Source organism: Coregonus clupeaformis, chromosome 18, assembly GCF_020615455.1.
Source record: "Coregonus clupeaformis isolate EN_2021a chromosome 18, ASM2061545v1, whole genome shotgun sequence".
Lineage (NCBI taxonomy): Eukaryota > Metazoa > Chordata > Actinopteri > Salmoniformes > Salmonidae > Coregonus > Coregonus clupeaformis.
This window is the reverse complement of record NC_059209.1, coordinates 6,014,496-6,258,161: the sequence shown is the minus strand read 5'-3', so window position 1 is coordinate 6,258,161 and position 243,666 is coordinate 6,014,496. Positions and strand designations below refer to the sequence as shown.

The following is a 243,666-nucleotide window of genomic DNA, read 5'->3' as shown; positions in this document are numbered from 1 at the left end:
CAGAGGGAAGCTTGGATATGGGCACAAAGTGGGCGAACTTGCTGAATCTGTCCACAATAGTCAGAATGACCGTGTTCCCATCCTAGCTGTCGCATTCTTCATTTTTCTTGTTTTCCTTTAGCAAACCAATGTTTTAACAGCCCATTCTGTAGTTTTTAATGTACATTTTTTGTGACGTGCCACTTCTATCATGGCTAGCTTCACTTCCATAATTTTCCTGTGTCTATCAGCTGTGCGTTTTCTTTTCAGATTGATAACAGGACTTTTATCTTTCCACTAGTCGGGGATACGATAGCTACCAGGCTTGCCAAAAAGGTCAAAAGTAAAATGGGGAAATACTATTCTTGTAGGCTTGTAGGCTAATCATAGTAATAAAGCAGCAACTTTGTATCACTGTCAGTGGTAAATAGAATGTTGGGTCTTGTTACTAGGTCACATTATATTTGCATTCATAAATAGTTTTCATTCATAAATGTGTAGTGATTTAGAACGGTAAAAAGGCATTTACTGCTGGAACTACTTTAGAGGTATCTTTTCCAACTGTCCTGTATATCTGGTTTTAATGCTCACTCTAGAGTGCCCTTGTAGCCAATCAGAAAGGAGTACTTAACAATCCCGCAGTATACTGCTGTTTTAGTAGCCGCGTCATCTAGATTATTATTTTTAAACAACTGCATATTTTTAACCACTTTCCCAACTACTTAGACAAAAACTAGAGCCTATGAAATCTTCCTCTATTTCTCTACTATTCAAATCTGAGGTACAGCTGTTTTAGTAACCACATCAAATACTTTTCTTCTCAACTTTCTGAAACAACTGCTGTTTTGACCACTTTCCCAAGAGCTTGGACAACAACCTAAAGCATGTGAAATCTTAGTCTACTTCACTGTTATTTAAATCTGAAATCAGAACGGAAATAACTTCTACCAATCTAGTGGTACAACTGTTTTAGTAACCACATCAACTACTTTGGTAACCCTTTATTTTACACGTAGTGTGAATTTAGTCTTAAACGTATTTAATAGGAACCAAGGAAGTTAGTACTACATTAATTAGTAAATACAAAGTCACAAAATGTAATTATATAGGTAAGTACAAGTAAGTAAGAAAGTCGGTACAACTAAGTACCAGCTAATAACTATACCTAGTCACACCACTACTTCAATGTAATATAAAAGAAACACCAAGGAACAAACAAAGTCACAAAATGTCATTATATAGTGAAACATTTTAGTCCCAAAGGTAAGTACAAGTAAGAACCAGCGTATTACTATATAAATATGTAGTCACACCAGTCTCTTTCAACGTTATACCTAAGAATCACCAATGAACATACCTGGTCATTTATCATTTATTACCATGTAAATACCCCCATAAATACCTTCAAGTCATCTCTCCTGTTGTTTGTATGTACTTTACCTTTAGTTACCATGCATGTTCATAGTAACAGCACTGTACAATTAAGTGGTTTCAGTTTCCACGTAGATACAAATGAGTTACTTATGAGGTACCATTGCATTGGACGACTCCATCACATGAAGACAACACGAAATCTGTCCGTGATCTTACTCTGTTGTTACAGGGTACCACCTTCTCACTTACAGGGTACAACTTCTCACTTACAGGGTACCACCTTCTCACTTACAGGGTACCACTTTCTCACTTACAGGGTACCACCTTCTCACTTACAGGGTACCACCTTCTCACTTACAGGGTATGTAGGAGGTAAGAGGGCTGTAAAAAAGAAGTGGTGTCTGTTTCCACATAGATACAGTGTAGTTACTTGTGAGGTACCACTGCATTGGACAAAGAGAACAAAGTGATCCAGTTTGTCAAAATGGGGACATTTTCCGCAATAAAGACAAGCACACGATTCAGAGAGAAGTTTATTTAACGAAAATCAACCAAATAAACCGAAGTAGAAACACATTTGTACTCACAATCATAAAGAGCTAGCATAACAACAAAGGTTTTTGATTCCTGGTTAGTCTCATGTAAAACAGTTTATGGGATTGAGTGAAGCAGCAGCAAATGTGTTGACCTATTATGAGCGATTGTGAGCAACTGAAGAGCATGGAGAACCTCACAAGTTTGACGAAATCACCTTACACTCTTAGAAAAAAGGTTCTCTGGGGTTCTACATAGAACCAATTGTTTCTTTGGACAAGATTCAAAAAAGGTTCTTAATTTTAAAAAACAGTGAAGGCAAAGTACCTTAAGGGTTCTATCCCAATCCCAGAGTGTATTCAGTCCTTCCAAGATTTTTCGATTCTGCGATCGCAACATTTGTTGCAAAATCAACACTATCTCACATATTTTGCGAGAGCACTATTAAGACAGTCAAATCATCACAAAATGACTGCATACAACAGTCCGAACACTGCACAACAAAAAGAGGGCTAGTAATTTTAACCAATCAGCGCGCTTTTACTGCATAAAATAATTCAATCAAGCAATCAAGAAATAGTGTAGATTCAAGTAGCTTGTAATCTCAAAATAGTTCCATACTTTTCAGGTATCCATAGGATTAGTCTCTTTTGAGGAACAACATCATTTTCTTGGATCTAGGTACCGAGGTTACCTTAGTTTACAACTCAGAGGAGAACGCCAGTCTCCATAGTGACAGTGGCCTACAGGTCAAGTCTCAGGTCTCAGGTGAGAACAACCTGACCAACAACTCCATCTCTTGGCTCCAAAGTCAAAGTTTCTCACCGTGCTGGAGCTCCTCGTCGGTGCAAGGCCAAAGTCCTCTGGGATTCCATTCTGTGTGTGGACCCCCAAAACCCCTCTGCAATCAAGATGATCCTGAGGAAGGTTGGTTGTCCAGGCTCATCTCAAAAGGCTGTTTTGAGTCCTGCGGTGACCCAGCAGGCCTTGCGGTGACCAGGCCTGACGCAGGGTGCTGTGCGGCATGTGGAGGCCAGTGCCAATGCCAGTCAGGTGTCCGAGTACCTTTCCTGCCCCCTGACAGAGGAGCGGTTGAAGGATAGCCTTCCTGTAAACCAGGAAGTGAGCCAACTCAAGAGGCCTAAAATGTCGTACCCAGAGCTAAACCAGCTGTTACAGAATGCTGTGCAGCATGTGGAGGGCAGTGCTAAATCCATTCAGGTGTCCATGTACATTTGCTGGAAGGGGCTGAGGGATAGTCTCAATCAGGAACTGAGACAGTCCAAGAGGCCTAAACTGGTTCTCAAGGACCCCAGCACACGCCTACAGAAGCAGCAGCGGCAGAGAAAGAGGCCCGTCACCACGTAACATAAGGCGTCTGGCAGCAGGGAGCGCAAGAGAGCAGCCAACCATAGTGAAGGAGGTGACAACTCGCCCAAAGGCCTGAAAGAGAAAGGAGCATAGTCACTGATATTCACTAATTTTCATATGCACACATCAGGCGTCAATTCTATTTCAATTCAGTCAATTCAGGAAGTAAACAGAATTTCCAATTCTAATTGCATTTTTTCTCCTCCACCAAGCTAGTGGTGCACGTCGCCAGCCCGGCCTGTTCCTGCCCCTCGCACCAAGCCAGTGGTGCGCGTCGCCAGCCCGGCCTGGCCTGTTCCTGCCCCTCGCACCAAGCCAGTGGTGCGCGTCGCCAGCTCGGCCCGGCCTGTTCCTGCCCCTCGCACCAAGCTAGTGGTGCGCGTCGCCAGCCCGGCCTGGCCTGTTCCTGCCCCTCGCACCAAGCCAGTGGTGCGCGTCGCCAGCCCGGCCCGGCCTGTTCCTGCCCCTCGCACCAAGCTAGTGGTGCGCGTCGCCAGCCCGGCCCGGCCTGTTCCTGCCCCTCGCACCAAACCAGTGGTGCGCGTCGCCAGCCCGGTCCGGCCTGTTCCTGCCCCTCGCACCAAGCTAGTGGTGCGTGTCGCCAGCCCAGTCCGGCCTGTTTCTGCCCCTCGCACCAAGCCAGTGGTGCGCGTCGCCAGCCCGGCCTGTTCCTGCCCCTCGCACCAAGCCAGTGGTGCGCGTCGCCAGCCCGGTCCGGCCTGTTCCTGCTCCTCGCACCAAGCCAGTGGTGCGTGTGTCCAGTCCGGCATGGCCCGTGCCTGTTCCACCGGTGCCTGGTTCGGCACCGGTCAGCTGCTCTACTCCGCAGCCAGAGCAGTCCGCTCCACCGGTGCCCAGTTCAGCTCCGGTCAGCTGTTCCACTCCGGAGCCAGAGCAATCCGCTTCACCGGTGCCCAGTTCAGCTCCGGTCAGCGGCTCCACTCCGGAGCCAGAGCAGTCCGCTCCACCGGGGTCCAGTCCAGATCCGGTCAGCGGCTCCACTCCGGAGCCAGAGCAGTCCACTCCACCGGTGCCCAGTCCAGCTCCGGTCAGCGGCTCCAGTCCGGAGCCTGAGTAGTCCGCTCCACCGGTGCCCGGTCCAGCTCCGGTCAGCGGCTCCAGTCCAGACCCAGACGTCAGCCCCTCTCCAGGTTTGGGGTCTCCCACACCAGGGTCCAGACAGGGCTTGGAGTATAGTGGGAGGAAGGAGAGGGGAAGCAACGCGCCGAGGTCTAGACCAGACCAGGGGCGCAACAGGGAGGCGAAGAGTGAGAGGTCGTCACGCCCTGAGCCGGATCCGCCTCCGAGGCGGAATGCCCACCCGGCACGCCCACACGCTTATATGTTGAGTGTGGCCTCCATCATTCTTGAATGGAAGAAGTTGGCCTCCATCATTCTTGAATGGAAGAAGTTTGGAACCACCAAGACTCTTCCTAGAGCTGGCCGCCTGGCCAAACTGAGCAATCGGGGGATAAGGGCCTTGGTCAGGAAGGTGACCAAGAACCCGATGGTCACTCTCACAGAGCTCCAGAGTTCCTCTGTGGAGATGGGAGAACCTTCCAGAAAGACAACCATCTCTGCAGCACTCCACCAATCAGGCCTTTATGGTAGATTGACCAGACGGAAGCCACTCCTCAGCCCGCTTTAAGTTTGCCAGAAGGCACCTAAAGGACTCTCAGACCATGAGAAACAAGATTCTCTGGTCTGATGAAACCAAGAGTGAACTCTTTGGCCTGATTGCCAAGCGTCAAGTCTGGAGGAAACCTGGCACCATCCCTACGGTGAAGCATGGTGGTGGCAGCATCATGCTGTGGGGATGTTTTTCAGCGGCAGGGACTGGGAGACTAGTCAGGATCGAGGGAAAGATGAAAGGAGCAAAGTACAGAGAGATCCTTGATGAAAACCTGCTCCAGAGCGTTCAGGACCTCAGACTGGGGCGAAGGTTCACCTTCCAACAGGACAACGACCCTAAGCACACAGTCAAGACAACGCAGGAGTGGCTTCGGGACAAGTCTCTGAATTTCCTTGAGTGGCCCAGCCAGAACCCGGACTTGAACCAGATCGAACATCTCTGGAGAGACCTGAAAATAGCTGTGCAGCGATGCTCCCCATCCAACCTGACAGAGCTTGAGAGGATCTGCAGAGAAGAATGGGAGAAACTCCCCAAATACAGGTGTGCCAAGCTTGTAGCGTCATACCCAAGAAGACTCGAGGCAGTAATCGCTGCCAAAGGTGCTTTAACAAATTATTGAGTAAAGGGTCTGAATACTTGTAAATGTGATATTTCCGTTTTTTTTTTTTTTGATAAATTTGCAAAGATTTATAAAAACCTGTTTTGCTTTGGCATTATGGAGTATTGTGTGTGGATTGATGAGGGAAAAAAAACAATTTAATCAATTTTAGAATAAGGCTGTAACATAATAAAATTTGGAAAAAGTCAAGGGGTCTGAATACTTTCTGAATGCACTATATGGGCCTAAATCCACACCAAAGCAAAGCTCTATAATGGAAGGTCACAATGTTGGAGATGATGACGAAGGAGTAACCCAAAGTTACGTAGAAGTAACCCAACTTCATTCTCTGCATCATACCAATTAGACAATCCCCATTGCCTAGATCTTTCCATATATTGTACATGGTATGACACTGATGGGATGATTTAGAATTGTGTGCAGTAGTACTTACTGATTGCCGGAAACAGTGAACACAATTGCACACATTTCTCTTCTGATGAAAGCAATGTGTTAAAATTCTGTTAACAAAACTTTTTATTCACTGATGACATTTGTATTTAATGTTTTGTAAAAGGTGGTTTAAGATGTGCAAGTCAGATACTAAGGCATGAAAATGATCAGAAGTTCTGTAAATGCATTTGAGCATTTGATCATTGCTGTTCTGCTATAGATACGTTTGAACACAGATCAAAAAAATTGCTTGTACGCGATTGAGAAAAACGGTATAAAACAACACATCACAATATTCAAGTTTTAATGTCACGTGCACAAGTAAAGTGAAATACCTTTCTTGCAAGCTGCAAACCCAACTATGCAGTAATCATAATATAAAAATCCCATTTAGCAGACACTTTTATCCAAAGCCATTTACAGTCATGTGCGCATACATTTTACATATGGGTGGTCCCAGGAATCTAACCCACTACCCTGGCATTACAAGCATCATGCACTACCAACTGAGCTACAAAGGACCAATATCAATATCAATGTAGCATTACAAATAACATAAGGTAGAACAAAAACACACAGAAATAAGAAGAACACAAGAAAGTAAGAAGCTATATACAGGGTCAGATCCAATACCATATTTACAATGTGTGGGGATACTGGAGTGATAGAGGTAGGTACAGTGGCTTGCGAAAGTATTCACCCCCCTTGTAATTTTTCCTATTTTGTTGCCTTACAACCTGGAATTAAAATAGATTTTTTGGGGGGTTGTATCATTTGATTTACATATGCCTACCACTTTGAAGATGCAAAATATTTTTTTGTGTGAAACAAACAAGAAATAAGACAAAAAAACAGAGAACTTGAGCATGCATAACTATTCACCCCCCCCCAAAGAAAAACTCCTCCAGCTCCTTCAAGTTGGATGGGTTCCGCTGGTGTACAGCAATCTTTAAGTCATACCACAGATTCTCAATTGGATTGAGGTCTGGGCTTTGACTAGGCCATTCTAAGACATTTAAATGTTTCCCCTTAAACCACTCGAGTGTTGCTTTAGCAGTATGCTTAGGGTCATTGTCCTGCTGGAAGGTGAACCTCCGTCCTAGTCTCAAATCTCTGGAAGACTGAAACAGGTTTCCCTCAAGAATTTCTGTGTATTTAGCACCATCCATCATTTCTTCAATTCTGACCTGTTTCCCAGTCTCTGCCGATGAAAAACATCCCCACAGCATGATGCTGCCACCACCATGCTTCACTGTGGGGATGGTGTTCTCGGGCTGATGAGAGGTGTTGGGTTTGTGCTAGACATAGCGTTTTCCTTGATGGCCAAAAAGCTTAATTCTAGTCTCATCTGACCAGAGTACCTTCTTCCATATGTTTGGGGAGTCTCCCAAACTGTCTTTTGGCAAACACCAACTGTGTTTGCTTATTTTTTTCTTTAAGCAATGGCTTTTTTCTGGCCACTCTTCCGTAAAGCCCAGCTCTGTGGAGTCTACGGCTTAAAGTGGTCCTATGGACAGATACTCCAATCTCTGCTGTGGAGCTTTGCAGCTCCTTCAGGGTTATCTTTGGTCTCTTTGTTGCCTCTCTGATTAATGCCCTCCTTGCCTGGTCCGTGAGTTTTGGTGGGCGGCCCTCTCTTGGCAGGTTTGTTGTGGTGCCATATTCTTTAAATGTTTAAATAATGGATTTAATGGTGCTCTGTGGAATGTTCAAAGTTTTGGATATTTTCTTATAACCCAACACTGATCTGTACTTCTCCACAACTTTGTCACTGACCTGTTTGGAGAGCTCCTTAGTCTTCATGGTGCTGCTTGCTTGGTGGTGCCCCTTGCTTAGTGGTGTTGCAGACTCTGGGGCCTTTCAGAACAGGTGTATATATGCTGAGATCATGTGACACTTAGATTGCACACAGGTGGACTTAATTTAACTAATTATGGGACTTTTGAATGTAATTGGTTGCACCAGATCTTATTTAGGGGCTTCATAGCAAAGGGGGTGAATACATATTTCCGTGATTTCTTTTTTAGAATTTTTTTTAACAAGTTATTTTTTACATTTCACTTCACCAATTTGGACTATTTTGTCCATTACATGAAATCCAAATAAAAATCCATTTAAATTACAGGTTGTAATGCAACAAAATAGGAAAAACGCCAAGGGGGATGAATACTTTTGCAAGGCACTGTATGTATAGCGGTAAGGTGACTAGTGCTGAAAGAACTTGTTGTATGTTGCTGCATTTAGCAAAGTCACCTTGAGAGGGCAAGGTTCACTGAGTGGGGCCCAACTGTATGCATCACTGTTGTGGCTGTCTTAGGCACGTGGTTGCGCTGATGAAATGGTTCAACTTTTGACAGCATCTGCATGTCTGACCCTTAGCTGGTCAATCTGGAGCCCTTGTAGCATGACGGGTAGATCCACAATTTCCACAGCGCCTCTACTGGTGCCCTTGATGGGGCCGTGCTAGCTGTGTTGAGCCCGTTGAATCTGTGTAACACATGTCATAGCTAGTATGTAGCTGCTGCAGTGACTGCTCCCTAATGCTAGAACTTGTTGTGGGGTAAGCTTGTGCTTCAGCTATTTTAGCAGCACATTCAGTGGCTGACTCAATTTGTAGAGCAAGTGTGAGTGAATTAGCAAGGGTTAAATTAGCATCTTCAAGTAACAATATTTATTGTACCCAGGAGTTGGAAGTTTTCCAGCTGATCTCTTATTAGTTTGTCTTGTATTGCTCCAAATTAACATGACTGAGCTTTCAAATCAGCTACAAACTGGCTAGCTGATTCACTAGCTCGCTGACGGCGTTGTTTGAACAGAAGCCGTCTCAGTAAAACGTTTTGAGAGTAAAACAAATTTCAGTTGACAGCTGCTGTTGTTTGTTCATATGAGGCCGCAGGTCCCAAAGTGCTGAAAATGCGGCACCCCTCCTCTCCGAGGCAGTGTAGGAAGATAGAACGTTTCCTGGCGCCGGCAACAGTATCCAGTCCTATGGCTTGAAGGTACTTTCAAACAAGCCTTTCCATTGCTCCCAGGGAATTACAGGATCGCCTGGGTGAGGCAGAAATGCGTCCGGAGGAGGCAGAGAGATGGTGGGGATGACGAGTGCAGGATCAGCCATCTTCGGCGCCAATGTTGTGTTGGAAGAATGAGACTTTGTTCTTTATAAATGGCTCGGGTTTCTAAGCTATCACTCTAACATGCTCACGTTCCTGAGCTAGTATAACAACAACGTTTAGCAAAAGTAGGGTGGTTCTTCAAGATCACAATATGGTGAGTCAAACGACACACACAATAAACTCACAGGAGCTGTATAACAAACGTAATAGATATATGATAAACAGAGCAGCAACAGTGTAAATGATGATTGTATGTGAGTGTGTGGAAATGACACTGTGGAAATTGTGGATCTACCCATCATGCTACAAGGGCTCCAGATTGCCCAGATAAGGGCCAGACATGCAGATGCTGTCAAAAGTGTGTAGATTCTGCATAAATACGTGTGCATATTGTGTGTGTATTGGAGTGTCAGTGTGAGTGAGTGTGTAGGGTATTGTGAGTGTGCATAGAGAAAAAATACAAGGGTCAAATAGCTCAGATAGTCTGTGTAGCCATTCTGTTAGCTATTTAGCAGTCTTATGGCTTGGAGATAGAAGCTGTTCAGGAGACTGTTGGTGTCAGACTTGATGCAACGGTACCACTTGCCGTGAGGAAGCAGAGAGAACTATGGCTTGGTCTTTAATGAATTTCCGGCCCTTCCTTTCACACCACCTGATATAGAGGTCCTGGATGGCAGGGAGCTCGGCCCCAGTGATGTACTAGGCAGAGGGAGGTGTTCAGTCCCAGGGTCCTAAGCTTGGAGGGGACAATGGTGTTGAACACTGAGCTGTAGTCAATGAACAGCATTCTCACATAGGTATTCCTCTTATCTAGGTGGGTGAGGGCAGTGTGGAGTGGGTCTAGGGCGTCTGGGATGATGTGAGTGCTACAGGGCGGTAGTCATTGTGGCATGAAGCCTTAGAGTTCTTGGGAACAGGAATGATGGTAGTCATCTTTAAGACATGTGGGGATTACAGACTGGGACAAGGAGAAGTTGAAAATTACAGTGAATATGCCTTCAAGCTGATATGCACATGCTCTAAGAAAGCGCCCTGGAATACCATCCAGCACCGCGGCCTTGTGAGTGTTGACCTGATTAAAGACCTTACTCACATCGGCCTCGGTGAGCGAGATCACTCAGTCCTCTGGGTCGGTGGTGGCCCTCACGCATGGTACGCCTGTTGTTATTGTCGAAGCTGGCATTAAATGCATTGAGTTCGTCTGGAAGAGAGGCATCGTTGGGCAGATCACGGCTGGGTCTTCCTTTGTAATCCGTAATGGACTGTAGCCCCTGCCACATGCGGCGGCCGTCGGAGCCTGTGTAGTATGATTCCACTTTATTCCTATATTGTCCTTTTGCTCGTTTGATGACTCTGCAGAGGTCATAGCGGGACTTCTTGTACTTGTTCCTGTTCCTGTCAGCCATAGCCTCAGGGTTGTCTGCGATAGCCCTGTGTGTGATAGCCTTGTTCTTTAGCTTAGCACCAACCTCAGTGTTAATTGATTGGGGAAGCAGTGAACCTTCACTGTGGGGACAACGTCACCGATGCATTTCCTTATGAAGCCGGTGACGGAGGTGGTTAGCTTGTCGATGTTATCGGCGGAGTCTTGGAACATATTCCAATCAACGCTAGTAAAGCAGTCCTGTAACATAATCTCTGATTCTGATCAACGGAGCGAGTCACGGGTACTTCTTGTAAACAGGAAGCAGGAGTACGGAGTCATGATCTGATTTTCCGAATGGCGGACGAGGGAGGGCCTTACTTGTGGGAAGAGTAACAGTGGTCTAGGACTTTATCGCCCCTAGTGGTGAAGGAGACATTTTGATGGAAGTTGGGCATCACGTGTATTAATGATGCGGAAGTAAAATCGCTGGAGACAAGAAAGGCAGTCTCTGGATGTACGTTTTCCTGCTTGTTTATAGCCTAGTACAGTTTGTTAAGTGTCAGCGTGTTATATTTATTGTCCTGAGGTGGAATGTATACAACAGTCACGATAACAGCTGAAAACTCCCTCAGGAGGTAGAAGGCATTTGACCATCAAGTATTCCAAGACGGGTGAACAATGGGTCGAGACTACCACTGCGCTCGAGTCAGCAAACCATTTGTTGTAGATAAGAAGGGAAACCCCTCTCTCTCTCGATTTCCCTGACTCTACTCTCCTGTCCACTTGGTGGATGGAGAATCCATCGAGTTGGATAGCCATGGAGGTATCTTGTCCGAAAGCCATGAAGACATTTTTTCCCTGTGAGACAAAGGAAGTCTTCCCGCCAAAACTCCAACATCCAAAAGTGGATAATGAAACAATATTCCTACTTAAAAGAATGTGGGAAATGGTTGGAAGGGACTTAAAGAACAATCATGTCAAATTTGTTACTATGTTGTGATGTCATTAAAGACGGTGGAACAACATAACTGTATCTCTGGGGGTGTACACTTCCCAGTTATGGGGTTTGCATCTAATGGTTGTATAAAACGAATGATTAAGTATAATACTACTTTTGTGAAGATAAGTTTTAGTTGTAGTTGTAGTTTTAGCATTCTAGATGAGATGATTGTTTTCCATATTGATTTGTTCTCAGTCAGTGGCCACGCCCAGATGAGCATAAACATGATGGAATGCCCCTTTTACCCCGAGTGCATAAAAAGCCTTGTGACAAAATTCATCTCAGACCAGCAGACGTGAAGCGTGAGCTAAACGTTGCAAATGGTTGAATTTCTAACAGACCAGAAAGACCAGAAAACGTGAGATGTTAATCCACACGTTTGAAATGGAGAAACTCTGAAACTCTCAACCTCTACACGAGGTGAAGAAGAAGACAATGCACTAGACCTTATCATTTCATTCTGCAGCTGGCATGTATAGTCGTCTAGAGAACTTTCAATCAAGACACGAGACAACTGCTGGTACATCTGAAGTATCCATTCTAACCACTACTACGACCAGAAACTCTACCAAGGACATTGTGATCTCTGGTGGGCAAACCAGAGTCCTACATCATCAACTCAACTCTCGAGGACAGCTACACGTAAATACATGTTGCATTTCTAATCCGAATGAGCGTTATTAGAGTATTATGATTACAGTGAGCATAGTCTCCAAAGTAACTACGATAGTTTGAATCTCGGTCTCTCCCTTCCATTCTGACCCCTCCACTACCCAAGCATTCATGCTAATGTTAGTCAAGTCCACTAGGGACCTGTTTTCATTGTATTATGACAATCTTATTATGAAGTGATTGGCCAATAGAATGGAGGGAAGAGGTGGCCGGTTTTCCCTTCGCCTTAATCTCGCCAGGACTCCCCATCTCCATCTCCTGCCTCTGTAACGCCGGCGTTTCCTCTTGCAGAAAGAGCCCAGGGCAGATGAGTCGAAGTCGAAGTTGAAGCCGGAATTTGGGTAAGTAACTGCCGATCTAATGTTCAAAAGTTCTTGTCGGTTATAAGAAATGATAGAGGATACATTTCATGAAAATAAAGTAAAAATAAACTCCAAAAGAATCACAAAATAGCAAAGTTGGGTCAGAGCTCGCAAAATGGTGGCCATCCAGAATTTATTACAATGGAGTAATACATTCGTATATTTTGTGTTATGATAAACACTTACAGATGTGCTAAACTCATGAGCCATTGATAATAAGTAATATGCTTTCACCAAGAATGGGCAACTCACCTTGCACAGTGCGCACACATACAGTGCCTTGAGAAAGTGTTCACACCACTTGAATTTTTCCACGTTGTGTTACAAAGTGGGATTAAAATGGATTTAGTTGTATAGTTCTTGTCAATGATCTACACAAAATACTCTCTAATGTCAAAGTGTAAGAACATTTATGAAAAAGAAACACTAATGTAGCTTGATTAGATAAGTCTTCAACCCACTGAGTCAATACATGTTAGAAGCTTACAGCAGATTACAGCTGTGAGTCTTTCTGGGAAATTCTCTAAGAGCTTGCCACACCTGTATTGTACAACATTTGCCCATTATTCTTTTTAGAAATTCTTCAAGCTCTGTCAAATTGATTGTTGATCATTGCTAGACAACCATTTTCAGGTCTTGCCATAGATTTTAAATCAGATTTAAGTCAAAACTGTAACTTGGCCACTCAGGAACATTCACTGTCTTCTTGGTAAGCAACTCTAGTGTATATCTGGCCTTGTGTTTTAGGTTATTGTCCTGCTGAAAGGTGAATTCATCTGAACCATGTTTTCCTCTAGGATTTTGCCTGTGCTTAGCTCCATTCCGTTTATTTTTCATCCTAAAAACTCTCCAGTCCTTAACGATTACAAGCATACCCATAACATGATGCAGTCGCCACTATGCTTGAAAATATGAGGGTGGTACTCAGTAATGTGTTGTATTGGATTTGCCCCAAACATAACAATTTGTATGGAAGACAAAAAGTGAATTGCTTTGCCACAATTATTTGCAGTATTACTTTAGTGCCTTGTTGCAAACAGGATACATGTTTTGGAATATTTTTATTCTGTACAGGCTTCCTTCTTTTCACTCTGCCAATTAGGTTAGGGTTGTGGAGTAACTACAATGTTGTTGATCCATCCTCATTTTTCTCCTATCCCAGCCATTAAACTCTGTAACTATTGGCCTCATGGTGAAATTCCTAAGCAGTTTCCTTCCTCTCCAGCAACTGAGTTAGGAAGGATGCCTGTATCTTTGTAGTAACTGGGTGTATTGATACACCATCCAAAGTGTAATTAATAACTTCACCATGCTCAAAGGGATATTCAATGTCTGCTTTTTTTATATTTACCCATCTACCAACAGGTGCCCTTTGTGAGGCATTGGAAACCTCCCTGGTCTTTGTGGTTGAAATTCACTGCTCGACTGAGGGACCTTACAGATAATTGTATGTGTGGGGTACAGTGACAAGGTAGTCATTAAAAAATCATGGTTAACACTATTATTACACACAGAGTAAGTCCATGCAACTTATGTGACTTGTCAAGCACATTTTTACTCCTGAACTTATGTAGGCAATAACAAAGGGGTTGAATACTTATTGACTGAAGACATTTCAGCTTTAATTTTTAATGAATTTGTAAAAATACCCCATAATGTATTGTGTGTAGGCCATTGACAAAATAAAATCTAAATTTAATCTAGTTTAAATACAGGCTTTAACACAAGTAGAAAAAGTGAATACTTTCTGAAGGCACTGTAGCTATCCAACCATTTCCAATCATAGTAGTCTCTGCACGTCAGGTAGGGTAGGCTATGCACCAAACAGCCAAAGCTTACTTGAAAAAGTGAAGAGTGAAGAAAGTGGCTGTACTGATGATGTCAGAGCAAACCAGTCTTTGGTCAATTATTGCTTGGTTACATGAAATGTTAGTTTGGCCGCACATAATACATCACAAGAAAGGCTTCTTTTTTTTGCTTTATTCATGCTTTATTAATAGAGAAATAATGATGTACATAGGCCTACAGAGTATTGGTTGTATCGAAGGTTGGTTGGTTGGATGTGACTGAACTTCGAGGGCTGGTTCCCTGGACACAGATTAAACATAGTCCTGGACTAAAAACCCATTTTAATTGAGATTCTCCATTAAACATGCATTTTAGTCCAGGATAAGGCCTGATCTGTATCTGGGAAACTGTCCATAAATGACAATATAAATAGTTGAGAGTAAAGTCTCTACATACAGCATGTATTTGAGTCAGATTTCCCAATAGAAGAAACAGACAAAAGAAACAACCTTTTATGCTGCGGCAAATTACCTCAGTAGATATTCCATTTTATATAATTTCAGTTTTCCCTTCATGATAGATGATCAAATGCTGTTCCTTTGAGTATAACTTCACATAGCGATCATCAAACAAGAATAAAATCTCATTTTTTATGAATGTGGATTGTGTTGTCAAGATATTTACAAAAAGCAGTATATGAAAGAGATCAAAATAGCGAGCTATTTTGGAATGTTACCCGTTTATAGTGTATTGTGTTTTACATAAACCTCTAGAAATATTTCATAATATATAGTATTTTTTATGATACATTAGGCATGATAATATAAGGCATTTCAGTACAAAAACAGAAAGCTAAATTAGAGTATTTATTCCCTTTCTGACCACGGCTATACAGAATCAAAGGTTGGATTTGGGAAGTTCAAAGTCGATGGGTTATTGGGATCGAAATCTTCGTCTTCTGCAAAGTCCTCTGGGTCTAGGTCCGCCTCAAACATCCTCTGTAACAAACCGTCCACAGTTTTGTATCCTGGGAGGAAGCAGGCAGAAAGCTGATGTCAGTACAGATTGTTAAAAAGGCCCTATTCAGGTAGGCTACTACCTGAACGTGTCTAACAAAAACGCAGATGTATATTTTCCTTTGCTAAATCTTTTGCTGTTTCCTATTGAAAACAACCCAGGTTTTTGATAACCCTTTTCCAGGTAGTAAATCATAATTCATCACATACGGTATAGCTATGATGATTCTATGTGATTCTATGATGCATTGTGCATTCAGAATTCATAACATTGTATAGCAGCCATAATATTTGAAAATGCATTAATTGCCATACACATTCATAGATTTCCAAGGTATAAAATGTATCATACCACCATACAGGTGATTCAGACAGTGCTACAATTAATTCTCCTCAAAGCTTACTTTTAGAGGCGATCTTGAACATGAGTGCAGGTTTTCCCTTGGTCGACTCAGAGGTGCCCATATCATTGTCGTTCGTTTCCATGGCATCCACCAAGTTTCCATCCAGTTTCTCTCTGATTAGCACAAAGAGAAAGCACAATAAAACAAGATAAACATGGCTGTTCAGGAGGACACATCATCACATAACGTTCAGATCGAAATGTTTTGCGTAGATTGAGCAGATATGATTGTCATGTTGAATAGGAAATCGTATCAACTCTATTCATCACATTTCTATCTGCAATGCTCTGAACGTTTCACCTCACTGAACACACCCCCAGTCTGCCACATCTACTGGCCAATAAGCAATTAGCAAACCCTTTGTTTTAACATGAACAATTAGCAAACCCTTTATTTGAAGGCAGTGCATCATGAATACTGTATGTGGTTTAGCTTGGAACATGACTCATGGCTACAGGAAGTTATGCATGCTACACTTTCACCCCTCTGACTCAATACGAAATCAAGCCCACCCAAGGCATAAAACATGATTATTCTCCAATTGCAAAACTATCAGGCACGTACTGTTTGACGCCCAATTCCAGTTCCTCAATTTTCTTTTCCAGAGAAGATTGTAGGTTACTTCTGTCCACGGTGTACTCCACGAAGAAGGCTTCCAGGACGAAAGCAATGAAAATACTGAGGAAAAAAAGGCATGTGATACTCAATTCTCAAAAAGAGCGAGAGAGTTATGAAATACAAAGTCATACTATGCTGGGTTCCAAATGTATTCCTATCACTGCCCCCTAGGCACTGGGCACTGCAGATCTGAAACTATTGGATAGGTATAAGCAATATGGCAGACATTCCACCAAGCAAATCAAAAGGCAAAGTGAAGTTATTACCATATTGCTTAAACTTGTCTAATCCTTTTAGATCTACAGAAGTGCCTGGGGTGTAGGGGTCGATTTTTTATTCAGCAATAGAGTATCATTGAGAAAAGTTTGTTTGGTTCTCAGTATTTCAAAAGGAGACTTGTTCTTACTTGATAATGATGATGACGACTACAATGTGGAAGAGGACGAAGAACATCCTGGCTGAGATGTGAGTGACTGTGGTGAAACCGCTGGACAGCAGTGGGACCAACATTAAAGAAAATAATAAAATAGTAACAATTCTCCACTGAATGGTCAAGTTAGCCTGGCAACTTTGAGAAACACAGAAATTACCCAGTTGTCTGGATCCTAAAATAAGCTATGAAGACTGTTTAGTAAAGAAAGAGGAGTTATATTGCAATTTAAACTCATGTTTAACTCTCTACACACCAACCTACTGTAAAGTAATGTATTTTTGACTGTTTTAGTCAGTGAACACAGCTTACCTTACAATTCTGATTCAAGATTTCTATCTTGGAGCAACATTTTCACAAGAGCACATAAAAAGTATTGTTTTAGCTTAATATCTCAATGTATTTTCCCATGCTTTGAAAAGGATATCATTCCACTGGTTGACCACGGTGAGTTCCAGTAGAAGGATAAAAGAAGAAACCACGTTGTTAAAGTTGTTCTTGCAGTAGTTGTGCTTGACGAATGCTGAGTTTTTGAGCAGGGGGTTTCCACAGAATGCCTTATCCGGATCAGTGGAGTTAGCCTCGAAAAAGCGGATTTTCCCTTTGAACAGCTCCATTCCCACCATGGCAAATATGTAATAGACCACCTGAGAAATACAGTGCATTCAGAAAGTATTCAAACCCCGTCTGTTTTTCCACATTTTGTTACGTTACACATTTCAAAAAAATCCTCACAATACCCCATAATGACAAAGCAAAAACAGGTTTAGAATTTTTGGTAAATGTATTAACAATAAAAAAACAGAAATACCTTATTTACATAAGTATTCAGACCCTTTGCTATGAGACTCAAAATTGAGCTCCGGTGCATCCTGTTTCCATTGATCATCCTTGAGATGTTTCTACAACTTGACTGGAGTCCACCTGTGGTAAATTCACTTGATTTGACATGATTTGGTAAGTAACACCTGTCTATATAAGATCCCACAGTTGACAGTGCATGTCAGAGCAAAAACCAAGCCATGAGGTCGAAGGAATTGTCCGTAGAGCTCCGAGACAGGATTGTGTCGAGGCACAGATCTGGGGACGGGTACCAAAACATTTCTGCAGCATTGAAGGTCCCCAAGAACACAGTGGCATCCATCATTCTTAAATTGAAGAAGTTTGGAACCATCAAGACTCTTCCTAGAGCTGGCCGCCCAGCCAAACTGAGCAATCGGGGGAGAAGGGCCTTGGTCAGGGAGGTGAACATGAACCCGATGGTCACTCTGACAGAGCTCCAGAGTTCCTCTCTGGAGATGGGAGAACCTTCCAGAAGGACAACCATCTCTGCAGCACTCCACCAATCAGCCCTTTATGGTAGCGTGACCAGACGGAAGCCACTCCTTAGTAAAAAGCAGCCCGCTTGGAGTTTGCCAAAAGGCTCCTAAAGGACTCAGACCATGACAAACAAGATTCTCTGGTCTGATGAAACCAAACCTCTTTGGCCTGAATGCCAAGCGTCACGTCTGGAGGAAACCTGGCACCATCCCTACGGTGAAGCACGGTGGTGGCAGCAACATGCTGTGGGATGTTTTTCAGCAGCAGGGACTGGGAGATTAGTCATGATTGAGGGAAATATTAACAGAGCAAAGTACAGAGATATCCTTGATGAAAACCTGCTCCAGAGCGCTAAGGACCTCAGACTGGGTCGAAGGTTCACCTTCCAACAGGACAACGACCCTAAGCGCATAGCCAAGACAACGCAGGAGTGGCTTCGAGACAAGTCTCTGAATGTCCTTGAGTGGCGCAGCCAGAGCCCGGACTTGAACCAGATCGAACATCTCTGGAGAGACCTGAAAATAGCTGTGCAGCGACACTCCCCATCCAACCTGACATAGTTTGAGGGGATCTGCAGAAAAGAATGGGGGAAACTACCCAAATACAGGTGTGCCACACTTGTAGCGTCATACCAAAGAAGATTTGAGGCTGTAATCGTTGCCAAATGTGCTTCTACATAGTACTGAGTAAATGGTCAGAATACTTATGTAAATGTGATATCAGTTTTTTATTTGTAATACATTTGCAACAATTTCTAAAAACCTTTTTTTGCTTTGTCATTACGGGGTATTGTGTGTAGATTGAGGGAAAAAACAATTTAATCAATTTTAGAATAAGGCTGTAACGTAACATAATGTGGAAAAGTCAAGGGGTCTGAATACTTTCCGAATGTACTGTATATGGGACAACTATGCAGTCAATCAATCATCAGTTGCAACACAGGATTAAATATTGAAGGGACATTTCACTCAAATATGAATTGTCTGATGTTTTCAGTGTAATTTAAATATGAGTCAATGACCAAGACCATCTGTTTTGTAGATTCAGATGTATGGCATAATCCAAAATGAACGAAAGAGATAAGCGCCACACAATTGTAGTTCTTATCTTTTCCATTCATTTGGGGTTGAGGCATTTTATAGCTGGACATACACAGCTGATAGATTGGGAATTTGATTCATCTTGACATTTGAAATCATCTGATTACCTTACAAGCGTCAAACTCATGAGCTTAGTTCAACTGTCGTACCCCATTAGAACCCAAAATATAAGCTTGTTTCACTCCAATGTTTGTAAACAAAGTAAATGTAAACAAACACTAAATAGCCTCAAAACATGATTAAAACTTTAATTACAATATCATTGATGGCCAGTCCTTGCATCCATTGCTTGGTCTATGAATTTGAGAGTGGTTACATTTCTGCAGTCCCATCCCTCAGCTTTTTAGTGAAACAGTGGCGAGTACACTTTGGTATTGTTTCAACTGCTGATTGGCACCTTAAGCTCAATATGCAGGAATAGGGTCACACTTTGGTCCATAAATATCCTTAATAAACACATTCCCTTCTTGGTGTAATTTAACTTTACTACACACAAACAACTTACGACGATGAGCTGTCCGAATGTGAGTATCGTCGGTCCAATCTTGATGAGGGTGTTGATGATGGCACGAAACCTTAGGGAGAAAGAACATCAGGAAGAATATGAGTTCCAAGTCTATGAATGAGAATATCAAAAATCAACCATATCTGACTTGTATAGGACTTTCTGCAAATTCATTTTGTCACAGTAGCTACTGCAGATACTAGCCCTGGCAGTTAAGGCAAACAGTTTGATAATGTTTCACATCTTTCTTTTGAAACTGTCTTACATGCACGCGTACATGAGCGCACACACAGACACACACACCAGACCCTGCTCATACAGGAAATGGAAGTCCTTGACCTCCTAACCTTTTGATGCTGTCCACCACTCGTATGAGCCTCAGGATGCGCAGGATGAACACAATGTCCAGGATCTGACGGCTGGTGTAGCCTCCAGCTGGGACAAAACACATGAACATCCCAACATGAACGCAAGGCAGACTCGGAGGGCAAAATCATTTGCTGTAGTAGAGTGCACCAGACAGCATAATGAAAAAAGGACAAGGAAAATAAACATCATCCCAAGTCTACATAGGAAGCAGATGTTTGATTTATAGCGCTTTTCAACAAGCTCCTAAAAGTAGGAAAAACCTCATCCATCGCCAAAGTATGCCACCCACTACCAATGTAAGTTATTATGTGTAGTCCCGTGTAGCTCAGTTGGTAGAGCATGGCATTTGCAATGCCAGGGTTGTGGGTTCGATTCCCACGGGGGGCCAGTATGAAAATGTATGCACTCACTAACTGTAAGTCGCTCTGGATAAGAGCGTCTGCTAAATGACTAAAATGTAAAATTATATACTATACTGATTTTTCAATAATTTAATTTGAGTATCTATCAAGAGTCATCTATCCAAAAAAACATTCATAAAGTACCATCTTATTTTTGTCTTTCATTGTACTTTTACTCATTTTCAAATGAAACATGATGACGACTCATCATTCAACAGACAATCATCAATAGGTTTAAAATAACACATGAAAAAGACAAAAATATATGGGCAACAGAAACAATAGGATGACTCCAACAAACCAATGAGAGGCTTACTATGGGTGACCTTCCACTCCTGCTCCCCAGAGCCAGCACAGCGTTGACATAATGTAAAACCCCAATGTTAGCGCAATGGTCAACAGCAGCCAACATTAACAATGAGCCGCCATCACCACCAGAGGGGGGCTCATGGGGAACAGCAAACCCCAGACAAAATGGACAATTAAGTTGTTTATTGTATTTGCCTTAATAACTTTTACTGTCATTTTTTTTATACTATCTCAATGGCATGGTGGTCTACAAATCGGAAATGTAGGCCTAAAACATTGATGGTTGCAATGCAGGCACACTGCTGCAGAGCCCGTAACAAAGAAAAATAACCTTTACTGTTTGTGAGTAAAGAGTGGAAGTGATATGATATGATCCATGATAACACAATGTGCTAGATTTAAAGACATATTGGGCCGGTTTCCCGGACACAGATTATGCCTAATCCTGGACTTAAAAACCATGCTCAATGGAGAATCTAATGTAATTCTAATCAAGGACTAGGTTTGGTCTGTGTCCAGGAACATGGCCCATATAGGCGCCAATGCCATGGATGTCACTTAAGGCAGCCCCCCACACCTCTCCGATTCAGAGGGTTTGGGTTAAATGCGGAAGACCTGACTTGGTATCCCTTTTCCCTTCCCTGACACAGATTTAGGTTTTACTTACATAATTTCAGTGCTGAATTGATGATCATAGCTATTAAGGCAGTGATGACGATGATGGTGTCAAACCTGTGTGGATAGTGGGGAGGAAGATCTTACTACACAAGTATTTAAACCAAGCAGAAGCGGTCTCCTTTCATTGCAATTCAAATCATAATATACCTAATCCGCTAGTACCACTTAAGTAAACAAGCCTTGGACACAGAATTAGGGATGGTGCATCTACATGGCATAAGGGGAACATAAAACATTGCTTCTAATATTGACCAGATCTGGGTTCAAATAGTATTGGTTTTCTTTCTTTCAACTTTAGCCGTGCTTGATTGAGCTTGCCTGACACAATGGAACCAATTGAATAGTCACCAAAGTGCAGACCCTGCCCATCCCCGGCCAGGCAGGTTCAATCAAACGCTCAAAGTATTTGAAGGGAAAACAACAAATTATACAGTGCCTTGCAAAAGTATTCATCCCCCTTCGCGTTTTTCCTATTTTGTTGCATTACAACCTGTAATTTAAATGGATTTTTATTTGGATTTCATGTAATGGACATACACAAAATAGTACAAATTGGTGAAGTGAAAGGAAAAAAATAACTTGTTTCAAGAAATTCTAAAAAATTAATAACGGAAAAGTGGTATGTGCATATGTATTCACCCCCTTTGCTATGAAGCCCCTAAATAAGATCTGGTGCAACCAATTACCTTCAGAAGTCACAATTAGTTAAATAAAGTCCACCTGTGTGCAATCTAAGTGTCACATGATCCCAGTATATATACACACCTGTTCTGAAAGGCCCCAAAGTCTGCAACACCACTAAGCAAGCGGCACCATGAAGACCAAGTAGCTCTCCAAACAGGTCAGGGACAAATTTGTTGAGAAGTACAGATCAGGGTTGGGTTATACAAAAAATATCCGACACTTTGAACATCCCACGGAGCACCATTAAACCATTATTCAAAAATGGAAAGAATATGGCACCACAACAAACCTGCCAAGAGAGGGCCGCCCACCAAAACTCACAGACCAGGCAAGAAGGGCATTAACCAGAGAGGCAACAAAGAGACCAAAGATAACCCTGAAGGAGCTGTAAAGCTCCACAGCGGAGATTGGAGTATCTGTCCATAGGACCACTTTAAGGCGTACACTCCACAGAGCTGGGCTTTATGGAAGAGTGGCCAGAAAAAAAGCCATTGCTTTAAAAAAAAAAATAAGCTAACCCGTTTGGTGTTCGCCAAAAGGCATGTGGGAGACTCCCCAAACATATGGAAGAAGGTACGCTGGTCAGATGAGACTAAAATTGAGCTTTTTGGCCATCAAGGAAAACGCTATGTCTGGCGCAAACCCAACACCTCGCACCATGCTGTGGGGATGTTTTTCCCCATCGGCAGGGACTGGGAAACTGGTCAGAATTGAAGGAATGATGGATGGCGCTAAATACAAGGAAATTCTTGAGGGAAACCTGTTTCAGTCTTCCAGAGATTTGAGACTGGGATGGAGGTTCAGCTTCCAGCAGGACAATGACCCTAAGCATACTGCTAAAGCAACACTCGAGTGGTTTAAGGGGAAACATTTAAATGTCTTGGAATGGCCTAGTCAAAGCCCAGACCTCAATCCAATTGAGAATCTGTGGTATGACTTAAAGATTGCTATACACCAGCGGAACCCATCCAACTTGAAGGAGCTGGAGCAGTTTTGCCTTGAAGAATGGGCAATAATCCCAGTGGCTAGATGTGCCAAGCTTATAGAGACATACCCCGAGAGACTTGCAGCTGTAATTGCTGAAAAAGGTGGCTCTACAAAGTATTGACTTTGGGGGGGTGAATAGTTATGCACACTCAAGTTCTGTTTTTCTTATTTCTTGTTTGTTTCACACAAAAACATATTTTGCATCTTCAAAGTGGTAGGCATGTTGTGTAAATCAAAAAACCAAAAATCCATTTTAATTCCAGGTTGTAAGGCAACAAAATAGAAAAAAATACCAAGGGGGGTGAATACTTTCGCAAGCCACTGTATACTACTACTGGCTACATAAGGGGTTGGTTTCCCAGATTCAGATTGAGCTTAGTCCTGGACTAAAAAGAAAGCTCAATGGAGATTCTTCAGTAAGCATGCTTTTTAGTCCAGGACTAGGCTTAAAATCGCTGCCCGCGTAACCGGACAAAAATGCTTGGGCTTCTCACCAGTTCCAGAACTGGTGTCTGGAGAAGAAGGCGCGGGGTTCAAAGCTGTACAGTTTGAGGATGATCTCTAGGAGATAGAGGACCAGGAAAGCCCACTCTACGTTGGCTATCAGCGGGTCGTCCTCGTCCAGACCGATGAACACCGCGTTAACCAGGATGATCAGGTCGTAGGTGTACACAAACGCCCTGGATATTACACACACGGAAAGAAAAACGCAAAGATATACATGAGACCTACACGTATATAAGCGCACATAGACACACTACAGCTGCCCCACACTCTAGTCTTAAGTTAACCATGTTCAAGTCAACAATGTTCATGTCAACCATGTTCTAGCTATCTGGACTATATTTTAGAGGTATAGCATTATATAATGAGTGACTTGTGAACGTTTATAAGTCACATCTTTCACAGACGTCATAAAATTAACACACATTCTACAACTCTTGTAAAGTTTCAAGGCTCACTTGGAAAATAAACGCTATTGTTCCCACAGGAAAAACCACAAATACTGGACATACCAATGACCAGTCAAATACCAAAGTCAAAATGTACCAAATGGATCTTAAAGTTATCTTATTTTGGCAAAGAAAGGAGTCTAGCAAACTGATGTATGCATCAACGAAAATGAAGTTTTGATTTTTTAAAGTAATTTTTAGGTGTTTAACACGCAAGTGGGAGAAACAGTGGGAAGGGTAGAGGGAGGGATTGAACCCTGGTCTCCAGTAGGGAGTTGTATATGTTACCACTATACCACAGCTCTGACGCTGAAAGGTATCTAGTAAATAGCGGGCAAAAGTGATTGAAGTTATATCACCACAAACAAGAACTAGTTAAAAAAAGATGTCATTATGAGGTTTACCAAGGAATTGGTTGAGAAACACTGAATTACTTTCATATATATATATATATATATATACACACACACACACACTTTCAGATACTTTCACACGCTCCCCCGAACCTCTTCCCTGTACGTCTGCTGAGTAACGTATTTGGCTGCACTCACTTGTGCTGGACCATGCGGCAGACGAGACGACTGGGTGAGGAGAGATAGAGAGAGGGTAGCCATGTCTGGAGGGGGTGAGGCCGTGACTTCATCATGATCACCTGGATGTTCAGGAGGTCCGCCAGCTGAACAAATGCCACTTTTCCTGCACAGGTGGATGGATGAAATGAATCAATTAAGGCTTCAGCTCAAAGAAGGTGCTGCTTGGGTAACACTATGGTCGCGTTCCAGGGCGACTACATTGCAGCCGTTACATTCCATGAACCAATGGTTGTGTACTATGTCAGTGACTGGGAATTCGGGCTTCAGATGGCTATATCATATGATGTGGATGTTAGCTGACATTAAACACCTATCCAGGCGTTGTGAGATCTGGCAGTCATCTGCAATCTGCAATTTAGTCAGCATGTAACCTCTTTGTGTGGGTCCCTGTGTGACGTAGACTCCACCCACTCACCTATGCAGCCTTTGTTGTTGTCGTCGGAGACACTCCACAGCAGTTCCCTGTGGGCGTTGCTGATGTCCGGCTGGACCAACCGCACAAGCTGGTTCCAACAGGCCTGGCTTACCACAGGCTCCTCCTCTCCCTTCCTCTCCTGCAGCACGCCGAAGGCACGCACCATCTTGTGCCTCTTGGCCCTGACGAGCAGCCGTACTTCTTCCTGATTGGGTACATAGGATAGGAGTAGGATGAAGTTGCCCCTAGACACTGATCTTGGGTCAGTGTAGCATTTTCCCCCACAAATGGTTGAGGTTAGAATTGGGGGAGGGGAATCTGATCCTAGACCTGTACCTAGAGGAAACTTCACCCCAAAGCACATGGGTGAAGTGACTTCACTTGACCTATAACCTCAGATCAGTGAAGATGAAGCAAAGTAGACTTTAGAGTACTAACACCCACCTAGGGAAAGTGATGAGAGGGTTATAGTTTCATAATGAGTCCTTTTTGACACCACACAACTATCAGCCACTCACTTTTCTCACCAACTCAGTGGGCTTGTGGTTAAAGTGTCCGCCCTGAGATTGGAAGGTTAGGAATTCGATGCCCGGCAGAGTCATACCAAAGACTGTAAAAATGGGACCTGATGGGTCTCTGCTTGGCACTTAGCATTAAGGAGATTTGAGGGTAAGGTCCAGCGATAGACCAGCGTCCTTTCTTGGGGGGTGTACTTGTACACCAAGCTGCCTTAAGCTACAGACACAGGAGATAGGCTCCTGCTTCTATGAGCCATTCCGTCTCGCACAAGCCAAGGCTACTTACATTTTAAAGTCACCAGTATTGAATTTCATAATAAACCCATAACAAAAGCACTCAAAATAGCTACCTTTAAGCAACAGCCTACAAAAGTTATGCGACGTTCTACTAGCTCATTCAGACGCGCTCTACACAGAATGGAACAAACCATATCAGAACCAACAAAAGGAGCAAATCTGCGAAGAAATCATGCTGAGCTTCTATCATTGTCTTGTCCGCCCACTCTACCTTCAGGTACTTTTTGTAGTTGTTGTACACGACCGCCAAGAACACCGACATGAAGATGTACGTGTTGATGAGGATATAGATGATGAAGAACACGGCAAAGAAAACGCTGAAGTTGTACGCTGGCATCCTACGTGGGGAAATAAAGACAAAAATACATCAAGATGTGTGTCTGTATATTAAAGATGAAACAATGAAATGACTCATATGATATTTTACAGTTTAGTCATTTAAAAGACACTCTTTTCCAGAGCGACTAACAACCAGTTTATTCAACTTCAGTAGGCAAAAACCACCACGTGTCACCATCAATGCAAGTATAATCTACTCCCAGCAAAATAGTTGTAGGTTTATTAGGTACCCCACCCGTTCAAGAAAATGGTTTGCTCCTACAGACAGGGAGTCACATGGCTGTGGCTTGCTGTATAAAGCAGGCAGACAGGCATTCAGTTACTGTTCGACTGAACTTTAGAATGGGCAAAACAAGTGACCTAAGCGACTTTGAACGTGGTATGATCGTCAGTCCCAGGCGCGACGCTTCCAGTACCTCAGAAACGTCCGTCCTCCTGGGCTTTTCACGCACGACAGTGTCTAGGGTTTACTGAGAATGATGGGCTATTGCAGCAGACGACCACACCGGGTTCCATTCCTATCAACTTTAAAAACAAAAAGAAGCGGCTCCAATGGGCACGCGATCGCCAACACTGGACAATTGAGGAGTGGAAAAACATTGCCTGGTCCGACGAATCCCAGTTCCTGTTGCGTCATGCTAATGGCAGAGTCAGGATTTGGAGCAGCATGGGTCCATGACTCAATCCTGTTTGGTTTCAACGGTACAGGCTGGTGGTGGTGGGGTAATGGTGTGGGGAATGTTTTCCTGGCACGCGTTTGGACCCTTGAGCAACGTTTCCATGCCCCGAGGAATTCAGGCTGTTCTGGAGGCAAAGAGGGATCCGACCCGCTACTAGATGGGTGTACCTAATAAACTGGCCACTGAGTGTATCTAGAAAGGGGATGTTGTACTTAAAGTTGTACTACAAATTAAAAGTCATACAGTTAAAGCTAGAATCCTTAAATGCTACATCCATTTTTGGACTTATAAATTAATGATATATACCCATTGATTCTTAAAGATATAACTTATAAATGCCTCATGAGCTTAGTCCAACTGTCATACTCCATCAGAACCCAAAATATAAGATTGTTTTTACTCCAATGTTTGTAAACAATGTAAACAACACTGTCTAGCCTCAAAACATGGTTAAAACTATAATTGTGATATAGTGGATGGTCAGCCCTTGCATCCATAGCTCTGTCTAGGAATTTGACAGTGGTTACATTTCTTCATGCCCATTCCTAGGCTTTTTACCAAAACAGAGGTGTGGTGACAGCTTTGTTATTTTTTCAATTAAGGATTCTAGCTTTAAAGAAGCATTCACATCTTACTAGATTTCATAACAAAAGCATAAATATAAAATTATCACAATAAATTCATAATAAAAATCATAAGGAATATGGTTGGATAGTGGATATATCCAGGGTACTCACATGACATCCGGGCTGTTGGCAGTAGTGACTAGGACATAGAGATCAAATACAATCTCCAGATAGTTGGTGAAATAGGGGCGTCCCTCTGTTGTTTTAAGGTCCCTATGGAGGAAGAAGCAGCACAAATCTGGTTTGCATTACGTCCAACAACAATGCCCCCCCCCCAAAAAAAAACATGAACCTTCACCATTAGCCGGTCAACTGCAGAAATGACCCTGGATGAGTGTCTAAGGGCAACTTGATCCTAGTCCCCTCCCTCTTTGCAAACAGGAAGTATGGATGGATGTGCTCTACTAACCACACAAGGCTGGTGTAGGATGACATAGCCCCTCAGAGCACTGCTTTTCTGTCTGATGGTTAAGATTAGGTTTGGGAATTGGGACAGAATAGCTGATCCTAGACCTGCTCTTATAGAGGCAACTACAGTAGTTTTCAGTGCAACTTTATGAAGTGCTACGCATTTGGTAATAATTATTTGCTTGCCAACTATATCAGACCGGCATGGGTGCAGGCTTTTGTTCCAACCCAGCACGAACACACCTGATTCAACTAATAAAAGTCTTGATATATAGGAGTTGATTAGTTGAATCAGATGTGTTACTGCTTGGCTGGAACAAAGGCCTGCACTCAGACCAGTCCTCTGCAGACAAGACGGTCACCCCTGTTCTAGAGCTTACAATGCTGGCAAACATATGCCCATATGACTACAGGACCTTCCTGATCCTGACTTACCTTTTCCCAAAGAGTTTGAGGGCCATGAGTGAGAACATGAGCACGCTGAACATGAAGAGCAGGAAGACATAGAGGATCTGAGGCAGTGCGTTTCGGATGCTTCGGAATGCTCTCCGGAGCTAGAGGAAGAAAGAGAGAATGTGAGTGAGTGATAAAAGGGAAGGGGGATACCTAGTCAGTTGCACAATTGAATGCATTCAACCGAAATGTGTCTTCCGCATTTAACCCAACCCCCCTGAATCAGGGGGAAGATGGTGTTTGTGTTTGTGTGTGTGACAGACAGACAATACATTAACTGAGACGGAGAAAAAAGGAGAGAGTTTTTACCTGTCGTCCCTCAGTGATGTTGACCAGTAGGAGGGGCCTCAGTACCCGTGACCAGCGGACAGCGTAGAAACCCGTGGCTTTCAACGCCCCATAAATGATCATGTCAACAAGTGAGAGCTGAGAAAGGGAAACACTTCAATTAGTACCCTGTTTGTTTCTTTGTAATGGGAGTAGTTACTCAAAGTTGTATGCTAATTTCCAAAATGGACCTCTAACGATTCCTGGAGATCAAAGTAGATTGCATAGATTTAGTGTGGTTATTGTATTGTAGTCATATTGTTTCCATCTATCCAATCCTGAAGTGGGTGAGAGTAATGGCTAGTGGTTGATTTGCAATTCAGCATTTTGGATTATTTCATAGCAATTCTCACACAGAAACTAACTCAAGTGGAGCCCAGTGTTGGAAGTTGGAATTGGTCTAGTAGCATGACGGCTTGAAGCTAGACCAATTCCAACATTGGGCTCCACTTTTCCACACACTGCTCAATCAAAAGTCAACACCACCCCAGTCATACAATTTACATTGAAATATGTTTCACCATCTATAGCTGCCATATACTATCTATATCTACATATCTATTGCTATCAATACATGTTTGCATATATGGTCAATACAGGAGTTAGCGGTGTACAACAGTGCACTCAAAATGAGTCATTTGTTTATTCAGAATCAAACCGAGTCATAGCGTTAACACTAGGAAGTAACTAGGAGTTGAGAATCCCTGACACAGGGAAACTTCGGGCTAAAGGTTTATTCACAACAATGTGCAAAGCACTTCTCAGCACATTCTCAACTTGTAATACAGTTCCTTCAAATGCTGCTACACTGAGTCACTGGGTGGGTTTCCCAATTCCTTCTTGACCAAAGTTTCCTCTAGGTACAGGTCTAGGATCAGATTCCCCTCCCCCAATCCTAACCTCAACCATTTGTGGGGGAAAATACTACACTGACCCAAGATCAGTGTCTTTCAACGACCCAGACTAATACATGTTAGTAATACCTTGGTTGTGGGTTTCATTCCAGCATTGTTCATATATACAGAATATGTATAAGCTGTCGCTGGATAAAATCATTCAAATAAATTAAAATGTATTATTTAGGTACCTGTACCTTGATAGAGATATGCATACTGAACCAAAAGCACTGGATCCCAATGACCCTAGTGTTCATGTCTTGTGAGGAGAGGTAGGAGCAGAGCAGACAAGGAATTTCCGATGTAGTAGTTGGAGAAATAAAGTTGTATTGTCCTATATTGTATTGCACTAAAGAACATGAGGGTAATATGCACGCCCTAAACTGTAGTATACCAGGGCTGTAAAATAATAAAGATAAGAAATTAGAGGTCCGCTGTTCCCCTGTGCATTATTCCTGCACCTAAAAATAATTGCATTGCAGTAGTTGAGTCGCTCCTACCAAAATGATGACACAGATGCAGATGTTCTTGGGGTCTTTCCAAAACCTTTCCCGGGGGATGACTTTGGCGTAGTGCACGAGCCGAGCAGTGAAGGCTGCCAGACAGACAAGCTCGATCACTGAGGTCGCCTGAGGGAGACAAAAACGTGTGGCTACTATCAATTCAGGAAAAGATTACATTTGCACAACCAATTGTTTGCAATTCAACCAAGTTTGACTGGGGTGGTGTTCATTTGGCGCAAACAGGAAAAAATGCTTTGAAACAGAGGGGCTACATGAACTTGTCCAATAAGAACATTTCTGTTTCAGAACATTTCTGCAACATGCCCTAGGCCTACTGAACACGACCCTGGTACTCTCATCAAAAAACAGAGGTCACACACAGTGCTACACATAATACAACTGTTGGACAACTGTGGATAGATTTAAAACATGAAAAGAGCAATAAAACAAGCCTAAAGAAAGTGGGTTATTAGTAAAGGTTTCAAGAGACAGAAATTCCTACATACTGCGCATGGAATGCTTCATTATCTCTGGGCTAAAACATTGGCGTTTAAAAAGACTGAGAATTGCACCAAGCTGAGAGGAATATCATTGTGGATATCTACCCATATTGGCAGAGGAACAACTGCTGGGTCTTCAAAGATGGCCAAAGCCAGGTCCACTATGATGAAGGCATACACCAGGATCTGCAACCCCCAGTGGTTATAGAGCAAGTACAATCTGTGGAAAAAACAACAACAACCAGAATCCATATTTCAGTGGAATTATCCAATATCTTCAACCATAGATATCCCTCTCTCTCTCTCTCTTTCTTTCTGATGACTGTCTTTTTTTTTTATACTGTTACACACACAAATACAAACACGGCCTATGATAGCAGGACTACCTCTACTACTATCCTTAAGCTACAAGTGACAAGATTCTATCTATTTTTATTTCTTCTAATACATGCTCTGTCGATTTGGATGTATTCAACAAGTTGAATGCTCTGGCAACAACTATAACCTAACATCATTAAACATAACCATCTGGCAACAGCTATAACCTAACATCATTAAACATAACCATCTGGCAACAGCTATAACCTAACATCATTAAACATAACCATCTGGCAACAGCTATAACCTAACATCATTAAACATAACCATCTGGCAACAGCTATAACCTAACATCATTAAACATAACCATCTGGCAACAGCTATAACCTAACATCATTAAACATAACCATCTGGCAACAGCTATAACCTAACATCATTAAACATAACCATCTGGCAACAGCTATAACCTAACATCATTAAACATAACCATCTGGCAACAGCTATAACCTAACATCATTAAACATAACCATCTGGCAACAGCTATAACCTAACATCATTAAACATAACCATCTGGCAACAGCTATAACCTAACATCATTAAACATAACCATCTCTACCTACCTTATAGCTTGAGGTTTTGTGTCGAAAAAGATGTTCCTGTTATACTGGGCGTCTGACAGGTACACTGCTGCAAGGTCAAAATCCTGGAGCACCCCCACAGACAAGAAAAGCAGCTGGTGAATATTCTACGCAAATAAAGCTTTAGTATAGATGCAATATCATAGCCATATCTAGATTATACATATAGACCCTACTGTTTAGTATTAAGTGTCTCAAGGTAGGAATGCTGATCTAGGATCAGCTCCCACCTGTCCATGTAAAAGCCAAAACTGTGATCCCAAATAAGCACTCCTACTCTAAAAATGCATGAAAAATACAGGCGCTGGATGAGAAATGAAGTGTGTGATCCAACAGGTAAAGTCATGTAATGGGTACAGCTTATGATCATATGAATCCATATAGGTCGGATCCGTGTTGATGTCAATAAAGCAATAGAGCAAATAGGGACATTGACTATGTATAATGTACATAGTCTGATAAGTGTCAAGTCAACACATTAAATCACTGAAGATAATTAAGTAGTGTGTAATGAACCAAAATTCTAATTTGGGCTCTGCCCAATACAGGCAAATACAAACATGTTGATTACATGTATAATATACACGTTAATGGAAAAACAAGCGTGATGTATTGGCTGTGACAAAACTGATTATTGCCATGCCAGTAAGCGAGCCTATAGTTTATGCACTATTGATGCATGATTATTTCATGCATTATTATCATGATTTCGAACAATACACATAGCCTACAGTAGCCTAGAAGAACTTTATAAAACTATGTACATACGGTACTCTGCACGAACGCAAACAACTTAAGTAGGAGGTCTTGTGATGAGACAGTGACAGAAAGAAAATACTATATAATGTATCGACTTGGAAATGTAACGGAGCACCAATAAGTGATATGTCAGCAATAGGCTACAAAGTATCACTTACATCCTTTGTCTTTCCATTAACAGTTTCAGATGTATTTCCAATGTTTGTTATCCGCGTTCCATTTTCAGGCGCCTCTTCTGGAGTTATTTCCTTTTTATCTGGTTCAGACATTGTTTTGAGCATTACATTTCCCTACAAATGTACTTTTCTCCTCTTTCGTAGGCCTAGATCAACTATTCGCTCCAGTTAGCAGGATATCCCGTGATTGAGTTGGGAGTCGTCCCCAAATAGTTATAACTCCTGTTTTCCTGCACGTTACTGCGTCTGCTACATATACATTCCTCAAATATCAAACATTCTTGACGAATTGGAGGCATGTTAACATTTTGACCTCCTGTCGTAATCGGAGGATGGAGTAGCCTACAGTCTTTTTTTCAACGATCACAGAAAGATTGTGAAGTGAATGCCTTATGCCATGATCTTTATCTGTCATGTGACAATTTTAGCGGAAATAGCGGAGAAGAGACGACCGCGCTGGAAGGAAACTTTATGGCCTGAGTGGAGTTTGCAGAATGTGAGAACTCAAGGTCCGTACAGCACTCGAATTAGAGAAAACATCATTTTAAAGTTAAACTGATGCTATACACTGAGTGGTCGAAACATTAGGAACACCTGCTCTTTCCATGACATAGACTGACCAGATGAATCCAGGTGAAAGCTATGATCCCTTATTGATGTCACCTGTTAAATCCACTTCAATCAGTGTAGATGTAGGGGAGGAGACAGGTTAAAGAAGGATTTTTAGCCTTGAGATAATTTAGACATAGCTTATGTATGTGTGCCATTCAGAGGGTGAATGGGCAAGACAAAATATTGAAGTGCCTTTGAACGGTGTATGTTAGTCATAGCCACGGGAAGTAGGGGTGATGTGTGTGCTGCAGAACCCCCTGAAAAATCAGAATAAAAAACACACAAAATAATATCTATCATGGGGGGGGATTTTCATAAAAGTAGTGCACTGGGCCTTTAATAGTCCTGTATTAGCGGACCCATATGCTCCAGTGTGGGGGAAAATAAAACATACAATCCCAAACTACTTCCCACAGCTATGATGGTAGTAGGTGCCAGGTGCATCAGTTTGAGTGTGTCAAGAACTGCAACGCTGCTGGGTTTTTCATGCTTAACAGTTTCCTGTGTGTATCAACAATGGTCCACCACCCAAAGGACATCCAGCCAACTTGACTCAAATGTGCAAAGCATTGGTGTCAACATGGGCCAGCATCCCTGTAACTTTGATCAATAACGCTTTCCTTTGCTTTTGATAACATTAGCCATGTTTTCATCGAACCATTTCATATTCCAGCCATTTTGTATTTTTATACAATTTTAGGGGCTTTATTTATACGTTTGTGAAATGATGATCGGTGCTTGACTTGCAAATAAAGACAAATACAAATGATCTTGCTCTCATTGTAACCAGGTAGGGTTTACTACCCACTAAACATGGACTGACAGTGACGTTTTTGTTTTTTGTGCAGTCCAGACCGGCCTTGATTTCAACGTCCACAGACGTAGATTTTTGGTCTGGACCAAATGTGACTCGTTTCAGGAAACTAGGCGTATGTCGCGTGTCACTACTTCACAGGAGAGCCATTTGAACGTAAACATTTTGCAGAAATGCCTTCTGGAACATGTGAACTTTCATGTGCCTTAATGACAAACTTGTATACCATCTGTAAATACAAATACAATTGTTAAATTACGAACCTAGTTGGTTTAGCCATGGAAAAAGACAGGAATCTTCCCGCTAGCCATGATTGGCTGAGATCATGAATGGCTGAGATAATGGTTGGGCTGGACATGCCGAGAGATGAGTTCGGATTGGTCTGCCATGTAGCACGCTTCTGTCTATAACATGAGCTGGTCAGACGTGTAGGTAATCCTTTCTAACCAGCTTTTTAAAAAAGATATCACGTAGTAGAACTGCAAAGGTGTTGCTCTCCACTTTCTGGAGGACCGAGTTTTGAAATCATGCCCAGTGGAATTAGAGTATGATAGCTAAGGAGATGGAGAAAATTCTGGCGTTTGATTGCAAATATACAGAGGGAGTCAAAAAGAGAACACACAGAAGGCTATTGTATAAAACACGTCTCCGGATTACATCTTCAAACTAAGGGCAACCATGGCATCCGTGACAGAGAGAGAGAAGCGTCCATCCATGTATACGGATAAAATAGTCTAGCTAGCTACATTTTCAGATATTGCACGTTTCTAATTTTGTCAGAAAGTTGTTTTCATTTCAAGTTGCCCTCCTGTAGCTCAGTTGGTAGAGCATGGCGCTTGCAATGCCAGGGTTGTGGGTTCGATTCCCACGGGGGGCCAGTATGAAAAATGTATGCACTCACTAACTGTAAGTCGCTCTGGATGTAAAAAAATGTAAAATGTAAGTTAAAGCGTACTGTTAGCTATCTAGCTAACGTTAGCTGGCTGGCTCACTAGCTAACGTTACATGTTTGATCTGTGTAGTAATATTATTCGTATCTTAGAGCCAGTTGCATTTCTAGTTATAGCCTAATGTTAGCTAGCTAGCTAACATTGAACCTGGTTGGTTAGCTACCTGCAGATTAATGCAGGGTAGTAACGTTATGAGTTGGGTTTATGGTTCATTGTTTAGCTAGCTACATGTCTAAACAAAAGACTCCACTATGCAAGTATCCATTTCAATAGAATGTTAATGATGTCACTGCGACAACTGTCTATAGACATAGCTGGTAAATTTGCTCTGGCTATCTACTCCGATTTCAGAGCACTCTCGTCTGTGTGCCAGAGCGCAGAATAATTGACGAATTTCCGAACATTCAACACCCATTGCATATTGCCAGTGTCAGTAGACGTTGGCAAAAAAGCACAATTAAATTGTTGCCAGCAGCACTGTTACAGTCACCAACGCTCTGGATAACATAAAAACAGCCAAACCAGCTCTGCTAGGGCGAGTAAAATGGTCAGAGTGAGCTGTTCTCTCATTTGTGTCTGGAAGTACACTACCGTTGAAATGTTTGGGGTCACTTAGAAATGTCCTTGTTTTCGAAAGAAAAGCAATTTTTTTGTCCATTAAAATAACATCAAATTGATCAGAAATACAGTGTAGACATTGTTAATGTTGTAAATGGCTATCGTAGCTGGAAACGGCTGATTGTTAATGGAATATCTACATAGGCGTACAGAGGCCCATTATCAGCAACCATCAGTCCTGTGCTCCAATGGCATGTTGTGTTTGCTAATCCAAGTTTATCATTTTAAAAGGCTAATTGATCATTAGAAAACCCTTTTGCAACTCTGCCTAGATGGTCAGCATTCCGGAGTCGCCTCTTCACTGTTGACGTTGAGACTGGTGTTTTGCGGGTAATATTTAATTAAGCTGCCTGTTGAGGACCTGTGAGGCATCTGTTTCTCAAACTAGACACTCTAATGTATTTGTCCTCTTGCTCAGTTGTGCACCGGGGCCTCCCACTCCTCTTTCTATTCTGGTTAGAGCCAGTTTGCGCTGTTCTGTGAAGGGAGTAGTACACAGCGTTGTACGAGATCTTCAGTTTCTTGCCAATTTCTCGCATGGAATAGCCTTCATGGTTCTCAGAACAAGAATAGACTGACGAGTTTCAGAAGAAAGTTATTTGTTTCTGGCCATTTTGAGCCTGTAATCGAACCCACAATTGCTGATGCTCCAGATACTCAACTAGTCTCAAGAAGGCCAGTTTTATTGCTTCTTTAATCAGTACAACAGTTTTCAGCTGTGCTAACATAATTGCAAAAGGGTTTTCTAATGATCAATAAGCCTTTTAAAATGATAAACTTGGATTAGCAAACACAACGTGCCATTGGAAGACAGGACTGATGGTTGCTGATAATGGGCCTCTGTACGCCTATGTAGATATTCCATCAAAAAGTATCCGTTTCCAGCTACAATAGCCATTTACAACATTAACAATGTCTACACTGTCTTCTGATCAATTTGATGTTATTTTAATGGACAAAAAAAATGATTTTCTTTTGAAAACAATGACATTTCTAAGTGACCCCAAACTTTTCAATGGTAGTGTAGCTGGCAAGCTAGCCAACATTAGCCAGTTAGCTTGGATGCTTGACTGCTGTTGTCAGAATGCTCAGATCAACCCTACTCCTCGGTCAGAGCGTCCAGTGTGCGCTCTGAATGCTCCGCTCTGAACGAACAATCTGGCACTCCAGATTGAATTTAGGAACACACCCGTAGTATAAACCAGCCTAGTCTTGAAATCTTTGGTTGTTTAGTACATGGCCTCACATGTGAATCCTTAAAGAGCTGGGTCTCGCTAAGGCTGAAGAGGGTGTGAACGATGCTGAATGGGTGTAGACAAAGAAGAGCTCTCCAGTAGGTTTACCAAAACATTCAAGGGCCATTTTCTCAAAAGTGAGTTTACAAGTTTATCAACTTTCAAAGCAGAATTACTTTCCCATTGTTCCTTAACTGTAGTGTATGATATACAATTTTCTAGCTCTGAGTCTCTCTAAACGGCTTGATCATTACACAGGTGCAACTTGTGCTGGGGACAATAAAAGGCCACTCTAAAACATGCAGTTTTGTCACACAACACAATGCCACAGATGTCTCAAGTTTTGAGGGCGCAGGCAATTGGCATGCTGACTGCAGGTATGTCCACCAGAGCTGTTGCCAGAGAAGTGAATGTTCATGTCTCTACTATAAGCCACCTCCAACATTGTTTTAGAGAATTTGGCAGTAGGTCCAACCAGCCTCACAACCGCAGACCAGGTGTATGGTGTTGTGTGGGCGAGCGGTTTGCTGATGTCAACGTTGTGAACAGAGTGCCCCATGGTGGCGGTGAGGTTATGGTATGGGCAGGCATAAGCTACGGACAACGAACACAATTGCATTTTATCGATGGCAATTTGAATGCACAGAAATACTGTGACGAGATCCTGAGGCCCATTGTGAGGCCCATTTTTTAAAAAGGTATCTGTGACCAACAGATGCATATCTATATTCCCAGTCACGTGAAATCCATAGATTAGGGCCTAATCAATTTATTTGATTTCCTCATATGAACTGTAACTCAGTAAAATCAATGAAATTGGTGCATGTTGCATTTATATTTTTGTTCAGTATAGAGTCACGTCTCCAACTAAACCAAAAATAAAAGTTCAAAAATAGGATTAAGCCAGTGGCTCAGATGAAACTATCCAAGCATTAGATACATCTCCTTTAAATGTTGATATTTGGTTGCTTGTCAACCAAACACAATTCAATATGACTTTTGTAATACAGTAAATAGCTTAAAGTTAAAGCTATTTTACAAACTAATTTAACAGTATTTATTCAACCTTAACATGAGTAACACATCCATGGTTACATTTTGAGGTTACTGTAACTATAAATGTCTTCTTATGTAATCATAGAAAGCTTGCATGCTCAAGATAGCATGCAAAGGTCGCAGGTCTGTGGAGATCTTCACAAATGCTATAATAATCTGCACAGAATCCCGAACAGCATTGCTCACTTGGACTATGTACTTTTAATATAATCTCAACTGCAATCCAGGTCATTTGGTTGTGCTATTATATAGATGAAGCACAGCGATAACATGTAAATTGTTGTATAAATACAACATTTCTGACATTGTATTCCCATTTGAACTTTGTTGTGCTTTTAAATGGTTGAAAAAGCAGTGATAACACATTTGGAATTCAACACACTTCTGACTTTCTTTTTGAGACGGTCAATAAAGGTTGAAATCTCATTAATCAACGTCTCAACCAAATATGACCCACATTTCCACGTTGAAATGACGCAGTGTGTCCAGTGGGCTAAGAGAATTAACTTCAATCACTATATAGTTGCCCAATTAGTTTACACTATCTTTCCTTAAACAGATCGTTTCCCTTTAATGTGGACATTTTATATAAGTGATTGATTGTGTTTTAAACCTTAACAAATTTCTGAACTAAATATCCGCAGAAGAAATTTCCAGACAAAGATACTCAATGCTTCAGCAAGGTCGGAGAGGAGTAGAAGATGCTCAGCCAACCACCTTGACGAGGTACAACCAACCACCTTGGATTAATCTTACTTTAATTTGCAATTATATTATGTTTGCCCTGTATTTTTTGTTTATTGTCTTTACTCTGTATTTGCCTCCAGGTGGAGCCAATAACCACAGTGCCCCTCATTGAGGGAAAATATTAAAATAAATTCTCCCCGCTTCTGACGTCACTGTTTATTAGCTGTGGGTAAAGAAGAAGTAACACAATGTGCCCTGCCTCCCCACATTTTCCCTGAATGAGAATGGGCGAGTTTGTTTTCCATGGCCGGAGTTTGTACATTTTATACCATTCCATTGGTCCTTAAGTGAAATCTCCACCCACCCAGGGCAACACAAAACGAACTCACCCAATGCTTCCGGTACTTGCTGTAAATGTATGTAGTTCCAACAGGATCTGCAAAGAGGAAATGTTAGTTATTAACTAATTACATAGAAACAGATTCCTGATGTGGCCAGGTATGTACTGAAATAATGTTTCCTCATTGGAAGTAGAATACATCTGATTTGTGGACTGAAACATTTTCAGCCTTAATAGCTCTTTGTTAACATGCTCATTATTGGTATTATGAGAAAGTTGTCTTACAGGTACAGGATGAGAGCAAAGTACTACGACTTTCTCCCATTGTTACAATCAGACAAGTTCCTAATGATACATTTTCTCTCTGTCTTTACAGGAGCCAAAATGCTGTCTATTATTTACCTTACTGGAGTTTTACATGTCATTCTGGTATCGATTATCAGTTTAGGAGGATTTGTGACGCTGTATTTAATGCATTATAGCTCGGCTCCATCTCTGTTCTGCCCTCCCCTGCCTGCTTTCCCACCTCAGTACTCAGAGCGACCCCAAGGCCAGCACAACAGCTCCTTGGCTAAGACCCTACCAGACAAGCCCATTATGCTGTTGTGGTTCTGGCCTGAACACTTCAGGTTTGACTTAAGCGATTGCGCCACTCTCTTCAACATTGATAGCTGTCTCCTGACTGATGACAGGTCAATGTACAACAAGGCAGACGGGGTGCTCATCTTTCACAAATCCATCAAGCGAGATTTATCCAACTTGCCTCGATCACCCCGGCCACCATTCCAGAAGTGGATCTGGTTCCATGTTGAATCCCCTACAAACACAAATAGGCTATCTGGTCTAGAGAACCTTTTTAATTTGACCTTGAGTTACCGGCAGGACGCAGACATCCCTATTCGTTGGCGCTTGACCGCAAGGAAAGGCCAGGGGGAGGATTTTGTGCTGCCCAAGAAGGATAAATTAGTTTGCTGGATTGTGGGTAACAATAACCCTGCCACTGGATCAGGCCAAAGGTATAACTATTACAGAGAACTTGTCAAACACATTAAGGTGGAAGTCTTTGGCAAGGCCTTTGGGCGTTTCATGAACTATGAGGACTACTACGATACCATCTCCAGCTGTAAGTTTTACCTTTCCTTTGAGAACTCAGTCCACAGAGACTACATCACTGAGAAGCTAAACGGACCACTTGCAGCAGGAACTGTACCAGTAGTACTGGGCCCACCCAGACAAAACTATGAGGACTTTGTCCCAGGAGATTCCTTCATCCATGTTAACGACTTTTCAGATGCGAAAGCCCTGGCAGAATTCCTCCTGAAGTTGGACAAGGATGAGGAGGCATATCTGCACTACTTTCAGTGGCGTGAACACTTCTCTGCTCAGCGCCATCTAATTCAACAGTATCACGAGTTCACCCAAGCTATTTGTTATGCCTGTGACCATGTGGGAACACATAAGGAGTACAGAGTTGTTCACGATCTTTACAAGTGGTATTTTGGTTAATCAGGCACTTACATGGGGTTTTGGCTCTGTACTCCAGGATTTGAAATGATACAATGATGAGTGAGAAAGTTACAGACGCACAAATATACCCCCAAGACATGCTAACCTCACCATTACAATAACAGGGGAGGTTCGCATTTTTTGGGGGGTATGATATTTATGCCTCTGTAACTTTCTCACTCTTCATTATACACGATTCATTAAGGATTATCCGTATTCATGGTAGCATCCACATTGTGTTTAAAAAAATTATATTCTTATTTACAATAAGAGTCTCTCCAAAATGACACAATACATTATTTACCATTCCTTTCTATTGGGCAAATTTTTTTTGAAACACAACCAAAACAAACAGAAAATGCATACAAGTTTGTAGAGTCACAAGTTTGATGTAATCATTGTGTGCTAGGAATATGGGACCAAATACTAAACTTTTGACTAATACACATAAGTGAATATGTCCCAATACTTTTGGTCCCCTAAAATGGGGGGGACTATGTACAAAAAGTGCTTTAATTTCTAAACGGTTTACCCGATATGGATGAAAATACACTCAAATTAAAACTGACAGTCTGCAATTTAATTATATCATTTCAAATCCAAAGTGCTGGAGTAGAGCCAAAACAACAAGATATTGTCACTGTCCCAATACTTTTGGAACTCACTGTATAATCATATAAAAACACACACATATATATATATTAGGGCTGTCAAATGATTAAAATTTTTAATCAAATTAATCAGAATTTTCAGTGGATTAATCATGATTAATCACTATTTGCAATTACACCTGAATCCTAACCATTTTTTTTCTGAAATGCATACCAAAAGATAAATAACAGGACACAGATACATAATTTTCATATTATGTCTGTTTATTAACACAGCCAAATAATGGTGTTTTAAATCAAGCTGAAACATACTACACACTATAATATTTGTCTTTGTAATGTTCCATCACTTCCTCTTTGGCATTCCTCTTAACCAGGATGTACAATTTACAGTATTCAATTGAACAGAAAGCAATAAATGTAGTCAAATCATAACAGTGACCTACCACATTTTTGCACAATTTGAGTCATCTGTGGAAAAAAACATTTTCAATAAAACTTTTAAATCAAACCAAAGAACAATCTTTTACCTTTTCCTCCATTCTTTAATCCAGTTGCTCAAAAAATCCAGTTGCTAACTACTATAACATGTTGCACTGAAACTGGTCTTTTGTTTGAACATCACCTTTCAAATCTACTGAGCTTCATCATCTTTCAGCCAGTTGCTGAGGCAAACTAACTTGTTCACATTTTCTGAAAGTAAAGCTGACCTTTTCTTGTTCACAATGTGACCTGCAACTGAGAAAAGTCGTTCACAGGGAACAGTGGTTGCAGGAGTGGCTAGATATTTGTGAGCTAGTGAGGCCAGCTTCTCATGGGCTCCTGAATGAGATGCCCACCACCTCAAGGGGCAGTCCTCCAATTTAATGGTGGGCTCTGCTCTGTACCTCTGTATGGCAGGTTGGACCTCTTCATCTTCTGATTCTGAATCTGAGCCCATTTGCAGAAGGCTGATTTTCTTCCTGGGTGGCCCATCATCATGTGTCTGTGAAGACCTTCTGGGTGATTCTTGTTGCAGCATCCCTTCAAGTGTGGTCCACACCTCTTCCCTGTCTGTCTTGGGCAGGCATTTCAAGTCTTTGAAACGAGGATCCAAAACTGTAGCAATCTGGAGCCATGCATTGTTGAGCTGTTCTTGACGGGATGCTAGGTCCTCCTTGAACTTGGTCTTGAATCTCACCACATATGCAGGGTCCTCATCACAGGCTTCTATCTTGAGACGCAAGTGGCAGAGAGAAGGTAGTACCACAGAACAGGAGACATAGGCCTCTCCACCCAGGAGCTCAGTTACATACCTACGCACACAAACACACACATGCACACAGAGACAGTGTATTATTAGAACAGTGGTTATCAACATATTATTATTATTATTATTATTATTATTATCATCATTATTTTTTACATAGATACATGTTATTGATATTTGACTTGGTTTAATTCATTCCAGAAAATAATCAAAGCGATGTTATTTGATAAGTTACAGACTGATTTACCTGCATGGCTCTAGAAGTGTCTCCAGCCTCTGCAGTTTATCCCACTCTGCTGCGGTCGGCAAAACGAGTTTGTGCTCCTGATTGTCCAGGGCTGCGATGACAGAATCTGACGGCCCAGCAAACGCATGTTTGGCGTTGACATGGTACTTCAAGCTTGAACAGCTCCGGTGAAATTGAAACTCCTTCTTACAAATCTTGCAAATAACCTTGTACTTGTTAACTGTACCATCATCATTCTTTTTATATTTGAATCCGTCAATAGGCCCACTTTGCTCACCTTGCTCCATCTCGCCTCTAGCTCCCAACCACTTTCCTGACCTGAATAATTTGTCACACTGCGCATGCGTGAAATGCGTTAAAAAAATTGACGTAATTAACAGCAAACAACTAATTAACGTCGTTAACGCGCTATTTTTGACAGCCCTAATATATATATATATATATTTATTGTGTGTGTGTAGGTAGCTATTACCACCATACCAGAGCAAACCAGGAATCCCTCAGAGACATCTATAACATGCGAGTGAGGAAGAAGGGGGAACAAATAGCCTTGGACACCACACACACACACCACTAGTACAACCCCCCACCCACCCCGAATCAAATAGAAATAAGGCAGCAGCATCTATTTTTTTGCCTAAATCTATCAAACCCCTCAACCCATGGACGGAAAAAAAAACATTTTAGTATAAGGCTGTAATGTAACAAAATTGTGAAAAAGTCAGGGGATCTGAATACTTTCTGAACGCTATATATACAGTACGCTCAATATACAGTATATATACTGTGTATAGAGTGCGTTCGGAAAGTATTCAGATCCCTTGAATTTTTCCACATTTTGTTACGTTACAGCCTTATTCTAAAATTGATTAAATTGTTTTTTCCCCTCATCAATCTACACACAATAACCCATAATGACAAAGCAAAAACAGTTTTTTAGAAATCTTAGCAAATGTATTAAAATAAATGAGCTGAAATAAAAAAGACCCAGAAATGTTCAAATGTTGTGCACAAATTTGTTTACATCACTGTTAGTGAGCATTTCTCCAAGATAATCCATCCACCTGACAGGTGTGGCATATCAAGAAGTTGATTAAACAGCCTGATCATTACACAGGTGTATCTTGTGCTGGGGACAATAAAAGGCCACCCTAAAATGTGCAGTTTTGTCACACAACACAACGCCACAGATGTCTCAAATTTTGAGGAAGTGTGCAATTGGCATGCTGACTGCAGGAATGTCCACCAGAACTGTTGCCAGAGAATTTAATGTTAATTTCTCTATCAAAATACGTTCAACCGGCCTCACAACCGCAGACCACGTGTAAATCATCACATTTTATTGGTCACATACACGTGTTTAGCAGATGTTATTGCGGGTGTAGTGAAATGCTTGTGCTTCTAGCTCCGACAGTGCAGTAATACCTAACAATGTGTATGGCGTCGTGTGGGCGAGCGGTTTGCTGATGGTGGTCACACCAGATACGGACTGGTTTTCTAATCCACGCCTCTACCTTTCTTTGTTGTCGTTATCTGTGACCAACAGATGCATATTTGTATTCCCAGTCATGTGAAATCCATAGATTAGGGCCTAATCAATTTATTTCAATTATCTGATTTCCTTATATGAACTGTAACTCAGTAAAATCTTTAAAATTGTTGCATGTTGCATTTATATTTTTGTTCAGTATAAGTAACTAACTACGTGTACATACACTGTCCCTGTTTATGTAGTCTCACAATAACATACCTATCAACGCTGTATTATCATTCTGAAGAAATGGGCATTAGTCTTCTGGAGTCGAGGCTAATGCTTATTTAACTACTATGTAAACTGGTATATACAGTACCAGTTAAACGTTTGGAGACACCTACTCATTCCAGGGATTTTCTTTATTTGTACTATTTTCTACATTGTAGAATAATAGTGAAGACATCAAAACGATGAAATAACACATATGGAATCATGTAGTAACCAAAAAAATAAAAATAATCAATATATATTTTATATTTGAGATTATTCAATGTAGACACCCTTTGCCTTGATGACAGCTTTGCACACTCTTGGCATTCTCTCAACCAGCTTCATGAGGTAGTCACCTGGAATGCATTTCAATTAACAGGTGTGCCTTGTTAAAAGTTAATTTGTGGAATTTCTTTCCTTCTTAACGCATTTCAGCCAATCAGTTGTGTTGTGACAAGGTAGGGGTGGTATACCGAAGATAGCCCTATTTGGTAAAAGACCAAGTCCATATTATGGCAAGAAGAGCTCAAATAAGCAAAAAGAAACGACAGTCCATCATTACTTTAAGACAAGAAGGTCAGTCAATACAGAAAATGTCAAGAACTTTGAAAGTTTATTCAAGTGCAGTTGCAAAAACCTTCAAGCACTATGATGAAACTGTCTCTCATGAGGACCACCACAGGAAAGGATGACCCAGAGTTACCTCTGCTGCAGAGGATATGTTTTAGAGTTAACTGCACCTCAGATTGCAGCCCAAATAAATGCTTAACAGAGTTCAAGTAACAGACACATCTCAACATCAACTGTTCAGAGGAGACTGCGTTAATCAGGCCTTCATGGTCGAATTGCTGCAAAGAAACCACTACTAAAGGACACCAATAATAAGAAGAGACTTGCTTGGGCCAAGAAACACGAGCAAGGGACATTAGACCGGTGGAAATCTGTCCTTTGGTCTGATGAGTCCAAATTTGAGGTTTTTGGTTCCAACCGCCATGTCTTAGTGAGATGCAGAGTAGGTGAACGGATGATCTCCGCATGTGTGGTTCCCACCGTGAAGCATGGAGGAGGTGGTGTGATGGTGCTTTGCTGGTGACACTGATTTATTTAGAGATGGTTTGGGATGAGTTGGACCACAGAGTGAAGGACTGTTGGAAAAGCATTCCTCATGAAGCTGGTTGTTGGTCATCAAGGCAAAGGGTGGCTACTTTGAAGAATCTCAAATATAAAATATATTTTGATTTGTTTAACACTTTTTTGGTTACTTCATGATTCCATATGTGTTATTTCATAGTTTTGATGTCTTCACTATTATTCTACAATGTAGAAAATAGTAAAATTAAAGAAAAACCTTTGAATGAGTAGGTGTGTCCAAACTTTTGACTGGTACTGTAGGTATAGGGAGGGGCACATCAAAAAGTGGGAGAACTTGTTTTACAAACAGGTCTATTAGTTAAACATTCCATCCAAACTCGATGTTACAATTAAGTATTGGCAACCATTTTTTACATAATATGTATTCTTTTAATAGGAGTGTGTTACATGTAGAGTGTAGTATTGAAAAAACTGAGTGATAAAACACACATGGATGCTAGTTATACAGTGACTGATGTCAACATGATATAGTTAATTAGAAAGTACAATGTAAACCAAATCTCACATTTATTCAACAATATGATTGGTTAATCCGTTTAATAGCTTTCATAGACACTGAGTGTACAAAACATTAAGAACACCTTCCTAATATTGAGTTGCACCCCTTTTTGCCCTTAGAACAGCCCGAATTCGTCGGGGCATGGACTCTACAAGGTGTCGAAAGCGTTCTACAGGGATACTGGCCCATGTTGACGCCAATGCTTTCCACAGTTGTGTCAAGTTGGCTGGATGTCCTTTGGGTGGTGGACCATTCCTGATACACACGGGAAACTGTGGAGCGTGAAAAACCTAGCAGCGTTCACCAGGATTAACCTAGTCAGTCTATGTCATGGAAAGAGCACCTGTTCCTAATGTTTTGTACACTCAGTGTACAGCATGTATTATGTAAGCACACAGTATCAAATCACTAAAAAAAATACTAAGGGATATACAGTATGTTATAGTATACAGTGGGGAAAAAAAGTATTTAGTCAGCCACCAATTGTGCAAGTTCTCCCACTTAAAAAGATGAGAGAGGCCTGTAATTTTCATCATAGGTACACGTCAACTATGACAGACAAATTGAGAAGAAAAAAATCCAGAAAATCACATTGTAGGATTTTTAATTAATTTATTTGCAAATTATGGTGGAAAATAAGTATTTGGTCACCTACAAACAAGCAAGATTTCTGGCTCTCACAGACCTGTAACTTCTTCTTTAAGAGGCTCCTCTGTCCTCCACTCGTTACCTGTATTAATGGCACCTGTTTGAACTTGTTATCAGTATAAAAGACACCTGTCCACAACCTCAAACAGTCACACACCAAACTCCACTATGGCCAAGACCAAAGAGCTGTCAAAGGACACCAGAAACAAAATTGTAGACCTGCACCAGGCTGGGAAGACTGAATCTGCAATAGGTAAGCAGCTTGGTTTGAAGAAATCAACTGTGGGAGCAATTATTAGGAAATGGAAGACATACAAGACCACTGATAATCTCCCTCGATCTGGGGCTCCACGCAAGATCTCACCCCGTGGGGTCAAAATGATCACAAGAACGGTGAGCAAAAATCCCAGAACCACACGGGGGGACCTAGTGAATAACCTGCAGAGAGCTGGGACCAAAGTAACAAAGCCTACCATCAGTAACACACTACGCCGCCAGGGACTCAAATCCTGCAGTGCCAGACGTGTCCCCCTGCTTAAGCCAGTACATGTCCAGGCCCGTCTGAAGTTTGCTAGAGTTCATTTGGATGATCCAGAAGAGGATTGAGAGAATGTCATATGGTCAGATGAAACCAAAATATAACTTTTTGGTAAAAACTCAACTCGTCGTGTTTGGAGGACAAAGAATGCTGAGTTGCATCCAAAGAACACCATACCTACTGTGAAGCATGGGGGTGGAAACATCATGCTTTGGGGCTGTTTTTCTGCAAAGGGACCAGGACGACTGATCCGTGTAAAGGAAAGAATGAATGGGGCCATGTATTGTGAGATTTTGAGTGAAAACCTCCTTCCATCAGCAAGGGCATTGAAGATTAAACGTGGCTGGGTCTTTCAGCATGACAATGATCCCAAACACACCGCCCGGGCAACGAAGGAGTGGCTTCGTAAGAAGCATTTCAAGGTCCTGGAGTGGCCTAGCCAGTCTCCAGATCTCAACCCCATAGAAAATCTTTGGAGGGAGTTGAAAGTCCGTGTTGCCCAGCGACAGCCCCAAAACATCACTGCTCTAGAGGAGATCTGCATGGAGGAATGGGCCAAAATACCAGCAACAGTGTGTAAAAACCTTGTGAAGACTTACAGAAAACGTTTGACCTGTGTCATTGCCAACAAAGGGTATATAACAAAGTATTGAGAAACTTTTGTTATTGACCAAATACTTATTTTCCACCATAATTTGCAAATAAATTCATAAAAAATCCTACAAATGAGATTTTCTGGATATTTTTTTCTCATTTTGTCTGTCATAGTGTACGTGTACCTATGATGAAAATTACAGGCCTCTGTCATCTTCTTAAGTGGGAGAACTTGCACAATTGGTGGCTGACTAAACACTTTTTTCCCCCACTGTATCTTGACATATTTAATAGTTTTTCTTTCAGACATTCAAAGTGTCAGACATTCAAAGTGTCACAGTCCAGCGATATTGCCATTGTCCAATGGTTAAATTAGATTTTAACAACCTATTGCAGTTGTTAACCCTTTGATTATCAGTTGCCTTAGTTCAACAACTATAGCAACCCGTTTTGGTATTTTACATGATACATCTCATCTGAACCTTCAGGGGATATGCAGTACATGGTTATGCCAACATAGAACATAATGTATTCCAAAGTGTACCCAATGTGTGTGGAGTGTACCCAAATATTGCATGAGAGAAATAGATCTTGCCTAGATGGGTGAAATAGATCAATTTGTAAAATGGGTAAAATCTTACAGTAGGCTGGAGAGAGACCTCCTTCAATATCCATCAAGGACGATCATTACAGGCACCATTGGTTGGATTTGGGTATATGTCAGGGATGCTAGCATAGTGCTATGCATCCCTATGGAGTGTTAGGTAGCCCTGTGTGGTGATATTCAGTCATTTTCTAAAAGGATTCGGGTCAATTCCATTTCAATTCAGTCAATTCCGTTGACTTCCTGAGGTGAAATGGAATTGTCTCCAAACCTGATGAAATGGCACCCTATTCCCTACATGCCCTACTTTTGACCAGAGCTCTATTGGCCCTAATAGTGCAATCTGGGATGCAGCCTCAGACCTCTTCAGTTGTTCTTCAAAGAAGTCTAGGCCTGGATGGGTTGGCCCTGACTGAGGAGAAAGCCCCGATGTGGGAGACCAGGTTGGGCTCTAGGCTGTGCGCTCTCTCTCCGGTTATAGTCCGAGCCATCTGATACAGAACCATGTCCTTAGCGTTGCCCTTGACGCAGAACGATCCGTCCAGGTACTCCGCCGCCCTGAGGGATGAGTTACCCGGAAACAGCATAGCAGGCGTGCAGCACTCGGTCGCCGGGGACACGGCATAGAGCTGCGGCGAGAAGCGCCGTGCCTCGAGTAGGTAGTGCCGGCCCGCCAGCTCTACGGCAACCATGATGTACAAGGTGAGGAAGAGGAGGTGGGTGGTGGAGAGGGAGAAAGAGAAAGGTGAACCGTGACTAAGGGTTAGGAGGAGTGCGGTAGCCCCGACTAGTCCGAGTCCCACCCATTCCAGGATACGGTAGGGTTCGGGGTTCCAGTAGCGCTGCAGCCTCTCCGGGTGGTAGAGCTTGACGTAGAGGGTATGGAGGGCGAAGCGCCGCGAGAGCAAATCTCGGATCACGGCAAAGAAGTCCGCCCCGGGTAGTGCGTCGTCCTCGAGGACTATCACATTTTTGGGCCTTGCCAGCTCCCATCCTTTCCGCAGACAGTAGACGTAGTCCCTCTTCTCCTTCTCAAAGGTGTTGACGTGAGCCCGGTTCTTCCACTGCTCCTCCAGGGACCGCCGCACCACCAGGAACTGGCTCTCCAGCAGCGCCACATCCTCATTGTCCAGGGGACCGCTTTCCACGTCGCACACCAGCACCTCGGCGCAACGCCGCCCCTCGCCGCATCCTCTCAGGAGGGACGCCAGCCGCTGCATCACTTGAAGCAGGTAGTGAAATTCCTTGCCCTCCGTTCGCCTGGCCGTTACCACAGTGATCAACAGCTCGGATCCCTTGGTGATGTTGGCAAAGCCAGACGACCCGGTGGTAGACCGTGATGCCTCCCAGAATTCCAAAGCCTCGTGCCCTCTCTCGTAGCTCTCCGCTAGAAACTCATCGCTCATGTCATTCAAGTACATCGATTTAATGTAGTAGTAGGAATAGAGTAGCCTGTGGCAGCACAACGGCAGTACGATGCCAAACGTTACGATACATAAAACTAGTCCTTGGGCAACAGGGCTGGACCACCGTAAATGCTGGCTCGCCAGAGCTTTCCATCGAGGCATTGGTAAAGATGAGTATTGTCGTGTTGAGTAAAAAAAGTAGTAGAAAAAAGATTCAGGTCTCAATAATGATTTCACAACCTTTATGTAAAAGGGGATGTTTGCTCTGAGCTGTTTGCAATGTTAGGGTTGGGCAACACCTTTGGACAACTGTTACTTTCCAGGTTGGCGGTGTGTAAGAGGTGTGGTGGCTAATGGCTAACTAGTCTAGTAAAAACTGACGTCAAACAACAAACACCTACACAGAGCAACCAGACTGGAACAGCAAAAAAAACTCTGTACGCAAAGAATTGATATGGTTGCTTTTCATAGCTTTCATCCTTCCAGCAAAATGTGTACAAAAGTAGATATCCACATTTGATATTGTCCAAGTATCTCTGGCCAAGGAAAAGCCAAGAAAAAGTATCCAACTTCTACAAAAACGACCATCTACAAACACTGCTGCTACCTGCAGCATTCCACGGTTCCATAAGAGCTCATATTCCAGGAGAATCTATAAAAAAAGAATTTCATTAATTTTGTTCAGGCTATTCAAAATGGAGGCACACCCAAATAGCATGAATAGCCAGGTGTAGACTACACAAAAGCTTCAACTACTGTATGGCAACATTAACTATTTAATTAAAAGTCACGTCCGACCTTACAGTGTATAGCTTATGCTTACATCATCCATTGTTTTTAGGCATTCTATCGCTGTGTGAACCAATAACATTACAGCGCGATACAAATTCGTTTGATAGTACATTTTAAAATTAGTTCGGTAACAAGCGAGTTTGTGCCACACTTTACCTGGCTATTGCTACAGCACAAGATTGTGCAGAATCGGGTCAACATTCAGAGAATAGAAAGATCAACATAAGCCTATTTCCTTTACTAATAGGCTACTGTGCTGTCCAGGAACAAATAGCAGCAAAACATTAAACATTATTTTCCTGAGTCTATAATGCGTTAGATATATTGTGGAAGCAACAAATAAACAGTTCCTCACCGTAACTTCCAATGTGGCAACATAGTTTCTACATGGCTGAGGTCACATAGTTTCTAAGTGGCTGCAGTAGCTAGAATCAAGGGTTATGTTCCAAAATGCGCACTTAATTAAGTTCTGCATTATTTTAAATGGCGATCTTCCAACAACACCTGATGCCTTTTACATCGTGAAGTATTTCTTTACGTCGTACGTCATTTTCACGGAGTCTTGCCCCGCTACTGAACTGACAAGCGTAGTCACAGATAGAACAATGAGACAGATATTTAACCGGATGTATAAGTGTGAAGCATCCGGTTGGCGTACCCACTCACTACATAATATGGTAATGAGAGGAAGCCCAGTGGCCCGCAGTGGGAGAAGATTGAGCTAGATTTATTTTGGCCGACATTATGCAAATGTTCTCATCGATGAAACGTTTGATCTCAAGGTTTCCAAAACTAAAATATGTTACGAACAGAGTGGACTACGTTTTGTAGATTTTAGGCTTTGCCAATATATTTTTTAAAATTGCATTGTTTAGAAGGATTGCAAGGGCGAATTGGGTTATTGCACGCACGCACTCTACGCACGCGTTCCCTGACAGAAATATGCAAATACATGTACGAACGCACCAACTGGATCTCGCTAACTCGTACTGGGCTCTGACCCCCTCCTTGCTTGTTCTGCCCACTAAGACTAATTTGTTCACATTGGAAACGACAGGCTGTGGTCTAGCTTATAACAATCTTTGGTGAAGTGTATCACTGTCGCAAAATTGAGGAGAGCCTGTCTCTCGTCATATTGCATTTATTTTGGGATATTACAAAATATGACCTTTTCGTTCAAGATAAAGGATAAATATATAGCTTGAGGTTATAATAAAACATGTTTTGTTTAGTTACTTTTCCCTTAACTTGTTTCTCTACCTTTATAGCAAGTCAAGATAGCTTGCACTGCAGAGCAGCTAGCTAAAGCTAGGCTAGGTTGAAGGTACCATTGTAGCTAGCGACCTCCACCTAATAATTATCAAAAACAAACGGCATTACTATCACAAAAGTTGAATGGGAGGCAATATAATATAACTGGCTTAAAATACAATGTGTATTATTTAACAATACTATTAAAATAGTACTCACTTTAAGGAATGGGTAATTGTTCACAACAAGTTGCTAGCTACCCCATAAAGCCATCACCTAAAACCACATATTCCATCTCCTTCTGTGATTTGGTAACTTCCTGTTCTTCGACAGCTGGACTAAAGACGAGGCAAAGTTAGAAAATGTCAAAGTATGCGCCATTCGTCTCGCAACGGAGCCTTCAACCGCAAGGGGATGTCCCCATTGAAATGCATGACATCCTGTGGGGGGTGATACGTGCCAGAATTAAGCCTAGGCAACTGTACCATCGTGTGGCTGTCGCCTAACATTGAACGTCTGACTGACATGACACCAGCGTGTTAATGAAAGTCATAAGGTGCATAGTTTATATTAATTACATCTCAACCATAAATGTTCGAAACGTACCGTTTTCCCCGTGCAAACCGACATTCCGAAGTAGCCACCTTGAGCTGTAGCCTACGGCTTGTGTATTTTCTGTTATCGCTAATGGCCTACAAAAGATGTCCAATCTATAGGTCATCTGTCTTTCCCTCAACACCGCATGGTATGTTATCTTATCTTGCTGTATACAGATCTAAATGTTGTTAGCCAAACACAGACTGTGTTTTTACCAGTTCCCAGTAGCCTACAGTAGTGGTCAAATGTTTTGAGAATTACACAAATACTAATTTTCACAAAGTCTGCTGCCTCAGTTTTGATGATGGCAATTTGCATATACTCCAGAATGTCATGAAGAGTGATCAGATGAATTGCAATTAATTGCAAAGTCCCTCTTTGCCATGAAAATGAACTTAATCCCCCAAAAACATTTCCACTGCATTTCAGCCCTGCCACAAAGGACCAGCTGCCATCATGTCAGTGATTCTCTCGTTAACACAGGTGAGAGTGTTGACGAGGACAAGGCTGGAGATCACTCTGCCATGCTGATTGAGTTAGAATAACAGACTGGAAGCTTTAAAAGGAGGGTGGTGCTTGAAATCATTGTTCATCCTCTGTTAAACACGTGCCGTCATCATTGCTTTGCACAAAAAGGGCTTCACAGGCAAGGATATTGCTGCTAGTAAAATTGCACCTAAATCAACCATTTATCGGAACATCAAGAACTTCAAGGAGAGAGGTTCAATTGATGTGAAGAAGGCATCAGGGCGCCCAAGAAAGTCCAGCAAGCGACAGGACTGTCTCCTAAAGTTGATTCAGCTGTGGGATCGGGGCACCACCAGTGCAGAGCTGGCTCAGGAATGGCAGCAGGCAGGTGTGAGTGCATCTGCACGCACAGTGAGGCGAAGACTTTTGGAGGATGGCCTGGTGTCAAGAAGGGCAGCAAAGAAGCCACTTCTCTCCAGGAAAAACATCAGGGACAGACTGATATTCTGCAAAAGGTACAGGAATTGGACTGCTGAGGAATGGGGTAAAGTCATTTTCTCTGATGAATCCCCTTTCCGATTGTTTGGGGCATCTGGAAAACACCTTGTCCGGAGAAGACAAGGTGAGCGCTACCATCAGTCCTGTGTCATGCCAACAGTAAAGCATCCTGAGACCATTCATGTGTGGGGTTGCTTCTCAGCCAAGGGAGTGGGCTCACTCACCATTTTGTCTAAGAACACAGCCATGAATAAAGAATGGTACCAACACATCCTCTGAGAGCAACTTCTCCCAACCATCCAAGAACAGTTTGGTGACGACCAATGCCTTTTCCAGCATGATGGAGCACCTTGCCATAAGGCAAAAGTGATAACTGTGGCTCGGGGAACTAAACATCGAAATGTTGGGTCCATGGCCAGGAAACTCCCCAGACCTTAATCCCATTGAGAACTTGTGGTCGATCCTCAAGAGGCGGGTGGACAAACAAAAACCCATAATTTCTGACAAACTCCAAGCATTGATTATGCAAGAATGGGCTGCCATCAGTCAGGATGTGGCCCAGAAGTTAATTGACAGCATGCCAGAGCGGATTGCAGAGGTCTTGAAAAAGAAGGGTCAACACTGCAAATATTGACTCTTTGCATAAACTTAATGTAATTGTCAATAAAAGCCTTTGACACTAATGGAATGCTTGTAATTATACTTCAGTATACCATAGTAACATCTGACAAAAATATCTCATAACACTGAAGCAGCGAACTTTGTGAAGACCAATACTTGTGTCATTCTCAAAACTTTTGACCACGACTGTACATCAGACAACCAATAATAGTTGTGTCCGTGGCTTTCAGTCGAATAGAGTTCATAGGCTTTCCCAGAGGGTCCGTGCTAAAAGGATCCTTGGGATGTCCCTAACTCAATCAAGTATAAATGTAAAATGATTACGTTTAGTGTTAAGGGTTATAGTTTAGGGTTTAGGATTCAGGGTAGGGACGTCCCAAGGAATCTGGGTAGCAGTGACCGTTCATAGAGTAAGAGACGGGCGGGCACGGTATTTGAGAGCTCGGCGGCAACACAGACATTCATTTTGTATTTATTTTTTACAAGCGGCAGATGCGATTTTCGAGAGTGTCTGCCCAGAAAGTTTCCTTCGAGACGATGAAAATAACTACCAAGATGTCCTTGATCCGATTGAGGAGTAAGTAGGCTATATTTAAGTTGTGATATCGTTAGGAAATATTTAGGCCTACTGTGTTGATAAGGCAAATTTGGTTAATTTGAAAATAATTACTTTTTGTTGATAACAAGTTGATAACGTATTGTCGAAAGCACATAGGCAATATTATTTACTGTGTCGAAAGGGGAGTAGGCTAGTGTACAATAATAACGTAATTTGATGTGCTAGTATTATTTATTTCATGGATGAATTCAATTGTAAATGAAAATATACACAGCTATACGATATATACATATTTGTCTCCACACTGAAGAGGACTGTACATACATACCTCTGTGACCATCTCATTGCAACATGATCCATCCAAGGCCAAAGCTGGACAGCCAAAATGTGAGAAAAGTAAACAAGATGCTACAGTAGTGTGTGTGTGTGTATGGATGGAGTTCCAAGAAAAGACATGAGAAGATGGCAAAGGAGATAGTGATGAGAGTGAGAGCATACAGTATGAAAATAATGACCCCTTGGGATTTAATATGAGTGTGGGGTGCCCTCTTGTGTCTCCTTTTTGTCCATTTGAGGATACTACAGTCACCCCTGGTGGAGGTTCTTGGAACGCTGCTATTTAAGTCTGAGCAGAGGTTGAAGAAATCCTTCAAAGGTGGTGGTGCTTTGTTGCTTGTTATCTTGAATACCAGGCAGATGTTTGAGTACAGAATGAAATGGTGTAAACTTAGCAGACTAAACTTGTTGAGTACACTCTTTGGAAAGGGGTTCCAACAGGGTTCTTTGGCTGTCACCAAAGGAGAACCCTTTTTGGTTCCAGGTAGAAGTCTTTTTGGTTCCAGGTAGAACCCTCTGTGGAATGGAGCCCAAAAGGGTTCTACCTAGACACAGAAGGGGTTCTACCTGGAACCAAAAAGGGTTCTCCTATGGGGACAGCAGAATAATCATTTTAGGTTGTAGATACCACCTTTTTATCTGAGTGTAGGCCTATATTGCAGTCGTGGTTCTGTGGTTTTCTGTACAAAAAAATAAGAGTTCATTGGTGGTGGGGAGTTAAGATAATCAGAAATACTATTAAACATCCCCACTTTTAGCACACATTTGCAAGCAGGCAAAGTAACCTATGTGGGCTGAGGCATGTGTGATCACTCAACTTTGACAGGACCAACAAAAAAAGACATGCTCACATGCAAACAAAAGATAACGTGTCTAACTTGCACCGTTATGCAATTATTAGGAGACTAGATACAAATAGCTAATCCTGGCTACCAATGTTCTGGCATTAATTTATTGAGGCAAGCAGATCAGAGATGTCAAGGTGGTACCCAAGCATATGCCATGTATGGTCATATTTTTGAAGTTTTATGTCGTTTGTTATTTTATGGAGCCATTCTAGGCCTCCCAGGGATTTACACTGAATATATGTATTTAATTACTGCCGCTAGGGGGAGCTGTGACGTCAATGGAGTGCGTTAGTGAGATCGTGAGGTCTTGGAGGTTTCTTCTTTAATCTTGGAGAATGCCTGCTACTGAAAAGTAAAGTTTTTCTGTCTCATCATTTTACCCTTTTAATTCAGGTATGCAAAAGTGCAATATGACTCTCAAAATATTGAGGTAACATGGTTAACTACATAGTCCATGAGTTTGGTGATGTTTCAAGGCAACTGAAGGGAGTTTTAACTGAGTGAAAAACTGGTTGGTATTTTCCCCATTGTAAGTAAAGGTGGTTGGCTAGGTTGCTAATGGTTTACATTTAAGAGAAGGGATTAAGATGGCGGCTGAACTTTCTGTACTTTTTTTCAACAACGTTTTAGATCCAATTTGTTTTATTTTCTATGAACAAAGGCTCCGTTTACTTTAAAAGGCTCCGTTTACTTTAGGTAATATATGTTAAACTGTGATGTTACGATAAAATGTGTTAGTGTTAATATTTGTACGAAAATGGCGTTTAACAGTTCGGTAACTTGATGCTAACCAAATGTAGCTTGGTAAGCGCTAGTTAGCTCTAGGCTAGTTGGTTTCAGTCAAAGTTATCTTCCATGTTAGTGGTTAAAAATGTAATGGTTGTAGCATTGTTTTGCATAGGCCTCCAGTAATTTATAGTTTTTTCGAAATTGGCACAGATAGTACAGTGAGTTATATATAATGTGAATATGTAGATGGTGTCTCCAGGTTAGAATGAACGGACCAACGGGACTGCCATGGACAAGTACCTTGACGGGTAACAGGAATGGTGGGAGGACAACCTGAAGGTAATTATCTTTGCACACAACAGCAGCATCCAGGCCTCCAGAGTACTCACCCTATCGCCTGCTGTACAGACGGGAGCCGCAGCAGTTACTGAGGTAAACAATGCAATTGTATATACAATTATTGCATATACTGTAGTACAAAAAAATTGTAATTGACTTAGTGTTTGACTATTGCTATTTTTGTATAACGTACTTTGAGATCACTGAAACTCCACCTGATGTGGTGGAAGTTGTCGAACCAGATCAGAACGCCTTCGAGGACCTGTTAAGGTGTATGACTCCAGTGGTCATGACACCACCCTGGAGTTTCTCACAACGCCTCCCTTATCTTTTCCAGGGACCATACCATCCCTTACCTCCCTCAACAACCCCACTGACATAAAAAATGACAGACAGGTAACCTTTCTTTTCTGTCTGCCATGAACATTATTACATGTCTAATCAAACATTTAAATTAAATCATTCAATAACTGTATTTTTACATACCTGATAAACCTGTAACCTTTGTGTTTGCTTGTTTACGTCTGTCTCCTACCCTGTTCCCTTTACTCTGCTCCTGTTCTCCGTGACCTAGAGGTTCTGCCTAACACCCAGACATGGATCCACCTGATGTCCTCCATTACCAACCACTCTCCAACTTTTCATTATATCAGCTACTGTTATTGTCATGTTGTCATTATCTGCTAAGAAAGAGCAAGAAAACGATCATACTGGGCACATAATGTGAGAAACAGATTAGCTAAAAACACCAGCACTGCAAACACTCAGAACAAAGAGAGCAGCAGCGCCTGGACTTTGCATTCTTGAGTCCCCTTTCCGAGACTGACTGCCTGTTGAGAACAAGTGACCGGCAGAACCTCCATCCACACAGCATCCTCAACCTCTATTCCACACACCAGAATTCAGCATTTCAGTCTATGATTGCCATGTGAGTGTACAAAAAAAAATATGTGAAAGTAAATTGACACACGTACCAAAAAAATATAAATGTTTATATATTTAAATCTTAAATATTGCCAGATTGGTTTTCACAGCTGTTTCACAAGGTGTTCATTATTGTAAATTGTAATGTAGCCTTTGGTGGTATTTGTTCAACATTATTCATTGTATTCTAGGACATACAATAGATATATATTCAACCACAAGGGTGTACTGATGAGCTTAGATTTTTAAAAATCATAATAGAGAACTACTGACATATTTCAGTGTAGATAAGGGAAGGACTGTTTAAAATAAAAGCATGCTGCCAGACAAGCCAGTGTATGAATCAAATGTATTTGCATATGAATGGAGTGGAAAATAGCTTACTTTGTGATCTGTAAGGTAAGTAACTGAGTTGGGGGGGCATGCCTGTTTATTCATGAGAAGCAGAAGATGGTAAATAACATTGATTAGCCTATGCTAATTAATAGGAAAACAAGCTTATTAATAGCATACATTTAGCCTAATTGGTCAATCTAATGTGGGGAAAAGTCAGGATCCTAGTCCGGCTATTGTTTGTCAAATCCAGATTAAATGGCTTGCAAAAGTATTCACCCCCCTTTTTTTCCCCTTATTTTGTTGCCTTACAACCTGGAATTAAAATGGATTTTTGTGGGGGTTTGTATAATTTGGTTTACACAACATGCCTACCACTTTGAAGATGCAAAATATTTTACTGTGAAACAAACAAGAAATAAGACAAAAAAGCTTGGCACATCTAGCCACTGGGATTTTTGCCCATTCTTCAAGGCAAAACTGCTCCAGCTCCTTCAAGTTGTATGGGTTCCGCTGGTGTTCAGCAATCTTTAAGTCATACCACATATTCTCAATTGGATTGAGGTCTGGGCTTTGACTAGGCCATTCCAAGACATTTAAATGTTTCCCCTTAAACCACTCGAGTGTTGCTTTAGCAGTATGCTTAGGGTCATTGTCCTGCTGGAAGGTGAACCTCCATCCCAGTCTCAAATCTCTGGAAGACTGAAACAGGTTTCCCTCAAGAATTTCCATGTATTTAGCGCCATCCATCATTCCTTCAATTCTGACCAGTTTCCCAGTCCATGCCGATGAAAAACATCCCCACAGCATGATGCTGCCACCACCATGCTTCGCTGTAGGGATGGTGTTCTCGGGGTGATGAGGTGTTGGGTTTGTGCCAGACATAGCGTTTTCCTTGATGGTCAAAAGTTCAATTTTAGTCTCATCTGACCAGAGTACCTTCTTCCATATGTTTGGGGAGTCTCCCACATGCCTTTTGGCGAACACCAAACGTGTTTGCTTATTTTTTTCATTAAGCAATGGCTTTTTTCTGGCCACTCTTCTGTAAAGCCCAGCTCTGTGGAGTGTACGGCTTAAAGTGATCCTATGGACAGATACTCAAATCTCCGCTGTGGAGTTTTGCAGCTCCTTCAGGATTATCTTTGTTGCCTCTCTGCCTGGTCTGTGAGTTTTGGTGGTCGGCCCTCTCTTGGCAAGTTTGTTGTGGTGCCATATTCTTTCAATTTTTTAAATAATGGATTTAATGGTGCTCCGTGGGATGTTCAAAGTTTCTGATATTTTTTTGTGACCCAACCCTGATCTGTACTTCTCCACAACTTTGTCCCTGACCTGTTTGGAGAGCTCCTTGGTCTTCATGGTGCCGCTTGCTTAGTGGTGTTGCAGACTCTGGGGCCTTTCAGGACAGGTGTATATATATATTCAGATCATGTGACACTTAGATTGCACACAGGTGGACTTTATTTAACTAATTATGTGACTTCTGAAGGTAATTGGTTGCACCAGATCTTATTTAGGGGCTTCATAGCAAAGGGGGTGAATACATATGCACGCACCACTTTTCCATTTAAATTACAGGTTGTAATGCAACAAAATAGGAAAAAACGCCAAGGGGGATGAATACTTTTGCAAGGCACTGTAGGTCTTCATGTGTATCAAATCTGTAGGCGATTGTGGGCTAAATCAATGACAAACCGCTGGAATGTTCAGGTTTCATCATGATCTGTGATCAAAACAGGCTGGGGTGTTTTTGGTACCGTATAGACTAAGGTTCTGCGTAAGAACGCAACTGCACTGAAATAAATAGCCTGATTCAATGCGATTCTCGAATAAAAAAGTGTTTATCTGTTAAACTGTTAGACCCATACCGATTCTATTTTTTTGGTTTTTTGCGGTAGGCATAGCCTACCACTAATATTCTCAATTGCGGAGCATTTAATAAACCAACCACATTTTCCTGTGATGTTGTGACGGAGCAAGACCTTCGATAGACTAGTGGACAATGCGGAAATAATCGTGGAGTTAATCATTCTTATAGCCTAGATCGTTTTACATATAATCTGGACGTTTTTTTCTAAGGTTAAGCAAACAAGGGGTAGCATAAGCTTTTTGCCCGTCTCTATAACAAGGGTTAAGCCTATATCCTCACATACCCCCTCAATTCGAGCCCTGCTTTTAACCATAAGACATCTCCACAGAAATGTATAGCCTAAGGATTGCATGATTACAGTGATTGTGTCTGTTAAACCGGTAAACTGGGAACTCTGGGGGAAAAACGAGGTAAAATCATGACATCAGTGATTTTCAGGTCAGTGAAAGATGCCAGAGTTTCTGAATTGGAATTCCGAGTTGGATAACTGTAGGAAAAAAATAAAATAAAAAAAATCCCAGTCTGAGCAAATTTTTTTCCGAGTTCCAAGTTGTTTTAAATGCGCCACTAGAGCCCTAGGCTACCTCTTATTTCTGATTAGGGCTACCTCCAACAAAGAAGCCTTGTATTGATGTGAGAAATAGGCATATCTACACAGTAATGGTGGCTGGCTGCGACATCAACTAGCCTAATAATTTTTGTATTGAGGTGATATGCCTATTTTAGCTAAATCGACAAATGAAATTGATTAGATTACTCTGGCAATTAAAAATATTTTTTACAAAATCATGTACATGTAGACGTTTGTAAGGCGTTCGTGGTGAGATCTTTAATAATAAACTAAACAGTAACTTAAACTAACACGTGACGCGTAACACATGTAGATGTTTTTAAGGCATTCATCCCCTCATGCGTTATTGCTTAATTATTGTTATCTCATTTTGAATATTCGATTAGGGTTGTTGACGTCAAATGCCTGTATTGACGTCAAACGCCTTTGATACTGTGAACCATCAGATCCTCCTCTCCACCCTCTCCGAGTTGGGCATCTCCGGCGCTGCTCACTCTTGGATTGCGTCCTACCTGACAGGTCGCTCCTACCAGGTGGCGTGGCGAGAATCTGTCTCCGCCCCACGTGCTCTCACCACTGGTGTCCCCCAGGGCTCAGTTCTAGGCCCTCTCCTATTCTCTCTATACACCAAGTCACTTGGCTCTGTCATATCCTCACATGGTCTCTCCTATCATTGCTACGCAGACGACACACAATTAATTTTCTCCTTTCCCCCTTCTGATAACCAGGTGGCGAATCGCATCTCTGCATGTCTGGCAGACATATCTGTGTGGATGTCGGATCACCACCTCAAGCTGAACCTCGGCAAGACGGATCTGCTCTTCCTCCCGGGGAAGGACTGCCCGCTCCATGATCTCGCCATCACGGTTGACAACTCCATTGTGTCCTCCTCCCAGAGTGCAAAGAACCTTGGCGTGACCCTGGACAACACCCTGTCGTTCTCCGCTAACATCAAAGCGGTGACCCGATCCTGCAGGTTCATGCTCTACAACTTTCACAGAGTACGACCCTACCTTACACAGAAAGCGGCACAGGTCCTAATCCAGGCACTTGTCATCTCCCGTCTGGATTACTGCAACTCGCTGTTGGCTGGGCTCCCTGCCTGTGCCATTGTGGTCCTCTGTAGCTCAGCTGGTAGAGCACGGCGCTTGTAACACCAAGGTAGTGGGTTCGATCCCCGGGACCACCCATACACAAAAAAATTTAATGTATGCACGCATGACTGTAAGTCACTTTGGATAAAAGCGTCTGCTAAATGGCATATTATTATTATTATTAAACCCCTACAACTTATCCAGAACGCTGCAGCCCGTCTGGTGTTCAACCTTCCCAAGTTCTCTCATGTCACCCCGCTCCTCCGCACACTCCACTGGCTTCCAGTTGAAGCTCGCATCTACTACAAAACCATGGTGCTTGCCAACGGAGCTGTGAGGGGAACGGCACCTCCTTACCTTCAGGCTCTGATCCTACACCCAAACGAGGACACTACGTTCATCCACCTCTGGCCTGCTAGCCCCCCTACCTCTACGGAAGCACAGTTCCCGCTCAGCCCAGTCAAAACTATTCGCTGCTCTGGCACCCCAATCGTGGAACAAGCTCCCCCACGACGCCAGGACAGCGGAGTCACTGCACACCTTCCGGAGACACTTGAAACCCTACCTCTTCAAGGAATACCTGGAATAGTATAAAAGTAATCCTTCTACTCCCCACCCCCCATTAACATTTTGTTTTATTTGTTATTTTTATACAAAAAATAGGGTGGTTGTCCCACTGGATATCATAAGTTGAATGCACCAATTTGTAAGTCGCTCTGGATAAGAGCGTCTGCTAAATGACGTAAATGTAAATGTAAATATTCAATGGAGAGAGATGCTATGCTACTAGCCTCATATCATGAATATGCATAATGAATATGCATAGCCGATATATATATATATTTTTTCAAGTTGCCAGGATGTCACGTGTCCTACTTATATCAGTACACTCATAACAATTTAAGCATTACAAAACGTATATTCAATCAAATAAACCTCACAGAGCAAATAAGCTATTCATTCTCATTGACCTCCATACAAAAACTCCTTGCTTGCTGGGCGAAACAACGAAAAAATGCTACCTGCTGGAGGGAGACAGATTTTCCTTCCGAGTTGGGACTCTATCTCTCTGAAGAAGCTCACCAATTTACCATAAGACTTGAACAAGATGGGACACCTCTTAAGTAAGCTAAAAAATAACCACTAGGTGGCAATGTATACCCAGGGCATGTTATGAAACAATTTTTATATGTTCTTCAAGGAAGCAAATGAGAGGAATGGCTAGCTATACATTTTGTGCTGACTTTAGAATAGGTTGCAATAGGTTGACAGTGACCATTGGTTGTCAAACTAGACTTTGATTGAAAACATCCTTAACCAAACCCATGTCACTCATCATTTCCTATACATGGGATGGTCACACAACATGAAAAAGTTCAACCCACCTTCTTTCATCACATTCACAAAACCATACAGGAGTAAGGGGGTGTTTGCACAGCAAATTACCTTACTTGTATTACCAGTTTAACATTTTCCATAATACTAATAATAACCATATTACAACATAGCACTGTCATCCAAAAGGTTCCAGTTAAGTTACAGTTGAAGTCGGAAGTTTACATACACTTAGGTTGGAGTCATTAAAACTAGTTTTTCAACCACTCCACAAATTTCTTGTTAACAAACTATCGTTTTGGCAAGTCGGTTAGGACATCTACTTTGTGCATGACACAAGTAATTTTTCCAACAATTGTTTACAGACAGATTATTTCACTTATAATTTACTGTATCACAATTCCAGTGGGTCAGAAGTTTATATACACTAAGTTGACTTCTGATAGGCTAATTGACATAATTTGAGTCAATTGGAGGTGTACCTGTGGATGTATTTCAAGGCCTACCTTCAAACTCAGTGCCTCTTTGCTTGACATCATGGGAAAATCAAAAGAAATCAGCCAAGACGTCAGAATTTTTTTTGTAGACCTCCACAAGTCTGGTTCATCCTTGGGAGCAATTTCCAAATGCCTGAAGGTACCACGTTCATCTGTACAAACAATAGTACGCAAGTATAAACACCATGGGACCACGCAGCTGTCATACCGCTCAGGAAGGAGACGCGTTCTGTCTCCTAGAGATTAACGTACTTTGGTGCGAAAAGTGCAAATCAATCCCAGAACAACAGCAAAGGACCTTGTGAAGATGCTGGAGGAAACAGGTACAAAAGTATCTATATCCACAGTAAACCGAGTCCTATATCGACAAAACCGGAAAGGCCGCTCAGCAAGGAAGAAGCCACTGCTCCAAAACCACCATAAAAAAGCCAGACTACGGTTTGCAACTGCACATGGGGACAAAGATCGTACTTTTTGGAGAAATGTCCTCTGGTCTGATTAAACAAAAATAGAACTGTTTGGCCATAATGACCATTGTTATGTTTGGAGGAAAAATGGGGTACTCTTGCAAGCCGAAGAACACCATCCCAACCATGAAGCACGGAGGTGGCAGCATCATGCTGTGGGGGTGCTTTGCTGCAGGAGGGTCTGGTGCACTTCACAAAATAGATGGCATCATGAGGAAGGAAAATTATGTGGATATATTGAAGCAACATCTCAAGACACCAGTCAGGAAGTTAAAGCTTGGTCGCAAATGGGTCTTCCAAATGGACAATGACCCCAAGCATACTTCCAAATTTGTGGCAAAATGGCTTAAGGACAACAAAGTCAAGGTATTGGAGTGGCCATCACAAAGCCCTGACCTCAATCCTATAGAAAATTTGTGGGCAGAACTGAAAAAGCGTGTGGGAGCAAGGAGGCCTACAAATCTGACTCAGTTACACCAGCTCTGTCAGGAGGAATGGCCTTAAATTCACCCAACTTATTGTGGGAAGCTTGTGGAATGCTACCCAAAATGTTTGACCCAAGTTAAACAATTTAAAGGCAATGCTACCAAATACTAATTGAGTGTATGTAAACTTCTGACCCACTGGGAATGTGATGAAAGAAATAAAAGCTGAAATAAATCATTCTCTCTACTATTATTCTGACATTTCACATTCTTAAAATAAAGTGGTGATCCTAACTGACCTAAGACAGGGAATTGTTACTAGGATTAAATGTCAGGAATTGTGAAAAACTGAGTTTAAATGTATTTGGCTAAGGTGTATGTAAACTTCTGACTTCAACTATCCTTTTCACACTACTGGGCTGAGCCAAGTTGAACTGTACTGGGTTGGCCTGGTTATGCCTCCACCATAGTCACTGTGGAACTGAGCTGGGTCAGCACGATAGTGTGAAAGGATAATAGTTCCCTCAAACTGTATATTTGTCAGTTGGAGAGTGACGTGTCGTGTCTAGTCTGGAGACATGCCCATACAAACATCACACACAAATGCACTCAGACTTCGTCCCAACTGGCACCCTATTCCCTATAGTGCACAACTTTTGTTCAAAGCCATATGGGCCCTGTTCAAAAGCAGTGCACTAAATAGGGCACAGGCTAACATTTGGGATGCACTCACTATTAAACCTCAGAACAAAAATAATCATGTTTTTCAGCATTCCCCAGTTAGATCAATGGGGAGGTTGGTGGCAACTCTACAAATTTTTCACCAGGCAACAATCAGCCTTCAGCCCTGAGAATGACAGACAAAGTGATTAAAATGCCTTGTCACGCCTTGATATTGTGTAAAAATGATTATCTAGCCAGCCAGCCAGTTTTAGATGAATGATTCTATAAATTATTCTGAATAACTGCCAATATGCCAACATTCCATTCAAACAATGCAGTCAATCCACAGCCATACACTGGCTGAAATCAGTTGATGATAGGACTTAACAAGTTGTAAATGCAACAAGTACTGATATTGTATCATATAACACTCACAGCTTTTCAATAAATGTATGGTCTGTTTATATATCCAAATATATATTTATACAGAAAGTGGTATAAAACCCATATAAACTGTATAATTATATGGAAATCTTTAAGGTTGACAATAATTTTATTACACAATTTCTGATATATCACATGCCTTACTTTTATTTTCCTACATAAGTAAAAGCAGAAAGTGCATCACCTATGCCTCTGCCATTCATTCCAATTAGACTGGTTTGGATTTCTCCCTGACCAAAATGGCTGCCTTTTTCAACCATTCTGGAACATTCATGGTTTATGACATCGCACCTCTAGTAATTTAATAGGATCTCTATGATCCAGGCTTTAGCTCCAGACCTGGGGTACATTCGGATTGTTTATGAGATGTGGACTTTTTCCCTTTCCTATAACTTTTCCTTGGCCTCGTTTGAAAACGTCACAGAGTTCAAGGTAAAGAAGGGAGGAAAAGTCATAAAGGAAATAAAAAAGCGAGAAGAGCATAGTGTTTGAATGAATCCGGCCATCCTCATTCACTCCTCTCTCACTATACTGAAATATAAAGAATGAATTAAGTTACATTTTAAGGATGTATTAATCCATATGAATTGAACAAACCCACTTTAATGATGATTTAGTGGCATTTAATCGTGTTAAGCAAACATTTTAGAGAATGTCCCTAAATTATTTTAAACTGTCAAACCATGTCATTATCTTAAGGTTATCGCCAAAAATGCTTCCGCAAATGTCACGATCGTTGAGAGACGGGTCAGACCAAGGTGCAGCATGGTATGCGAACATGTTTATTTAACTCACAAAACAAAACAAAACAAAACAAAACAAAACAAAACAAAACAAAACAAAACAAAACAAAACGTGAAGTCCTCACACTAAACACATACAAGCCTAACACAGAACAAGATCCCACAACTAAGGTAGGCAAACAGGCTACTTAAGTATGATCCCCAATCAGAGACAACGAGCGACAGCTGTCTCTGATTGGGAATCACACCCGGCCAAACATAGAAACAACACATCTAGATCCTAAACATAGAAATTCTAACATAGATCCTCACGCCCTGACCAAACCAACTAAAGACAACCAGCCTCTCAAGGCCAGGGCGTGACAGCAAAGGATACTCCTGTGCATCTTTGGCAAAAGGAGGTAGGCAAAGACTCATGTCATGTCAACAAACATGTTTTGTATGACAAAGATGGCAAAAAGTGGCATGATGGCACAAACAGACTAGTACCCAGGGTCATATGGTATACAAATGATCTCTGAATCATCCTGTTGTTTGATAGAATCTCATAATTCAAAGGTCACAAGGTCAATCATCAGCTAAACTAAATTAACCATGAAGCATTTCCCAGAGAATAAATGTGACCAAGCATCTACTTTACCTACTGCTCATCTCTACTTGGACCCCATTCATAAAAATACAAAAACACAAAAAAACATGAAATCCAAGAAGAAAAGCCCACGCGATAAAGCCGTTGTTGAATCATCACATCTGGAAGAAGAACAATAGGAAATTAAAATGAGTAATTTTCAGGGATCTGGTTACATCACTTTGCTGGAAACCAGATCCCCATAGAAACAGTTGATAGGCAGATTGGTCTGGTGACACAAAGAGAGGGGTGGAATGTGACCTCTTCTCTCCTCGGTTACAGAAAGGATACTACTTGTGCTCCCTGCAACAGGGAGAGAGAACTTGAAAGGATAAAGTTGTTTGAACTTATATTATTTGACATTTGACCTAAATATAGGGTAAATTGGGGCTCTTGTATGACATAACTAGTAGTATTACTACATTACAGTGGTACTGTAAGTAATACTTTATATTAAAACAAACTACATATAACTTTTTGAGCCAAGCTATAGGAATAAGATTGAGATATATTCTGGTGAGAAACAAGGAAATAGCTATAACTGTAACTTGTTTCCATGGCAGTCCTGTGAACACTGTCTGTGCTGGCATTATTGGCCAACCATAGACATACAGGAGTAACTATCTAATATGCCTGGTGTCTGTACAGTTGGTATGGCTGTGCAGCAAAACATTTGCCTTCTAAATCATTTTCTTTTTGTATTTCATCAAATGAAACATGATGGGCCGGTTTGCAGGCTACAGATTCAAAAAGTAGGCCATAGGCTAGCTTCCCCCCAAAAAAATCTGACAGTTGATGTTGAGTCCTTGCATCCATAGCTTCATCTATGAATCTTAAACCAAACCACCCATTTCTCCCAGCAATCATTGTTAAAGGTGCAATATGCAGAAATCACTCTGCCATTTACTGGTTGCTAAAATTCTAATAGTTCGCCTAATTTCAGTTTATGTGTTTATGTGACAGTTTATGTAGAGAATCATTGCACCATCTAAACTGCTGTGAAAATATATTTTCAACAACCCAAAATATTGTATTTTCAGCTGTTTGAAGCTGGTGTACAAAACCGAAAATAAAAGATGCAAAAACTCAATTTAAGAATGGGAAGCATACAATTAGCACACATAGAACAGATCTACTGCTTCTTAGACTTGCTTTCAACGAGAATGACAGCTCTATAACTCACATTTCTATGTGAATATGGTCAGGTCACCTAAAAAGTTACATATTGCAGCTTTAATATCAGTAATACTCTTCAAAAACCAAAGGGGTATATTCATTAGTTTAAATAATCTGAATGAGAGATGACAAATCTTACAGATTGTGAAGGTTTGTTGAAACCCAGACTTGTTGACTGATTTTATTGTGTTGCTACCCCTTATCAACTGATTTTATTGTGTTGAAACCACTTGTTTGGCCACCAAACAAACATGGGGTGGCAGGTAACCTAGTGATTAAGGGCGTTGGGCCAGTAACCGAAAGTTCGAAACCACGAGCCAGCAAGGCGTAAAAATCTACAGTTCTGCCCTTGAGCAAGGCAGTTAAACCCAACTGCTCCCTGGGCGCCGATGACATCCATTAAGGCAGCCCCCCGCACCTCTCTGATTGAGGGTTAGGTTAAATGCGTAAGACACATTTCGGTTGACTGCAATTGACTAGGTATCCGCTTTCCCAAACCAGTCCTAGAGAAAATAGACCAAATATCTGGGCATCTGTAGAGGACGCTTGTGAGACACGAAAGTGAGAGGTTGGACATGAGCAAACAGTTGCTTGAAGGATGCAGCTTTTCATGAGCAATTCCTGCAATAATGGGCTGGGGGGTGGAGGATGACATGGGTTGTTAAGACCACATATGATGCAGTTACTGCATGAAGGTAGAAATTGAAACACACCCTTTAGTCTGTTTTGACTAGATTATTTTCATTGTATGAAATGTCATAATCAGCAACAACACAATCTGAAGTTATTAGACATTGGATATTGTCTTATAGGATCCCAGCTACATTATTCTACACGTTGTTAGTGTTAAGTTTATAAATAGCCTACAAAACCTACAAAACCATGGATCATTTTAATGGATAATAACTGCCAAAATATAGGAAACACTTGACTAAATTAGGGATACAAAGTATATTGAAAGCGGGTCCTTCCACACTGAGTTAATTAAGCAATTAAGTACCCATGCTTAGGGTCATGTTAAAAAATGCCCAGTTGCCTATTATTTTGGCTACCATGGCTAGAAGAAGAGATCTCAGGGGGCTTAAAGGATGTGTGTGTGTGTGTGTGTGTGTGTGTGTGTGTCAGTCACCAGATCTCAACCCAATTGAACATTTATGGGAGATTCTGGAGCTGCGCATGAGACAGCGTTTTCTACCACCATCAAATACACAAAATGATGGAACGTATCGTGGAAGTATGGTGTCACATCCCTCCAATAGAGTTCCAGACCCTTGAATCTATGCCAAGGCGCATTTAAGCTGTTCTGGTGGCCCAACGCTCTATTAAGAAACGTTATGTTGGTATTTCCTTTATTTAGGCAGTTATAGCATGATAAATTGACAAACTGCAATTTAATTTATCTTAATTGTACTAGTAGACAAACCGGACCACATATCCCTCTGAGAAAAATAAAGCGATTGTATTCTATTCTATTGGAAAAAGTATGAATAGAACGGAATATAGTTTTTCAGGAACTACCCGTTTTATAGACAATAATTATGCCTTTCTGTGGATAACTGACAAAATTGATCAGGCATTTTAACAACCTTTTTTTTAGGACAATTGTCTCATTCTCACACATAATAACTAAAGCATCTATTTTAAAACTCCATTTTTTTCGATCTCTAGTTACAAAATTAGGGGTTGATCACTTGTTGTTGATTTGGCAACCGCACACTTCGAGTGTGAGTTTGTCCACCGTTGTTGTGACGAATGAGTCAACCTTGTAAAAAATGTATAGCGCGGGTTCCACAAATTCAGACAAACTTCTTGAATATATCATTGATATGACCAATTGAGTAGGTTAGCCTACAATTCACGTGAAGGCAAACTACAAAACTGGTCTTTATTTGGTCGGGTGTGTCAGTTAGGTATCAGGATGGGAAAGCAAGTTTTTCAAGTCTGCCCCTCTCTTAAAACGAGCACCTGCACCTGTTCTACCATTCCTACATTCGAGGTCCGCGAAACTGAACGAGAGCAACCATGGCATCAACTACAGCGACTGTGGGAAATTTACCCAGTGGATTAGGAATATGCACAACTATTCCAGACATCCTCTACCTACCGGAGCTTGTGAGTTACAATTACTTACTGTTTTAGCTTGGCATATATTGTACACAAACGTGATAGTATTTTAATGATGTCAATTGACGCACTTCCCATGGTCGTGCACCTGTAGAACCTTTTATGTGTGTTCCAATTTGCAACAAAATGTAGCCTCTACCCACTGGGCACAGATGTCTATTCCGCGTTGCCATCATTTCATTTAAATGAAATGGAAACAATGTTGATCAAACCAGTTTGCACAGTGGGTAGGAATGTTTGCCTGCGTCTACACAGGCAGCACAATTCGGATATTTATTCCCACTAATTGGTCTTTTGACCAATCACATCAGATCTTTTTCAGAGCTGATCTGATTGGTCAAAAGACCAACGAGGTGAAAAAAATATCAGAATTGGGCTGCCTGTGTAAATTTAGTACATGATTTGGGGAGGAGCATAGCCGTTTTGTAAGGACTGTATAGGGTGCATTTTCTACTAGTCATCATTCAGTTAAAACACTTATTTGATATAATGTAAAATGCAGGTTGTTTTCAGAAGAATCGTGCGCCTTGCAGTTGTTATTATGACTGAGTAGTACTTGTACCGAACCATCGCATCTAGTATAGAAAATGTGTGAAGATTTCAAGATGTCCTGGTATTAGTTTGTGTTTCTCCATGATAAACTACCTGACATTTCACAATCACCTCAAGTATCCACATTCATGCTGATATCTCAGACCACTGGTGGAATGTTGTATACCTACAGTATCTTTACCATTGCCTGGCCCTGATAAGATAGCCTGGTCACAGATCTGTCTGTACTATCATGTCAACTCCTTGTTATACCAAACATGTTTTGCATGACAAGGAGTGGCATGATGGCACAATCAGACTGGTACCTAGGCTACTGACAAGATAGTCTACATGAACAAGACAAATATACATTAGTAGTTACTTGGCCTGCACACAAGCTATGCATTCATTCCAAGATAAGCTGTTCCCTGGCAGGTGGATTCTGACACAAACACGCAGACACACCCTTCTTTTGCATTACCAGGCAACAGATTGATTGCTGGAGCTTGTCAGGGTGACGTAATAGTCAGTTAGTCATTTTAGCTTGAGGAATGTCAACTTTGTTTTCTCCCCAAACTCACTGACAACACCAAATGAGTTCAAGTAAATGTTCCTAGGGTGTCAAACATCTGCAAGATTTTCCTTTAATATTTCAGTCCCTAAAAAAACACCAGAAGCTGCAGAATCCAACATTTTCAAACCAATGAAACAAAATAATTGTAGGAATACACTGTATCCCTTACTACCAAGGCCACTGGCTAAAAGGGATGTTCCACTAACATGATTTATTCCACTTACTTTGGCTGTAGGGGATTCCCCACTATTTTTTTGGGATGTGCTGTATATTATTCTCAATATTTGAAATTCACATTTAGTTTTTTCAGTATTACCATAGGTGCAAATCTAATTGAGTGGAACAATTTACTTACATTTAAATTGAATGGACCATAAAACCATTTACTCTACTGCAATGCTGTGTTTCAGATCTTTGGAGGTCTAGTATGGATCCTGGTGGCATGTACACTGGTGGTGCCCGCCAACCCACAGGGCTGGGTGATGTTCGTGTCCGTCTTCTGCTTCACCATGACCTTCATCTGGATGTGCATCTTCGCCTTCGGAGTGCATCGCAACAGCGGGGGATGGGCAGCCGCTGTGAGTTTTTCCTGTTTTATGGGGGGGACGGAAGCAACATGGATTGATTTTTTTATAGACCAACCAGATGAAGGATAAGTTCAAGGAACACACACAAATAGTAATATTGCATGTATAATTCATTAAAAAAATCAAGTCATATTGAGGGGGCAATCCTGGAAACTTTTCACAATAATGAATTAGCCAGGATTCTGGCTTTGTCAAAATGGAGAATGAATCTGCACTTAATATGAATTACATGATAGTTGGCGTACTAGACCTAGACAGAGAAGGAAAAGCACCAGAATGGAGTATGAAATCTGATGGCTCTCTTTGGAGGAGCTCCACTATATTCAATACCCATCATCACCATTGAAAATAAAGACATGTATGTATTGATGATGAAAAGTGTACTACTTCAAAAAATACTAGCTCTCATAAATGAGTGTTTCCCAATCCATTCCTAGCGGACTCCCCAGGGTGTACCCATTTTAATTTCCACACCTAATTCAACTAATCAAGGGCGTGGTGATTAATTAATTAGTTGAATCAGGTGTGCTAGTGCTGGGCTAGAACTAAAATGTGCACACCCTGGAGGCCGGCCAGGAATGGATTGGGAAACACTGGTCTAAGGAAAAGAAATGAAGCGCCGGCTCAAGCAGACTTCACCCTCATGCCCGTGTTCTTGGCTGTAAGATAATCATCTGGCACCAAAAAGCAGTCCCACTGCATCATTGGTTAAATTTCACCCCAGATCTTTTTCCATGATCCAATGAATCGCAGTGAAAATAATTTCCTCATCCTTCCCTTTCTATCTCACTCAGGACTTTGCATACCACAGCCTGGCAGCTTTCTTCTACCTCAGCGCCTCTGTGGCTCTCGCCAAAGTGACCCTGGATATCAAAGCTGGAACCCTCTATAACTATCAGCTTGATATTTCTGCAGTGGTAAGTCTTCCATAACAGCAAATCTTAGGAAATACATAGGGATGTCAAAAACAATCTAAAATGTTCAGGTCTTTCCCACTGTAACATGTCCTGTACAGCTTAGTATCAAATATCATCCATTTCAATTTCAATACATTACTTTTCATGTTTAAAGGGAAATTAGACTCCCAAATCCAAGTGTGTCAGGTGTTTTCAGACCTCAAAAGTGGTCTTACTTTGAGATAAGTCCACATCCCACAGTGGTGTAGTGCTATTTTTTTGGGGGGGTGAGGGAGCATCCAAAAAATGTAAATGACGTCATAATTTCCTTTTGTACTGACAGATGTAACCTATTGAATAGCCTATCATTAACGAATATGCATAAAATACATCCTCCAATTGCAATCTCTGTCTATGCCCACACATATTGTCTCAAGAACATGTTATATTCTTAATACCCTCAACCACCAAGTTAGGTATAGGCCTATCTGTTTTCAAAATAGGCCATCATCACTGTCAATCTTGAATGATAATTCTTTACTTTTTACCGATGAAATGTCCAAACTGCATCTGCTAGCCAATCATTTGATTGATCTCAATCAGTTTAATGGGAATATGTATTCAGATCTTCTTACTGTTTCATGAGCGAGTTAGAGCAGATGGTGTTAACAAACTATTAGCCTTTTTTCTATTTTGTTTCAATCAAAGCATATATCCTGCCTAAAGGACAATGCCAGGATCGCACAATGATGTTAAAGAAGTTGAACTAACTTGTGGTGTTGAAGGATAGCTGAAGGATAGCTCTGCCATTCGGCCAGTTCAGGAACAAACAACAATCATTTACATTATAGCCTAAAAGCCCAAGGACTACGTGGTATAGCTATTTGTGGACTATAGCCTGATGGAAATACAAATACATATAGCTTAACGCCATTCCTTCCAGTTCTCTGCTGCCAATGACTGGAACGAATTGCAAAAATCTCTGAAGCTGGAGACTCTTATCTCCCCCAATAACTTTAAGCATCAGTTGTCAGAGCACCTTACCGATCACTGCACCTGTACACAGCCCATCTGAAATTAGCCCACCCAACTACCTCATCCCTATATTGTTATTTAATTTGCTCTTTTGCACCCCAGTATCTCTATTTGCACATAATCTCTTGCACATCTAGCATTCCAGTGTTAATACTATTGTAATTATTCTGCACTATAGCCCATTTATTGCCTTACCTCCATAACTTGCTACATTTGCACACACTGTATATATATTTTCTGTTGTATTTTCTGACTTTATGTTTTTTTCTTTACCCCATATGTAACTCTGTGTTGTTTTTATTGCACTACTTTGCTTTATCTTGGCCAGGTCGCAGTTGTAAATGAGAACCTGTTCTCAACTGGCTTACCTGGTTAAATAAAGGTGAAATAAAATAAATAAAAAAAAATGTCATTGCACTGCTTGCTAGGAGAGCTTTATTTGCAAGTAGGCATTTCATTGTATTGTGTAGCTTACGCTACGCTGTATCATAAATAAACTTTGATTTGATTATCTTGAACACATGGTTACAATATACTCTATAACATAATAAAAGAAAAGAGGTGAATTATCAATTCAAATAATTTATTTTCATAGATTAAACATGCTATCAAATCAATTGACCAAGTAGTGAACATAAATCATTACTACGTAGAATTGCAGGAAATTCGTTTTAAAACAGCCATTAAATCAAGCTTGTATTCATGCACCTCAATAAACTATAATATAAATGCATTATTACCTCCAACTTGGCCCAATTGCCCACCCTGACATACCAAGCTAGAACGGGCACAGTTCTTCATCATTCTCGCCACTGCCAGAGAGAAGACAGGGAAGAAACCACCATTTACTTACCTCTAGGCTGCTATACATATTTATTTGGTTTACATGAAAAACTATAGGATGACAGTTTTAGTGGTAATTAAATAGAATTTATCAGAATACATTTTCCAGAAATAGATTTACCTGCTCTGTGTATTCTCAAATCGAGCCGCTCCCACGTGCTCTGGCAACACTACACCCCTGGTCCCAGACTCCCAGGCCATCTGTTGTGTAGATCCAGCTACATGCCTCAATTCAAAATGAAGGGGAAAAAAGCACTATATAATTTCAAGGTTTTATTCTGTGCTTATTTTCCCACCATTCATATTAGTTTGAGGCATATAGCTGGATCAACACAACTGATGGTATGTGGGGTGGATTCTTTTGACGTCTGAAAACGTCTCTAAATTATTTTAGTGTTATGTCCCTAAATCAGAATTTGTCAGATGTTTTCACAACTCAAAAGTGGTCTGGGTTCGAGTTGAGTCCATAATCCACACCATTAGTTATGTACACTAAGTGGACAAAACATTAAGAACACCTTCCTAATATTGAGTTGCACCGCTTTTTGCCCTCAGAATAGCCTCAATTCGTCGGGGCGTGGACTCTACAAGGTGTCGAAAGCGTTCCACAGGGATGCTGGCCCATGTTGACTCCAATGCTTCCCACAGTTGTGTCAAGATGGCTGGATGTCCGTTGGGTGGTGGACCATTCTTGATACACACGGGAAACTGTTGAGCGTGAAATCCAGCAGCGTTGCAGTTCTTGACACAAACCGGCACGCCTAGCACCTACTACCCCGTTCAAAGGCACTTAAATATTTTGTCTTGCCCATTCACCCTCTGAATGGCACACATACACAAACCATGTCTCAATCGTTTCAAGGCTTAATAATCCTTCTTTAACCTGTCTCCTCCCCTTCATCTACAATGATTGAAGTGGATTTAACAAGTGACATCAATAAGGGATCATAGCTTTCACCTGGATTCACCTGGTCAGTCGATGTCATGGAAAGAGCAGTTTTGTTCTTAATGTTTTGTACACTCTGTGTATATCTTACTCAATTCATTAGGAGGCCTCAATCCCAAAGTAATAGGAATGATTGAAAACATTTCATCCTCTTCAATTAGTTACAGATTCGACCACAGAATAATTTCCTATTACATACAGTAATATTTAACTAGAATTGTTCACTCCTAAATTGAAGTCATCGTTTCTGCTTGAACTCATTTTGGTGCTCTTGCTTATTAAGTAGGGGTTGTGGGCGTTCAACTGTCTAACAGTAGGCTAGATTATGTACTGAGTACCCCAAACTTGTGCCTGTTCATTGTGTGTTTGTTACCCATCCAAAGGTGGAAGATATTGTTGCGATTTCAATCAATCACCTAGTGACCTTGTCAAGGAGTATGGATCTCTTGACCTAATGGCTAGGTGTTGGGTTGACAGTCACTGGACCAGAGTTGGAGTCCCAGTCGGATCCCCCTGAATTTGCTGCAATATCTTTATCTGTGCAATATCACCCCCGATTGTAGCTGATATATGTTCTTACTCTCCCAGGTGTTCTCTTACGTGGCCACACTCCTCTACTTCATCCACACCATCTTTTCGGCCATCAGGTGGAAGTCCTTCTAAACTAGAACAATGCTAAAGGCCTCAGTCGAAGAGGAGAAGGTCTTAAGTCTACCATTGGAAACCAAGGGGGGCTGTGGTGTAATCTACTGCATGGCCTATAACCTGACGTAAAGAAGACATCTACCTGCTCTGCATCCCGATCCTCTATCATTCTCTTCTCCCAAAGCGTGGACTCTTCCCTACATATTCAAAAGCAAATGATTGGTTTAAGCATGGTTTAGACTAGAGGGAATTGCCATCATAGGCCTACATGCCCTTTCTTTATAAATCCATGAAGGGAAGTGAACATATGCACACTTAGGGTAGGTGGGTAGAGAATTGGGATGCAGAACCAGATCTCTCTCCGAGGACTAACCCTACGAAAGCAAACCTAGACGCAAATCACTTATTACAGTTACAAAAATAATGTAACACTTAATTTTTTTCCTTCTATTTACTGTATGGTTTATAGGTTGATAATTTTACAGACTTCAGTAATTCGAGGAACATTTTTAATTTAACTATTTTTTACTTTTATAATTTTCTCAATTAAACTACCACATTTTATTAAACTAACCAGAAATGTAAAATGTAATAAAAGGTACATGGTTTTTTGCTTGTTTTTTATGCTTGGTCTTTGCTACTGATAGCATTTTTGTAAAATGTTGAACTTGCTGGATCCACCTACTGTTACGTTATAATAAAGGTGTTCTGAAACATTGTAAGCCTACAGCAGGACACATTAGTGATAATAGCTAATTATCTATACTATAGCTAGTTCCTTTCAATGACCCAAAGTGTTTGTAGCCTCATAGAACAAACAAACAAGAAAATGGGTAACCAGTCTATCTTTAGTTTCAGAGTTGACAGCTGTAGGTCATGTATCACCTCCAACAGGGTTCCATTTCAAACCACTGGGGTGATGTCTGGTATTGACAGTTATACATTTTTCATCAGCCACAGTGTTAGGTGAATCAAGACAGGAAGAACGCAGCTTCATTCTAATCTCCTATTCCCCTGAAAATCATTTGTGTCAAGTCAGAGGACCTAACAAAAGGGTCACGTATCTCTGGGACACGAAATGTCCTTTAACCTGTTTATTGCATTGATGTTTTCCATTGTATTGTGTGTCACACGCGTCAGGTGCATTCCTAACACACAAAAGGACAGTGTTACTCCATGTTAGTAATGAGCCATATTTCTCATAGAGATAAAACAATGTTATCTCTATGTTCCTCCCCATATCTTCCTTTAGTGAATGTGTTTTCCTCTTTCAGTGGGCATATGTCATACTTTGAATGCCAACATGTTACATTACCATAGTAAATGTCACCAAATTACATTGCCGATATAATACGTTTGCGAATAATGTTATTCTGTCTTAGGTAATGACACCACTCTCACTATGACAATATATACTAGTGCCTTGCAGTGGGAAACAGTATTAGGTGGTGTACCTGTTCTTAGTAATAAAATAGGAATCCAGTGTGAGAAAAATATGTGAACCTGGGGCTTGTTAATTTACATTGTGTACACGAACATCACAGGTTTTTGTCCAGGGTTGCTTGCCACGCTTGTAATACTATTGTGTCAAAAACAAGTGGATGTGGAACAAGAATAGGTGCTAAGTAGTGTTCTAGTCTAGATGCTATCAGGTGGGGATCAGTATGTCTGAAAGGTAGGAAAATCAATAAAACACAGGGGCTGGGACACCCTGGGACCCATTGGAACAAGCATGCTACACACACACACACACACACACACACACACACACAGTGTAACTGCGATCCATAATTCATGGGGGAAGGCAGCTTGCGATAATGCGTAACTATCTCCATGAAACAGCAGAGTAACTCTACCCTTGTAACACAACACAAGAAAAATACCTCTTTCTTACACACAAAAAAAAGTATGTTCATAAAACACATTCTGAAGGTGTCAGGTCATACAATGAAATCCATTAAAAAAACATGTTGCAACTGTTCAATACATGAATACTGTAGACGTGTTTGTTTTTCAATGGACCTCATTGTATACCGACTTACTTGACACATTCAAACCTTGCTGAGGGTGTCAAGTCAGTATACTTTTTACAAATTCAACCAACTACCAAATGAATGCAACAACAGTAGAAGGAAGGAGGAAAACGAGGAGGGGGAAAGAATGGTGATTCAACCGATTCATGGCCGACGGGTAGCCTACACATCCTATAACGCCTTACGCAATACTTATTTTGAGTGGGCAGAAACTACTCCCGTCAGAGATTAAGGAAATTAAAATCACCATATGTTTTGTTCATATTATACACCGTGACTCATTAGTGTTACCATGAATTAGGATTGCTATTTGGCTGATATTTTGACTTTACTGAACCTGATACACACCGGTTCACTTACATACAGTGAATCAGAGGACTAGAAATTGTGAAATACAATGAAAAACAGTATTTCAGTGAATCGTCACTTATTGTACTGTAAGTGAACCATACACTACAAGGCACTGTCATCATCATTAAATGTCATTATTGATATGTTGAGTCTTGTAAAATAACACTCAAGCATCACCATGTGTTAGCCCATCCACATTACATGAAAAAACAGGGGAGCAGAGGAGAACTCAGCTTTGGGATAAGGTGAGTAAGCATGTTAAACCACACACATTTTACAACTTCCTTTTACCCTCTATTGTGGGTACTTTGTGTTTTGCTTCATAATGATGAAACTTGTGGGGGGAAGCACTATTGTCAGTTCATTGTCTAATGTAGAGGAAGAGTTGGGTCACCGAAAGTCATTTGAGGAAGTTAATCTTGCATCTTGTCATCAAAACTTGCAGACTTCAAGTTGCCATTTCCCCCTAGGGAACATGCATAGCCCCCACTTCCAAATGACGTCCACAAGCTTTGCAAAGGGAGAGATTGAATGGACGCCAGTATAACATTTGACTTAATTGTTCATTTGCGAAGTGTTTTGGTTCAAAACAAATGTTTATAGGAAATAGCTAGGTTTAAACAAAATTATTTAACGTAAACAGAATCTACTCTTCCAATTATATTTGTTACTTTAGAGGTCATTCAGGTCAACACTGCACCCAAGCTTCGAAAAAACAAAAGACAAATGAAATAATTAAAAGTGATCAAAGGCTTCAATGAAAATGTAGGTACAGTCACATGTTGAAACATGCATTTGAAAGGAATGTGCTCTGTGCTCCCCCCACAAAATGAATGACTTAGCTACTCCTTCTGGCACTGGAAACAAACACCAGCTATGCCCAAAATAACTTTGGTGTCCAGAGAGTCAGTAGATAGGCTACAGTTGTTTGAGCCAGCGGGCGACTGAAGATGAACTACATGCGCACGGCCATTTGTGCAATGTCATCTGCTGTGCTGTAACACCACATGAATTCAAATGTACCCTCCCCTCCCAGTTTCAGATGTACTTTCTCATACTGTCACTCAGTGTGAGTCCTGAGGCGCAAAATCTGACAGCTGTATTTTATCCGTTGATGAGATATGTCACCCCTCAATGAGAATGTTGCCCCGGTGATGTCATTGTCATTCGTTAATGCACACAGTTTGGCAATATCAGAAAATGCATTTTCAGTTATTGTAGAGCTTGAAATTAAATATTAATCACTCATATTGAGAAATATATAGTGTTAAATGCATAAATATCCCAGCACCTTGTCATGAGACACAAAATGAATGATGAATTTGTCAAAAATAAGCAGTCAAAGTTCACGAGGGTTTACCTAAATAAAATAATTAAAGCACAGTGAGTAACCTGCCACCATATATACCTTGTCACTTGCAGCTCTGGCAAAGTAAAGGAGGCAACGATTTGATTATCACTCTATAGTGGCCTTCCAATATCTTGCTGACTACAAAGTTTTAATTCAGAGGTAATTTAGTGTTTTTATTAACTTTTAATAATGCTGAATGACCAACAAACCAAATAACACTTACTAAGAAATATGTTGTTTACATTTTAGTAGACGCTCTTATACCCTTTGTTGGCAATGACACAGGTCAAACGTTTTCTGTAAGTCTTCACAAGGTTTTCACACACTGTTGCTGGTATTTTGGCCCATTCCTCCATGCAGATCTCCTCTAGAGCAGTGATGTTTTGGGGCTGTCGCTGGGCAACACGGACTTTCAACTCCCTCCAAAGATTTTCTATGGGGTTGAGATCTGGAGACTGGCTAGGCCGCTCCAGGACCTTGAAATGCTGCTTACGAAGCCACTCCTTCGTTGCCCGGGCGGTGTGTTTGGGATCATTGTCATGCTGAAAGACCCAGCCACGTTTCATCTTCAATGCCCTTGCTGATGGAAGGAGGTTTTCACTCAAAATCTCACGATACATGGCCCCATTCATTCTTTCCTTTACACGGATCAGTCGTCCTGGTCCCGTTACAGAAAAACAACCCCAAAGCATGATGTTTCCACCCCCATGCTTCACAGTAGGTATGGTGTTCTTTGGATGCAACTCAGCATTCTTTGTCCTCCAAACACGACGAGTTGAATTTTTACCAAAAAGTTCTATTTTGGTTTCATCTGACCATATGACATTCTCCCAATCCTCTTCTGGATCATCCAAATGCACTCTAGCAAACTTCAGACGGGCCTGGACATGTACTGGCTTAAGCAGGGGGACACGTCTGGCACTGCAGGATTTGAGTCCCTGGCGGCGTAGTGTGTTACTGATGGTAGGCTTTGTTACTTTGGTCCCAGCTCTCTGCAGGTCATTCACTAGGTCCCCCCGTGTGGTTCTGGGATTTTTGCTCACCGTTCTTGTGATCATTTTGACCCCACGGGGTGAGATCTTGCGTGGAGCCCCAGATCGAGGGAGATTATCAGTGGTCTTGTATGTCTTCCATTTCCTAATAATTGCGCCCACAGTTGATTTCTTCAAACCAAGCTGCTTACCTATTGCAGATTCAGTCTTCCCAGCCTGGTGCAGGTCTACAATTTTGTTTCTGGTGTCCTTTGACAGCTCTTTGGTCTTGGCCATAGTGGAGTTTGGAGTGTGACTGTTTGAGGTTGTGGACAGGTGTCTTTTATACTGATAACAAGTTCAAACAGGTGCCATTAATACAGGTAACAGTGGAGGACAGAGGAGCCTCTTAAAGAAGAAGTTACAGGTCTGTGAGAGCCAGACATCTTGCTTGTTTGTAGGTGACCAAATACTTATTTTCCACCATAATTTGCAAATAAATTCATTAAAAATCCTACAATGTGATTTTCTGGAAAAGATTTTCTCAATTTGTCTGTCATAGTTGACGTGTACATATGATGAAAATTACAGGCCTGTCACGATCGTCGGTGAGAGAGGAGGACCAAGGCGCAGCGTTGAATGCGAACATATTTATTTATATAATGATCACACGATCAAAACAACAAAACGAAAACGTGACGTCCCTGGTTACATACACAAACCAACACGGAACAAGAAACCACAATGAATGAATGCCTAATGGCTACCTAAGTATGACTCCCAATCAGAGACAACGAGCTACAGCCGTCTCCGATTGGGAGCCACCCTGGCCAACATAGATATACAACAACTAGAACCAACACACATGAAAACTCACACCCTGGCTCAACATACTAGAGTCCCCAGAGCCAGGGCGTGACAGTACCCCCCTAATGGCGCGGACTCCGACCGCGCCAACCATCTCACAGGGGAGGGACCGGGTGGGCACTCCACCTTGGCGGCGGATCCGGCTCGGGCATGATCCCCACTCGCTCTCTAACCCCCCAAAGTACCCCTGGTCCGGTCTGGCCCTGCTGACCGGAGCTGGACTGCACACTGGTGGAGCGGATTGCTCTAGCTCCGGCGTGAAGCAGCTGACCCGTGCTGAACCAGGCACCAGTGGAACAGGCACGGGCCGAACCGGGCTGACGAAACGCACCACTGACTTGGTGCGGGGAGCAGGAACGGGCCGAGCCGGGCTGACGAAGCGCACCACTGACTTGGTGCGGGGAGCAGGAACGGGCCGAGCCGGGCTGACGAAGCGCACCACTGACTTGGTGCGGGAAGCAGGAACGGGCCGAGCCGGGCTGACGAGCGCACCACCGACTTGGTGCGGGGAGCAGGAACGGGCCGAGCCGGGCTGACGGGCGCACCACTGACTTGTGCGGGGAGCAGGAACGGGCCGAGCCGGGCTGACGGAAGCGCACCACTGACTTGGTGCGGGAGCAGGAACTGGCCGAGCCGGGGCTGACGACGCACACCATTGGCCTGGTACGGGGAGCAGGAACAGGCCGGACCGTACTGGGGACACACACCACTGGTCCTACGAGGGATCTGGAATGGGCCGGACCGGACTGGTAACACACCCCAGTACCTCTCGCCGTGCCTCTACACCTTCCATCCCCTCTTCGACCAGTGGCCCCCGTAACCTGGCGGCCTCCTCTGCCAACCCGCTGGGCCGCTCTTCCGCGGTCTCCTGCTGGCCCGTCGGTCCACGGCGTTAGCCCCCCTAAAAAAATTTCTGGGCGTCTCTCCTACCCGTGGACCAGGTCTCCATGTCCCTCGCCAGCCCTTCGCCCTTCTGCTTCCATGTCAAGCCCTTCTCTTCCTCACCCGGCTTGACCCAGTCGAGGAGGCGAAGGAGATCTGCTAGAGATCTCCCTGGCGATGGCTCCTGGACACGCTGCTTGGTCCAGTCTTGGTGGTTTCTTCTGTCACGCTCGTCGGGAACAGAGGAGGACCAAGGCGCAGCATTGAATGCGAACATATTTATTTATATAATGATCACACGATCAAAACAACAAAACGAAAACGTGACGTCCCTGGTTACATACACAAACCAACACGGAACAAGAAACCACAATGAATGAATGCCTAACGGCTACCTAAGTATGACTCCCAATCAGAGACAACGAGCTACAGCCGTCTCCGATTGGGAGCCACCCTGGCCAACATAGATATACAACAACTAGAACCAACACACATGAAAACTCACACCCTGGCTCAACATACTAGAGTCCCCAGAGCCAGGGCGTGACAAGGCCTCTCTCATCTTTTTAAGTGGGAGAACTTGCACAATTGGTGGCTGACTAAATACTTTTTTTCCCCACTGTACAGGGGACTACATTACTAAGGGGGATAACATTAGCTTAGTGCACTAGCCTATTATCACCCCTACTCTGCCCCCCTTGAAAGTAGCAGGTTACCTTGCAGTGTATTGATCGAGATAATCCTATTTTTTTAAGCAGAATGTCTTAATTCTGTACGCCATTAATATAGCATTAAGCCCCAGGGGTTACAGTTCCTCCAATTCACCCATATGGTCTTTGGGAGCTGCTGCTTTCTGCCTTGAGTGGGTACCATAAGTTACAATGGTGGTTTCTTGGCATGCTCATGTTACATCCCAAAAGGCACCCTATTCCCTGTATAGTGCACTACTTTTGACCAGAGCCCTATGGGCCCTGGTCAAAGTTAATGTACTAAATAGGGAATAGGGTGACATTTGGGACGCAACCTCACTATAAAAAGTAGGACAAAATTATCGCACACCGGCATTTTATAGTCAGCTGCTGCTACGAGACAACTTGGTCACCCATAGACATTCACAAAGCCAGCACTTCACGGATTCATGAATAATGAAAACTTTGACTGACTAATCCATATTATGAAGAGATCTGTGAGAGCTTTCCCACATGAAAAAAATACTATAGTAAACTATGGTATAAATGCTGTAGTATTACTATGTTTACATACTATAATAATAAGCATTCCGGGGGGATTTGGTTTGGGCACATATGGAACAGGAGTTGACGTAGTGAATGACGTCCTGCACCAAGGTGGGCCACCAGTACTTCTCAGAGATGGATTGGGTAGTGCGAGAAATACCTGGATGTCCAGCGACAACAGCTGTGTGTTCCCAGGTCAGCAACTGATCCCTTATCCCCGTGGGAATGTAGATGCGCTTTGGAGGACAGTTAGTAGGCGCGGGCTCCCTCTCCAGAGCCTGGCGAATATATCCACATCTACGTCCCAGACCACAGGAGCTACGACTCAGGAGGATGGGATTATAGGTGCACTTAGGACAGGACCCTCTCCCGAATCGTATACGGGTCATCGGCCTTGGTGTTCTTTGAACCTGGGCGATAGGTCAGCGAAGTCGAACCTTGTGAAGAAAAGGGCCAACCTTGCTTCAGTCTCCTCGCTGTCCGTATGTACTCCAGGTTCCGATGGTCGGTGAGGATGACGAATGGTTACTTGACGCCCTCCAGCCAGTGTCTCCACTCCTCTAATGCCAACTTCACCGCCAGGAGCTCTTGATCACTGATGTCATAATTCCTCTCTGCAGTGGACAGTTTCCTAGAGTAATATGCACACAGATACAATTTATTTGGATTACCCTGTCGTTGACCCACCTCTACCAAAGGATATTGTGGGATCTGGGTGTTTGAGCAATGGGGCGGAGGTGAAACGTCCCTTGAGTAGACGGAAGGCCTCATCGGCTAATGGGCTCCACATCAACCTACGGGGACCACCCCTAATGAAACGGCGGTAGAAAGCTGGCAAACCCCAAAAACCGTTGTAACCCCTTTATGGTTGTCGGGACTGGCCAAGACCTGACCGCATCTACCTTCTTGTTGTCGTCCATCCTCTCTCCCTGCGGGCTGATTTGGTAGCCTAAGAAGGAGACAGCCTTCTGATGAAATCGGCACCTCTCAGCCTTGACAAACAGGTGGTTTGCCAGGAGGTATTCCAGGACTGCTCAAACGTGAGTGATGTGATCCTCCAGGGTAGCCGAGTAGACCAGGATGTCATCGATACACACGACCACCTGGCGTACGTGCATGTCCCTGAACACCTCGTTAACGAATGCCTAGAACACTGACGGAGCATTGGCTAAACCAAAAGGCATCACCAAGTACTCGTAGTGACCAGACATCATGCTAAACGCAGGTCTTCCACTCATTCTCCTCCTGGATGCGGATGAGATTGTATGCACTCCGCTGGTCCAGTTTGGTAATGAACCGGGCCCCGCGGAGCTGTTCGATGGCTGCCGGCACCAACGGGAGAGGGTAACGGTACTTCGTGGTGATTTCATTGAGTCCTCTGTAATCAATACATGGACATAACCCTCCATCCTTCTTGGCCACGAAGAAGAAACCAGCCGATGCAGGAGAAGTGGACGTGCGGATGAAACCTTGTTGGTGCGCCTCTTGGATGTAATCCTCCATGGCCTGGGTCTCAGCCACCGACAGAGGGTAGATGCGTCTGCGCAGAGTCCCAGGGGCGATGAGGAGGAAGACAGTTGGCGCGGGTCTTGGAGAATACCTCCCGTAGGTCCTGGTATACCTCCGGGATATTGGGCTGAAGGGAAACCACAGGACTCTCAACCGACGTGGAACCACAGGGGATGGGGAAGCAGGTCTTCCGGCATTCGGGTGACCAGTCTGTGATTCTTATCCTCGACCATGAGATGGTGGGGTTATGGCGTTGAAGCCAAGGGAGGCCAAGGATGATCTTGTGACCTGGTGCACTGGTGATGAAGAAGGGGATGTTCTCCTGATGAAGGGACTCCACAATGAGGGCGAGTGGTTGGGTGATGTGGGTGATGGTTCCGGATCCTAGTGGCCGATTATCGAGGGCTTAAACCGGGAAAGGAGAGGAGAGTGGGTATGAGGTTAAGAGAGGAGGCAAGGGTCTGGTCAATAAAGTTCCCTGCGGCACCGGAATCCACTAACTATGTAGACACAGTACATGAGGGACAGTCAACTAGTGTGATGGACACCAAAAAGAGTTTAGCAGCAAGTGATGAAGATGGAATACTCACTCCTGCCCTAGGAGGTGGAACATCACGTAACCGTCCCTCTGCTCTTGTAGATCCCGGATTAAGAAGTGCCAGACACTGCTGAAGCTGGTGCCCTCCTTGACCACAATACAGATTGAGCCCCATCTGTCTCCGTCTGTGTCGTTCTGCCGCAGGGAGGTGTGTGACCCCTACCTCCATGGGTTCAAGCTTTGATCCAGAGTGTTCACTGAGGGAGGGAGAACAAATCAAATCACATTTTATTCGTCACATACACTTGTTTAGCAGATGTTATTGGGGGTGTAGCGAAATGCTTGTGCTTCTAGCTCAGACAGTGCAGTAATATCTAACAAGTAATATCTAACAATTTCACAACATATACCCAATACACACAAATCTAGTAAGGAATGGAATTTAAGAATATATACATATATGGACAAGCAATGACAGAGCAGCATGGACTAAGATACAGTAGAATATTATAGAACAGAATACAGTATTTACATATGAGATGAGTAATGCAAGATATGTAAACATTATTAAAGTGACTAGTTTTCCATTTCTTAAAGTGGCCAGTGATTTCAAATAGGCAGCAGCAGCCTCTAATGTGCTAGTGATGGCTATTTAACAGTCTATTTAACTGATGGTGTAACGATCCCGGCAGTCTGAGTCGGGTCCTGTCTGGTGACTAGTGTTTCTGTTCGTGATCTCCAGTTTCCCGAGGGTTCGGGAACGCTCCGGGGAGCGCTCTTGATTTCCGCACCTGCATCCCATCAGCAATCTGCACACCTGGTCCTGATCATCACCCTTCTTAGGCTCTGGCCTAACATCCAGTTCCTGCCGGATCGTTAGCCATGAACAGTATGTTTGTCAGCGTATCAGCCTCTGAGCTACTAGTGTTAGTTTTGTTGTTTTGCACCTTGTTGGCTTGCCGTGTACTTACCTCCGTTTGTTTCTAGCTACAGTCTCTCACCCGGAACCTTCTCCCAACCTCTGCCTGATGGTCGGCGGCTGCCGAGCCATTACCGGACCAACCACTGCACCCTCAACAACCCATCCACGCCACCCGCTCTGTTCCCTGGATTATTCAACCTCACTCGGGAATCTATTAAATAAACACTCATCTTTGTCTCAACGTACCTTGTCCTGGTCTGCTTCTGGGTTCTGGCTTAGTAAACCGTGACAGAACGATCCGGCCAGTAATGAACCCAGCGGACCTGGACTCTGTTCGCCATGCCATTACCCAGCAGGAGAAGATGTTGGGCCATCATAGCACGGTACTACAGGAGATCGCGTTGTCAGTTCGGAACCTTTCTACCGGTTTGACGGAGGTCCAGAACCAACGTAAGTGTCCGGTGGAGGATCCACTACCGGTTTCGCCCATCTCGCCTGCCGCTTCTGAAGTTGTGTCCCTCCGTGAGCCCAAGGTTCCGACGCCGGATAAATATGAGGGGAGCTGGGAAGATGCCGTTCCTTCCTTATGCAGTGTGGATTAGTGTTCGATCTACAGCCCTACTCTTATGCCACAGACAAGGCTAGGATAGCCTTTGTGATTGAGTTGCTGCGTGGACGAGCGCTGGAGTGGGCTTCAGCCGTTTGGGAACGACAGGATCCCTGCATGGCTTCATACCAGGGGTTCACGGCCGAGATGAGGAAGCTCTTCGACCATTCCGTCCGAGGGAGGGACGCAGCTAGGCGCCTGTTTTCTCTTCACCAAGGAACTGCAGCGTGGCCGACTTCGTGATCGAGTTCAAGACGTTGGCTGTGGAGAGTGGGTGGAACGAGGAGTCTCTGCAAGCGGTCTTTTACCAGGGTCTGTCGGAGCAGCTCAAGGATGAGTTGATCTCCTATCCGGAGCCTAGTGACCTGGACAGCTTGGTAGCCTTGTCTATTCGGGTGGATAATCGAGTCCGAGAGCGAAGGAGGGAGAAGCAATGGGGTCCGTCCAATCGATCAGCTTCTCAGTTCCCAGTCGGGTCGGGTGGTGGACCAGAACACGTCGATCATTCTCCACCACAAAGGATTAGTGGAGAGGACCTCTCTCCCGATTCTGAACCCATGCAAGTGGGGCGGCACGGGTTAACCAAGGAGGAGCGTCAACATAGACGTAAGACCAACTGCTGCCTCTACTGTGGTCGCTCGGGACATTACATCTCCACTTGTTCCCGGCGGTCGTCAAACTGCCCGGCTCGCTAAAGTTGGGAGGACTTTTAGCGAGCCAGTTTCAACCTCTCAGTACCTCTGTCAGACCCCGTTTCCCGGCTACCCTTGTGAACAGGAATCAAAGCTTAGCGATTAACGCTTTTATCGATTCAGGTGCCGATGGAAGCTTTCTTGATGCCGAGTTGGTGGAACAGCTGGGGCTTTCCAAGGAGCAATTGCCGGAAGCCATTGAAGCGACCACTCTGAACGGCAGTAGTCTGGCACGTATCACGATGAGGACTGAACCGGTTAAGATGCGGTTGTCGGGGAATCATTCTGAGATGATTTCATTCTTCATTCTGCCGTCTTCCCATGTTCCTCTGGTCCTTGGATACCCCTGGCTGAAGGAACACAATCCCACGTTCGATTGGGTGACGGGCAAGGTAACGAGTTGGAGCCTTGATTGTCATGCTAACTGTCTCAAGACTGCCTGCCCCCACTCGGTTCCCAGTCAGGTGATTGAGGCTAAACCCCCAGATTTGTCCCTGGTTCCCGAGACATATCACGATTTGGGGAAGTTTTCAGTAAGCAGAAGGCTCTGTCACTCCCTCCCCACCGACCATATGATTGTGCCATCAACCTGTTCCCGGGAGCTGTCTACCCCAAGGGAAGGTTATACAGTATCTCCCGACCTGAACGTGAGGCGTTGGAGACCTACATCAAGGAGTCCCTAGCGGCTGGTCTCGTTCGTCCCTCGTCATCACCCCCTGGGGGCAGGATTCTTCTTTGTGGGTAAGAAGGATGGCTCTCTTCGACCGTGTATTGATTATCGGGGGTTGAATGCCATCACGGTCAAGAACAAGTATCCCCTGCCCTTGATGAGTTCTGCCTTCGACTCCTTACAGGGTGCTACGGTATTCACCAAGCTAGACCTACGCAATGCGTATCACATGGTCCGGATCAGAGAGGGGGACGAGTGGTTGACGGGTTTCAATACACCGATGGGTCACCTGAGTATCAGGTGATGCCGTTTGGACTGACCAATGCTCCAGCGGTATTCCAGAGTATGGTGAACGACGTCCTGAGAGATATGATCGGTCTCTTTGTGTTTGTTTACCTGGATGACATTCTGATCTTCTCGAAGGAACCTTCCGACCACGTCCAGCATGTCCGGCAGGTTCTGCAGCGATTGTTGGAGAATCGCCTGTTCGTGAAGGCCGAGAAGTGCGAGTTTCACGCCCACACGACATCCTTTCTCGGGTACATCATCTCCAGGGGAGAGATTAGGATGGACCAGGAGAAGGTTAGAGCGGTTCTGGAATGGGCCCAGCCCGGTACGAGATTGCAGCTCCAGAGATTTTTGGGGTTTGCGAATTTCTACCGCAGATTCATCCGGGATTACAGCCGTGTGGCCGCTCCGTTAACTGCCTTGACTTCCAGTATCAGGACCTTCAAGTGGAATCCGGAGGCGGATCGAAGCGTTTCTGGATTTGAAGAGGCGATTCACCAACGCACCGATTCTCTCTCAACCGGACACGGCCCGTCAGTTCGTCGTTGAAGTGGACGCGTCTGATGTGGGAGTTGGCGCCATCCTGTCGCAGCGATGCTCCACGGACAGTAAACTCCATCCCTGCGCCTACTACTCCGTCGCCTTTCGCCTGCGGAGAGGAATTACGATGTGGGTAACCGGGAGCTTCTCGCGGTGAAACTTGCCTTGGAGGAGTGGCGCCACTGGTTGGAGGGCGGAGCAACCGTTTACTGTCTGGACTGACCACAAGAATCTTGCTTACGTGCAATCGGCTAAGCGTCTCAACTCCCGTCAGGCCAGGTGGGCGTTGTTTTCGGACGATTCAAGTTTTCCCTGACGTTCCGACCTGGATCTAAGAACGGCAAGGCGGACGCCTTGTCCCGGATGTTCTCCAAGACGGAGGAGAGTGGGTCCAAGACCGAGACTATTCTCCCCGGAACTGCGTCGTGGGAGCAGTTATGTGGAAGATTGAGGAGGAGGTGCTGGCGGCCCTTCGGACTCAGCCCGGTCCCGGTAACGGTCCACCCGGTCGGTTGTTTGTGCCTGAGTCGGGTTCGTCCTGCTGTCCTCAAATGGTCCCACGCCAGCAAGATGGCTTGTCACCCTGGCGTGGCTCGGACAATGGCGTTTCTTCGCAGACGCGTTTTGGTGGCCTGCCATGGCCGAGGATACTCGGGGTTTTGTTGCTGCCTGTCCAGTGTGTGCGCAGAATAAGAGTACCAATCGGCCCAGCTCTGGACTACTTCACCCCCTTCCTATTCCCCGGCGACCATGGTCGCATCTGGCTCTGGACTTCGTCACTGGGTTGCCCGCTTCTGAGGGGAACACGGTCGTTCTGACTATCGTGGACAGATTCAGCAAGTTCGCCCACTTTGTGCCAATTGCCAAGCTTCCCTCTGCCTCGGAGACGTCCGAGATCCTGGTTAGGGGAGGTTTTCAGGGTCCACGGTTTGCCCAGTGATATCGTTTCCGACCGTGGCCCTCAGTTTACCTCTGCTGTCTGGAAGTCCTTCTGTTTGGCCATTGGAGCTACAGTCAGTCTCACATCTGGTTTTCACCCCCAATCCAATGGTCAGGCGGAGAGAGCTAACCAGAAGATGGAATCCACGCTACGCTGTCTGGTCTCTTCCAACCCCACCTCCTGGGTCTCTCAGTTGCCTTGGGTTGAGTATGCCCACAATACTCTCCCTACATCTGCCACTGGGATGTCTCCCTTCCAGTGCCTGTATGGCTACCAACCTCCCCTGTTCCCTTCTCAGGAGAAGGAGCTCTCAGTGCCTTCTGTTCAGGCCCATATTCGTCGTTGCCACCGGACCTGGCATCGGGCCAGAAAGGTACTCCTTAGAGGTTCGGACCGGTATCAGCTCCAGGCGAATCGTCGCCGGATCCCGCTCCCACCTATACCATCGGAGATAGGGTTTGGTTGGCCAACGGGATCTTCCGTTACGGACTGAGTCTAGGAAGTTGTTACCGAAGTTCATTGGTCCGTTTGTGGTGGAGAAGGTGATCAATCCAGTGGCAGTTCGACTCAAACTACCGAGGACGCTCAGAGTCCATCCCACCTTTCATGTCTCCTGCCTCAAGCCTGTCTTCCTCAGTCCTCTGTTGCCTCCTCCGCCTCCTCCTCCTCCTCCTCGGATGATCGGAGGTGGTCCTGCCTACACGGTGCGTCGCATCATGGATTCCAGACGGCGGGGCCGGGGTTTCCAGTATCTCGTGGACTGGGAGGGTATGGCCCTGAAGAGAGGAGTTGGATTCCGCGGCGACAGGTCCTAGATGCGGACCTCATCAGTGACTTCTACCGCCTCCATCCTGGCGCTCCGGGGAGTCCGCCCGGTGGCGTTCGTCGGAGGGGGGTACTGTAACGATCCCGGCAGTCTGAGTCGGGTCCTGTCTGGTGACTAGTGTTTCTGTTCGTGATCTCCAGTTTCCCGAGGGTTCGGGAATGCTCCGGGGAGCGCTCTTGATTTCCGCACCTGCATCCCATCAGCAATCTGCACACCTGGTCCTGATCATCACCCTTCTTAGGCTCTGGCCTAACATCCAGTTCCTGCCGGATCGTTAGCCATGAACAGTATGTTTGTCAGCGTATCAGCCTCTGAGCTACTAGTGTTAGTTTTGTTGTTTTGCACCTTGTTGGCTTGCCGTGTACTTACCTCCGTTTGTTTCTATCTACAGTCTCTCACCCGGAACCTTCTCCCAACCTCTGCCTGATGGTCGGCGGCTGCCGAGCCATTACCGGACCAACCACTGCACCCTCAACAACCCATCCACGCCACCCGCTCTGTTCCCTGGATTATTCAACCTCACTCGGGAATCTATTAAATAAACACTCATCTTTGTCTCAACGTACCTTGTCCTGGTCTGCTTCTGGGTTCTGGCTTAGTAAACCGTGACAGATGGCCTTGAGATAGAAGCTGTTTATAATGATCTCGGTCCCAGTTTTGATGCACCTGTACTGACCTCGCTTCTGGATGATAGAGGGGTGAACAGGCAGTGGCTCGGGTGGTTGATGTCCTTGATGATCTTTTTGGCCTTCCTGTGACATCGGGTGCTGTAGAGGTGTCTTGGAGGGCGGGTAGTTTGCCCTCGGTAATCCGTTCGGCAGACCGCACCACCCTCTGGAGAGCCCTGCGGTTGTGGGCGGTGCAGTTGCCGTACCATGCGGTGATTCAGCCCGACAGGATGCTCTCAATTGTGCATCTGTAAAAGTTTGTGAGGGTTTTAGGTGCCAAGCCAAATTTCTTCAGCCTCCTGAGGTTGAAGAGGCTCTGTTGCGCCTTCTTCACCACACTGTCTGCGTGGGTGGACCATTTCAGTTTGTCAGTGATGTGTATGCCAAGGAACTTGAAGCTTTCCACCTTCTCCACTGTGGTCCCGTCGATGTGGCTAGGGGGGTGCACCCTCTGCTCTTTCCTGAAGTCCACAATCATCTCCTTTGGTTGACATTGAGTGAGATGTTGTTTCCCTCACCTCCTCCCTGTAGGCGGTCTCGTCATTGTTGGCAATCAAGCCTACTACTGTTGTGTCGTCTGCAAACTTGATGATTGAGTTGGAGGCGTGCTTGGCCACGCAGTCATGGGTGAACAGGGAGTACAGGGGGGGCTGAGCACGCACCCTTGTGGGGCCCCAGTGTTGAGGATCAGTGAAGTGGAGATGTTGTTTCCTACCTTCACCGCCTGGGTGCGGCCCGTCAGGAAGTCCAGGACCCAGTTGCACAGGGCGGGGTTCAGACCCAGGGCCTCGAGCTTAACGATGAGCTTGGAGGGTACTATGGTGTTGAATGCTGAGCTATAGTCAATGAACAGCATTCTTACATAGGTATTCCTCTTGTCCAGATGGGATAGGGCAGTGTGCAGTGTGATGGCGATTGCATCGACTGTGGATCTATTGGGGCAGTAAGCAAATTGAAGTGGGTCTAGGGTGACAGGTAAGGTGATATGATCCTTGACTAGTCTCTCAAAGCATTTCATGATGACAGAGGTGAGTGCTACAGGGCGATAGTCATTTAGTTCAGTTACCTTTGCTTTCTTGGATACAGGAACAATAGTGGCCATCTTGAAGCATGTGGGAACAGCAGACTAGGAAAGGGAGAGATTGAATATGTCCGTAAACACACCAGCCAGCTGGTCTGCGCATGCTCGGAGGACGCGGCTAGGGATGCCGTCTGGGCCGGCAGCCTTGCGGGGGTTAACATGCTTAAATGTCTTACTCACGTCGGCCACGTAGAAGGAGAGGCCACAGTCCTTGGTAGTGGGCCTCGTCAGTGGCACAGTGTTATCCTCAAAGTGGGCAAAGAAGGTGTTTAGCTTGTCTGGTTTTCCTTTTGTAGTCCGTGATTGTCTGTAGACCCTGCCACATACGTCTCGTGTCTGAGCCGTTGAATTGCGACTCCACTTTGTCTCTTGAACAGCGATGAGAGTACCAACACTCCCGAAGTAGGTTATCCAGACGGATGGCCCTCACAATGAGTACGTCCAAGGAGAGGTTGTCGTCTCGACAGGCTAATTCCGTCTGGACCTCCTCGCGCAGACCTCTTCTGAATAGCGTACTCGGCAGCCGTCTGGTCCCCCTGCCGTAATTGGAGAAAGCGCTCATCCCCCTCTCTGCCCTCCAGGGGATGATCGAAGATGCATTTGAACAGAGCCATGAACCCCTCATATGAATCTAGCTCCTCCTCTCCTCTCTCCCAGACGGCCGTGGCCCATTCCAATGCTCACCCAGTCAGTCAGGGCCTCCACACGGTCAGGGCTCGGACAACAGCCAACAGCTCCCGATCACCAACGACGTAGTTCTGCTCCGCCGGGCTGAGCTTCTTGGAGAAGAAGGCACAGGGGCGGAGCTTGGGTGGCGTGCCCGAGTGTTGAGATAGGACAGCGCCTATCCCTACCTTGGATGCATCCACCTCCACTATGAACGGTAGTGATAGATGATAGATCGGCCAGTACTGGGGCTGAGGTGAACAGAACCCTCAGGTTACTGAAGGCCCTGTCAGCCTCAGCAGACCAGCGGAGCTGGGATGGCCCACCCTTCAACAGTGATGTGATGGGAGCTGCGACCTTGCCAAAGCCCCAGGTAAACCAGCGATAGTAGTTGGGAAAGCCAATAATGTGCTGCACCTCCTTTACTGTGTTTGGAGTCGGCCAATTACGCATGGCTGAAATGCGATCTCCCTCCATCTCCACGCCTGAGGTGGTAATGCGGTATCCGAGGAAGGAGACAGACTGTTAGAAAAACAGACACTTTTCTGCCTTGGCATAAAGGTCATGTTCCAACAGTCGGGCCAGCACTTTGTGAACCAGGGACACATGCTCGGCGAGCGTAGCGGAATACACCAGAATGTAATCGATGTAGACCACTACACCGCGACCAAGCATGTCCCGAAACACCTCGTTCACAAATGACTGGAAGATGGATGGAGCATTCAAACTGTAAGGCATCACCAGGTATTCGTAATGCCCGGTGGTGGTGCTGAATGCTGTCTTCCACTCGTCCCCCTCTCGGACATGCACCAGGTTGTACGCACTCCGGAGATCTCATTACATCACAGATGGAATGAGGGTCAGAGGATAACTATAACGTATTGTTCCCTTGTTCAGTGCTCGGTAATCAATGCGAGGGCGCAGAACTCCATCTTTCTTCAGCACAAAAAGAAACTCGAGGAGGCGGGTGAAGTGGAAAGACGTATGAACCCCTGGAGCAGGTACTCGGAGACGTATGTCTCCATAGCCTCCATTTCAGCCTGTGACAGGGGATACACATGACTCCTGGCAGGCACAGCGTCTACCCGGAGGTTTATCGCGCAATCCCCTGCCCGATGAGGGGGTAATTTGGTCGCCTGCATTTTGGAAAACGTGTGCGCCAAATCGAGGTATTCAGGGGGAATGCGCACAGTGAAGGTACTGTCTGGACTTTCCACCGTGGTTGCACCAATGGAAACACCTAGACACCTACTCTGACACTCTCGCGACCACCCCGTGAGAACCCTCTGCGGCCAGGAAAAGGTGAGGTTGTGTAGTGCTAACAGGGAAATCAGGAGACTCAATAATACAAAAAGTGACTTGCTCTCGATGAGTCTCATGCGTAACCATAGTGACTGGTGCTGTAACTTCCTTAACGAACCCAGACCCTAATGGTCGACTGTCAAGTGCTCTAATGGGGAGTGGAATGGATAGGGGAACCAATGTAATGCCTAGACTATGTGAAAATGACCTATCCATAAAGTTCCCAGCTGCGCCTGAATCGACCAGCGCCTTACACTGGGGAACTACAATGTAATCAGGAAAGTGGATGGGTAGGGTACAGTGCGCAGCAGAGGGCTCTGAATGAGTGTGGATGTTCGATACCTGGGGTGATGTGAGAGTGCCCTGCCTGCCGCCTCCAGACCCAAAAGAACGCTGACGACATTGTGAAGGAGAATGTCCTCTCGCGCCACGAGAGTGACACTGGCGCTGTCGTCCTCTGCTCTCCCGGATCGCCGCTCCACCCAGCTCCATCATCTCGTGATCCGGGTTGGGGGGGGGGGGATGGAACGGGCAGGCCCCTTCCAGGACGTCCTCTAGAAGCCAGCAAGTTGTCCAACCGGATGGCCATGTCCACCAGTTGGTTGAAGGACAACATGGTGTCCCAGCAGGCTAGCTCCCTTCGGACGTCCTCTCGCAGATGGCACCGGAAGTGGTCGATGAGGGCCCACTCGTTCCACCCAGACCCAGCCGCTAGAGTCCGAAACTCCAGGGCGAAGTCCGAAACTCCAGGGTGAAGTCCTGCGAGGTCCTCGTCCCCTATCTCAGGTGGACCAGCCCCTCGCCTGCCTCTCTACCCTCGGGCGGGTGTAGAAGACTGCCCGGAAGAGGCTAGCGAACTCCCCATAGTTGTCCAACGCAGCTCCTCCTTCACTCCAAACCGTGTTGGCCCACTCCAGGGCTTTCCCCGAGAGACAGGAGACGAGGGCGGACACCTTCTCTAACTCCGATGGAGCCGGGCTGATGTTTGAATAATATAGCTCCAGTTGTAGGAGGAATCCCTGGCAGAGAGCAGCTGCCCCGTCGAAATCCCGTGGTCAGGAGATATGGATCCCTCTGGGTGCTGGGGTGTGGGTGGCTGGATCCGGTCGCCCAGTTGGTCCCGACAGATCGGGTCCTCTCCTCTCCAGGCGTTGGACGACCTGGAGAACCCGATCCATCGCTTCTCCCAAGCTGGCTAGCATCGTCGAATGCTCCTGGACCCGTGCCACGACTCCAGGCATGTGCTCCTCTCCTGCTGACTCCATGGCAGGTGTGTGATTCTGTGATGTGGTGATTTGAAGGAGTCAGACGCAGGAGGGTAAATCACAGAGTTACTCAATAAAGCGTCAAAACAGTCCAGTGCGCAAAACAGGTGCACTGAAACCAAGAAGGCCACTGGGAAAATAACCCGGTGATACAAAATACAAGGAGCTCCACCAAACTTCACTAATCTCACAATATACAATCACACACAAAGACAAGGGGGCAGAGGGAACACTTATACAGGTACTGATGAGGGGATATGAACCAGGTGTGTGTAATAAACAAGAGAAAACAAATGGAATGATGAGATGAGGACCGGTGACGACGAACGCCGAAGCCTGCCCGAACAAGGAAAGGAGGCAGCCTCGGAGGAAGTCGTGACAGGTGCTAAAGTGTTCTGTCAACTGTACAAATTTTGCGCAACATAATCAGTTACTACTGGTGTATCTGATCATCAATTAATTAGAGAAAAAGCCATTCAGCAGGTAGGCCTATAATCATTTGTAACTTTTTTTAATTTGGGAAACTATCATTTTCAAATGTATTATATTTTATTCCATGATACATAGTATTGTGTTGACTGTGATTAGGTCATGGGAATATAAGAGCATCTGTTAGGCCAAATTAGAATGCATAGCTCACTGCATGATCCTCAAACCAAAGACCCAGCATTTTACAGCTTGTTTCAAGCATTAAGCATTGCGGACTAAAGTTTAGTTATAAATCGCTTCATATAACCAGGTCCGTTTTTTTTCTTCTTCTAAATCTTAAGCTAATAAATCTATGCATTTAGCCATTTTCTTTAACAAAAGCCACAATACCCTCACATACAGTGAGGGAAAAACGTATTTGCTCCACTGCTGATTTTGTACGTTTGCCCACTGACAAAGACATGATCAGTATATCATTTTAATGGTAGGTTTATTTGAACAGTGAGAGACAGAATAACAACAAAGAAATCCTGAAAAATGCATGTCAAAAATGTTATAAATGTTTTGCATTTTAATGAGGGAAATAAGTATTTGACCACTCTGCAAAACATGACTTAGTACTTGGTGGCAAAACCCTTGTTGGCAATCACAGAGGTCAGACGTTTCTTGTAGTTGGCCACCAGGTTTGCACACATCTCAGGAGGGATTTTGTCCGACTCCTCTTTGCAGATCTTCTCCAAGTCATTAAGGTTTCGAGGCTGACGTTTGGCAACTCGAACCTTCAGCTCCCTCCACAGATTTTTTATGGGATTAAGGTCTGGAGACTGGCTAGGCCACTCCAGGACCTTTAATGTGCTTCTTCTTGAGCCACTCCTTTGTTGCCTTGGCCATGTGTTTTGGGTCATTGTCATGCTTGAATACCCATCCACGACCCATTTTCAATGCCCTGGCTGAGGGAAGGAGGTTCTCACCCAAGATTTGATGGTACATGGCCCCGTCCATCGTCCCTTTGATGCGGTGAAGTTGTCCTGTTCCCTTAGCAGAAAAACACCCCCAAAGCATAATGTTTCCACCTCCATGTTTGACGGTGGGGATGGTGTTCATGGGGTCATAGGCAGCATTCCTCCTCCTCCAAACACGGCAAGTTGAGTTGATGCCAAAGAGCTCGATTTTGGTCTCATCTGACCACAACACTTTCACCCAGTTCTCCTCTGAATCATTCAGATGTTCATTGGCAAACTTCAGACGGGCCTGTATATGTGCTTTCTTAAGCAGGGGGACCTTGCGGGCGCTGCAGGATTTCAGTCCTTCACAGCGTAGTGTGTTACCAATTGTTTTCTTGGTGACTATGGTCCCAGCTGCCTTGAGATCATTGACAAGATCCTCTCGTGTAGTTCTGGGCTGATTCCTCACCGTTCTCATGATCATTGCAACTCCACGAGGTGAGATCTTGCATGGAGCCCCAGGCCGAGGGAGATTGACAGTTATTTTGTGTTTCTTCCATTTGTGAATAATCTCACTAACTGTTGTCACCTTCTCACCAAGCTGCTTGGCGATGGTCTTGTAGCCCATTCCAGCCTTGTGTAGGTCTACAATCTTGTCCCTGACATCCTTGGAGAGCTCTTTGGTCTTGGCCATGGTGGAGAGTTTGGAATCTGATTGATTGATTGCTTCTGTGGACAGGTGTCTTTTATACAGGTAACAAGCTGAGATTAGGAGCACTCCCTTTAAGAGTGTGCTCCTAATCACAGCTTGTTACCTGTATAAAGACACCTGGGAGCCAGAAATCTTTCTGATTGAGAGGGGGTCAAATACTTATTTCCCTCATTAAAATGCAAATCAATTTATAACATTTTTGACATGCGTTTTTCTGGATTTTTATGTTGTTATTCTGTCTCTCTCTGTTCAAATAAACCTACCATAAAAATTATAGACGATCATTTCTTTGTCAGTGGGCAAATGTACAAAATCAGCAGGGGATCAAATACTTTTTTCCCTCACTGTACCCCCTCAATTCGAGTCCTGGTTTTAACTTAACACACCAAGCCCTTCACTGACACCAATATATTTAAGGAGTGCATGGTGACTGAAGGAATTGGCTGACAAAATCTATGGATAGTAGACTATGATTTAGTCTGTCAAACAGGTAGGCCTACCTCTTATTTCTTTAATAGGAATAAATAGGCTCCAACCCAAAGCCCCCTTGTTAGTTGCCTAAAGTCAAACTAAAATGAAGATTGTTTAAATGAATTAGGCCTTCTCGAATTAGCCTACTTTCAGCACACATGCACTGTCCATCTCCGCGGCTGCCGCTTCATAGTAAGTTCTGTAAATTACTTGAATATGGCTTATTGTGAGGTCAATAACTCTGATAAATAGCTTCATTATGGGCAACGAAACATATTGTTTCTATTACATTGAATTATAGCAGTAGCAAGCTTACCTCTGGTCCTCTTTTTCATTTTCACGCTCTCCCTCTCAAACTGGACATCAGTAGGCCTAATTTTTGGGATAAATAAAAAACGTGTTTTCGGAAGAAGCCTTTGACTTGCCTCCTGAAGTGCCACCATACACAGTACAGCCATTGGTTAGGCAGCACAAAAGGGTTTACATCAGCAAGAGCAGGGCAGGCCAGGGCTCATGATTGGGTGTAATGCAGTGTGTAATGCAGTGTAGCCTAGTTTTATATACTGTACACCATCTCAGCAGCGCAAAAAACTCGGGAAGGAAGTACATTTTCTTAGATATATAACTTTGCCCTGTGCACGCTCTTCGTGAGACCACACTAGGTGCACTTGATATTGGCGTCCAGCAAAGAATCAGGGATGAGGGGCAGCATCAGGCACACATCGAGATATAATACGGAACTAATTCTCCAACACTGAGCAATATGACATTTAATTACAAATTATATGACCCTTGCCCTGGACTAAATAAAAAAATACTAAACCCTCCCCCTGACAGAAATGTAAAAAGCATGACCCTTAACAAGTGTGTACATTTAAACTGCTACCTTCAACTACAATCATTGAGTGAGCAAATGTCATTGGTATGTTGCCACATGGAGGCTTGTAGTAGATTGAAATTAGGTTTAGCCGCTCTCAGCCATGCTGTTGAATAGAACCTGAAACAGCCTTCTTCTTTTATGGTGTGGTAATATACTGTATTATCCTGTTGTCACGTGTTGCCTGCAGTCTGTCAGTCATATTTGATGCCAGGCAGTATTTTCCCATTAGGGATAACTAAAGTTTATTGAATTTACTTGCATTGAATTCAGTTGAATTAAAATTGGTAATGGTGGTGAGCCCTGTGTCACAGAGCCATCTTCTGTAGGCACGCACACACGTTACCTCCTGCTTGCAGGGGCGAGGTGCAACCGGAGGGCCACACAATCCCATCAACACCCTTCTGCTTCACTCCTCCTCCCGCATTCCAGTGTCCTGCGCTTGACATTTTACACACCGCAGATAAAAATAAACAGATCTACTGGAATGCCAGAAAATGAATTGTCTGCGTTTTGTCCTCCTGCGGCAATAAGATAAATGTTACCACTCGAATGCTGTCACGCCAGAACTGCTTAATGTTTTGTTACAGTGAGGTTTAATGAATTAACATCCAACTGTATGAGAGAAGTGATGCCCTGTGTGACTAAGAAGGGATAGATTTCTTTTGACAGAGGACTCATCTTATATATGTAATGCCTTGGATTGTCATTACCATACATTATGATAATGAAATGTATGTGATATTGTGTTGTGGTAATGTATGTGATAATGTGTGTGGTGTGATAATGTACAGAAACAGGATAATTAATTTTTACATCACATAAAGAAATATCCAAATGATTGAATCCTTTTGAATAAAACGTAATGTACAATCCGTTTCCCCTCATTACTATCAGTAGCCTACTGCAGATCCCCAAAGCACTTGGTGCTGCATAAGAATCTGCAGTCAGTGTTGTGTGTGGAAGCATCATGCCAGAACCAGGTATTCATATATATCTCAGTTGTTTGATGTTTGATGAATATGATTGATGAATCCATAACTGCACCCTGTGTGTGTGTGTGTGTGTGTTTGTGTTTGTGTTTGTGTTTGTGTTTGTGTTTGTGAGAGAGAGAGAGAGAGAGAGAGAGAGAGAGAGAGAGAGAGAGAGAGAGAGAGAGAGAGAGAGAGAGAGAGGCAGAATTAGGCAGATACCCTCTAATTATCAAAATCCAGAAAAGAGCCGTTAAATTCTACAACCACCTAAAAGGAAGCGATTCCCAAACCTTCCATAACAAAGCCATCAATTACAGAGAGATGAACCTGGAGAAGAGTCCCCTAAGCAAGTTGGTCCTGGGGCTCTGTTCACAAACACAAACAGACCCCACAGAGCCCCAGGACAGTGTCGTGACGTGACTTACTTTAATGTATGACTGTTATTTATCGAATCACCTATCTATGTTTAATTGTCACTCAATTAAATTATTAATGTAACAATTAATTCATTACGAATTTGGGGCACCACTGAATACGTTTTTTAACGAGTTACCATTTCCCGAATTAAACTCTTAGAAGATATATATGTTATATATCGATAACAGTCACTTAATAAATAATTACCTCTTATCAGTCTCATTCTGAACGTCGCATAATCCTTGAACCTGCAAGAACCCTAAACTTATTGATGAATCAGCAATACACAAATTGGCTTAATTATTTACTAACTAACTAAATAATAACACAATACAAACACACATAGGTTATTGATTACTAACGTAATACAATGAAAACAGGTCCCTAGTGGACTGGACTAACATTAGCATGAATGATTGGGTAGTGGAGGGGTCAGAATGGAAGGGAGAGACAGAGATTCAAACTATCGTAGTTACTTTGGAAACTACGCTCACAGTAATCATAATACTTATACACCCTAATAAATCGCTCATTCGGATTAGAAATGCAACATGTATTTACGTGTTGCTGTCCTTGATAGTTGAGTTGATGATGTCCTTGGTAGAGTTTCTGGTCATAGTGCTGGGTACAATGGATACTTCAGATGTACCAGCGGTTATCTGAGAGGGATTGTCCTCTCCTCTCTCGTGTCTTGATTGAAAGTTCTCTAGACGACTATACATGCCAGCTGCAGAATGAAATGACAAGGTCTAGTGCATTGTCTTCTTCTTCACCTCGTGTATAGGTTGAGAGTTTCAGAGTTTCTCCATTTCAAACGTGTGGATTAACATCTCACGTTTTCTGGTCTTTCTGGTCTGGTAGAAATTCAACCATTTGCAACGTTTAGCTCACGCTTCACGTCTGCTGGTCTGAGATGAATTTCGTCACAAGGCTTTTTATGCACTCGGGGTAAACGGGGCGTTCCATCATGTTTATGCTCATCTGGGCGTGGCCACTGACTGAGAACAAATCAATATGGAAAACAATCATCTCATCTAGAATGATAAAATCACATTGTTATCTTCATAAAAGTATTATTATACTTATTCATTTGTTTTATACAACAATTAGATGCAAACCTCATAACTGGGGAGTATAGCCCCCCCCCAGAGATACAGTTATGTTGTTCCACCGTCTTTAATGACATCACAACATAGTAACGAATTTGACATGATTGTTCTTTAAGTCCCCACCAACCATTTCCCACATTCTTTTAAGTAGGAATATTGTTTCATTATCCACTTTTGGATGTTGGAGTCTTGGCGGGAAGACTTCCTTTGTTAACAAAGGGGTCCTTTCTCCCAATACTTCATGGCAAGGAAGAGAAAGTCTGCATGGTATTTACGACCGGTCATAGAACTGGCCCCCAGGAAAGGGGGTGTTCAAACCTTTGCCTAGTCGGCATGTTTGATCCTCAACCCATAAGGGCAGGTCATGACAACAGCAACACAATTAGACCCAACCAAATCATGAAGAATTAACAAAAAACAGAGCAAACTAGAATGCTATTTGGCCCTAAACAGAGAGTACACGGTGGCAGAATACCTGACCACTGTGACTGACCCAAACTTAAGGAAAGCTTTGACTATGTACATATTCAGTGAGCATAGCCTTGCTATTGAGAAAGGCTGCTGTAGGCAGACCTGGCTCTCAAGAGAAGACAGGCTATGTGCACACTGCCCACAAAATGAGGTGGAAACTGAACTGCACTTCCTAACCTCCTGCCAAATGTATGACCATATTAGAGACACATATTTCCCTCAGATTACCCAATTTTGATAAACTCCCATATCTATTGGGTGAAATACCACAGTGTGCCATCACAGCAGAAAGATTTGTGACCTGTTACCACAAGAAAAGGGCCACCAGTGAAGAACAAACACCATTGTAAATCCAACCCATATTTATGTTTATTTATTTTCCCTTTTGAACTATTTGCACATAATATGACATTTGAAATGTCTTCATTTTTTCTTTTGGAAATGTTGTGTGTAATGTTTACTGTTCTTAAAAAAAAAAATATATATAGTTTATTTCACTTTTGTTTATTATCTATTTCACTTGCTTTGGCAATGTAAACTTATGTTTCCCATGCCAATAAAGCCCCTTAAATTGAATTGAAATTGAATTGAAATTGAATTGCGAGAGAGTGCGAGTGAGTGAGTGAGCAAGCGTGCGTTGGAAGTAGTGACTGTTCCGGATATCATCCTGTGAGGCCTTAATAATCATACTGACAAAAATGTACATTTTGTGGTAAATCACAAGAGATAGCCTAATTAGACTACAGTGCTTCTGACGCATGCAACGAAAGCGTTAAACCACAATTCCAATCTTTATCATTCGATGCATCATAACAGTCCAATTTAACAACTTCTTGCCTGGAGATTTTCGTGGGCCTTTATTCATTTACCTTTGTAGTGTTTCCTTCTCTGACAGATTGAGCTATTCTTTGATGGGTCCTTTGTTTTGGGATCATTTGAAATGTGGTTCATGTAAGACTCTTTCTCCTGAGCATCAGTAGCGTCGAGCAGCTTCAGCAAATCCCCTCAGTCACATGAAAATCTTGCATCACGTCACGGGCGGCAAGAATGAGATGGCACAATGGGTTCATTACGATGATATCCTGTCTTCCATAATTACTGGAGTTAACTTATTTTTGTCTCTGTATATTCAAATGATCTATCCTCACAATAAGAAACTGCATTCATATGGGCATTAATGTCTTAATTTAGTTTTCAAAACAAATTGCATTGAAATGGGTTTGAATCCCCAAAGCAGGTGTAATTTAAATATAAATTAGAAGAAATCCACATTAGCCTTTGTAGTTCTTTCTGTCGGTCTTCATCAAGTTAACTCTTGGATATGAGGGGAATGAGGCATAAGACTGTCTATTAATTCAATTACCTTTTTATTTTGACTGTCAGTTGACTCAAGTCATTCAGCTTGTGATTCAAATTCTTTAACACTCAATTTGCAGTTGCAGCAAAGTACAAGGCCACAACCTAAAATTATATTATGTACATGTATGTAAGAAAAGCAATGCAATTCCAATGTCTCAAACAAGACTGGCTGGAATTCAATCATTGCAGATGATAGTTTTCCACACTGCCCTTTACAGCAGCAAGTCCGGGCTGGAGGAAGTTGAGACTTGATTTAGGAATTGGCAGTGCTGTTGTGTGCCCTAGATGACTTCTCAGCCAGGTTTTGCATCAATACTGAACTGGTCATACCACGAGACTACCCATTTCTATATCATATGTCAACTTCCTCCTTCTGAGGTAAATGCTATGCAAATCTGAAAAAGCAGTGTGAAAAAAGGTAATATCTGCAATGATTGAATGCCAGCTTATGTCTCAAGATTTTTGACTAGCTAATATTTTGTAGCATTGTCCTCCAAAATGGTGGATGCTCCATGATGTAAGTTACCCTCAAAACCAAAATAAAGTGTTTTGAGATCATGGGGTATTCTGTAGAAACATATCCATTATTATTTTCCTCTGAACACAACACAACTTAAAAGTGGCAAAACCAAGGTCCCACTCACTGGGCAAAAGCTAAAGAAAATTTCCGTATGTAAATGCTACCAAGATACCATCTGAGCTCATCCAATAGCACCACTTATTTATGCTTCGAAAGTGATTGCTCCCACTTGAGGTTAATGTATGCATCCTAACTCTGTGGAACAGACGTTTGGCATTACTTGAATTTTCCAACTTGGATCATGATGTCGATGGAGCACAAAGAGTCCAGTAAATAGAGCAGCGTGCTGCTTGGGGCCAAATGAAATGGAGCTCAGACACAGATTCTGTTCCACAGAGGAGAGATAAGGCATCTCTTTCAAGGGAAGCGTGGAGGAGGGAGCATTGTCACTGCAAATAAATCACGACTACTACTCGATTGGAGAGGAAAACCAAATGGTGTGAAACTACCAACGACAGCTTACTCTACAAAGCTCAGCTATATGCTTCGTATTGTTTTATAACACTTAGCATAGCAGAATTTAGAGTATGTAACATCCTCATTTACATTCATGCCTGACTATGAAGTGCATGAGGGCTAAAATGGCAGATTATGCTAATTAGCTGATTATGGTTTCAGATATGCAGATATGTCAATCATTTTGTCTGAGAGAATGAGTTCCTTTTTTTTACAGTAGCTTTAATGAGCCTCAACCCTTTTAAGCCTGCCACCCTTCCTCTCAATAGCTCTACTCTTCCACCAGACACTAGTAGAAGATGGTTGATATCTGTGTGCTATCAGTTGGGTGTGCTATCTTCTTGAAATAATCACTGCCTTGCTCTCACCTCAGTTTTGCTAGGGAGTTTGTTGGCTTCACACTGGAAAAGGGAGGAACATAAGCCATATTGAAATAGCTCATTGAATGCTTCTGGTTTATTATCAATCAAAATGTATTTGGCAGCAAGTGGTCATAACTTCCAAACTGATGTTCACGTACTGTACTGTGTCACGAGAGAGTGTGATGCATGTAGTCCGTCACACACTGTGAACCATGTGTAAAAGGGCTGAACACACACACACACACACACACACATTCAATAAAGCTTGCAAGTGATGGGAAATCAGACAACGGACCCCTATAGTTTAAATTTTTGAGTTACAACGCTTCCAAATGTATCGACAGATTGAAACCTTGTCACTTTGACAAACACATTTGGGAGATCTGAAACACTACGAAGATCCCCGTTTTTTCCACCTCTCCTCTACAGATCCACCTCTCCCCTGGATCCCTAATTGGGACTTCAAGACAATTAATGGAGATAACCAATCTCCACATACCACCTCCATGGTCAAAGGGCCTGGAAACAGTGGAAAATCACCCTGGAGGGAACCACTTATCCACCACATTCCTCCATTGGTGGGGGGTGTTCAACGTTGTCTAAAAGGTACCCACCATCCAAACACTCCAAACTCTTTATCTCCCATGTGTCGGTGGCGACAAGGAGCTGCCAGATAGTCGGCCTACTCCAGAAGCCCAGAGTGACAGGCCCCATCAGCAGAGTCCTTGTATGGCCATGGATCGAGCTGAGAAGGACGATAAGCAGCAGCCAGCCCAGCTATGCTGCCCATGTTTAGAGAGACTCCTTGGGACCGGGCATCCGCGGAACAATGTCTGTTTCTGTTCAATTTAGAGTGGTTATCGCACGCCGTTATTCCCGCTAGGCAGTGCATCTTTTTCACAGCTCCACTGGGACTAACAGAGGTGAGTAGAGAGGTTCTTGTTTGGTTGGTCATCCCGTTCATCTTTGATGAATTTTAAATGTATTTGTCACCAATGGAGTTTTCCACAAACATGGTGAGATGTTTGGCTTTGGTTTTTTGACTGTGTGTGAGGTGCATGGATGGTTGAACACCCATGAAAGTCTGTCACCTTGGAAAGAATGATGGTGCAGTAGAATAGCAGATGGGGAATCATCATGTGTCATCATAACTCTACCTTTTTGCATGATTTTCTTAATGATATGAATAGTCTTGTTTATGGCAGTGAGTCATTCCATTATAATATGGATCATGGGAGATTCAAATATTACATTAGCAAACCATACCATAATAGAGGTTCTTATTGATTTTCAGCCCTTGTATCCAATTGATAGCATAAGCACCTGAACAAAAGTCCTTTACATTCAGCGAGAAATTGGACTTTCAGGCAAAGGAGATCAGATACATTTTGATTCAGAGTTAATTAACTGATAAAGCTCATGCACTGGATAGGAGCGGGAAAGTTAGACCGCAAATAATTACAAGAACATAAATAAAAAAGAAATGCAAGACATGCATTTGTATGACATTTAAAGGGATAGTTCTTCCAAATTACAAATGTACTGTACATATTTGCTCCCTTACCCAGAAAGCAGTTTATGGACAAGGAGAGACTGCAATTCACACTTTGGTTTGGTTGAACTTTTCACTGCCACCAACAGTTAATATTAGCATTTTCGAACCAAAACATAAGTTAATGTCCCCCAGTTAACATAATTAAAATGGTATGCAGTTAACAGACATACCATGATGCTACACTGTTGTCCTCCCAGTTTTTTATGATCTATCGTAATGTAATGCATGACCATGGCTGAATATATCACTGTGCTGCCTACAGTGTCTTCAGAAAGTATTCAGACCCCTTGACTTTTTCCACATTTTGTTACGTTACAGCCTTATTCTAAAATTGATTAAATATATTTATTTCCTCATCAATCTACACACAATACCCCATAATGACAAAGCAAAAATAGGTTTTTAGAAATGTTTGCAAATTTACAAAAAATACTAAACTGAAATATTACATTTACATAAGTATTCAGACCCTTTACTCAGTACTTTGTTGAAGCACCTTTGGCAGGGATTACAGCCTCGAGTCTTCTTGGGTATGACGCTACAAGCTTGGCACACCTATATTTGGGGAGTTTCTCCCATTCTTCTCTGCAGATCCTCCCAAGCTCTGTCAGGTTGGATGGGGAGCGTCAATGCAAAGTTATTTTCAGGTCTCTCCAGATATGTTTGATCGGGTTCAAGTCCGGGCTCTGGCTGGACCACTCAAGGACATTCAGAGACTTGTCCCGAAGCTACTCCTGCATTGTCTTGGCTGTGTGCTTAGGGTCGTTGTCCTGTTGGAAGGTGAACCATCACCCCAGTCTGAGCGCTCTGGGTCAGGTTTTCATCAAGGATCTCTCTGTACTTTGCTCCATTCATCTTTCCCTCGATCCTGACTAGTCTCCAGTCCCTGCCGCAGAAAAACATCCCCACAGCATGATGCTGCCACCCCCATTCTTCACCATAGGGATGGTGCCAGGTTTCCTCCAGACGTGACGCTTGGCATTCAGGCCAAAGAGTTCAATCTTGGTTTCATCAGACCAAAGAATCTGAGAGTCTTTAGCTGCCTTTTGGCAAACTCCAAGCGGGCTGTCACGTGCCTTTTACTGAGGAGTGGCTTCCCTCTGGCCACTCTACCATAAAGGCCTGATTGGTGGAGCGCTGCAGAGATGGTTGTCCTTCTGGCAGGTTATCCCATCTCCACAGAGGAACTTTGGAGCGGTGTCAGAGTGACCATCGGGTTCTTGGTCACCTCCCTGACCAAGGCCCTTCTCCCCCGATTGCTCAGTTTGGCCGGGCGGTAAGCTCTAGGAAGAGTCTTGGTTGTTCCAAACTTCTTCAATTTAAGAATGATGGAGGCCACTGTGTTCTTGGGGACCTTCAATGCTGCAGAAATGTTTTGGTACCCTTCCCCAGATCTGTGCCTCGACACAATCCTGTCTCGGAGCTCTAAGGACAATTCCTTCGACCTCATGGCTTGGTTTTTGTTCGGACATGCACTGTCAACTGTGGGACCTTATATAGACAGGTGTGTGCCTTTCCAAATAATGTCCAATCAATTGAATTTACCACAGGTGGACTCCAATGAAGTTGTTGAAACATCTCAAGGATGATCAATGGAAACAGGATGCACCTGAGCTCAATTTCGAGTCTCGTAGCAAAGGGTCTGAATACTTATGTAAATAAGGTATTTCTGTTTTTTGTGTTTAATACATTTGCTAAAATGTCTAAAAACCTGTTTTCGCTTTGTCATTATGGGGTATTGTGTGTAGATTGATGAGGATTTTTATTTATTTAATCCATTTTAGAATAAGGCTGTAACGTAACAAAATGTGGAAGAGGTCAAGGGGTCTGAATACTTTCCGAATGCACTGTATGCTCTGGATATGACAAAAACTAGGAGAACATTAGTTGCTGAAAGTCTACACACCCCTTGCACAGTCTTCACATTTTGCTGCCTTAAATTTAAATCTAGAAAGGGATTAAATCAGATTTGTCCCCTATCTACACAAACTACTTAAAATGTTCTAAGTGAAAGAAAATTTTTAGAAAATGTTCTACATTTATTTTTATTATGATGCATTGATTGCGTATGTCTTCACACACCAGTTGGTGGAAGCACCTTTGGCAGCCATTACAGCTGTGAATCATTTTGAATAAGGTTCTACCAACCTTGCACAACTAAGGCAGCATGTCCCAAACTCTGTCCTCGGCACCCCAAGGGGTGCACGTTTTGGTTTTTGCCCTAACACTAAACAGCTGATGATCAAAGCTTGATGATTAGTTTATTATTTGAATCAGATGTGTGTGCTAGGGCAAAAAACAAAACGTGCACCCCTTGGGGTCCCGAGGACTGAGTTTGGGAAACCCTGCCTTAGGGCAACATATATCTATTGTTTTTGTTAACATTGTTCAAGCTCAGTAAATTGGGTCAGAATCTTTGATAGACAGCAATATTCAAACCTTGTGTCTGATTTTCAAGCAGATTTAAATCAGGACTGAGACTGGACCATTCAGGAACACCTCTTGGAAAGCCATTCTGGTGTGTCTTTGGCATTCAAATTTGTGTAATTGTCCCTCTGAAAATAGAACTTTCAGATGACTACGGCTGGTTTTCCCTAAACTCCCCAGTCCCTGCCGGTGCCAAGTTTACCCATAACATGATGCTGCCACCACAATACTTGAAAATATAGAGGATCAACAACATTGCATTGTATTTTTGTTTAAAAAGGGAGAAAGGAAAGTGTTGCAGTCCATGGGCCTGTTATTATGATTTTTACTCAGATTGATCATCATTTGGCCACTTGTCTGCAGTAACACTAGCCCCAAAGTAGTGGAATGGCCCATCAAATCAACAAGTGCACACACAAAAATGGGGTGGTGTGTAGAAATGCTATGGGACAGATTTCGGGTCCCAATCCGTCCCTGGCTTTACAAATGTGTACACTGTACCCTCTGAACGTAACTTTCATTGAGTTATGCAGCAAGCTAGCCATGAAAGCTTGCATTCCTATGATATCAATATCTACTTTAGATATTGTGACTGCTTATCACATCTTTCACTTACTGTGTGTCATACAACGATGCAAAGGACTGTTTAAGGACTGAGGGAGTACAAGCAAAGTCTGGCCAAGTGCATGTATAGACACCCCTGTAAGCCAAAATAACTGATAGTAAAAACATGACTGACTAACTGACTGACTGACTGACGTTCAAGTAAAGTGTGTCCAGTCTGCATGAGCCGAGAGCAAAAACATGACTGACTCAGGGCAAAAACATGACTGACTCAGGGCAAAAACATGACTGACTCAGGGCAAAAACATGACTGACTCAACTGTGAGTTCACCCCCATCTGAGGGGACCAAACTCTCCCTCTCTCGCTATGATGAAGTTATTTGAGGTGAAAGCGGCCCAGTATCGTCATTAAAACTCAGCTGACTCAGAATGGAGTCAGGTTCATCTGCATGCCGTGTCACCTCCAAGGGACACGCATCTACAATGTTTCAAAAGGAAACAAACCACGTACCGCGCATTCGGGGAAACTTTGATGGAACCGCTCTCGCCTCTCCCTTAAGGCGAAATGATTTCAAAGTCAAAGCTTCAAATAATGAAAGGTGTAACATGTGTAACCTAACCTAGTAGGCGTAGAAAGACACCTGAGCGGTGTTCCCACTTCCGTTTTTCAGGGGAAACGGAAGTTAGGTTGAAAATACTATATCCCTGAAAACCGGATGTTAGCGTTTTCTGGCGACTCCGCATAGGCTAGTCACTGTGTGGTGTGTGTAGTGCATTTGCAGCATCATCTGACATATTATTCATATCTGTCGGCTGCTAAGCTAGACTTCTACCGGAGGCCTGGAGACAGAGTGGGCTAACAAGGGGAGACAAAAGATGTCAGAGAGCTCAGCGTTGGGTAACTTGACCTGACATGGCATTGCAGTGACTCAAGATTACATGCAGGAGCAGCAAACTCTTTTCTTTAGTGAGTTATAATTGACCTCAGCTCATCTGACAGGCTGGTCTCATAGACTCGACGTAACATAGTAAACAAAAATCGGGGACACTCAAATTAGTATGATATGTAACAGTGAGGGAAAAAAGTATTTGATCCCCTGTTGATTTGAAAATCTGTGGAGGGAGCTGAAGGTTCGAGTTGCCAAACATCAGGCTCGAAACCTTAATGACTTGGAGAAGATCTGCAAAGAGGAGTGGGACAAAATCCCTCCTGAGATGTGTGCAAACCTGGTGGCCAACTACAAGAAACGTCTGACCTCTGTGATTGCCAACAAGGGTTTTTCCACCAAGTACTAAGTCATGTTTTGCAGAGGGGTCAAATACTTATTTCCCTCATTAAAATGCAAATCAATTTATTTTTTGACATGCGTTTTTCTGGATTTTTTTGTTGTTATTCTGTCTCTCACTGTTCAAATAAACATACCATTAAAATTATAGACTGATAATTTCTTTGTCAGTGGGCAAACGTACAAAATCAGCAGGGGATCAAATACTTTTTTCCCTCACTGTATGTTTGGTAGGATTGCGTAAGACAGAAGGTTACTTAGGGCAAAACTGAAAGGAGGGTGGTTGGTCGGGTGGATAGATAGGTGTATAACGTGAACATCTAACAACCCAAAGGTTGCGTGTTTGAATCTAATCATGGATAACTTTAGCTAATTAGCAACTTTGCAACTACTTACTACTTTTTACCTACTTTGTAACTACTTAGCATGTTAGCTAACCCTTCCCCTAACCCTTAACCTACACTACCGTTCAAAAGTTTGGGGTCACTTAGAAAATGTCATTGTTTTCGGAAAAAAAAGCAGTGTAGACATTGTTAATGTTGTAAATGGCTATTGTAGCTGGAAACTACATAGGCGTACAGAGGCCCATTATCAGCGACCATCAGTCCTGTGTTCCAATGGCACGTTGTGTTTGCTAATCCAGGTTTATCATTTTAAAAGGCTAATTGATCATTAGAAAACAAAGAAAAAGTCCAGCGTCTGTGTTCTTTTGCCCATCTTAATCTTCTGAGTCTGAGATATTGCTTTTTCTTTGCAACTCTGCCTAGAAGGTCAGCATCCCTGAGTTGCCTCTTCACTGTTGACGTTGAGACTGGTGTTTTGCGGGTACTATTTAATGAAGCTGCCAGTTGAGGACCTGTGAGGCGTCTGTTTCTCAAACTAGACACTCTAATGTATTTGTCCTCTTGCACAGTTGTACACCGGGTCCTTCCCCTCCTCTTTCTATTCTGGTTAGAGCCAGTTTGCACTATTCTGTGAAGGGAATGGTACACAGCGTTGTACGAGATCTTCAGTTTCTTGCCAATTTCTCGCATGGAATAGCCTTCATTTCTCCGAACAAGAATAGACTGACAAGTTTCAGAAGAAAGTTATTTGTTCTGGCCATTTTGAGCCTGTAATCAAACCCACAATTGCTGATGTTAGGCTAGGTGGGGACTCAGGCGCAGAGACGGACACACGGACAAAGAGGGTGAATTAAGATGTTGTTTATTCAGCGTGTTTAGGCAGAGAGAAGCAGTTCAGGGTGGAGCAGCTTCAGACCGGGGTAGGAGCTGAGTGGGGTGGAGAGCCAGTAGCACTGAGAGCTGGATGACGAGGATATCAGACAACAGATGAGCAGGTTGCGGCGTGGGAGTGGCAGGCAGGCAGGCAGCAGGAACAGACGGGATCACAGGTGGTGTAGGAACGAACTGGCGCTGGAGAGGTGGCCAGCCCGGGTAGATAACTGCTGGTTGATTGGTGACAATGAGCTGCAGCTGGATGTAACTGAGCAGGAGAGAGAATGGCCACGCCCCTGACCTAGATCCTCTGACTGGGCTGCACAGCGGGAGGAGACAGACACAGACAACACACACAGGGAAAAAGGGAAAAGGAAAACAAGCGGGGACAGGAACAACAGTGCCGGACCGTAACAGTACCCCCCCCTCAACGGGCGCCACCCGGCGACCCACCCGGCTTGTCAGGGTGGTCCCTATGGAAGTCAGCCACCAGCTGCGGGTCCAGTATAAACCGCCGGGGAATCCAGGACCTCTCCTCGGGACCGTATCCCTCCCAGTCCACCAGGTACTGAAGCCCTCTACCACGCCTCCGGACGTCCAGCAGTCTCCGCACCGTGTAGGCTGGATGGTCGCACAATACGCGGTGGCGGAGGGGGATCCACAGGCGGACACAAAGGGCTGGAGGAGACCAGCTTCAGCTGGGACACGTGAAATGTAGGATGGACTCTCATGGCCTGGGGAAGCTTCAACCGAACAGCCGAAGGGTTGATGATGGAGTCGATCTCGAAAGGACCCAAATACCGGGGCGACAGCTTACGGGAGTCAGTGCGCAGAGGGATGTTGCTGGAGGAGAGCCAGACTCGCTGACCAGGCTGGAACTGGGGAGCGACTACCCTGTGCCTGTCCGCCACTCTCTTGTTACGCTCTGCTGTCCGTAGAAGGGCCTCACGGGTGTCCACCCACACCTTGCGGCAGCGAGGAAGATTATCCTGAACTGACGGGACGGCTAACTCCTTTTCCTGAGACGGGAGCAATGGCGGTTGGTACCCCAAAGCCGCCTCAAATGGTGAGAGGCCGGTGGCAGATGAGGTGAGGGAATTGTGGGCATATTCGACCCACGGGAGGTGTTTGGCCCAGGTGGACGGGTTCTGGGATGTCACACAGCGTAGAGCAGCCTCCAGGTCCTGATTGGTCCTCTCAGTCTGGCCATTGGACTGGGGATGGAAACCTGATGAGAGACTGACAGAGGCACCCAGAGCAGAACAAAACTCCTTCCATACCCGAGAAATGAACTGTGGGCCTCTATCGGACACTATGTCCACAGGTATTCCATGGGGACGGAATACATGTAGGACAAAGAGGTCGGCTGTCTCACTGGCAGACGGTAATTTTGGTAATGCAACAAAATGGGCAGATTTAGAGAATCTGTCCACGATGGTGAGTATGGTGTCATTACCTTCAGACATAGGAAGTCCAGTGACGAAGTCCAAGGCCACGTGAGACCAAGGACGACTCGGGACTGGGAGAGGCCGCAGCAGGCCCGAAGGAGCCCGGTGGGAAGCCTTATTTTGGGCACAGATGGAACAGGCCGCCACGTATTCCCGGACGTCAGCCTCGACGGATGGCCACCAAAAGTGCCTCTTCAGTAGCGACAGTGTACGGTTCATACCAGGGTGGCAGGAGAAGCGCGAGGTGTGGATCCAGTTGAGCACTTGCGGCCGCACGGCTGCGGGAACATAGAGAAGGTCGGGGGGGCCATCGGCCGGTCCAGGTTCCGACTCTTGTGCCGATCGGACGAGGGACTCGATTTCCCAGTGAACAGCCGCCACCAAACAGGAAGCGGGCAGAACAGGTTCAGGATTGCTGAAGTCTTCATTGTCTGTAAACTGGCGAGAGAGAGCATCAGGCTTGACATTACGTGTGCCAGGACGATATGTTAAAATAAACTTGAACCTGCTGAAGAACAGAGCCCATCTGGCCTGACGGGAGTTTAGCCTCTTGGATGACTGGATGTAAGCCAGGTTCTTGTGGTCTGTCCAGACTATGAAGGGTTGCTCTGCTCCGTCTAGCCAGTGCCTCCACTCCTCCAACGCCAACTTGACAGCAAGCAACTCCCGGTTACCCACGTCGTAGTTCTTCTCAGCAGGGGTCAATCTCCTGGAGAAAAAGGCCACAGGATGGAGCTTCTGGTCCGTGGGGAACGTTGTGACAGGACAGCCCCCCACCCCCGAATCAGAGGTGTCCACTTCCACAATAAACTGCAAACTAGTGTCTAGATGAATAAGAACAGGTGAGGTGGAGAACAGTTCCTTCAATGTACTCACGGCTGACTCGGCCTCAGGCGTCCACAGAAATGGCACCTTTGGGGAGGTGAGCTTGGTCAGGGGGGCAACCACTCGGCTGAAACCCCTGATGAAGCGGCGGTAGAAGTTGGCGAAGCCCAGGAAGCGTTGTAGCTGCTTCCAAGACGTGGGTGTGGGCCACTCCGCAACCGCTCTGATTTTGTCAGGGTCTGGTGACACTTGTCCCCGCTCGATAATAAAACCCAAAAAGGGGACGGACTGCCGGTGGAACTCACATTTTTCTGCTTTCACATACAGTTTATTTTCCATGAGGCGTTGGAGAACCAGACGGACGTGGGAGACGTGTTCATCCTGTGACTTAGAGAATATTAGAATGTCATCCAAATAGACAAACACAAACGGTGTAGAAAATCCCTCAACACATCGTTAACCATGGCCTGAAACACTGCTGGGGCGTTAGTGAGACCGAATGGCATGACTAGGTATTCAAAGTGTCCGAGAGGGGTATTGAACCCAGTTTTCCATTCGTCTCCCTGCCTGATCCTAACGAGGTGGTAAGCGTTACGCAGGTCGAGTTTGGTAAACACGGTGGCCCCATGAAGGGGTTCAAATGCTGAGTTGATGAGAGGCAGGGGGTACGTATTTCTGACTGTGATGTTATTTAGTCCTCTGTAGTCAATGCAGGGGCGCAATGTTTTGTCCTTCTTCTCTACAAAAAAGAACCCAGCACCAACAGCGGAAGATGAGGGACGAATGATGCCAGAGGCTAGGGAGTCGCCTATGTAGGTTTCCATAGCTTCTCTCTCAGTACGGGACAGATTGAAAAGCCGACTGGACGGCAAAGGGGCTCCAGGCAGTAACTCAATAGCGCAATCGTATGGCCTATGAGGTGGTAGTGAAAGTGCTTTGGACTTACTGAATACCTCGGCCAGGTCCAGGTACTCTTCAGGGACTGAAGAGAGGTCTGGGGGTTTGACAGGGGAAGCAGGGGAACCTACCGAGGGCGGAATAGCCGACCCAAGGCAAGCAGAATGGCAGTGAGTGCTCCAACTGTGTATTTTGTGGTTTTGCCAGTCAATATGGGGGTTGTGAAGGCTAAGCCAAGGGAAACCGAGGATAAGAGGGGAGGCCGAGGAGGAGACTACTTTAAACTGGATGGTTTCTTTGTGATTGCCGGACAGCATGAGAGAAACGGGGACAGTTTGGTGGGTGATGTTGGCAAACTGATGGCCGTCTATAGCGGTTACTGCTATAGGCTTAGGCAGGGGCTTAACAGGGATCTCAGCCTGAGTGACCAGGTTAACGTCAAGGAAACTATCCTCAGCACCAGAGTCAATGAGAGCAGCTAATGGGAGAGACAGATTCCTGAACTGGACTGTAGCTGGGATAACTAGACGGGGTGCTGTGGGCATTGAGTCAGGTGTAGCACTCGCAAGTACGCCCACTTTTACCTGCGAGCTTTGTCTTTTGGGCGAACCGGACAGTTAACCAGGAAATGAGTGCGGTCCCCACAGTACACGCACTCACCAGCCCGCATGCGCCCGTCCTTTTCGGCAGGGGACAGACGAGCACGGCCCAGCTGCATGGGCTCGTCTAGTTCCGTGGAGGGATCCGCTGAGGTGTGTGGGCGGTGTCCGAGTGGTGGTGTTGCTCGGGTTGCAGAAAGCGAGGGGGCCCCCGCCTGCGGTGCGGACCCGACCGCCCTCTCCTGTCTCCTCTCCCGTAGCCTGTTGTCTATTCGTGTAGCAAGGGAAACGAGAACATGAAGGTTAGCAGGCTCATCACGAACAGCTAGTTCATCCTTAATCGTGTCACTCAAACCGTTAACAAACGCTCCCTGAAGAGCTTCGTCATTCCACTTGGAATCGGCTGCCAAGGTCCAAAAATCAATGGCGTATTCAGCCACGCTACCCGTGCCCTGTCGTAGCTTCAACAGTCTCTTTGTGGCGGTCCCGGCATGGTCCGGGTGATCAAACACAATTTCCAATTGAGAGGAAAAATCGTCAAACGACAGGCTGGCAATCTGCTGAGTAGAACAAGCCGCTTCTGCCCAAATCAAAGCTTTGCCCTCAGTAACCCCAGAGCGTAATGTACCTTTGAGGATTCCGTGGAGAAAGACAGGGGCTTCTGTTGGAACACCAAGCGGCACTGAAGCAGGAAACCACGGCATTTGTTCAGGTCCCCGGTGAAAGGTTCGGGGAGGTTGTAGGGGGGTTCCCGAAGGGCAGGAGCGGAAGCCGAGCCTGGAGCAACTGTAGGAGGAACAGGCGGAGGAGAAGCAGAGGGAGGAAGAGTAGTGAGTGTTACCAGGTTAGCTACCTGAGAGGTGAGATGAGATACTTGATCCAACAACCGCTGGTTGTTATCCAATAGAGACCGGATGAGTTGGTCGTGTTGTCCCAATAACATTCCCTGTGAATGGAGGGCGCGTTGTACGCCATCACCCGTTGTTTCATGTGGCATCTCTGCTGAGTCCATGTTTGGCCAGTTCGTTCTGTTAGGCTAGGTGGGGACTCAGGCGCAGAGACGGACACACGGACAAAGAGGGTGAATTAAGATGTTGTTTATTCAGCGTGTTTAGGCAGAGAGAAGCAGTTCAGGGTGGAGCAGCTTCAGACCGGGTAGGAGCTGAGTGGGGTGGAGAGCCAGTAGCACTGAGAGCTGGATGACGAGGATATCAGACAACAGATGAGCAGGTTGCGGCGTGGGAGTGGCAGGCAGGCAGGCAGCAGGAACAGACGGGATCACAGGTGGTGTAGGAACGAACTGGCGCTGGAGAGGTGGCCAGCCCGGGTAGATAACTGCTGGTTGATTGGTGACAATGAGCTGCAGCTGGATGTAACTGAGCAGGAGAGAGAATGGCCACGCCCCCTGACCTAGATCCTCTGACTGGGCTGCACAGCGGGAGGAGACAGACACAGACAACACACACAGGGAAAAAGGGAAAAGGAAAACAAGCGGGGACAGGAACAACTGTCACGGTTCCCTCAGACAGAACCCAGAAGCAGACCAGGACAAGGAGAGTTGAACGAAGGTGAGGGTTTATTACAGATTCAAAAAAAGGTGCAGAATAATCCAGGGACAGAGCGGGCGGCGTGGATGAGTTGTTGAGGGTGCAGTTGTTGGTCCAGTGATGGCTCGGCAGCCGCCGACCATCAGGCAGAGGTAGGGTGAAGGTTCCGGACGAGTGACTGCAGATGGGACAAAAACGGAGGTAAGTAAACCAAAAACCAACAAGGTACAAAACAACAAAACTAACGCTAGACGCTCTAGGACTGATACTCTGACAAAACCTACTGTTCATGGCTAACGATCCGGCAGGAACTGGATGTTCGGCCAGAGCCTAAGAAGGGTGATGATCAGGACCAGGTGTGCAGATTGCTGATGGGATGCAGGTGCGGAAAACAAGAGCGCTCCCCGGAGCGTTCCCGAACCCTCGGGAAACTGGAGATTACGAACAGGAAAAACTAGTCACCAGACAGGACCCGACTCAGACAGCCGGGATCGTTACAGTACCCCCTCCGACGAACGCCACCGGGCGGACTCCCGAGCGCCAGGATGGAGGCGGTAGAAGTCACTGATGAGGTCCGCATCTAGGACCTGTCGCCGCGGAATCCAACTCCTCTCCTCAGGGCCATACCCCTCCCAGTCCACGAGATACTGAAACCCCGGCCCCGCCGTCTGGAATCCATGATGCGACGCACCGTGTAGGCAGGACCCCTCCGATCATCCGAGGAGGAGGAGGAGGAGGCGGAGGAGGCAACAGAGGACTGAGGAAGACAGGCTTGAGGCAGGAGACATGAAAGGTGGGATGGACTCTGAGCGTCCTCGGTAGTTTGAGTCGAACTGCCACTGGATTGATCACCTTCTCCACCACAAACGGACCAATGAACTTCGGTAACAACTTCCTAGACTCAGTCCGTAACGGAAGATCCCGTGTGGCCAACCAAACCCTATCTCCGATGGTATAGGTGGGAGCGGGGATCCGGCGACGATTCGCCTGGAGCTGATACCGGTCCGAACTCTAAGGAGTGCCTTTCTGGCCCGATGCCAGGTCCGGTGGCAACGACGAATATGGGCCTGAACAGAAGGCACTGAGAGCTCCTTCTCCTGAGAAGGAAACAGGGGAGGTTGGTAGCCATACAGGCACTGGAAGGGAGACATCCCAGTGGCAGATGTAGGAAGAGTATTGTGGGCATACTCAACCCAAGGCAACTGAGAGACCCAGGAGGTGGGGTTGGAAGAGACCAGACAGCGTAGCGTGGATTCCATCTTCTGGTTGGCTCTCTCCGCCTGACCATTGGATTGGGGGTGAAAACCAGATGTGAGACTGACTGTAGCTCCAATGGCCAAACAGAAGGACTTCCAGACAGCAGAGGTAAACTGAGGGCCACGGTCGGAAACGATATCACTGGGCAAACCGTGGACCCTGAAAACCTCCCTAACCAGGATCTCGGACGTCTCCGAGGCAGAGGGAAGCTTGGCAATTGGCACAAAGTGGGCGAACTTGCTGAATCTGTCCACGATAGTCAGAACGACCGTGTTCCCCTCAGAAGCGGGCAACCCAGTGACGAAGTCCAGGGCCAGATCGACCATGGTCGCCGGGGAATAGGAAGGGGGTGAAGTAGTCCAGAGCTGGGCCGATTGGTACTCTTATTCTGCGCACACACTGGACAGGCAGCAACAAACCCCCGAGTATCCTCGGCCATGGCAGGCCACCAAAAACGTCTGCGAAGAAACGCCATTGTCCGAGCCACGCCAGGGTGACAAGCCATCTTGCTGGCGTGGGACCATTTGAGGACAGCCGGACGAACCGACTCAGGCACAAACAACCGACCGGGTGGACCGTTACCGGGACCGGGCTGAGTCCGAAGGGGCCGCCAGCACCTCCTCCTCAATCTTCCACATAACTGCTCCCACGACGCAGTTCCGGGGAGAATTGTCTCGGTCTTGGACCCACTCTCCTCCGTCTTGGAGAACATCCGGGACAAGGCGTCCCGCCTTGCCGTTCTTAGATCCAGGTCGGAACGTCAGGGAAAAACCTGAATCGTCCGAAAAACAACGCCCACCTGGCCTGACGGGAGTTGAGACGTTTAGCCGATTGCACGTAAGCAAGATTCTTGTGGTCAGTCCAGACAATAAACGGTTGTCTCCGCCCCCTCCAACCAGTGGCGCCACTCCTCCAAGGCAAGTTTCACCGCGAGAAGCTCCCGGTTACCCACATCGTAATTCCTCTCCGCAGGCGAAAGGCGACGAGAGTAGTAGGCGCAGGGATGGAGTTTACTGTCCGTGGAGCATCGCTGCGACAGGATGGCGCCAACTCCCACATCAGACGCGTCCACTTCAACGACGAACTGACGGGCCGTGTCCGGTTGAGAGAGAATCGGGTGCGTTGGTGAATCGCCTCTTCAAATCCAGAAACGCACGATCCGCCTCCGGATTCCACTTGAAGGTCCTGATACTGGAAGTCAAGGCAGTTAATGGAGCGGCCACACGGCTGTAATCCCGGATGAATCTGCGGTAGAAATTCGCAAACCCCAAAAATCTCTGGAGCTGCAATCTCGCACCGGGCTGGGCCCATTCCAGAACCGCTCTAACCTTCTCCTGGTCCATCCTAATCTCTCCCCTGGAGATGATGTACCCGAGAAAGGATGTCGTGTGGGCGTGAAACTCGCACTTCTCGGCCTTCACGAACAGGCGATTCTCCAACAATCGCTGCAGAACCTGCCGGACATGCTGGACGTGGTCGGGAAGGTTCCTTCGAGAAGATCAGAATGTCATCCAGGTAAACAAACACAAAGAGACCGATCATATCTCTCTCAGGACGCCGTTCACCATACTCTGGAATACCGCTGGAGCATTGGTCAGTCCAAACGGCATCACCTGATACTCGAGTGACCCATCGGTGTATTGAAACCCGTCAACCACTCGTCCCCCTCTCTGATCCGGACCAGGTGATACGCATTGCGTAGGTCTAGCTTGGTGAACACCGTAGCACCCTGTAAGGAGTCGAAGGCAGAACTCATCAAGGGCAGGGGATACTTGTTCTTGACCGTGATGTCATTCAACCCCCGATAATCAATACACGGTCGAAGAGAGCCATCCTTCTTACCCACAAAGAAGAATCCTGCCCCCAGGGGTGATGACGAGGGACGAACGAGACCAGCAGCTAGGGACTCCTTGATGTAGGTCTCCAACGCCTCACGTTCAGGTCGGGAGATACTGTATAACCTTCCCTTGGGGTAGACAGCTCCAGGGACCAGGTTGATGGCACAATCATATGGTCGGTGGGGAGGAAGTGACAGAGCCTTCTGCTTACTGAAAACTTCCCCCAAATCGTGATATGTCTCGGGAACCAGGGACAAATCTGGGGGTTTAGTCTCAATCACCTGACTGGGAACCGAATGGGGGCAGGCAGTCTTGAGACAGTTAGCATGACAATCAAGGCTCCAACTCGTTACCTTGCCCGTCACCCAATCGAACGTGGGATTGTGTTCCTTCAGCCAGGGGTATCCAAGGACCAGAGGAACATGGGAAGACGGCAGAATGAAGAATGAAATCATCTCAGAATGATTCCCCGACAACCGCATCTTAACCGGTTCAGTCCTCATCGTGATACGTGCCAGACTACTGCCGTTCAGAGTGGTCGCCTCAATGGCTTCCGGCAATTGCTCCTTGGAAAGCCCCAGCTGTTCCACCAACTCGGCATCAAGAAAGCTTCCATCGGCACCTGAATCGATAAAAGCGTTAAGCGCTAAGCTCTGATTCCTGTTCACAAGGGTAGCCGGGAAACGGGGTCTGACAGAGGTACTGAGAGGTTGAAACTGGCTCGCTAACAGTCCTCCCAACTTTAGCGAGCCGGGCAGTTTGACGACCGCCGGGAACAAGTGGAGATGTAATGTCCCGAGCGACCACAGTAGAGGCAGCAGTTGGTCTTACGTCTATGTTGACGCTCCTCCTTGGTTAACCCGTGCCGCCCCACTTGCATGGGTTCAGAATCGAGAGAGGTCCTCTCCACTAATCCTTTGTGGTGGAGAATGATCGACGTGTTCTGGTCCACCACCCGACCCGACTGGGAACTGAGAAGCTGATCGATTGGACGGACCCCATTGCTTCTCCCTCCTTCGCTCTCGGACTCGATTATCCACCCGAATAGACAAGGCTACCAAGCTGTCCAGGTCACTAGGCTCCGGATAAGAGATCAACTCATCCTTGAGCTGCTCCGACAGACCCTGGTAAAAGGCCGCTTGCAAAGACTCCTCGTTCCACCCACTCTCCACAGCCAACGTCTTGAACTCGATCACGAAGTCGGCCACGCGCGAGTTCCTTGGTGAAGAGAAAACAGGCGCCTAGCTGCGTCCCTCCCTCGGACGGAATGGTCGAAGAGCTTCCTCATCTCGGCCGTGAACCCCTGGTATGAAGCCATGCAGGGATCCTGTCGTTCCCAAACGGCTGAAGCCCACTCCAGCGCTCGACCACGCAGCAACTCAATCACAAAGGCTATCCTAGCCTTGTCTGTGGCATAAGAGTAGGGCTGTAGATCGAACACTAATCCACACTGCATAAGGAAGGAACGGCATCTTCCCAGCTCCCCCCTCATATTTATCCGGCGTCGGAACCTTGGGCTCACGGAGGGACACAACTTCTCAGAAGCGGCAGGCGAGATGGGTGAAACCGCAGTGGGTCCTCCACCGGACACTGGCGTTGGTTCTGGACCTCCGTCAGACCGGAAGAAAGGTTCCGAACTGACAACGCGATCTCCTGTAGTACCGTGCTATGATGGCCCAACATCTTCTCCTGCTGGGTAATGGCATGGCGAACAGAGTCCAGGTCCGCTGGGTTCATTACTGGCCGGATCGTTCTGTCACGGTTCCCTCAGACAGAACCCAGAAGCAGACCAGGACAAGGAGAGTTGAACGAAGGTGAGGGTTTATTACAGATTCAAAAAAGGTGCAGAATAATCCAGGGACAGAGCGGGCGGCGTGGATGAGTTGTTGAGGGTGCAGTTGTTGGTCCAGTGATGGCTCGGCAGCCGCCGACCATCAGGCAGAGGTAGGGTGAAGGTTCCGGACGAGTGACTGCAGATGGGACAAAAACGGAGGTAAGTAAACCAAAACCAACAAGGTACAAAACAACAAAACTAACGCTAGACGCTCTAGGACTGATACTCTGACAAAACCTACTGTTCATGGCTAACGATCCGGCAGGAACTGGATGTTCGGCCAGAGCCTAAGAAGGGTGATGATCAGGACCAGGTGTGCAGATTGCTGATGGGATGCAGGTGCGGAAAACAAGAGCGCTCCCCGGAGCGTTCCCGAACCCTCGGGAAACTGGAGATTACGAACAGGAAAAACTAGTCACCAGACAGGACCCGACTCAGACAGCCGGGATCGTTACAACAACAGTGCCGGACCGTAACAGCTGATGCTCCAGATACTCAACTAGTCTCAAGAAGGACAGTTTTATTGCTTCTTTAAATCAGCAGAACAGTTTTCAGCTATACTAAGGGTTTTCTAATGATCAATTAGCCTTTTAAAATGATCAACTTGGATTAGCAAACACAACGTGCCATTGGAACACAGGACTGATGGTTGCTGATAATGGGCCTCTGTACGCCTATGTAGATATTCCATTAAAAATCAGCTGTTTCCAGCTACAATAGCCATTTACAACATTAACAATGTCTACACTGTATTTCTGATTAATTTGATGTTATTTTAATGGACAAAAAAATTGCTTTTCTTTCGAAATCAAGAACATTTCTAAGTGACCCCAAACTTTTGAACGGTAGTGTAACTCCTAGAGATGTGCATATTTCCCTTTCAAGACAATTCAATACGTATCTAGATATATGAGCTTCGAAATGATACAAGATTGATACATTTTAGTTTGAAATGATTCGGTGCGATTCGGTTTGATTAGAGGAATAATGCAAATGTCTTGCCACCCAAAGGTTGCGTGTTCAAATTCCATCATGGACAACTTTAGCATTTTAGCTAATTTGCTACTTTGCAACTACTTAGCATGCTAGCTAACTATTCCCCTAACCCTAACCTTAACCTAATTCCTAGGCTCTGATACGATACAGGAACAAAACGTTTTAGTTTGAAACGATTCAGTGCGATTTGGTTTGATGAGAGGAACGAATTGATGCGATTCGGTTTGATGCGATACGATTCGATGCACTAACATTTGTTGCATAAACACATTCATTTTCCATTCTAAATTAAAATCTGCGGTTCATGAGCTGGGCCTCTCTGAGCTGGATCTGTCTAAACTGACTTCTGTGTATGTGTGTGTGTGTGTGTGTGTGTGTGTGTGTGTGTGTGTGTGTGTGTGTGTGTGTGTGTGTGTGTGTGTGTGTGTGTGTGTGTGTGTGTGTGTGTGTGTGTGTGTGTGTCTATGGTGTATGTAGGCACCTAAGCTGAGCCATAAAGGAAACTAGGCATCTACCACCCCACTATCAGTAAGGGGGGGCAATGTTAGCTTTTGATCTGAAATCTTCATCACCCACTAATTAATTTGTCATTTTTGCAGATTGAAAGTGTTAAGAGCTAGTAATGTATCAATATTTATCTTTAAAAATGAGCTATGCCATAGTCAATGAATATATAGCACAACTTTGGATTTCACCCAATCTCATAATCGAATGGCGTAGACCGTTTGGAAGTTTTGAAGGAATAGGAGTGAGCTTCTCTTCTTCTCCTGCTTCTACCATGAAGTGCGGGTAGCAAAAGTGATTGCTGTCCTTGTTATGCAATTATCAAATTTCCCCTGTATATCTAAAAATGACCATATATACTGATTGTTTCAAGCAAAATGACCATGGTGAACAATGAGCAATGGAAATAAAATCTAATGTAAGCCTCGATCAGCATGTAGCCTACCTATAGCCAGATTAGAGAGTTGTGTCTCAGGTGGTAGCTTAGGCTGGTAAAACACAATTTTCAACAGTGCATTTGATAAAAATAACCTATTAAATTACATTGGTTGTCCCTCAACTAATAAAGCCTAATAATGCGCAAGCCATTTTACAAACATTTGAATGCTGAAGTTGACACACAGATGTGCCAGATCAGAAATAGGCCTACCTGGGATTGTTCAGCATGCAAAATGACTTGTAGATCAATGACTGTCAACATCATTACATGCTTAGTTTGACACTGAAGGAAAGGATGCAGTTGTCACAAAAACAATATTTTCAGAAGGTAGAAAGAAAGTAATTTGAGCAACCAAAAAAAGTGAACTGGTGATTTATAATGTTTGAATTGATTTTCTGACTGATGCATGCTACATTTGGATCGGTTTGGGGTCCCGCAGACCAATGCACTCATATCTTAAAACATTTGTACCGGGGACCGAAGCTTATTGGTGAATCGTTACAGCCGTAACCTTAACGTTAACCCTAACCCTAACCTTAACCTTAACCCCTAACCCCTAGCCTAGCTATCTTTAGTGTTAGCCACCTAGGTAACGTTAGCCACAACAAATTTGTAACATATCATACGAATTGTAATTCGTAAAGTATCATATGAAATGGATGATGGGACATCCATAAATGAATACATACCTTACCAAATGTAACATATCATACTAATTTGGTGTCTCGTATTTTAGTTTACTATGTTACGTCTACCTCTGAGTCCAGGTTGCATATGAGCTTCTCTGTGAACATTCAGGTGAAATAAATAGCTTGGGATCAGAAACATTAGGCCTGTATCCTGTCAAACATAACAATATCGCAGTTGGATTTAAATATTTTTTGTATAAAGGATAAACAAATTTAAACATAGCATTATGGCTAAACAAAATGGAGCATATCTAGGTTTGCAGTAGGCCTAGGTTGCATTAACCTCCAATACCCCCTGTATATTAATATTGTCCCAATAATGTAGGTTCCACAAGTGAGTGCTTCTAAAATACACGAGATTAAGATACTGTACTGACTTGTTCAAACATGATTCGATCGAATGAAACTATTCCTAAAAAAAATTGTTAGAATAAATGCAAATCACATAATATATGGAAATGAATTCCAACATCGCTTTGCATCAGTGTCATAAAAACATTATCGCATCACTTGAGAGATGAGAGCATAGACTTTAAAACCAGGATGAGAGATGAGAGAGAGGGGGACAGAGCAAGCAAGTGAGTGAGAGAGAGCAGTCCAGAGGAAGCGCGCGCTGAGAGCCCATGATCGTCTCTAGTCCGCTGTACTGTGGCAGAACATTTAGATTTTTCTGAATGAAGTCTACCTATACGACAACTCAACTCAAGATTTATTGACGATGGTGCAACTTACATTATTGTTTTATGAAGGGTTGAAAATTGGACTTCTGTATCCTTTCTGCAGCCTCAAATGATTTTTCAGTAGCCTATAAATTCCGTTCTCCAGTACGTGGATTAAAACGGTAGGCTAGCAATTTGGGCAACTACTGTCACTTGAAATGTTACTCATTTTTGTAGGCTACTTTATCGGCTAGTTGGCTTTAAATCCTACCTGTAAAGAACATGTGCATGGATGTAAATTGCGGACTAGATTGCTGTCAGCTGTCGTTTGTTTTCTGATACTGTATCTTTGTGATTTCATAGGGGCTCTAAGCAAGATTTGGTTGGGGGGGACCCACTTCGGGTGAAGAGAACATTTTTAGTTTTGAAGTTAATTTCCTGCAATTCTACACATTTTGTCATGGGGTGAAGAGAACATGTTGCAGTTTTAAAGCAAGTTTTCTGCAATTCTACACATTTTACCATGGGGCGAAGAGAAAACTTTGCAGTTTTACAGCAAATGTCCTGCAATTCTACACATTTTGTAATGACTTATGCAATGTTATCTGAGGGAGAATGACTAACTAAATCAATGTGGCCCCCCTGGAGGTCAGGGCCCCTGGGCACGTGGCCTATGTGCCCGGTCAGGATTTGGCTATGATTACTATAAGTTTAGATGGCTGGCTAGACTAACTGCCAATCTAAAAATGTGTTGCTGACATGGCTAATTGAGTGACTGTCATTGCACCTGGTGTATTCTACTATTCTTACTCTCAATAGTAAGTTGAGACCCCAAGTAACCCATTTTTTAAAATAATATGTCAATCAAAACTAGACGTTGAACGGGTTTGAATCCCCAAGCCGACTAGGTGAAACATCTGTTGATGTCCCCTTGAGTAAGCCACTTAACCCTAATTTCTCCTGTAAATTGCTCTGGATAAGAGCGTCCGCTAAATGACTAAAATGTAATGTAATATAATGAACTGTCGTCTGTGCCCAATGGGTTATGCCTGGAACCGGCCCCCGACTATCTCGTAGGCTAAATGCACAAATTATTGTCCTAAAGCGAAGTAGGTGACATTATTGCATGAAATCGAAGTTGCAAAGTGTATTTTACTGCAACATATTTTTCAAGTATTGTAGTTTTTCATGACAGTATGTCTAGAGGACATAGTAAAGATTGTATAGAGAAATGTAATCATTGGTGCCATTTTGCCATCTAAACCAGTTATTCAAATGATACAATGAAGGCGATCACTCTCTAAGACACACACACAATCAGAGAGAGAGAGAAGTGTGTGGTACACTTGTGTGGTTGTCTGGTTAAACCAGTGTTATTTTCTAGAAATTATTTAGGACGTTTCCCAGACCAGGTTTGACAGGTCCCCCCTCCTAACCTGGCAGTCCAGAGGACACCTGAAGCGCCCCCACATCTGACAAAAGAGCCCCTTCCTACAATAATTTTGCTTCAATTGGCTTCAATATTGAATGTGTGATGTGTGCATTGGAGGCGGCTCTTGGGGGTGTTGCTTCATATCTACTGTAACTTAGGGAAACACTGGAGTTAGAAAAATTAATATTTCTCTTTTAGACATTTGTCATTTCTCAAATTTTTACAGTTTTTGGTAGTTCTGTTCTCATCGATCCCTTTTATTTTTTGCATAGGTGAAAGGAAGAGTTGGAGAACACCTCGTCAGAATCATGGGACAAACTGGGACATCATCTTTCCTCTTCAGTACTCTTCAACTCACAGTGTTGTTGGCAGTTTTTTCATCTGAAATTAAATTTGTTACAGCAGGGAATTCAGACCCAAGCCTCGGAACAAACTCTTCCATTGGCAACCAAACTAACAAGAAATGTGATTCAGTGGGGACTGAATGCCAAGAGGGTGTCATTCTGCCCATATGGTTACCAGAGAACCCATCCTTTGGTGATAAACTGGCAAGAGCCACAGTTTACTTTGTGGCCTTGTTTTACATGTTCCTGGGGGTCTCTATCATTGCGGATCGCTTCATGGCATCCATCGAGGTAATTACATCACAAGAGAAGGAGATCACCATCAAGAAACCAAATGGCGAAAAAGTGACAACCACCGTGCGTATATGGAACGAGACAGTGTCCAACCTGACCCTTATGGCCCTGGGTTCCTCCGCCCCGGAAATCCTACTGTCCGTCGTTGAGGTGTGCGGTCACAACTTTAACGCAGGTGATCTGGGCCCGAACACCATCGTTGGCAGTGCTGCCTTCAACATGTTCGTTATCATTGGATTCTGCGTTTCTGTCATTCCCGATGGAGAGCACCGGAAAGTCAAACATTTGAGGGTATTCTTTGTTACCGCCACCTGGAGTATATTTGCATACACCTGGCTTTATCTCATCTTGGCTGTTATCTCCCCCGGCATCGTACAGGTGTGGGAGGGCCTTGTCACACTGTTCTTCTTCCCCTTGTGTGTGGGGATGGCTTACGTCGCAGATCGCAGACTTCTTGTCTATAAGTACATGTACAAGCGCTACCGCGCAGGGAAGCGAAGAGGGGTGATCATTGAGACGGAAGGGGAGGCGCAATTTCCTTCAAAGATGGACATTGAAATGGACGGGAAAATGCTCAACTCAGAGGGCTTCATGGACGGAGCGATGGGTTTCGATGAGAAGGACCTGGATGAGGAGGAGGCCAGGAGGGAAATGACCCGGATCCTGAAGGAACTTAAGCAGAAGCATCCAGAGAAGGAGACGGAGCAGCTGATAGAACTGGCCAACTACCAGGTATTAACACAGCAGCAAAAGAGTCGCGCCTTCTACCGATGCCAGGCTACCAGGATCATGACGGGAGCAGGGAACGTTCTGAAGAAGCATGCAGCAGACCAAGCCAGGAAAGCCATTGGTGCGTACGAGATCCGCTCCGATGTTTCGGAGAATGACTTTTCGTCAAAGATCTTCTTTGACCCCGGTACATACCAGTGCTTGGAGAATTGCGGTACAGTGGCCTTGAATGTCGTACGCCTTGGTGGGGACTTAACTAACACTGTTTCAGTGGAATACCGTACCGAAGATGGCACAGCCAATGCTGGCTCGGACTACCAGTTCACTGAGGGCATTGTGGTGTTCAAACCTGGTGAGACTGAGAAGGAGATCCGGATAGACATCATTGATGATGACATCTTTGAGGAGGATGAGCATTTTCTGGTCCACCTTAGCAACGTGAAGGTCATATCGGAGGGCACTGGCTACGGACAACCAAGTGCTAATCACGTGGACACTTTGGCGGGCCTTGGCCTACCCTGCTCAGCCACCGTGACTATCTTTGACGATGACCATGCCGGGATCTTCACTTTCGAAGAACCGGTAATGACCGTGAGCGAGAGTATCGGCATGATGGAAGTGAAGGTTCTTCGTACCTCAGGAGCACGGGGACTAGTGGTCGTACCCTACAAGACCATGGAGGGTACAGCAAAAGGAGGGGGAGAAGACTTTGAAGATACGCACGGAGTGCTGGAGTTCCAGAACGATGAGATCTTGTAAGTTACATACTTGCTTTTAACGTTGTCATGTTTGTATTGTTGTCATGTAAATGAGGTGTAGCCTACAGCACATTGAAGATCAATTTGGAAACTGTTATGTCTTAGTTATGTCAATGTCCTTGTTTCTAGTTTGTCCCACAGAAGCGACTTTCTGTCTCAAAAGGAAAATAGCTTTATTGTTATCGCCTAGCACTAAGAGACTTCCCACTGGGCACAGACGTCAGTTCAACTAAAATGTTTTATTTACACTTGGTTTAGCGGTCAACTAATGTGAATTCAATGTGAAATCAACAAAAAATATCATCATATCATTGGATTTGGGTTAAAAGTTGAGTGAAAAAAAGACGAAATTCCCATACGTTGATGACTTTTTGCAAATCCAATCAGTTTTCCACATTGATTCAACGTCATCACTTTTTTGTTGTTTATGACGTGGAAACAACGTTGATTCAACCAGTTTTTGCCCAGTGGGTTGTACTTGTATGGCCCAATGACCTCATCATTACATTCCATTTATGTAAGTGTCTCTGGGGTTCAAGAAGGAATCCTGTCTTAAGTTCCTATCTTTCCACTGTACTTCATCCTTTCTGCTTCACTGTTCTTTTTCTCTCATCTTTGCCCTCACTGCCCCTCTTGTTTTATCCATTCATGTGAGCATTCAATTGACTGCCTGACTAGCCCCTGTCTACAAATCTACCAATTAGTGTTTTGCATACCATATGTAGAGATACTGTGGACTGTGAGAGTATTGCAGAACTGTCTTGAATGATTTAATTTCAGTTAAATGGGTTTTTCTGCAATTTCTCCTCCACTTTTCGCTCAACACCAGTTGAATCTTTTATGACTTGAAGTGCTTCAGCATAGAACATACTGTACAATACTGTACAATTGAGAGTATTCAAGTGTACCAAATAATGTGGTGTATCTCACTGAAGATGGGACTTGATGACTCACTGGGCTGGACAAAAGAGAGAAAACACATCAAGAAATGATCATTGTGATGCTTAATGATAATGAGACATTAGCATGTGGCATGAATAGATTAGGTATGGAATATGTTGAATCCAAGAGGCAGCAGCTGTTCTTTGGCTGATCATTTTGTGTATGTAAAAACACTGGAATACCTTCCTGATAAAGATAAAAAATATCAATATAACAGGTGTATCAAAATATGTAATGGACTCTAATCAGTTATCGGCAAAAAGTTACTATTTATGAAGATCTCCCCAAAATGACTAAACTAATTTTAGTATGTTATAGGTTCCAGAGAGCTACGAGCAGAGAAAGGAGTTATGAACATGAGACTGTAGGACTCCTACTTGTTCACTCCACATGTAGTTTACATACTAGCTAAAATACTTTTGATCTTGAATTGGTAAGTCTGCAGTCTATCCTGTTTATTTAAACTCAAAACAAACTCCTCATTCATAAGACATTGCGTGTAAGCTAAGCAGTTGTAATATTGAAGTGTGAAAATGCAGCTGCAATCGATACAGATTTTCCATATCAGTGTGTCCATCATTTATAGGAAATTGAATGTGAGTAAGGCCTTTTTGCCTTTTTCAATGGGGAATCCAGCGACACTTTTCTCACTCCCCTCTTCGAACTGGAACTCCCCTAAATGATATACTGGTATAGTCAGGTATACATACCTAAAATAGCAGTTGGGCCAGACATTTTCCATTAATTGTGGGGTGGGGGATATAATGACAACAAATGTATTCCATAGAGGATAAACATTGCCAGTTTGAGGACAGCACCAACATGTTGAAATGGAAAAGGCCCTTTGCTTGTTTTAAGACGTCCACACATTTATACAGAGGCAAACGGATTGCTTTGAAGTGAGCAATGTAAATCGGCTCAGCAAGCTTTGCATAGTGAAGCAGTACCATATATAGACAAGGCACCAGCCTCTGTTGGGAAGTCAGTTCTTAAGTTTTCATTTGGAAAATTTATTAGCGTTGGCATTGACACATTTGAGAAGATGCAGTTGCAAGTTATTTCCAAACCTATTTGAAGATGCATGCAATGTCCATTGCAATGTAAACATTGATTTATGTTTCTGCACAAATCATTCACTTATGCTACAGACAGAATATGACTGATGGTAATTCCATTTGTCACTGAAGCAAGAGAACTGGTTACTCTCAACCCTGCTGGATCCTGTATCCAGATAAGGGGGGTTGAATAGTCAAAGACGATCTAGTCGTATCGTTACAAGAAGTTACACGGTCAGGGCCATGTTCTTTTGTTTTGCTGGTAGGAACAAGTGTTAGTGGTTGTGATGATATTGGGAGACATGAATGTGTATTAAGGGCTTAGCTCCTGACTGAGCCAGTGTAGGTTTGAAAGAATTAGCACCAGGTACTCCGTCAAGGGCCTTTCAGCCACCTTTGAAATATCAAACTAACAATGTTCTACAAAGTGACATTTCTACTGGATATTTTCTCCATTAATGGGGTTTGGTCCACTGTACTTAACTATACTGAACAATAACTGTGCTGTAAATGTAAAAACTACATCATTTTACATCACAATTTATTTCAGCCAGAACGTGTCCTTTGTGTCCTACTGTCCTTATCAGACAAGATCATATCTGCTGCCCTCAACCGTAGAGAATGATGGTCCAACCATGCCTTTTTTTATTTTGACAAGACCCTGGTACTATAGATATTATTAACTTCCCTGCCTACATGTAGTGAAATGAATGGCTTTGCTTTGACTATACACATTGACAAGCATGAAACTTGACAGAGGGTTACTTTGGGCTTTAGGAGGAGGTACTATTTCAAAAAACGAATTAAATCGTTTTTTTGCCTATGCTAATTTTGCCCTCTCGTCTCTGGCCTGCTCTCGCATGAGGACAGACCTCGTGCTCCTCTATCCTTATAAGCTCAGCAGACCACTGTCATGATCCAGGGCTAGCGTAGCTGACCGCGCGGCCCAGTGGCGGCTCTGGCCTGTGGATCACATGGCTGGGGGAGTGACGCCTTCCCTTGGGCTGCATGACAGCGGGGCTGTCACCACCGCTTCATCAGACGAGCAACAGACAGAGGCAAGAGACCAAGGCACTTTGGACCATAGAGGAGCAAGAAGAGCAAGGGTTCAAATCCTGATTGAAATCTTTCAAATGACTTCAAGCTATGCTTGATTGAGCTTGCCTGGTGCAGGCTCAAGCAAATGCTTAAAGTATTTGAACGATATAAAATACTATGCGAACCCAGGCCTGGGAGGAAGAGGGAGGAGGACACACAAAAACTCCCCAACTCCACTGACTCAACCTCTGTCTATATACGCCTGATATGATTTCCCTTGCAGCCTTTGGATGTTTTTGAGGGGGTTGGTCAGTGCAGTGCCTATGTCCCAATTTTTGGGGAGCTAAACGCTTCAGGGGTGATGGACATATTTGTGTTTTTTTTTTCTGCAGACGAAGGAGGCCCCCTGCTGCCTGAAATGTTTGTCAGGCTTTCTCGACATGGCTGAAACAATGTTTGTCAGGCCTCTAATTGGCTGAGATACAGAGACTGGGAGCAGATGATGGCAGACGTGTTACACTCTAAAAAGAAAAGGTTATTCAAATTGAAACTGTGGGAGAACCCCTTTTAATGGATCCTCGAATAACCTTTTGGGGTTAATTTTTTAGCCTACATATTCTTACTTCTTTGTTGATTGATATCCATTGAATTGTATCCATTTTCTGTTTTAGAAAGATTTGCACAAATATGAAAAGATAGATGGTATCATCATAAAACAATATCAATTTAGATCATACAAGGACAAACCTTACCTTAAATTGAGATCTTTAAATTGTATCAGTTACAGTGAGGGAAAAAAGTATTTGATCCCCTGCTGATTTTGTACGTTTGCCCACTGAAAAATCTGTCAATATGCCCTTGAGCAAGGCACTTAACCCTAATTGCTTGAGGGTCACCGTTGATAATGGCAGACCCTGGCCATGACCCCACTTTCGGAGGGGTTACTCAGCTGGAGTTGGGATATGCCATTTTTTTATTTTACCATTATTTTACCAGGTAAAAAAACACATTTCCAATTCATACATGCTTATTACATGTGTGAAATAGGACAAATAAGCACCCACCAAATTATTATTATTATTATTTAATAAGCCTCCCTCACTTTATGAGCTGTCTTCTTACTTACCGCAGTCTTCAGGTTCACAAAAACTGCGAATGATTTCAAGACCACTGGCATAATGCTCTTATAGCAGGGCCAGAAATAGAACATTAATGTGAGGGGGAAAAACGAATTATATTCATGGTAGGGAAGGCAACGTATTGGTCTGCCTGCTCCTTAGGCACCAAAAGAAAATTACTCTTGACAGAGTCCAATGAGAGACAGACTATAGCCTACTTTCTGCATGGAAGTATGATGTACTACTGTATGTGGTTGAAAGGTTATAATTGAGTAGGTCACAAAGGGGTTGGTTAATAGAGTTTTTACATTGGGGAGTTTTCCTCCTCCGTTATAGTGACTGATAGAGTGGAGTCGCTGAGTCGGTCATTGTACAGTATTCTCCTCTAGTTAATCACAGATACTGCCAGTCCAGTTGGAGGGCTTGAATTAAAAGGCTAAGCTTATGTGTATGGGGACTGCCTCTGTGTTATCAAGTCTCGCTCTCAGTCTCCTTTTGTGTGGCTGGGTCTGAAGAATAGAGGGTAATGCCTGTTACTGGTTGGTGTTAAGTCTTTCCCTGTTAGAATTCTCCATAACAGGGTCTGATAACCCGGGAAGGCCCAAATACACTGAAAGCAGAGCCAGGTAAAACCAGGGTTCCTAGTCTGGTGTATGTGGCTCTTTGGAGATGTTCCTCTGTCACCTCTTGGTGTGTCCCATTAGTTAAAGTCAGACATTTGGGTCTGGTCAACTCGTTAGCTTTGCTAAGCTATCCTTTAGCACTCAATGTGTCTTTCCTTTGCTTTACTCAACTAGAATAATTTCTTTAGCTCTTTCCACTCACAGCCCCTGTCATCTCGTATACGGGTTGAAAATGGCAGATTATGTCATTGATAAGCACCTTAATTGGAACGCAGTGGCTGTACAGTAACATGCTATACATGACGTCAGAGCTCTGGCTCTGCGCTTCAAAGCGCTGTATGGGTTTTGACTGACAGCCGTTATAAACTTGAGCACCGCACGCAACAAGAAGATGCCCCCATCCCTCCCACTAATTGGGCTACTTTTGCACATTTGTTGTTGTCTGAGTGATGGAAATGCTGTAAATCGAGAGGAGTCGATGTCTTCTGAAAGATGTTGAGTATTATAATAAATGCCGCTTTGATGTCATACAAGAAAACCACACACCCATGAGTCCAAAAGTACTTCACATTTCCATATTTGAAAACTCATGTCATTTACAGTATCAACGTTTATGATCGCTATGTTTGATCCAAAGTTACAAGATGACATGCGTTATACCCTGGGTTGTCCTGAACAAAATGAGCTTATGTTTGTCGTTTTGTGAAGAAAATTTGCCGCATATCACGCACTTGAATGCACTCATGACTCTTGTCTGAAGTGCCTTCTGAAAGCCTAACACTGTAAGATATTATTGTTGGCAATAGAATAAGCTTTCAAATTATGCCCACCTGACCCAGATTGCAATTTATAATGGAACGTTTTTGGATTGTGTAAACAGCAACAGCAATTATGTGATGGTGGGGACGCAGGGCTGTGTTCCAAACAAAAAACTACAAGTGTGCTTGCTTCAGTTCCTCAATGGTAAAGCTAGGAAAGCTCAAAAAAGCACCTTATAGTTGAAGGCTCTTTCCTTGAGTCATAAAAGTGCATTGAAATTACTTAGGAACTGTGCACAGTTTGGAGAGGTTTGTGGCCACTTGGAGACGCCAGTTAGACCTCTCACTCAAACCCTTGTAATCGTTTTTTCTTATCTTGTACCAATCTAACATTTCAGTAAATATTCTTACTATGTTACTGAATGTGTCCAGACTATTTTCAGATTTTGTTATTGACAAATGCTGTGAAAAGTACAGTAAATGTAAAATGCACATAAAATCAACAGTGTAATGTTTGGATTCAGTCTTGTGTCCTCACCTTTGGTCTGATTATTTCCCCATAATCTTCAGTGTTTTCTTTCAGTTGCTACCATTGTCATGCATATGCTTTTGTTAGAAACATTTACATTTGGCCCTATCCAAATAGGCCAATTTCCACGAGTGTAAGGGGTTAAACCATTCATTTTAATTCAACTCTGGTCACAGTAAAGCCTACTCTGAACTTGAGTCTTTCGCAAATGGGACATTAAAGTATAACTATCTGGGGCTGTCTTTCACTGAAAATGCAATTGTCAAGGAAGGTAACTACCGTTGACAAGGTCACTGGTGATGACATGTAGTGGCAGTGTGACTGTTGACACTGCCTATTTAGTGGGATTATGGAAGTGCTGAGGACTGGAGAGGTGCTGGCTCGCAGCTGGTGGTTGGCCCTGAGTCAAACAGCATCGGCTGATTTGACTCAGTTGGAGGGCTGGCTCATAGGGATTGGATTGACACAGGGCTAAGAAGCCAGAGGAACATTCTCTCTCCTCTCCTTGTCCCCATGTCCTCTCTCTCTCACTCTTTTTTTTCTCTCTCCCACTCTCTCTGTTGTTCGCTTCTCCTCTCCCCTTTATGTCCTCTCTGCCCCCCTCTCTCTCTCTCTCTCTCTCTCTCTCTCTCTCTCCCTCTCTTACTGTCATTGCCATTCAGTCGTTCTGTCATGACTCATCCACTGTCTGTCAATCTCTCTCTCTCTGTGTCTCTCAGTTAAACTGCTTGTACACTTGGCTTCTGTAAAAGTTACATCCAGAGCTTGCCTTTGACAAAGCTGTGAGGAAGCCGGCACATGTAATCCTGCTCAGAGCCAACACAGTAGAAATATCCCCTCCTTTAACAAACCGACTGCTCAGCAGAGTTATTGGCCTCCAACTTTTATTTTGTTGCGCAGCCTTAAAAAAAAAAAAAGCCAATTCAAAAGCCAATTGAAATGTGGAGACAGTCCAATCCCCAGTTTCCCATGCTTGTGGGAGTAACAATGGCTCGCTAGGGTGGTCTCTCTGTTGACTTTTGCAGATTAGAGCCACTGAATAGGTTTAGTAACCCCTGTATACCGTTTTTACCAGGTGGCCATCTGAATTTGTCAAAAGAGTATTAGTTTGCAGCCTGTAGGAGCAATCCAAAAATAGAACACTCTTTTCTTTCGCTCTTTTGATCAGGAAACCTGCTACAGTATTATGTTGTAATAGGCCATCAATCCAAACAAGGAACTTCTTAATCTTTCTTTTAAAACTATTATTTGTTGGCTGGGGGCTCGGGTATGAGCAGTGAAAGACTATCAAACATACATCATCTGCTGCCTGTCCTTTCTTTTTATTTAATCCAGGGGTGTCAAACATACGGCCCGCGAGAGGGTCCAATCTGGCCCGCGGGCAATGTTCCCTAAAAAAAAAGTAGTCACTGAGCAAATTTCAGGTCTGCTGAACACAAACTTGAACGTTGTGAAAATTCTGTGCAACTTCCAGCGTGCGTTTACTGTGAACACTGAGGCTGTACCTGCTTTAAGTTACAGTTTCAGACAGTGGTCAAGTAGGATACTGTGGCTATTTGATCATAATGTAGGCCTATCAAAAACAATGGATAAAATGCATTCATAACATTTTAACATGGAAATAGCTGTTCCATCATTCAGCCTACAGTAGCAGCCAATGTGTGGTGTTCAATGTAGGCCTACATACCATGAATTTTGGAAAAAACATGCAAGGCTTGACATTAACCTGTTTATCCACTTGTCCTTCAGACAAGGACGTGACTGCAAATGTTGTTGTGTTGTTTGATTCAAGAAACCACTTTACAAAATAAAATGCATTATTGTTCCTATACCATTATTACAGAGAATCAGACAAATTATGCTACCCTCTGCCTATTGGCTACTTAGCTTATTCAAGCCTGTCTCAAAATACAACACTGCCCCTTTCACTCAAAAACAAAAGCTCTTTACCGGACTCGCTTTTCAAAGATGTCTAGAAATGTACATGTTTTGTGCTCTTGTAGGAAGCAATCACGGAGGATGGGGGATCATTGCCCGCTGTTGGTTTGAAAATTGAGGGGGGACAAACTCAATATACTTTCAAATGACTAAAACCTAATCGAAACTGTGTGGAAATGATAATTGACCTATATTCATACAGTTTCTTGACTGTCCAAGTCGCTAATAATCACTAGACAGTCAGAAAGCAGAGAAAATTCCCAAAACTATGGAATTCTGACAGCAAGGAAACATAACCTATTTTCAGTGCGGCCCTCCGGACCTTGTTGAAGATCGAATGCGGCCCCTAGGGCAAAATGAGTTTGACACCCATGGTTTATTCCATGACACCCAGGGCTGCCTCAGAGGGTGAATAGGAGGTGTCACAAGAGGAAGTGACTGACTCCCTGTTATGTCACCCAAGGGCCCAGCAGGACTCTTGCTATTTCCTTTCACCAGCAACTCCTTCACCTCTGTGACACTAAGAGGCAGTTAATCAATAATTCATGTTAACCTTAGTCAATCACATGAACATCAGCTTAATGACGCTATAAAAAGGTCCCCTGTCACTTAGTAGTTGACTTTGAGTAATGGGCAATTCCAGCGTGATGGAAGTGACATTTCCACGCAAAATCACAAATAAAATGACTCACAGAATGGACAAACAAAACATTAATTAAACTGTTGCATGCTCAGGTTGACTATCCCACATAATTGCCCTAATTCTAATCAGTTTGGAGGTTCCGATTAGTTTGAAATAGTTTGTGGTTTGTCAATCCCTCTCTAGCCTCCACCTAATGAGGTTTTGAAAAAGTTATCAAAGTATTATATTATTACTGAAAATTCACCCATACTGTATTAACACTGTGTAACATTAGCTTTCAGTCGACACGTAGCCTCTAACCCAAACACCATGTAATGTTACGAACAATATAAGAGGAAGACCCTCATACCTCCAATATGCCTATGAGAATATACCCTCAAAACACTGTGGAACCCACTTATACCAGCCTGGTCTCATAGACTAGACGTAACATAGTAGACATAAATCCAAGACGCTCAAATTAGTTTATGTTATGTTTGGGATGGTTACATAAGACAGATGTTTACTTACTAGGGTGGTTGGTCGAGGTGGATGGTAGTCCTGTGTAGCTCAGTTGGTAGAGCATGGTGCTTGCAACACCAGGGTTGTGGGTTCGATTCCAATGGGGGACCAGTATGAAAATGTATGCACTCACTACTGTAAGTATCTCTGGATAAGAGTGTCTGCTAAATGACTGATGGGTTGGCATTACATGTTGGCATCCCTCTCCTCGCCCCTACCTGGGCTTGAACCAGGGACCCTCTGCACACATCGACAACAGTCACCCTCGAAGCGCCGTTACCCGTCGCGGCCCTTGCAGAGCAAGGGAAACAACTACTTCAAGGTCTCAGAGCGAGTGACGTCACCAATTGAAACGCTACTAGTGCGCACCGCTAACTAGCTAGCCATTTCACACCGGTTACACTCACCCCCCTTTTGACCTCCTCCTTTTCCGCAGCAACCAGTGATCCGGGTCAACAGCATCAATGTAACAGTGTTGCTTCCGTCCCTCTCCTCGCCCCTACCTGGGCTCGAACCAGGGACCCTCTGCACACATCGACAACAGTCACCCTCGAAGCACCTTTACCCGTCGCTCCACAAAAGCCGTGGCCCTTGTAGAGCATGGGAAACAACTACTTCAAGGTCTCAGAGCGAGTGACGTCACCAATTGAAACGCTACTAGTGCGCACCGCTAACTAGCTAGCCATTTCACACCGGTTACACTAGCAACCCAAAGGTTGTGAGTTTGAATCTCATCATGGACAATTTTAGCTTTTCAACTGTTTACTACTTTTAGTTAATCCTTCTCCTACCCTTAACCCTTTAAACTAACTCCTAAACTTAACCCAAACCTTAACCCTAACCCTAACCCCTAGCCTAGCAACATTAGCCACCTAGCCACTTGTACGTTTAGCAAATTTGTAACATATAATACAAATTGTAATTCTTAACATTTCATACGAAATGGGTGATGAACATCCACAAATTAATACTTACCATACGAAATGTAACATATCATACTAAATAGGAGTGTTTTGGAATTACGTACAGAATAATACGAAATGCTCTAAACCCAGGTTGACTACACAGCATGTGTTTATTTTCTATGGCAATTTTCCCTTCCAAAAGAAGGGAAAACTAAAAAGCAGCACTGTTTTATCAAGGGACAGTGTAATTCAACTCCAATAAATGACCCTGTTTATTGCGCTGTCTCTGAATATGTGTAAGCAATTGAAATCACACCAATGTTGACATTTGTGTTTATGCTAATGCTATTAGGACTCGCAATCAGTGTGTAGCCTACCTTTAATGGAGGAAATACACTGCTCAAAAAAATAAAGGGAACACTAAAATAACACATCCTAGATCTGAATGAATGAAATAATCTTATTAAATACTTTTTTCTTTACATAGTTGAATGTGCTGACAACAAAATCACACAATAATTATCAATGGAAATCAAATTTAGCAACCCATGGAGTCACCCTCAAAATTAAAGTGGAAAACCACATTACAGGCTAATCCAACTTTGATGTAATGTCCTTAAAACAAGTCAAAATGAGGCTCAGTAGTGTGTGTGGCCTCCAAGTGCCTGTATGACCTCCCTACAACGCCTGGGCATGCTCCTGATGAGGTGGCGGATGGTCTCCTGAGGGATCTCCTCCCAGACCTGGACTAAAGCATCCGCCAACTCCTGGACAGTCTGTGGTGCAACGTGGCATTGGTGGATGGAGCGAGACATGATGTCCCTGATGTGCTCAATTGGATTCAGGTCTGGGGAACGGGTGGGCCAGTCCATAGCATCAATGCCTTCCTCTTGCAGGAACTGCTGACACACTCCAGCCACATGAGGTCTAGCATTGTCTTGCATTAGGAGGAACCCAGGGCCAACCGCACCAGCATATGGTCTCACAAGGGGTCTGAGGATCTCATCTCGGTACCTAATGGCAGTCAGGCTACCTCTGGCGAGCACATGGAGGGCTGTGCGGCCCCCCAAAGAAATGCCACCCCACACCATGACTGACCCACCGCCAAACCGGTCATGCTGGAGGATGTTGCAGGCAGCAGAACGTTCTCCACGGCGTCTCCAGACTCTGTCACGTCTGTCACGTGCTCAGTGTGAACCTCCTTTCATCTGTGAAGAGCACAGGGCGCGAATTTGCCAATCTTGGTGTTCTCTGGCAAATGCCAAACGTCCTGCACGGTGTTGGGCTGTAAGCACAACCCCCACCTGTGGACGTCGGGCCCTCAGACCACCCTCATGGAGTCTGTTTCTGACCGTTTGAGCAGACACATGCACAATTGTGGCCTGCTGGAGGTCATTTTGCAGGGCTCTGGCAGTGCTCCTCCTGCTCCTCCTTGCACAAAGGCGGAGGTAGCAGTCCTGCTGCTGGGTTGTTGCCCTCCTACGTCCTCCTCCACGTCTCCTGATGTACTGGCCTGTCTCCTGGTAGCGCCTCCATGCTCTGGACACTACGCTGACAGACACAGCAAACCTTCTTGCCACAGCTCGCATTGATGTGCCATCCTGGATGAGCTGCACTACCTGAGCCACTTGTGTGGGTTGTAGACTCCGTCTCATGCTACCACTAGAGTGAAAGCACCGCCAGCATTCAAAAGTGACCAAATCATCAGCCAGGAAGCATAGGAACTGAGAAGTGGTCTGTGGTCACCACCTGCAAAACCAGTCCTTTATTGTGTGTGTCTTGCTAATTGCCTATAATTTCCACCTGTTGTCTATTCCATTTGCACAACAGCATGTGAAATTTATTGTCAATCAGTGTTGCTTCCTAAGTGGACAGTTTGATTTCACAGAAGTGTGATTGACTTGGAGTTACATTGTGTTGTTTAAGTGTTCCCTTTATTTTTTTGAGCAGTGTACATGTCAGACCGTGGAAATGTTCTGTTATTAGATGCAGTTATCTGCCAGATTTAAATGGTCCATCTTGTCAGGGGCAAAATGTGGCAAACACAGCAGCCTTGAAGTACCGTTCATCAACCATCCACACGGTAACATTATTCAAGGTGTGTCGCATGGATTTGCTGTTAATCTTCTTAGGGCAAAAATGTTTATACAAATCGTGGATTTTGTGAATAGTTCATCCCTAAAATTATCACAATCTGTTGTGATTATTTCCTGTTATTACAGAAGCTAGTTTCTGCATTATTCAACAGTAGCCATCAGCCAATGTCATCTCCTGTTTAGGTCCAAGCCAAGTAGAAATGCTCTTCTTTCAAAGCAGCCTACATCATTTTTTATCATTACTTGTATATTTTGTCCAAGAAGATTAGTAGTGTGGTGTATGAATACATTTTCAGACATGTTTGGCTAGCTGTTAGAGCTAGCCAAGTCTCTCACCTCCCTCTCACCTTACCCCTGGTCCCAGATCTGTTTGTGTTGTCTTGCCAACTCCTATTGTCATTGTCATGAGCTGGATATACAGCACAAACAGATCTGGGACCAGGCAATAATTTCCCCCTGGTTTAGTTTATAAACAATATTCAGGAGTGCGTCTTCAACCCATGGGTGCTCTGTTTTTTGTCTCGGAGAGTTGTTTTAGTCTCCATATTTGGGTAGCATCGCTGTTGAGAGGATCCTGGTCATTCTCAAACATGGGCCTGAGCCACAGTATAAGACTAGAACATAGACTGATAGACTCTCCAACTTACATTTGACCTGTTGTTGAGAAGAAAATGCAATAATATATATTGGAGGGAAAAAAGGTCCACCATGCCTGTCTGTACATAGGGCCTGTGGCCTATAAGAACACTAACAGTACAGAACCTGTACATTTTTCAAGTAAGGCCTCTTCCTTATTGGACAATCAATACAGCACTGCATAGTCACACTCTTGAAAATATTTCAGTCTTGTTATGAATTGTTGTGTCCCTCATTTGACTCAAATTACCTTCATTCAGAACCTAAATGTAGTGTTTTGATGAGGCGATATATGGGGGTGTTTTCATCTTTCCAGTACATTTTTGTATAAAAGACAGTGATTTCATTGTTTATAATTTATTGTTTCCCCCCACTGGAATCGCTTGATGTCACCCTACAACCCATCTTCCTTTTTAGTTTTTGTGCTGTCGCCTTTGTGTCGTTTGACGATGCATGGCTCGTCATTCTTCTTCCCTCATGTCCGCACTCTCCATTTGCTTTTTTCTATTTGCAACCTTGTTCTTTCTCTCTCTTTCTCTCTCTCTCTCTCTCTGTTTCAGCAAAACTATACAGATCAATATAATCGATGACGAGGAGTATGAGAAAAACAAGAACTTCTTCCTTGAGATGGGAGAGCCTCAGCTGCTGGAGATGAGTGAGAGGAAAGGTGGGGCGTTCCCTTCCCAGGCTTTGGTCCCAACCCTGTACCCCTTAACCCCGCCCCCATTCCATTCGCCGTGTATGGCGTCCCCTAATGGATCCATCCAGTATTACTTTGTGCTCGCTCAGACCAACTGTATTGGGTGTACATGGATAGAGGTCACATGTCCATCCTCCATGGAGCATTTTCCTAATCCTGGTCCAAGAGGACCCCTGTAATAGCCAGGTTTTCCTTCTCTCTGGATTCTCGATGAGTTCTTTTTGGTCTTTTTTCATTGTTACCTTTCATCCATATTTGGTCAGGTGTATATTTCTTGATTATGAATCCCAAGATTGATTGGAGCAAAAACCAGCATACACATTGGTCCTCCAGGACCAGCATTGATCCTAAAACTATTTTAGTCAGACCTAGACTACAGAGCACTTGTTCTGAGTAGTCCATTTTTTAATCTGTGACCTTTTATTGACCTCAGCACCTAGACAAAACAATATAAATGTTATGAGAGGTAAATGCCAGGACATAACAATATCAAATGCACAGACAAAACAATATTGATATTATGATTAAATTAGAGATGAAGATCAATGAAGACAGTTGAGGTGAAAAGCTTTCATCTTTAAACTCAAACTGAGATCATAGATGCTTCCAAACAAGAGTTCCAACTGTCCCTCCATGTATGCACCATGAGGTGGTACGAGTGTGCAACAGAGCTCGACTTCCCCCCCTACCCCTGAACCCCGACAAACTGTTCCATCTGTACGTCCATGGATGGCCCAGTGGATAGGTGGATATCGAAACCAGTCCAAATCCTTTTTGGTGTGTGTTTGTTTGTGAAACTTGCACAATCTTCCCTCCCCTTCCCCCTTCCCCCACCTCCCGCCCTCGTCCTTCACCTTTCCCTTTTTGTTTTGTACCTTGTCTTGTGTCCCCTTGCAGGAAGACCATAGCGGTTAGAATACTTGACCACGACGAATATGAAAGACAGGCCAGATTCTACATAGAGCTGCAGGAGCCCCATTGGAAAAGGCGATTGACAGGTGTGAGAGTAACTGAACAGAGTAGAAGATGGGCTCAAGCTTCTGACCTCCTCCTTCTCTTCTTCCTCCCACTCCTTCTTACTGCCGACTTTCCTGTTCTTTTTCTCACCCTCTTCTGCTCCCTCTCGTATTTTCTCTGCTGTCGCAAGGCTACCCTCTCCTCTGGTGTCTTGTATATCTACTGCCCCTGGTCAACACCGCTGTTCAATGGGGCGGGCTGAACAGGATTTGAGCAGAGTCAGTGAAGTTTAGTTCTGTCCTGTTAAGGAGTCCCATCCTATGAGACGTGCAGACCGATAATAGTTTTTGGTGGAACATTGAGTGGTAATGGTTGTATGCTCAAGAAGGTGCTGTAGAAATGTTTACCTCCACATTTTCTAGCCCTTAAGCTCTTGTGGTCTTCAGCCAAGCAAATGGTCTGAGTTTACCCTTTTCTAACCATCCCGCTTGGTACTAACTGTGTTCCACTGTTTCTGTTTGGGGTGTTGCTTGGATCACACACTCACAGTACTCAAGGACATTATGAGTTTTGCAGTATGCCTGTTGGACTCTAACTCCATACTGTAGGATTTTGGAAGAAATGCCATTAGATATATTTTGATTATTACATACATCTATATACGGTACCAATAAATATACTGAATCACCACTCTCAATGTACGGTAATTACTTTTTAACATATTATCATTGTGCTAATGAGAAAATGGTGTGTAGTGGTGGTTAATTTAACAGGCAATTTTTGCCATCACAGAGAAGTGATTGCAGTACATGTTTATTGTGCTGACATTTTTTTAATTTTTTTATGTAGACCTCCAAACTAAGCTATACCAGCACCTAGGGCTCTGTTTCCCAAAACCCTCGTAACGTTACATTTTCGAACATTAGGGACAGTGCATCGTTAAAACGCTCTTATGAGACTTTAGTTCCATCTCAGGAAACTGGGCCCAAAATAGTACACTGCAGGTTAATATTAGAACATCATTTTGACAAACATTTTGCTTTGATTTATTCAGTGTACGTTTAGGCATCAGTTGTCATTGTTTAAACTTTCATCCAGGAGAAACATTTAGCATGTAACAAATACCACAATGAAACCCACACTAATACCTTCTTTTTATTTCTGAATATGTTATATCTTTAAATACACACAGATACTGTGAATTAAAATGGTGCCCAATATACCTCTGAGATTTCATTGGCATTTAATGTGTAACATTTCGAGTCCTACAAGCCTGATTTGAAATTCAAAAAATTGCTAGACATGTCTAGTCTGTAGTGAACAACAACCTAACCACGAAATCTAGCCGTCATATATTATAACTAACCTGCCTGATAACTTTTTGCCACTGGCTTGTGTATATTCATTCCTCTGTTTCCCTTGTTACTTGTTTCCATTTCTCTTGTTTCTCATCTCTCGTTTCTCTCTGCTCAACTGTCCCTTGTCTCATCTGTTTCCATCCTATCAGCTGTGTTGCTTCAAGAAGTTGGTAAGCAGTCTACTTTCTCTCATTAGTCTGCTCTGGTGTGCTGTCACACTCTCTGTTTCCCTCGCTTCTGAAGTCACGTATTACTTCAAATGTCAATCATTGTCTGTTACTGTTGTAGTGAAGTGTCAAACATGCATACACTGGCAGTCACTGTGCATGGTTACCTTCTACGGAAGGTAAATTAATTTCCTAAATTATGTTCTCAGTTGCAAGAAAACGTGTAATTGTTCTTATTAAAGAGTGATTTAGAGTGAGTTGGAAGTAGGCCTATACAGTATTTTTATTACTAGAGTTTAATTATTATTTGCTGATCAAAATGTGTCATTAATCAATGATACTATTAAGATACATCATATAAATGAATATCCACTCACAACCAAAAGGCATGTTTTGATTTATTTTCTTTATTTTCTATGGTTTTAGGTGGATTCGTGAAGACAGGTATGGTATATTGCTATTGCAAAAAAAAGTAAATTATTTGGATTCAATGTATAAATTGATTGATTAATTGATAAATTAATGGGTCATTTTTTATTAATTTTAATAGACAAAAGGCTTTATGGTAAGAGAGGATTCAGTGTTGTAATTTATTGCTTTAAATCGTTGAAATTTAAAGCAAGTCAAATTCAAGTAACAAATGTGTCACCTTTGTGAGAATCGTGCATTCTCCTACCCACTACTAATGGCACAAGCCTTTCAGGCTATTCATTCACTGTTTAGTCTATCTTTGTAACTATATATATTTAGACATTCATAACAAACCAATATAATAGATTGATTATATTGAGAAAGCTTTGATAGACTTTAGTTGATTTGAGCATGGGATATTTTCAAATCAAATATACTCCAAAGACAGCACTGTGTACACTTGAATGGATATATTTTGTGTACTACAGTAGTACTACTATAGTCTTTTTTTGGGTGAATACTAGAAATGTAGTTTGTTTCGTTTGCACCTTGGTTTGTGGCACTTCCAGGCATTCAACGTGTAGGCCTATCCTATCACTGAATGAGACACACTTCACTACGTGTGAAGGAGTGTGAAAGATGACGAATGACCTCACTGTGTGTGTGTGACCTCACTGTGTGTTCGTGTAGGCGTGTACCAGTGGAGGCTTCTGAGGGGAGGACGGCTCATGATAATGGCTGGAATGGAGTCAATTGAGTTGTATTAACCACATGGAAACCTGGTCTTCGATGTGTTTGATACTATTCCATTGATCCATTCCAGCCACAATGAGCTGTCCTCCCCTCAGCAGCCTCCACTGGCGTGTCGAGACAAGTGTAATTTGCATGCCACCGGTGATCATGGAATGACTCAAGCCTAGACTGACCTCCAAACAGACGGCTTTTGCCCTCTGTCCACTTTGGCTCATATAGGACCACGCCCGTGATCAGACACTCACTGGTATCACTGAGCGCACTCTGTGGTCCTTTAACGGTTGGGTCGTGGTCCGTTAATGGTCGGGTCACACTATTCATCAGGGTTCAATCAAGTCTCTTGGGAATGCAATTTCCACCATCACTTTGTACTTACTCAACTGTATACAGGTAAATATAACAATGTAATGAAAGAAACTACCTAAATTCTGGTTCAAATAATTTTATGTCCCCAGGAACTTGAGTTGAATTACCCCTATTTTACAGGAAATAGACATTCATAAAGCTTACACACTTTAATCATGGCAATTCAGTTATTACAAATAATTCATAAATGGTTTATGAATGTGTTCTTGTTGTGTAAGGTGTGGCTAGTTGTATAGCCATATCACCTAACATGCCTGGCTGTATGTGCTATATCAGTGGTCACTCCGGTCCTAGAGAGCTACTGGGTGTGCAGGCATTTGTTCCAGCCCAACACTAACACACTTGATAGCACTTAGGCTACACACTTCATTCAGCTCTTCAGTCTGGGCCATGATTAGCTGAATCAGGTGTGTTAGTGTTGGGCAGGAACAAAACTCTGCACATTCAGTAGCTCTTCAGGCGGAGCGTTTGCCACCCAAATGCTATATAAAAAACAATCTATTCAATCAAACACAGTCACTGGTTTTCCCTGGATAACTTTAAAAACATGATTCCTCTAGAGCTGCAATATTAACAAAGCAAATGTACTCATATTCATGTACTCAACAAAGTAATGTTTACAGTGGGACCAAAGAATCTCAACAGCTTTTCAATTGAAACATGCGGTCCTTCACCATAATATTGTGAAATATATTGGATAGTGTTTTTAACTTATCCGGAAACCTTGGGACACAGGTTTTTTTGATCGAATGGGGTCTCTTTGTGCAATGAACTTTGAACTGTGAACTTGTCCCTCAGGCAGGGACGTCTACCGGAAAGTGCAGGGTAGGGATAACCCTGTCCCCACCACCATTATCAGCATTGCAGGTATACATCCTCCCTTCGTCCTCTCCATCCTCCCCTCACTTCTCTATCGTCTCGCTCTCTATCCCCCCTCTCTCTCTTACCATTCGTGCGCCACTGTGTGACTCATGAGTTCTCTGTCACGGCTGTCTCAATACTGCCTCCGGCTGGAAATCTCTGCGAAAATAACAGTCTGCTTTTTCATTTCCAGTGTCACTCTTTCTGAATGAACTCCCATTCTCTATCAGCTCAGTATGTCTCTGTTTCTGCTTCGGTGACTAGCGCTGGGCCAGTCAAATGGCTAGATTGTCACTGCAAAGCTAATAGTCAGTATCATACAGCTATTGCACATTTGCCTCTTCACACACCTTTGTGGCGTCTCCTGCTATCTATGTCCATAGGTCCTTTATGTAGCCTGTATATGCACACTTTTCTTAGTCCTCACTTTATCGTTACTCAATTAGCATAAACAGAGCACAAGAAGGTACACTTGCAACAGAAACCTGGACTCAAGTGACATTTTCACACTTATGAGCCTTGCTAAACTGATCCAAGCTGAACTGTAATGCTCTGGCCAGGTTATGCATTCACCACAGTAGCTGGAACTGTGCCAGAAAGGATTATGTGAAAATAAAATATCCAAGGCAGCATAGTACGGCACGGCTTAGCATAATATTTTGAAAAGTGTAAAGGTTTTCAAGAGGAGGTGTTGAGCAGTCAACAGCAACCTTGACCACTCACGGACACACATGAATGGCCTCTTATGGGTATCGTCCTTGTCATGGCCACTAACCACCCAAATGTGTTCTCTCTCCCTTTCTCTTTCTTTCTCCCTCTCTCTCTCTATCTTTCTCCCCCTCTCTCCCTCAGAGGAAGGGGACGAGGAGGCTCTCTCCAAGAAGGAGGAGGAGGAACGTCGCATCGCTGAGATGGGCCGGCCCACCTTGGGGGAGCACGTCAAACTGGAAGTGGTCATCGAGGAGTCGTATGAGTTCAAGGTACGAGGCAGCACTTCCGCTTTGGTCTGTTTCTGAAGCGCACTATTTTACAAGATTAATGACTACATTTCGGTTTCCTGGTTACTAAAATGTTCCCCTAATTTTAGTTTTTGTGACACAAAAATCATTGTATAGTGTAGAGAATCATTGCAATATCTAAAATGCTGTGAAATATATTTTGAATAACCCAAAATATTGTATTTTCAGCTGTTTGAAGCTGACGTACAAAACAGAAAATTAAAATAAGCAAAAACAAAACTTACAGAGGGGAAGCATAGCATACCGCACAAAGAACAGATTACCAGACTTGCTTTCAATGAGAATGACAGATCATTAACTCTAATTTCTATCTGAAATCTGCCGGGTCGCGCACAAACCTGCAAATTGTACCTTTAATAATAGTAAATCACAGCTTTGATAGGACCATAAAGCACCTAGTGGACCCTAAAACCATTCACTCTACCACTTGGAAAGGGAGTAAGACAACCAGCTGCACTTGAGATTGTATCTCCATTACTTCAGTCGTACCTCCCATGTCTTAAGTGGTATCTCCCATGTATTAAGTCAGCCCAGCTGGAGTCCTTTCAATGTTTAATTGCATCCGAACGCCAACTGTCACTGACATGGCCATCTGTCAATCCAAAAGTTCCATATTCCACGTGAAAGAGACAGTGATTAGGATGAACATTTCAGAATTTGAGCATTAAACATTTCTTTGCAGTTTGGGGTAGTTTTAAGGGTAGAAGTCGGGTATGTTTTGAGGTTGATATAGGAGTTGAGATATGGTTTGGTTCACAGTCTGGCCTGATAAATCAAACTGGTTTGTCTTTATTGTATTGTATAGACCCTTTTACATGTGCACTGCCAAGGTGTATTCATTGGGCATGTACAGTTGAAGTCGGAAGTTTACATACACGTTAGCTAAATACATTTAAACTCAGTTTTGTACAATTCCTGACATTTAATCCTAGTAACAATTCCCTGTCTTAGGTCAGTTAGGATCCCCACTTTATTTTAAGAATGTGAAATGTCAGAATAATAGTAGAGAGAATGATTTATTTCAGCTTTTTATTTATTTCATCACATTCCCAGTTGGTCAGAAGTTTACATACACTCAATTAGTATTTGGTAGCATTGCCTTTCAATTGTTTAACTCTGGTCAAACGTTTCGGGTAGCCTTCCACAAGCTTCCCACAATAAGTTGGGTGAATTTTGGCCCATTCCTCCTGACAGAGCTGGTGTAACTGAATCAGGTTTGTAGGCCTCCTTGCTCGCACACGCTTTTTCAGTTCTGCCCACAAATGTTCTATAGGATTGAGGTCAGGGCTTTGTGATGGCTACTCCAATACCTTGACTTTGTTGTCCAACTTTGGGAAGCTTGTGGAAGGCTATCCAAAACGTTTGACCAGAGTTAAACAATTGAAAGGCAATGCTACCAAATACTAATTGAGTGTAAGAACACCATCCCAACCGTGAAGCACGGGGGACACATTTGCGACCAAGCTTTAACTTCCTGACTGATGTCTTGAGATGTTGCTTCAATATATCCACATAATTTTCCTTCCTCATGATGCCATCTATTTTGTGAAGTGCACCAGTCCCTCCTGCAGCAAAGCACCCCCACAGCATGATGCTGCCACCCCCGTGCTTCACGGTTGGGATGGTGTTCTTCGGCTTGCAAGCAACCCCCTTTTTCCTCCAAACATAACGATGGTCATTATGGCCAAACAGTTCTATTTTTGTTTCACCAGACCAGAGGACATTTCTCCAAAAAGTACGATCTTTGTCCCCATGTGCAGTTGCAAACCGTAGTCTGGCTTTTTTATGACGGTTTTGGAGCAGTGGCTTCTTCCTTGCTGAGCGGCCTTTCAGGTTATGTCGATATAGGACTCGTTTTACTGTGGATATAGATACTTTTGTACTTGTTTCCTCCAGCATCTTCACAAGGTCCTTTGCTGTTGTTCTGGGATTGATTTTCACTTTTCGCACCAAAGTACGTTCATCTCTAGGAGACAGAACGTGTCTCCTTCCTGAGCGGTATGACGGCTGCGTGGTCCCATGGTGTTTATACTTGCGTACTATTGTTTGTACAGATGAACGTGGTACCTTCAGGCGTTTGGAAATTGCTCCCAAGGATGAACCAGACTTGTGGAGGTCTACAATTTTTTTCATCACTGGAATTGTGATACAGTGAATTATAAGTGAAATAATCTGTCTGTAAACAATTGTTGGAAAAAGATGTCCTAACCGACTTGCCAAAACTATAGTTTGTTAACAAGAAATTTGTGCAGTGGTAAAAAACAAGTTTTAATGACTCCAACCTAAGTGTATGTAAACTTCCGACTTCAACTGTATGTTTTTGTGGAATGCTAAATAACCAGGATTTGAGGATTATTAAGACTGAAATCTTCTCTTCTGGTGCCCCACAGAACACAGTGGATAAGCTGATTAAGAAGACCAACCTGGCTCTATTGATTGGAACCAATAGCTGGAGGCAGCAGTTTATGGAAGCTATCACAGTCAGCTCTGGTAAGCAAATCAATCAATCATTTCATTGGCAAACTATAGAGCTTTTTAGAAATGTGTTTGTAACAAAGTGTCCAACCAGCAACCTAGGCCTAAACCTCAAAAGAGCAAGCCACAACTAGAGTGTCAGGGGAAAACTCCCTAGGTCTAGGAAGTGTAGTAGGAAGAACCCTTCAGGGTAGCGTCTTAAACATAACACCATGTCTACGTCCCAAAGGGCATCCTACTCCCTTTATAGTGCACTACTTTTGACCAGGGCACTATAGTGAATAGGGTACCATTTGGGACGCAGCCTATATTCTGATTCTCGGACAACAATATGGTATGATGTATTCAGAGCCATATCAAATCTCGTCCAAATTAGAAAATATTATGTTATTTTCCTTTCAAATCACATTTGTCTTAATTGGCTACACAATCACCCTAGTCACAAAGACATCTGCCCAAATCTTAACTGGAATGCTTTTTGTAATTAGCGGGAACAGTGAAGTTCCAGTAGCGACGCCCTCCGAAGCACATTCCAGACACAATGCACTGTTGATTTATCAACGGAGGAGCGTCGAAGCACAACAAACTCATCAAGCAACACAACCACACAATCTCACACACACAATCACACACACACACACATATCACGCACACACCTACCTACACACGCACGCACGAACACACGCAAACAGACACACACACACACACACACAAACACACTGAGGGCCTGAGTGGAGCTGACAAAGCGTGTTAGCCATGGGAGTGCACTCCAGAGGAGAGTCCTCCAGGGCTAGTAATGAGATCAATAAAAAGTCCATGTAATGAATTAGTCTGCTTGTTGGGTTCTAAGCTACGTGTGTGTGGCTGTGTGTTTGTGGCCGTGTCCAGAATCAGGCTTGCCTACTACTTACTTAAACTGCATACTGTGTGCTAGTACAACATACTGTTTAGAAAAAAACAAATTCAGTAAGCAACATATATCAGCATACTAGGCTCATCCTACTGAGAATGCATCATCTAATGAGCAATTACGTTTATTCCCGCCGTTTGTTCATTTTGGTAGAGCGCGTCCCCTCAGCTGTTGTCAGACACGTGGCTCTCGAAAGACGCTTCTCTTCCTCAAAAGTGTAAAGTGAATTCTACTAGCTGAAAAGCTGAAATTAGTATGACATCCTGCCATTTAAAGCATACAAACATTTTGAAATGTCACATACTATAAAACATTCTATAAAACAATTCCTACTATTTAGAATGAAAGTATGGGTATTCAGGCACGACCATTGTGTGTGTGTGTATACTCGTGAGTTCTGAACTGTGCTAATATCCAGGCAGACCCTTTCCACTAGGGTAGGCACAGTCTTTGCTGCACTTGGACTATGGTTGATCCCTAACCTGTATGTTTACCATAACAGAAATTAGATTGGAAACAAAACAGGACAGAACATGGTCTAGCTGGATCTGTTGAACCACTCAATTGCACGCATGAGCACACACACGCACCCACTCATGCGTAGAAACAAACATTGAAACAAGTACTGAAATGCAGGCCTATGTCTTGAGACACACTTATGGACACGACATGTATTGTATTATCAAAAACACACACAAGTACAGATACACACACACACACACACACACAAACGTGACCATTCCCTGCTCCCATGCAGAGAAACGCATTCAGATGGATTTTGCACATCAGCTATTTTAAGCAACGCTGTCAGTCACCCTAATGAACTCTCCCATGGCTTCAATGAGCAGAGATGTGGCTTACTGTCCTGACTTGATGTGATAAGAGGCTTCATTATTTGTGTAATGTGGAAAAGGGAGTGGAGAGAGTGGGACTAACTGCTAACAGTACTAGGAAAGCCTAAAAAGCCTCTGTCTGTTTTCATTTAGAATGGACTAGTGGTGGCTAGCTTCTCCTGGTCCACTCACAGTTTAAGACTTATTTACATTGCCCAGAATGTTAACATTGTAGCAGAGGTTTTAACCATGTTAAACTTTGAAAATGAACCTTTGACTATGAAGTTGGGGTTACAACACATCTTCCCTCCCCTCAAAATGTCTCAGGCGATGATGACGAGGACGAGTGCGGTGAGGAGAAGCTGCCCTCCTGCTTTGATTACGTCATGCACTTCCTCACCGTCTTCTGGAAGCTCCTGTTCGCCTTTGTGCCGCCCACCGACTACTGGAACGGCTGGGCCTGCTTCGTGGTCTCCATCAGCATGATTGGCCTGCTCACCGCCTTCATCGGAGACCTGGCCTCCCACTTTGGCTGTACTGTGGGCCTCAAGGACTCCGTGACCGCCGTGGTGTTTGTGGCACTTGGAACGTCTGTGCCAGGTGCGTTCCATACATGCTGCAATACACACAGAAACGTATACACAACCACACAGACATATTCACAAACGGTGGGTTTTATTAGGACTCTGTCACCAATCTGGTGTTTGCGGCATTGGGATACCAGGTTAGTAACATACACCGTCTAACTCTTTACTCTCATGACAGGGTTTTATCACAATTAGGCATTGTCACTCCTAAAAGCAGTGCTTTGTATGAAATGTTCTTGAATACTACACTATGTCATAGCTCTTGTCATGCATGGACATCTAATTTTGGATCTGTGTCACCCTGCCACCATTCACAATTCTTATTTCCTCTCTCTCTCTCTCTCTCTGCTCTCTCTCTCTCTCTCTCTCTCTCTCTCTCTCTCTCTCAGACACGTTTGCCAGCAAGGTAGCTGCAATCCAGGACCAGTACGCTGACGCCTCCATCGGCAATGTAACGGGCAGCAATGCCGTCAATGTCTTCTTGGGCATCGGCGTGGCCTGGTCCATCGCCGCTATCTACCACAATTCCAAGGGCAACGATTTCCGGGTGGACCCGGGCACCCTGGCCTTCTCCGTCACCCTATTCACCATCTTCGCCTTTGTCGCCGTGGCCGTGCTCATGTACCGCCGCCGACCCGAGATTGGGGGTGAGCTGGGTGGGCCCCGGGGCCCCAAAATCGCGACCACCTGTCTCTTCTTCAGCCTGTGGCTCATGTACATCGTCTTCTCCTCCCTGGAAGCTTATTGCCACATTAAGGGCTTCTAGCTTCTCGAAAAAGTATCTTCTAGCTTCTCTAAAAAGAAAGCAAGATTCAAAGACAAATATTTAAAATATATTTGAAAGCTTTAGCTTCTAGAGTCTTCAAAAGCATCTGAAAGGTCTTCGAAAGCTTTTTAGTCTTTGAAAGCTTCTAAAATATATTTTCATGCTTCTAAAAAATAACCACGTTATTGCTTTCATCTAAGACCTCTGAACTATGTACAATTCCATCCAAGGTTTTGGAGGCATTGACGTGTCACATCCAAGGTCTCCTATGCCATTGACTACTACGTCCCTTTATCCTAAATCTAAGATCCATGACACTGCATGCCTTTCTGTCTCATCCAATGCTTAAGCCATTTACTGCCACATCCAAGACATCTGAAGCATCCACTACTACAACTAAGGTCTCTGAACCAACACCAGCAGGATGATGGCCCAAAAGAATTCAGACGTGAAAACGGAGGCATTATGTGTTTTTTTAAAACTATTAATTTAGTGTTTGTCCGCTAGCTCCTTCAATCCTGTTGTTGCAGCTTTATTTTAAATGGAAGCTCTCTGGTGACTTTCATTGGATCAAGACTCCTAAGGCTGTGTATCCAAAATGTAATTTCAGATTAAGCAAAAAACGTGTGCTTGTTTGGTTATACAGAACTTCAAAGCTGGGCCTAAAAGTGCTGCTGGCTGGCGTGCACAATTTCTGTTCAGTGCCAAAAAAAATTAACTAGACAAATAACTAATAATATTCCTATAACATAGAAATGTGAGTGGTTGTTTAAATGCAAAGGGCGTATGGATGATAAATGCATAGTTACTGAGGTAAATACTTAAATACCTCATTTTATGTCTACACAGTACTGTTGCAGTGATGACTGTATCTCCAATATTACAGAAACTAAAGAAACCTTTCCTTACAAGAATGTCTTGATATAAAATGTCACTAATGCACATGTTATATATTATAATTTTCCCCCCACTAAACATTTATCAGCAACAATACTATTACACTAGACAAATCAATAAATAATTAATTAGAGGTGAAATAAGCATTATGGCTTTGTGAAATGTGTAAAGGTCTATGACTACACATTTTACATGACTTGATTTATATCTTATAACGTCTTCTATGATCTTTCTTTTAATTGTGTAAAACATATTTCATTCAGTCGGCTTCATCTGCTAGCAGACCGTTTTTACAATGAAGAGATTGTGAGAACGCTAAACAGTGGAGACAGTGTCAAAGAAGACTACAACACACAGAGATTTATTTGTCAAAAGTTGATCTGAGTTTTCACTAAGATACATTTACCACAATTTACAAATTAAATATAATTGTAAAACAAAAACTACACTGTTTAAATTGAAATCAACAAGTTGTTTTATCAACAAAAAAAATGAATGAGCCTAGATATCTTCCAGTGAAAGCTTTTTGAAAATATTTTTAGGAAAATTAAACAACCTTTCCTAGCGTGGTTGGATGGGTTAAAGCTATTTTTATATTCTTATCGGACCTCTTATGACAAGGATACAGTATGGATCTTTCATATTTGGGTGAATAGGGCTTTTAAGATGTCTATCATTGTCACGTTCGTTAATCGACGGGTCAGACCAAGGCGCAGCGTGATATGCGTACATGTTTATTTTAATGAATAAACAACCGACAAAACAATAAACAAACGAAACGTGAAGTCCAATGTAGACCACAAAACATACCTACACGGAACAAGATCCCACAACCCACTAGTGCCAATAGGCTGCCTAAGTATGGTCCCCAATCAGAGACAACGAGCGACAGCTGCCTCTGATTGGGAACCACACCGGCCAACATAGAAATAGACATACTAGATTCTACAACATAGAACTAACACAACAAGGAATACACACACCCTGACTCAACATATAAGCGTCCCCTGAGTCAGGGCGTGACAATCATAGTAAGAAGATAAAGTCCTGAAAAAATATAGTATGCCATGGGCAACTGGCGGCCCTCCTTTTGTAGGCCTGCGGACCAATTAAATGTTTTAAAATAAAAAAACTAATTCTTAGGAGCTTAGTCGGGGTCTCAACTTACTGTTGAGACTTAGAATAATAGAATACACAAGGTGCAAATTCAAAATTTGGTTGTTCATCAGCAGTCACTCAATTAGCCCATGTCAGCTAAACGTTTTTTGATTGGTAATTTAGTCTAGCAGCCAGCTATCTAAACTTGTAGTAAGCATGGTCGAGTTACCAACCAGGGTGGGGCCCATTGATTATCCGTTATAATATTAAAAACTGAAAACAGTTGCCTCCACCCTATGGCAAAATGTGTAGCATTGCAGGAAATGAACTTTAAAACGTCAAATGTTTCTCTTCGCTGTCACGAAGGGGTCACTAAAATGTTTTGCTCGCGGGGGGTGGTATGGATGTGGATACGCAAACCCACGAGCCACTGCAGCCCCTCATGATGAGTTCCGTTGCCCATCCCTGTAGTATGCTATCAAGATCTCCAAGACAGAGACTGCCAATCCCTTTATATATGTGATGTCCTTTGCATCTTTCATTTTGTCTGTTAACTACCACAGGTGACAGACAAAACGGCACAAATTCTACAGTTGTGCTTCTTTCATAGAAAAGTCGTCAAGAATTTCTTGTGTGTCAAGTTTAGTCATACATTGTTGTTGATTCCTTGTCCAGGTGTGCAGCGATGTTCACTTTAGCGCTGTGGTGAGCACAGTGTGCTAGTGTTGTCTATACCTCTGTCTGAATAATCCTCAATGTTGGATTATCAATGTGCTACTTGTAAACTATATGCATGAGTGTGAACATAACTGTATATAATAAGCCGTAGTTATCATTAACATTAGGGGACACATTTTTTATACTGAGTAGTAATGGATTTGGGTTCATTGAGTTTGTTTGTGTGTGTTTGCTCCTGGAACAATGTTATCTGAAAGACTACACTTCTTTAAGGTAATGTGAACAAATCATTTCTTATTTGTACGAAAGGCAATATCTCAAACTCTTGTGTTTGTGATGGTGGCTGAAATAGTTATTCGTACTGTCCAAAACTGCATTGCTCTGCTTGAGTTTGCTGATGTCAAATTTGCAAGTTTGAGGAAAAGACGAAGCAGTACTTTGTCTGTGTTATCTTTTGTGTATATAGTGTACAGTGTTGTCAAAGTCAGTTAATTGAAAATAAAAAGATTCAAGCTATTTATTTTCCAACCCTTTGGGGACACAAGAATAGCAAATGTTGCCTTCCAGGGAAGCCATGTTGGAATTTACTTTCATACCACTTTTCCTCATATATTTCCCTTTCTTTTTTAATAAGTCTGGGTGGTTCTCAAGGTCCTTTTAATCCTTTCTTACAATGGAAGTTGTCTTGTCGTCAATACATTCAGGGGCCAAAACGGATCCTACATACCTACTACAGAGTGAATTCAGCCAAACCTAAAAAAATAAGTATCACTCTACCAGTATTGCGTGAATGAATGGTATTGTAACTTCAGTTTTGACTGGTTTAAACAAAACAAAAGGAATCAATTTTTTCTCTCACATTAAGCACATTGATTCGCTGTTAGGACAGCTGAGGCATAAAAAATAGCCATATTATGGCTTCTGTTTATTTCACCTTTCTCATTGTTCCTATTAGTGATGTCACAAACATTGACAGTATTTTATTGATTCACTCTTCCTCAGCTTGTCACAAGCCTAGGCCCATCTCTAGACTAATTGTTTTATCTATTAACATTGGTCATACCTCCTGTATAGCCTGGTCACCTTCTGTAACTGTGCTGTAGCCAACTTTTCTATTCTTCTCTCCTTGTCAAGCTATATATATACTATATATACAAAAGTATGTGGACACCCCTTCAAATTTGTGGATTCGGCTATTTCAGCCACACCCATTCCTGACAGGTGTATAAAATCAAGCGCACAGCCATGCAATCTCCATAGACAAACACTGGCAGTAGAATGGCCTTACTGAAGAGCTCAGTGACTTTCAACGTGGCACCGTCATAGGATGCCACCTTTCCAACAAGTCAGTTCATCAAATTTCTGCCCTGTTAGAGCTGCTCCGGTTAACTGTAAGTACTGTTATTGTAAAGTGGAAACATCTAGGAGCTCAGCCGCGAAGTGGTAGGCCACACAAGCTCACAGAACTGGACCGCCGAGTGCTGAAGCGCGGGGCGCGTAAAAATCATCTGTCCTCGGTTGCAACACTCACTACCGAGTTCTAAATGGCCTCTGGAGGCAGCGTCAGCACAAGAACTGTTCGTCGGGAGCTTAATGAAAGCCGAGCAGCCGCACACAAGCATAAGATCACCATGCGCAATGCCAAGCGTCGGCTGGAGAGGTGTAAAGCTCGCCGCCATTGGACTCTGGAGCAGTGGAAACGCGTTCTTTGGAGTGATGAATCACCCTTCACCATCTGGCAGTCTGACGGATGAATCTGGGTTTGGCGGATGCCAGGAGAACGCTACCTGCCCCAATGCATAGTTCCCACTGTAAAGTTTGGTGGAGGAGGAATAATGGTCTGGGGCAGTTTTTCATGGTTCGGCTAGGCCACTTAGTTCCAGTGAAGGGAAATCTTAATGCTACAGCATACAATGACATTCTAGACAATTCTGTGCATCCTACTTTGTGGCAACCATTTGGGGAAGGCCTTTTCCTGTTTCATCATGACGTGCACAAAGCGAGGTCCATACAGAAATGGTTTGTCGAGATCGGTGTGGAAGAACTTGACTGGCTTGCACAGAGCCCTGACCTCAACCCCATCGAACACCTTTGGGATTAATTGGAACGCCGACTGCGAGCCAGGCATAATCGCCCAACATCAGTGCCCGACCTCACTAATGCTCTTGTGGCTGAATGGAAGCAAGTCCCCGCAGCAATGTTACAACATCTAGTGGAAAGCCTTCCCAGCACAGTGGAGGCTGATATAGCAGCAAAGGGGGGACCAACTGTATATTAATGCCCATGATTTTGGAATGAGATGAGCAGGTGTCCACATACTTTTGGTCATGTATTGTACATCCTGGTATGACAAGAACGAACACAGAGAGGAGTTGGCAAAAGCACAAACAGACTGGACCACCAGGCTAGGTAATACAAGCACCATATTTAACTCAGAATGCTTGTTCTATAGGTTTCATTGAGTTTTTTATTTTATTTATCAGGGTTTTTGGTTTAAATGTATTTGTTTGCTGTAAAAAAATTAATATATAATGTCATGTTTTTCTTCCATTGTGCACGCAAAACAGGAGGGACGTACACAATCTGTAATGTGTACCAAGGCTCAGTTAGTTCTGTCACAGAAAATAAAGTTTTGAAACCTAGCTAATTTCAGGGAAATCAGTATTGTTATTGGTATGTACATAGTTGTGTATGATGGGGGCCAGTATGAAAACAAACAAAAAAACATGTATGCATTCACTAAATGTAAGTCGCTCTGGATAAGAGCGTCTGCTAAATGACTAAAATGTAAATGTAATGTAATGTTAGGAGTTGGGTATTTGGTCAAATAGATATGTCTGATTAACAGTAAGTTGGCTCCCCCTTCTGGTACATATAGCTGATACTGTATTGACAAACGCCTCCGATACATATTACTGTATTCCTGTACAGGATTGTGGTTTAAGTAAGAATTGTTTTACTCTTTTTGCCCTTCAAAAGTATCTGTGTGTGCAGGTCAACCAGAAGAGATTCATTAAACGGGCAATCTGCAGTTCAAAAAATAACAAAGCGGCCACCCTTTTTGGGGAAACAGCTTAGGGATGGGGTTTCCATCCATAGTCGGGGCTATGGATGCAAGGACTGACCATCCATGAGATCAAAATGATAGTTTTAACCATGTTTTGAAGCTATACCGTGTTTGTTTACAATTACATTGTTTACAAATAATGGAGTGAAACAAGCTTATCTTTTGGGTCCTGATGGGGTTAGACCAGGGGTGAACAACTGCCCCCTCGCATTGAGGATTTCAAGTTGAAGGCCAACTGAGGTACTGCAGGCTGCCATTAGCAACTAAATGATCCTTATAACTTCTTCTGTGTGCAATTTCAAAATAATCGGTTGAAGGACATACACCTAGTGTATTAGAAGCAATTATTGGTACCATGATTGTTTTCAATGTTTTTTGTTTTTTTATATATCCACGAATATTGACCACGATGATCACCATTTCCTCATTCACTATAATGGGGGATCATGTTTTCTGGAAACAATGCCTGCAGTACCTCGGTCGGCCTTCAACATTAAATCCTCAATGCTAGGGGGCAGTCGTTCTCCCCTGACTCAATGAGAGGAGGCAGCACTGAGCTAGCCTGCAACGTCAATTCCTAGAGAAGCTCAAACTGCGCATGCGATGTTTCCAAAAACTCCTTCATGTAGCAAGATGGTGACACGCTGAAATGACACTTATTGATCTTCAAATGCGCCACTGAGCATTCTCATAGGAAACAATGGGGTGACGTCATCGATGGCTTCGTCCATATTCTTTACAGTCTGTGGGTTAGACAGTTGAACTAAGCACATGAGGCATTTATAGGTTATATTCTTCAAGAATCAATGGCTTTATATTATTCATTTAAAAGTCCACAAATGGAAGTAGCAGTTGCAGATTGCCCAGCTGATGGAAAGGGTGGAAAAACAGAGGCCGGAGAGTGAATCCAGCCAGAGAGGAAGAGGCGAAGCTAGACGTTTTACTCAGCCCAAAATCTGTCCATGAAAATAAGCTGACGAAGTGAGGAATTTTTGTATGGAGGTCAATGAGAGAGTCAAATTTGGTCAACAAAAAATGTAATTGCTAATTTTCTAAGTGAGGCTTATTTGATCGAAAAGGAGTTTCGTAATGGTTAGGTTGTTACGAATGGACGCATATGGCATTTCAGCAACTTTGAAAAAACTTTATATCAGAGTTGTGCCTGTTGTCATGAAGATAGATAGAGGACTCATGGATATAACTCATTTTAGTATGGACATTGCAATGGAGAGATTCCACAATTTTAAAGTAGCCAACTGAGTGGGGATTCTTATGAGTTGGGAGCAATCAGCCAATGAAGAAGAAGACAATTGACTACTTTAAAATGGAGATAGCCTCAATGGCGCTTCCCATGCTGTCACAGACGCTATAATGGGACAGATACAAATGTGAGTCCTCCATCTATCTCTATGGCCTGTTGTTCACACACATATCTGCCCTCTCATTGGCTAGAATGGTCCCACCTGATCTCGCCTCTCCCGCCTGCCTTCCATCTTTGAGAACATGTATTTCCATTATTAGAGCGGTCACTCGAATATATCTTTTCAATATAATACACAATCTTTGATCCAACCGGAGAACAACTGCCCCCTCTCATTGAAGCCATGGAAGTTCAAGGCCGACCACGGTACTGTTAGCAGAAAACAGGATGCCCCATTACAGTGAATGGAAAAATGGCAATCTTCATGGTCAATCTTTCTGTAAATACATGTTTTTTTAAAGACAATCAGTACCAATAATTGCTTCTAATAAACCAGGTGTATGTCCTTCAACGGAGTATTTTTAAATCGCACACAGAAGATAATATAACCCCAGTTGGCCTTCAACTTGAGTTACTCAATGAGAAGGGGCAGCACTGAGCTAGCCTGCAACATCACTTCCTGGAGTAGCTCAAACTGCACATGTTAAGGCTCGCACACATTGCACCGAATGTGGATCTAGCGTTGGTCTGCTGAGCATTCAGCGCGCTGTGTTTTAGGGACCAGACCCTGTAGGCTGGATGCTGACATTTTTGTAGAAGTCTGACTATTGACAGTTTTCACGCTATTCTACATGTAAAATCGTTGCACATTCGGTTATCAAATTACGTTCAGAGGTGCTAAGTACTATCGGTCAGCAAATGCTTATGGTGTGTCTGAGCCCTAATGTCTCCATGAGAGGCTGTCTTAACCGACTTTATTTGGCTTCAATGCGCTGTTGAGTCTTCCCATAGGAATTAATTGTGTCACGTGATTGATGGCTTTGTCCATTCATATACAGTCATTGGATCCAACACAGATTTGTCACATGATGTCATAAAATATGAAAGAGAGAGGTGATGATACTTTATTCAAACCCAAGGGGAAATTAGTTACAGCAGCCATAATACAAACAATCACAAGATGATTACTATTAAAAGTTAAAATTGGCTTAAATTTTTTGGATGGCTAATTGTATCAACTAATTATCAATTATTCCTGACTACAAAAGACTTAGGGACTTCATGTGGGTGCACTTTAGTACAGGGTTCGGGAGGGACATAAGGACTTTAGTGGTGTAGGACCATAGCTGGGTTGGTGGGGAAGAGCAAGAAGCCACTAAAGATGTTGTGGTTGGACGAGTCATCAAACAGCCCATACCCCCGGGGAAGCTCCATGTACACACGATCACCTTTCTCCAGCTGCAGAATCAGGGCACCTGATATGTACTGGTAACTACCATTGAAGTTGTCCTGGACGTTGTGTAGCAGCAGATGTCCATTTTTGGTCAAGTACACACCAAATTTCTGATTAGACTTTCGTCCCATGGCGGTGAATCTGAAGTAGTAGACTCCTTTCACTGGTGCTCTGAAGATGCCTGTATCAAAGGAGAATCTGGGATAAACACTGTCCGTCTCTCATAGACACCGGAGCAGCCTGTTGGACATGTGTGTTTATAGAGTATATGAAGATTGTATGTGGTAGCGGTACATAGTATTGTTGCAACCCACTGGGCACACCACGCCATTTCAACGTGGAAATGTGGGTAATATTTGGTTGAGATTTCAACCTTTATTCACCCACTCAAAAACACAGCCAGAAGTTTGTTGAAATCCCAATGTGTTTTCACTATGCTAACAACCATCTAAAAGCACAACCAAATTCCAATGGAAAAACAATGTCTGATTTTTTGTTTAGTTGTCATCTTAAAGTGTTATCACTGTACTTTCAACCATTTTTAAGCATAACAAAGTTAAATTGGGAATACAATGTCAGATATTTTGTATTTATACAACAAGTTAATGTGTTAGTTGTGTTAGTTTAGTTGTCATCTAAATGTATTATCACTGTGCTTCATCTAATAGCACAAACAAATCACCTGGATTGCAGTTGAGATTACATAAAAAGTACATAGTGCAAGTGATCATTGCTGTTCATTTACATTTTCATTTGATTTAGTCTATTCTTTAACTTTGTTTGAGATGGAGACGTGAATCCCACATATAAATTATTAATTTGCAGACAAACTGGAATTAAAGCAAGACTAAGCTGAAGCGTTACAGATTCCGCGATAGAAATGTAAAGGTAATTTCCGATTGAGCCAACATATGCAGGGTTTACCGTGAATGCAGTCTCCACTAACGCGGGAACATTGCCTTTACATTTCAATCACGCTGTAACGCTGAATTTCCGCAATAAGGATTGAATAAGTCAGTGGCACAGATGGAACTATCCAAGTAGAATATACATCTACTTCAAATGTTGATATTTGGTTGTGTTGACAACCAAACACAATTCAATATCGAGTTTGTCTACAAATTAATAATTGATATGTTGGATTCACGTCTCCATCTCAACCCAAAATCAAAGTTAAAGAATAGGTCTACATCTAATCTAATCAAACTTGAAATGCACTTTAAATCAAGTTTGCTTTGATTTAGTCCTATTCTTTCGTGTATATTTTTGGTTGAGATGGATAAGTTAATCCAACATATGAATGATTAATTTGTAGACAAATTTGAAATTAACCAAAGCTTGTTGTCTATTTTTAGTTGAACCCTGGGTTGAATTGAAACAATAGCTGTTGATGACTTTGTAAATGCTATAATGGCCTAAATAGTATCATTGATGATATATGACTTATAAAGTGTGGTTACATTTCATTTGCTCTGTTAAACCTACCCTTTGGAATGAATTCGCTAGCAACAGTGAATATTTAGTTATTAAGAAATCTCTCAATAATCATTCTCACAATAGTACGTTGGTAGTAGTCAGTGACAAATATCAATGCCGGGCTTGGTAAAACTGTAGATAGATCAACTCTCCAGCAGGAGGTGCTGCCCAGCCTATTGTCTAATTTCTGATAGTGGATATAACGTTGAAGATCTGACGTTGTTTCCAAGGTACAAATTGAACATATTTGAGTTTTGTCTATGTTGAAAATTGGTTACAATGATGACATAATAATGTGATTGAAATTTTACTCTCAAAACAACAGTTAATTACTTTTTTCTAATCCAATGTATAGATTCCTCATCACAATACATTGACAAATTACGTTGAAACAATGTTGATTCAATCAGTTTATGCCCAGTGGGAATGTAAGCCACACCTGTAGTATTGTTGGTGTATAAGCAGCACCTGTAGTATTGTTGCCATAAGCTGCACCTGTAGTATTGTTGGTGTAAGGCTGTAAACTGTTACCTGAGGTTGTGTCGTAAGCATTGTCGATGTTGGTGAATACTTTTTTGTAGACCAGAGTTTTCCCTGAGTTGAAGGGTCCCACAAATCCTGAGTTAGTCAAACCAACAGAGAAGGCCACATTCGTTCTGTCTGCAAACACAGGAGAGTACGCTTTATTTAGCCCATTTAACTATTATTAGCATGGCATGGCCACACAGTGTTTGTGTCCGTAAATGATGGATTGAGCTGATGGTTTTTGTATGTCACCTGCAATAATTCTCTTCAGTTCCTCCAGCTTGCTCTCACTGATTGTCACTCTGTTGTCCAAGCCTGAAATAGTATGAAAATGTTCAACAATGGGCCTAATCATTGTTATTAAACACATGATTTACCACAATGTATGTACAGTGAGGGAAAAAAGTATTTGATCCCCTGCTGATTTTGTACGTTTGCCCACTGACAAATAAATGATCAGTCTATTTAATGGTAGGTTTATTTGAACAGTGAGAGACAGAATAACAACAAAAAAATCCTGAAAAACGCATGTCAAATTTTTTTTGTAATTGATTTGCATTTTAATGAGGGAAATAAGTATTTGACCCCTCTGCAAAACATGACTTAGTACTTGGTGGCAAAACCCTTGTTGGCAATCACAGAGGTCAGACGTTTCTTGTAGTTGGCCACCAGGTTTGCACACATCTCAGGAGGGATTTTGTCCCACTCCTCTTTGCAGATCTTCTCCAAGTCATTAAGGTTTCGAGGCTGACGTTTGGCAACTCGAACCTTCAGCTCCCTCCACAGATTTTCTATGGGATTAAGGTCTGGAGACTGGCTAGGCCACTCCAGGACCTTAATGTGCTTCTTCTTGAGCCACTCCTTTGTTGCCTTGGCTGTGTGTTTTGGGTCATTGTCATGCTGGAATACCCATCCACGACCCATTTTCAATGCCCTGGCTGAGGGAAAGAGGTTCTCACCCAAGAATTGACGGTACATGGCCCCGTCCATCGTCCCTTTGATGCGGTGAAGTTGTCCTGTCCCCTTAGCAGAAAAGCACCCTCAAACATAATGTTTCCACCTCCATGTTTGACGGTGGGGATGGTGTTCTTGGGGTCATAGGCAGCATTCCTCCTCCTCCAAACATGGCGAGTTGAGTTGATGCCAAAGAGCTCCATTCTGGTCTCATCTGACCACAACACTTTCACCCAGTTCTCCTCTGAATCATTCAGACGTTCATTGGCAAACTTCAGACGGGCCTGTATATGTGCTTTCTTGAGCAGGGGGAACTTGCGGGCGCTGCAGGATTTCAGTCCTTCACGGTGTAGTGTGTTACCAATTGTTTTCTTGGTGACTATGGTCCCAGCTGCCTTGAGATCATTGACAAGATCCTCCGTGTAGTTCTGGGCTGATTCCTCACCATTCTCATGATCATTGCAACTCCACGAGGTGAGATCTTGCATGGAGCCCCAGGCCGAGGGAGATTGACAGTTCTTTTGTGTTTCTTCCATTTGCAAATAATCGCACCAACTGTTGTCACCTTCTCACCAAGCTGCTTGGCGATGGTCTTGTAGCCCATTCCAGCCTTGTGTAGGTCTACAATCTTGTCCCTGACATCCTTGGAGAGCTCTTTGGTCTTGGCCATGGTAGAGAGTTTGTAATCTGATTGATTGATTGCTTCTGTGGACAGGTGTCTTTTATACAGATGAGTCCCTTTAAGAGTGTGCTCCTAATCTCAGCTCGTTACCTGTATAAAAGACACCTGGGAGCCAGAAATCTTTCTGATTGAGAGGGGGTCAAATACTTATTTCCCTCATTAAAATGCAAATCAATTTATAACATTTTTGACATGCGTTTTTCTGGATTTTGTTGTTGTTATTCTGTCTCTCACTGTTCAAATAAACCTACCATTAAAATTATAGACTGATAATTTCTTTGTCAGTGGGCAAACATACAAAATCAGCAGGGGATCAAATACTTTTTTCCCTCACTGTAGCTTATCTTACCTGCATTTTCGGCAGTCATGTCTCAAGTGTATGTAAAACTAACAATGACTCAATAAAATGAAGAATTATATACGCAACAATTATTTGATTTTACTGAGTTACAGTTCATATAAGGAAATCAGTCAATTTAAATATATTCATTAGTCCCTAATCTATGGATTTCACATGACAGGGCAGGGGCCCACCCACTTGGGAGACTGGCCCACCCACTGAGGAGCAAGGCCCAGCCAATCAGAATGAGTTTTTCCCCCCAAAAGGGTTTTATTACAGACAGAAATACTCCTCAGTTTCATCAGCTGTCCGGGTGGCTGGTCTCAGACGATCCCACAGGTGAAGAAGCCAGATGTGGAGGTCATGGGCTGGCGTGGTTACACGTGGTCTGCGGTTGTAAGGCCGGTTGGACGTACTGCCAAATGCTCTCAAACGACGATGGAGGCGGCTTATGGTAGAGAACTTAACATGCAATTATTTGGCAACAGCTCTGGTGGACATTCCTGCAGTCAGCATGCCAATTGCACGCTCCCTCAAAACTTGAGACATCTGTGGCATTGTGTTGTGTGGCACCATCTGCATTGTGTTGTGTGGCACCATCTGTGGCACCTGGGTCTCACTGGCTGTCACTCTGGCCTCCAGGGCTGAAAATAAACATTGCTAAACTAATCAACAATTACATTTAGCAGACGATCTTATCCAAAGCGACTTACAGGAGCAATTAGGGTTAAGTGCCTTGCTTAAGGGCACATCGACAGATTTTTCACCTAGTCGGCTCAGGGATAAGAACCAGCGACCTTTCAGTTACTGGCACAACACTCTTACCCACTAAGCTACCTTCTCTCCCAATGATTTGAGAGAAGCACTACTTTTCATACCATTATATTCACAGCAGTCATCTCTCGTTATTACCTGCATTTGCTTTCTTCAGTTCTACCACCTGAGTCTCACTGGCTGTAACTCTGGTACCCAAGGATGACAGTTCTGCTGCTTGGGCTGGAATTATAAAAGTCAATATCCAGAGTTGTTGAGTGTTATTTACTATCAAACTACATGAATGTGAAGAATGTTCACTATTATATTAGTGTTGTTTCCTAAAATATCCCAGGTGTCATGGTTTTACTGATCATCTGTGATTTAGCTCAACATCGTTATTATTGATTTATTTACCCCCACCCCCCACCCCCAAAAAAAGAAAAGAAAAGTAAACACGTTATAATTGGTCCATTTTCAAAAGACTTAGCACAAAATCATTTGTAATGATTGTGATGCTCTCTATCTTACGTTCAGAACCTTTCATTGTGCATTCATTGTCTTTGAATACATCTTTCACATCAGAGTCATTCATGTAAACTAAGCACTTGGCACAATTTTGGTTCAGTAGTTATGAGCAGTTTGATTCAGTCATTGATTAAAATTATAAGATAATCCCGTAAAGAATTATGTGAAAATTGCAGTGTGAAAAGCACTGAACCTTGAGGTAAACCCAATTCGACTTTGGAGTGCTCAGATGATTTGGCATCTGACTTTACCAGCTCAATAAGAACCACAACACCACATTGTATCTCAAACATTTTCATGAATTCATAATTTCTTATCTTACCTGCATTCTCTTTCTTCACTTCTTCCACCTGACTCTTACTGTCTGTCACTCTGGTCTCCAAGACTAACACCTTTGCTGCTTGGGCTGAAATTACACAAATATATAATACTACATAATCTAGACAATATCCAATCAAGGCAATATCCAGAGCTGTTCATTTTAAACTGAAAAAAATTAACTAAATCCTTTTTTATAACACATACTACCTGCATTCTCTTCCTTCAATTCCACCACCTGTCTCTCATTGGTTGTCACTCTGGTCTCCAGGGCTGAAAAGAAACATTGCTAAACTTATCAACCATTACTGAGTTTAGACAAGCACTACTTTTTATGGCATATACACTGAGTGTACAACACATTAGGAACACCTTCCTAATATTGAGTTGCACCCCCCCTTTGCCCTCAGAGCACCCTCAATTCGTCGGGGCATGGACTCCAAAAGGCGTCAAAAGCGTTCCACAGGGATGCTGGCCCATGTTGACCCCAATGCTTCCCACAGTTGTGTCCTTTGGGTGGTGGACCATTTTTATACATGGGAAACTGTTGAGTGTGAAAAACCCAGCAACGTTGCAGTTCTTGACACACTCAAACTGGTGCGCCTGCCACCTGCTACCATACCCTGTTCAAAGGCACTTAAATATTTTAGTCATGCCCATTCACCCTCTGAATGGCACACATACACAATCCATATCTCAATTGTCTCAAGACTTTAAAATCCTTCTTTAACTTGTCTCCTCCCCTTCATCTACACTAATTTAAGTGGATTGAACAAATTACGTCAATAAGGGATCATAGCTTTCACCTGGATTCACCTGGTCAGTCTATGTCATGAAAAGAGCAGGTGTTCCTAAAGTTTTGTGGACTCAGTTTATATTCACAGCAGTCCTGTCTCGTTATTACCTGCATTCTCTTTCTTCAGTTTCTCCACCTGGGTTTCACTGCCTGTAACTCTGGCACCCAAGGCTGACAGTTCTGCTGCTTGATCTGGAATTATATCAGTCAATATCCATAGTTTTTGTTTAGGGGGTAGATCACCTTTAATATTGCAGATAGATTGTAACTTCCATCAATGTAATTGTCTGAGTCACTTCCAATCCCCCACATGTTTTTTTTTTCTACGCAAATATATATATATATATATATAAATATATATATATATATATATATATATATATATATATATATATACACATATCCTTTAAAAAAATATCTTTCCCTTTATTACTTTCCAACCCCACCACCCCATCCCTAATTGGAGTAAACTAGTGAACAACAATGCTTAGGCCTCTACTTCCAGCTTATACATACTATATACATTTTATGGACACAGTCAATTTTACAATAATTCTATTTTGTTTGTTTTTACTCCTGAACTTCCTCTACCCACAACCTCTCCGATCATTTTCATGATGTCCATCCGGTATGCTTCTATATATATATATATATATATATATATATATATATATATATATATACAGTGGGGAGAACAAGTATTTGATAAACTGCCGACTTTGCAGGTTTTCCTACTTACAAAGCATGTAGAGGTCTGTACGTTTTATCATAGGTACACTTCAACTGTGAGAGACGGAATCTAAAACAAAAATCCAGAAAATCACATTGTATGATTTTTAAGTAATTAATTTGCATTTTATTGCATGACATAAGTATTTGATACATCAGAAAAGCAGAACTTAATATTTGGTACAGAAACCTTTGTTTGCAATTACAGAGATCATACGTTTCCTGTAGGTCTTGACCAGGTTTGCACACACTGCAGCAGGGATTTTGGCCCACGCCTCCATACAGTATCCAAGATGGCGAAGTAGTGCAGTCTTGTTTCTGTCGTGTGTCTGTAAATAGCCTGTAAATACCCAGTTTTTTTGTATTTTTCGTACATATTTCCCTATCAGACTTTTCATCCTTCTACAAAATATACTTTCCTGCAACCTGCCTCACTCAATGTGGAACGGATTCTATTATTGACTTACCTTTTATCCAGAATCTAGAATCTCCAGTTGAAACTAGCTAGCCAGCTAACTAGCTACTTGCTATTAGCCACGGCTAGCGGTGTTTCACCCAGAACATAGGATTTTTTTCCGCAGGATTAATTTTAATCACTGGACATTGATCACCGGATATTCGGCCAGTCTGCACAGCGCTTATCGACCCAGAACATATCAGTTCTTCCGCCGGATTCACTGATTCACTGGACCTCTAACTCCGGATTCATCGCCACCAGCTGGCTACAACAAAACGGACGCTGTGGTCTGGCTAATCAACCTGAGCTAGGCCCATCTCCCGGCTATCTACCTCTCTATCAACTGGACGGGACCACCTAGGATTGACGCGGAGCCCCGCCGATCCTACACGACTGGTCTGCCGACGAAATCGTCTGATGTGGTTACGACGTAACCACGAAGATTCCATCCATCTGCTAGCCCTGGCCCGTTAGCACACGCTTACTCACTAAACTGAACTAGCTACTGAACTAGCTACTTGCTATTGGCCACAGCTGGCGGTGTTTCACCCAGAACATTTGATTTTTTTTTTTTTCCCGCGGGATTGGTTTTAATCACTGGACATTGATCGCCGGATATTCGGACAGTCAGCACTGCGCGTTGTCGACCCAGAACATATCAGTTTTTCCGTCGCTACCAGCTGGCTACAACAAAACGGACGTAGCACACGCTAGCCGTGGCCTCTTGCTCACTGGCGCTTCACCACCGGACCTTGTGATAACTCAGCTATACAGCTGATATCTGCTGGACTGTTCCTTTTTACGGTACTACATCCTGTTTATGTTTAGCCTCAGCCCAAACATGGTTAGTTTATTGTTGTTTCGGTTATTTCTAATTGTACTATATCACTGTAGACCCCCAGCCTAGCTGAACCTGCCTTGGTTAGCCCCTTTGTCCCTCCACCCATACACTCACAGACCGACTCAATTTATGCCTCTAGAGATACTATCTCTTTCAGTGTTACCCAACGCTTAGGTTTGCCTCCACTTTACTCATGTCCTTCCATATCCTTGTCTGTTCATAATGCCCTGAATCTTTTCTATAACACCCGGAAATCTGCCCCCCTTTATTCTATGTACCCAACGCACTAGAAGACCAGTTCTTAAAGCCTTTAGCCGTATCCTTATTCTAGTCCTCCTCTGTTCCTCTGGTGATGTAGAGGCTAACCCAGGCCCTGTAGCCCCCAGTATCACTCCTACTCCCCAGGAGCTATCATTTGTTGACTTCTGTAATCGCAAAAGTCTTGGTTTCTTGCACATAAATATCAGAAGTCTACTTCCTAAGTTTGAGTTATTCACTGCGTTAGCACACTCTGCCAACCCTGATGTTCTAGCAGTGTCTGAATCCTGGCTCAGGAAGGCCACCAAAAATTCTGAAATTTCCATCCCCAACTATAACATTTTCCGTCTAGATAGAACTGCCAAAGGGGGGTGGAGTTGCAATCTACTGTAGAGATAGCCTGCAGAGCTCTATCATACTATCCAGGTCTGTGCCCAAACAGTTTGAGCTTCTACTTCTAAAAATCCACCTTTCCAGAAATAAGTCTCTCACTGTTGCCGCTTGCTACAGACCCCCCTCAGCCCCCCAGCTGTGCCCTGGACACCATATGTGAATTGATTGCCCCCCATTTATCCTCTGAGTTTGTACTGCTTGGTGACCTAAATTGGGATATGCTTAATACCCCAGCCATCCTACAATCCAAGCTAGATGCCCTCAACCTCACGCAAATTATCAACGAACCTACCAGGTACAACCCTAAATCCTTAAACATGGGTACCCTCATAGATATCATCCTGACTAATATACCCTCTAAATACACCTCAGCTGTCTTCAACCAGGATCTCAGCGATCACTGCCTTATTGCCTGCGTCCGTAACGGGTCCGCGGTCAAACGACCACCCCTCATCACTGTCAAACGCTCCCTAAAACACTTTAGCGAGGAGGCCTTCCTAATTGACCTGGCCCAGGTATCCTGGATGGATATAGATCTCATTCCGTCAGTAGAGGATGCCTGGTTGTTCCTTAAAAGTAATTTCCTCTCAATCTTAAATAAACATGCCCCATTCAAAAAATACAGAACTAAGAACCGATATAGCCCCTGGTTCTCCTCAGACTTGACTGCCCTTGACCAGCACAAAAACATCCTGTGGCGTACAGCATTAGCATCAAATAGCCCCCCGCGATATGCAACTTTTCAGGGAAGTTAGGAACCAATATACACAAGCAGTCAGGAAAGCAAAGGCTAACTTTTTCAAACAGAAATTTGCATCCTGTAGCACTAACTCCAAAAAGTTTTGGGACACTGTAAAGTCCATGGAGAATAAGAGCACTTCCTCCCAGCTGCCCACTGCACTGAGGCTAGGAAACACTATCACCACCGATAAATCTACAATAATCGAGAATTTCAACAAGCATTTTGCTACAGCTGGCCATGCTTTCCATCTGGCTACCACTAACCCGGCCACCAACTCTGCACCCTCTGCTGCAACTTGCCCATGCCCCCCGCTTCTCCTTCACACAAATTCAGACAGTTGATGTTTTGAAAGCGCTGCAAAATCTGGACCCCTACAAATCAGCTGGGCTAGACAATCTGGACCCTTTCTTCCTAAAACTAGCCGCCGAAATTGTCGCAACCCCTATTACTAGTCTGTTCAACCTCTCTTTCATAACGTCTGAGATCCCCAGAGATTGGAAAGCTGCCGCGGTCATCCCCCCTCTTCAAAGGGGGGTGACACTCTAGATCCAAACTGCTACAGACCTATATCCATCCTGCCCTGCCTTTCGAAAGTATTCGAAAGCCAAGTTAACAAACAGATCATCGACCATTTCGAATACCACCGTACCTTCTCCGCTATGCAATCCGGTTTCCGAGCTGGTCACGGGTGCACTTCAGCCACGCTCAAGGTCCTAAACGATATTATAACCGCGATTGATAATAGACAGTACTGTGCAGCCGTCTTCATCGACCTGGCCAAGGCTTTCGACTCTGTCAACCACCGCATTCTTATTGGCAGACTAAATAGCCTTGGTTTCTCAAATGACTGCCTCGCCTGGTTCACCAACTACTTCTCAGATAGAGTTCAGTGTGTCAAATCGGAGGGCCTGTTGTCTGGACCTATGGCAGTCTCTATGGGGGTGCCACAGGGTTCAATTCTTGGGCCGACACTTTTCTCCGTGTATATCAATGATGTCGCTCTTGCTGCTGGTGACTCTCAGATCCACCTCTACGCAGACGACACCATTTTGTATACATCTGGCCCTTCATTGGACACTGTGTTAACAAACCTCCAAACGAGCTTCAATGCCATACAACAATCCTTCAGTAGCCTTCAACTGCTCTTAAACACTAGTAAAACTAAATGCATGCTTTTCAATCGAACGCTGCTAGCACCCGCCCACCCGACTAGAATCACCACTCTCGACGGGTCTGACCTAGAGTATGTGGACAACTACAAATATCTAGGTGTCTGGTTAGACTGTAAACTCAACTTCCAGACTCACATAAAGAATCTCCAATCCAAAGTTAAATCTAGAATCGGCTTCCTATTTCGCAACAAAGCCTCCTTCACTCATGCTGCCAAACATGCCCTCGTAAAACTGACTATCCTACCGATCCTTGACTTCGGCGATGTCATTTACAAAATAGCCTCCAACACTCTACTCAGCAAATTGGATGTAGTCTATCACAGTGCCATCCGTTTTGTCTCCAAAGCCCCATACACTACCCACCACTGTGACCTGTACGCTCTTGTTGGCTGGTCCTCACTACATGTTCGTCGTCAAACCCACTGGCTCCAGGCCATCTATAAATCACTGCTAGGCAAATCCCCGCCCTATCTTAGCTCATTGGTCACCATAGCAGCACCCACCCGTAGTCTGCGCTCCAGCAGGTATATCTCACTGGTCATTCCCAAAGCCAACACCTCCTTTGGCCGCCATTCCTTCCAGTTCTCTGCTGCCAATGACTGGAACGAATTGCAAAAATCTCTGAAGCTGGAGACTCTTATCTCCCCAATAACTTTAAGCATCAGTTGTCAGAGCACCTTACCGATCACTGCACCTGTACACAGCCCATCTGAAATTAGCCCACCCAACTACCTCATCCCTATATTGTTATTTAATTTGCTCTTTTGCACCCCAGTATCTCTATTTGCACATAATCTCTTGCACATCTAGCATTCCAGTGTTAATACTATTGTAATTATTCTGCACTATAGCCCATTTATTGCCTTACCTCCATAACTTGCTACATTTGCACACACTGTATATATATTTTCTGTTGTATTTTCTGACTTTATGTTTTTTTTCTTTACCCCATATGTAACTCTGTGTTGTTTTTATTGCACTACTTTGCTTTATCTTGGCCAGGTCGCAGTTGTAAATGAGAACCTGTTCTCAACTGGCTTACCTGGTTAAATAAAGGTGAAATAAAAAATAAAAAATAAAAAACCTTCTCCAGATCCTTCAGGTTTCGGGGCTGTCGCTGGGCAATACGGACTTTCAGCTCCCCCCAAAGATTTTCTATTGGGTTCAGGTCTGGAGACTGGCTAGGCCACTCCAGGACCTTGAGATGCTTCTTACGGAGCCACTCCTTAGTTGCCCTGGCTGTGTGTTTCGGGTCGTTGTCATGCTGGAAGACCCAGCCACGACCCATCTTCAATGCTCTTACTGAGGGAAGGAGGTTGTTGGCCAAGATCTCGCGATACATGGCCCCATCCATCCTCCCCTCAATACGGTGCAGTCGTCCTGTCCCCTTTGCAAAAAAGCATCCCCAAAGAATGATGTTTCCACCTCCATGCTTCACGGTTGGGATAGTGTTCTTGGGGTTGTACTCATCCTTCTTCTTCCTCCAAACACGGCGAGTGGAGTTTAGACCAAAAAGCTCTATTTTTGTCTCATCAGACCACATGACCTTCTCCCATTCCTCCTCTGGATCATCCAGATGGTCATTGGCAAACTTCAGACGGGCCTGGACATGCGCTGGCTTGAGCAGGGGGACCTTGCGTGCGCTGCAGGATTTTAATCCATGACGGCGTAGTGCGTTACTAATGGTTTTCTTTGAGACTGTGGTCCCAGCTCTCTTCAGGTCATTGACCAGGTCCTGCCGTGTAGTTCTGGGCTGATCCCTCACCTTCCTCATGATCATTGATGCCCCACGAGGTGAGATCTTGCATGGAGCCCCAGACTGAGGGTGATTGACCATCATCTTGAACTTCTTCCATTTTCTAATAATTGCGCCAACAGTTGTTGCCTTCTCACCAAGCTGCTTGCCTATTGTCCTGTAGCCCATCCCAGCCTTGTGCAGGTCTACAATTTTATCCCTGGTGTCCTTACACAGCTCTCTGGTCTTGGCCATTGTGGAGAGGTTGGAGTCTGTTTGATTGAGTGTGTGGACAGGTGTCTTTTATACAGGTAACGAGTTCAAACAGTTAATACAGGTAATGAGTGGAGAACAGGAGGGCTTCTTAAAGAAAAACTAAGGTCTGTGAGAGCCGGAATTCTTACTGGTTGGTAGGTGATCAAATATTTATGTCATGCAATAAAATGTAAATTAATTACTTAAAAATCATACAATTTGATTTTCTGGATTTTTGTTTTAGATTCCGTCTCTCACAGTTGAAGTGTACCTATGATAAAAATTACAGACCTCTACATGCTTTGTAAGTAGGAAAACCTGCAAAATCGGCAGTGCCCTGGACACCATATGTGAATTGATTGCCCCCCATTTATCCTCAGAGTTTGTACTGCTTGGTGACCTAAATTGGGATATGCTTAATACCCCAGCCATCCTACAATCCAAGCTAGATGCCCTCAACCTCACGCAAATTATCAACGAACCTACCAGGTACAACCCTAAATCCGTAAACATGGGTACCCTCATAGATATCATCCTGACTAACATACCCTCTAAATACACCTCAGCTGTCTTCAACCAGGATCTCAGCGATCACTTCCTTATTGCCTGCGTCCGTAACGGGTCCGCGGTCAAACGACATCCCTCATCACTGTCAAACGCTCCCTAAAACACTTTAGCGAGGAGGCCTTCCTAATTGACCTGGCCCAGGTATCCTGGATGGATATAGATCTCATTCCGTCAGTAGAGGATGCCTGGTTGTTCCTTAAAAGTAATTTCCTCTCAATCTTAAATAAACATGCCCCATTCAAAAAATACAGAACTAAGAACCGATATAGCCCCTGGTTCTCCTCAGACTTGACTGCCCTTGACCAGCACAAAAACATCCTGTGGCGTACAGCATTAGCATCAAATAGCCCCCGCGATATGCAACTTTTCAGGGAAGTTAGGAACCAATATACACAAGCAGTCAGGAAAGCAAAGGCTAACTTTTTCAAACAGAAATTTGCATCCTGTAGCACTAACTCCAAAAAGTTTTGGGACACTGTAAAGTCCATGGAGAATAAGAGCACTTCCTCCCAGCTGCCCACTGCACTGAGGCTAGGAAACACTATCACCACCGATAAATCTACAATAATCGAGAATTTCAACAAGCATTTTGCTACAGCTGGCCATGCTTTCCATCTGGCTACCACTAACCCGGCCACCAACTCTGCACCCTCTGCTGCAACTTGCACATGCCCCCCCCCGCTTCTCCTTCACACAAATTCAGACAGCTGATGTTTTGAAAGCGCTGCAAAATCTGGACCTCTACAAATCAGCTGGGCTAGACAATCTGGACCCTTTCTTTCTAAAACTAGCCGCTAAATTGTCGCTACCCCTATTACTAGTCTGTTCAACCTCTCTTTCATAACGTCTGAGATCCCCAGAGATTGGAAAGCTGCCGCGGTCATCCCCCTCTTCAAAGGGGGTGACACTCTAGATCTAAATTGCTACAGACCTATATCCATCCTGCCCTGCCTTTCGAAAGTATTCGAAAGCCAAGTTAACAAACAGATCATCGACCATTTCGAATACCACCGTACCTTCTCCGCTATGCAATCCGGTTTCCGAGCTGGTCACGGGTGCACTTCAGCCACGCTCAAGGTCCTAAACGATATTATAACCGCGATTGATAATAGACAGTACTGTGCAGCCGTCTTCATCGACCTGGCCAAGGCTTTCGACTCTGTCAACCACCGCATTCTTATTGGCAGACTAAATAGCCTTGGTTTCTCAAATGACTGCCTCGCCTGGTTCACCAACTACTTCTCAGATAGAGTTCAGTGTGTCAAATCGGAGGGCCTGTTGTCTGGACCTATGGCAGTCTCTATGGGGGTGCCACAGGGTTCAATTCTTGGGCCGACACTTTTCTCAGTGTATATCAATGATGTCGCTCTTGCTGCTGGTGACTCTCAGATCCACCTCTCACGCAGACGACACCATTTTGTATACATCTGGCCCTTCATTGGACACTGTGTTAACAAACCTCCAAACGAGCTTCAATGCCATACAACAATCCTTCAGTAGCCTCCAACCGCTCTTAAACACTAGTAAAACTAAATGCATGCTTTTCAATCGAACGCTGCTGGCACCTGCCCACCCGACTAGAATCACCACTCTCGACGGGTCTGACCTAGAGTATGTGGACAACTACAAATACCTAGGTCTCTGGTTAGACTGTAAACTCAACTTCCAGACTCACATAAAGAATCTCCAATCCAAAGTTAAATCTAGAATCGGCTTCCTATTTCGCAACAAAGCCTCCTTCACTCATGCTGCCAAACATGCCCTCGTAAAACTGACTATCCTACCGATCCTTGACTTCGGCGATGTCATTTACAAAATAGCCTCCAACACTCTACTCAGCAAATTGGATGTAGTCTATCACAGTGCCATCCGTTTTGTCTCCAAAGCCCCATACACTACCCACCACTGTGACCTGTACGCTCTTGTTGGCTGGTCCTCACTACATGTTCGTCGTCAAACCCACTGGCTCCAGGCCATCTATAAATCACTGCTAGGCAAATCCCCGCCTTATCTTAGCTCATTGGTCACCATAGCAGCACCCACCCGTAGTCTGCGCTCCAGCAGGTATATCTCACTGGTCATTCCCAAAGCCAACACCTCCTTTGGCCGCCATTCCTTCCAGTTCTCTGCTGCCAATGACTGGAACGAATTGCAAAAATCTCTGAAGCTGGAGACTCTTATCTCCCTCAATAACTTTAAGCATCAGTTGTCAGAGCACCTTACCGATCACTGCACCTGTACACAGCCCATCTGAAATTAGCCCACCCAACTACCTCATCCCTATATTGTTATTTATTTTGCTCTTTTGCACCCCAGTATCTCTATTTGCACATAATCTCTTGCACATCTAGCATTCCAGTGTTAATACTATTGTAATTATTCTGCACTATAGCCTATTTATTGCCTTACCTCCATAACTTGCTACATTTGCACACACTGTATATATATTTTCTGTTGTATTTCTGACTTTATGTTTTTTAACCCATATGTAACTCTGTGTTGTTTTTTATTGCACTACTTTGCTTTATCTTGGCCAGGTCGCAGTTGTAAATGAGAATGTCAAGAGTTGCTGTAGGTAGGTGTGGTGTGGAATCAGGCGCAGGACGCAGAAGTAAAGTCCAACAAAGTACTTTAGTAGATCACACAAAAATAATCCAACAAACCAGCCCGGAGGCGAAAAAGCGCGCACAGGCGTACAACAAACTGGCGCACAAAACAAGTGCGTAATCTTCTCCTAAAATACAAACAAGGAGGTAAGCTACAACAATAGCGCACCAAAATACAGGTAGCGCAGCAACACGACAAGGAACAATTACACACAACACCTAACTAACAACAAGGAACTAAATAGGTTGCTTAATGAGACATAACACAAAACAGGTGTGACAAACAGACAAAACCAATCAAACAAGAAACATAGAACGGTGGCAGCTAGTACTCCGGAGACGACGACCGCCGAAACCTGCCCGAACAAGGAGGAGGGGCCGCCTCGGCCGAAACCGTGACAGAGAACCTGTTCTCAACTGGCTTACCTGGTTAAATAAAGGTGAAATAAAAATAAATAAATAAAATAAAAGTATCAAATACTTGTTCTCCCCACTGTGTATATATATATATATATATATATATATATATATATATATATATATATATTCTTTCACAAAAGCTCTCAACCTATAACCTATATACTTATTATGGACACAGTATGCTTTACATTAGTTATCTTGTTGTTATTAGTTGTTGTTAGCTGTTATTAGTCCCATCCTTCAGCTCCATTCAACACCTCCATATTGGATTTCTATTTGCCATATATTTATATAAACATTTTTGATAAAAGTATTATTATATTATTGATCGATTGACTATGTCTTTTCAGATCACCAAGAAGTGCTATCTGCAGGGTTAGCACCAGGTAAATATTGCAATCCTTCAGCCATTCCTGGACCTGTGTCCAAAAACAAGCTACAAATGGACAGTACCAAAACAAATTATCTAATGATTCTGTCTCTTCGCAGCAAAATCTGCAGAGCTGGGAACATTGTATCACCCATATAAATAACATTATATTGGTAGCAAAAATGTTGTATAATAGTTTAAATTGAAAAATTCTAATCATTCTTATCAGTTCATTAACACTATGTCATGGAATCAAAAATCTCTTCCCAACTATTCTACAGTGAAGGAAAAAAGTATTTGATCCCCTGCTGATTTTGTACGTTTGCCCACTGACAAAGAAATGATCAGTCTATAATTTTAATGGTAGGTTTATTTGAACAGTGAGAGACAGAATAACAACAACAAAAATCCAGAAAACGCATGTCAAAAATGTTATAAATTGATTGAAATAAGTATTTGACCCCCTCTCAATCAGAAAGATGTCTGGCTCCCAGGTGTCTTTTATACAGGTAACGAGCTGAGATTAGGAGCACACTCTTAAAAGGAGTGCTCCTAATCTCATCTTGTTACCTGTATAAAAGACACCTGTCCACAGAAGCAATCAATCAATCAGATTCCAAACTCTCCACCATGGCCAAGACCAAAGAGCTCTCCAAGGATGTCAGGGACAAGATTGTAGACCTACACAAGGCTGGAATGGGCTACAAGACCATCGCCAAGCAGCACAGCGCCGGAGAAGATGGCTGCCGTTTTACAGCCCTCTAACCAACCCTCTAACCAATTGTACTATTATGTGTGTTTTTCCGTGTTATTTGTAATTTATTTTGTACATAATGTTTCTGCCATCGTCTCTTATAACCAAAAAGAGCTTCTGGATATCAGGACAGCGATTACTCACCTCGCATTGGACGAAGATTTTTTCTTCAACGAGGCGGCCGCGAAGGATATCATACAGACACCCGACAAGGCACAAATCCCGGTCATTCGCGTGAGGAAGAGACGGAGATATCGCGGACGCAGATCCGGGTGCCTTGTAAGGATCCGACGGCGAGCGAGTAAACTGCCTCTTCCATCAATCCTATTAGCCAACGTTCAATCTTTTGAGAATAAAATGGACGATTTAAGATTACGGTTATCCTACCAACGGGACATTAAAAACTGTAATATCTTATGTTTCACGGAGTCGTGGCTGAACGACAACAATGATAACATTCAGCTAGCAGGCTATACGCTACATCGGCAGGACAGAACGGCTGACTCTGGTAAGACAAGGGGTGGCGGTCTGTGTATATTTGTAAACAACAGCTGGTGCACAAAATCAAATACTAAGGAAGTCTCGAGGTTTTGCTCGCCTGAGGTAGAGTATCTTATGATAAGCTGTAGACCACACTATTTACCAAGAGAGTTTTCATCTATATTTTTCATAGCTGTCTATTTACCACCACAAACCAATGCTGGCATTAAGATTGCACTGAATGAGTTGTACAAGACCATTAATCAACAGGAAAACGCTCATCCAGATGCAGCGCTCCTAGTGGCCGGGGACTTTAATGCAGGGAAACTTAAATCCGTTCTACCTAATTTCTACCAGCATGTTAAATGTGCAACCAGAGGGAAAAAAACTCTAGACCACCTTTACAGCTGCACCATCGAGAGCATCCTGACTGGTTGCATCACGGCCTGGTATGGCAACTGCTTGGCCTCCGACCGCAAGGCACTACAGAGGGTAGTGCGTACGGCCCAGTACATCACTGGGGCAAAGCTTCCTGCCATCCAGGACCTCTATACCAGGCGTGTCAGAGGAAGGCCCTCAAAATTGTCAAAGACTCCAGCCACCCTAGTCATAGACTGTTCTCTCTGCTACCGCACGGCAAGCGGTACCGGAGTGCCAAGTCTAGGTCCAAAAGACTTCTCAACAGCTTCTACCCCCAAGCCATAAGACTCCTGAACAGCTAATCATGGCTACCCGGACTATTTGCACTGCCCCCCACCCCATCCTTTTTACGCTGCTGCTACTCTGTTAAGTATTTATGCATAGTCACTTTAACTCTACCCACATGTACATATTACCTCAACTACCTCAACTAGCCGGTGCCCCCGCACATTGACTCTGCAACGGTACCCCCCTGTATATATAGCCTCCCTACTGTCACTTTATTTTACTTCTGCTCTTTTTTTCTCAACACTTTTTTTGTTGTTGTTTTATTCTTACTTTTTTTGTTTAAAATAAATGCACTGTTGGTTAAGGGCTGTAAGTAAGCATTTCACTGTAATGTCTGCACCTGTTGTATTCGGCGCATGTGACCAATAAAATTTGATTTGATTTGATTTGTTGAGAAGGTGACAACAGTTGGGGCGATTATTCGCAAATGGAAGAAACACAAAATAACTGTCAATCTCCCTCGGCCTGGGGCTCCATGCAAGATCTCACCTCGTGGAGTTGCAATGATCATGAGAACGGTGAGGGATCAGCCCAGAACTACAGGGGAGGATCTTGTCAATGATCTCAAGGCAGCTGGGACCATAGGCACCAAGAAAACAATTGGTAACACACTACACCGTGAAGGACTGAAATCCTGCAGCGCCCGCAAGGTCCCCCTGCTCAAGAAAGCACATATACAGGCCCGTCTGAAGTTTCCCAATGAACATCTGAATGATTCCGAGAAGAATTGGGTGAAAGTGGTCAGATAACACCAAAATGGAGCTCTTTGGCATCAACTCAACTCGCCGTTTTTGGAGGAGGAGGAATGCTGCCTATGACCCCAAGAACACCATCCCCACCGTCAAACATGGAGGTGGAAACATTATGCTTTGGGGGTGTTTTTCTGCTAAGGGGACAGGACAACTTCACCGCATCAAAGGGACGATGGACGGGGCCATGTACCATCAAATCTTGGGTGAGAACCTCCTTCCCTCAGCCAGGGCATTGAAAATGGGTCGTGGATGGGTATTCCAGCATGACAATGACCCAAAACACATGGCCAAGGCAACAAAGTAGTGGCTCAAGAAGAAGCACATTAAGGTCCTGGAGTGGCCTAGCCAGTCTCCAGACCTTAATCCCATAGAAAATCTGTGGAGGGAGCTGAAGGTTCGAGTTGCCAAACGTTAGCCTTGAAACCTTAATGACTTGGAGAAGATCTGCAAAGAGGAGTGGGACAAAATCCCTCCTGAGATGTGTGCAAACCTGGTGGCCAACTACAAGAAACGTCTGACCTCTGTGATTGCCAACAAGGGTTTTGCCACCAAGTACTAAGTCATGTTTTGCAGAGGGGTCAAATACTCATTTCCCTCATTAAAATGCAAATCAATTTATAAAATTTTGACATGCGTTTTTCTGGATTTTTTTGTTGTTATTCTGTCTCTCACTGTTCAAATAAACCTACCATTAAAATGATAGACTGATCATGTCTTTGTCAGTGGGCAAACATACAAAATCAGCAGGGGATCAAATACTTTTTTCCCTCACTGTATATGGGATGGCTGTCAATCCTTTGGTCCTTAAATGAAACTGATATACTTTTTTATTTATCACAATTTTCTTTAACCAATTATGGTCTTTAATATAGGGCCGACAGACAAGTTCCTAACTTTTTCCCTCTTCCATTTTTGCGGTAATTCTGCAATTATTTGGTTGTAATTTTGGGTAGAGCAGACATTTCCATATTTTTTTGTTAGCTGCATGTGCGACGTAACTCCACCAGTCCTACCTATGATATCATTTACCAAGATTATACTTTTTTAAACATTCTTTCAAAAAATAATGTTTTTTTGATCATTTAGTATATTTGAGTTTAACCACAATATTTGTTGCATTATTTGTTCTGTCATTTCTGGAGGATTACATTGAAATTGCAACCAACTTTCTATGGCTTGTCTTAGAAATAGTGATATTTGGGAGATTATTTCCTTTTCAAATAACTGAAAGTGAGAGGTTGTAATCTGAATAAAGGGAAAAAGGCCGTTCTTGAACATTGGGTGAGACAATCTTACTAATTTGCTAGAGAACCAGTTTGGATTTAAGTATAACCTTTGTATGACTGGAGCTTTTAGTGATAGGTCTAATGCTTTAATATTTAATCATTTCTGTCCTCTGAATTCATATTCATCATATAAATAGGCCCGTTTAATTTTTCTGGCTTGCCGTTCCAAATAAAAATGAATGTTTTTTCTCATATCATTTAAAAAACTGTTCGCTAGGCCATAGCAAATAGGTAAACAGGGATAATACTAAAGAGATAATCAGGGTGATTTTTCCACAAATAGATAGGTATTTACCTTTCCATGGTAGCAAGATCTTATCTATTTTTGCTAACTTTCTATTAAAATGTATTGGAGTGAGATCATTTATTTCATTTGGGATATGTATTCCAAGTATATCCACATCATCATCAGACCATTTTATTGGTAAACTACATGATAATGTAAAAATTGTATTTTTTAGTGATCCAACACGTAATATAGTACATTTATCATAATTTGGTTTTAATCCAGAGAGGTTAGAAAATGTATCTAGATCCTCTATGAGGCTGTGGAAGGATTCAAGTTGTGGATTTAATGACACCTTTGTTTTTAAGCCCTGGATTTCTAATCCCATGATATTATTGTTGGATCTGATTTTAATAGCTAACATTTCGATGCCCATAATAAATAGATATGCTGATAGTGGACAACCTTGTTCCACTCCTCTTGACATTTTAAAATGTTCGGAGAAATAGCCATCATTTACTATTTTACACCTAGGGTTACTATACATGATTTTAACCCATTTTATAAGAGATTCTCCAAAATTGAAATGCTCCAGGCATTTATATATAAACTCCAGTCATACTTGATCAAATGCCTTTTCAAAGTCTGCTATGAATAGCAGGCCTGGTTTCCCAGATGTTTCATAGTGTTCTATTGTTTCCAGTACTTGCCTTATATTATCTCCAATGTATCGTCCATGTAAAAACTTGTCAGATTAGAATGAATAATGTCCGACAATACCTTTTTAATTCTATGCGCTATACATTTTGCTAGAATTTTTGCATCACAACCCTGAAGTGTAAGGGGCCAATTTTTTTAATGGACTTGATCTTTATATTTCCCACTTGTATCCTGTTTCAGTAATAATGAAATCAGACCTTCTTCTTGAGTGTCTGATAATCTACTATTTACATAGGAGTGGTTAAAACATGCTAATAACGGTCCTCTGAGTATATCAAAAAAGGTTTGGTATACCCTTGACTGGTATGCCATCTAACCCTGGAGTTTTCCCAGACTTAAAGTCTTTAATTGCATCCAGAAGTTCCTCCTCTGTAATTACACCTTCACATGAGTCTTTCTGTATGGCTGTTAATTTGACATTATCAATAGAAAAAAAATCCCTACAATTAGGTTCAGTTAGAGGAGATGGAGGCAACTGAAACGAAAACATATGCTTAAAGTACTTTGCTTCCTCCTTCAAAATATAATTTGGTGAATCATGGGTGACTCCGTAATTTGTAACAAGTTTCAGTAAATTATTTTTGGTAGCATTTCTATGTTGAAGATAAAAAAATAATTTGGTACATTTTTCCCCATATTCCATCCAGTTTGCTTTATTTTTTATAATATATTACACTTGATCTTTCTTGAATAAGTTTCTCCATTTATTTTTGTTTTTCCTCTAATTTATTCTGAGCCTCTATGTTGTAGTTTTTATTGCTATCTATCTGTTCTGTTAGACCTTCTATTTCCTTTGTTAGTATGGACTCTTTTGACCTAAATTGCTTTTGTTTTCTGAGTACTGAACTGCATGGTGTCACGATCGTTAGAGAGAGTAGACCAAGGCGCAGCGTTGCAGGCAAACATCTTTAATAAAGAGAGTAAACACTCGAACAAAACAACAAAACGATAACGTGACAGTCAACGGTCTAACACAAACCAACTAGAACAAGATCCCACAACACCTGTGGGAACACAGACTGTTTAAATATGGCTCCCAATCAGAGACAACCAGCAACAGCTGACACTCGTTGCCTCTGATTGGGAGCCACTCTGGCCAACATAGAAATAGAACAACTAGACACTCAAACACAGCACATCGAATATACACACCCTGGCTCAACATATAGAGTCCCAGAGCCAGGGTGTGACACATGGCCTCTAAAGGCACATTTAAAAGTGTCCCATACAATAAGGGGATTTGCTGTACCTATGTAATGTCGGGAAAATATCAGTTATAAATTCCTCTGTCCTAGATAAAAACAAATTATCATCCAATAGGCTTTAATTACATTTCCAATATCCTCGCCCACTTGGAAATTCAGTAAGAGTAATGTATATGCCAATTATATGATGGTCCGACCGCATTCAGTCCCCTATCAACACTTTTTAAACTTTTGGTGCCAACGAGAATGACATAAGAAAGAAGTCAAGACGACTAGCTTGATTGAGTCTCCGCCATGTATATCTCACTAGGTCAGGATATTTAAGCCTCCATATATCTACTAGTTCTAATGTATCCATGACATTCATGATTTCCTTAAGAGCATGAGGGTGATAGTTTGTAGTGTGATTTCCTTTACTGTCCATTGAGCTATTTAAAACAGAATTGTAATCTCCCACCATAATAATAGAGTCTTGTATTGCTTGCAGGGTTGATGATTTATTATATATATTGTCAAAGAAGTGTGGATCATCATTATTTGGTCCGTAAAGGTTAATGAGCCATATCTGTTTATGGTCCAATAACATATTTAAAATCATCCATGCGGATCTGTTTGGACAATTTGCACATTTGGATATTAATTACTGTTAATTAATATCATCACCCCTTTTGAGTTTCTTTGCCCATGGGAGAAGTATATTTCGCACCCCCAGTCCTTTTTCCACACAACTTCATCTAGAATTGTTGAATGAGTTTCCTGTAAACAATAGATATTATATTCCTTCTCTTTGAGCCATGTAAATATTGTTCTTCTTTTGTTATTATCGGCTAAGCCATTACAATTATAACTGGCTATACTTATTTCACCACTTACCATAATGAGAAACAAGTTTCAAATGTATTTATCATAATATATATTTGTACATTTACCAATAAAAAATACCATAGTGATTGAGTGTCCATATAGCTGTACCATGATATTTACATTGCTACTAAGTAACTCTCCAATGGTTCTCCACTATTCCCCCCACTAAAGCCCCTCCCCATCCCAAGTTGGGTTGTCATCCCAGTGATCGGCATACCACCCCCGTCCCCCCGGATCCCTAGGCCCCCGAGAGGACAGGACCCATCCTTCGAAAACAGCACAATGCCACCCACAAAACAGAAGCAGGTCAACCGCCAAAAGCATTTACAATGCTCTCACCTCTATATATATATATATATATATATATATATATATATATAGCTATTTAAAAATATATATCTATTAAAATGTCTTGCATATCTTAATTTCCATCATTATCAATTAATATGCGTAATAATGTCGGCAGTTCATGCGTAGGATTGTTACCTATAACCCGGATTGTCATTGTATTACATGACATTTTTGTCAAGCAATTATTATTTTAACAAACAATTATTGTGGTTCATCCTATATTCTCCCTAACATCCTTACCCCCTTTCAACAGATGTGGGATACACACGTGCACATACTCTAACACACTCAACCCCTTTCCTCCACAATCAATAATAAGATCAGATGCTCAACGGTTGTTACATCCCAGAGCCCAACTCAAGAAAGGACCTGATTTACGAATGCATATACAGCTACACCTGTTTGAGAAAGCATGCAAGATTTAGCAAAAATTTGCAAAAATGTGAGATTTGATTAACCTATGTCAAGTCCTAGGTGATGGAGATCAGATCCACCCCCGTCCCCTGAGACACAAACACTCTGGTCCCCCGTTGTAACCATTTTTCCCAAGCATCTCCGTGCAGTCAGACCTTTGATTATTTTGTGCCACCAGGGCCACCAGGGTCCCCTCTCTGATTGACTGAGTGTGACCCTCTCCCCATGGGTTACTGCAGCCAGTGTTGCCAGCACTGCCACTACCTGGGTGGGGGTACCCCACCGGAATCCCCACCGGCTAGGTACAAGGTCTTCAAGGTTCTCATTAGCAGCTTTGAGAATTTCCTTGTATACTATGCTCTCCCATCAGGGGGCTCTGGCTTTGTAAGACCAACCCTGCCAGGCAGGCTCAGAATTTTTAGGGGGCGGTGCTGCAAAAGTAGGTCTCGGACTGCATTTATTTTTCTGTTTTGGATGCATATACAGTTGAAGTCGGAAGTTTACATACACTTAGGTTGGAGTCATTAAAACTCTTTATTCAACCACTCCACAAATTTCTTGTTAGCAAACTATAGTTTTGGCAAGTCGGTTAGGACATCTACTTTGTGCATGACAAGTAATTTTTCCAACAATTGTTTACAGACAGATTATTTCACTTATAATTCACTGTATCACAATTCCAGTGGGTCAGAAGTTTACATACACTAAGTTGACTGTGCCTTTAAACAGCTTGGACAATTCCAAAAAATGTTGTCATAGCTTTAGAAGCTTCTGATAGGCTAATTGACATAATTTGAGTCAATTGGAGGTGTACCTGTGGATGTATTTCAAGGCCTACCTTCAAACTCAATGCCTCTTTGCTTGATATCATGAGAAAATCAAAAGAAATCAGCCAAGACCTCAGTAAAAAAATTGTAGACCTCCACAAGTCTGGTTCATCCTTGGGAGCAATTTTCAAATGCCTGATGGTACCACGTTCATCTGTACAAACAATAGTACGCAAGTATAAACACCATGGGACCACGCAGCCATCATATCGCTCAGGAATGAGACGTGTTCTTCCTAGAGATGAACGTAATTTGGTGCACAAAGTGCAAATCAATCCCAGAACAGCAGCACATACCTTGTGAAGATGCTGGAGGAAACAGGTACAAAAGTATCTATATCCACAGTAAAACGAGTCCTATATCGACATAACCTGAAAGGCCGCTCAGCAAGGAAGAAGCCACTGCTCCAAAACCGTCATAAAAAAGCCAAACTACGGTTTGCAACTACACATTGGGACAAAGATCGTACTTTTTGGAGAAATGTCCTCTGGTCTGATGAAACAAAAATAGAACTGTTTGGCCATAATGACCATCGTTATGTTTGGAGGAAAAAGGGGGTGCCATGCAAGCCGAAGAACACCATCCCAACCGTGAAGTACGGGGGTGGTAGCATCATGCTGTGGGGGTGCATTGCTGCAGGAGGAACTGGTGCACTTCACAAAATAGATGGCATCACAAGGAAGGAAAATTATGGGGATATATTGAAGCAACATCTTAAGACATCAGTCAGGAAGTTAAAGCTTGGTCGCCAATGGGTCTTCCAAATGGACAATGACCCCAAGCATACTTCCAAAGTTGTGGCAAAATGGCTTAAGGACAACAAAGTCAAGGTATTCGAGTGGCCATCACAAAGCCCTGACCTCAATCCTATAGAAAATGTGTGGGCAGAACTGAAAAAGTGTGTGCGAGCAAGGAGGACTACAAACCTGACTGAGTTACACCAGCTCTGTCAGGAGGAATGGGCCAAAATTCACCCAACTTATTGTGGGAAGCTTGTGGAAGGGTACCCGAAACGTTTGACCCAAGTTAAACAATTTAAAGGCAATGCTACCAAATACTAATTGGGAATGTGATGAAAGAAATAAAAGCTGAAATAAATCATTCTCTCTACTATTATTCTGACATTACACATTCTTAAAATAAAGTGGTGATTCTAACTGACCTAAGACAGGGATTTTTTACTAGGATTAAATGTCAGGAATTGTGAAAAACTGAGTTTAAATGTATTTGGCTAAGGTGTATGTAAACTTCCGACTTCAACTGTAGGTAACTTACAGCAGGGCCATAAAACAGATGGGGACTTCTCTTTGGTGTATGGGTCGCTCAGGTGGGTGTCTAGGATATAGGGTTGGGGACCGTTCCATCACGATAGGACAATAAAAAAATAGATTAGATGTATACTTTATTTTAAAATGTATATCCCTCATCTGCACAAAATTGAAAGCTTTTTTTCAAAACCCCTGCTCACAGACATACGTTGGTTCTGGGATATGCAACCATTTCCTTTCTCACTCAATTAACGCCACATTTTTCCAAACACAAAAACGCACACCACACCTTCCATCACAATACATCCATACATACCCACATACTGTGCCTTCTATGTCTTCTGTGTCTTCTGTTTGCTATGTTTTTATCTCCACTATGTGTACTTGTGTTCTAATTAGTTATATTTGAAGACTTATTATTTTGCTTGTTATCCTTTCTTGTAATACCATCTTATCCCTTTATAAAATACTATAAATGTGCTTTATTATTACAATCCCTACCATGGCTAGTATTGGGTGTTCCATTATTCGACTCCTCTATTAGAACTTTCAGAATAGCCATGGAGTAGTCTTTGTGTCGTGGAACATTTGGTTGTCAACATAGAGTTTATCGACTACGAGAGCAACACGCTTCCCTTTTAATCTATTTTCCTTGAAGATTGGGTACAGAACTTTGCGCCGTTCTGCAATCTCCCTCGGGAACTGATCATTCATGCATATTTTCGTGCCAGCATGTCTTTTACCTAGGCTTTTAACCATTACTTTATCCTTAAAGAAAGCAAATTTAGCAACGATTGGATGCTCATATCTCTGTCCTCTTCGTCCGAAATGGTGTACACGTTCGAGTTGGATTTTATTGACAGCATCGAGTGGGATTTGAAGCGCTGAAAGAAAGAAGTCCTTCACAATTTTTTTGGTAACCTCTCCTTCTTTTTCTTGGATACCCGTAAGTACTACATTAAGGCTTCTCTCAGAAAGTTGTTCTCCTTTTTAAGTTCCTTAACGTCCGTTTCTATCTTAGTGACTGTCCCTTTTAGCTTTTTTGTATCTTTCTCCATTATCGCAGCTTTTTCGTCACTCATTTCAAGACTCGCCTTAAACTCTTTTACATCATTACTGACCAACTCTAGTATGCCCAGTTTGTCATTTTTCGACTTCAACAGATCGCTTTCCACACTTACCAGTCCCAATGGTGAAAAGCATAAATCATCTGTATCAGTCGAGGAGTAGCGTTTTCTCTTGGAGATTGATTCTCCTCGTTTATCCTCCGTCATGTTTGAGTGTTGCTTGTTGCTTGTTGTTGTAATATTTGTCGATACATTTCTCTAGCCTTATGATTTGTTTTGTGTTATTATCCAGATTGAATTTTATTACCCACGAGTATATAAAGTGCTAATATTTAGTCTAACTTACTGATATTGAATATTATGTTTTTATCTTGAGGTGATTCGCACCGCTGTGTATTCAATATGCCATCTTGTCCTAGCCCTTGTCCTAGCCCAGTTGTAGAGTGCTAAACTACACTCAGTGTAAAAAATGTACAGTAAGTTTACATTAGTGTTGTTTCTTAATACATCCCAGACCTCTAGTGGCGTGTATTCACGGATCCCAAGGGAAGCCAGGATTCCCCCCAAAATGTACACAAATAAATTGATATAAAATAAAACATTTTGTCTCGGTTTCATAATTATCCTTCAATTCGCAAGAGGCTGAATGTATCTCGCCAGAGAAAGCATCCGAGGGAAACAGCGCCCCTCTGTCTCTGTATGTGTAGCCCATCTATCTGATGCTGTCTGGTCAAAAGAAGTATGTTATGATGTCTCTTCATGGTGTTGTGGGAACAAGGACATTTAGTAGATAGGTAATTCTTGGTGCCACAGAGACTGGATTCCAGTATGTCAAGGGAGCTTACTGGTGTTTATCTTAGAATGATTGATAGATGGGATATACTGACTTGGGGTACAAGATAATACCATCAAAGAAGGGAGTGCCAACTGATGGTTACCAGATGTTGTGGAAGCAATATGTAACAGGGTCTATAAGAATAGAGATATTTTCTTTGTCTAGTAGTTCGGATGACAAGAGGCAGAGCATGCTCCTTTTGTTAGACGAAGCCGGTACCGAATCTATGAAATATTTGTGTGAACTCTCCATCTAAGTGTTAAATATCTTCTTGCATCATGAATTACTTGATACCAGAGAAACTCATCATAACAGAGTATGAATGACATTGTTGCCGCCAGTGGCATTGAATGCAAGGAAGCCAGCGAGCATTTGTACTCCCTTGATAAAAAATATTGTACAATAATAGCTAATCAGTGTTGAGCTAAACTGAGCGAGCTCAACTGTGAATGGTCCTGGTGCACCACAAAAAAGTATAAAGGGATGTGGGGATCTATTTTCTTATAACTGGATGTGATGTCTAGCTTAGAAAGAATGCATTAATGATTAAACATAAAAGGTTTGTACTGTACTGATATACATTGTTTAACCTAACAAGCTGTGATTAATGTGAGGAGCTGTTTTAGGGAGTAGGGGGAGATAAGAACTTGTGTCTCACATACACGAACACTGCCTCTTTGTGATCTGTGAACCGTCCAAGGACGTAGGTACAAAGAGTACAGGGGAACAGTGTCTATGGGTGCTGACTACAGGTTGTGATGATAACAACTTATGCCTGGCAACAGTGTGCAACAGTGAAGCGCCAAGGGGGTGGGACCAGCCTGTGCACCAACGATTGGCTGAGTAAGTCTAAACCACGCTCAGTCTCTACTCTGATTGGCCAGCAGGGAGCGGGAACTATCTCTGTCAGAGTATTTGAAGAAGAACTTAGAACAATGGATCAGTTCTCTGAGTGCCCTGCGTGGTATTTCAGTGGACCCGTATATACGAACGTCATATTTACCATTGAAGTGGTTTGCATTAATTAAAATACTAGTCTATTTTAGAAGACGTGTATTGACCTCTTTTGTTCCTAATACCAGATTTGAATTGACGCAACTTAACAGGGAAGCCAGTTTGGATTTGGCTTCACACCAATCACATCAAAAGAAAAACGTAATTGACAGAAACAAATTGAATTGTTGCATCTCGTTATGTTACTGTCCTCCGGCGGCTAGCTAGCTAAAATTGGCCCATTCCTAATTAACCATGGATGGAGATTTGGACTTACTTAATTCTCCTTACTGGCCAATGATTCTGATCCAACCATAAATTCATACATTGTGCCTCTGGCCTGAGAGGATGGAAGTTCAATATGTAGCTAGATGTAGTAGGCTAATGTTAACTAGATGGCTAATTGTTGCCCATTAAGGGAAGTTAGGCTAGCGAGCAAGCATTTTAGCCAGGTAGCCTAGGACAACAAAAACTAAAAGTGTGTACTGTATGACAGAGTCATAGACCGTTTCGGCAAAATGAAAGAGAGATGGCGTTGGCGTTTCTCTACAAGTAGGGTGAGTCAACATGTTTATTCTACTTATGCACACACACACACACACACACACACACCGAAATCAGTACCGTCGACAGCCACATGATATTTAGCTTACGTTGACTGGACAAAATTGTTTTTGGAATCTTTTAGTTTTCACTGTATTAGACTAAGCATAGGTGATTTGATGATGTTGAAATGTTGAAGTTGAAATGATGCTGGAATAGTGGAGGCAGCTCATGTTTTCTTTGCAACTTGCGATAACTCTCCGGTGTTCTAAATCAATAGTTGTTCAGTAGTCCAAAAATGTCGGAAACATTAACTTGATTAACCATACTGTAGGTCATGTAACTTTGTTGCATGCAATATGCTTTGTGGACTCCACCAGACAGATGTTGCTCTCCGGTTTTGTGATTAAACAAAGGTGTGGTTGAATTGATTCTGCCATTGTCTTATTGTCTCGCCCTTAGGCCTATATTTCACAGTGGCAAGGCATATGAACTAACAGGTTATAGAGCAAACAACGCAATTATCACAACACAATCCCCCGACCTCAACCCAATTGAGATGGTTTGGGATGAGTCGGACCGCAGAATGAAGGAAAAGCAGCCAACAAGTGCTCAGCATATGCGGGAACTCCTTCAAGACTGTTGGAAAAGCATTCCAGGTGAATTTGGTTGAGAGAATGCCAAGAGTGTGCAAAGCTGTCATCAAGGCAAAGGGTGGCTATTTGAAGAATCTCAAATATAAAATATATTTTGATTTGTTTAAAACTTTTTTGGTTACTACATGATTCCATATGTGTTATTTCATAGTTTGATGTCTTCACTATTATTCTACAATGTAGAAAATAGTACAAAATAAAGAAAAACCCTTGAATGAGTAGGATGTCACGGTTCAGACAGACGACAAGAGGACCACAATTGCGTCACACCAGAAAGTTTATTTAAACTTAAGGGGAAAGGGATGTAGGGAGTGAGTGAAGGCTCCAGGGGTTATCCCGTCCGATGTGCTGGGTCTGTGCCTCCCCCAGTGGCAGCGTATCGTCCGATGACGCCGGTGGTTGGTGGTCCAGAAGTCCTGGGGGAGGAAACACAGACACAACGGGGCGGAATGAAACCAGGCAGCAGTACAGTTCAAGGGAAATCCAAAATACGTAGTAGCAAGGCAGAAGGCTGGTCAGAGTTACCGGGATTGAAGAGTAGTCAGGAGTCGTAATGGCAGAAGCAGGTCTGGATCTCCTGAGGCAGAAGAGTATCCAAAAACCAGGCAGGTCGGGGTCACAAAACCAGGGTGAGCCAGAAGCGCGAGCAAACAGGTTCCGGGTGTGAGCTTTGCAGACGATCTGACACCGGAGAGCTGAAAGACAGGGCCTAAAATACTGGGAGAGGTTAGTGGGTAATGCAGCGCAGCTGGCAGAGTAATTAGAGCCGAGCAGAGCAGGGACAGGTGGAGCTAGTTAGGCTGAGTAGAGAGAGGGAGGTGAGCAGAGTGGAAGATAGTGGAAACCAATTAAGGTGGTAACCCGGTGGAGTGAGAGGGCTCATGACAGAACCCCCCAAGGGACGGCCCCAGAAGTCCCAAGAGCAACACCACGCCGGGCGGGAGGAGGGGAGCCGGAGGAGGGCTAGAACTCCCTCCGAACGGTCCGAGTGAACGTCCTCATCCTCGGAGGAAGCCGGAGGGCCGTGGTCGGGAGATGGGACAGGTCCCGAGACAGGGTCAGGCACAGGACAGGAAGCCGAGCGGGCCGGACGGTTAGGGACCCCTCTGGGGCGGCCCCTACGGATTGCAGGTTGATCAGGATGCCGTTGGTGGAAAGCGGTGATGAGAGTCCTATCCACAATCCGACTAGCTGGCACCCAGGTCCTTTCCTCAGGTCCATAGCCCTCCCAGTCAATGAGGTACTGGAGACCCCTACCCCTCCGTCTGGACCGAAGCAGGCGGCGGACGGTGTAAACCAGACCACCTTCGACGAGCCGTGGAGGAGGAGGACAAGGCGCAGCAGGGACCAGCGGACTCCTGGGCACAGGCAGGGGCTGCAGCAATCCCGGCTGGGGGCTGGCAGGACGACTTGTGTTGGTTGCAGATGGGGCAGGCTTGGACGAATTCCCGTACATCCTTCCTCAGAGAGGACCACCAGAACCTCTGGGCGAGCAGGTTGTAAGTGCGGGTGGAGCCAGGGTGACAAGCTAGGCGGGAGTCATGTCCCCACTGAACGACCTGGGACCTCAGGTCTTCGGGGACAAAAAGGCGGTCAGCTGGGCAAGTGCTGGGACCTGGCTGGTTACGGAGAGCCTCCAGCACCTGTTCCTCAACAGCCCAGGTCAGAGCTGCAACGATGCAGGGACTTGGCAGAATCGACACAGGGTCCTTGGAGGGTCAGGAGCGGAGTTAGTAGGTACTGGCCGAGGGGGTAGTGCGGCGGCAAGCAAGCAGGTTCGGTGGCAGTCCTCTCCCCCACTCCCTGATCACCCCGGTCACCCAGTCGAGCTGAGGGTTGTGCCGGGCGGAGCCATGGGTAACCCAGGATGAGGGGTTGGCCTGGAGAGGGGAGCAGGTGAAACTGGATAGTTTCTTGATGGTTTCCGGACAGACCCATCGAGACCGGGGCCGTGACATGAGTGACCGATCCGAGTAAGTGTCCGTCCAGTGCCCGGGCAGGAATAGGAGGTGTCAAACGGAGGTTCTCCAGTCCCAGTTGGCGTGCCAGCTTGATGTCCATTATGTTGGCTTCGGCGCCAGAATCCACCAGAGCAGCCAGGGTGTGAGTTGAGTCAGGGAGGCGGAGGTGAACTTGCAGCAGGGGTTTGCGGTCGGAGGACTGGATGGTCATTGAACTCAACCGGACTCCCCCTATGCCCGGTGAGCTTCGGCCCTTTAAAGGGCAGGTTACCACACGATGTCCATCACCTCCACAATAGAGGCAGAGGTTTGAGGTGGAGCGTCGCTGGCGCTCTGCAGGAGTGAGAGAGGCTCGCCCAATCTCCATAGGCTCAGACTGATCAAGCTGACCTGGGTGAGTGGCAGTAGATGACAGGAACCCAGTCGGATCTCTCCGAATGCCGGTAGTAGGTGGACCTTGGCGCCCCCTCTCACGACAGACGGGTCTGTATCCCTCTGTCAATCCTGACAGTCAGTGCGATGGCTTCATCAAGAGTGGAAGGCAGTTCATGGGAGACCAACTCGTCCTTGATATAGTCAGCCAAACTATGGAAGAACGCGTCCACCAACGATGGTGTGTTCCAAGAACTTCGTCTAGCCAGGGTTCGGAAGTCGATGGAATGGTCTGCGACTGTACGTCTGCCTTGTCGAATACTGAACAGTTCACGAGACGCCTCTGCGGTTGGTGAATCCAGGTCAAACACCTTCAGCATCTCCTCAGCAAACAGGTCGAAGGTTGCACATGCGGGGGTTTGACGTTCGAACTCTGCTGTTCCCCAGAGTCGAGCTCGGCCCGTCAGGTGAGTGATGGCATACCCAACTCTAGCCCCCTCCGTGGCGAAGGTCCTTGGCTGCAAGGAGAACTGAAGTCGGCAGCTAGTCAGGAATGGCCGGACCTGGGTTGAATCGCCGTTGAACCGCTCGGGGTTTCCAATCTTGGGTTCCCGGAGCAGCGGCTGCAATGACCGGGGCAGGTAACTCGGGGGCAGGGCTGGTGGGCAGACTGGCTGGGGTCAGGTTGGTGAGGAGTTGAATGATCATGGCGAGTTGTTGTTGCTGCTGCTGGGACTGCTGCTGGTGCTGCTGGAACTGCTGATGCTGTTGGTGGCCGACCTGAAGCAGAGAGGAGATGACGCCGCTCATGCGGCCTAGCTCTCTCTCCAGTGTGTTCCAGGCGTAGCATGGCGGTGGGTTGCTCAGGCTCTTCGGTTTCCATGTCGGGGGAAGTGTGCGCTGAGTCCATGATGGTCAGATCGTACTGTCACGGTTCAGACAGACGACAAGAGGACCACAATTGCGTCACACCAGAAAGTTTATTTAAACTTAAGGGGAAAGGGATGTAGGGAGTGAGTGAAGGCTCCAGGGGTTATCCCGTCCGATGTGCTGGGTCTGTGCCTCCCCCAGTGGCAGCGATGCGTCCGATGACGCCGGTGGTTGGTGGTCCAGAAGTCCTGGGGGAGGAAACACAGACACAACGGGGCGGAATGAAACCAGGCAGCAGTACAGTTCAAGGGAAATCCAAAATACGTAGTAGCAAGGCAGAAGGCTGGTCAGAGTTACCGGGATTGAAGAGTAGTCAGGAGTCGTAATGGCAGAAGCAGGTCTGGATCTCCTGAGGCAGAAGAGTATCCAAAACCAGGCAGGTCCGGGGTCACAAAACCAGGGTGAGCCAGAAGCGCGAGCAAACAGGTTCCGGTGTGAGCTTTGCAGACGATCTGACACCGGAGAGCTGAAAGACAGGGCCTAAAATACTGGGAGAGGTTAGTGGGTAATGCAGCGCAGCTGGCAGAGTAATTAGAGCCGAGCAGAGCAGGGACAGGTGGAGCTAGTTAGGCTGAGTAGAGAGAGGGAGGTGAGCAGAGTGGAAGATAGTGGAAACCAATTAAGGTGGTAACCCGGTGGAGTGAGAGGGCTCATGACATAGGAGTGTCCAAACTTTTGACTGGTACTGTATATGTATATGATGGTGTGTTTGACATTATGGACAGTATATGAATAGTAAAGATGTGTACAGCAGTAGTTATATAGGATGAGCCTTGATTAGAATACAGTATATACATATGAAGTGGAACAGTATGTAAACATTATTAAATGACCAATGTTCAATGACTATGTACATAGGGCAGTAGTCTCTAAGGTGCAGGGTTGAGTACCAGGTGGTAGAGGTCAACTAGTGTTGACTATTTAATAGTCTGATGGCCTCGAGATAGAATCTGTTTTTCAGTCTCTTGGTCCCTGCTTTGATGCACCTGTACGCCTTCTAGATGGTAGCTGTCACGCCCTGGCTCTGGGGACTCTTATATGTTGAGCCAGGGTGTTAGTTTCTATGTTTAGTGTTCTATGTTCATGTTCTAGTTCATGTGTTTCTATGTTGGCCGGGGTGGTTCCCAATCAGAGGCAGCTGTGGCTTGTTGTCTCTGATTGGGAACCATACTTAGGCAGCCTGTTTTGCACTTGTCATTTGTGGGATCTTGTTCCGGAGAGGTTTGTGTTTTGTTAACCTTAGGACTTCACGTATCGTTTTGTTGTTTTGTTATTGTTAATAAGTACTCATTAAAAGATGTACGCATATCACGCTGCGCCTTGGTCTGCTTCTTACGACGATCGTGACAGAAGATCCCACCAAATAAGGACCAAGCAGCATGTCCAGGAGCAAACGCCGGAGGTAACGCTAGTGGATGTCCTCCTCGGTTGGGGGAAGATCACCGAGGAGGAGGCCGCACTAGGTTAGTGGTGCGTGTTCCCAGTACGGCCCAACCTGTTCCTGCTCCCCGCACTAAGTTAGTGGTGCGTGTTCCCAGTACGGCCCAACCCGTTCCTGCTCCCCGCACTAAGTTAGTGGTGCGTGTTCCCAGTCCGGCCCGACCCGTTCCCGCTCCCCGCACTAAGTTAGTGGTGCGTGTTCCCAGTCCGGCCCGGCCTGTTCCTGCCCCTCGCACCAAGCCTGTGGTGCGCGTCGCCAGCCCGGCCCGGCCTGTTCCTGCCCCTCGCACCAAGCCTGTGGTGCGCGTCGCCAGCCCGGCCCGGCCTGTTCCTGCCCCTCGCACCAAGCCTGTGGTGCGCGTCGCCAGCCCGGCCCGGCCTGTTCCTGCCCCTCGCACCAAGCCTGTGGTGCGCGTAGCCAGCCCGGCCCGGCCTGTTCCTGCCCCTCGCACCAAGCCTGTGGTGCGCGTCGCCAGCCCGGCCCGGCCTGTTCCTGCCCCTCGCACCAAGCCTGTGGTGCGCGTCGCCAGCCCGGCCCGGCCTGTTCCTGCCCCTCGCACCAAGCCTGTGGTGCGCGTCGCCAGCCCGGCCCGGCCTGTTCCTGCCCCTCGCACCAAGCCTGTGGTGCGCGTCGCCAGCCCTGCCCGGCCTGTTCCTGCTCCCCGCACCAAGCCAGTGGTGCGCGTCGTCAGCCCGGTCCGGCCCGTTCCTGCTCCCCGCACCAAGCCAGTGGTGCGCGTCGTCAGCCCGGTCCGGCCCGTCCCTGCTCCCCGCACCAAGCCAGTGGTGCGCATCGCCAGCCCGGTCCGGCCGGTTCCTGCTCCCCGCACCAAGCCTGTGGTGCACGTCACCAGCCCGGCCCGGCCTGTTCCTGCTCCCCGCACCAAGCCAGTGGTGCGCGTCGTCAGTCCGGCACAGCCCGTGCCTGTTCCACCGGTGCCTGGTCAGGTACCGGTCAGCTGCTCCACACCGGAGCCTAAGCAATCCGCTCCACCGATGTCCAGTCCAGCTCCAGCCAGCGGGACCAGACCAGGGGCGCTACGGGGGGTTAGCTAGAGAGTGGTGGTCACGCCCGGAGCCGGATCCGCCTCCGAGGCGGAATGCCCACCCGGCCCCTCCCCTGTTGGGTTTAGTTGGCGCGGTCGCAGTCCTCGCCTTTGGGGGGGGGGGGGGTACTGTCACGCCCTGGCTCTGGGGACTCTTATATGTTGAGCCAAGGTGTTAGTTTCTATGTTTAGTGTTCTATGTTCATGTTCTAGTTCATGTGTTTCTATGTTGGCCGGGGTGGTTCCCAATCAGAGGCAGCTGTGGCTTGTTGTCTCTGATTGGGAACCATACTTAGGCAGCCTGTTTTGCACTTGTCATTTGTGGGATCTTGTTCCGGAGAGGTTTGTGTTTTGTTAACCTTAGGACTTCACGTATCGTTTTGTTGTTTTGTTATTGTTAATAAGTACTCATTAAAAGATGTACGCGTATCACGCTGCGCCTTGGTCCATTGCTTACGACGATCGTGACAGTAGCAGGGTCAACAGGCCGTGGCGCGGGTGGCTGAGGTCCTTGATGATCTTTGATGTCCTGGAGGGCAGGCAATGTGCCCCTGGTAATACGTTGGGCTGACCGCACCACCCTCTAGAGAGCCCTGCGGTTGCGGACGATGCAATTACCGTACCAGGCAGTGATACACCCCAACAGGACGCTCTCAATGGTGCATCTGTAGAAGTTTGTGAGGGTCTTTGGGGCCAAGACACATTTCTTCACCACACTGTCTGTGTGGGTGGTCCATTTCAGGTTGTCAGTAATGTGCACGCCAAGGAACTTGAAGCTTTTCACCCTTTCCACTGTCGATGTCAAATCGAATCAAATTTTCTTTGTCACATGCGCCGAATACAACAGGTGTAGACCTTACCGTGAAATGCTTACTTACAAGCCCATAACCAACAATGCAATTCTAAGAAAATAGAGAAGAAAATAGTTACACAATAAAATAACAATAATGAGGCTATATACAGGGGGTACCGGTACCGAGTCAATGTGCAGAGGAACAGGTTAGTTGAGGTCATTTTTACATGTAGGTAGGGGTAAAGTGACTATGCATAGATAATAAACAGCAGTGTAAAAACAAAGGCGGGGTGGCGGGGTCAATGCAAATGGGTCAATGCAAATAGTCCGGGTGGCCATTTGATTAATTGTTCAGCAGTCTTATGGCTTGGGGGTAGAAGCTGTTAAGGAGCCTTTTGGACCTAGACTTGGCGCTCCGGTACATCTTGCCATGCGGTAACAGTAACGAGAGAACAGTCTATGACTTGGGTGACTGGAATCTTTGACAATTTTTTGGGCCTTCCTCTGACACTGCCTAGTATATAGGTCCTGGATGGCAGGAAGCTTGACCCCAGGGATGTACTGGGCCGTACGCACTACCCTCTGTAGCGCCTTACAGTCGGATGCCGATCAGTTTCCATACCAGGCTGTGATGAAACCGGTCAGGATGCTCTTGATGGTGCAGCTGTAGAACTTTTTGAGAATCTGGGGATCCATGCCAAATCTTTTCAGTCTCCTGAGGGGGAAAAAGCATTGTCGTGCCCTCTTCACAACTTTTTTTGGTGTGTTTGGACCATGATAGTTTGTTGGTGATGTGGACACCAAGGAACTTGAAACTCTCGATCCGCTCCACTACAGCCCCGTCGATGTGAATGGGGGAGTGTTCGGCCCATCTTTTCCTGTAGTCCACAATCATCTCCTTTGTCTTGCTCACGTTGAGGGAGAGGTTGTTGTCCTGGCACCACACTGCCAGGTCTCTGACCTCCTCCCTATAGGCTGTCTCATCGTTGTCGGTGATCAGGCCTGCCACCATTATGTCGTCAGCAAATGTAATGATGGTGTTGGAGTCATGCTTGGCCACGCAGTCGTGGGTGAACAGGGAGTACAGGTGGGGACTAAGCATGCACCCCTGAGGGGCCCCTGTGATGAGGATCAGCGTGGCAGATGTGTTGTTGCCTACCCTTACCACCTGGGGGCGGCCCGTCAGGAAGTCCAGGATCCAGTTGCGGAGGGAGGTGTTTAGTCCCAGGGTCCTTAGCCTAGTGATGTGCTTTGTGGGCACTGTGGTGTTGAACGCTGAGCTGTAGTCAATGAACAGCTCTCTTGGTAGATAGTGTGGTCTACAGCTTATCATGAGGTACTCTACCTCAGGCGAGCAATACCTCAAGACTACCTAAATATTAGACATTGTGCACCAGCTGTTATTGACAAAGACACACACCCCCACCCCTTGTCTTAACGGACGTAGCTGTTCTGTCCTTCCGATGCATGGAAAACCCAGCCAACTGTATATTATCTGTGTCGTCGTTCAGCCCCAACTCAGTGAAACATAAGATATTACAGTTTTTAATGTCCCGTTGGTAGGATAGTCTTGAACGGAGCTCATCTAATTTATTCTCCAGTGATTGCACGTTGGCCAATAGAATGGATGGTAGAGGCGGGTTACCCACTTGCCAATGAATTCTCACAAGGCACCTTGATCTGTGCCCCCTGTATTTCCTTATTTTCTTCATGCGAATGACAGGGATTTGGGCCTTGTCCGGGAGAAACAGTATATCCTTCGAGTCAGACTCATTAAAGAAAACATCTTCGTCCAATTTGAGGTGAGTAATCGCTGTTCTGATATCCAGAAGCTCTTTTCGGTCATAAGAGACAGTAGCATCAACATTATGTACAAAATAAGTTACAAACAATGTGAAAAAACACACAAAAGCCCGTAAAAAGGCAGCCATCCCCTCCGGCGCCATCCTTTCTCGGATGGGGATGTGCTCCTGAAGTCCACGATCAGCTCCTTCATTTTGTTGATGTTTAGGGAGAGGTTAATTTCCTGGCACCACTCCGCCAGGGCCCTACAGCGACGTAGGCTGTCTCGTCATTGTTGGTAATCAGGCCTACCACTGCTGTGTCGTCTGAAAACTTGATGATTGTGTCATGAGCCCTCTCACTCCACCGGGTTACCACCTTAATTTGCTTCCACTCTGCTCACCTCCCTCTCTCTACTCAGCCTAACTAGCTCCACCTGTCCCTGCTCTGCTCGGCTCTAATTACTCTGCCAGCTGCGCTGCATTACCCACTAACCTCTCCCAGTATTTAAGGCCCTGTCTTTCAGCTCTCCGGTGTCAGATCGTCTGCAAAGCTCACACCCGGAACCTGTTTGCTCGCGCTTCTGGCTCACCCTGGTTTTGTGACCCCGGACCTGCCTGTTTTTTGGATACTCTTCTGCCTCAGGAGATCCAGACCTGCTTCTGCCATTACGACTCCTGACTACTCTTCAATCCCGGTAACTCTGACCAGCCTTCTGCCTTGCTACTACGTATTTTGGATTTCCCTTGAACTGTACTGCTGCCTGGTTTCATTCCGCCCTGTTGTGTCTGTGTCTCCCCCCCCCCAGGACTTCTGGACCACCCACCACCGGCTTCATGGGACGCATCGCTGCCACTGGGGGGGGCACAGACCCAGCGCATTGGACGGGATCCCTGTTACCCCTGGAGCCTTCATTCACTCCCTACTTCCCTTTTCCCTTAAGTTTAATAAACTTTCTGGTGTGACGCAATTGTGGTCCTCTGGTCGTCTGTCTGAACCGTGACAGATTGAGTTGGAGACGTGCGTGGCCATGAAGTCATGGGTGAACAGGGAGCACAGGAGGGGGCTGAGCATGCACTCTTCCGGGGCCCCCGTGTTGAGGATCAGAGTAGCAGAGGTGTTGTTGCCTACCTTCACCACCTGGGGTCGGCCCGTCAGGAAGTCCAGGACCCAGTTGCACAGGGCGGGGTTCGGACCCAGGGCCCCAAGCTTAGTGACGAGCTTAGAGGGCACTATTGTGTTGGAGGATGAGCTGTAGTCAATGAACAGCATTCGTACACAGGTATTTCTCTTGTCCAGAAGGGATAGGCAGTGTGCGTTGGCGTCAACGGTAGATCTGTTGGGGCAGTATGCAAATTGTAGTGGGTCCAGGTTGTCGGGTAAGGTGGAGGTGATATGATCCTTAACTAGCCTCTCAAAGCACTTTCCTGATAACAGAATAGTCATTAAGTTCAGTTACCTTCGCTTTCTTCAGTACAAGAACAATGGTGGACATCTTGAAGCAAGTGGGGACAACAGACTGGGATAGGGAGTGATTAAATGTCCGTAAACACTCCAGCCAGCTGGTCTGCACATGCCCTGAGGACGCAGCTTGGGATGCCGTCTGGGCCGACAGCCATGCGAGGTTTAACACGCTTAAATGTCTTACTCAGGTCGGCCACGGAGAACGAGGGCTCACAGTCGGCGGCACTGTGTTTTCCTCAAAGCGGGCAAAGAAGGTGTTTAGCCTGTCCAGGAGCAAGGTGTCAGTGATCGTGACATGGCTGGCTTTCCCTTTATAATCTGTTATGGTCTGGAGTCCCTGCCACATATGTCTCGTGTCTGAGGTGTTGAATTGCGACTCCACTTTGTCTCTGTACTGACATTTTTCCTGTTTTATTGCCTTACGGGGGGCATAGCTAGACTGTTTATACTTGTCCATGTTCCCAGTCACCTTGCTGTGGTTAAATGCGGTGGTTCGCGCTTTCAGTTTTGCGCGAATGCTGACATCTATCCACAGGGTTTTGTTTGGATAAGTTTCTAATCGTCACAGTGGGAACAACATCCTCTATGCACTTCCTGATGAACTCAGTCACAGAGTCAGTGTACACATCAATCCTATTCTGGAACATATCCCATTCCGCATGATCAAAACAATCTTGAAGCATAAATTCCGATTGGTCAGACCAACGTTGAACAGTCCTTACCCGGGCACTTCCTGTTTAAGTTTCTGCCTATAGGAGGGGATGAGCAGAATGAAGGCGTGATCTGATTTGCCGAAGGGAGGGCGAGGCAGGGCCTTGTAGCCAACCCGGAAGGGGAAGTAGCGCAGTAGATGTGTTGATAAAACTTTGGTAGCTTTTTCCTAAGATTTGCTTTATTAAAGTCTCCAACTACAATAAATGTGGCCTCAGGATATGCGGTTTCCAGTTTGCACAAAGTTCAGTGTAGTTCTTTCAGAGCAATCACGGTGTTGGCTTGAGGGGGAATATACATGGCCTGACGATGACTGAAGATAATTCTCTCGGGAGGTAATGTGGACGGCATTTGATGGTGACATATGCCAGATTGGGAGAACAAAAGGACTTGAATTACTGTACGTTACCACAATCACACCATGAGTAGTTAATCATGAAACATATATCTCCGCCTTTCTTTTTCCTGGAGAGTTCTTTCTTCCTGTCCACGCGCTGTACGGAGAACCCCGCTGGCTGAATGGAGGAGGACAGTACATCCGGAGAGAGCCATATTCCGTGAAACAGAGTGTGTTACAGTCCCTGATGTCTCTCTGGAAGCAGATCTTCGCCCTGAGCTCATCTACTTTATTGTCCAGGGACTGAACATTAGCGAGTAATATACTCGGAAGAGGTGGATAGTATGCACGCCTCCTGAGTCAGACTTAAAGCCCACTCTTCTTCATCGAAGGCGTCTTGGAGCAGCCCCTGGGATCAGTAGAACTGCCTCAGGGGGTACAAAAAAAGGATTCAATTCAGGAAAGTCTAATTTCTGGTCAAAATGCTGGTGAGGTGACCGCCAAAACTATTTTGGGCTGTAGGTAATAAATACAGATGAGTTGCGCTGTTACCCACAACATTTTTCAGAGAAATCAAATGATGATATCGCCTTCATAATATTCAGCACTGCATGCGCTTTCTGTCCACATGGGCACCGTTGGGAACACCCCGTGCTGTGTGGTGATTGGCTCGTGATTGTCTAGTGTCGAAGGAGGTTGAACCAACGAGACCATCAGATTCTCCAGGAGAATTTCAACCAACAGCCTCCAACACACTTCCGACATGCTCCGAATTTGTATTCACAAGTAAATATATAGTTCATATATATTTACTTCTAGCCGAGTCAGCTAGAAGTAAATCTCCCTTTAGGGATAGCAGGGATCCAAGCACTTAAACTTTTACTGCAGTGGGCTAAATCAGGGTTACACAGAGTGATTCTTGGTAGTCTTAAACAAACCTGTACCATGTCAGATATAGAGTTGAAATGTATTACATTTTGAGTTTGCATCAGAAGAAGACTGAAATATAACAAAACTGTTTGACATTGAAACACAGGATTTTCGCCGTTAAATAAAATGGTGCAGAGAGAAAAATTTGATGTTTTATAATGCTATTCTACACATTTGTCATGAGGCTAAGAGGAAATGTTGTAGTTTTAAAGCTAATTTCCTGCTATTCTATACATTTTGCCATGAGGCTGAAAGGAAATTGTGCAGGTTTTGCTATCATATGCTATGTGAGTTTTGCTATCATATGCTATGTGAGTTTTGCTATCATATGCTATGTGAGTTTTGCTATCATATGCTATGTGAGTTTTGCTATCATATGCTATCTGGGGGCCCCCCAACCTCCAGCCCTGGGACACTGGCCCTGCATGCCCCTTCAGTAATCCAGCCCTGTTTATGAACACCCAATTCAACTTTAGAGTGCACAGATTATTTGGTATCTAACTTTACAAATTGATACTGGCCGTTGAATCTGGTGTTGAATCGCCACCATTCGTCAACACCCAGTGATCTACTACGCACAGCCGACATTTGTTATGTTGTATCTTTCCTTTTAAAGAACATAACCAAAAACACCACACCAGCTCTCACACATTTTCATTAGTTCATAATTTCTTATCTTACCTGCATTCTCTTTCTTCAGTTCCTCCACCTGATTCTCATTGGCTGTCGCTCTGGTTTCCAGGGCTGACAATTCTACTGATTGGCCTTGAATTATATAAATATCATTGATAATGCATGTCAACTTCCAGAAGCAATAGGCAATATCCAGTACAGAGCTGTGTATTTTTCTATTGAACATTATGTCATTAGCTATTACCTGCATTCTCTTTCTCCAGTTCAGCTACCTGCCTCTCACGTGAACTCAGTCTGTCCTTCAAGGCTAAAATCACAAAGTAGGAAAATAAGAGTGAATCATGTGAGTTTATACTGTACAAGTCCTGTCCTTTCATTACATGCATTCCCTTTCTTTAGTTCCTCCACCTGTCTGTCACTGGCTGTCTTATCACTGAACAGGTCAATCCTGTTCAGGTAAAGCATGGTAAATAAAATGTTTTAGCCACCTACATTCTTTCCTTTCAGTTCCTCCAGCTGGCTCTCATTTAGACACGTGCACAGATAGGGCTTAACCAGTGCCCGAGCACATGCTCTTTTGCCCTCCTATGAAAAAGTGCCCTTGCAGCATAATGGAGTTTTTGTCTTTTATTCATAGCTTTTTTTGTTAAATTTCGAGGCCTTTTACATTGTATGTATTTTAAATGTAACTAATTGCACATCAAACTAACACATTGCACATCAAACTGACTTCTGCATGCAGTGACCACTGGCTACGGGCGCTGGGCGGAGAGTTTGAATGCTGAAAGTACGCTACTTTTGAGTTGGATCTGTCATACGTCTCTCATTGTTAGGGACAGAGAAGGGGGCAATTCGACTGCTTGAGGCAGATGTCAGCAGCAGAACAACACAAATCAAGTAAAAACGAGTTTGCTTCTAACTAGCTAGTTAACTAGCTAGCAGATTTACATCATCATTTGCTATGATCAGCTGATAGCCATTCTTTTCCCGATGTCAATCATCGCTAGTCGTCTCTAGTTAGTAGGCCTAGGAGTCACTGGTAATACCTTCCTTACAATGTGTGATGACAAGTGAGTGTTATAGAAAATAAATAGGCCTATACATTTAGACATTTTGGATACAGAGGCAGTTGGTAGGACTATGTTGTGAATTCCGAGTTATACATTTCTTTTTTTGCCCTTTTTATTTTAAGCACCTGCCCTCCCCAAATGTCTATGCATGCCCCTTCTCTCACTGGCTGTCAATTTGGAGTTCAAGGCTAAACCATGAAAATAATTGATTTCATTATGTAATGATCTTGGTGCTAGGTACCACCCTGCAAGAGTTTGTGAAAAGGCATTTAGAAAAAGTAACTTTTTAATGCCCAGTATTGTAGCAAATATCCTACATTTGATAATGACCTGCTGTCGTGTTCGTCAGTTCCTCCAACTTGATCTTACTGGCTTTCAATTTGGCATCCAGGACTAAAATAGCATGAAAATAAATTACTAAATTTGATCAATCATCTTTCATTACTTGCCTTCTCCCTCTATGTATGTGTATTATTACAGTACCTTCATTATTTTTCTCCACCCTATCCACTCTTCTTATTGTGGTGTCGAGTGTAGTTTTCAGAATCTTAATCTCATCCCATAGATGGTCAAGGGTAAGGAATGGAGTATTCTGGTCAATCCCTTCTCCACTCTCTCCCTTGGCCCATGCCCCAAACAGACAGAACAGAAACACCAGCAAAGCTACAGCACCCCTCATCCCTTCAATAGGTAATGTTGTCTGTTAATAGTAGTAGTAGTAGTGGTGGTTTTAGTAGTAGTAGTAGTAGTAGTAGTAGTAGTAGTAGTAGTAGTAGTAGTAGTAAATGTAAATGTAAATGTAGTAGTAGTAGTAGTAGCACAACCTGTTGTCTGTGAGGCTCAGTCCCAATCTTTATACACACAAAATTCTAAGGGGCATTTCTAGGCAGAAAACAATAACCGGGGGGCAAAGGGGACCAAGAACCAGTCATGGGTGCCAATGGGAAATCAGCCAATTGTTTCTAAAGTTGATTTAAACTTCGAAATATTGTATGGAATAACTGGTTCAAATGTTAATTTGTTTATGTTCCTAATCTATTCAAATAAATAAATCTGAAAATGAACATAGGGAAATATTCAAGTTAGATATATGTTCAGTGGTAACTCATTGGCATTGAATAATTATCAACCAACTGGAATGATAGTGTTACTTTGTCTTTCTTCTTTTAATCACTGATCTGATTCTGAAATGGTTAGGTTGGTGAAAGCAATGACTGGGAACCTGGAAACCAACAATGCCTTCACCAATTCTCTAATGTAGAGCTAACATGGCCCTATTTCAACTAATTGTAATAATGCACAGATGAAGTTAGACCTTTTGTATTTGTATTGTAGTGTCTGAAGGTCTATTGATTTTGCTGATGTTTGCAAATGGTGTAATAGATGAACTTTACTCTGCTTTGCTGAAGCATTTGGAAAAGCATTGCTACATAGGTTTCTTGGAATAGAGGACATTTGGAGATATGTGAAAGCCGGGGATTGGTTTATTAAAATCACGCCATACTATGTCACATAGGATATAAATACTGTGTCTTAAACAAAGGACTGAGAGAGAGACAACATATTGGATCAACAGATTGGCCGTTTCTCTCCAGATATAACTGCAGATATCTGTAAATTAATACTGTGAACTTTGATACAATAAATCTTTATAATCAAAGAACAGTGTAAGCGGACTTCTTATCATCACAGCATAATTAGCAACGCTGTCTTGGACACCACAGTATTTATTAAGGATCACATGACATTACATTTCATAACACTTTACCCAATACATTTAGTGTGTTCCCTCAGGGCACTACTCCACTATCACATATTTACAATACAACATTCACGTGTATACGTGTGTGTAGAGTGCGTGTCATATCATGTGTATGTGTGTCTGTGCCTGTGTGTGTGTCTCTCTTCACTGTCCCCGCTGTTCCATAAGGTGTATTTTTTATCTGTTTTTATTTTATTTGATTCTACTGCTTGTCAGTTACCTGATATGGAATAGAGTTCCATGTAGCCATGGCTCTATGTAGTACTGCGCGCCTCCCATAGTCTGTTCTTGACTTGGGGATTGTGAAGAGACCTTTGGTGTTATGTCTTGTGGGGTATGCATGGGTGTCCGAGCTGTGTGCTAGTAGTTTAAACAGACACCTCTGTGCATTCAGCATGACAACACTTCTTACAAAAACAAGTAATGATGAAGTCAATCTCTCCTCCACTTTGAGACATGCATATTAATAATGTTAGCTCTCCGTGTACATTTAAGGGCCAGCCGTGCTGCCCTGTTCTGAGCCAATTGTAGTTTTTGCACCTGACCACACGACTGAAAAGTGGTCCAGGTGCGACAAAACTAAAGCCTGTAGGACCTGCCTTGTTGATAGTGTTGTTAAATAGGCAAGACAGACTTCTCCCCATTTTAGCTACTGTTGTATCGACATGCTTTGACTATGACAGTTTACAATCCAGGGTTACTCCAAGCAGTTTAGTCACCTCAACTTGCTCAATTTCCACATTATTTATTACAAGATTTAGTTGAGGTTAAGGGTTTAGTGAATGATTTGTCCCAAATACAATGCTTTTAGTTTTTGAAATATTTAGGACTAATGTCACGATCGTTGACTGAAGACACGGACCAAGGCGCAGCGTGATAAGCGTACATTTTTAATTAGTACTTAACACACGAACAAAAACAACAAACGATACGTGAAGTCCTGAGGTTACACAACACAAACCTTTACGGAACAAGATCCCACCAATGAACTGGAGCCAACAGGCTGCCTAAGTATGGTCCCCAATCAGAGACAACGAGCTACAGCTGTCTCTGATTGGGAACCACCCTAGCCAACAAAGATCAAAATGATCTAGAACAAAAACATAGAAAACACAACATAGAAAATCCACACCCTGGCTCAACATTTAAGAGTGTTGTTTGTGTGGCGACCGCGCCACACAAACACAACAGGGAGGGGCCGGGTGGGCATTCCGCCTCGGAGGCGGATCCGGCTCCGGGCGCGACCACCACTCTCTCTCCACCCCCCCGTTGCGCCCTTGGTCTGGTCTGGCCCCGCTGGCCGGAGCTGGACTGGACACCGGTGGAGCGGATTGCTCTGGCTCCGGAGTGGATCCGCTGACTGGAGTTGGACCGGACCCCGGTGGAGCGGATTGCTCTGGCTCCGGAGTGGAGCAGCTGACCGGTGCCGGACCAGGCACCGGTGGAACAGGCACGGGCCGTGCCGGACTGGACACACGCACCACTGGCTTGGTGCGGGGAGCAGGAACGGGCCGAACCGGGCTGACGACGCGCACCACTGGCTTGGTGCGGGGAGCAGGAACGGGACGGACCGGGCTGACGACGCGCACCACTGGCTTGGTGCGGGGAGCAGGAACGGGCCGGACCGGTTGACGACGCCGCACCACTGGCTTGGTGCGGGGGACAGGAACAGGCCGGCCGGGCTGACGACGCCGCACCACTGGCTTGGTGCGGGGAGCAGGAACGGGCCGGACCGGGCTGGCGACGCGCACCACTGGCTTGGTGCGAGGGACAGGAACCGGCCGGACCGGGCTGGCGACGCGCACCACTGGCTTGGTGCGAGGGACAGGAACAGGCCGGACCGGGCTGGCGACGCGCACCACTGGCTTGGTGCGAGGGACAGGAACAGGCCGGACTGGGCTGGCGACGCGCACCACTGGCTTGGTGCGGGGAGCCGGAACGGGCCGGGCCGGACTGTGGAGGCAGACTGGAGGTCTGGAGCGGAGAGCTGACACAACCCGTCCTGGCTGAATGCCTATTTCCACACAATATGTGTGAGGCATCAGCACAGGACGTACAGGGCTGTGCACTCGTACTGGCGCCACAGCACGTGGCACTGGCGCAGGATATACGGGACCGAGGAGGGGTACTGGAGGCCACGAGCGTTGAGCCGGCACACCCCGTCCTGGCTGCATGCCCACCTTAGCACGACACGTGCGTGGTGCTAGCACAGGACGTACAGGACTGTGCCGGAACACTCGCGGCACAGTACGTGGCTCCGCCAACCACCCTTTTAGCCCCCCCCAAAAAAAATATTGGGGCTCTCTCTCGGGCTTCCTCCTCGGCCGGTACCCTCTGCGTTGCCGCTGCTCCTCTCTGTAGCGCGCCTCCACAGTCTCCTCTCTTGTCTGGGCATTCACCTTTGCCCATGGCCCTTTCCCCGCGAATATCTCCTCCCAAGACCACCATTTGCCCACCTGCGACATCGCCATCTTCTCCTCCTGGGCACGCTGCTTGGTCCTCTTAGGGTGGGATCTTCTGTCACGATCGTTGACTGAAGACACGGACCAAGGCGCAGCGTGATAAGCGTACATTTTTAATTAGTACTTAACACACTAACAAAAACAACAAACGATACGTGAAGTCCTGAGGTTACACAACACAAACCTTTACGGAACAAGATCCCACCAATGAACTGGAGCCAACAGGCTGCCTAAATATGGTCCCCAATCAGAGACAACGAGCTACAGCTGTCTCTGATTGGGAACCACCCTGGCCAACAAAGATCAAAACGATCTAGAACAAAAACATAGAAAACACAACATAGAAAATCCACACCCTGGCTCAACATTTAAGAGTCCCCAGAGCCAGGACGTGACAACTAACTTATCCCTTGCCACCCATTCTGAAACAAACTGCAGCTCTTTGTTGCAGTGATTTCACTCGCTGTAGTAGCTGATGTGTATAGTGTTGAGTCATCCACATACATAGACAAACTGGCTTTACTCAAGGCCAGTGGCATGTCATTAATAAAGATTGAAAAAAGTAAGGGGCCTAGACAGCTGCCCTGGGGAAATCCTGATTCTACCTGGATTATGTTGCAAAGGCTTCCATTAAAGAACACCCTCTGTGTTCTGTTAGAAAGGTAACTATTTATCCACAATATAGCAAGGGTGTAAAGCCATAACACATACATTTTTCCATTAGCAGACTATGATCGATAACGTCAAAAGCATCACTGAAGTCTAACAAAACAGCTCCCACAATATTTGTATAATCCATTTCCAGTGTTGTAGTACTGGAGACCGGTCTCGGTCTCGAGTCCGATCTCGAGACCACATATTGAGTGTCTCGGTCTTGTCTCAGTGTTGGATACATATGTACTCGGTCTTGACTCGGTCTCGGACATTGAGGACTCATAATTTCCTCCGGAGACCAGCCGAGACCAGCAGAGTAAAAAACTAATAATTATCAGCTTCCATTCAGTCAAATATATACACTCCTTTCTTGAAACATTAATATCTTAAAAACCTTTATATCTATTATAGACATGTTTGCGCAGTGGCAAACCTATAGACCTTCAGTGTGTGACAGGTTTGTGATTATGAAAGGACAGCAACCGTAAAACCAGCGCATTCATGTAGGAGAGTGCACTTTTCGTAAAACACAAAAGGGCCAGTGGTGTAGTGGAGGGTATACGCAGGTGTAAGCCGTATACCCACTTTTATGTCAGTGGGCATTGCTTATACTCACTTCTTAACCCCTACTGATGCATATCAAAGTAGTGTAGTGGAAGTATACGACTTATCAATTATGTAGTACAATAGAGAAATCATGTACAAAGTAGCCTACACAATCGCAAAGCACGTGAAATATATTCACATGTGCGCAGCACACATAGCCTAGTTTCAGCGGAATGTCATCTGCAGGCAGCAAGAGTTTTCAGCTCTCAACTGGTTTTGGCATGGAGCAGCTCACAGAAGAATGACATTGGTAGCAGGTAAGGTAGGAAAGATGTTTCTACTTATGATATCTACCAGTAAATGCAAACTAAGGCAACAAGGGGTATGCAAACCAGGTATTGAAAAAGTTTAGTCCAAAGTGTTGGTTAGTAGGCTATTTGTGATGTGCAATTGTCATCATGTGCTGTTTGCATCAGGGGTTTAGACATGGATGGGCCTGGGTAGACAGAGGCCCACCCACTGGGTAGCCAGGTACTGACAGGCCCACCAAATCAGATTGATGTGGTTTAAGCATTTTTGTGGACTTAGTTTCAAATGAATGGACCATCAAATGTTTATTTTACATTTTTTTTTTGTGATTTTGAGAGTGAAAATCTGAAAAATCTATAGGAAAACTGATAAATGTTTGGCAAAATTACGGTATACCCACTTCTCCAGGCACCACTACACCACTGCATAGGGCTGATGGGAAGAGAGCAGTCAAACACAGCATGATGTTAAATGATAAGCAATCCATAAGCTCTGACATAATAAGCCAGTAGGTACCAATCATAAGAATGCAAAAACACAACCATTAAGCATTTCCCAATCACAATTTACAACTAATACTTCCCATTGCAAAAAAAATATTTCACGTTTAGAACACAAAGTAACCATTGACCTAAAGTTTAAAGTGGAACTGACAGCGTTTTAACTACTTTGCAGATATGAAACAAACAATCATAATATCAGTCAAAAATATAAAATACCCAGTTTATGCTACAAAGCCAACTTTATACGAGGTTTTAAAAATAGGTTCTAATTGACTCAACGTTCCATGACGTACACTAAGGCATTGTTGGCAGAATAGATGGATGCAGTTCAATGCATGATTAATATAATTCACCAATACAATTATTGGTAGTCCAAAAAATATTGCTATCAGGTTGTAATACACATCTGGCCTGGTACATTGTTTGCTGCCTCCATTCGGGTTGCACTGTTTCAGTTTAAATTACTCAATATTCTGGACAAAAACTGATTAATGTAACTAAGGCTGGGAATGTCAATACAATCAAACTAGGAAGGGCAATGATCACAAGTCAGTCATAACGTGGCTAATGGGCTAGCGTATCTATTTATGTAGCAAGCTAAAAACACGGAGACGTTAGCTAGATAGCTAGCTGCTAGGAGTATGTCATGCCATTGGAGGAGTGACTGACTGACTATACAGTGAGGGAAAAAAGTATTTGATCCCCTGCTGATTTTGTACGTTTGCCCACTGACAAAGACATGATCAGTCTATAATTTTAATGGTAGGTTTATTTGAACAGTGAGAGACAGAATAACAACAAAAACATCCAGAAAAACGCATATCAAAAATGTTATTAATTGATTTGCATTTTAATGAGGGAAATAAGTATTTGACCCCTCTGCAAAACATGACTTAGTACTTGGTGGCAAAACCCTTGTTGTCAATCACAGAGGTCAGACGTTTCTTGTAGTTGGCCACCAGGTTTTCACACATCTCAGGAGGGATTTTGTCCCACTCCTCTGACATTTGGTAACTCGAACCTTCAACTCCCTCCACAGATTTTCTATGGGATTAAGGTCTGGAGACTGGCTAGGCCACTCCAGGACCTTAATGTGCTTCTTCTTGAGCCACTCCTTTGTTGCCTTGGCCGTGTGTTTTGGGTCATTGTCATGCTGGAATACCCATCCACGACCCATTTCAATGCCCTGGCTGAGGGAAGGAGGTTCTCACCCAAGATTTGACGGTACATGGCCCCGTCCATCGTCCCTTTGATGCGGTGAAGTTGTCCTGTCCCATTAGCAGAAAAACACCCCCAAAGCATAATGTTTCCACCTCCATGTTTGACGGTGGGGATGGTGTTCTTGGGGTCATAGACAGCATTCCTCCTCCAAACACGCCGAGTTGAGTTGATGCCAAAGAGCTCGATTTTGGTCTCATCTGAACACAACACTTTCACCCAGTTCTCTTCTGAATCATTCAGATGTTCATTGGCAAACTTCAGACGGGCCTGTATATGTGCTTTCTGGAGCAGGGGGACCTTGCGGGCGCTGCAGGATTTCAGTCCTTCATGGCGTAGTGTGTTACCAATTGTTTTCTTGGTGACTATGGTCCCAGCTGCCTTGAGATCATTGACAAGATCCTCCTGTGTAGTTCTGGGCTGATTCCTCACCGTTCTCATGATCATTGCAACTCCACGAGGTGAGATCTTGCATGAAGCCCCAGGCCGAGGGAGATTGACAGTTATTTTGTGTTTCTTCCATTTGCGAATAATCGCACCAACTGTTGTCACCTTCTCACCAAGCTGCTTGGCGATGGTCTTGTAGCCCATTCCAGCCTTGTGTAGGTCTACAATCTTGTCCCTGACATCCTTGGAGAGCTCTTTGGTCTTGGTCATGGTGGAGAGTTTGGAATCTGATTGATTGATTGCTTCTGTGGACAGGTGTCTTTTATACAGGTAACAAGCTGAGATTAGGAGCACTCCCTTTAAGAGTGTGCTCCTAATCTCAGCTCGTTACCTGTATAAAAGACACCTGGGAGCCAGAAATCTTTCTGATTGAGAGGGGGTCAAATACTTATTTCCCTCATTAAAATGCAAATCAATTTATAACATTTTTGACATGCGTTTTTCTGGATTTTTATGTTGTTATTCTGTCTCTCACTGTTCAAATAAACCTATCATTAAAATTATAGACTGATCAATTCTTTGTCAGTGGGCAAACGTACAAAATCAGCAGGGGATCAAATGCTTTTTTCCCTCACTGTACATCTCTAGCTATGCACAGTATGTTTAAAAAAGGTATAATCTTCGTAAATGACATCATCGGTAGGACTGGTGGAGTTATGTCGCACATGCAGCTAACAAAAACATATGGAAATGTCTGCTCTACCCAAAATTACAACCAAATAATTGCAGCATTACCGCAAAAGTGGAAGAGGAAAGTGGAAGGTGGAGAAAGTAAGGAACTTGTCTGTCGGCCTTGCATTAAAGAACATAATTGGTTAAGGAAAACTGTGATAAATAAAAAAGTATATCAGTTTCACTTAAGGACCAAAGGATTGACAGCTGTCCCATATAGATTGCAAAATAGTTGGGAAGAGATCTTTGACGTACCGATCCCATGGCATAGTGTTTATGAACTGACACGCAAAACGACACCGGATTCAAAAATTAGAATCTTTCAATTTAAATTATTATATAAAATTCTTGCTACCAATAGAATGTTATTTATATGGGGGATACAATCTTCCCAACTCTGCAGATTTTTCTGTGAAGAGACAGAATCATTAGATCATTTGTTTTGGTTCTGTCCATTTGAAGCTTGTTTTTGGACACAGGTCCAGGAATGGCTAAAGGATTGCAATATTTACCTGGAGCTAACCTTGCAGATAGCATTACTGGGTGATCTGAAAAGTCATAGTCAATCAATCAATAATATAATAATACTTTTAGCAAAAATGTTTATTTTTAATTCACAATCTGTAGAAGCAATGAGAATAGAAAGGTTCAGAACTTTTGTAAAACATCACAGAACGGTTGAAATATATATGGCAAATAGAAATCCTATATGGATGGTGTTAAGAGATAGATGTGAGGTATTGAATAGAGTTGAAGGATGGGACTAATAACAAACAACAACAAATAATAACAAAGATAGCTAATAATGTAAGCATACTGTGACCATAATAAGTATATAGGTTGTATGTTGGGAGCTTTTGGGAAAGAGCACAGTTAGAAAGATATGGCATATAGAAGCAAACCGGATGGACATCATGAAAATGATCGGAGAGGTTGAGAGTAGAAGAAGTTCAGGAGCAAAAAAAAAAGAAAAAAGAAATATGTATATATATATATATATATATATATATATATACAGTGGGGCAAAAAAGTATTTAGTCAGCCACCAATTGTGCAAGTTCTCCCACTTAAAAAGATGAGAGAGGCCTGTAATTTTCATCATAGGTACACGTCAACTATGACAGACAAATTGAGAGAAAAAAAATCCAGAAAATCACATTGTAGGATTTTTATTGAATTTATTTGCAAATTATGGTGGAAAAAAAGTATTTGGTCACCTACAAACAAGCAAGATTTCTGGCTCTCACAGACCTGTAACTTCTTCTTTAAGAGGCTCCTCTGTCCTCCACTCGTTACCTGTATTAATGGCACCTGTTTGAACTTGTTATCAGTATAAAAGACACCTGTCCACAACCTCAAACAGTCACACTCCAAACTCCTCTATGGCCAAGACCAAAGAGCTGTCAAAGGACACCAGAAACAAAATTGTAGACCTGCACCAGGCTGGGAAGACTGAATCTGCAATAGGTAAGCAGCTTGGTTTGAAGAAATCAACTGTGGGAGCAATTATTAGGAAATGGAAGACATACAAGACCACTGATAATCTCCCTCGATCTGGGGCTCCACGCAAGATCTCACCCCGTGGGGTCAAAATGATCACAAGAACGGTGAGCAAAAATCCCAGAACCACACGGGGGGACCTAGTGAATGACCTGCAGAGAGCTGGGACCAAAGTAACAAAGCCTACCATCAGTAACACACTACGCCGCCAGGGACTAAAATCCTGCAGTGCCAGACGTGTCCCCCTGCTTAAGCCAGTACATGCCCAGGCCCGTCTGAAGTTTGCTAGAGTGCATTTGGATGATCCAGAAGTGGATTGGGAGAATGTCATATGGTCAGATGAAACCAAAATAGAACTTTTTGGTAAAAACTCAACTCGTCGTGTTTGGAGGACAAAGAATGCTGAGTTGCATCCAAAGAACACCATACCTACTGTGAAGCATGGGGGTGGAAACATCATGCTTTGGGGCTGTTTATCTGCAAAGGGACCAGGACGACTGATCCGTGTAAAAGAAAAAATGAATGGGGCCATGTATCGTGAGATTTTGAGTGAAAATCTCCTTCCATCAGCAAGGGCATTGAAGATGAAACGTGGCTGGGTCTTTCAGCATGACAATGATCCCAAACACACCACCTGGGCAACGAAGGAGTGGCTTCGTAAGAAGCATTTCAAGGTCCTGGAGTGGCCTAGCCAGTCTCCAGATCTCAACCCCATAGAAAATCTTTGGAGGGAGTTGAAAGTCTGTGTTGCCCAGCGACAGCCCCAAAACATCACTGCTCTAGAGGAGATCTGCATGGAGGAATGGGCCAAAATACCAGCAACAGTGTGTGAAAACCTTGTGAAGACTTACAGAAAACGTTTGACCTGTGTCATTGCCAACAAAGGGTATATAACAAAGTATTGATAAACTTTTGTTATTGACCAAATACTTATTTTCCACCATAATTTGCAAATAAATTCATAAAAAATCCTACAATGTGATTTTCTGGATTTATTTTCTCATTTTGTCTGTCATAGTTGACGTGTACCTATGATGAAAATTACAGGCCTCTCTCATCTTTTTAAGTGGGAGAACTTGCACAATTGGTGGCTGACTAAATACTTTTTTTCCCCACTGTATAATAGAATTATTGTAAAATTAACTCTGTCCATAAGGTGTAGATAGTAAGTATAGACCGGAAGTAGAGGCCTGGGCATTGTTGTTCACTAATTTACTCCAAGTAGGGAAAGGATGGTGGAGTTGAAAAGTAATAAAGGGGAGTATATATATATATAAAAAAAAAAACATGGGGGATTGAAAGTGATGCAGACAATTACATTGATAGAAGATACAATCTGTCACACCCTGGCTCTGGGGACTCTATATGTTGAGCCAGGGTGTGTAGATTCTATGTGTTTGTGTTTCTGTGTTTTAGTTCTATGTGTTCTTTTTCTATGTTGGCCAGAGTGGTTCCCAATCAGAGGCAACGAGTGTCAGCTGTTGCTGGTTGTCTCTGATTGGGAGCCATATTTATACAGGCTGTTTTCCCACAATAGTTGTGGGATCTTGTTCCGTTTGGTTTGTTCCGTGTTGGTTGTGTTTAACCGTAGGACTGCACGTATCGTTTGTTGTTTTGTTTGTATTATCACTAAAGATAATAAAATATGTTCGTTCATCACGCTGCGCCTTGGTCTACTCCGTCTAACGATCGTGACAGAAGATCCCACCATACCAGGACCAAGCAGCGTGTCCAGGAGCAGGCAGCCTGGACGTGGGAGCAGATCTTGGACGGGCAGGGGTCCTGGACCTGGGAGGAAATCCAGGCCGGGATGGATCGCCGTCCATGGAAGGAGACGGTAGAGGCGCGACGGAAAGAGGAGCAACGGCGTCAACAGGGTCGTCGTCGGACAGACGAGAGGCAACCCCCAAAAAATGTTAGGGTGGGGGGGCACACGGCATGGGCGACGGGGCAGCAGGAGGCAGCTACAGGGCGTATTGGGAGGTTAGGTGAGGAGGCCACCAGGTTAAGGGGGCTATTGGCCCAGAGGGAGCAGGAATTAGTGGTGCAGAGGGTGGAGCTACTGGAGGCGATAAGGGAGAAGGTGAGAATAGAGGCACGGCGAGAGGAACTGGGTAGGCAGCTGAGGGAGCGGAGGGTTATGACGAATCCCAGTCCCGCTCCTCACACCAAGCAAGTGGTGTGCGTCACCAGTCCGGTCCGGCCCGTTCCTGCTCCCCGCACTAAGTTAATGATGCGCGTCGCCAGTCCGGCCCGGCCTGTTCCTGCCCCTCGCACCAAGCCTACGGTGCGCGTCACCAGCCCGGCCCGACCTGTTCCTGCTCCCCGCACCAAGCCTACGGTGCGCGTCGCCAGCCCGGCCCGGCCTGTGCCTGCTCCACGCACCAAGCCTACGGTGCGCGTCGCCAGCCCGGCCCGGCCTGTTCCTGCTCCCCGCACCAAGCCTACGGTGCGCGTCGCCAGCCCGGCCCGGCCTGTTCCTGCTCCACGCACCAAGCCTACGGTGCGCGTCGCCAGCCCGGCCCGGCCTGTTCCTGCTCCACGCACCAAGCCTCACGGTGCGCGTCGCCAGCCCGGCCCGGCCTGTTCCTGCCACTCGCACCAAGCCTACGGTGCGCGTCGCCAGCCCGGCCCGGCCTGTGCCTGCTCCACGCACCAAGCCTACGGTGCGCGTCGCCAGCCCGGCCCGGCCTGTTCCTGCTCCCCGCACCAAGCCTACGGTGCGCGTCGCCAGCCCGGCCCGGCCTGTTCCTGCTCCACGCACCAAGCCTACGGTGCGCGTCGCCAGCCCGGCCCGGCCTGTTCCTGCTCCCCGCACCAAGCCTACGGTGCGCGTCGCCAGCCCGGCCCGGCCTGTTCCTGCCACTCGCACCAAGCCTACGGTGCGCGTCGCCAGCCCGGCCCGGCCTGTTCCTGCTCCACGCACCAAGCCTACGGTGCACGTCGCCAGTCCGGCCCGGCCTGTTCCTGCCACTCGCACCAAGCCAGGGGTGCGAGTCGTCAGCCCGGTAAGGCCCGTTCCTGCTCCACGCACCAAGCCAGGGGTGCGCATCGTCAGCCCGGCCTCCTCACGCCCAAGCCAGGGGTGCGACGCCCCGTCGCCCGTGCCCACGCACCGCCAGTCTCCCGGGCCCCAGCACAAGCCTACGGTGCGTGTCGCCAGCCCGGCCCGGCCTGTTCCTGCTCCACGCACCAAGCCTACGGTGCGCGTCGCCAGCCCGGCCCGGCCTGTTCCTGCCACTCGCACCAAGCCTACGGTGCGCGTCGCCAGCCCGGCCCGGCCTGTTCCTGCCACTCGCACGAAGCCTACGGTGCGCGTCGCCAGCCCGGCCCGGCCTGTTCCTGCCACTCGCACCAAGCCTACGGTGCGCGTCGCCAGCCCGGCCCGGCCTGTTCCTGCCACTCGCACCAAGCCTACGGTGCGCGTCGCCAGCCCGGCCCGGCCTGTTCCTGCCACTCGCACCAAGCCAGGGGTGCGAGTCGTCAGCCCGGTTCGGCCCGTTCCTGCTCCACGCACCAAGCCAGGGGTGCGCATCGTCAGCCCGGTACGGCCCGTTCCGGCTCCACGCACCAAGCCAGGGGTGCGCATCGTCAGCCCGGTCCGGCCCGTTCCTGCTCCACGCACCAAGCCAGGGGTGCGCATCGTCAGCCCGGTCCGGCCCGTTGCTGCTCCACGCACCAAGCCTGGGGTGCGCATCGTCAGCCCGGTCCGGTCCGTTCCTGCTCCACGCACCAAGCCAGGGGTGCGCGTCGTCAGTCCGGCACAACTCGTGCCTGGGTCACCGGTGCCTGGTCAGGTACTGGTCAGCTGCTCCACACCGGAGCTTAAGCAATCCGCTCCTACGATGTCCAGTCCAGCTCCAGCCAGCGGGGCCAGACCGGACCAGGGGCGCTACGGGGGGATTATTGGAGGGTGGTGGGCAAGCCCGGAGCCGGAACCGCCTCCGAGGAGGAATGCCCACCCAGCCCTCCCCTGTTTGGTTTATGTGGAGGCGCGGTCGCAGTCCGCGCCTTTGGGGTACTGTCACACCCTGGCTCTGGGGACTCTATATGTTGAGCCAGGGTGTGTAGATTCTATGTGTTTGTGTTTCTGTGTTTTAGTTCTATGTGTTCTATTTCTATGTTGGCCAGAGTGGTTCCCAATCAGAGGCAACGAGTGTCAGCTGTTGCTGGTTGTCTCTGATTGGGAGCCATATTTATACAGGCTGTTTTCCCACAATAGTTGTGGGATCTTGTTCCGTTTGGTTTGTTCCGTGTTGGTTGTGTTTAACCGTAGGACTGCACGTATCGTTTGTTGTTTTGTTTGTATTATCACTAAAGATAATAAAATATGTTCGTTCATCACGCTGCGCCTTGGTCTACTCCGTCTAACGATCGTGACACAATCTATCTGCAATATTAAGCTGATCCATCCCCCCCCAAAAAAAATAAAAAAAATAAAAAAGAATAAAAAATAAAAATAAATAATAATAAACAAAAGGAAAACAAAAAAAGAACTTTAACGACTAGCTATCTTCTCCGATTTCAGAGCACTCTCGTCTGAGTGTGCCAGAGCGCAGAACAACTGATGAATTTACGAACGCGCAACACCTGCTGAATATGACCGGTGTCAGTAAACATAGGCAAAACAAGTAGTAGTTAGTCAAGAACGCTCTAGATAACATGTAAACATCCTAACCAGCTCTGCTACGGCGAGTAAAATGGTCAGAGTGAGGTGTTCTCTCATTTGTGTCTGGAAGTAGCTAGCTAGCAAGTTAGCCAACCTTAGCCAGTTAGCTTGGGTGCTTGGTTGGGACAAGCATGCATTGGCAGACAAGCTGCAGAAGGAATGTTTTTGGCGAATGCGTTCTAATGATCTAAAGTCGCGCTGTTGAAACTGCCTGTAAACTCACAGTCTAGATCAAAGTGAATGATGGCAGGCCTGTGTGGCAAATGGCTTGTTTGTATAAAGGTCTACTATAGTTCTGATTGGCTATAGTGCACCGGTCTGTGTAGGCTCCGGTCCTGGACAAGACAGATGTTTTTATTCGGTTTTATTTACTGCAGTGTCTATTACTGTAATTGTCCAAACGCATGGCCGCTTTCCCACTCTATATTGCTATAGAATTTTCACAAATGCCTTAATATACGTAATTCCCAAACATTCTAAGAATTTATGAAAATGTGAAAATGACCATATCTAAGTGGTCGCTTGTCAGATCTTTTTTTTAAAGTGTAATATTCTTCCTGGGGGTATACAGTGGGGGAAAAAAGTATTTAGTCAGCCACCAATTGTGCAAGTTCTCCCACTTAAAAAGATGAGAGAGGCCTGTAATTTTCATCATAGGTACACGTCAACTATGACAGACAAAATGAGGAAAAAAATTCCAGAAAATCACATTGTAGGATTTTTTATGAATTTATTTGCAAATTATGGTGGAAAATAAGTATTTGGTCAATAACAAAAGTTTCTCAATACTTTGTTATATACCCTTTGTTGGCAATGACACAGGTCAAACGTTTTCTGTAAGTCTTCACAAGGTTTTCACACACTGTTGCTGGTATTTTGGCCCATTCCTCCATGCAGATCTCTTCTAGAGCAGTGATGTTTTGGGGCTGTCGCTGGGCAACACGGACTTTCAACTCCCTCCAAAGATTTTCTATGGGGTTGAGATCTGGAGACTGGCTAGGCCACTCCAGGACCTTGAAATGCTTTTTATGAAGCCACTCCTTCATTGCCCGGGCGGGGTGTTTGGGATCATTGTCATGCTGAAAGACCCAGCCACGTTTCATCTTCAATGCCCTTGCTGATGGAAGGAGGTTTTCACTCAAAATCTCACGATACATGGCCCCATTCATTCTTTCCTTTACACGGATCAGTCGTCTTGGTCCCTTTGCAGAAAAACAGCCCCAAAGCATGATGTTTCCACCCCCATGCTTCACAGTAGGTATGGTGTTCTTTGGATGCAACTCAGCATTCTTTGTCCTCCAAACACGACGAGTTGAGTTTTTACCAAAAAGTTATGTTTTGGTTTCATCTGACCATATGACATTCTCCCAATCCTCTTCTGGATCATCCAAATGCACTCTAGCAAACTTCAGACGGGCCTGGACATGTACTGGCTTAAGCAGGGGGGACACGTCTTGCACTGCAGGATTTGAGTCCCTGGCGGCGTAGTGTGTTACTGATGGTAGGCTTTGTTACTTTGGTCCCAGCTCTCTGCAGGTCATTCACTAGGTCCCCACGTGTGGTTCTGGGATTTTTGCTCACCGTTCTTGTGATCATTTTGACCCCACGGGGTAAGATCTTGCGTGGAGCACCAGATCGAGGGAGATTATCAGTGGTCTTGTATGTCTTCCATTTCCTAATAATTGCTCCCACAGTTGATTTCTTCAAACCAAGCTGCTTACCTATTGCAGATTCAGTCTTCCCAGCCTGGTGCAGGTCTACAATTTAGTTTCTGGTGTCCTTTGACAGCTCTTTGGTCTTGGCCATAGTGGAGTTTGGAGTGTGACTGTTTGAGGTTGTGGACAGGTGTCTTTTATACTGATAACAAGTTCAAACAGGTGCCATTAATACAGGTAACGAGTGGAGGACAGAGGAGCCTCTTAAAGAAGAAGTTACAGGTCTGTGAGAGCCAGAAATCTTGCTTGTTTGTAGGTGACCAAATACTTATTTTCCACCATAATTTGCAAATAAATTCATAAAAAATCCTACAATGTGATTTTCTGGATTTTTTCCCCTCAATTTGTCTGTCATAGTTGACGTGTACCTATGATGAAAATTACAGGCCTCTCTCATCTTTTTAAGTGGGAGAACTTGCACAATTGGTGGCTGACTAAATACTTTTTTTCCCCACTGTATATGAACAGATTTCATAAGATTTCATGTTGCTAAAATGCTGTCAGTTCCACGTTAAATGCAACAATGTTTCACACACATAAGTTATTTTCAAAGAGATGGCTAACAACAGCAAACGCGCTGCAATAAAAAACACAGTTCCACTCACCAGATGATCATTTGAAACTTAACTTCTTGTTGAAAGTTATTCTTGAAAAGGGAGAAGTTAACAAATTAGCAACAACATCCTCTTTGATTACACCTACTGCAGCCGCTGCAAACTAGCCGACAACAAAAGCTAGCTAGACCCTGGGAAAACTACTGCTTGCTATTGCGCAGTGACCTGTTGGCCTTCAAGAAGGCAGAAGTTTCCATACGTTTTTGTAAAAACGGTCCCACTCATTAAGTCAAAATGTGATTGGTTGATTCCACTGTCACTCCAAAATTTAGCCCTAGTACATTTCAATAGCAGATGCCTTCATCTAGATTCTGATGGCCTAGCCAATGGCTGACTTAGCTAGCTAGGTTTATCTCTCCAGAGACCAGCAAAGAAAATCCTGAATTGATCTTTTTTTATCTTCAGTGTTAACCCTTTCCAACAAACATTGAAGATTAAATCAGAACATCATTGAAAATAATAATAATTATATTAATTATTTTATCAATCAAATCAAATTGTATTTGTCACATGCGCCGAATACAACAGGTGTAGACCTTACAGTGAAATGCTTACTTACAAGCCCTTAACCAACAATACAGTTCAAGAAATAGAGTTAAGAAAATATTTACAAAAATAAAGTAAAAAAATGAAATAAAAAGTAACACAATAAAATAACAATAATGAGGCTATATACAGGGGGTACCAGTACCGAGTCAATGTGCGGGGGTAGAGGTTAGTCGAGGTCATTTGTACTTGTAAGTAGGGGTAAAGTGACTATGCATAGATAATAAACAGCGAGTAGCCCTTCTCTTAAGGCGTAGAAGGCCCATTGTTCCCCACTGTCTTTGGGTTAGTAATAATTTGTAATGGCTCTATTTTCCCTCAGCATGCATTTTTTTCACTATTCTGAATGTCTAAAGAATCCATATGTTGTTCTGAAATATGAACACAGAAATACTGCACATTTTAACTCTTATTATGGTGGTGATTTGACAAAATTACAAACATGGTCTTGAATTGGACTCACATTTTTCTGGTCTCGGTCTTGACTCTGTCTCGGACCCCTTGTCCCACTCCCGGTCTCGGTTTTGACTTGGTCCCCCCCCCCCCATTAAAATAGCATTGTATCTGGTCAAACACAATTTTTTCCAAAAGTTTACTAAGGGTAGGTAGCAGGCTGGTTGGTTGGCTATTTGAGCCGGTAAAGGGGGCTTTACTATTCTTGGGTAGCGGAATTACTTTTGCTTCCCTCCAGGCCTGAGGGCACACACTTTCTAGTAGGCTTAAATTGAAGATATGGCAAATAGGAGTGGCAATATCGTCGCTATTATCCTCAGTAATTTTCCATCCAAGTTCTCAGGCTTGTCATTGTTGATAGACAACAATACTTTTTTCACTAATTCCACACTCACTTTACAGAATTAAAAATTACAATGCCACATGGGTCTCCAGGTCACAGCCAGCTGTGACACAGCCTGGGATTGAACCTGGGTCTGTAGTGTTGCCTCAAGCACTGCGATGCAGTGCCTTAGACCGCTGCTTTGCACACTCTTGGCATTCTCTCAACCAGCTTCATGAGCTAGTCACCTGGAATGTATTTCAATTAACAGGTGTGCCTTCTTAAAAGTTAATTTGTGGAATTTCTTTCCTTCTTAATGCGTTTGAGCCAATCAGTTATGTTGTGACAAGGTAGGGGGGGTATACAGAAGGTAGCTGTCACGATCGTCGAAGGAGGAGAACATGGGCATGACCACCACCCCTCAACAATCCCCCCGTAGCGCCCCTGGTCCGGTCTAGCCCCGCTGGCTGGACTTGGACTGGACATCGGTGGAGCGGATTGCTTGGGCTCCGATGTGGACCTGACCAGGCACCGGTGACCCAGGCACGGGTTGTGCCGGACTGACGACGCGCACCCCTGGCTTGGTGCGTGGAGCAGGAACGGGCCGGACCGGGCTGACGATGCACACCCCTGGCTTGGTGCGTGGAGCAGCAACGGGCCGGACCGGGCTGACGATGCGCACCCCTGGCTTGGTGCGGGGAGCAGGAACGGGCCGTACCGGGCTGACGATGCGCACCCCTGGCTTGTTGAGTGGAGCAGGAACGGGCCGTACCGGGATGACGATGCGCACCCCTGGCTTGGTGCGGGGAGCAGGAACGGGCCGTACCGGGCTGACGATGCGCACCCCTGGCTTGGTGCGTGGAGCAGGAACGGGCCGTACCGGGCTGACGATGCGCACCCCTGGCTTGGTGCGTGGAGCAGAAACGGGCCGTACCGGGCTGACGATGCGCACCCCTGGCTTGGTGCGTGGAGCAGGAACGGGCCGTACCGGGCTGGCAACGCGCACCATTGGCTTGGTGCGAGGGACAGGAACAGGCCGGGCCGGGCTGGCGACGCGCACCATAGGCTTGGTGCGGGGAGCAGGAACAGGCCGGGCCGGGCTGGCGACGCGCACCATTGGCTTGGTGCGAGGGGCAGGAACAGGCCGGGCCGGGCTGGCGACGCGCACCATTGGCTTGGTGCGGGGAGCAGGAACAGGCCGGGCCGGGCTGACGACGCGCACCATTGGCTTGGTGCGGGGAGCAGGAACAGGCCGGACCGGGCTGGCGACGCGCACCATTGGCTTGGTGCGGGGAGCAGGAACAGGCCGGACCGGGCTGGCGACGCGCACCATTGGCTTGGTGCGGGGAGCAGGAACAGACCGGACCGGGCTGGCGACGCGCACCATTGGCTTGGTGCGGGGAGCAGGAACAGGCCGGGCCGGGCTGGCGACGCGCACCATTGGCTTGGTGCGGGGAGCAGGAACAGGCCGGACCGGACTGGTGACATACACCACTTGCTTGGTGTGAGGAGCGGGACTGGGTTTCTTCATAACCCTCCGCTCCCTCAGCTGCCTACACAGTTCCTCTCGCCGTGCCTCGACTCTCTCCTTCTCCCTTATCGCCTCCAGTAACTCCTCCCTCTGAATCACTAACTCCTGCTCCCTCTGGACCAATAGCCCCCTTAACCTGGTGGCCTCCTCTCCTATTCTCCCGATACGCCCTGTGGCAGCCTCCTGCTGCCCCGTCGCCCATGCCGTGTGCCCCCCCCTAGAACATTTTTGGGGTTGCCTCTCGTCCGTTCGCCGACGACACTGTTGACGCCGTTGCTCCTCTCTCGCCAGGGCCTTAACTTTAGCCCATGGCCCTTCTCCCACGAGCATGTCCTCCCAGGACCACCATTGGCCCACCTGGGCCATCGCCAACCTCTCCAGCTCCTTACCCGGCGCTTGCTCCTGGACACGCTGCTTGGTCCTGGTTTGGTGGGATCTTCTGTCACGATCGTCGAAGGAGGAGGACCAAGGCGCAGCGTTGAAGGCAAACATATTTTATTAATAGTGATAACACGAACAAAACAACAAACGATACATGCTCCTACGGTACAAACCAAAAGGAACAAGATCCCACAACTACTGTAGGAAAACAGCCTGTCTAAATGTGGTTCCCAATCAGAGACAACCAGCAACAGCTGACACTCGTTGCCTCTGATTGAGAACCACTCTGGCCAACATAGAAATAGAACAACTAGAATCTACAACACATATAATCTACACACCCTGGCTCAACATATAGAGTCCCCAGAGCCAGGGTGTGACAGTAGCCCTATTTGGTAAAAGACCAAGTCCATAATATGGCAAGAACAGTTCAAATAAACAAAGAGAAACGACAGTCCATCATTACTTTAAGACATGAAGGTCAGTCAATAGGGAAAATGTCAAGAACTTTTAAAGTTTTTTCAAGTGCAGTCGCAAAAACCATCAAGAGCTATGATGAAACTGGCTCACATGAGGACCGCCACAGGAATGGAAGACCCAGAGTTACCTCTGCTGCAGAGGATGAGATCATTAGAGTTACCAGCCTCAGAAATTGCAGCCCAAATAAATGCTTCAGAGAATTCTGAACATCAACTGTTCAGAGGAGACTGTGTGAATAAGGCCTTCATGGTCGAATTGCTGCAAAGAACGCACTACTAAAGGATACCAATAATAAGAAGAGACCTGCTTGGTCCAAGAAGCAGGAGCAATGGACATTAGACCGGTTGAAATCTGTCTTTGGTCTGGAGTCCAAATTGGAGATTTCTGGTTACATCACCTTTACATTTACGTCATTTAGCAGACACTCTTATACAGAGCGACTTACAAATTGGTGCATTCACCTTATAGCCAGTGGGATAACCACTTTACAATATGTTTATTTTTATTTTTTGGGGGGGAAGGGGTAAGGGGGGGGTAGAAGGATTACTTTATCCTATCCCAGGTATTCCTTAAAGAGGTGGGGTTTCAAGTGTCTCCGGAAGGTGGTGAGTGACTTCGCTGTCCTGGCGTCGTGAGGGAGCTTGTTCCACCATTGGGGTGCCAGAGCAGCGAACAGTTTTGACTGGGCTGAGCGGGAACTGTGCTTCCGCAGAGGTAGGGGGGCCAGCAGGCCAGAGGTGGATGAACGCAATGCCCTCGTTTGGGTGTAGGGACTGATCAGAGCCTGAAGGTACGGAGGTGCCGTTCCCCTCACAGCTCCGTAGGCAAGCACCATGGTCTTGTAGCAGATGCGAGCTTCGACTGGAAGCCAGTGGAGTATGCGAAGGAACCAACCACTGTCTGAGATTTATTTAGAATTCAAGGCACACATAACCAACATGGCTACCACAGCATTCTGCAGCGATACGCCATCCCATCTGGTTTGGGCTTAGTGGGACTATCATTTGTTTTTCAACAGGACAATGACCCAACACACCTCCAGGCTATGTAAGGGATATTTGACCAAGAAGGTGAGTGATGGAGTGCTGCATCAGATGACCTGGCCTCCACAATCCCCCGACCTCAACCCAATTGAGATGGTTTGGGATGAGTCGGACGGCAGAGTGAAGGAAAAGCAGCCAACAAGTGCTCAGCATATGTGGGAACTCCTTCAAGACTGTTGGAAAAGCATTCCAGGTTAAGCTGGTTGAGAGAATGCTAAGAGTGTGCAAAGCTGTCATTAAGGCAAAGGGTGGATATTTGAAGAATCTATATAAAATATATTTTGATATGATTAACACTTTTTTGGTTACTACATGATTCCATATGTGTTACTTCATAGTTTTGATGTCTTCACTATTATTCTACAATGTAGAAAATAGTAAAAATAAAGAAAAACCCTTGAATGAGTAGGTGTGTCCAAACTTTTGACTGGTACTGTATGTTAACATGGGCTATTTTTAGCACTTTTCTGGGATGCTTGATTGTTTTCATTGCTTTACTGGGAAGCTTAGCATAAGTAGTCATGCTCATGTTATTTATGTTAGTGCAGGGTTAGCTGCACACAGTGGACATCCTACTAGGGCATCACGCCTCAGTGCTAACAGTATAACTCTGGTTCATAGGATCAGCAGAGGCATTCAGGGCATTTAGAGGGACATAACTGAGGTTACTAACAGTGCATTCGGAAAGTATTCAGACCCCTTGACTTTTTCCACATTTTGTTACATTACAGCCTTATTCTAAAATGGATAAATAGTTTTTTTTTCCCCTCATCAAGCTTCACACAATACCCAATAATGACAAAGCAAAAATCTTTGTATACTTATGTAAATGTGATATTTAGAACACCCCCCTCACCCCCCCCAAAAAACAAAAAGGGAAATATCACATTTACATAAGTATTCAGACCCTTTGTTGAAGCACCTTTGGCAGCAAATACAGCCTCAAATTGTCTTGTGTATGATGCTACAAGCTTGGCACTACTACATTTGGGGAGTTTCTCCCATTCTTCTCTGCAGATCCTCTCAAGCTATGTCATGTTGGATGGGGAGTGTCGCTGCACAGCTATTTTCAGATCTCTCCAGAGATGTTAGATCGGGTTCAAGTCCGGGCTCTGGCTGGGCCACTCAAGGACATTCAGAGACTTGTCCCGAAGCCACTCCTGCATAGTCTTGGCTGTGTACTTAGGGTCGTTGTCCTGTTGGAAGGTGAACCTTCGCCCCAGTCTGAGGTCCCGAGTTCTCTGGAGCAGGTTTTCATCAAGGATCTCTCTGTCCTTTGCTCCGTTCATCTTTCCCTTGATCCTGACTAGTCTCCCAGTCCTGCAGCTGAAAAACATCCCCACAGCATGATGCTGCCACCACCATGCTTCACCGTAGGGATGGTGCCAGGTTTCCTCCAGACGTGACGCTTGGCATTCAGGCCAAAGAGTTCAATCTTGGTTTCATCAGACCAGAGAATCTTGTTTCTCATGGTCTGAGAGTCCTTTAGGTGCCTTTTCGCACACTACAAGCGGGCTGTCATGTGCCTTTTACTGAGGAGTGGCTTCTGTCTTGCCACTCTACCATAAAGACCTGATTGGTGGAGTGCTGCAGAGATGGTTGTCCTTCTGGGAGGTTCTCCCATCTCCACAGAGGAACACTGGAGCTCTGTCAGAATGACCAAAGCCCTTCTCCCCCGATTGCTCAGTTTGGCCGGGCGGCCAGCTCTAGGAAGTCTTGGTGGTTCAAAACGTCTTCCATTTAAGAATGATGGAGGCCACGGTGTTCTTGGGGACCTTCAATGCTGCAGAAATGTTTTGGTACCCTTCCTCAGATCTGTGCCTCGACACAATTCTGTCTCAGAGCTCTACGGACAATTCCTTCGACCTCATGGCTTGGTTTTTGCTCTGACATGCACTGTCAACTGTGGGACCTTATATATACACAGGTGTGTGCCTTTCCAAATAATGTCCAATCAATTGAATTTACCACAGGTGGACTCCAATCAAGTTGTAGAAACATCTCAAGGATGATCAATGGAAACAGGATGCACCTGAGCTCAATTTCGAGTCTCATAGCAAAGGGTCTGAATACTTATGTAAATAAGGTATTTCCATTTTTTATTTGTAATACATTTGCAAAAGTTTCTAAAAACCTGTTTTCACTTTGTCATTATTGGGTATTGTGTGTAGATTGATGAGGGGGAAAAATTATATAATCCATTTTAGAATAAGGCTGTAATGTAACAAAATGTGGAAAAAGGGAAGGTGTCTGAATTCTTTCCGAAAGCACTGTACATTGTGTTTTCCAACGCCCCTGGGATAATGTACATTTGCTGAAGCATTATGACAGCTCAGCGACACAATGATAGGGATTAACTGAGCTGGGCTTGGATCATTGATAAGTCATTGTCTCAACTCAGCCTTATAATGCTGTGAAAGGAACCAAGAACCCACATTTTACCCACTAGGTATTTCAGTAAGCAATGTATTTTGTTGTATTTTTTCATTCGTAGAGATGGAAGACAAAATAAAGGCATGAGGATATTCTAGGGAGCCTAACCAGAATTGCATGGTAAAATCAAACAGGAAAATGTATGCCAATGCATCACATAACCAATTATACTCAAACTCATACTCTTGGGGGAGGGGTGGGGGTAATATACAAATGTTGTCACTAAAGCAGAATCCTCTGAAAAAGGTTTCAGATCAGATATAGAACACGCTAGGTTATTTTGGGCTTGGTGGTTAAGGTTAGGGTTATAATCTGAGTGGTGGGCCACGGGACGAACTAGACATCATCTATTTTTTATATATAAAAGGTAAACAATAACTTTTAGGGTCTTTAAACAAAACATTTTTAGTAAGTTATCATAAAATCCCACTTCGAATATTAATTGAATTGTAGCCATATAACTTGACACCAAACAACAGATTCTGATTACTAGTATTAAACATTTAAAAATATATAACTAATGTAGCACAGAATATGCAACCAAGTTTCTATGTTTATATGGCTAATAAGAAACTGACTTGAATATGGCTATTTGTATTTGCATCAGTAAGTGACTGAAACAGAGGAGGCTGGTGGGAGGAACTATAGGAGGACGGGCTCATTGTAATGGCTGGAATGGAATAAATGGAACACGTCAAACATGTGGTTTCCTTATGTTTGACGTTTGATACCGTTCCATTAGGGCGTTGGGCCAGTAACCGAAAGGTCGCTGGTTTGAATATGAAAAATCCCTAATTCGCTCCAGGGGTGCCGTACTAGTAGTATGGCTGACCTTGTAAAACAACACATTTCACTGCACCTATCCGGTATATGTGACATAAAATATCTATTTTTATTTTTAGTTCCAAATAGAACCTCTAAAGCAAGGCCGAGCAAACAACATGAACTCATACGTGAGAAAGCAACACATGGTCCATGGAACATTTAAAAATAACACCAAGGACTCTGATCAAACATTAAGAGGACCAGAGAGTAACCCTGAACCCCTGTGTTGTTAACTGCGTGCTATTCCCTAGGCACCAAATGGAAGAAGACAAACTGAAACAGGGAGGGACTACCTGAACTTTGGCCTGCCAGAAGGTTCCAGAAAAAAAAGGAGAAATGTTTTTTGACAAGTGAATGCGCCACTAATTTCATAGAACCTCGGTTACGTGAGTAACGTCCGATATCCACTATTTTGAAAGGTTGACGCTATTAGCTATAATTACCCAATTTCTGAAAAGTCATACTCTCGGGAACACGACCGTGACAAAAGCGCAATTGAAAGCATTGAGAATGGGGGGGGGCAACAAGGGGGGGCAATCATATTTCAAGGGGGGCTGGTCTCACCACTGTGCCACCACTCTGACCACGTCCCTGGTCAACATGAACTCATACGTGAGAAAGCAACACATGGTCCATGGAACATTTAAAAATAACACCAAGGACTCTAATCAAACATTTAGAGGACCAGAGAGTAACCCTGAACCCCTGTGTTGTTAACTGCGTACTATTCCCTAGGCACCAAATGGAAGAAGACAAACTGAAACAGGGAGGGACTACCTGAACTTGTTTAATAAGAAAAGTATTCAAACCTCTTGACTTTTTTCACATTTGGTTGTGTTACAGCCTGAATTTAAAATGTATCAAATGTAGATTTGTTTGTCACTGACCTACACACAATACCCTGTAATGTCAAAGTGGAATTATATTTTTCCAATTGTTTACAAATTAATTATAAGTATTCAACTCCTTTGTTATAAATACATTTAGGAGTTTAAAAAAATCGTAATAATTCACATAATAAGTTGCATGGACTCAATCTGTGTACAATAATAGTGCTTAACATGATTTTTGAATGACTACCTCATCTCTGTACCCCACACATACAAGGTCCCTCAGTCAGGCAGGGAATTTCAAACACAGATTCAACCACAAAGACCAGGGAGGTTTTCCAATGCCTCGCAAAGAAGGGCACCTATTGGTAGATGGGTAAAAAAAAGCAGACATTGAATATCCCTTTGAGCATGGTGAAGTTACTAATTACACTTTGGATGGTGTATCAATACACCCAGTCACTACAAAGATACAGGCGTCCTTCCTAACTAACTCAATGGCCGGAGAGGAAGGAAACCGTTCAGGGAATTCACCATGAGGCCAATGTTGACTTTAAAACAGTTACAGAGTTTAATGGCTGTGATAGGCGAAAACTGAGGATGGATCAACAACATTGTAGTTACTCCACAATACTAACCTAATTGACAGAGTGAAAAGAAGGAATCCTGTACAGCTTTTCTTTTATTTCAAAACATGCATCCTGTTTGCAACAAGGCACTAAAGTAATAATGTGGCAAAGCAATTCAATTCACTTTTTGTCCTGAATACAAAGAGATATGTTTGGGGCAAATCCAATACAACACATTACTGAGTACCACTCTCCCTATGTTCAAGCATAGTGGTGGCTGCATCATGTTATGGGTATGCTTTAAGTCGTTAAGGACTGGGGAGTTTTTCAGGATAAAAAATAAACGGAATGGAGCTAAGCACAGGCAAAATCCTAGCTGAAAACCTGGTTCAGTCTGCTTTTCACCAGACACTGGGAGACTAATTCATCTTTCAGGAAGACAAAATTTAAACTGGAGTTGCTTACCAAGAAAACAGTGAATGTTCCTGACTTGACTTAAATCTACTTGAAAATCTATGGCAAGACCTGAAAATGGTTGTCTAGCAATGATCAACAACCAATTTGACAGAGCTTGAAACATTTTGAAAATAATAATGGGCAAATGTTGAAACAATCCATGTTTGGAAAGCTCTTAGAGTCGTACCAAGAAAGACTCACAGTAATTGCTGGTTATAGCCTAATGTTAGCTGTAACTTAAAGCGTGTACAGCATCAGTGTTCACAGTAAACGCGTGCTGGATGTTGCAAAGAATTTTCAAATGTCACGAACGTCGAGAGACGGGTTAGACCAAGGTGCAGCGTGAAAAGCGTACATGTTTATTAAACTCAATAAACATAAACAAAACAAGAAACAACGTAACGTGAAGTCCTCAGGCTATACACATACAAGCCTAACACGGAATAAGATCCCACAACTAAGGTAGGCAAACAGGCTACTTAAGTATGATCCCCAATCAGAGACAATGAGCGACCGGAGCTGGACCGGGCACCGGTGGAGCGGACTGCTCTGTCTTCGGAATGGAGCTGCTGACCGGAGCTGGATCAGACGCCGATGGAGCGGATTGCTCTGGCTCCGGAGTGGAACCGCTGACCGGAGCTGGACTAGGGACTGGTGGAGCGGACTGCTCTGGCTCCAGAGTGGAGCCGCTGACCGGAGCTGGTTTGGGCACCGGTGGTGCGGACTGCTCTGGCTCCGGAGTGGAGCCGCTGACCGGAGCTGGATCAGGCACCGGTGGAGCGGATTCCTCTGGCGCCGGAGTGGATCCGCTGACCGGAGCTGGATCAGCCACCGGTGGTGCGGACTGCTCTGGCTCCGGAGTGGAGCAGCTGAACGGAGCTGGATCAGGCACCGGTGGAGCGGACTGCTCTGGTTCCGGAGTGGAGCAGCTGACCGGAGCTGGATCAGGCACCGGTGGAGCGGACTGCTCTGGTAGGACTGGTTGCCGGCCCCAGACTGGGCACCGACACGCTAAAGTGCTCCCTGCAGGGGACCGTCGCTGGAGGTCGGGTGAGTTGTGTGGTTGGAGGAGGTGTAGTAACGCCACCTCTCTCCCATCGCTCCAATCTACTCACTACGCACTCCATTGCGCTGCCAAGAGCCTGGATCCTGCTCGCCTGCCGTTGGATACGTTCCTCCAACGATCCGGACGGACCGACTGTACCTGCTGACTCCATTTTAGGTGCGTGTTCCTGTCCTGGAACGGGCCGTGCCGGACTGGGAACACGCACCACTGGCTTGGTGTGAGGAGCAGGCACAGGCCGTGCTGGACTGGGAACACTCACTACTGGTTTGGTGCGAGAAGCAGGGACAGGACATACCGGGTTGGGTTCTGGCATTGGATATGTACGACTGTTCCAGTGCCTCTCTCTCCGCGCCCAACCTCCAGTGAGGACTCCTCCGGGAGCCCACACGAGTTAGGGAACAGAAACTTATCGTCGTCGTCATCCTCCGACTCCTCAGTGTAAAACTGTTCCCATTCCCGTTCCCATGGTCGTAGGGACTCCAACTGGAACCCCACCGGGTACAGTGGTCGGGGCTCCTCTCTCTCGATCCGCAGGTCTTGGAGGACCTCTAAAATAGCGGCCTCCTCCTCTCTAGTCAGCCATTTCCCGGCCTCCTGCTGCCTCGTCGTCCACCCCGTGAGCCCCCCCTCAACATTTTCTTGGGGCTGCTTCTTGGGCTTCCTCTTCAGCCGGAATTGTTGATGTCGCAATTGATCCTCTCCTACCTGGGCTTCCTCCTTCATTGCCTTACCGTAACGGACGGCCTCCTCCTCGGTGATTCTCCCCAAACCGAGGAGGACATCTACCAACGTCGCCTCCTGTTGAGTACCGGGCGTTTGCTCCTTCTGGGCACGCTGCTTGGTCCATTTGTGGTGGGATCTTCTGTCACGAACGCTGAGAGACGGGTCGGACCAAGGTGCAGCGTGAAAAGCGTACATGTTTATTTGACTCAATAAACATAAACGAAACAACGTAACGTGAAGTCCTCAGGCTATACACATACAAGCCTAACACAGAACAAGATCCCACAATAAACAGTAGGCAATAGGCTACCTAAGTATGAGCCCCAATCAGAGACAACGAGCGACAGCTGCCTCTGATTGGGAATCACACCCGGCCAAACCTAGAAATACACATCTAGATCCTAAACATAGAAATTCTAACATAGATCCTCACGCCCTGACCAAACCAACTAAAGACAACCGGCCTCTCAAGGCCAGGGCGTGACATCACAACATTCAAGTTTGCGCTTGCGCAGACCTGAAATTAGAGGGAACATTGGTCTATTGCTTACCTAGTTGCCTTTCTCTTTAACTTTCCTTTTCATTTGAAGAGACTGCCACCTTCTGACTGGAATGTGATATAAAATAGTCCTTAACTGACCATTTGAATTGATAAGGAACATTTATCTATTTTTCGTGATGCATTTGTTTTTAATTAGTTGGTTTGGACTTTACCACACTGTAAAACATATTGTGCTAGTTCTACATAAAAAAAACTCAAGTAACTATTTGCATTAGCTTTTTGAGTATTTCCAACATTAGCTTTCTGAGTATTTCCAACATGAAGTATTCTTATGTATAATATACTTAACTTTTGGTGTTTCACAAACACTAACACTGAAAAAATATACAAACGCAACATGCAACAATTTCAAAGATTTACAGTTCATATAAGGAAAATCATTAGGCTCTAATCTATGGATTTCAAATGACTGGGAATACAGATATGGATCTGTTGGTCACAGATACCTTAAAAAAAGGTAGGGGCGTGGATCAGAAAACCAGTCAGCATCTGGTGTGACCACCAGAAACTTCACACAGCCATTAAAGAGGAGTGGGACAACATTCCACAGGCAACAATCAAATGCGTGATCAACTCTATGCGAAGGAGACGTGTCGCGCTGCATGAGGCCAACACTTTACATGTTGCATTTATTTCTTTGCTCAGTATATTAAGTGCAGCATCTAAAAAATGGCTTAGATCCAACTTAGTTTTATCAATTCCAAAACTGTTATTTTTCGTTAGATCTTTTAATATATATATTATGTTTTTGATTATTAGCCATTTAGCCCACTTTAGCAGGAATTGTTGAACACAGTGCTCATTCCACTAGCAGTAAGTGGTGGTAGAGCTGCAAGCATTGTAGGACGCTGCATTTGCCTCTAAGGGTGATGTACGTGAATTAGTTCAGGTGGGAATGGCTAGTGACATCTATGCATATAGTCCAGGTAGCCATGATTAGCTGTTCAGGAGTCTAATGGCTTGGGGGTAGAAGCTGTTAAGAAGCCTTTTGGACCTAGACTTGGCGCTCCGGTACCGCTTGCCGTGCAGTAGCAGAGAGAACAGTCTATGACTAGGGTGGCTTGAGTCTTTGATACTTTTTAGGGCCTTTCTCTGACACCGCCTGGTATTGAGGTCCTGGACGGCATGAAGCTTAGCCCCAGTGATGTACTGGGCCGTATGCACTACCATCTGTAGTGCCTTGCAGTCGGAGACCAAGCAGTTGCAATACCAGGCGGTGATGCAACCAGTCAAGAAACTCTCGATGGTGCAGCTGTAGAACGTTTTGAGGATCTGAGGACCCATACCAAATATTTTCAGTCTCCTGAGGGGGAATAGGCTTTGTCGTGCCCTCTTCAAGACTGTCTTGGTGTGTTTGGACCATGATAGTTTGTTGGTGATGTGGACACCAAGGAACTTGAAGCTCTCAACCTGTTCCACTACAGCCCCGTCGATGAGAATGGGGGCGTGCTCAGTCCTCTTTTTTTCCTGTAGTCCACAATCATCTCCTTTGTCTTGATCACGTTGAGGGAGAGGTTGTTATCCTGGCACCACACGGCCAGATCTCTGACCTCCTCCCTATAGGCTGTCTCATCGTTGTCGGTGATCAGGCCTACCACTGTTGTGTCGTCGGCAAACTTAATTACATGATGGTGTTGGAGTCATGCCTGGCCATGCAGTCATGGATGAACAGGGAGTACAGGAGGGGATTAAGCATGCACCCCTGAGGGGCCCCCGTGTTGAGGATCAGAGTGGCAGATGTGTTGTTACCTACCCTTACCACCTGGGGGCGGCCCGTCAGGAAGTCCAGGATCCAGTTGCAGAGGGAGGTGTTTAGTCCCAGGGTCCTTAGTTTAGTGATGAGCTTTGAGGGCACTATGGTGTTGAACGCTGAGCTGTAGTCAATGAATAGCGTTCTCACGTAGGTGTTACTCTTGTCCAGGTGGGAAAGGGCAGTGTGGAGTGCAATAAAGATTGCATCATCTGTGGATCTGTTGGGGGGGATGCAAATTGGAGTGGGTCTAGGGTTTCTGGGATAATGGTGTTGTGAGCCATGACCAGCCTTTCAAAGCACTTCATGGCTACAGACGTGAGTGCTACGGGTCGGTAGTCAATTAGGCAGGTTATCTTAGTGTTCTTGGGCACAGGGACTATGGTGGTCTGCTTGAAACATGTTGATATTACAGACTCAGTCAGGGACATGTTGAAAATGTCAGTGAAGACACTTGCCAGTTGGTCAGCTCATACTCGGAGTACACGTCCTGGTAATCCATCTGGCCCTGCGGCCTTGTGAATGTTGACCTGTTTAAAAGTCTTACTCACTTCGGCTACGGAGAGCGTGATCACACAGTCATCCGGAACAGCTGATGCTCTCATGCATGCTTCAGTGTTGCTTGCCTCGAAGCAATTATAGAAGTGGGCCCCGTGTAGCTCAGTTGGTAGAGCATGGCGCTTGCAACGCCAGGGTTGTGGGTTCGATTCCCACGGTGGGCCAGTATGATTTTTTAAATGTTTTTTAAAATGTATGCACTAACTGTATGTCGCTCTGGATGAGAACGTCTGCTAAATGACTCAAATGTAAATGTAAAGTGATTTAGCTCGTCTGGTAGGCTTGTGTCACTGGGCAGCTCGTGGCTGTGCTTCCCTTTGTAGTCTTTAATAATTTTCAAGCCCTGCCACATCCTACGAGCATCAGAGCCGGTGTAGTACGATTCAATCTTAGTCCTGTATTGACTATTTGCCTGTTTGATGGTTCGTCGGAGGGCATAGCGGGATTTCTTATAAGCCTCTGGGTTAGAGTCCCACTCCTTGAAAGCAGCAGCTCTACCCATTAGCTCAGTGCGGATGCTGCCTGTAATCCATGGCTTCTAGTTGGGGTATGTACGTACGGTCACTGTGGGGACGACGTCATTGATGCACTTATTGCTGAAGCTAGTGACTGATGTGGTGTACTCCTCAAGATTATCGGAAGAATCCCGGAACATATTCCAGTCTGTGCTAGCAAAACAGTAATGTAGCTTAGCATCTGCGTCATCTGACCACTTACTTATTAACCTGAGTGGCACAGCGGCCTAAGGCACTGCATCTCAGTGCTAGAGGCGTCACTACAGACCCTGGTTCGATGCCAAGCTGTGTCACAATCTGGCCGTGATTGGGAGTCCCATAGGGCGGCGCAGAATTGGCCCAGGGTAGGCCGTCATTGTAAATAAGAATTTGTTCTTAACTGACTTGCCTAGTTAAATAAAAAAAAACGAAGTCACTGGTGCTTCCTGCTATCATTTTTGCTTATAAGCAGGAATCAGGAGGATAGAGTTATGGTCAGATTTGCCAAATGGAGGGCGAGGAAGAGCTTTGTACGTGTCTCTGTGTGTGGAGTAAAGGTGGTCTAGAGTTTTTTTTCCTCTGGTGGCACATTTAACATGCTGGTAGAAATTAGGTAGAATGGATTTAAGTTTCCCTGCATTAAAGTCCCTGGCCACTAGGAGCGTTGCCTCTGGATGATCGTTTTCCTGTTTACTTATGGCCTTATACATTGAGTGCAATCTTAGTGCCAGCATCGGTTTGTGGTGGTAAATAGACAGCTACGAAAAATATAGATGAAAACTCTCTTGGTAAATAGTGTGGTCTACAGCTTATCATGAGATACTCTACCTCAGGCGAGCAAAACCTTGAGGCCTCCTTAGTATTAGATTTTATGCACCAGCTGTTATTTACAAATATACACAGACCGCTACCCCTTGTCTTACCGGAGTCAGCCGTTCTATCCTGCCAATGTAGCGTATATCCCACCAGCTGTATGTTATCCATGTCGTCGTTCAGCCACGACTCGGTGAAACATAAGATATTACAGTTTTTAATGTCCCGTTGGTAGGATAACCTTCATCTTTGGTCGTCCAATTTATTTTCAAATGATTGAACATTGGCTAATAGGATTGATGGAAGAGGCAGTTTACTCGCTCGCTGTCGGATGCTTACAAGGCACCCCGACCTACGTCCACGATATCGCCGTCTCTTTCTCCTGCGAATGACAGGGATTTGGGCCTTGTCGGGTGTCTGTAGGATATCCTTCGCGTCCGACTTGTTGAAGAAAAAAATCTTCGTCCAATACGAGGTGAGTAATCGCTGTCCTGATATCCAGAAGCTCTTTTTGGTCATAAGAGACGGTGGCAGAAAACTTTATGTACAGAATAAATTACAAATAACGCGAAATAACACACAAAATAATACAATTGGTTAGAGGGCTGTAAAACGGCAGCCATCTTCTCCGGCGCCAATATACAGAGTTTACTATTACATGTTTATTATTATTAAACTCACCGTCTGCAAATGCTTCCTGGCTCCCTGCGTATATGTTACAATAGCACAACAAACTGTTTAATACTAATATAGAAATGTACTACTTTTCTTTCTTCAAACATTGTTTAAAAAAAAAATGTATTAAACACAATCCTCTAAAAAGGAGCCACATGTTAAGTTGTTGCAAGAGCTTACATTTCTTAAGTTGAGAGAAAATATTATGAAATTAGAGTAAATTAAACAAACTTTCCCTTGGAGTTGTTTTTACACACAAATAGTTGTTCAGATTTTGCAGTATATTAAATGTAATTTACATTTTCGAATGTCCATTTTTTTTAACACATTAAAATGAAGTAAGGTATTAAAATATTGAAGTAAAACCAGAAATGTGCATTTTTATGTAGAAATCATAATATTTACTAAGCCCCTGAATCCTTTTTTTACACTGCACCACAAGGTGGTTTGGACTTTACCCCCACCTTCTCAGAAGGAAGTCATTCAACAGAAATAACATACTGTTTGACTGGATCACGTGTCACTAGAACTGTTAAGCAAAGCCTTAATATTGCCTCTCTAATGAAGCAATAGAAGCAACAAGGAAAGCTGGAATGGGGGTTTTCAGTTTACTTCCTGAATTGAGTGAATTGACCGTAACCAACCCCAGTCTCTCATGACAGGTTTAACTATTAAAATTAGTAGCTGGAGATTTGGTCCTGGGTGCCGAGACGACATCCAACCATTACCTGCATATGGCCAAGTGTTTTAGATGTACATAATTCTATATGGGAAAAAAATGTCCAACAATATTGGTTGCGTGGGGTAAGTGGGTAGAATTGTGTAATTTAGAGCATCATGCCAATACTTGGAACTGCTGAAAAGTGTGGTATTGTAGGCTAGTAATTCATTTTCAACATTTGTTCCAAGTTTAGTACATTTTAATTTCAAGTATTTGTAGACAGTATAAAGCCATGCCCGTTAAAGTTAATAATTACCTTTAAACTGAGTTGAGTGTGTGTGACATTCATTATTTAACAGCAGTGCTCCCAGGCTATGGTCTGCACACAAATACGAATAATACATATATAAATAGTTATGGGTCCCCTTAGGTCATCAAAATCACATATATGCTTCTTCAGAAACCTCTCTCATCCTAATGTGCGTTTCGATCTCTCTTCTCCTCTGGAACACTCAGACGCCCAACCTGCTCTGAGAGGAGCCCGCTCCCAGAACCTGACCTCCTGCCACAAGACTACGCAGACGACCTGCCAGCCTGCTCAGCCATCATCAGAGGAGACCTGAAGGGCATTGACAAGGAGCAGCTCAGAAGACTTCTGAAAACAAAAGAATAATCCCAAGCTTCTATCTGAGGCGTTCTACCATGACGTGATCCGAAACTGTAAAACTTACGTTACAGACAGAGGGTTCGTCATGATGCCCCTTAGTGTGGAGGAGAGAGACTTCCCCATCGCCTACTCCATGGTGGTCCATGAGAAGATTGAGATGTTTGAGCGACTCCTGCGTGCCGTGTACACACCTCAGAATGTATACTGCGTGCATGTGGACCAGAAATCCTCTGAGGAATTCAGGACTGCAGTAAAGGCTATTGTGTCTTGTTTTACCAATGTGTTTGTGGCAAGTAAGACAGAGAGTGTAGTTTACGCATCGTGGTCTCGAGTGCAGGCAGATCTAAACTGTATGAGGGACCTGTTGAAGTCACCTGTCCATTGGAGGTACCTGCTCAATACCTGTGGAACAGATTTCCCCATTAAAACCAACGCAGAGATGGTTCAGTCACTCAAACTGCTCAACGGGAGGAACAGCATGGAGTCTGAGACCACCATCGACTAAAAGAAACGCTGGTGGCAGTATCAGCACAACATCACCAACAACATAGTGGTCAGGACGGGCGTTACGAAGAGCCCTCCTCCAATCAGCAACCACATGTTCTCCGGAAATGCCTATTTCGTGGTCTCCAGGGACTTTGTCCATCACTTGTTTGACAGCCAGGAGGTTCGGGCCCTGCTGGAGTGGGAGAGGGACACCTACAGTCCTGATGAGCACCTGTGGGCTACTCTGCAGTGCATGCCCTCAGTGCCAGGGTCTAACCCTCCCCACATTAAGTACCATGAATCAGACATGAACGCCATCGCTCGCATGGTGAAGTGGAGTTACCTGGAAGGAGATGTGAGGAAAGGAGCCCCATATCCACCCTGCTCCGGTGCCTCCAGGAGAGCTATGTGTGTCTACGGGGCTGGAGATCTCCGGTGGCTCCTACAACACCACCACCTCATCGCTAACAAGTTTGACCCAGAGGTGGATGATGTAGCCATTCGATGTCTGGAATCATACCTTCGTTTCAAAGCAACATATGGTTAATCTGGGAGTATCTGTAAAAAGCTATGAAATGAAAAAGGGTTGCAAATACCGTAATGTATATTTATTTAAATTGTGTTTTTGTATGATTTTTATACGTGGTTGTTTTACCTATTGAATTTAAAGCACTGATTAGAAGTGGCTCTGGATAAGAGCGTCTGCTAAATTTTACCAAAAACGTAATGTCCTACTTAGAATACACTGTCTTTACAACAGTTATATCATTAAACAGTATACAGGACTTCAATGGAGGTTGTAAAATAAAACAAATAATTGGACTGTTCAAATAAAGAAATAATGACACTCAATTTTGCAATTTCCTGTCTCAATAAAGTTAGTTGCATTGTTTGTCACTTCCAAACCAAATCAACCGTTGACCTCAAGCAAATGAATAACAATAAATAGTCTATTGCTTGGCTAGTTGGCTATTGCTTGGCTAGTTGGCTATTGCTTGGCTAGTTGGCTATTGCTTGGCTAGTTGGCTATTGCTTGGCTAGTTGCCTATTGCTTGGCTAGTTGGCTATTGCTTGGCTAGTTGCCTTACTCTTTAACTTTCCTTTTCATTTGAAGAGACTGCCACCTGCTGAC

The 243,666-nt window shown here is 44.1% G+C and overlaps 7 protein-coding genes across 14 annotated transcripts; 4 read left to right on the top strand and 3 right to left on the bottom strand.

The window, feature by feature from the left end:
• Positions 1-15,099: 15,099 nt before the first annotated feature.
• Positions 15,100-33,013, bottom strand: LOC121572362 (two pore calcium channel protein 1). Its single transcript, XM_041884421.2, has 19 exons — positions 32,449-33,013; positions 31,514-31,596; positions 30,681-30,795; positions 30,073-30,201; positions 28,659-28,775; positions 28,332-28,450; positions 27,600-27,701; positions 26,055-26,181; positions 25,029-25,233; positions 24,572-24,716; positions 23,562-23,747; positions 21,386-21,450; positions 19,987-20,074; positions 19,640-19,709; positions 17,142-17,361; positions 16,691-16,781; positions 16,231-16,344; positions 15,667-15,779; positions 15,100-15,273 (listed from the first exon to the last, which is right to left on the bottom strand). The coding sequence occupies exons 1-19, from the start codon at positions 32,569-32,571 to the stop codon at positions 15,134-15,136; spliced, it is 2,352 nt and encodes a 783-aa protein (XP_041740355.2). The 5' UTR covers positions 32,572-33,013; the 3' UTR covers positions 15,100-15,133.
• Positions 33,014-39,180: 6,167 nt separating this feature from the next.
• LOC121573051 (4-galactosyl-N-acetylglucosaminide 3-alpha-L-fucosyltransferase 9-like) lies at positions 39,181-40,284 on the top strand. The gene has a single exon (XM_045226998.1). The coding sequence runs from the start codon at positions 39,250-39,252 to the stop codon at positions 40,282-40,284; it is 1,035 nt and encodes a 344-aa protein (XP_045082933.1). The 5' UTR covers positions 39,181-39,249.
• A 7,492-nt stretch (positions 40,285-47,776) lies between these two features.
• On the bottom strand, positions 47,777-52,065 carry pgap4 (post-GPI attachment to proteins GalNAc transferase 4). 2 transcript variants are annotated; one of them, XM_041885087.2, is made up of 2 exons: positions 51,839-52,065; positions 47,777-50,228 (listed from the first exon to the last, which is right to left on the bottom strand). In XM_041885087.2, the coding sequence occupies exon 2, from the start codon at positions 49,736-49,738 to the stop codon at positions 48,548-48,550; it is 1,191 nt and encodes a 396-aa protein (XP_041741021.2). In that variant the 5' UTR covers positions 49,739-50,228; positions 51,839-52,065; the 3' UTR covers positions 47,777-48,547. The 2 variants fall into 2 exon arrangements, with proteins under 2 accessions (XP_041741021.2, XP_041741020.2); XM_041885086.2 differs by lacking the exon at positions 51,839-52,065 and adding an exon at positions 50,724-50,948.
• A 17,688-nt stretch (positions 52,066-69,753) lies between these two features.
• Positions 69,754-76,679, top strand: LOC123493102 (myelin and lymphocyte protein-like). Its single transcript, XM_045226997.1, has 4 exons — positions 69,754-69,893; positions 71,421-71,588; positions 72,392-72,514; positions 75,906-76,679. Exons 1-4 carry the CDS (start codon positions 69,804-69,806, stop codon positions 75,978-75,980), a joined length of 456 nt encoding a protein of 151 aa, XP_045082932.1. The 5' UTR covers positions 69,754-69,803; the 3' UTR covers positions 75,981-76,679.
• Positions 76,680-106,140: 29,461 nt separating this feature from the next.
• On the top strand, positions 106,141-155,453 carry LOC123493066 (sodium/calcium exchanger 1-like). 4 transcript variants are annotated; one of them, XM_045226755.1, is made up of 11 exons: positions 106,141-106,250; positions 127,613-129,462; positions 142,808-142,914; positions 145,412-145,432; positions 145,856-145,873; positions 145,980-145,994; positions 147,758-147,826; positions 148,673-148,800; positions 151,230-151,329; positions 153,385-153,657; positions 154,034-155,453. In XM_045226755.1, exons 2-11 carry the CDS (start codon positions 127,649-127,651, stop codon positions 154,408-154,410), a joined length of 2,922 nt encoding a protein of 973 aa, XP_045082690.1. In that variant the 5' UTR covers positions 106,141-106,250; positions 127,613-127,648; the 3' UTR covers positions 154,411-155,453. The 4 variants fall into 4 exon arrangements, with proteins under 4 accessions (XP_045082690.1, XP_045082692.1, XP_045082691.1 ...); XM_045226757.1 differs by lacking the exon at positions 127,613-129,462; XM_045226756.1 differs by lacking the exon at positions 145,980-145,994.
• Positions 155,454-162,452: 6,999 nt separating this feature from the next.
• On the bottom strand, positions 162,453-207,919 carry LOC121572360 (myosin-11). Of its 4 annotated transcripts, XM_041884415.2 has the most exons (11): positions 207,623-207,919; positions 207,470-207,532; positions 206,314-206,376; positions 206,118-206,201; positions 169,285-169,368; positions 168,591-168,653; positions 168,385-168,468; positions 167,694-167,777; positions 165,058-165,120; positions 164,812-164,940; positions 162,453-162,985 (listed from the first exon to the last, which is right to left on the bottom strand). In XM_041884415.2, the coding sequence occupies exons 1-11, from the start codon at positions 207,816-207,818 to the stop codon at positions 162,678-162,680; spliced, it is 1,221 nt and encodes a 406-aa protein (XP_041740349.2). In that variant the 5' UTR covers positions 207,819-207,919; the 3' UTR covers positions 162,453-162,677. The 4 variants fall into 4 exon arrangements, with proteins under 4 accessions (XP_041740349.2, XP_041740351.2, XP_041740350.2 ...); XM_041884417.2 differs by lacking the exon at positions 169,285-169,368; XM_041884416.2 differs by lacking the exon at positions 207,470-207,532.
• A 33,952-nt stretch (positions 207,920-241,871) lies between these two features.
• Positions 241,872-243,386, top strand: LOC123493101 (beta-1,3-galactosyl-O-glycosyl-glycoprotein beta-1,6-N-acetylglucosaminyltransferase 3-like; the record flags this gene model as incomplete). Its single annotated transcript, XM_045226996.1, is given in 2 exon segments — positions 241,872-242,038; positions 242,040-243,386. Coding segments are annotated over 2 exon segments (1,209 nt in total), but the record flags the coding sequence as incomplete, so codon positions are not given.
• Between the last annotated feature and the right edge of the window lie 280 nt (positions 243,387-243,666).

Bases quoted from the DNA above. Each gene is read 5' to 3' on its own strand.
- LOC121572362 (XM_041884421.2), bottom strand. From the start codon at position 32,571: ATGCTCAAAACAATGTCTGAACCAGATAAAAAGGAAATAACTCCAGAA. The intron at 31,597-32,448 runs GTAAGTGATACT...GGGGTGCTCCAG, and splicing joins TTAATGGAAAGACAAAGGAT to GATTTTGACCTTGCAGCAGT. The intron at 26,182-27,599 runs GTGAGTACCCTG...TTCCCCACGTAG, and splicing joins GCCAACAGCCCGGATGTCAT to GATGCCAGCGTACAACTTCA.
- LOC121573051 (XM_045226998.1), top strand. From the start codon at position 39,250: ATGCATTATAGCTCGGCTCCATCTCTGTTCTGCCCTCCCCTGCCTGCT.
- pgap4 (XM_041885087.2), bottom strand. From the start codon at position 49,738: ATGCCTCGATGGAAAGCTCTGGCGAGCCAGCATTTACGGTGGTCCAGC.
- LOC123493102 (XM_045226997.1), top strand. From the start codon at position 69,804: ATGGCATCAACTACAGCGACTGTGGGAAATTTACCCAGTGGATTAGGA. The intron at 71,589-72,391 runs GTGAGTTTTTCC...TATCTCACTCAG, and splicing joins GCGGGGGATGGGCAGCCGCT to GACTTTGCATACCACAGCCT. The intron at 72,515-75,905 runs GTAAGTCTTCCA...TTACTCTCCCAG, and splicing joins AGCTTGATATTTCTGCAGTG to GTGTTCTCTTACGTGGCCAC.
- LOC123493066 (XM_045226755.1), top strand. From the start codon at position 127,649: ATGGGACAAACTGGGACATCATCTTTCCTCTTCAGTACTCTTCAACTC. The intron at 151,330-153,384 runs GTAAGCAAATCA...AAAATGTCTCAG, and splicing joins AGCTATCACAGTCAGCTCTG to GCGATGATGACGAGGACGAG. The intron at 153,658-154,033 runs GTGCGTTCCATA...TCTCTCTCTCAG, and splicing joins ACTTGGAACGTCTGTGCCAG to ACACGTTTGCCAGCAAGGTA.
- LOC121572360 (XM_041884415.2), bottom strand. From the start codon at position 207,818: ATGAGGGGTGCTGTAGCTTTGCTGGTGTTTCTGTTCTGTCTGTTTGGG. The intron at 207,533-207,622 runs GTACTGTAATAA...ATGCTATTTTAG, and splicing joins GGTGGAGAAAAATAATGAAG to TCCTGGATGCCAAATTGAAA. The intron at 162,986-164,811 runs GTAACAGTTTAC...CCTTTGATACAG, and splicing joins TGCTTACGACACAACCTCAG to GCATCTTCAGAGCACCAGTG.